The 288358-nt window shown below is 44.0% G+C and overlaps 4 protein-coding genes across 5 annotated transcripts in view; all 4 read left to right on the forward strand.

Moving 5' to 3' along the window:
- ENTPD2 (ectonucleoside triphosphate diphosphohydrolase 2) overlaps positions 1–25888 on the forward strand; it is an 80634-nt gene extending 54746 nt beyond the window's left edge. Inside the window, exons 6-9 of the mRNA XM_040324462.1 lie at positions 9451–9720; positions 13738–13857; positions 21030–21167; positions 24933–25888. Of these exons, the coding sequence (XP_040180396.1) occupies positions 9451–9720; positions 13738–13857; positions 21030–21167; positions 24933–25136 (732 nt within the window). The 3' untranslated portion in view covers positions 25137–25888. The remainder of the gene's footprint in view (positions 1–9450; positions 9721–13737; positions 13858–21029; positions 21168–24932) is intronic.
- Positions 25889–73438: 47550 nt separating this feature from the next.
- Positions 73439–221355, forward strand: NPDC1 (neural proliferation, differentiation and control 1). 2 transcript variants are annotated; one of them, XM_040324463.1, is made up of 9 exons: positions 73439–73618; positions 165087–165212; positions 202200–202289; positions 206514–206633; positions 208494–208560; positions 210527–210614; positions 214379–214458; positions 214555–214654; positions 218484–221355. In XM_040324463.1, exons 1-9 carry the CDS (start codon positions 73519–73521, stop codon positions 218556–218558), a joined length of 846 nt encoding a protein of 281 aa, XP_040180397.1. In that variant the 5' UTR covers positions 73439–73518; the 3' UTR covers positions 218559–221355. The 2 variants fall into 2 exon arrangements, with proteins under 2 accessions (XP_040180397.1, XP_040180398.1); XM_040324464.1 differs by lacking the exons at positions 73439–73618; positions 165087–165212 and adding an exon at positions 182922–183102.
- Positions 221356–247974: 26619 nt separating this feature from the next.
- Positions 247975–257188, forward strand: LOC120914589 (POU domain, class 5, transcription factor 1.2-like). The gene is made up of 5 exons (XM_040325270.1): positions 247975–248634; positions 253289–253400; positions 253498–253628; positions 255164–255328; positions 256913–257188. The coding sequence occupies exons 1-5, from the start codon at positions 247975–247977 to the stop codon at positions 257186–257188; spliced, it is 1344 nt and encodes a 447-aa protein (XP_040181204.1).
- Positions 257189–276713: 19525 nt separating this feature from the next.
- Positions 276714–284324, forward strand: LOC120914034 (POU domain, class 5, transcription factor 1.1-like). Its single transcript, XM_040324465.1, has 5 exons — positions 276714–277575; positions 278412–278523; positions 279731–279861; positions 281780–281944; positions 283402–284324. The coding sequence occupies exons 1-5, from the start codon at positions 276967–276969 to the stop codon at positions 283645–283647; spliced, it is 1263 nt and encodes a 420-aa protein (XP_040180399.1). The 5' UTR covers positions 276714–276966; the 3' UTR covers positions 283648–284324.
- The last annotated feature ends 4034 nt before the right edge of the window (positions 284325–288358 follow it).

Consider the following 288358-nt stretch of genomic DNA (forward strand, 5'->3'; position numbering starts at 1 on the left):
CCAACCTATTCATCATCCCTCCAATGGAGATGTCAGGCCAATTTTGGACCTAAAGATGGTAAATGCATATCTAAAATCCGCTCATTTCGGATGGAATCCGTGCGGTCAGCAGCTGCCACACTCCAAAGGACGACTTCATGGCGTCCATAGACATAAAGGATGCCTACCTTCATGTTCCAATTTATCAGCCACATCAAAGATATCTACGCTTCATGGTGGCTTCGCGTCATTCCAATTCGTGGCGCTTCCCTTCGGGTTGGCTACGGCCCCCCGGGTGTTCACGAAGTCCTAGCTCCAATCCTAGCCAAGCTAAGGATCCAAGGGTCACGATCTAGCATACCTGGACGACCTCCTAGTCATAGACCACTCGTCTCCCGGCTTGGAGCGAGCAGTGGCCCTCACGGTCCAATACCTCGAGAGGTTCGGCTGGGTCCTAAACGAGAAAAGTCAGCTTCCAGCCCACAAGGCAGTTGGAATATCTCGGCATGAGATTAGACACAGAACAACAAGAGTGTTCCTACCTCTGAGGAAGGTAAGCCATCAAGGTTAATCCTACTGGTTCTAAGCAAGAAAGAACCGACTATTCGCCTATGTATGAGGTACTAGGCAAGATGGTGGCCACATTCGAGGCGGTACCATACGCCCAGAGCCACACTCGCATCCTACAGGCAGCCATCCTGTCAGCATGGAGCAGAAGGCCACAGGCCTTGGATATCCCGTTGCCGCTCTCATCAAGAGTCCGACAAAGTCTGTGTTGGTGGTTAGACCTCTCAGAACTACTGAAGGGGAAGTCTTTCAGCCCAGTGGCTTGGAAGATAGTGACCACAGACGCCAGCCTGACGGGCTGGGGAGCAATTTGGATGGTTGCACTCGCCAAGGTACTTGGGCAAAGCCAGAGAAGCAGTTACCCATCAACATCTTGGAGCTCAGAGCTGCTCGACTAGCCCTCAGGGCTTGGACGTCAAAATTGCAGGGGTTCCCGGTGAGAATTCAATCAGACAATGCCACGGCCGTGGCATACATAAATCACCAAGGGGGAACCAGGAGTCAAGCCGCTCAGAGAGAGTGTGCTTGATTCTCCTATGGGCAGAGGCTCATGTGCCCTGCATATCGGCAATATTCATTCCAGGAGTGGACAACTTTCAGGCGGACTTCTTAAGCCGCCAGACTCTATGGCCGGGGGAATGGTCTCTGCATCCACAGTCTTTCAAGCACTCTGCCAAAGTAGGAGTGCCGGACGTGGATATCATGGCATCGAGACTCAACAAGAACTAGACAGGTTCATATCCCGTCAAGGGATCCGATGGCCTGCGGAACCGATGCGTTGGTTTGCCCTTGGCATCAGTTCAAACTTCTTTATGCGTTTCCCCCGCTCCAGTTACTACCCCGCCTGCTGCGCAGGATCCGGGTGGAGCACATACCAGTCATCCTGGTAGCTCCAGCATGGCCCAGAAGGGCATGGTACTCACTAATCTTAAGGATGGTAGTGGGAGACCCTGGACTCTTCCTCTACGGCCAGACCTGCTATCGCAAGGTCCGATCCTCCACCCTGCCTTACGGCATCTAAATTTGACGGCCTGGAAGCTGAATCCCTGATTCTCAGGGGTAGAGGTCTGTCTCAGAAGTAATCTCTACCCTAATCAGAGCCAGGAAACCGGTCTCTAGGGTGATTTATTACAGGGTCTGGAAGGCCTATGTAGGCTGGTGTGAGTCCAAGCGATGGCTTTCCTCGCAAATTTACCATCGATAGAGTTTAAGTTTTCTCCAGCTAGGAGTGGATAAAGGATTGGCATTAAGCACAATCAAAGGACAGATTTCTGCTCTGTCAGTGTGGTTTCAGCGCTGGCCACCCACTCGCTGGTTAAGACCTTCCTTCAAGGGGTCTTACGTATTAGACCTCCAGTTAAATCCCCGCTTTGTCCGTGGGATTTAAATCTTGTTCTGTCAAGTTTACAGAAACAACCGTTTGAGCCGTTGGCTGATATTCCTTTGGTTCTACTGACAAGGAAGTTAGTATTTTTGGTTGCCATAGTTTCCGCAAGAAGAGTTTCGGAGCTGGCAGCCTTATCCTGTAAGGAACCATATCTTGTTTTCATAAGGACAGGTCGTTCTCCGCCCTCATCCTTCCTTCCTACCGAAGGTCATATCCAGTTTTCATTTGAACCAGGATTTGGTATTACCATCCTTCTTCCCTAAACCTACTTCCAGAAAGGAAGGGTTGCTGCATACCTTGGATATTGTCAGGGCCATGAAGGCCTATCTTAAAGCTACAAAGAAGATCCGAAAACAGATGTGCTGTTCATTCTACCGGATGGGCCCAAGAAGGGGCAGGCAGCTGCAAAGTCCACCATTTCTAGGTGGATTAAGCAATTAATCACTCAGGCCTACGGCTTGAAAGGGTTGCCTCCTCCAGTATCATTAAAGGCTCATTCTACTAGAGCCATGGGCGCCTCCTGGGCAGCACACCACCAGATCTCTATGGCTCAAGTTTGCAAGGCGGCAACCTGGTCTTCTGTCCACACGTTTACAAAATTCTACAAGTTGGACGTAAGAAGGAATACTGATACTGCCTTCGGGCAGGCAGTGCTGCAGGCTGCAGTTTGAGACCCTCGGATTCCGGGGGCTCCTCTTTTTTGAGTTAAATTTAAAATTTAAGATTATTTTTCTCAACTAAGTTGGATTTATTATGATTTGAGTATATCTCTAAATTAAATCCTTTTGTCTTGGAGATGTTCTCCCTCCCCTCATTGTAAGCATTGCTTTGGGACATCCCATATAGTAATGAATGCCGCTCTGTGTCCCGTGATGTACGATAAAGAAAAAGAGATTTTTAATACAGCTTACCTGTAAAATCTTTTTCTTGGAGTACATCACGGGACACAGAGCTCCCACCCCTCTTTTTTGAGGACCATTTTGGGAGGCATACTGCTTGCTACAAAACTGAGGTACTCCTCCTATGGGAGGGGGTTATATAGGGAGGGGCATTTCCTGTTTGAGATTGCCAGTGTCTACACCTATATATATATATATATATATATATATATATATATATATATATATATATATATATTAATATAAATTAATATATTATCCTAGTTATTCCCCAAAGAGGAGGTGAGCGGTATTCCCACATCTAAATGCGAATAATCCAACAGATCTTTCTCCCAAGTAGATCTAGGGCAGGGCAACCTGGGGGGGCCCAGCTGTTGTGGAACTAAATTTCCCATGAGGCATTGCAAGGCTGGCAGCTACAATTACTCCCAGAGGCATGATGGGACTTCAGCTGGAGGGCCCCAGGTTGCCTACCCCTGATCTAGGGATTACTAGGGCTCTCTGCTTAGTTCCCATGTCCCTGCCTCCCCAGCAGTGGCGTAGTGGCAGAAAGAATGTGCTAGGTACGTTTTGGTGCGTGAGCATTTTATTTTTATTTTATTTTTTCTCATTTCAATGGCCATAATAAATTAACGCACATGCGTAAACACACCTCAACGTGTTAAAGGCGTTAGACGTTTTATTCTACCAAAACACTGCTGGCAGGAGGAGAGAGCAAAAATGTCCAGTGTGCATGAGGTCTCAGATGCAAACATAGATAACATGGTATTTTTTAGAAAAAAATAGTAGTTGCTTGATGCAGCATGTTTTAGAAATCCATTTGGAGTTTAGATCTACTTTGCATAGAAAACCTTCTTCTGAAACGTGTTCCAATTTGAAGATTCTCTACGCTTCTTCTTGGCACAACTTATTTTTTAATTCTCCCTCTTTCAGTTCTGGTGTTAATGGTCACTAGGAATAATACCGAGGCTGCCTATAAATGGGTAATTTCTCCCTTTTTTTTTTTTTTTTTTTAAACCAGCGAGCCGATTGAAGGAAAAAAAATGCACATATTTTCCCCATCCACACAAGTGAAGTGAATGGAGGAATCGTCTCTGCTGTGCTATTGTATTCAGAAAGCACTGATCAGCGTTGCAGCCGATGATCATATAGAAAATTTCCAACAATTCACGTTCAACAGAAGTTGAACGTTAGATTGGCTTCTGACGAGCAGGAACAGGATAAGAAAAAACAAAAAAACAGAGGGCGCCTCCAGGTTAAACGTTTAAGAAGCTTTTTTAATACACAGACAACAGTGTTAACTTCCATACTGGATTTTAAGATTTTATAATGTAAGTTAACTTGATCAATGCTGAGGGGGGCGGGTAGAAGGGACGTCGATCCGGGCTGTTTGTTTTGCTGGTTTTGCTCTCGGGTATCTCTCCTAAGCCAGTCGGTCCTTTTGCTGTAAAAACAGCTGGTCCGGAGGGATAGTGGAAACGAGGCCCGGAGCTCAGCGTAGGCCGCGGTGACGTCACCAAATGCGACGACGTTTCAAAGCTGGCGCCGTCGGATGACTTAGCGCGATTCTTTCTCAAGCATGGGGAGATGAGCGTGGAAAAAAGTCTATTTGTAAGTGTACAGACGAGCGCCATCTTGTGGAGGGAAAAAAGGAACTGATCCTACTTTTTAGAAAAATCACATGAAATACTGCACGCTCAGGACTGGCATATGGGCATGTTTCCAGTGACAATAAATAAATAAAAGCATGTTTATATATATATATATATATATATATATATATATATATATATATATATATATATATATATAATTTTTTGTCTTTGGAATACCTTGGGATATACAGGAATACCAATGATAAATAAAATAAAAACAACTAAAACTCTTCTCTTAAAAATTATATGTGTGTGGATATTTAATATATTAAACAGAAAATTGGTGAAAAATAGGGCTGAAATTTAAAAATATATATATATATATATATATATATATATATATATCAAGGATAGTATGTATATTAAATCTAAATTAAAAATTAGGGAAAATTAAGGTTAGACTTTAATTTAATAAAGAATATCAAGGATAATATATATTTAGATTTAAATAATGCATTTAGGGGTCATTTTAGAAGATGTATTAATACATTATGATTGGTTCCATGCAACTTTGTTTGTGCACTCCGGGGAACCTCGCACACATATGTACAGTAGGAAAAATGTTTTTATAGCAAATATTATTTCATATATTCATATAGCAAAATATTTATATAAAAAACATGTCCATGTAGAAACATAAATATATCCATACATAAACATTTATAAAAATGTTATAAAAGAGGACCATATTAGTGGGTGGGGTTAAGAAAAATAGAATATATGGATGGACTTATCAAATAAGTTAAAGAAGAGTGGAAATTTCCAACATTTCAGTCATACCACCTGGCGAGAGGGTTTCCAAAGTGTAAATCCAGTATGTCTCGCGTTCACATAGTTTAAAAAACCTTTCAGCCTCAGTAAGGTTTTTAGGGATCTGCTCTAATATCCATACTTCAAGTTTATCAGTGAAGCCCTTTGGAATTTGGCAAAATGTTGGGGAACGCTGTGTTTATCTATACCGCCTTCTATTTTTCTGCGATGTTGACCGTACCTTTTGCCTAAGTGGGCGAATCGTGCGGCACACGTAGAGCAAATGGCAAGGGCAACGAAGGCAGTAGACGACGTGATCAGAAGAACAGTTGTAAAATTCATTGAAGGTGTACATTTTTCCTTTTTCAGTGAAATTTTTTTTGTTTTACAAAGCTGCACATTTTTGCATAGGGCTTTTTTACACTGAAACATGCCTAACAAAGGTATTAAGCAGGACTGATGCAATTGATTGGAGGAAATAGATTTTAGTTTACTTGGAGCTATTTTATTTTTTATATTAGGCGCTCTCCTATATGTTACTTTAGGCAATTTTGGCAGTATGGTTTTGAGGTGTATATCCTCCAGAAGGATGGGCCAATGTTTTTTTATAATAAGTTCCATCTTTTTGTGATCTCGGTGGAACCTAGTAATAAAATGGGCCGAATGATCAGAATTGAGAGGCTTTTTTCTCTCTTTGAGGGGGTCCTGTGCATATTGAGTATATGCCTCTTTTATTAAGGATTCAGGGTACCCCTTTTCCCGTAGTTTCTTAGTCAGTGTCTCGCTTTGTTCAACGATGGTAGTGGTACAGTTTCGCCGTAACCGGCAAAATTGGCCCCTCGGTATATTGTTTTTCCATTTTAGATAGTGGCAACTTTTGAAATGTAAAAGTGAGTTGCCTGCAGTGGGTTTAGAGTAGTTTCTAGCGTGAATGGTGTTGTCTAAATGGTATAGTTCCAGATCCAGAAATGCCAGTCTATCTGGGTCTGTGACAAAGGTAAAATTTAAACTATAATCATTAGTATTGCAATATTGGACAAAATCTTCACAATCACTTTGTGTGCCACTCCATATGATGATAATATCATCTATGTATCTGCCATAGAAAACTAAATTTTTAGCATGGGGGTTGTTATTCCAGATATGCCCATCTTCTCATAAGCCCATGGATAGATTTGCATAGGAGGGTGCAAAATTAGCGCCCATGGCTGTGCCTTTTTGCTGTAAATAAAATTGACCATCAAAGGAAAAATAATTATGTGTTGGGCAATAATCAGTACAGTCCAGAATGAAAGATGCCTGTCTGGTATTGATATAAGGGTTTTGAGATAGAGTGGGGACCTTTTGATTGGTATGGGTAAAAGGAAGATTTAGCTTTTAAAGTGGAATGAACTATAGGCGGTGATGTGAGAGGGTATTGTGTGAGATTTTCTAATTGGTCTTGTGTGCATTCACTATATAATTCTTCCAATAAGCGTTTTTGGGACAATCAGCTCATCACAGAACAGTGTCTCTCCCTCCAAGACCCATCGCATCACTCATCATTCCCAGGTTCATTCATTTTATTTTTATTTTATTTTTGTCATTTTATATTTTTTGAATTTTCTTTTATTTTTTGTAACAAGGATTCATCACTTATTCAGCGGACTTTTTCTCTACCCATGTGTTACTAATTTGCAGCGCCACAATTTCCTTTGTTGGACGAGCAGGAACAGCCATGGATTGAAATTTCGATCCATCTCTACCCAGCCTAAATCTCCCTAGCACTGATGCAGCAATAGAAACCTGACTGAGGCTCTAACTCATCAACACTTATTCCAAAACGTAAAAAAATATTGGGCTAGATTCAGGTAGATTGTCGCATTGTTACGGCGGCGTAGCGTATCGTATTTACGCTACGCCGCCGTAAGTAAGTGAGGCAAGTGCTGTATTCACAAAGCACTTGCCTCCTAAGTTGCGGCGTAGCGTAAATGGGGACGGCGTAAGCGCACCTAATTCAAATGTGGATGAGGGGGGCGTGTTTTATGTAAATGGATGGTGACCCAAAGTGATTGACGTTTTTTACGAACGGCGCTTGCGCCGTCCGTGTACATATCCCAGTGTGCATTGCTCCAAAGTACGCCGCAAGGACGTATTGGTTTCGACGTGAACGTAAATTACGTCCAGCCCTATTCGCGAACGACTTGCGCAAACGACGTAAAAAATTCAAAATTCGACGCCCATTCTTAACATTGTGTACGCCTCATAGAAGCAGGAGCAACGTTACGCGGGAAAAGCCTTACACAAACGACGTAAAAAATTCTGCCGGGCGAACGTACGTTTGTGAATCGGCGTATCTAGGTAATTTGCATATTCTACGCCGAAAACGACGGAAGCGCCACCTAGCGGCCAGCGTAAATATGCACCCTAAGATACGACAGTGTAAGAGACTTGCGCCAGTCGGATCTTAGGCTAATTTCGGCGTATCTAGCTTTCTGAATAAAGAAAGAAGATACGCCGGCGCAGCTTTGAATTTACACGGCAGTATCTATAGATACGCCGGCGTAAATCAATGCTGAATCTAGGCCATAGTATTTGACACTTTTTTTAAAGCGGTGGTTCACCCTGCAGAACAACATTTCAGCATAAAATTCGGCATAGTAGCGCGAGCTACAGTATGCCTGTCCTAATTTTTTTATCCCCGTACTCACAGTGTAATCGTACATAGACGATTCTGTCTGCCGCGGGGAATGGGCGTTCCTAGCAAGAGGGAGGGTGATTGACGGCCGGCTCTGGCAAGTCACGCTCCCCGAAGACAGCCGGAGTAGGTCTCGGCTCTTCACGGCGCCTGCGCACAGGCTATGCGCAGGCGCCGTGAAGAGCCAAGCCTATTTCGGCTATTTCCGGAGAAGCGTGACGTGCCAGGGCCGGCCGTCAATCACCTTCCCTCTTCATAGGAACGCCCATTCCCCGGAATCTTCAATATCCAATTGCACAGTGAGTACGGGGATAAAAAAATACAGACAGGCATACTGTAGCTCGCGCTACTATGCCGAATTTAATGCTAGAGGGAATTTTTTTTTTTTTTTTTTTAAATAGGGTGAACCCCCGCTTTAAGTATAGTGCTTATTTTGAATACTTTGCCTTTGTCTGCTTTTCCACATTTTAAACTAGTGTCATGGAGTTATACTAAGTACAATATATACACATTCAGAAATCCTTTTGTGCTGAAAGAATACTGTGTTTATGAAATGATAGTACAGTGAAAGCCTTTTGGAGCTTATACTGCAGTGACATCTAGTGGCAAAATATCAACATTGCAATTGTCCATTTGCAGCATAAATAATTGTCTTCTAGGGATTCTTAAGGCTTTATGGGGGAAAAAAAAGTCCGTAGCTACAAATACTTTAGCTGCTGACTTTTACAAGTACAATTTTTTTTTTCACATTTATTTCAAATCAAATTTTAAAAGCAATTTCCCAAATGGAAATGTCAAATTTGAGAATTTAAGGTTGAAAAACGAATGTCCATTTGACCCCACTAATGATTCGGAAATCGAACATTCTTTAAAGAGATTTTTTTTTTTTAACAATGTTTTACTAGTGTATAATCGGCTCTATTTACTATTGAAAAGTGAATGATTTGTGCACCTATATGACCAGGTATTGTAGACTAATATAAGCCAATGCTAAAGTTAAATCTATACAATGTGACTACTGTCCTTCCTAGAACAAAGTTATTGCATACTGTTGCATCTTCTTATGCCGCGTACACACCATCACTTTATGTGATGAAAAAAAACGACGTTTTTAAAAACGTCACTTTAAATGACCGTGTGTCGGGGAAAACGTTGTTTTATGCCTTGTGAAAAACGACAAAAAAAAATTGAAGCATGCTTCAATTTTATGTGTCGTTTTTCAAAACGTTGTTTTTTACTTCACAGAAATTGACCGTGTGTAGCAAAAAACGACGTTTTTACACCCGCCCATCCCCAGAAGCTAGTTATGAAGCGAGCTTCAATGGAAAAACGTGGTGAACGTAACCTCGCTTTGCTAGAGCATTGTGAAAAAACGTTGGTGTGTAGGCAACGTCGTCTTCGAAAATTGAAGTTTCAAAAACTTCGTTTTTTACTTTACAGAAAATGTCGTTTTTTTTTTCATCACATAAAGTGATGGTGTGTATGCGGCATTAGTTCCAAAATTCTCATTGTACATGTTTTCTATTTTACTTATAGGAACAGTCCTACTCAACAAATATCCAGCATCCATGCTGGCCCCAAGGTTTTACCAAACCAGTAACATTTGGAGATGTTTACGAGTCCCCATGCACATCTAGCGAGAAGCCTTCAACCTATGACCCCTCGGTGGAGATGACCATTTCCGGCAGTGGAGATGCTGACCAGTGCAGGCAGCAAGTGAACAAACTCTTCCAGTTCAGCGACTGTCCGTTTTCCTCCTGCTCCTTCGATAAAATCTTCCAGCCGAAAGTATCTGGAAAATTTATTGTAAGTTTTTTTTAAAAGCTGTGTTGCATATACATATTTATATCTTTGGTTTGTTTCTATGTTCATCCTCGCTTTTTGTAAAGAATATACAGTCTGAAATGAAAGGAACTCCCCTCTGAGGTAGTTGCCAGCAGAACCGATGTCCCCATTGGAAAATGTATTTAATTTTAGCTAGATTTTTCCTGATTGTGACATCTGTAAAATACTAATTTACAATTAGTTTACTGTTCCCTCTCTGACCCAGTGCCATGGTCACCATAGTAGAAAGTGATATTGCAGCTCCTAAATGGGGTCAAAGAGAGGCAGATGTTCTATCACTTTCCCAATCCATCAAAATGCTAGCGGAGTTACACCATTAACCTGTTCCGAGTTGGACTGTTGCTTTGAATTGAACCAGCAGATAAGTGTTTAGACTTGTATTACCAGGATAATGGTACTGCATTGTACGTACATTAGTTTCCATAGTGCTACCTTGCCCTGTGTTTACCTATCTTTATGGCTATGGCCATATACGTTAATGATTTTGTTACTTATTATGGAAAGATCAGTAATGACCCGTTCTGCTGTTTTTTTTTACCCTCCACACTCCTCTTCTATGCATACACACCGCAGTCATACCCTTTGCACTCCTTCTTGCACTTTTGAGATGCATTGTCACTCTTCTACTGTACATACTTCCATGTCCTACCATTTACACTCCTGCCTCCACGCATACTGCCTACTGTCATACCCTCTGCACTCCTTTCCTACACATACTACCCACTGTTGTACCCTTTTGCAGTCCTCTCCTGCCACCTGTCTATCGCCATAGGTTCATGCATGTGGGGGATGCACAGTGGCTGCGTTTGATGGGCACAGTGGTTGCAATTGATGATTTTTATTTATTTTTTTCTTGTTTGTTTGCACCCTTCCCATAAAAAATTGAGCACCAGCCGCCACTGCTCCTACACGTACTGCCTGCTGTCATACCCATTGCATTCCTCTCCTACACGTACTACCCAATGTCGTACCCTCTGCAGTCGTCTCCTACACCTACTACCCAATGTCGTACCCTTTGCACTCCTTTCCTACACATACTGCCCACTGTCATACCCTTTGGAGTCCTGTACTACGCATACTATCCACTGTCATAACCTTTACTACATATGCTGCGCACGGTCATATCCCCCGCACTACTTTCCTACACTTACTGCCTGCTGTCATACCCTCTATGCTCCTCTCTTGAATATGCCTCCCTCTGTCATACCCTCTGCAGTCCTGTCCTACACATACTGCCCACTGTCATACCCTGTACTTCTCTCATACATTTACTGCCTGCTGTGGCAGAGGAATGAGGAGGGGGGCCGAGCTTCACTGCGGCACCGTCTCCAGAAGTGGGGAAGGGGACCTGTCAAAAGCAGGACTCCGCTTTAAGTTCTATCTGTTGCTTTGTTGTCCGTTTCTGTGCCTGGGTAAATATTAAGAGCTGTTTGATCTACCCATTCGAGATTAGGAAAACTGTACATGAAAGGATCCTTTCTTAAATTAGTTTTATGCAAATAGTCCGCTCTAATCTCAAGCCAAAGTCTTGTGTTCTTGGCAAACAGGTATACCCATTCATTACTGAGGTATACACTCAGCAATGCTAAAATGTCTTGTATGTCTCTCTATGGGTGGCAAGATCTCCCATGCAATAATCCTTCCCTCGGCAAGTCAACCCACTCCCCACAGTGCTGGACCCACATGTGAGCTCGTTGCTCCCTCGTTGGGGGGGGGGGGGGCACAAACGGGGAAAAAAAAAACAATTGCAGCCTCACTGTGCCCATCAAATGCAGTCACTGTGTCCATCAAATGCAGTCACTGTGTCCATCAAATGCAGCCACTGTGCCATCAATTGTCACCACTGTGCCATGCCATCAAACGCAGCCACTGTGCCATGCCATCAAACGCAGCCACTGTGCCATGCCATCAAACGCAGCCACTGTGCCATCAATTGTCACCACTGTGCCATGCCATCAAACGCAGCCACTGTGCCATGCCATCAAACGCAGCCACTGTGCCATCAATTGTCGCCACTGTGCCATGCCATCAAACTCCGCCACTGTGCCCATTGATGTCGCCACTGTGCCCATTGATGTCGCCACTGTGCCCTGTATAATGCCCCCCCTTCCCCCCCGCCTGGCACTTACCTTTCTGGCGGTCAGCCATCCTCCTTCCACGTCCCATGATGTCTTCTCCCGCCCTCGATGATGCTTCAGCCAATCAGGTTACCGGTAACCAGAACCGGTGAACCTGATTGGCTGAGACGCCTGTCAGTCTTATCTAAGGAACAAACCACCCGTTCGTCCCTTAGATAAGTCCTCCTCCTAACTTCTTGAAAACCAATGCAGAACTCAAAGCCCTGCATTGGACATTAGGATGCTGAGGAACAGTCCACTGCTGGAGCACCAGCTGCCGTGGGAGCGGAGGATCAGGTAAGTAATGCTGCTTTTCTCATCCCTAGACCAAACTAAACATTAAGGGGCAGATCCACAAAGATCTGCCCCTACCGCCATGACTTACTTGTCCTTGGTTCGAATCCTGAAAGTCTATCTCTGGCGGCGTAACGGCGCGTAATTCAAATCGGCGATTAGGGGGCGTGTTTCATTTAAATGAAGCGCGTCCCCACGCCGAATGAACTGCGCATGCGCCGTCCCTAAATTTCCCACCGTGCATTGCGCTAAATGCACGGCGGGAACATTTTTAACATAGACGTGAATTCCGTCAATCCCGATTCACGGACGACTTGCGCAAAAAAAAAAAATTCAAAATAAACGCGGGAACGACGGCCATACTTAACATGGCAAGTCTAACTATACGCAACGAAATACCAGCTTTAACTATACGCCGGAAAAAGCCGACTAGAGACGACGTAAGAGAATGCGACGGCCGCGCATACGTTCGTGGATCCTCGGAAATAGCTAATTTGCATACCCGACGTGGAAAACGACGTGAACGCCACCCAGCGGACTCCGAAGTATTGCATCTAAGATCCGAAGGCGTACGAAGCCGTACGCCTGTCGGATCTAACACAGATGTCGTTGTATCTTGGTTTGAGGATTCAAACCAAAGATACGACGCGGGAAATTTGAAAGTCAAGGGAGGATTTTTTATTTTTTATTCCCTGGAGTCTGGCTGTAACACCGCTCGCTGTTACCGCCTACTTTCAGTTCTTGTGTTCTTTATTACCATAGAAAAGCAGGAAAGTATGCTAGAATAAAACCTACACAAAATGCCAGTCCAAATCTTCTACCTGGTGTATTAAAGTAACCGTGTCAAGGCAGAATTCTAAAGGCTGACTCTGCTGACCCCTTTCTGAAAATGCTATTTGCTTGGCTGTCATGCTGGGGAACCAATAATGGGGATTATGAAAAGTCACTAGGTTCTGGGTAAATATTGAAGCAATAGATGCATAACAGCTTTGATGAAGGCTTCTTAGCCAAAACACGTCAGCGTATAGCCTGTGTCCATGTAACCAATAAAGTACTTTTATTCAAGAACATCCAAGTTGCCAGCCCTTTTTGATTCAAATAGATGCAGAATAACAGCCAGGAAACTAGCATTTTCAGAAGGAGAGGGCCATCTATAGCAGCTGATGTATTTAAGAACAGCAATAAATTGCACCTGCTATTGTCCTACTGTGGCCAACATATAATAAAAATTAAGGTCATCTGCTTGCTTTCATTTATCGCTATACAAGTATTTTTCCAAGACGTTTCAGATATATTTTAACTTTCCGTCAGCTGGTACATGTGGGAACTGGCATTTACTGGTACCGGTGCTACTAGGCCAACATTTGCCATATGTTTATTACAAGTCCCACATGCAACTTGTTACCAAGCGGTGCCAGCTCAGATGCCTGTTATGGAGAAAATCTAAGGCAAGCTTTGGGCCTTTACAGCCTATTGTCACTTTAAAATAATGACAGGCAAAGTATATGAAGCTGAATGCATGTGGTGAAAGGAATCAATACATTTATTATTTTATTAATTGTTTCAGGCATTTGCAGCATTTTACTACACCATCGACTACATAAAATCTGTGATGAAGATGCCAGTCAGTTCTCTGGAGGACCTGGATACCGCCACCAATGCCATCTGCTCCTCCACTTTTAGCGATGTGAGTCATGACAAACTGGAATACGCCAGCATTATCTTTTAACAATCTCATATTCATCAGTCGGTCAGCTTTATCGTTACAGCGCATCATGAAATTTGCTCTAAATCAATTAGTCATAGGAATTTCAAGCGGATTAATTCAAACAATAAATAGAGGCAGATGTCATTAAGTGCCGAGCATACACTTGGTAATATTTTAATAGCAATATACAGATTATACTCGCCAAATGCATGTTTTTTTATTTGATTGAGTCTTTGTTGAGTAACCTTTGAAATATCGTCTATATACTGCCTAGATCACATGCAAGCAGCTATTTTTAACCACTTGCTTACTGGACACTTAAACCCCCCTCCTGCCCAGACCAATTTTCAGCTTTCAGCGCTGTCGCACTTTGAATGACAATCGCACGGTCGGACAACACTGTACCCACAAATAGAGCTTTCTTTTGGTGGTATTTGATCACCTTTGCCCGTGGGGGCACGCAGCATGGCGATCGGTGATGCGGGATGTCAGTCTGACACCCTGCATCTCCGATCTCGGTAAAGAGCCTCCGACAGAGGCTCTTTACCACGTGATCAGCCGTGTCCAATCACGGCTGATCACGATGTAAACAGGAGGAGCCGTTGATGGCTCTTCCTCACTTGCGTCTGACAGACGCGAGTACAGGAGAGCCGATCGGCGTCTCTCCTGACAGGGGGGTTCGCTCTGATTGTTTATCAGCGCAGCCCCCCCTCGGATGCCCACACTGGACCACCAGGGAAGCCCACCCTGGACCACCAGGGAAAGGGAATAAGAAAAAAAAGTCGATAAAAAAAAAAAAAAAAGGCAGTAAAAAAGATGCCAATCAGTGCCCACAAATGGGCACTGACTGGCAACATGGATCCATCAGTGCCGCCTATGAGTGCCCATCAGTGCCGCCTATGAATACCCATCAGTGCCACATACCAGCGCCGCCTATCAGTGCCACCTCATCGGTGCCACCTCATCGGTGCCCATCAGTGCCGCCATATCAGTGCCCGTAATTGAAAGAGAAAACTTACTTATTTGCAAAAAAAATTAACAGAAAAAAATAAAAACGTATTATATAATTATATTTTGTTATAAAATTTTGCAAACAGTAATTTTTTCTCCTTCATTGATGTATGCTGATGGGCGGCACTGAGAAGGTGGCACTGATGGGTGGCACTGATGAGGCATTTATGGGTGGCACTGGCAGTAATGGGCACTGATGGGTGGCAGTGATGGGTACTGGGTGGCAGTGATGGTCACTGATGAGGCATTGATAGGTGGCACTGGTGGGCACTTGCAGGGGGTACTAGCAGGTGGTAATTGTAGGCACAGTGGAGGCTACTGTGCCTCCTTCCTCTTCGGGACCGATGTCCCTTTCACATAGGCCAGTGATCGGCTTTTTTTACTTGGATCTGTGATCACCCGAGTCTCAGTGACTGGGGTGATCACAGCGCGCGAAGGGGAGGATGTCTATTGACGTCCTCCCGGCATTTGGGGTCCACCCTGTAGCCGTTATTCGGCTATAGCGCGGGCACCAAGTGGTTAAAGAGCAAGACCGCCAAGGAAAAAAAAATGTTTTCAGTTGTGGGGGTGGTGCTTGTACAATTGCAGGGTTCTCATAGAAATTAGGAGAAAATGCAATGACGGCATGACTTTTCGGGGAAGCTATTCACTTCACCAGCTTGAGCTTTCACTAGTTCTTTTCAGTATCCACTAGAGGGAGTAAGATTTATAAAAAAATATTTAAAGCGTCTCCTAGAACAGTAGTTTCCAACCTCAGGCCTTGCATATGCCCAACAGGTCAAGTTTTCAGGATTTCGTTAACCTTTTAAAAAAAATAAAATGTGCAATATTTATTTTACTACCGTAGGAGCCTGGATGTATGTATATATGTATATATATATATATATATATATATATATATATATATATATATATATATATATATATATATATCACAACGATTCACAATCAATGTATTACAAAACCATATAAATCTTCAACAAAGTGCATGATCAACTAAACTTAAAAACACTCCACATTCCCAACATATTTAGTGAAAATCTGTAATGAAACTTAATTTAAAAACTTTGTCCACTTCAGTGCTCCACCACCAAAGTGCAAGCCAAAACCTTACCACATAAGACCTCCAATGAATGAAAGTCTTAGCGCTTATAGCCAATGTAAATGCCAATGAACAGCCTGCAACCTTGGTATCAACCACATAAGTGCCCATACTGATCTCAGCCATGGATAATGTGCAGCAAAAATCATGTAGAGGAAACAAACTGGCTCCATGGTATAATCTCATTTAAACTGCCAAATTTATTAATTAAAAAAAATGGTACTCTCAAACCAATCCAGAGACAAAACTTGTACAAATGCTTTGCTTGGCGAGTGTGATAACATTAGAGCTCAGCTGATGGCCAGCGCGTTTCGTCACCGATGTCCTCTTGATTGTGAATTTTGATGCTTACACACTTCAGTTTTACAAAATTTGTTTAAAGGGATAGCGCTACGCTATTTTTTTTCCCTTTTTTTTTTTTTTATATCCTTGTATTCCGACAACCTTAAGTGTGGCTTTCCTCTTTTTTGATTCACATACCTTTAAATTCAATTCTGTTTTTACACTTAGCTCAGAGTTTTACTAAACTAAAAACAGTTTGAAACCAGGGTCTTTAAGGGTGAATAACTTCACATGAAAAGCAACTGGAAAAGTTATTGATAGCTTGTTATTAACCACTTGCCGAACGCCGCACGACTATTTACGTAGACAGATTGGCATGGGCAGGCAGATTGGCGTACAGGTACATCCATTCAAATCTGCCACCCAGTGGGCCAAGTGCGGCCGCGTTTCCGGGAATCTCGATGTTCCCGGGAGTCCAGTGATTGCGATCGGCAAGGGCAGAACAGGGGGAATGCCTTTTGTAAACAAGGCATTTCCCTATTCTGCCTAGTAAAACTAATGACCGTTCTCCGTGATCAGGAACGGTCATCAGTGACGTTTCGCGTGTAGCCACACCCCCTAACAGTAAGAATCCCTTCGTAGGGAACACTTAACCCCTGCAGCGCCACCTAGTGGTTAACCCCTTCACCGCTAGTGTCAATTTTACAGTAATCAGTGCATTTTTATAGCACTGATCACTGTAAAAATGACTGGTCCCAAAATGGTGTCAGATGTGTCCGCCATATTGTCGCAGTCCCGATTTAAAAATGGCTGATCGCCGCCATAACTAGAAAAAATAAAAATGACATAAAACTGTCCCCTCTTTTGTAGACACTGTGGGCCAGATTCACAGACATTTACACTTGCGCCGCGTATCAGTGATACGCTACGCCGCCGTACCTTACCTGGCGGAATTTCGAATCCTCATCGATTTCGCGCTGTAAGTTACGGCGGCGTAGTGTATTTTTGGCGGCGGAATTCAAATCGGCGATTAGGGGGCGTGATTCATTTAAATGAAGCATGTCCCCGTGCCGATTGAACTGCGCATGCTCCGTTTTGAAATTTCCCGCCGTGCTTTGCGCGAAATGACGTCGCAACGACGTAATTTTTTTTAGCTTAGACATGAGTTACGTCCATCCCTATTCACGGACGACTTGCGCAAAAAAAAATAATGAAATTTCGACGCGGGAACGACAGCCATACTTAGCATGGCAAGTCTATCTATACGCCGCAAAATACCAGCTTTAACTATACGCCGGGAAAAGCCTACTAGCGACGACGTAAGAGAATGCGACGGCCGCGCGTACCTTCGTGGATCGACGGAAAAAGGTAATTTGCATACCCGACGCGGAAAACGAGGAAAACTCCACCCAGCGGGCACCGAAGTATTGCACCTAGGCGTACAAAGGCGTACGCCTGTCGGATCGAACCCAGATGCCATCGTATCTTGGTTTGAGGATTCAAACTAAAGATACGACGCGGGTAATTTGAAAGTACGCCGGCGTATCAGTAGATACGCCGGCGTACTCGCTATGTGGATCTGGCCCTATAACTTTTGCGCAAACTAATCAAACGCTTGTTGCGTTTTTACAAAAAATATGTAGAAGAATACGTATCGGTCTAAATTGTGGGGGGAAAAACTTTTTTTTTTTTTTTTACTATATAGATTTTTTTGGGGATATTTATTATAGAAAAAAGTAAAACATTTTTTTTTTTTTTTTAAATTGACGCATTTTTTTTTTTTTATAGCGCAAAAAATTCTAATCGTAGAGGTGATCAAATACCACCAAAAGAAAGCTCTATTTGTGGGAAAAAAGGGCGTCAATTTTATTTGGGAGCCACGTCGCGCGACTGCGCAATTGTCAGTTATAGCGACGCAGTGAGAAAAAGGGTGACCGCTCAAATAGACCAAAGAACTCTCTCACCAGATCCAAAACTCAGGGTGCCGGCAATGCAAAAACTGAAGAGGAAAACTAGGACAGCCGCACTCCAAAAAACGTTCATTTTTTATAAAAATTGGTCACAAACTTGACATGTCACAGCAAAAATTAGGAAAAATAATCTGACGCGTTTCACACTGTCACACAGTGCTTAATCATAGCTAATCGTATATAGCGACACAGTGCCGAATCGCAAAAAGTGGCCTGGTCTTTGAAGGAGTTAATATGTCCATAATCTGGGCACATATGCACTTTTAAAGCAGAACATCAGCAACCGACCTCTTTACAAAAGGGGGGGGGGGGTGTTACTGCTTGTGAGCCCTGTTTAGGGTGCGATTTATTCATTTGTACTGCCAGATAATACAGCTAATGTTGCAACTATGAGAGATGCGGCTCTCATACCATGAAGGGATCTTGACATGTAGCCACCCTCTCGTCTTCCTTTGTCCGTTCACAGAAGTCCACGTATTCTGGGCACAGGAAAGCTGTAGGTGAACAGAATGCAAGGTATTTTCTGAATGGACAAGGGAAGAGGAGGGGGCAAGTAAACAAAGGATCGCCCTTGTCCATTACAAAACCCCCTAAATTCATACAGTGATCCTGTGCTCAAATTATGCACCACAGCAATAATACTTTCAGGTACGCTGTCTATCATCAAAAATGTGGTGTAATATCGCGCTAAGTAAAAAAAATTTAAAATGTAAACCATGAAACGCCAGCAAGTGACATAATCAAGGAAAACGTGTATACAAAAATTAATTGTGCTAATCATGAACAATAAAGTGCAGTGCATAACCTGATCCACATGGCAAACTCGACGTGGAATTGCATGCAAATAAATGTGGAAAAAGTCCTTATGATATGATTACACAAATAGAAAATAAGGACTCCTCGCACATATATTTGCATGTAATTCCATGTCGTTTGTTTTTGCCATGTGGATCCGTTTATGCACTGCACTTTTATTGTTCATGATTGGAACAATTCATTTTTTGTATACGCTGTCTAACATGGGATAAAAACATTATTGTAGCAAAAATACGATTTGTGTAGTGAATGGCGAAACAATATGAAAAAATTGACTCCACAAAGCTGCCATTTTTTGTCACTTCAATTGTAATTTAACCGCTTGGGATCCGCGCTATAGTCAAATGACGGCTACAGCGCGGATCCGAAAATCCAAGTGGACGTCAATTGACGTCCGCCCCTTTGCGCGTTCCCCGCGCGCGCTCCAGAGCGCGCAGCGGGGAAACTCTGTGCTGGCCGTGTCCCTTGGACACAGACAATTACAGATCGCCGCGAACGGCCAATCAGAGTGGCCGTTTGCGATGCGATCTGTGCGGCCAATGAGAGATGATGTCATATGTAAACATATGAGATCATCTCTCATTGCCGTTTTACACAGAGACAGCGTCCTGTCTCTGGAGAGGAGACCGATCTGTGTCCCTTGTACATAGGGACATAGATCGGTCACCTCCCCCAATCACCCCCCCCTCCACCTACAGTTAGAACACAATGCAGGGAATACATTTAACCCCTTCCTCACCCCCTAGTGTTAACCCCTTCAATGCCAGTCACATTTATACTGTAATTAGTGCATATTTATTAGCACTGATCGCAGTATAAATGTGAATGGCGCCCTCTGTTAAAAAAAAAAAAAATGTGAATGGCGCCAATAATGTGTCAAAAGTGTCCGATGTGTCCGCCATAACGTCGCAGTCCCAATAAAAATCGCAGATCGCCGTAATTTCTAGTAAAAAAAATAAATAAGAAAAAATAATTCTGTCCCCTATTTTGTAGGCGCTATATCTTTTGCGCAAACCAGTCGCTTATTGCTTTTTTTTTTTTTTTTACCAACAATATGGTAGAAGAATACGTATCGGCCTAAACTGAGAAAAAAAATGTGTTTTTTTTTGTTTTTTTAAATTGGGATATTTATTATAGCAACAAGTAAAAAATATTGTATTTTTTTCAAAATTGTCGCTCTTTTTTGTTTATAGCGCAAAAAATAAAAACCGCACAGGCGATCAAATACCACCAAAAGAAAGCTCTATTTGTGGGGAAAAAAGGACGTCAATTTCGTTTGGGAGCCACGTCGCACGGCCACGCAATTGTTAGTTAAAGCGACGCAGTGCCGAAGGCTGAAATTTCACCTGGGCAGGAGGGGGGTATATGTGCCCAGTAAGCAAGTGGTTAAAGTAAGAAATTGAGCAATTGCAACACCCCTGACCCTGAGCTCACACTGGCGAGATGCAAATCCGGTGTGGGTTCCCACATCGCACCGGACTCACAGGCAGTTCACACTGCCCTATGCGAACCGCTGGGAGTGTCAATACAAAGTTAATGACACCCCCAGTTTGCATATTGGACAGGAATCGGATCACATAGGTGTGAACACCAATGCCATCCGATTCTGGTGCGGACAAAAAAGGGCGGTGCACGTGTGGTCCGAATGCAATGCAGATTCAGCCATGGCCAAATTCGCACAGACATCGCATGTGATCTGCACAGCAGTGCGGTGCGAATCTCATGCAATGTCTTGTATTGCTGCAGTGAGTATTTTTAGGCAGGCTTGTACATAATCAACACTAAAAACAATTATTTTAGAATGTTTTGAACAGCAGAATGCACTGTTGGTATACCTAGTTTTAGAGGTTGCTGCCCAACCAGGCACACCAAAGTGTATGTCAATAAGCCTTATTAGGATCAGAACTTCTTTTGTGTTGCGCTGCGTTTTATATAGTTATGTGTATTTCTCTCCCCTCTTATTTCTACAGCTGTCCAGCAAGAGTCCTTCATTTCTACAGAAACATCTGAGTGGATACTGTGCCACCGCTAATTTCATCTACCTGTTAACTAGTAAAGGCTACAAATTTGATAACAGCACTTTCCCCAACATCGCTTTTCAAAAGAAGGTAAAAAATCTCAACGTTATACCTGAGCTACCCCCTTCCCTCAACAGTTTTCTACATTTTGTTATCTTGCCATAAACCTGCATTCTATCTAAAGCTATATTTAGTAAATTTACGATAGTTTAAAACTGAATATTCAGAACCATGGGCATCCGCTGAAATTTTTTCAGAGGGGGGGGTGCTTCGGCAGCAGCGATACACAGCCGCATTTTACCCTTTCTTCGACCGCTAGCAAGGGTTAAAAGCGCCCCCCCACGTTAAAATGTAAAAACACCCCACTGTGCCCCCTGCATCTTTCAATATCTCTTTGTCACTACTGTGTACCCCCTCTCCACAACTGCACCTCTGGACCCCTTTACATTACACAGCACCTCACAGCTCTGGACCCCTTTACATTACATTACACAGCACCCCACAGCTCTGGACCCCTTTACATTACACAGCACCCCACAGCTCTGGACCCCTTTACATTACACAGCACCCCGCATCTCTGGATCCCTTTACATTACACAGCACCCTGCATCTCTGGATCCCTTTACACTACACAGCACCCTGCATCTCTGGATCCCTTTACATTACACAGCACCCTGCATCACTGGCCCCCTTTACATTACACAGCACCCTGCATCACTGGACCCCTTTACATTACACAGCACCCCTTTCCATTGACTGAAACACTACACTATATTGACAGTATATTTATTTCAGGTCTAAAAGAGGAACCTTTTGGAATGAGGGACAAATTGATTTGATTCCAGAAGAGGGACAGGCTATCTAAATAAGGGAAAACTAGAAACTATGCCGTAGGCTACAACTCTGTGTTGTGTTTGCTCTGCGTTTCCAGACTTGCTAAAAACACATCAGATAATAATCTATTGTTGCCTGTGGCAACAGATGTTGAAACAAACAAAGCACAGGCCTGGTAAACAATATCAAACGGTGCTCCCCTCCCTTTGTCCTCTGGCGCTCGTATCGTATGTCACGGAGCTGGGTCTGTGTGCAAGGTCCCGCCCCCCTAGTTCGGCATGTGTGATAGGCGGAACACTAGAAGACTATCAGACGAGCCGAACTAGGGGGGCGGGACCTTGCAAACAGACCCAGCTCCATGACATACAATACGAGCGCCGGAGGACAGAAGGGGAGCACTGCAGTCACCGCTTAAAGCGGACGCCCATGTTCAGTAAGGTGATGCAGAAGAGAGTGCAAAATGCAGTAATCCAGAGTAACCAATCGGCTAATAGTTTACTTATTCTTCCGCAATGGCTGTATCCCCTAAATCGGTGATATGCAATTAGCGGACCTCCAGATGTTGCAAAACTACAAGTCCCATCATGCCTCTGCCTCTGGGTGTCATGCTTGTGGCTGTCAGAGTCTTGCTATGCCTCATGGGATTTGTAGTTCTGCAACAGCTGGAGGTCCGCTAATTGCATATCCCTGCATACTTTCCCTATTACTATTCTTTGGGTCTCCCTCAGGTCAGTAAAAGCTGATTTTTTTTTTTTTTTTGATTTTTTTTTTTGTGGGTGTATAAATCTAAAAACATACCCTATAGAGTCTTTACATTGCCAAAGGAAAAAGGGGGCTTGGCGCAAGACATGGTCTAACTTTCCCTACAATCCTTGCCCTAACAACAGTCCATGCTCCTACCACCAGTGATTTTAAATTCCATCCACTTATAGGGACCACACCATATCAATTATTTCCAAATCTGGGTGCACCTCAAGCTTACAGCTAAATCCTTCTGCTATGACCCCAGTGATCGGGTCCCTGACTTTTCCTCCTAAAAACACAATGTTCCAGGTGCTGACCCTATGGGGGAACTCACTATCCATTGCCTCAGAGCCAATCCAAGGCAGCCATCATAAAAACACATGGAATGATTGAATTTGGGTAGGAGAGATTCAGGCAGAGCTATTTGGAACTCCAATGGGGATGTGGAGCTTCCAATCAAACAGTACCGAGCCGATGTAAAGGCTAAACAGTTTGAGAACACTTACAGTACATATGATATCAGGTCACTATAGATGGATGAAGATGGGCTAATGTCTGGTGGGCAGAAGGAAGGAAGGAAGGAAATAATCCGCTGTAATCATGCAGCACACCTATGGTGTAGGGCCGTGGATGCTGGGAGCCAAGCTGGCTTGGCTTCCAGTGTCCAATGCCTTGCATCATAGGTGTGCTGCATGATTACAGCAGGTTATTTCCTTTCTTCTGCCCACAGGACCCAGAGGACATTAGCCCATCTTCATACATCTATACCGACCTGGTATTGTATATGCTGCAAGTGTTCTCAATAAACTGTTTAGCCTTTACATCGGCTCGGTACTGTTTGACTGGAGGCTTTACATCTCTCCTACATGACTTTTCCTCCTGACTCCCCCACTTAAACCATTTATCAGTACCATCTAGTTTAGGCTAAGGAACTTCATCCCTGAAATGTAAAACCTTGCTTGACCACCCCTCCCCATTGAAATATTGTCAGGCACGTCCTATGTACTATTCTATTGTAATTTGTGCTTTGGAAAGTAGTCTTTTCATGCATAAGTGTAATGTGTTATTTGTGAAAAGACTAAAAAGTAATAAATATCTTACAGTTGCAAAATGTGTGCTCTTTCTAATATATTACAATATTAAACAATATCATAATAAAGGCCATTTCACAAAGACCTTGAGTTATGAGATCCTAGGTTGTCAATAAATGGAATCCACAGTGGATATGTTTGATTTAAAACATTTCAGAACCTTTCCTTTGTGCATCAACCTTGTACAATGTGCTTCATTTTGAAGTTAAGAATTTTTTAGTTATTTTTTATTTCAATATTCTTTTTTATTTTCTCCAATACAAAACATCTGGTTAAAATATAGCATCAGTGTGTAATACATACATCATATTGTATTAGCTTAAAGATACCCTCTTTTCCCATTGCCCACCCCTTCCCTCCCCCCTATATTTTGACTATTCACACAGATGTCCTACAACCAACACATCACTGTTTACTGTTCTCCGGGGGGGCTACTACTCCTTATTTATTTGTTACTATTTCCTCTCTCCTCTCTTGCTAGACTAACTTCCATCTACCACTCTGGGCTTTTCTCCCCACCCCTAAGGCGGACATCCCATTCTACTCAACCAGGGCTCCCACAGTGTTATAAATTTATAACCTCGTCTAGTGAGGACTACCTTTTCCTTCCACACTGTCGAATTTATTACGTTAACCTATTTTGCCAGTGTCGGTGGTTTCAATGATTGCCAATTTTGGGCCATCAATTTTCTGGCCTGGTACAGGCACCTCACTACTGCTACTTTAGTCCATGTTTGCTCATTCTTCTCCTCCCTACATCCCAGCAAGCATATTTTAGGCTCCAGTTCAATGTGGTCCCAAAGGTTACATTTATGATATGCAGTACCTCAACCCAGTACCTATGATGTGGAAATGCCTGAAATGACATATGTATAAGGTCTCCTGTTTCTTGACACCTGGGGCATTTATCGTCTGGTCTTCTTCCAAACATATACAGTCTCTTTGGGGTGTGGTAAACTCTGTACATAAATGAGATACCCTCTGCGATGGGGAGAGTGACACCAATGGCCCCAGCTCCAATATGTATTCCCACTGTTCAGCTTTTATGGCACCTATATCTTTCTTCCATTCTTTTTTAATAAGAATTCTCTTTAATTTTACATCTGTCTATTTCAAAATACTGTATATTGCTACCGTGGTTACAGAGTAAGATAATCATCACCGTTCTTTTCAATGTTCTTTCCAGGCAGGTGACACTTCCATCGGCTGGGCCCTCGGGTATATGCTGAACCTTACCAACATGATCCCAGCTGAGGAGACCTCTATTCTCAAAGCCACTGACTTCAGCTCATGGGCCGCTCTCATTTTTCTCTTTGTGGTCATCATTTTAATTGCTCTCATCGTACTATTCAGCACATGCAGGTCAAATAAACAACAGCAAACCATCTGATGGGAGGACGAAAATTCCAGTTCTTGTCATCGTTCCTCTGCAAGACCAAAAAGATTCGGTCTTCTGATGGGTGTCATCAAATGGTCTCCCCTGCTGAGGCCTTACCAACTCTCCTAAAAAAAGATCTGAAAAACCTATATCACTCTTCAGACAATGGAAATCCTAAAGTTTTTCAAAACCTGATTTTTGGGTCTTTTGCTTGCTTTTCAGTTGACTTGCTGTTCATGTAAAACACGCAGTAAGCTGTTGGTGTTTTTTTTAAACTAGTCGGGAAAATGAGAACATCCTTCAGAATAATACCTTTTTGTGTATATAGATCTATTTACTGCTCAGCTATGAATATTGATTGGACTTTTAAAGACTTGAACCATATGGCTGCCACTGGGTAATGAACCACTGTTTGTATCATGTTAACGATATAGCTGTACATGCTAGTTAGGTATGCTTATTGCACATTTTGTTTTTTATTGTGTAAATACTTATCAAGAGGTAAATGTATAAAAATGGATAGAACTTATTTTAGCTCCTATATATTACCAAACCTAGACTTCAGCTTTTTGTTATCTATCTAGTATGGCCTTGTTCATATTCTGTTTTACCTCTTGGCTATTAACATGCCTTCTGTTACTTCAAAGACTTTTTAATCTGGCCACACATGTTGCACTCCTTCTTTTTTTTTTTTTTTTTTTTTTTTTTAAACGTACACCAATTCAAGTTGTCGTTACTAAACGTAATTTTTTTTTTTTTTTTTTAGCACACCTTTTACCCTCGACCTACAAATCAAAGTAACCCTCCTCAAAGTAGGAACATTCCATCCCAATGTTGAAAGTTTCTTTCTAATCTACCACTGCAGCCAACTAAACATCCTATGCAAATTCTTTTCTTAAAGTCAGCATTTCAATATGGCTAGTCGTGCATACAAATTTGAGAGATGGGAGTTTTGGGGTTAGAACACTTTTTTATGGAATGGGGCATACAAGTGATTTGTCTTTATCCAGACATTCTATTTTTTATTTATTTTTTCTAGGACACATCAGTGGCAGATATATGGTAAGCTTTGCTTTGGAAACCATGTGTGCCTGTTTTGCAGCCTGCAGAAGGGGTTACTTTACTATGATCATCATCAATGTTGTGGGTGTACTTTGAAACTATTGATTTCAGGGCTGTCATCGTTCTCTTTGGTTTTCTATTTAATGATTTAATGATCTGCAACAACTAAGCCCAACCTTTTGAAGAGAGAGGGCCACTTAAGCAGCTGTGGCCGTGGGCCACAATGAGTGGAGCAGGCAGATGACAGGTGAAGGCTATTCTATAGGCCCTTCGATTCGATCCGCCCAGATGGAAAGGGACAAATTCCCTTCAGGTGTTTTTTTTTTTTGTTTTTAGTGGATCGGATTGGAGGGCGTAAGCGCACACAAGTCTGTTTACATCTGCTGCTCTATAAAGGTGAATTGTGGGTCCGATTCGGTCGGCCCGATCATGTGAAGAGGGCCTAAGACTGCTTTCACACTGATGTACTGTGGTTTACGCACACTGTGGGTGCAGCCTAGTGCACCTGTGTCTATCCTGTGGGTTAGCTGAATTTTGCCATAGACTCCGCCTGTGGCAAAAGCCGGCACTCTAGAGGAAGCATCGGCTTATGGGGCTCTGCTCCGCAGCTGCTTTCTTCCTCCACCACCAGCTTCATTCCCAACACTAATGCTGTGGTATGGCTGGTTGGCAACCTGCGATCTGGGCTTGCCAACCTGCCATTCCAGAACAGGAGGTCATGGGCCACATCACAGGGCTCCGCAGGCCACATGTGGCCCCCGGGCGGCCACCCCTGAACTAAGCATTTAAGGGGTTCAGACTACTAGATGCATTCTTGTTAGTTGGTGTGGCCTGTAGCAGCCAATCGGACTCCAGCTGCCATGTTTCTATTGGAGATTATAAATTTAAATATAAAACCTGATTGGTTTATACTGACAACACTGCAACTTTTCTTTGTTGTATTCTTTGTATTCTTTGTTGTTGGGCATGGCTCACAGAATATGATTTTTCTTTTTTTCTTTTTTTTTTTATACTCTTAAAGACCTGTGAAGTCTGTGGCTTTAACCACTGTTGAATACCAACCACTGCAGCTGGAAAATGTAGTGATGCAAGGCAGATCTTGTAGTGTATCATGTTGTTGCTCATTAAATGCTTTTGTGCTCTTTAAAGCTGGGCCCCTGTCAAATGAAAACAAGCTGTGTATAAATTTGAATGTTCACTTTTTTATTTTTTATATTGCTATTTGCCTGAATGTCTTCTGTTTGTGTTCTGTAATCCCAACCAACATCAGGCTGATAGTTTGAATGCCAGAACTCTGAACCATTTGGACGCTAGTGTCTTGCAAAGAGCTGTCTTTCTGTGTTGCCTATGCAGGCTAGAAAAAAAAAAAATGTTGCCACTCGCCAAACACATTTACTCATCACAAATCACAAGAGTGGCTGAAAACAATTATCAGCTATTTTGACAGGAGAATTGTCTTTCACTTGCAGAGCAAAAAGGCATGATGGATAGTAATGCAATGCAACCAGTGAGAAAAATGAGGTTTCCTTTTTTAGCAGACGACAAATGGTAGATTATTCTGTGTATCCAAATTTGAAATCTCAATAAAGGTGTTTTTTTTTTTTGTTTTTTTTTTAAAACTTGTGTGGTTGGTTTCGATTTCAGTACTTTTTTTATTATTTTTATAACAATACAGATTATACATTTACACATACAATTTATCCAGATACAGTAGCTTACCTCTAACATTCACCCCATAAAAAATAAAAATAAAGCGGAGCTCCGCTGTAAAAAAAATAAATATTAAAAGCCAGCAGCTACAAATACTGCAGCTGCTGACTTTTAATAAATGGACACTTACCTGTCCTGGAGTCCAGCTACGTCGGCAGCAGAAGACGAGCAATCACTCGTCTCTCGGCTGCCCCCACCACCATCAGTGGTGAGGGAATCGGGAAGTGAAGCGTTGCGGCTTCACTGCCCGGTTCCCTACTGCGCATGCCGCGTGGGAGCCGTGTGTTTCCCAGATTCAGATTTCAGATTTCCCAAAAGATTCAGATTTCAGGGAACCCCTGCTAAAAAAAGAAGAAAAAAAAATCTACAGCTTATGGTATCTCCTATATAAGTACAGTATAGATATAATATATTCTAATTAAAAAAAATAGCAACTATGACATACCGAGTATTTGTGGAAGGTGGAGAAATATCACTGGACCTGTAGGGTTATCGCACTGGTATTGCTCTCTTAAAGTTTTGCTGTTGATGTAAGTCAGGGGTGCCCAACCTTTTTGAAGAGCGAGGGCCACTTAAGTGACTTGGTAACCTGTCATGTGCCACAATAAGTGGAGCATATGTAGAGCAGACACTGGCACAGCCCACTCTACTCTATGTGCCCTCTGATCCGGTTGACCTAGATGGAAGGGGGCAGATCCCCTTCTGTTTTTTTTTTTTGGTTTGTTTTTTTTGCAGATCAATTTTGAGGTAGGCGGATGTAAATGGACAAGTCCGTTTACATCTGGCGCTCCATAGAAATGAACGGAGGGGCCTATTTGGATTGGACAGATTGTGTGAAAGGGGCCTAAGGCTGCTTTCACACTAATTCACTGCGGTTACCCATACCACAGGTGCAGCGCAGTACACCTGCAGATTAGCTACTCATTACCATAGAGTTTTCTATTATAGCCTGCAGGTGTAGTGCACTTTCTGAAAGCGCACCAGATTCACAGGTAATAACAGAAGTCTATGGCTCAGCGCCGGTCCCTCCCAGGTGCACTACGCTGCACCCGCAGATCAGTTTTAAAGCAGCCCAGTAACCACTGCAGAACATATATTCCCATATATACACACATTTTTGTGTAAACTTGCCTTTAATAACAGTCTTCCACTAAGGTATCACTGGCTGTTGCTGTCCCTCATTTGGCATCATTGTAAAAGGAGCCAGCGCTATACAGGAAGCATCGGTTTATCCGGCTCTGTTCCGCAGCTGCTTGCTTCCTCTACTGCCAGCTTCATTCACAACACTGATGCATTGGGATGGCAGATAGGCAAGCCCAGATCGCCAATCGGCCATCCCAGAGCAGGAGTTGTAGGTCACTGGATGGGAACCCTTGGTGTAAGTGATCTGGCTCCTGGACCGGCAGCTTCTACAACCCAGAGGATCTCCATGGTCTCCTTTGCTTTTAATGTAATGTCATTGAAATTTAAAGTGCCACACCACTGCTCAGAAGTCTAAAAAGAACTTTATCCATTAACGGTCAAGAGAACAATCCAAAAAAAGTAGCCAACACTTTTCGGTGGTCCAAGAGTGCCTCTTTATCAGGGCTTGATTGACAATGTGAATAGACTAAAAGTATACTCTGCCTTTTTAGTTTTATAGTGTGATCTCAAGCACAGGTCTTGGCAGCCTAGATTATTTGACACTCCAGGTGTGCAGGATGGGCCGAACACCCCCTGGTTCGAACCAGAACATCTTTAACAGGCAAAAAGTTCTAGCAAACATGTAAACTCTATTAAAGTCTATGGGAAACAAAGGTGAAACTTCAAGACTTAAAGGGGTTATAAAGGAAAACATTTTTTTTCATAATAAGCATCCTTTACCTGCAGACATTCCTCTTTTCACTTCCTCATTGTTCGTTTTTGCTCAGAAGTTGCTCTATTTCTTCTCTGTTCTGTTCACTTCCTGCTTGTCTGATTTTACTGACCACCGTGAAGGGAGGCTTTACTGCGGTGGTCAGTAACGTGCTCACCCCCTCCTGGGAACTACATCTGTGCGACAGGATGCTCTCTACATGTTAGAGACTTCAAGGAGGTGTGAATTACTGGGCTTTCTGCAATTCATACTGGGAAATGTAGTTCTTACATGAACGAGCGATGCAAACCAGGAAGTGAATGAGAGAACAGAAACTAGAATGCCGGAGGTGATATAGAAGAAGGAATTTAATAGGTATTTACTCATTTTTTAACAGAATCATTACACTATTCTGTCTGTCTGTCCTTTTTTTTTTCCACCCTTTAGTGATCCTTTAAAGACTCGTGTGCAAGTAATTGCCATAAAAAGGGGGCCCGGGTACTGCCCTAGGGGACATGTGTCAATGCAAAAAAACATGTTTTTAAAGGAGCAGTGATTTTAATGAGGCTTAAAGTGAAACAATAATTAAGTATTCCTCTAAATATCGTGCCTGGGGGGGGGTCCCATTAGTCTGCCTGTAAAGTGGCGCATCTGCAAAAAAAAAAAAAAAACGAACGCCCCATGGTCGAGTCTGATTTACATTCGACTCGAACATCGGGCCTATCCCTAGTGTGAACTGGTGCGCACTAATGTTGGAACAGAAAGGGGTCACCCCCAAACTGTTCCCACAAAGTTTTGCTGTTGATGTAAGTCAGGGGTGCCCAACCTTTTTGAAGAGCGAGGGCCACTTAAGTGACTTGGTAACCTGTCATGTGCCACAATAAGTGGAGCATATGTAGAGCAGACACTGACACATCCCACTCTACTCTATGTGCCCTCTGATCCGGTTGACCTAGCAGTGATTTTAATGAGGCTTAAAGTGAAACAATAATTAAGTATTCCTCTAAATATCGTGCCTGGGGGGGGGGGTCCCATTAGTCTGCCTGTAAAGTGGCGCATCTGCAAAAAAAAAAAAAACGAACGCCCCATGGTCGAGTCTGATTTACATTCGACTCGAACATCGGGCCTATCCCTAGTGTGAACTGGTGCGCACTAATGTTGGAACAGAAAGGGGTCACCCCCAAACTGTTCCCACAAAGTTGGGAACATGAAATTGCCCAAAATGTCTTGGTCTGCTGATGCCTTAAAGCCCTGTACACACGATCGGTCCATCCGATGAGAACGGTCTGATGGACTGTTTTCATCGGTTAACCGATGAAGCTGACTGATGGTCAGTCGTGCCTACACACCATCGATTAAAAAAAACGATCGTGTCAGAACGCGGTGATGTAACACACAACGACGTGCTGAAAAAAAACGAAGTTCAATGCTTCCAATCATGCGTCGACTTGATTCTGAGCATGCATGGATTTTTAACCGTGGTCGTGCCTACTAAGGATCGGTTTTTAACTATCGGTTAGGAATCCATCGGTTAAATTTAAAACAAGTTGGCTTTTTTTTTTAACCAATGGATAAATTAACCGATAGCGCCCACACACGATCGGTTTGGACCGTCCATCAGACCGTTATCATCGGTTTAACCAATCGTGTGTACGCGGCCTAAGAGTTCCCTTCACTGGAACTAAGGGGCCAAGCTCAACCCCTGAAGAACAACCCCACACCATAATCCCCCCTTCACCAAATAATTTGGACCAGTGCACAAAGAAAAGTCCGTTAAGACATATATGAGCGAGTTTGGGGTGGAGGAAACTGGCCTGCACAGAGTCCTAACCTCAACCCAATAGAACACCTTTGGGATGAATTAGAGCAGAGACTGCAAGCCAGGCCTTCTTGTCCAACATCAGTGCCTGACCTCACAAATGTGCTTCTGGAAGAATGGTCAAACATTCCTATAGACACACTCCTAAACCTTTTGGACAGCCTTCCCAGAATAGTTGAAGCTGTTATAGCTGCAAAGGGCGGGCCAACTCAATATTGAACCCTATGGACCAAGACTGGGATGCTATTAAAGTTCATGTGTGTATCAGGGGCGGACTGACCATTTGGCCACTCGGGCACTGCCCGAGGGCCCCATGCCACTAGGGGGCCCCATCAGGGCTGCCAGCCTCAGTAAAACCAGGGACAGTATGTACAAATCTGTGTATTTAAAAAAAATCACAAGATTATAGCTGCCCTGCCTCTCCGGTATCTTTTCAGTGTGTGTATGTGTATTCTGTGTGCATGTATACTGTGTGTGTGTGTATATTGTGTGTCTGTGTGTATGTATACTGTGTGGCCCCATAATCTATTGCCTGTGGGCCCTATAATCTCGTATTGCCCGGGGGCCCCATAATGTCCTATTGTCCTGGGGGCCCCATGAGTTGTCAGTCTGCCCCTGGTGCGTATAAAGGCAGGCGTCCAAATACTTTTGATAATATAGTGTATCATTAGGTAAGAGGGGGCAGTCTGCAACTGCTCAAGGAACCCCCAGCAAGCTCTGGGGGAACTTTGGTTGACAAATATCTGCTCTGGACATAGCAGCAGCACACACCTGGGCCCCCTTCTTCAGTAGTGGCAGGAGAGCCAGTACAAAGCCTACCTAGATTTTGTCATAACTGTGACCCTTTCAGCTCTCTCAGGCAGGGCATGTCCAGCAGCAGTTTTTGAAGGCAGGACTTTTAGATAGGGTTATAACCCCTGCAATGTTTTTTTTTTTAACTTGTGTGTCCTAATTGGGTAGATTTCCCTTCACATCCTTGTCCATATCCCCAAAAAGGAAGTGAGAGAAAATCTCTCCACAACTAGTGAAATCCCTGAAATTCACCTGAATTAGTGTCCCCACTGGAAAATTTCTCCTCCTATTCCTGTTCTGGAAAATGTTATTTCAGTGATAATGGCCATCAGGCCAAAGGTAGAGGGTAAAGTCCCTAATAGGGCCACAGACTGCAATAAGAACATGACAGTTGTTCTAATACAGTGGATATAAAAAGTCTACACACCCTTGTTAAAATGTCAGATTTCTGTGAAAAAGATAGATCATTTCAGAACTTTTTTCCACCTTTTAATGTAACCTTTAAACTTTACAACTCAATTGAAAACAAACTGAAATATTTTAGGTGGGAGGGAATATAAAACAAAAAGAATGTGGTTGCATAGGTGTGCACACCGTCTTATAACTGGGGATGTAGCTGTGTTCAGAATTAAGGAATCACATTCAAACTCATGTTCATTAGGAGTCGGTACACACCTGCCATCATTTAACGTGCCTCTGATTAACCCCAAATAAAGTTCTGCTCTTCTAGTAGGTCTTTCTTGACATTTTATTAGTCGCATCCTACAACAAAAGCCATGGTCCACAGACAGCTTCCAAAAGCATCAGAGGGATCTCATTGTTAAAAGGTATCAGTCAGGAGAAGGCTACAAAAGAATTGTCATGGACCTTGAAATATTAAAGTGTTTCTACTTGACATCTGTTACACAGGAGAGGGACATTCAATGCAAGGCTTTTGAAATGCTAAGTGGAACCAGCTTGCGAAATACCTTTTATTGTGTTCTGCAGGTTAAGAGCGGGTGTCGGAGTCAGTCCGTCTAGCTAGAACCGGGTTATTGTGTACATTGATTACCCCCTGGGGCTTCTGTCTCAATACACTAGTCTTTCTATCCAAGCTATTGGACCAATCCCTGTTGACAATTTCAAGTCCTCATTTGCATGGTCAAGGGGGACCTGAGTGAAGACTGCATATACTTTACAATTGACCAATAGGAAAGCGGTTGTTGGGAGTGGGATGTTCCAAATTCTGTATAAAAGTGTGCTGTGTAATTGAAAATAAAGAGTCCTGCTTGAACTTACATACAGCCTGCCTGGTGTTTGTTCTTAATGGGTCTGAATGGCACATAGCTGTAGTTCGGACCCCGGAACCTTGGATGACTGGACCATCAGACGCTGCAATCTGCAAGCTGACTCACTGGTAGTAGAGGAGTGTCGGGAGAGCAGGACCTGGGCGAGGAAGGATCTCGTCACATTGGTTGGCAGCGGTGGGATTTGCTCTCCAGTTACTGGGACAACTCCAAACCACCACCATGAATGACCAGCTATGCAGCCTGGAGGAGAACCATGCTAAAAGACTTGCTTGAGAGCCGTGGAGGGACCGGTGGGAAGAACAAGGCCACCCTGATCATTGCGCCAGCCGAGATGGATCAGAGGGATGGTGATGCAGGACCCCGGTCAGTTGAAGACTTGTTCCAGCAGCGAGTTCAACAGCGGTTGGCATTATATGGTGCGAACCCATCAGAGACCGCCATACAGAATACCATTAGAGACCTCCAGCGGCAGGATGAGAGAGAACGAGAGCGACAACAGAGAGAACGAGAGCGGCAACAGGAGCTGAGAATTGCAGAAATACGGCGATCGGTGACAACGCCTAAAGAAGCAGCACCAAATGAAAGAAGAGGAGAGGTACAGATATCAGTAACCATGGAAGAGGAATTCAGAAGGAGGTTGCGAGAGAAGCAGATACAGCGCAGAGGACCAGTACCAGAGGAGGTCCTGCTTGGATGGTCTGATTCGATCCGCTGCGAACTCTGGAAAGAAGCGCTAGCCCGCGAGCAGCGACACCAGGGAAAAGCTCTCCCCTCCATCCATGTAAGGTACTGGTCACAGTATGAAGTACGGATGCTGTTATTGGGGGGACAACCAAAGCAGGAGTGGACAGCAGAGTTAAGCAGGCTGATCCGGGAAGAGATGCGGTTGGACGAGAGCTACAGAGCCCTCCGGTGGTATGTAGTCCAAGAGTGCCCGTGGTCAGCGGATGACAGCCCCACGGAAGGCTTTGACTATGATGGCCTGGGATTGTTGTATTGGAGGATGTCCAGGGATCCCAATTTTGGGAGCGATCGGGAGTGGCGTTGGGAGGAAATAATGGAGCACAGAGAGCGAAGACTGAATGTCCCGGAAGTGCACTGGTTACAGGAAGATTTGGAATTCCTGGCCGCTCAGGAATGGGAACTGGAAATCGCCTACAAACAGCTGCTAGACTCCGCTCAGCAGCAGGGTGAGGTTCCCTTTACCTGGGACTATGAGGAAATATCAGCTGACAGTGATGAAATCCTGGCTGATGAATCAGCAGTGGAAAATCGGGAGCTTGCCATTCCCAAAGCTGAAGTGCTGACCGCAGGGCCGAGCTCTGCTAACCTCTGCTCAGTACCCATAGCATCTTCTGGGTTCCATGGACAGGAGATGGTGAACCTCTATCCCCAGACACCAGTTGTAGAGACAGGGGATTTGATAGACTTTTCTGCTGAGGAAGAACAACCTGGGGAGCCTCCAACCGAAGAGCTGGTATCAGGGCCAAACTTCAGTGTGCTCTGCCCAGCACCAAGTACAGTATTTGTGGAGTTACAAGGAACTTCCCCAGCTGAAGCGCTGGTCACCGGACAGAGGGATCAAGACCTCTGCCCCACCCCTGTGGCAGTTCCGGAGGCTCAGGGTGAGAAGATGGCGATCACTCCCCAGCCACAGATTACAGAGTGTATGGACTGTTCAGAGGATGTTATGGATTATGCACCCCCAGCAGAAGTGCTGGCAACAGGGCAGAATGCTAGCCATCTCTGCCCAGCACTGGGACCAACTGTGGAGTTCCAGGGAGCCGGGGCGGTTGGCCCCCCTCCCCAGCAACAAGCTGAGGTGGTAAAGCTCGTACTCCCAGCTGAATCACTGGCAGCAGGACAGGATGCTACTGGCCGCTGCACCCCACTACAGCTTGAGCGGATATCGGTGGATGGGACTGTGGTCTCCACTCACAGCAACCCAGCGGAAGAGCTGGCAACAGAGCAGAGTGCCCCAGGCCTCTGCTCTCAACTAACAGGAGAGAGGGTTCCTGTGGTAGTGGATGGGACTCCGATCTCCATGGACACAACCCCAGAACATGGTGCGGCACTGAGACAGGAGGATGTCGGCTTTGCTTTGCAAGCACCGGGGGATTTTTACCTAGCATCAGTGGATGGGACTGCAGTCTCCACTGGTATACCCCAGGAATGGTGGCCAGTTGGCCCAGATTCCCAACGGCATGATGAACTGAGCCCAGCCACCCTGTCTTCTCTCCAGCGGCTGAAAGGACTCCAGGGAGAAGGGCCAGTCCAGGCCTCTCCCCAGCGGCAGGCGTGTTCTCTGAGAGAGGCAGAGATTGGCTGGGTGAGTAATGCTCTGTTTGGGACAAGTTATCTGGGGTACTGGGGGGGTACCGGAATTGGGGTCTCTCCCAGTGTTAGTCTCCTGCCAAAGGGGGAGATGTGTGACAGACCTAGCCGGGACAGGGGCTTTTGGAGAGGACTGAATGCAAGCCTCTTGCCGTTCGATTATGGGCCAGGACCTCAAAACAGGAAGGCAGATGGGTCATCCCAGCAGACAGTCCTGGAACTTTAAGACTACTTTTCCAACATCCTCGAGTTGACCCGTTTGGGTCCCACTGCGGCTGTTGGACTGGTTCCCAGGGGAAGTAATGTCATGGACCTTGAAATATTAAAGTGTTTCTACTTGACATCTGTTACACAGGAGAGGGACATTCAATGCAAGGCTTTTGAAATGCTAAGTGGAACCAGCTTGCGAAATACCTTTTATTGTGTTCTGCAGGTTAAGAGCGGGTGTCGGAGTCAGTCCGTCTAGCTAGAACCGGGTTATTGTGTACATTGATTACCCCCTGGGGCTTCTGTCTCAATACACTAGTCTTTCTATCCAAGCTATTGGACCAATCCCTGTTGACAATTTCAAGTCCTCATTTGCATGGTCAAGGGGGACCTGAGTGAAGACTGCATATACTTTACAATTGACCAATAGGAAAGCGGTTGTTGGGAGTGGGATGTTCCAAATTCTGTATAAAAGTGTGCTGTGTAATTGAAAATAAAGAGTCCTGCTTGAACTTACATACAGCCTGCCTGGTGTTTGTTCTTAATGGGTCTGAATGGCACATAGCTGTAGTTCGGACCCCGGAACCTTGGATGACTGGACCATCAGACGCTGCAATCTGCAAGCTGACTCACTGGTAGTAGAGGAGTGTCGGGAGAGCAGGACCTGGGCGAGGAAGGATCTCGTCACAAGAATTTCCAAGGCATTAGATGGCCATCTTCACTGTGTTCCATGGTATAGCAAGTGTAAAAAATAGGGCACAACAGTGACATTACCAAGGACCGGACAACCCTCCAAAATTAATGAAAAGACATTAAGAAAACTGGTCAAGGAGGCTGCCAAGGGGCCTACAGCAACATTAAAGGAGCTGCAGGAATATCTGGCAAGTACTGGCTGTGTGGTACATGTGACAACAATATCCCATATGCTTTATATGTCTGGGCTATGGGGTAGAGTGGCAAGACTGAAGCCTTTTCTTTACGAACAAAAACATCCCAAGCCCGGCTAAATTTAGCAAAAACACATCTGAAGTCTCCCAAAAGTATGTGGGAAAATTTGTTATGGTCTGAGGAAACCAAGGTTAAACTTTTTGGTCATAATTCCAAAACAACACTGCACATCACCAAAAGAACACCATACCCACAGTGAAGCATGGTGGTGGCAGCATCAAGCTTTGGGGCTGTTTTTTTAATTCAGCTGGAACAGGGGCCTTATTCAAGGTAGAGGAAATTATGATTTTTTTTTTGCCAGTAGATGTCACTGGTACCTTTGGCATTAGTTTGATGAGCTGCAGTGGAACCGGGTTATGAATATGTGTTCTGCTAGCCAGCCAGTGGTTTCCTGGCCACTGGTGCATGTTGGTAGAGAGTATAAATATTCAGTGGGGTCAAGTGGTCAGAGTCATCAGGCACAAACCTTGGTCTAGTGTGGGTGTGGGAGGAACTGCTGTCCTTGGTAGGCCTAAAGCCAAAGGCCTAGCCATGTGCTCCGGGCTCTGCAATTAGAGACTTGTTGTCCTGCATGCAGGGACTGATGGGGACCTGAAATGGGAGTACCAGAAACCAAGAAACCATGCTGCCAGCAGGGGCGTTGCTAGGTCTAAAAAAGATCTGATGCTAGAGCCCATAGCAGCGAAGTAAAGAAAGTCATACTCTTGGGTTGGCATACACATGTATTTAATATACGCGTTTGTGTGTGTATATATATATATATATATATATATATATATATATATATATATATATATATATATATATATATATATATATATATATATATATATTTTATTATAATCAAATACAGCCATTGTGCCCATCAAATGAAGCCACTCTGCCCATCAAATGCTGCCACTGTGCCCATCATATGCAGCCACTGTGCCCCATCAAATGAAGCCACTGTGCTCATGAAAAGCAAGAAAAGCAGCACCCATTGTATTTCTACATCTATTAAAGAGCATAGGTAATAGCAATTGAACTGATTGAATATTACTTATTGGGGGGGGGGGGGGAGAGGAGGGGAGACACCAGTAGCATAAACACAGCGTGACTCCGGAGGGAGAAGGGGGCGTGGTCATGTCAGCTCCATACAAGGAGAATCGAGCACTGCCGCTGTTCTCCTGATCTCCTGCTGCTTTCCTCAGGCAGCATATCATTCCGCCGGTAACATTGCATTGGGCAGCGCCGCAACGGCCGGATTACAGAGAAGGCAAAATGCGGCTGCCGCCGCTGCTGTCCGTGCTTTCTCCCTCTCTCAGTCTTTACACAAAAAGCTGGACCCTCTTAGACCCTCAGGGCTATTGAGCCCACATTTGGGGCTCCAGCCTCAATAGCTCCCCCTTAATGATGCCTATGGCTGCCAGAGATAGGGAACCGTGGAAGAGACTGGCAAAGCATCAAAAACTGATCCAGCCTGCACTTTACTGTGATATGTGGTATCTATTGGGGGCAGCTGTTGGTCACGGAACGGCAGAATGGAGGGATGCCTTTGTAAACAAGGCATGTCACTGATCGTTTGCTCCCTCTCATCGGGAGCAGCGATCAGTGACATGTCACAATAAGTCACACCTCCTAACAATTACAATCACTCCCTAGAACACACTTTGCCCCTTCCCGCCCCCTAGTGGTTAACCCCTTCACTGCCAGTCACATTTATACAGTTCATTTTTATAGCACTGATCGCTGTATAAATGTGAATGGTCCCAAAATAGTGTCCGATGTGTCCACCATAATGTCACAGTCACGAAACAAATCGCAGATTGCCACCATAAAAAGTAAAAACAAATAATAATAAAAATGCTATAACTTTTGCGCAAACCAATCGATATACGCTTATTGTGATTTTGTTTTTACCAAAAATATGTAGAACAATACGTATCGGCCTAAACTGAGAAAAAAATGTATTTAAAAAAAAAAAGGGATATTTATTATTACAAAAAGTACAAAATGTTTCTTTTTTTTAAAAATTGTCACTCTATTTTTGTTTATAGCACAAAAAATAAAATCTGCAGAGGTGATCAAATACAACCAAAAGAAATCTCTACCTGTGTGGAAAAAAAGGACGTCAATTTTGTTTGGAAACCACGTCGCACGACCGTGCAATTGTAAGTTAAAACGACGCAGCGCCGAATCGCAAAAAGTGCTCTGGTCTTTGGCCAGACAAATGGTCTGGGGTTGAAGTGATTAAAGGCTGATGACTACCTTGCTATTTTTTTTTTTTTTAGGAGTCTGCTCATCTTGTCCTAGGGGGTCCTGTGCCCTTACCTCTCTCTTCCTACATTAACTTTTGTCGCACGTTAAAAGTGACTGGCGCCCATTTTCTATCGTTGACGGTAACACGCCATGCCTATCAACCTACAGCTTGGGATAAAATGTCAGCCCGCCCTGACATCGGAGGTCAAGGGGCATTCTACACACACATGGGGTTTGAGCTCTGGGGGAAAATGATTAACAAAAGAGACTTATAAGGTGAGATTGCATAGTTTTGTTTGTGCTTGTTCCAGGAAACATGCACTGAGAATATTTTCATTCCTCAGAGGCAGATGAAAGAAAAGCAATTATTTTTTTCCTGTAATAATTAAACATCATGGAAGAGTACATCACCAAGTTGAAATAATAATGTGGGTCAAGTTTCAAAGCCAGATGAGGACAGGCTGGGGAATGGAGAACTGTACAATCAATCCAGGTAGCATGAACCAGATAATGAGGGTAATCAAGTGTAATAAATAGAATATCTTCTCTCTTTAGAGACTCTTTGTAAAAAAAAAAAGAAAGTTTGGACTTACTCCTTAAGATTCAGTCTTATCAATTTACCTTTTGTTTTATTTCAGTCACCTGCAAATACAACAGTTGCTATGGGAGCCTATAAGGCTGGGTTCACACTACTACACTACTTTCATCCTACTTTGCTCTGCTACATTGGTCCTACATTTATCCTACATTGGTCCTACATCCATCCTACTTTCATGAACAGGATACTACTTTGGTCCGACTTCAATAATATTCAATGGGCCTGAAGTAGGATCAATGTAGGACCAAAAGTAGTACAGGGATCATTTTCAAAGTCGGACCGACTTGTGTAGGACGCTACAAGACGCTCTCATAGGGAAACATTGAACACAGAGCAAAGTAGGATGAAAGTAGTGTAGTAGTGTGAACCCAGCCTAAAGCTTTTATTTTTAGATGTAAAGGTGAATTTAGTGTTATCATAAATATATTTATGTGTGTTAAATCTATAGCTATATTAAACAAGACTTGTCAAGGTTGAAACATGTTTTCTATTGCTGGCCTACATCTGAAAGTGCTTTTTACCTGGCTGCAGTGCTGATCCCCAAGCAAAGGTATTCCCTGGTTGCTGTTTTTTTTACTTACCTAGCATAGTCATATACCCCAAAAAGATATACCATGAGTGTAGGCACAAGAGCCCTCTAAGACTTAGGGGCACATTTACAGTAGACGTGGGTGTTCTATCAGATTACCGCTACCCATCAGATTCTGCAACGGCAGTGATGTTCCGACCAGAAATACTTACTGCGCATGCAAGATGCGTTCCACCATGCATTCAACGGCACGCAATGTACAGTGTTTCACACACTTTAAAGGGGTTGTAAAGGTTTGTTTTTTATTTTCTAAATAGGTTTCTTTAACCACTTCAATACAGGGCTTTTATACCCACCTCCATACCGGGCCTATTCTGGCACTTTCCTCCTACATGTACAAATCATCATTCTTTTGCTAGAAAATTACTCAGAACCCCCAAACATTATATATGTTTTTTTAGCAGACACCCTAGGGAATAAAATGGCGGTCATTGCATTGCTTTTTATCTTGCACAATATTTGCGCAATAATTTTTCAAACACCTTTTTTTTGGAAAAAAATGGTTTTATGAATTAAAAAATAACAAAATAGTAAAGTTAGCCCAATTTGTTTGTAAAATATGAAAGAAGATGTTACGCCGAGTAAATAGATACCTAACATGTCATGCTTTAAAATTTGCGCACACTCATGGAATGGCGCCAAACTTTGTTACTTAAAAATGTCCATAGGCGACGATTTGAAACATTTTACATGTTACCAGTTTAGAGCTAGAATTGTTGCTCTCGCTCTAACGCACATGGCGAAAATAAATAAACAAACAAACTGAAATAAAAATTAAATAGGAAATGAAAGAGGGAATGGAGGGGATGGGTAAAGGGGGGTTACCATAGAAACGGGGAAGGATAATAGAATAAGAGTCCACTGTTGGGTGGAGGGGGGAGCGGCAGGGGGTAAGTGTTTATTAGTAAGTGGCATACGTTTGTGGAGGGGTGAGGGCTTCGGGGGCTCCCCCCCTCAGGTGTGGGGGGTAGGTAGCAGCAGTCCCAGAAGGGACCCACTTTTAGAGCTCAACCTCCGGGGGGAGAACCGTAGGGCCGGATGGAGAAGGAGGGCCACGGATCCTTGGGCCTTTGGAAGGCTATAATCCCCCAACATGAGAGGAAAAGGGGGGGCAGGGGGGTTTGGGTGGGTAGGTCTGGAATGGGTCACAGTGGGAGCGAGGTCGGGGAGAGGGTTAGGGGGAGGTAGAGGTGATGGAGGGAGGGTGGGCTTGGATTGGGGTTCTCTCCGAATTTTCAGTAATAAGACACTGGATGTGGCTGTGTATCGTTGCTTACTGATAACCTGCCGATACACTGGAAAGATCTATATGAACCAACTAGGGATATACAATAAAATGGTGGGAGTGAGGAGGGCGATCACCTGGTAGATAGCATGGGAACTTTAAAAATACTTTTGTATAATGTACGGGGGCTGAACACTTCCAAAAAAAGGGGTAACATTTTGAGAGAACTAAAATATCTCAAATCGGATGTAGTACTATGACAAGAGACACATATCTCGCAGGATTCAAATCTTAAAATATGCTCACATGAATACCCGTTATGGTATTATGGGGACTCACCGACTAAACGTGCGAAGGGAGTCGCCATAGGTTTCGCCAGGGAAGTAAGATTTGTCCCGGGGGAGAGAATAGTAGACCCTGAGGGGCGCTATCTTCTGCTCAGGGGAAAAATAAACGAAGTTGACTATTCCATAGCAAATATCTATGGCCCAAACAAAAATCCTATAACATTTCTTAAGGGGGTCATCGAGAGGTTCATGGATTTCAAGATAGGCAGGGTAATTATGGCCGGGGACATGAATCTCTGTCTGGACCCAGATGTCGATTGTACATCACATGCACAGCGAGTTGGGAATGTAAAACGGAAATCACTAAAAAAGAAACTACATGAACACCAATTGATGGATGTTTGGAGAATACAACATCCGAAAATACGTGACTACACGGGACGTATTCAAGAATCGATTTAATTTTGGTGGACCACAGATCACTGGACGCAGTAGCAAGTTCTGATATTGGAATAGTTACGGATCATGCTTCTGTATCAATTAATCTAAAAATAGATGGAACACAAAAGAGTAATAGTATATGGAGATTCAATGAAGATCTAATACAAGACGAAGAGGTCGTAGATTAAACGGGAATTAGAACTGTATTTTAAAGCAAATAGCTCAGAACATATGTCAGAATCATTAGTATGGGAGGCTCATAAGGCATACATTCGGGGCATCCTGATTGCAATTGGAACAGCAAAAAAAAAAAGAAAGCAGGAGGAAATGTGATGAGTTACATAAAACAATCTTTGATCTCGAACAGAGCCACAAACAAACAGGCGATCATGAAGCTGAACGTACTGTTATTCTAAAAAGAGAGGAATTAAGGGACCTCATAGAACAAGAAAATAGAGCGGCTCTCTATAGACTTAAGAAAGAGAGGTACCAATGGGGTGATCTGTCAGGAAAATATCTAGCCAAAATGTTAAAAAATAAATTAAGGGGAAACTTTATTGAAAGCATACAAACGGGTAAAGGGGGTAAGGTACACACAAACCCTGAAATCGCGAGAGTATTCCAAGAATATTATGGGAAGCTGTACTCGATAACCCAAAGTGACCTCCCAGATAAAGTAATAAGGAGATCAGATAATATTATTTTTTTCTTAAGTAAAACATGTTTTAAAACAATACCTGCAGATCCATTCAGTTCTTTAGAACATCCCATAACGGAAATGTAAATACAGAAAAATTTAAAGGAGTCCCCAACAGGGAAAAGTCCAGGTCTTGATGGGCTAACGACCGCATACTATAAGAAGTTTAGCGACATCCTGGTCCCGAGGATGTGTTCTTATATGAACGGCATCGGTACTAATTGGGAGATCCGCCGTGAGGCATTGGAGGCCAAGATTAGGATAATTCCCAAGGTAGGCAAAGATCCCTCTTTGAGCTCCAGTTATAGACCCATTTCCCTACTAAATGCAGACGTGAAGTTGTTCGCTAAAATTTTAGCTGGTAGAATGAAGACTATCATGAAGGATTTGGTACATACTGATCAAGTGGGTTTTATCCCAGGCAGGGAAAGTAGGGATAATAGCATCAGAACACTCCTACGGATACAGAAAATAAAAGATAGTAAGTCCCCAGGTCTACTTCTGTCAATAGACGCCGAAAAAGCGTTTAACAGAGTAGACTGGGGATTTCTTCAGAACACCTTAGGCCCTGTACACACGATCAGTCCAAACTGATAAAAACGGACTGAAGTTCAGTTTCATCAGTCCAAACCTACCGTGTGTATGGCCCATCAGACTTTTGTCCTTCAGACCAAAGTTTTAAAACTTGCTTTAAAATCGGACTGATGACCGATCGGTCAAAAACAATGGTTAGTACGCAAAAGCATCGGTTCAAAACCTGCGCATTCTCAATAATCAAGTCGACGCATGCTTGGAAGCATTGAACTTCGTTTTTTTAGCATGTCGTTGTGTTTTACGTCACCGCGTTGGACTCGATTGGATTTTGAACTGATGGTGTGTAGGCACATCAGACCATCAGTCCATAAGACTTCAGCCTTCAGTCCGTTTTCATCAGTTTGGACTGATCGTGTGTACAAGGCCTTAGAGTTTTATGGGGTGGGACCTAAGATGCTGGGGTGGATAAATGCTCTCTACAATCACCCAACTGCTAGGGTTAAGGTAAACGGGACAGTATCGGGGCTATTTGAGATGTTTAACGGGACCCGACAGGGCTGTCCCCTGTCCCCCTTATTGTTCATCCTATCTCTAGAACCATTTCTGGCCGGGATTAGAAATAATCCTGACATTAGGGGGATACAGACAGATCATGGGGAACACAAACTTGCGGCGTATGCCGATGATATTTTGCTATACATAATGAACCCAACTGTAACTCTCCCTAACTTATTAAAAACTCTTAAATCATATGGGGAGGTTTCAAACTTCAAAATTAATCCCGTAAAATCCGAAATACTCAATATAAGTGTGAAAGTGCAGGACGAATGCAGATGCAAACAAGACTTCCCATTTATCTGGAGAGACACCAAGCTAAAATATTTAGAAGTCAATATAACATCATCACCTGAGTTAATTTACCTACACAATTTCATTCCATAACTGAACGACATTAAAACGGATTTAAACAAAATTGCATCCAGACAGAGATCTATGTTAGGGAGAATAAACAGCTTCAAAATGCTAACCCTCCCCAAGATTTTATATTAAATACAAATGTTACCGATCGCACTACCGGAAGCTTATTTCAAAACATTAAAAAAGTTAATAAGTAGGTTTATATGGCGGAATAAAAAAACGTGTATAAGCAGGGCAATATTAACTAGAGATAAGGCACACGGAGGTCTGAGGGTACCGGACATTAACACATATTATATGGCCATTCACATGGCACGGGTGGTTGATTGGGTTAAAGAAAATAAAGAGAAAGGCCCGGATTCTTAAAGCACTTCCGCCGACGTATCTACTGATACGCCACGTAAGTGCAGGGATGCGCCGTTGTATCTATGCGCCTGATTCTGCTATTAAGATATGCCTGAATTTTGGCTTCATACGACCAACGTAAGTTTCCTACGCCGTCGTATCTTGGGCGCATATTTACGCTGGCCGCAAGGGGCGCTTCCATTGATTTACGCGTCGAATGTGCAAATGACCGAGATACGCCGATTCACAAACGTACTTGCGCCCGTCGCAGTTGTATACGCCATTTACGAAAGGCGTACGTCCGGCATAAAGTTATTCCACTTATAGTAGGCGCATCCCATGCAATGGTATGGACGACGGAACAACCATCGGATTTTACATTGTTTACGTAAGTCATACGTGAATGGGGCTGGGCGTAGGTTACGTTCACGTCGTAGGCATTGAGCGTCGTATCTTAGGGAGTAAATTCCAACGTGATTCTGAGCATGCGCCGTTCGTTTGGCCCTTCATTTGCATGGGGTCACGGTTAATTTAAATGTATCACGCCCACTACCTTCATACATTGAATTAGACGGGCTTACGCAGGCCAATTTACGTTACGCTGGTGCAACGTAGGGAGCGAGTGCTTTGTGATTACTGCTCTTGCCTCAAAGAGTTACGTTGGCGTAGCGCATATGAGATGCGTTACGCCGGAACAAAGATGCGCCGATCTATGTGAATCTGGGCCATAATGTGTGTTAAACTGGAAAGCAGCCTAAATAAGTCAATGTTAGGGAAGGAGATTTGGATTCCGGCACAATTTAGACAGTCAAAAGAGCACATGCACATGATTACACGAACATCAATGTCAATATGGGATAGGGTACACAAAAAGGAAAAATGGGGATATAATTCCCCATTTATCCCACTTTATGATACAAATTATTTTGCACCGGGGAATGTAAGATTGTTCGGTATATGGATAAAAAAAAACAGATGCACAATTAAGGGACATACTAAAAGACGGTAACATTTATACTTATCAGGAACTAAGGAAAAAAAATGAAATGTTTGAGTTGAATAGGTGGCGATATTCACAGCTGAAACATTTTGTGGAAACCCTCCCTTATCCGATAAAAAAAAAGGAGGAGTTACCTGGAGTATTGATGAGGGCCCCAACCAATCCCCGTCAAAATGGGCTTGCAGGGGAGGGCACCTCTTAAATACTCTGGGTAAGCCCAGCAGGGGCAGTGTGAGTTCGGGTGGAAGCTGTAGATGGAGTGCTGAGTTGTTGGAGGCCCTTGAGGGTAACCCCTAGTCTGGGGGGGGGTGAGCTTGGGGCTGGGTACTGGAGGGATACTCTGAAAACACAAGGAGGAGTCCTTCCCAGAGGCACAGGACCAGGTGTGAGGACAGTGGGAAACAGCGAGCATGTCGGGGAGACAGTCAGGTGGCTGGTGAGTTAGACAGTCCAGGAGGACTGAGAAACAGCCTGAGAGGACTGGGTAGTGGCAGTCTGGGATGGCTGTAGAGTCAGTCTGGGAGGACTGTGGAAGATTAGCCAGGAGGGCTAATGAAAGGGTCAGCTGCAGCCAGGTGAGCTGGCAGTGCCTGAAGACGTGGTGTTCAGATCAGTAGCCACAGGAAGATAGCTGAACACTGGGACTTTTCTACATGCCAAAGGGGCTCACGATCCCTGACTAGGGTTGCCACCTGTCCAGCATTCACCCGGACAGTTCGGGTTTGAAATCATGCGTTCGGGTTTCAGACTGCCTGAAACCCAGACACATTATTTAGACTACGGCTTCCCAGTATGTTACACTCTTTCACACTGCCCAAACCCAGCACTAACAACCCTACCCCCCCCCCAAAAAAAACACACACACACATGGGGAGGAGAGAGGGCTTGGCCTTTACCTACCCCTCTGTGTCTGGCCACACTCCAATCCCTGGCGCTATGCCTCAGAAAAGGAAAGTTGGGTCCGGAAATTTGAAGTCCAGCAGCCTCAGATACATCTGGATGAGAGGTACTGACTGCCAAGGGGTGTGTGAGCTCACCATCCAACCCTGTCTGTGACTGAAGTCTCCCCTTTTTTTCTCCTGCTTCTGCATGAGTACACTAAGGTAAATCAGGGTTCTCAGAGCAACCATTACATCAGAGTTCCCCTTTACACCAGAGGCCACAGTGTTTTCCCTTACATCAGAGTCTTCTCCATACACCAGAGTTCTCAGTGTTCCCCCTAAATCAGGGTTCCCAGAGAACCCCTGTGTTAGAGGCCCCAGAGTTCTCCCTTACATCAGAGTCTGCAGAGTCCCCCCTACAGTGAAAGGAAACTCTGCAAGTTCAGATGTAAGAGGGGTACTCCGTGGATTCAGATGTAAAAGGGGGACTCTTGTTATTAACTTCATATGATTAGAAATATTATTTAATAGCAAAATATACATATAATTTATACTATAAAAAAAATTACTGGGCGCCGTTAAAGTGTTCGGGTTTGACTTGACGAAAAGGTGGCAACCCTATCCCTGACTGTAAGGGGCTTTTGCTGGATCTGACAGATCCCACCTAAACAGTGTTCCAGCTGGGCCTGAGTGTTTCTGCAAGCAAGTGATGTGCTAGAGGAAGAGGAGTGAACATAGAAATGTACAGTATATAGTTAAGTGTCCCTGGCCTGGAGAGACTTGTTCCAGTCAAGTGGGCATCCCTTAATACCCCTATACCCAACCAAGTTATTAACCCCTAATAAAAAACAAACTAAAGATGCAAGGACTGTTTCTTGTCTAAGTGAGCCTGTAGGAAGATTTGGTGTGCCTAGATGTGCAGGGTGGGGGATCACCCCATCCACCAGCGGCTCCTATGCATTTTTCATGGTGTCGCAGTGTATTTTTATGTAGAGTTAGATATGAAAGGACCAAAAATTTGTTTCACAATGTGTTTACCTACTTTTAGGTGAATTCAGTTTAGTTGCATCTAGAGAAAATAGAATGATGTGCGTTCCATATGCAGTTTAGATAATCTGTAAACATGTCTAAACACACAAAGGCAAGTACTGTATATCTAAACGAAGGAGAACCTGACCCTGAAAGCATAATGTTTGTTTACACTTCCCAGATATATTCTCCCATGTTTAAACATTCTAAACGCAGGAGTGCTAGTGTGTGCAACTGCTCTGCCTCAAGGGAAGCATCAAGAAGTTGTACAATTCGGAGGTTGGACGCACTGACATGGAATATTCTCCACGGTGGTATCCGTTGGGTGGGTTCCACTTTTAGATTCTTTTATCTATTTTCCTCGTTCTCCTTATCTTTTTTCTCTTCTCTCTTCTTTTCTCCCATCTCATTCTTTTTTTTATTATTTATATAATTTTTTATATATATTTTTATATAAAGCCAACCCCATTCAAGTGACATAAACTCCTTGATATCGTGTAATGGGGTTCTGCGGATGTCCTGCTGTTATGCTGCATATAATTCCCCTGCAGACCCAAATATTTATCCTGATTCAAGTATCTTCCCTCTACCTCATCATTCCTCACCCAGTGGTTGGAGACTGACACCTACTGACCTTTTTTGATATTGCATATTAATATATCTACATACTCAGTACTCAGTATTTTGTCTCTATTTATTTGGCTCTCTTACCTCTTTCTTTTCTTTTCCTCTCTCCCTTCTCTCCTACATTTACTCGACGAATCTAATACATAAGATATACTACGCCACTTTCAAACCTCTCCACAAAAATATACATACCCAGTTGTTATGCTATATTGTTATCTTTGCAGGTATACTTGATCAATGTTAGCTTGACCTACATACTTTTCTCACAGTCAATTGAGACTTTCTGACAGGTATATCACAGTTATATCTCCTATGCCTTTTTCACAGGTTCATTATTTTCCTTAATATCGGGTGACCCCCGTTCTATGTCGCCATGGTTTTCCCCCTCTCGGCCCAAGGGCTCCCTCCCCCCTGTTGGAGCCCCGTAGCCTTCTCAACTGCGAGAATAACATTTTTTTTTCTACTTTTTGTTTAATACTAGTTTTTTTTTCTGCCTTATCTCGCATTGGTCGGCTATCAAGGCTGAGTTTTGGACCAATTGGTCTAATGATACTTCTCTGTCGGTTGGTGGCCATCGGCCCACTCAACCCCATACATTTTTTTCAGATTAGAATTTACTCACATTGGAACAAGGTTCCATTTGACTTATTGTTGATCCAGTTTTATAATAGCGGTACACCCTTCATCCCTAAACTCTTCAAATCTCCTACAGAAACTAACTCAGTCTACAACTTTTATTTACACATGACACAGCCCCGGTTCTATCATATTTCCTATATACAGCTAGCCTCAAGCCTCCCTGGTACCTACTATATACAACCTTACCTGCCGATACACCCTCTACCTAGTAAAACATTATGACCATTAAAATAATCTCACACAACGTCCAAGGTTTCAACTCACCTAACAAACGGAAAAAGGCCTTCTCCCAATACAAGAAACTAGACGCTAAAATAGTGATGTTACAAGAAACACATTTCTTAAATGACTCTCACCCCACTTTCTTTAATAAATCCTTTAACCAATCCTTCTACACATCCTTCTCCTCAAAAAACAAAGGAGTCGCCATCTTCTTTCACCACTCTTTCCCTATAGAGATACAACAAGTTTACAAAGACCAAGAGAGCAGATTCATTATTCTTAAAGGCACTCTCTCAGGCAAAGACATTACCATAGCCAACATTTACGCCCCTAACGATTCCCAAACAGCATTCTTTACACACTTTCTTAATAAACTACAACAATTTCATTCCCCACATATCATACTAGGCGGAGACTTTAACTCGGTTCCGCAACCCAACTTAGACAGAAGCAAACAAACCTTAAACTCTAAATCCTTCTCCAAGACAACCTCCTCTCTTCTATTTAACCTCCAGTTGATAGACTCTTGGCGAGCCTTGAACATAGGTGCAAGAGATTACAACTTTTATTCACACCCACACGATTCTTACTCAAGAATTGACCACATTTTCTGCACCCCAATAATTCTAGCTAATTCCCTTGGCGCCGATATTCATCCTTGCTCCTGGTCTGATCACAATATTGTCACCCTTAGCACAAAATTTATAGGTCTCTCCCCCACCCCCTATTCTTGGAGATTAAATGAATCCCTTCTAACAGACCCTAACCACCAACAAGGAATTGACACAGAGATTAAAGAATATTTTTCCCTGAATGACACTCCTGAAACTTCTGCAGCCACACTCTGGTCAGCTCATAAAGCAGTAATCAGAGGCCACTTGATTAGACGCGCAGCCCAACGTAATAGAAATAATGTTGAAAAAATCATCTCCCTCACGAAAGACCTCCATAACCTATACAAAGTCCATACACGTTCACATGACCCTGCGGTCTTTAAAACCATCTCTCTTAAACGCAACGAGCTTGACACATTGCTTTCCCTTAAAGCAGAAAAGTCACTCAGATGGTCGAAAGCCAGGTTTCTTCTCTCCAGCAACTCATACTCAGCAATGTTCGCCCGTAAACTTAATCAATCCCTCAAACCGTCACATATCTACAAACTCAAGAATAACAGGAACCAAGTTGTCACACACCCAAAAGAAGTACTTTCGATATTCACAAAATTTTACTCTGACCTTCTCTCTGCCCCAAACCCCTCCCCACCCTCTCTACCATCCACGTGGTTGAACAATCTCCCCTTCCCTAAACTCAATCAAACACAAATAGACAACCTTAACATGCCATGCTCAGACGAAGAATTAGTTCAAATTATCAAAACACTTAAGAAAAACTCCGCCCCAGGCCCAGATGGATTCTCATCACTTTATTACAAACAATATTCTCAGATCCTAGTCCCACACTTGAAGAAACTTTTTAATTGCGTCTTAAAAGGAGATCACTTCCCAGACGAGATGCTACTTGCCAACATGTCCTTGATCCCAAAACCCAACAAAGACCATACACTCCCCCAAAATTACAGACCAATCTCTGTCATAAATAATGACCTTAAAATATTCAGCAGACTCCTAGCTAACAGACTTTCCTCTATTATCCCTACTCTCATTTCCCCCTTCCAATCAGGCTTCATCCCCGGAAGACAAATCACAGATAACATCAGACTAGTCACAAATATAGTCCAGGATGCCAAGATACATTCCAACCCTGTTTTGTTACTCAGCCTTGATATAAACAAAGCCTTCGACAGTGTGCATTGGTCATTCTTAGACAGTGTTCTACATAAATATGGCTTCACTGGCGAATTCTTACACGCATTTCATGCACTCTACCATAACCCCTCCACTAGAATACGCCTCCCGGGTTGTAACTCTGAGTTTTTTAAAGTAGGCAAAGGTACTAGACAGGGCTGTCCCCTTTCCCCTTTACTTTTTGCACTAGCAATTGAACCACTTTCCACAGCAATCCTCACCAACTCAGATATTAAAGGTTACTCATCTGGACCTGATACATATAAACTAAGCATGTATGCAGATGACATGCTACTCTTCCTCACACAACCGGTCAATACACTTCCAAACCTCCTACAAACCCTCAACAATTTCGCATCCATATCAGGCCTCACAGTCAACGTCTCAAAATCAATAGGCATGCCCATCAACATCCCCCCACTGGAATTAGATTCCATACGCTCCTCCTTCGAATTTTCTTACACCCCAGACTCTCTCCCATACCTAGGTATTCATCTCACCCCTAATCTTGATGACCTAGCAAGTAAAAACTACATCCCGATGATTCAAAAATTAAGGGCGACACTTAAAATGTGGAAATCTTTTAAGATCTCTTTCCTCGGTAAAATCACAGCGATTAAAATGACACTCCTCCCAAAATTACTTTATCTATTTAGAGCACTCCCCATTAGAATTAATAAATCCCTTATCACCAAGTTCCAATCTGATATTAACAAATTTGTTTGGTCGGACTCTCACCCCCGTTCTCCTAGACAAGTCTTGCACAAATCTCAGAGATCTGGCGGCCTCGGCCTCCCAGACCTTTGGTTATACTACCTTTCAGCAAGATGGTCCCAAACAGCACAATGGCACATCCCGCATTCCAAGATCCCATGGATAGCTTTCGAGAAATCCTCAATATCCCCATTCACCATCTCAGGTATTCTCTGGGGAAATAAAATCTCAATTCCATCCCTAAACTCCCGTAACCAAATTGTAGCACATTCTTATCACTTATGGAAGCTCCATAACGGAAAATATAACCTCATCTCTAAATCCCCTCCGTTTGCTACATTTATAGGAGACCCAAAATTCAAACAAAACACTCCAATAGACCTTTCATGGTGGAAGACTAAAAACCTCACTACACTTAACAAATTTATTATTGGTACAAACTTCATCCCCTTCTCCACCCTGAAAGCTAAATATCAGATTCCGGACTCGGAATTCGATAATTTCATCCTTATTAAACAATTTTTCGAAACTCACTTCAAAACCACAAACACCCAATCCCCCTCTCATTTTGAAAAACTCTGTCGCGATTCCCCCAGGATGAAAGGTTTCATCTCAGAACTTTATTTCATCATGTCTAACAACACAGAGCCCAATAAATTATCATATATGCTAAAATGGGAACAAGACCTTAACTTTACGTACTCCCCAGTAAACTGGGACAACTGTATAACCAATTTACACAAATGCACCAAATCTATTGCAATAAAAGAAACAGCCCTAAAAGTGTTTATCAGATGGTATTATACCCCGACCAAACTCCACGCCATTTTTCCCTCAATCTCCTCCTCATGCTTTAGAGGATGCGATGATTCGGGTTCTTTCCCCCACATTTTCTGGTCTTGCGATAAGGTCAAGAATGTTTGGTTACAGCTTGAAAGTTTTGCCTCTAAAATTTCAGATAAACCAATCACCCTTACAATACATAACTGTTTACTTTTCTCCCCCATCACGGACCTTTCCACATGCCATATGAGACTCATCCATACAATATGTGTAGCCATACACTGGCTGATTGCATCTCAATGGAAATCTCCAATAATACTCCTAAATCCACTCAAACACAGGATTAACGAGATAAATTTGATGGAAAAAATCTCCCATACGCTACAAAACACCATGCACATTTTCAACAATAAATGGTCCCCCTGGTCTGAATATTCACCTCTCTTTTTTAATACAAACTAACTTCTCTATTATACCACATTCCTTTTAATATGGCTTCCCTCAATATTCTTTCAAGATCCTCCATGGTTTTTTCCCATCTCTAAGAAAAGCCTGTTAACCCCAATTGCTTTGCTGTGTCATATTATATTTCTGTTTCTGATAAGAACTTACCACAACTTTTATAATTATGCTGTATTTTTTTATATATCCAACTATGTACCGCTCTCTATCTTTTGCAATAAAAGTTTGTAAACAAAAAAAAGAAGTTGTACAAAGACTGTTGTGTCACTAGGTGGCAGTCAGAGCCAAGTGAAGGACTTGAGACTTCCCGTACTGTTTGCAGCATGATTCTGTATGCTTCTGTATTATTTTGGGCCGGTACACAACAAAATGTGTGCGTTCCTCGCACGTTTCCGCGCAGTAAATTTTGACTGCCAAACATACTGGAACAAGGAAAAATGCGTGTATGCACTTTTAAAAATGGGGCGTGCAAAACTGCATGGAACTGCGGTACCGTGCCAATTGGTGGCTGAAAAATGCACTGCATTTGCTAGATACGTTTGGGGTGCCATTACCAAATCATTGGCCCCTGCACGCTCTCACATGCCCCGTGAGGAAGCGATTTTTCGCGAAACCGGTCGGGCGGAACCAGGGGTCAAGTCCTGGGGAAAAAAGTGTGGGAACTCCCACCCAAGATCCACTCCCCCACCAAAAAAAAAAAAAAATGATACGCTCATATGCATATATATTTCACAGAAAATACAGTGCAACATTTATTGTAACGTGCCCGTTTACAAAAAAAAAAAATATGATGTCAACCCCCCTGATGTAATCCCCCTAATGTAACCCCCCTGATGTAACCTCCCTAATGTAACCCCCCCTGATGTAATCCCCCTAATGTAACCCCCCTGATGTAATCCCCCTAATGTAACCCCCCTGATGTAACTCCCCCTGTGTAATCCCCCTGATGTAACCCCCCTGATGTAACTCCCCCTGTGTAATCCCCCTGATGTAACCCCCCTGATATAATCCCCCTGATGTAACCCCCCCCTGTGTAATCCCCCTGATGTAACCCCCCTGATGTAACCCCCCTAATGTAATCCCCCTAATGTAACCCCCCTGATGTAACTCCCCCTGTGTAATCCCCCTAATGTAACCCCCCTGATGTAATCCCCCTAATGTAACCCCCCTGATGTAACTCCCCCTGTGTAATCCCCCTGATGTAACTCCCCCTGTGTAATCCCCCTAATGTAATCCCCCTGATGAAACTCCCCCTGTGTAATCCCCCTAATGTAATCCCCCTAATGTAACCCCCCTGATGTAATCCCCCTAATGTAACCCCCCCTGATGTAACTCCCCCTGTGTAATCCCCCTAATGTAATCCCCCTGATGTAACCCCCCTAATGTAACCCCCCCTGTGTAATCCCCCTAATGTAACCCCCCTGATGTAATCCCCCTAATGTAGCCCCCCTGATGTAACTCCCCCTGTGTAATCCCCCTGATGTAACTCCCCCTGTGTAATCCCCCTGATGTAACTCCCCCTGTGTAATCCCCCTAATGTAATCCCCCTGATGTAACTCCCCCTGTGTAATCCCCCTAATGTAATCCCCCTAATGTAACCCCCCTGATGTAATCCCCCTAATGTAACCCCCCTGATGTAATCCCCCTAATGTAACCCCCCCTGATGTAACTCCCCCTGTGTAATCCCCCTAATGTAATCCCCCTGATGTAACCCCCCTAATTTAACCCCCCCCTGTGTAATCCCCCTAATGTAACCCCCCCCCCTGTGTAATCCCCCTAATGTAACCCCCCCCCTGAAATCCACCCTAATGTAACCCCCCCTGTGGAATCCCCCTAATGTAACACCCCCCCTGTGTAATGCCCCTAATGTAACACCCCCCCTGTGTAATCCCCCTAATGTAACCCCCCCTGTGTAATTACTAATGCCCCTAATGTAGCCCCCCCTGTATATCTGCCCATTGTGAGTATAGTAATATCTCTCCCCTCCCCACATTTACAGACCTTAGACGCGCTGTCTGTCATGTGGCTTTCTCCACATGGATGTCCCTCCTCCTAGGCTCCTCCTCCTGTTGTGGATGTACTGTCGGTGTAGAGGAGGAGCCTAGACTCTGTCGGCTGTGACGAGGGTAATTGTGATAGGCAGCCGGCACCTCTCCCCGCCTGTCTGTCACAATAATAGGGGATTGCAGTTCCCGGAAGACATGCGGGCGCCGAGCACTAAGCTTTCTCCTCCTCCCTTCAAAGCAAAGTAACTGGAGTGCACAGGGAAGGAGGAGGAGAGAGCTGCGGCGCCTCGCTCAATCCAGCACTGTGCCAGGTGTCACCCGGGTGCGGAGCGCCCCCTCCCCCGCTCCCGCCTTGCAACACCGCTGCTCAGGTCGACAAAGATCGGCACGGGCGGCTCGAGTCCTGCAACGGGAACGACGTTCCTACAGTGAAAAAAGTGGAGGGACGTCGTTCCCATGCGTTCCCGCAGGACTCGAGCCCTGGGCGGAACGTGTATCGCATCGGTATCACCCCCCTTTGACTACACCAATTCCAACCTATTGGGCGGGTTGTCTGGTTTGCTTCCAGCCGGAGCACCAGACTGACAAGCCATTTAGCACTGCTACAATGTAAGTGTGTTTTTGTCTTATTTTAATAAATTTTATCTATGGTTTTACACTATTGCGGCCCTCTATGTTTTTTCCATATCATACGGCATCTAAGGTTTCTACTTATTGGAATGAAATGGTGATTGACATCAAGCTTGGTCCACTGAGCCTCCAACTCCTACAGTTTCAATCTACATGCTACCTGGGGGTCCTCTTTTGAATAAGGGACCGCTGGGAATCTGGTAAGCAGATTCATTTACTCTAATGGTGGAGGATCTCTTCTATTGGATTGCCACTTCGGTCTATGGTCATTAAATGTGGACTTTTATTTTTACTCACTGGTGAAAGGATCTATCACTACATTGTTCTTCCAAGGACTTTGAATACATTTTTTCTTTGCTTTATGCATTACTTATGGTTAATACCATTTGCTTTGGGTATAGGTATATGTTTTGATTATGTTTAGCGCAACTTGTTTTTTTCTTTTCTTACGCTCTCACATGGGCAGCGGGTTCACCTGGGGTGCAGAACACTCACCTGGAACACGCCACATTTTGGTGTGAACCGGTCCTCAATGGAGCAATCCAAATTGTAATAATCAGAAAATAATAAAGGACCCATTTATAAAGTAGAAGAATGTACTAAATCAAAAAGGGTTATGTCCGATTAAAGGGGTTGTAAAGGGGTTGTAAAGGTTTGTTTTTTATTTTTTAAATAGGTTCCTTTAAGCTAGTGCATTGTTGGTTCACTTACCTTTTTCCTTTGATTTCCCTTCTAAATGTTTTTTTTCTTTGTCTGAATTTCTCACTTCATATTCCTCCTCAGTAAGCTTGCCCACATCATCCGAACCGTTCTGGCTGGGGGTTAGTCAGCGTGCTTGCCCCCTCCCTTTGGACTACATCCCTGCTGGGAGTCGCTTCTTTAGGGGATATGCAAATTAAATACACTTTTCTAGGGAACTCGCATTTAGGTCCACCAATACCATTCCCTGCCAACATACGGAACTAACAAGAGTCCAAGAAGCAGGAGGGTAGACTCCATGCATATGTTCCTATGCATTAAAGGGGAGGTTCACCCTAAAAACAACTTTCTATTATTACATTGGCCCCCCACATTACAATACAATTATGCCTATTATGTTTTTTTTTTATGCTGTACATACCTTGGTACAGCTAATTCACCCGTGGCTTCCGGGTTGCGAGTCCCGCGGGAGTGGGCGTACCTAACATGCTGGTGATTGACGTGATGACCAAAAACGAGTTCCCCCCGTCGCGTAAGCTGCGTCACGATTGCCGAAAGGAGCCGAACGGCGGTGCGCAGGCGCAGTATAGCGCCGACTCGCCGTTCGGCTCCTTTCGCCAATCGTGTCGCAGCTTACGCGACGGGGGGGAGCTCGTTTTTTGTTAGGAACGCCAACTAAAAAAAGACTGAAAATTTTGAAAAAAAAAAAGTTTTTATTTTTTTCTGTAAATTTTTTTGTAAATACATTTTTCTCTTTCAATTACGGGCACTGATATGGCGGCACTGATGGGCACCGATGAGATGGCACTGATGGACATCGATGAGGTAGTACTGACGGGCACAGACGAGGTGGCACTGATTGGCGGCGCTGGTATGCGGCACTGATGGGCACTCATAGGCGGCACTGATGGGCACACATAGGCGGCACTGATGGGCACACATAGGCGGCACTAATGGGCACACATAGGCGGCACTGATGGGCACTCATAGGCGGCACAGATGGGCACTCATAGGCGGCACTTATGGGTGGCACTGATGGATACTTATGGGTGGCACAGATGGGCACTGATAGGTGGGCACTGGGCATGGATGGGCACTGTGGGGTGGCACTGATGGACACTGTGGGGTGGCACTGATGGACACTGGGGTGGCACTGATGGACATTGTGGGGCAGCACTGATTTTCCCAGGTTGCCAGTCAGTGCCCATTTGTGGGCACTGATTGGCATCTTTTTTATTTTTTTTTAATGCTTTTTTTTTCAGCTTTTTTTTTTTTTTCAGCCTTTTTTTTTTTTTTGCCCACCCTGGTGGTCCAGGGTGGGCATCCCTGGTGGTACAGTGTGGCGACCTGAGGGGGGGCTGCGCTGATAAACAATCAGCGCAAACCCCCCCTGTCAGGAGAGCCGCCGATCGGCTCTCCTATACTCGCGTCTGTCAGACGCGAGTGAGGAAGAACCATCGACGGCTCTTCCTGTTTACATCGTGATCAGCCGTGGTTGGACGGCTGATCACGTGGTAAAGAGTCTCCGCCGGAGGCTCTTTACCGAGATCGGAGATGCAGGGTGTCAGACAGACACCCCGCATCACCGTTTGCCGCGCTGCGCGTCCCCACGGGCGCGCGTGGCATGAAATCCTGCAGGACGTCCAGGAACGTCCTGTCAGGATTTCAAAACCACTTCCCGGACGTAAATCGGCTATAGGCCGGGCGGGAAGTGGTTAAAATTACATTTGAAATAAAAAAACACTAAAATCATTATTTGCGGGCAGCAGGGGGAATCGAATCCTGGACAGGGAAGGGCATCAGGGAAGTGTGGGGGGGGGGGGAGTGGAGGGGGAAGGCAATTACAGGAACTGATCCCCTGTATGTCTATCCCTGCAGCTGTTGAAAGCCGATAGGAGGGAGAGAAGGAGAAGCCAGCTTTTAGCTGCTGCAGGGAGAGAGATACCCAGGGGTGCTTCCCCCATATCAGCGGCCCTGCTGATGGGTATCGTAAGCTTGCGCCCTAGTTTTCTAATATGTATTGTCATAGTGTCACCCAGTGTTATTTCTTCCGCAACCCATTTTAAAGAGCTGACTGGGATAGACTGACGCTGGTTGTGAAAAACGTCTGGTAGTGGAAAACGTCTGGTAGTGGAAAACGTCTTGAGGTTGGAGATAGATGTTTGCAGAGTGTGGATATGTCCGCTGGCAAAGGACCCCTGTGCATTGCACAGAGGTTCGTCTGAGGCAGGGCTGGCGCTACCACTAGGCGGACTAGGAAGCCGCCTAGGGCGCATCCACGGTCACTAGAGGTGTTGAAATAATTGGCGGCAGAGTAGCTGAATCGCGATGGCGCGCCCTGCCTCCCCTGGCATCTTCCTGTCCTGTTCCTTCAGTTCAGTCAGAGGCACCCTCTCCCCCTCGTTCGCACTGCCACCCACTCAGATCGCTCAGTAACTTCTCAGAAGGCGATCTGGAGGGGGCAGAGTCCTGTACCGCCCGGATTAGGAGAGAAGATGAGCTCTGAAGGGCAGAGTTGTATTAGAACGTCGTTGAGGAGGCGGGGGTTGGACGGTCCGGACTCTGGAGTGGTGGAAGGGGGCGGAGTCTATGGGCAGTAATGGAGGAGAGGGAATTCAGTGTCCAGTGATGTTAGGAGCCGGGATGGGGCTCCGTACTCATCACACTGCTTGTCATCTGCCTGACGGTGAGTCACCTATACACACACATTGACTGTTTGTGTGTATGTGAGAGGACCTACTGCCAGGGGGACACCGACCTCCTTACACAGTTGTCTGCATACTGACTGTGCACAGGGGAGGGTACTGTACACCTCCCGTGCCGCCCCCACCTGTATACTGCACACCCCCACCTGTATACTGCACACCCCCACCTGTATACTGCACACCCCCAATCCCCAACTGTATACTGCACACCCCCACCTGTCTACTGCACCCCCCCCACCCCCCAACTGTATACTGCACACCCCCACCCCCCACCTGTATACTGCACCCCCCCAACTGTATACTGCACACCGCCACCTGTATACTGCACACCCCTACCCCCCAACTGCATACTGCACACCCCCACCCCCCAACTGTATACTGCACACCCCCACCCCCAACTGTATACTGCACACCCCCACCCCCCAACTGTATACTGCACACCCCCTCACCTGTATACTGCACACCCCACCCCCAGTGGCGGCTGGTGAAGTTTTAGGATGGGGGGGCGCAAGACCCCGCCCTTCCACATTTGGCCCCTCCCACTTATCATAAGCCACACCCCTTATAGAATCCACCCACTCCGTCCCCTGTATTCCACTTGCTTCCACTCATAGTGTCAGGAGTATACAGCTCAGCATCACAGCACAAAGTATACAGCCCCAGCATCACAAATCATAGTATATATCGCAGCCTTACAGATCGGTGCAAACAAAGTAAAAAATGACACTGTTAGTAATGAAGGACTCGAAATGGGCAGGAGATTACCAGAGACTGCGGACATACTGCACAAGATTACCAGAGACTGCGGACACATACTGCACAAGATTACCAGAGACTGTGGACATACTGCACAAGATTACCAGAGACTGCACAAGATTATCAGAGATTACCATACTGCACTAGATTATCAGAGATTACCATACTGCACGAGATTACCAGAGACTGCGGACATACTGCACAAGATTACCAGAGACTGCAGACATACTGCACAAGATTACCAGAGACTGCGGACATAATGCATTACTTGTCCTGCGACTTGGGACTTCAACGTTGCATGACAAGTCGTACCCCATGATTTCCAATGAGAACTGTTCATATCTGTGCGACGTCAAGTCACAGCGACTTCAAAGTAGTGCCTGTATTACTTTGGTCCCACTTTGATGCAACTTGAGGTCCATAGACCTCCAGAATACACAGGTATTGCTTTAAGTCGCATCAAAATTGCGGTAGAATTGTGCAACTTTCAGACTGCATTAGCCTGAAAGTCGCAAGATTCTGCCACAATTTTTTGCTGTGATTTTGCAGCGACTTGAAGCAATGCCTATGTATTCAGGAGGTCTAAGGACCTCAAGTCACATCAAAGTGGGACAAAAGTAATGCAGGGACAACTTCAAAGTTGCACAGATATGAACAGTTCTCATTGGAAATCATTGGGTCCAACTTATCCTGCAACTTTCCAGTCCCAAGTCACAGGACAATTTGCAAGCGGGGGGGGGGGGGGGGGTTGTTTGGTGTTGACGGTCGATATTTTCCCCGCACATTAAGTATAAAAAAAGAAAAGTATTTTTTTAATAACTGGGGGGGTGGTGTTGACGGCCGCTATTTGTGCTGTAATTAATTTTTACATAGAAAAGAAATGTTGGTAATAAGTGGGTAAATGAAGTATAAAAAAAGTTTTTTATAATACCCTGGGGGGAGGGGGGCTTGACGCCCGCTATTTGTGTAGTAATTCTTATGTATTAAAGAGATTTTTATTAAAGTGAATAAGCGGGGTGGGAGGGATGGAGTGCTAAATTAAATTAAATATAAAAAACAAAAACATTCATTAAAGTAGTGGTGCCTGGCGTGGGGGGGGCAGGGTGGATGCCAGTCGCCAAATATTACATACAAAAATCATTTTTTTTAATAAGCGGGGGGTGGTTTGTTTGCCGGCCGCCGAATAATACATATAAAAAAAAGCAGGGGGGGGGGGTTAGGTTGTTGCTGTTTTGCCGGCCGCCGAACATTACATAAAAAGATAAAATCCATGTATAAACGGGTGGGGTGGTGTGCTGACCGCCGATGCTGTTGCTGCTGCAGTATTACAACACAGTTAAGGTGAGGGGAAGAGGAAAACATAGCTCAGCTTTCCCGTTCCAGCGGGACGCACTGAGCTCCAGAGTGCCGACGTCACTTCCTGTTTTTACAGTGACGTCGGAACTAGCACAAAGACGGCGGGTGCACACAGAAGTGTATGCACCCGCTCGGCGATAACAATACTGTCCAGCGCACCGGAAACAGTGGCGCAATGGGAAGTGCCTCAAAAGCATATTTTGCCTGCCAATGTAGCGCCACGTCTGCAATCCCGTGATTGCACAGACGTAGCGCTACTCCTACTGCACTGGCGCGCGAACACAGTGCACATAAGGACCTTTTTTTTTATTTTGTTTTTCTTAAAGGGACAGGTTTAAATTTTTTTTTTTTCCTGACTGGGGAGGGGGGGCGGTCCCCGGGCGCCCCATATCCCCATATGGACGGGCCGCCACTGCCCCTTACACAGCTTCAGGCATGGGTCCCCTGGAGAAGAGAACCGGGGGGGGGGGTGCTGCCGCCTGAAATTGAGAAGCGAGGAGGCTGTCACGAATTGAGAAGCGGGGGGGGGCTTTACATAAGAATAAGAAATAGAGAAAAATATATATAAAAAAGGGGGGTAGCCATCCGGGGCCCTGGGGACCTCTGGCTGGGCCCTTTAACCACTTACCGCACGACTATTTACGTCCGCAAAATGGCACGGACAGGCAGAAGGGCGTATATATACGCCCCCGCCTTTCCGCGGGTCGGGGGTCCGATCGGGACCCCCTCTGCTGCGTGCGGCGGGCGGCTTACCTCGGGGACCGATCCAGGACGACGGCGCGGCTATTCGTTTATAGCCGCTCCGTCGCGATCGCTCCCCGGAGCTGAAGAACGGGGAGAGCCATATGTAAACACGGCTTCCCCGTGCTTCACTGTGGCGGCTGCATCGATCGAGTGATCCCTTTTATAAACACACACTAGGTGAAACATAACTCCTACAGCGCCCCCTGTGGTTAACTCCCAAACTGCAACTGTCATTTTCACAATAAACAATGCAATTTAAATGCATTTTTTGCTGTGAAAATGACAATGGTCCCAAAAATGTGTCAAAATTGTCCGAAGTGTCCGCCATAATGTCGCAGTCACGAAAAAAATCACTGATCGCCGCCAATAGTAGTAAAAAAAAAAGAATTAATGAAAATGCAATAAAACTATCCCCTATTTTGTAAACGCTATAAATTTTGCGCAAACCAAACGATAAACACTAATTGCGATTTTTTTTACCAAAAATAGGTAGAATACGTATCGGCCTAAACTGAGGGAAAAAAACATTTTTATATATATTTTTGGGGGATATTTATTACAGCAAAAAGTAAAAAATATTGCATTTTTTTCAAAATTGTCGCTCTATTTTTGTTTATAGCGCAAAAAATAAAAACCGCAGAGGTGATCAAATACCACCAAAAGAAAGCTCTATTTGTGGGGAAAAAGGGACGTCAATTTTGTTTGGGAGCCACGTCGCACGACCGCGCAATTGTCTGTTAAAGCGACGCAGTGCCGAATCGCAAAACCTGGCCTGGGCATTTAGCAACAAAATGGTCCGGGGCTTAAGTGGTTAATAAAAATAAAAAAATAAAAAATAAATATAAAAAATATATATTTAAATGTATTTATTTTTAAAAAGGGGGGTTGCCACCTGGGGCCCTGGGGACCTCTGGGCCCTTTAATAAAAAAAGAAACCTCTGGGCCCTTTACTGTAATAAAAAATAAATAAATATAAAAAAAATAAAAAATAAACATTTATAAAAAAGGGGGGGGGGGCATCCAGGGCCCTGGGGACCTCTGGGCCCTTTACATAAAAAATAAATAAAAAAAAGGGGGACCTCTGAGCCCTTTAATAAAATATATATATATATATATATATATATATATATATATATATATATATATATATATATATATATATATATATATATATATATATATAATAAATAAAATATAAAAAAAGGGGGGTTGCCATCAGGGGGCCCTCTGGGCCCTTTAATAATAATAATAATAATAATAATAATATATATATATATATATATATATATATATATATATATATATATATATATATATATATATATATATATAAAGAATAAAAGAAATAAAAATATATATATAAAAAAGGGGGGTTTTCATCCAGGGCCCTGTGGATCTCCGGACCCCTAAAAAAAAATTTGGCCCTTTAATAAAAAATAAAATAAAAATATATAAAAAAAATATATATATTTTTTTATAAAAAATAAATAAAAAAAAGGGGGTTGCCTCCGGGCCCCTGGGAACCTCCGGACCCCTAAAAAAATAAAAAATAAAAGGGGGTTGCCATCCGGGCCCCTTACAGGTGTACTGCCTGTACCCCCCTGAAGGCGGCCCTGATCTCCTTTCACAGCTTCTTCTGCTTCCAGAACAGGGAATTGAATGCCTTGAGCCTTTCATCCAGATTACAATGGGTTGCAACTTGCAATCTGTGCACTAAACTGCTGTATGAAGTTTGCCAGGTGAGTGTCTCTGCCAGGGGTCAAGTCCTGGGGAAAAAAGTGTGGGAACTCCCACCCAAGATTCAATCCCCCACCAAAAAAATGATACGCTCATATGCATAATTACTAAACCGAATGTTTTTTTTTCCTGATCCACTGTACCTTAGTAATCCTTTATGTTACTGGCCGCTTCCTGTATATGGATTCATCAGGTAGTGTGCGAGTATTCTGTCACTTCCTCGATGCCACAATGTCTCCTGGGAGCTTTTTTCATTGTTCCCAGGAGACATTGCGGAGGTCTGCCGTGAGTTATCCTGGGATTTAGAAAGAAGCAAGTGCCCCTGACAGTGACTCGAGCTGGGCATCGCCGCTTAGTGAAGGATTGGCTCGAGCGTCTCGGCTGCTCTAGTCCTGCAAAGGGAACTGCGTTCCTGCTGTGAAAAAAGTGCAGGAACTCCGTTCCCACGCGTTCCCGCAGGACTTGAGCCCTGGTCTCTGCTATAGACTGTACATACACATCTGAACAAGGTCCAGAGGATTACACATTTAAACCATACAGTACACTTGTATTAGATTGCTTTGTGAGTGTCAGGATTTTTTACTTAGTCAAGTAGCCATGTGCCAAGTGTTGTTACTTGTTATCCATAGCAGCCAATCAAACTGTACCTTACATTGTCATCAGCTACATCTGATGGGCTTCTGTACTTGTGCATATAATCAAAGCTTATTACTGTATATTCTGCATTGCTGTTTATTAAATAAGACCTTTTGGTGTTTGTAACTTTGCCAGGTTATGTCACTGAATACATTCTAAATGCCTTCAATTGTTGTAATATGCTTGCTGCTAAGCAGAATGAGGGGAGCAGCTGTGTAAAGTAACCAGTCAGCTTCTAGCCTCAGCTTGTTTGGTTAAAGCGGGGGTTCACCCAAAAAAAAATTTTTTTAACATTAAATCTAGCAGAGCCAGCATAGTAAGGGCATTTACTTTCGGCAGGTAATTTTCTCCGTACATAACTTTATATTCTGTTTTTGTCCAGGGCTTCCGGGTTCCGATGACTGCGGGACTGGGCGTTCCTATCCTTCGGTTCGATTATTGACGGCTTGTGAAACAGGTGACATGTCGCACAACGCGCGTCACCAGATGTCGGGAAATAGCCGAGCTGCGAGTCGGCACTATACGGCGCCTGCGCAGTCAGCTCTACACGGCGGGCGGAAGCGCCGTATAGTGCCGACTCGCAGCTCGGCTATTTCCGGAAATCTGGTGACGCGCGTTGTGCGACAGGTGACCTGTTTTACAAGCCGTCAATCATCGAACTGAAGGATAGGAACGCCCAGTCCGGCAGTCATCAGAACCCTGAGGCAAGGATAGGAACGCCCAGTCCTGCAGTCATCGGAACCCTGAGGCAAGGATAGGAACGCCCAGTCCCGGAGTCATGAGAACGCGGAAGCCCTGGACCAAATCAGAATATAAAGGTATGTACGGAGAAACAAAAAAAAAAAAGACCTGCCGAAAGTAAATGCCCTTACTATGCTTAGTCTAATGTTAAAAATTAGTTTTTAGGGTGAACCTCCACTTTAAGCTTTGGAAATGAAAGCTAGAAGCTGATTGGTTGCCATGCACAGCTGCTCCAGTCTTAGTAAACTTCCTTTAATGTATGTAATCAGTGGCGGTGCATCCATAAAGAGCGCACAGGCGCCGGCCCCTCTCTCCTGCCATCCCTCTATCTCCAAAAGCTAGATTCATGCATTGCATGAATCTAGCTATTGTCACCACTGCCACCCCCTATTCAGGCGCCTGGCCCCTTTTCGGCACCGGGAGCCAGAATTACAGTGGCGGGGTATTTTTTTTGAAGCACCTGATTAGAGCCATAGGCTCAAATAGGCATAAAAAAGTGACCTGCGAGCGCCATGCGCCTGCATTTGATGGGCACAGTGGTGGCAATTGATGGGCACAGTGGCTGACGTTTGATGGGCACAGTGGCTGACGTTTGATGGGCACAGTGGCTGACGTTTAATGGGCACAGTGGCTGACGTTTGATGGGCACAGTGGCGGCAATTGATGATTTTTTTTTCAGTTTGCGTCCCCCCACAAAAAAAATTGAGCACCAACTGCCACTGGTATGTATTAATGAATATTCCAAGAATGGAAAGTGACAGTGAGGTTCTGTCAGCTCTGCAGGGGCAGGCTCAGAGGTGGTTGACGCCACGCCAGCTTAAGCCAGGAATGGTGGTTTGCGACAATGGCACCAACCTCCTCTCCGCCCTGCGACCGGGACAACTGACCCATGTGCCCTGTTTTGCTCATGTCCTTAACTTGGTGGTGCAGCGGTTCTTGGGCAGGTACCCGGGCTTACAGCATGTCCTCAAGCAGGCCAGGAAACTCTGTGTGCATTTCCGACGGTCATATAATGCCAGTGCTCGGCTGGCAGACCTCCAAAAGGAATACAACCTGCCCGAGAACCGCCTAATCTGTGACATGCCCACCAGGTGGAACTCTACGTTGGCCATGCTGCAGCGGCTGCACACGCAGTAGAGGGCCATCAATGAGTATATGTGCCAATGTGGCAGCAGGTCAGGGTCAGGGGAGCTTGGTTTTTTTTCCCCACGCCAGTGGGCCATGATCAGGGATGCATGCACTGTCCTGTCACCATTTGAGGAGGCCACGAGGATGGTGAGCAGTGACAGTGCATGCATCAGTGAGACTGTCCCTCTTATTCACCTGTTGGAGCACAAGCTGCATGGAATAAGGGACAGGGCCCTTGAGGCAGAATAGAGGGAGGAAAAGGAGGACTTCCTTACCTCTCAAGGCCCCCTTTATCCAGACAGTGTTCCTGCTTGCCCGCCTCTCACCTCTCACACAGGAAGACGACGAGGAGAAAGAGGAGGAGGATTGTGTCAGCATGGAGGTGGAGCCTAGCACTCAGCATCAGCAGCAGTCTTCAAGGGATCAATTACAGTCCCAAGAAACCCATGGACTTGTACGTGGCTGGGACGAGGTGGCTGCGGATCCTGTCATCCTCAGTGACCCAGAGGACTCTGCACCAAATGCCTCAGCAAACCTACGCGGTATGGCCTCCCTGATCCTGCAGAGCATGCGGAAGGATCCTCGTATTCGTGCTATCAAGGAGAGGGATCATTACTGGCTGGCAACCCTCCTTGATCCACGTTACAAGAGTAAGGTTGCGGACCTTATCTTCCTGGCGCAGAGGGAGCAGAGGATGAAACATCTTCAGGAGGCCTTGCAGAAAGGTCTGTGCAATATGTTCCCAGAGACTGGGAGGTTACAAAATCCTGGTCCTGGACAACGTGTTGCTGAGGCTTCGGTCAGTCACAGAAGGAGCGGTGGAGAAGGTGGCCATCTGACCGATGCGTTCAGACAATTTTTTAGTCCGCAGCTCCAAGGTATGACCGGTTCCAGCAACCATCGCCAGCGTCTGTTTTACATGGTCCGGGAATACCTAGGGGCAAGATCCGACTTGGACACCTTCCCCACCGAAAATCCTCTGGCTTACTGGGTCTTGAGGACGGATCACTGGCCAGAGCTTGCACAGTACGCAATTGAGCTACTGGCTTGTCCTGCATCCAGCGTTCTTTCAGAACGCACATTCAGTGCTGCTGGAGGCTTTGTAACCGATCACAGGGTGTGCCTCTCCCCACGACTCGGTCGATCGACTGACCTTCATAAAAATGAATCAGGCTTGGATCACCACCAGCTACCAAGCACCTGATGCTGATGTAACTGAATATTTTTTTGTTGAAATGTCAGATCCCTTCAAGACTGCCTATGCTGATGCTGAGTGACTATCCTTTTCCTCCTCAATGATCATGCTGATAGCTTGTAAGAATTTTTTTGCTTCTGGGCACCGACACCAGTGCCTAAGGCCCAATTTTTCTGCACCTGTTTAACAGGGGCGTGTAATTACAATTTTTGACGCAATACTTTGCAGCGGGCTCATTCCTGCGCTCCAACTAGAGTATCTGTGAGGGGTTGCAGTGTTGTGGCACCAGCACAAGTGCCTATGGCCCAATTTGTCTGCCCCTGTTTAACAGGGGTGTGTAATTACAATTTGTGATGCAATACTTTGCAGCGGGCTCATTCCTGCGCTCCAACTAGAGTATCTGTGAGGGGTTGCAGTGTTGTGGCACCAGCACCACCCCCAACAAAGGCCCAATTTTTCTGCCCCTGTTTAACAGGGGCATGTAATTACAATTCTTGATCTAATATTTCACAGCAGGGCCCATTCCTGTGCCCACCAAGAGTAACTGTGAGGGCTTACAGAGTTGTGGCACCAGCACCACCACCAACAAAAGCCCAATTTTTCTGCCCCTTTTTTAACAGGGGCATGTAATTACAATTCTTGATCTAATATTTCACAGCAGGGCCCATTCCTGCGCCCACCAAGAGTAACTATGAGAACAGTGTTGTGGCGCCAGCACCAATGGCCCATTTTTTCTACCAGTGTTCAACAATGGCATGTAATTACAATTCTTGATATAATAGTTCACACAGCAGGGCGTTCCAGCGCCCACCAAGACTAACTACGAGGGCTTACAGTGTTGTGGCAACACCAACACCTAGGGCCCAAATTTATGCAGAGTATATACGGCAGGCCCCTACTTTCAAACATTCAACTTACAAACGACTCCTACTTGCAAGCGGAAGGAGACAACAGGAAGTGAAAGGAAATCTACTCCTAGTAAGGGAAATTCTCTTCTGTAAGAGGTGTCTCCTGTCCACTGATGCTTTATCACCAATCCTAGTTTCACAAAAAAAATTTTTTTTTCAAAGAATGTTAGAAAAGGGGGAGAAGGTTTCAATTCCCCCTTTTCTCATGGGAAAGCGACAGGACTTAATAAAAAATTCATAGTGACTGTTTCAAGTTCCCCTTTGGGAGATTACTAGGGCTCTTTAGGTAACATCTGGTCCTCACGTGGCCTAGTTTAAAAACGTGACTTTCCCGGGCTTTAGGTGAGCACTTGGTGATCACGCGGCCTGGGATCGGGGTACACGTGTTTTTCCCGCATTTTTTAGGTGCTGAGGGCCTGGTACCAGTTGGTTCTGGTTGAATCCAGTACTAGTTAGGGGTATAAAAGTAAGGTTCCGTCAGCCGCTTTCAGTCGCCTCAGAAGACAGGATTGTGGTGTTCCCCAACCCCCCCCCCTTTTTCTTTTCTTTTTGTCGCGGCTGCTAATTATGTGGGATGGTCACTTCTTTTGTTTTAAAAAAAAAAAAAAATATATATATATATATATATATATATATATATATATATATATATATATTATACAAAGGGGGACAAATCTGTTTAGTTCAGTTATTGTTGGATACATTTTAAAGTTGGAATATATTTATGTGCAGCCTGAGCCGTAGTGGCTAGGCTGCTTTAAGTTATTAAATTTATTTATTATATATCTGTCTGAAATCCAGTAATAAAGCAGCCTCGGCCAGTATTAGTCCAACAATGGTGTGTTTTTGTTTATTTAAGTTTAATTATAGTTAATAAGTGTTCCTGTCTGCTGTCCCATCATTTGTCTTTGGGACAGAAAGTGAATTGAAATCTTCTGAACAGATGCACACAGACAGCAAAACAAATGTTACAGGGGTGATAATTCTTCTCTATGTTTTCGGAAAAGCTTAAAAATAGATTTTATGGCTGGAGCTACACTTTAAAAAAAGTACCAGTTCAAAATTACAAACAGATTCTACTTAACAGCAAACCTACAGTCCTTGTCTTGTTTGCACCGCCTGTATACTGCTGTTCAAAGTATATAGGGCCAAAGGGGTTTGTAATGACCTGCTATTTTTCTCAATGATTTTCATCCATATTGCAGGGACCAGACATTACATTAAAGCCGCAAGCAGTTTTAAATTACTTTTTTCTTATAGTAATCTAATTTTGTGCAGGGACAGTTCTAAACATGTACCACTTCACAGGCATACTATAGACACCCAGCAGGTACGATATTTAAAGGAATTTTTCATTTATTTTTTTTCACTTTAAGCATCATTAAAATCACTGCTCCAGAAAAAACGTCCGTTTTTAAAACTTTTTTTTACATTGATACATGTTCCCTGGGGCAAGACCCGGGTCCCCAAACCCGTTTTACAACAATAACTTGCATATTAGGCTTTAAAATGAGCACTTTTGAATTCGAACGTTCCAGTCCCATAGACTTCAATGGGATTCTAAATGTTTGCGCGAACGTTCGGTCCGTTCGAAGGTTCTGGTGTGAACCGAACGGGGGGGTGTTCGGCTCATCCCTAGCGGAGAGTGGTCTGAAGTCCGCTCTCCGCTGACATCACTGCCATCAGTTGAGGCAGTGCGTCATCCCGACTTCTGAAGTCTGGTTCAGCTCACTTGACTGATGGCAGTCTTAGTGGCTCAGTGAGCCGCTGAGATGGCCGCCCCCCCGCCTCTCCAAAGCTCAGTGCTCCAATGAGCATGGAGGAGCAGAAAGGAGAGCTGTTGAATGACAGTCAGCAGCTCTCCTCTCTGGGATCTGTAAAGCCCCATACACACTATCAGTTTTCCTGCAGGTTTTTCTCTTCGGGTTTACCAAAACCATCTAATATGAGGTCAAACCTCAAGAGTTTCAATTTGTATGCAATCAGGCAGGCCCTTGCACTACATGGTTTTGGTAAATCTGAAGAGAAAAACCTTCAGGAAAACTGATAGTGTGTATGGGGCTTGAGAATCGAGCCATTGGCGATGTTCGGGGGCTCAGATATTCCGACCGTGTTTGTGCCCCATCTGAGTTTTTCCTTCGAAAATTTTGACGGACTTAGATTTCTATCGGAATTCTGTTCGTCTGTATGGAACTCCGACGGAGCATTAAACTAAATTTTTCTCGGCTCGTAGTAATGTTGTACGTCACCGTGTTCTTGACGGTCGGAATTTTGTGTGACAGTGTGTATGCAAGACAGCTTGAATGGAATTCCATTGGAAAAATCAGTCGGAATTTATCCTGATGGAATTTCCGATCGTGTGTACAAGGCAATACTTCTCTTTTAAACTGGCCGCTCTGTATGTAGCTTCTGACAGGCTACACAAGAAGCCCAGTATCTCTGGAACTATAGGTGGCAGGAGCCCCAAAGTGGTGGGTTAGGACTTCAGCTACCTGTAGCAGATCGCCGAGCTATGACCCTCGAAGCTCAATCATTTTTTTTTTTTGTATTTATGCTTTTATTTTATGTTCATGTGGATAAAATATTACACCTGTGTGCAACTAGCCTTAAAAATGTGGCCATGTGGAGCTGGATGGTGTTTTGGCACCTTGCAGTTTCACGCACCCAAAACCGTGCCACATTTTGCAATGCGTGGGGGTGTCATTAAAGCGGAACTTCAGTCATTTTTCCAACTTTCCATCTATAAAATCCTCTGCCCTTGTTATTTTAACTTTGGCTAATACATTTTTTTTTTCTGCCAGTAAATATTTCCTGTTTCTTGTCTGGTCATTAGCCTATGCTTATGACATCATGCACAGCCCCCTCTCTCACTCTCGTGAGAGTTTGCCAGGAAGGGAAGGGGATGAGTCATAAGAGGGCGAATGGGAGCTGCAGAACTGGAGGTGTGTCTCTGTGGGGTAGATTCAGATAGATTAGCGGATCTTTAGATCCGTGTAATCTATCTGATTTATGATCCGCCGGCGCAAGTTTTTGAGGCTAGTGCTGTATTCAGAAAGCACTTACCTCAAAACTTGCGGCGGCGTATCGTAAATCCCCCGGCGGAATTCAAATTCCGCGGCTAGGGGGCGTCTACAATTTAAATCAGGCGCGTCCCCGCGCCGATCCAACAGCGCATGCGCCGTCCGCGATCCCAGCATGAATTTCTTCAAATGACGTCGCTAGGACGTCATTGGTTTCGGCGTGAGCGTAACTTGCGTCCGGCTGTATTCTGAATCAACTTGCGCAAACGACGTAAAAATTCAAAACTCGGCGCAGGAACGACGGCCATACTTAACATAGGATACCCCTCACATAGCAGGCAGGGCTGGACTGGGACAAAAATTTGGCCCTGGACTTCATCCAGACTGGCCCACTTTGATAGGTCTCTCCTATGGCGGCCGGACAACTAAGCCGGGAAACTCCCTGTAGTCCCAATGGCCAGTCCATCCCTGATAGCAGGGGTAACTATACGCCGGAAAAAGCCGAACACAAGCGACGTAAAAAAAAAGCGACGGGCGGGCGTTCGTTTCTGAATCGGCGGAACTCCTCATTTGCATATTTGTCGCGTACAAAAAACGAAACGCCACCTAGCGGCCAACGGGAGATTGCAGCTTAAGATCCGACGGTGTAAATCAGCCGCATAGATCCGACCGTCGGAACTCAGAGATACAACGGCGTATCAGGAGATACGCCGTCGTATCTCTATCTGAATCCGGGCCTGTGTGTCTGCATAAATCCAGAAAGTGAACAGGCATCAGCTTCAGCTGCCCACAGTTAAAATGGATGCAGCCAGACTCAGTGGAGGGAGATTCCTGCAGCTTATTTGGCAAGTCCAGAATCACAGTATATATAAAGTAGTATGCAAAGTGGTTGGAGGAAATCTTCAGAACGGCAGAGGTTTTTTATTACAAATTATAAGAGCAGACTGCAGTTCCTTTTTAAAGGAGTTCTCTGACCTAAAACTTTTAACCCCCGCTGTGCCCGGGCTGTAAAACTATACAAAATAAACTGTCACTTACCTGCCTACGCTCCCTCGTTGTTCCGATATCGCCGTCCCGTTCTCCGGTCCCGGTCTCTTCCGCTTCCTGTGTGTCGGTGACTCATAGTGCGCTCAGCCTATCAGCGGCCGCGATGGGACATTGCTGCGGCCGCTGATAGGCTGAGCGCACTATGAGTCACCGACACACAGGAAGCGGAAGGGGCCCGGGACCGGAGAACGGGACGGCGATATCGGAACAACGGGGGATCGTAGGCAGGTAAGTGACAGTTTATTTTGTATAGTTTTACAGCCCGGGCACAGCGGGGGTTAAAAGTTTTAGGTCAGAGAACTCCTTTAAGAATTACCTCCATTGCAAAAGAGCAATACGTTTTGCCTGCGGGTGCGATTTGCCCGCAGGTGCGATTTGCCTGCGGGTGCGATTAGCACGCGTTCCCAGACCTGCATACATGTAAACCTAGGGTATTGGGGGACCTAGAGGAATGCCTGCAGGGCCCCTGAGGGCCAAACAAAAACTGCCAAGGGCCTGCATGAGGCAGGTCGGGCATTGAAGTTTTACACCATGAATCGTTATTTTAGCTCATGAATTATGAAATAACCATTCCTTATTTTACACCATAAATTGTTATTTTACCTCATAGTTGTTTTTTTCTGAACTGTTCACCTCATGAACCCCATTGTACACAATGCATTGCTATTTTAAATTGTGAGCTGTTCTTTTACCTCAGGAATTGTTATCACACATTTGTTAGTGTCATACCTGTGTGATATGTTTTACAGGACACTATGTGATAAAATAATGAACCCAGAAGAAGTGGGTTATTCTCTATCTCTCTGTGTTGTGAGGGATGAAATAATCATTGTATGCCATCACATTACAGTGAGGTGTGTGATTATCAGCCACTGACATCACTGTACACTCAGGGACGCGCGCTCCCGATGTCAAACCGCTCTCCCTCCCCGTGCGCGCCCCCTCTCCCTTGCAGGCGCGCGCCTCCTCCTGCAGTCACGCGCATCCCTGGCTGCGCTGTCAGTGATTGCTCGGAGCGGGGAACGCGATGCAGCCTCTCCCCGGATCAGCCTAAGCCATGGGGGGATCGCGGAGATCGGGGACCCCTACGGGGGCCCCACTGTGCTGCTGGGTGACGCTCCTCCTCCTTCTTCTCCGGCTGGGGGCTGCGAGTCCAGGTGAGGGGTGGGGGGGAGACCATTGTATGGAGGACCTGTCACTGTCTGCACCACACCTCATCCCTCCGACACCCTACAGGGGGGGATATATATATATATATATATATATATATATATATATATATATATATATATATATATATATTTCTTATAATATTAGTGTGTATGTATATATCATTTATAGTGTTAGTATGTGTATAGACTGTATATATGTGTGTATATAGATTTATTTATTAGTGTGTATTGCACATGCTATATGATTCCATTGATCGATGATTGGCGTGCGATCGGCGTGCATGCATACAATCACACGACCTTCCTCCATATGTTACGTTGGCGGACGGTTTGTTTACATTGGCTGGCGAGATGTCAGCCACGGGATCTGTACAGAAGGAAATGATTTTGGGACAATTAAAATTCCCTTTCCAAATTTTTTTTTTTTTTGCCGATCGTTCTGTCTACCTGGACTAATATACAATTTTATGTGTTTTTTTATATATATATATATATATATATATATATATATATATATATATATATATATATATATATATATATATATATATATATATATATATATATATATTCAATGAGTAAAAACAAGTATGATCCTGAAATCTTATCAGCTCAAAGCGTTCCTGTACGCTGTGCCTGTATTCTAGCTATCTGGCTATCTCTGTGGACTACAGAACCCCTCCCCTCTATGTTATGTAGATCTGTCATTGGGTGACCACTCCTTCATAGATACAGTAAGGTAAGGATGAGCTTGGATCTGGACCTGTGGTCAGCTGGGCCTTAAAGGAAGGTGTCCGTAGTAGTGGGCCAATCACCTGCAGGAGGGGGTTTCCCTTTCGCTGTGGCTGCATGTAAACAAAGGGGCGGGATACATGTGACATTATTGGCTTAAAGCAGAGTCCCCCCCCCCAGCAAATAATTAATAGTCTTCAGATACACATACTGTAGCTGCTGACTTTAGACGTTAGAAAAAGTCCATCTTTGGGGCGGTGTATACAGCGTTCCTAAACCGCCCCTGCCCATTGAAATGAATGGGCAGCGCTGCTGAAGCACCAGTAAATCACTTCGGCAGCGTCGCAACACTGGCGCTTTTAACCCTTTCTTCCGCTGCTAGCAGGGGTTAAAAGCGCCCCACTAGCAGCCTTAAAGCGATGCTAATACGACGGTTAAACTAGCAGCGCTTTGCCGCTAACGCGCCCGTGAGTGTGAAAGGGCTCTTAATATTAGGACACTTACTTGTCCTGGAATCCAGCGATGTCGGCACCCCAGCTGATGTTTCCATTGGCTCTCAGGTGCCGCCATTCGTGGTAAAGGCAACCAGCAGTGAAGCCTTTCAGTTTCACAGCCGGTTCCCTACTGCGCATACGTGAATCGCGTTGCGCTTTCTGAATGGCCCTGTGGCCGGGGAAGGATAAGGAGGGTCAAACTTCTGAGAAATCTCACTGCGGCGGGATCACTCGGAAGTGGGGACGGGTTACCTGTCAAAAACAGCTACCCGCCCCCCCCAAAAAAATGCCGGAGGGGGGGAAGATGCAGATTATCGGTTCTTGCACTTTTGGGTGGAACTCCGCTTTAATACTATAAATATTATGTAATTGTCATTGACTTAAAGCGGATCTCCGCCGGAAAAAAAAATATTAAAAGCCAGCAGCTGCAGTATTTGACTTTTAATATTAGGACGCTTACCTGTCCTGGAGTCCAGCGCCGTCCGCAGCAGAGGACGAGCGATCGCTCGTCACTCTGCTGCCCCCACCGCCATCCTCAGTGAGGGAATCAGGAAGTAAAGTGCTCCGGCTTCACTGCCCGATTCCCTACGGCACATGCGCGAGTCGCACAGCGTCGTCCTGACTGGTCCCTGTTGTGTTCTGGGAGCCGAGTGTTTCCCAGAACATAGCGGGTGGGGGCGGGAAGTGACACACTACCCGCAGAATCCTTGCAGTGAGGACTCCCGGCAGTGGGTGCAAATACATGTCTTTGACAGGTATCTGCCCCCCCCCCCCCCCCCTGAAAGGTGTCAAATGTGACACCGGAGGGGGGGAGGGTTCCGATGAGCGGAAGTTCCACTATTGGGTGGAGCTCCGCTTTAAAGCAGACATGAACCCGTCATTTATAAACCCTTCTACTAACAGGGCTATGTAAGACATACAGTAAATAACTGTCACTTGTGCTCTCAACTGTCAAGCCATCAAATGCCTGTTGTCATAACTGAGCATGCCTGCAACTCCATAACCACTGCAGATCCTACACAAGCTAAGGCTAGGTACACACGGTCCGAATATCGTACGAAAAATGTCGTCCGAGGAAGAGTCGTAAGATAATCGGTTCGTTAGTACTGAGCTTTCGAGAGTTCAGTTCATCTGATATTATTTTATCGGACATGCACGAAAAATGTTCTCGTACGGTACCAGATCGTACGATTTTCATTTAGTCAGTATAGTTGTCGTCCGAAAATACAATACAAATAACATTACAACAGATGACATCACTTCCAATTTTTTTTTTCTGTCGTACAAGAATTTTCGTGACTTTAATAACCTATTAAATTTCTACTTGTGACTATTAAGGGAAAAAAGTCGTACGATATTCGGATCATGTGTACGGGGCATAAGGCTAGGTTCACATCTATGCAGGTTGCAGTTGATGCGTTTCTCCAGCGCCTTTTGCTGTTTTCTTTTTTGTTTTGTAAGCCCGCCTAATTCAAATGTGGAAGATGTGGGCGTGTGTTATGTAAATGTTATGTGACCCCACGTAAATGACGCTTTTTAGGAACGGCGCATGCGCCGTCCGTAGACATATCCCAGTGTGCATTGTTCCAAAGTACGCCCCAAGGACTTATTGGTTTCGACGTGAACGTAAATTACGTCCAGCCCCATTCACGGACGACTTACACAAACGACGTAAAATTTTCTAAATTCAACGCGGGAACGACGTCCATACTTAACATTGGTACGCCTCATATAGCAGGGGTAACTTTACGCCGGGAAAAGCCTAACGTAAACGGCGTATCTGTATCTGAATTTGCGTATCTAGCTGGTTTACATATTTCTAGGCGTAAATCAGCATACACGCCCCTAGTGGCCAGTGTAAATATGCAGTTAAGATCCAACGGCGTAAGAGACTTACGCCGGTCGGATCTAATACAAATCTATGCGTAACTGACTCTAATGCCTAGTACACACGAGAGGATTTATCCACGGATACGGTCCTCCGGACCGTTTCCGCGGATAAATCCGCTGAGGATTTAGATCCGATGGAGTGTACACACCATCGGATCGAAATCCGCGCCAAATTCACACCGCGGTGACGTGTCGCACCGTCGCCGCGATAATGACGCGGCGACGTGAGCGACGCTGTCATATAAGCAATTCCACGCATGCGCCGAATCATTACGACGCATGCGAGGGATGATTTCGGACGGATCGATCCGGTGAGTCTGTACAGACCACCGGATCGATCCGCTGGAGCCGATTCCAGCGGATAGATTTCTTAGCATGCTAAGAAATTTTTATCCGCTGGAAATCGGTCGGCCCGAGAAAAATCCGCGGAAAAATATCCGCTGGGTTGTACACACCAGCGGATCTATCCGCTGAAACTGATCCACAGATAAATTCCAGCGGATAGATCCTCTCGTGTGTACGAGGCCTAAGAATCAGGCGCATAGATACGACGGCTCAGACTCAGAGATACGACGGCGTATCTGGAGATACGCCGTCGTATCTCCTTTGAGAATCTGGGCCCTAATTGTTAATTGATTGCTCATAATACAATATAACAACTGCTTTTCTCAGGTGATTGTGGACATCGGTATTGGAGTTTTGATTTTTTAATCGATTTAAGGTTTAGATCCAGTCACATTTTTGGTGCATTAAAAGAAAATCCCGCTCTATAGTGGCCTTTCTCATCCTTTGTTACATCGGAGGAACCCCTGCAATCATTTTGAGCTTCTAGGGAACCCCTATGATGATCTAATGTGAAATGAGTAGAGTTGTAGATACAGAAAGACACAAGATCATTGACACTAATGACACTCAGAGTGGATCACACTCTCTTCTTGCTCTACATGACAACAATATTTTCAACAATAATCATGACAGGAAAAGAATATTGAGGCAAACCAGTTTTATTTATTTTATTTTTTTCTATTGCCTGTTATGTGGGTTTCTTAAATCGCTAAACATATTTGCCCGGCCAGAAAATACAACATTGCCCTGAAGCAATTTGCTACCACAGGTCAGGCCTTCCTGTGTTATCTGGAGCCAGCTGTCACTTAAGGACGCTTACAGTTCACGCACCTGCCCCATCCCAGTATGCCGCGTCACCAGGTGTGCCCTCTGGCCACTGTGTGTCCATGCTCCTAAAGCCTCCTGGGATATGTGATAGGGGGGCATTGGACTGAAAAAATTGGTGAAGTCGCTCTTTAAATGTTTTTTTTTTATTAGACCATTACATTCGGCATCGTAGCGCGAGCTACGGTATGCCGGTCTTACATTTTTTATCCCCGTACTCACTGTGCTATGGCTCATTGAAGATTCCGGGGAATGGGCGTTCCTATGGTGAGAGAAGGTGATTGACGGCCGGCCCTGGCACGTCACGCTTCTCCGGAAATAGCCGAAATAGGCTTGGCTATTCACGGCGCCTGCGCATAGCCTGTGCGCAGGCGCCGTGAAGAGCCGAGACCTACTCCGGCTGTCTTCGGGGAGCGTGACGTGCCAGAGCCGGCCGTCAATCATCCTCCCTCTCCATAGGCACGCCCATTCCCCGCGGGAGTCGGATTCTTCAATGATCGATAGCACAGTGAGTACGGGGATTAAAAATTTAAGACCGGCATACCGTAGCTCGCGCTACGATGCCGAATGTAATGGTATAATGATGTGAAGGAGGGTGAACCACCGCTTTAATTGCCAGAAAAGAAACTCAGACTGTAAAATTGTATTGTCTCCTTACTCTAGGGATCGGTAGTGCCCTCTTACATTAGTGGTGCATTAAAAGATGCCCTGTTATGTTGGTAGTGCATTTTAAGGTGTTTTCTTACATTGGTGGTCCTTTGAAGGGTGCCCTCTTATGTTGATTGTCATTTGAAAAATGCCCTCTTACGTTGGTGGTTTATTGAAGGATGCCCTCTTATGTTGGTTCTTTGAAAGGGGCTTCTTTTACATTGGTTCTCCATTTAAAGGTTCCTTCTTACGTTGGGGGTCCATTGAAAAATGCACTCTTACGTTGGTGGTTCATTGAAGGGTGCCATCTTATGTTGGTTCTTTGAAAGGGGCTTTTTTACGTTAGTGGTCCATTTAAAGGTGCCTTATTAAGTTGGGGTCATTTGAAAAATGCCCTCTTACGTTAGTGGTTCATTGAAGGGTGCCTTCTTTGGTTGGTGGTTCATTGAAGGGTGCCATCTTATGTTGGTTCTTTGAAAGGGGCTTTTTAACATTTTTGGTCCATTTAAAGGTGCCTTCTAACATTGGGGGTTCTTTGAAAAATGCCCTCATACGTTGGTGGTTCATTGAAGGGTGCCCCCTTTGGTTGGTGGTTCATTGAAAGATGCCTTCATATGTTGGTGGTCCATTGAAAGGTGTCCTCTTACATTAGTGGTTCAATGAAAATTACCCTGTTAAGCCTCGTACACACGATCGGATTTTCCGACAACAAATGTGTGATAAAAGGGTTTTGTCGGATAATCCAACCATTTGTATGCTCCATCGGACGATTGTTGTCGGAATTTCCAACAACAAATGTTTTATAGCATGCTTTCAAATTTTACTACAACAAATGTGTCTTGTTGGATTACCCAATCGTGTGTGTACACAAGTTTGTCGGGAAAAAATCCAAAGTACAAACATGCATGCTCCGAACAAATGCTAACCATAGCACAACATTAGCAGAAGTTGCTCAAAGGGTGGCGCTAAAGATGTGAAAAATCACGTAGTTTCGTGTATGTTGGCTGAAAAAGTTCTGCCGTCTGTATGCAGAGCAAGTTCACAGCCCTTCACGACAAAAATCCACGGCTTTGTCCGATGGAAATCCAATCGTGTGTACGAGGCTTCACATTGTTGACCAGTGTAGAAGTGATGCCTTACATTGAATCGCAGTGGGAAGCTCTCATTAGGATGTAATGTGCAATTTCATTGTATTTGTGTGTGCAATCATTTTACAACCTTTCATATAGTGTTACCAGATTATGTAGTCATTGGCTTACTGTTAGAAAATAATATTAAAGTTAGGATGTTAAACGTTACGAAGAGATTGTAATGTATATGACCAGCTTTATATTATTAAGTATGATCAATGTATATGAAAAATCAGCATCACCCCCATGAATGTGCAATCCAGTTCTTTTGAATGGCAAGAACGCAGTGACATCATTGACTACAACGAGCCAGTGTCTCGTCACATTCGATTCCGTCACCGCCATCTTGCTACACCCCAGACTAACATATGCTACCGCGCATGCGTCAAAGTGTTATCGAGCATGCGCGGTTTTTCTACACTCAGGTAAGCATACAGACGACCGGTTTTCTAGGCAGGAAACACTCTGCCGGGAAACCCGACGAGAAAATAGAGAGCAGGGTTCTCTATTTTCCCGTCGGGATTCCTGGCTGTTTTCCCGACGGGAAAACTACTAGGGAGCATACACACGGCCGGGATTCCCAGCCAAAAGCTCTCCTGCCAGTTTTCCTGACGGCAAAACCGGTCATGTCTACAAGACTTCAAGCCCTGTACACACGCCCGAGAATCCCGTCGCAAAAAAAAACTTTGTTTTTCTCGAGGGGATTCTTGTCAAGCTTGACGGGATTCTTGTCTAGCTTTCCTTGCATACACACTGTCAAGCCAAAATCTCGTAGTTCTAAAACGCGGTGACGTACAACACGTACGACGGCACTATAAAGGGGAAGTTCGATTCTACTGGCGCCACCTTTGGGGCTGCTTTTGCTAATCTCGTGTTACTGCGTGTTAGTAAAAGTTTGGCGAGAGACGATTCGCGCTTTTCAGTCTGTTACAGCGTGACGAATGTGGTATCTCCATTACGAACGATAGTTTTACCGAAGGAACTGTTCATCCTCTGAGATTTTCGGGCAGTTCCGTTTGCGCATGTGCAGTCCAGCCCGGCCATTATCCGACGATGGACCCATATCAACAAGCACACAATGAGCATGCGTGAGAACGAGCGATGAATTCTGGAAGCTCAGCATTCACCACATCCCGGAAATCAATGCTTGTGGGCTTCACATGCCCACAAGCAAGATGGAACCGGCCATCATAAGATTTTATAATCGAAAATGAACATCGGGGGAATTAATACACCAAACAAGTGAGTATTATATAGTGTTTAGCAAAGTGTCAGAATGGCTGAAAAAAAAAAAAAGAATGGTTGGCGGCCTCCGCTTTAACGTAGCTGTTTTTTCTGCCCCTAAATGTTTTTGTATGTTGGCCTATGTGACTATGGGGCCAGGAGCAGCGATGATTTGGCAGAAAAAACGCTTGGCGCGTGTTAACACTAGGCACGTTTAGTGCTTGAGCGTTAATTTATTCTGGCCAATGAAATTAATTATTATTCTGGCCAATAAAATAAGGCCCAAGCACATGAGGTGCCTAAACGCGTGAAAAACGTTTTCAAGCATCACGTTTTTTTCTGCCAAAACGCTGCTGCCAGGAGGAAAGGCGTCTAGGAGAGATGGCCAAACATCAGTGTGCATGAGGCCTAATGGCGTGGAAGGAGAAAGCTCTCACTGCCAGCTATTGTATGTTCACAGCATGGCTGCAGCTGATTGGATGCAGTCTCTGTCCTGCCAAAAATTCTCCAATCGGCTCCTTTTGGTTTTTTGATTGATGGCTGTTGAGCTGGTTGGTGCGTACAAAATCTGTGTGATTTGGCTTCTTTCAGGAGGTCTCAGGGTGGCAGAAAATCTTGTGGTCAGATGACACCTGTCAGTGTGTGGTTTGATGGCAATGGACCACACTCATTACAATCTGATTGTATAACCTCAGAGCACGTTTCTTCAGATATACAAATGACTATGTAATGCAAGGGCCTATCTAAACAATCCATTGGAATTATGTACAATCGGGTTGGCCCTTCATATTTGTAGATAAATGTAAAGATTATTAAAGAATATAATTATTACTGTAGTCAGATGAACACAAGCTGACAATTCACTTAGCAATTTGATTGTACAATCTTCAGCAATCTTTCTAGAACGGTGCAGTGAGTTGGTCTTCCATATTGGGTTTAAATTGAATGTATTGTTTAGGTTAGATCTTGCACAAAAGTTGCTGGTACTGTAAGCTTTAAATAGATTTTTTTATAAAAACCAGATCTCTATATTCTTACCAGCTCTCTGCAATGGGGGTTGTGGTTGGTGGCAATGGGACTGGGTGATATTGTTGCCACTCACTGATGGGGTTTTAACAGGAATCTCTGTGCTGTCAGACCTAATGATCTGTATTTACAAATCACAAGCAGAGATGTTTGATTGCACAGAGACTCCTATGGAAACGCTATCAGTGAGTGGATCACTGCACAGAGCTCACTGAGCACCTCAGATCGATCACCAGGTTTCTGTATCCATTCATCTCTCCTCATCTTGCACCTTGGATTTTTCCATGTCCTTCATGTGTGTGTTGTGCCCCGGGGCATCAGACGGAGGAGAGCAGCCACCACTTAATGACGTCACTTTCTCGCCCGCCACTTACCCCCTGCTGTGCGGCTACAATGCAGGGCTATTATAGTCAATTGCCGCTCAGCAGGGGTTTGAGTAGTGAGCGAGTGAAGCTCCGCCCCCTTTCAATAGGTGGGGGCTGCTCTTTTCCTTCTGATGCCCTGGGGTCTCTGCCTGCTGCCGACCAACAAGAGGTGGAGCCCAGGTGGCAATACAAGCGGCCGCCATAAGAGATCAAGCTGCCACCTACCACCCAAACATAAAAAAACACTGTTTCTGAGACACACAGGTCCCCTTTCTCAAAGTGACAGATGACCTGCATTGGCCTTTTTGTTGCTGTATCCCGTGTGGCTGTGCAGACCCTGAACACAGGACATGGAGAGAATGTGTCACAGAATTCAAGGGAGCAAATATGTGGGATTCTTCACAAAGTTTACAAACTTCAAGATCTTTCTGATAAAATGTGATCAGCACAGGGCCAATCGGCACTGTCCAGACAGAGGGTCAGGGGTCCTGCAGCCTCTTATATAGTGTGCACAGTGAGCTCTTTGCCGCCTGGGACCATATTATCCACCATTGCTCTATAGGCATTACCTCCAGGGCTGTGGAGTCGGAGTCGGGGGAAATTTTGGGTACCTGGAGTCGGAGTCGGCAAACAATGCACCGACTCCGACTCCGACTCCTACTAAATTTAGATTGGAATAAAAAAAAAAAAAAGCAAGTTTAAATGTCCCAATTCACAAAAAGTTATAATTAATGACTTCTCTACTGTGAGGCCCCGTACACACGACCAAACATGTATGCTGAAACTGGTCCGCGGGCCTGTTTCAGCATACATGTTTGGTCGTGTGTAGGCGCGAGCGGGCCGAATTCCAGCAAACATTTGCCCGCCGGGCCTTTTCCCAGCGGGCAAATATTCCTGGACGTGTTTTAAAACCGTCCGCTGGAATCCTGCCCGCTCGGACATGTACGGTCGTCAGTACAGACCTACCGTACATGTCCGAGCGCCCGCCGTCCCTCGCATGCGTCGAATGACTTTGACGCATGCGTGGAAGCCTTTAAATGGCAGGCCCGCCCACGTCGCCGCGTCATCCTCGCGGCGACGACGTGGACACGCCCCGCGTAGTGTTTACGCGCGGACTTCTGTATGATGGTTAGTACAACCATCGTACAGAAGCCCTCTGGCAGGCATGTACGGTGAAAACGGTCCGACGGACCGGTTTCACCGTACATGTTTGCTCGTGAGTACCCGGCCTAAGAATAAAGACCAATGCATGCAGTGCCTCACGTAACCGCAAAACGAACACGTTAAGTGACCGTGAAGAAGCATGCTTTTCATGTGCTTCACTATATGGCACGCAACGCACAATTAGGAGCAGCAATACTTATACTTTCCATAGTGTTGTGTTCTGCTTTTACAGGGAACGCATGTTAGAGAACCAGTAAGTGTCCAAATAAAAAAATTCCAACAGGAGTTTTATAAAGCACTAAAAGAAGTTGAAAAGTATGATCGCTCATCAAAACTTACTGTTGAAGAAGCCATCCTTGTTTATCCAGAGATCGTTAGTGATGTGGCCAGAATAGTTACTGCAATGCCACCCACCCAAGTCAGTGTCGAAAGATTATTTTCAGCCCTAAAAATAATAAAGTCTGACTTAAGAGCCTCTATGAAAGAGGATCTGGCAGAGGCAATTCTCTTCCTTAGAACTCTACATTGAATTGATTTGCATTTGCTAAGCCTATAACTACATTTCAAGATTAATATAAACCATTTCTAGGTTTAACAGATTTTGTTTTTGGTTCATTATAGATGAGCTTTGTTTTTGTTCTAAAACAAACAAATAATGTGGTTTGTATTTTTGAACTGGTAAAGATCCTGTTCCTGATGTTTATGCCTGCTGCTACTATCCAGTCACTTGATTGTTTTCATTGTGTTTGTCTTTTGCTTAAACTGTGCAATACAGTAGACTGTTGGCTTCCCAGCCAGTAGTCCTGTGGTAGGTTGCGTTTCTTTCCCTCAAGGAATGTATAAAATACATTTGCATATTAATACAGAGGAGTCGGAGTCGGAAGTACATAAAACTGAGGAGTCGGAGTCGGAACATTTATCTACCGACTCCACAGCCCTGATTACCTCATTGAGGGCTTTTTCCCACCGGACCATACCTGCAGCCTCCTAGGACAGTTAGGCCCCGTACACACGTCCGAGGAACTCGATGTGCCAAACACATCGAGTTCCTCGTCGAGTTCAGTGTGGAAGCCGCCGAGATCTCGGCGGGCCGACTTTCCTCATTGAACAACGAGGAAATAGAGAACATGTTCTCTTTTCTGCCCGACGAGTTCCTCGTCGGCTTCCTCGCTGAAAAGTGTACACACGACCGAGTTTCTCGGCAGAATCCAGCTCCGACCGAGTTTCTGGCTGAATTGTGCCGAGAAACTTGGTCGTGTGTACGGGGCCTTAGAGTAGAATAAAAACTCCTCCTACAAGCTTTAACCAGACACTGATAGTTGTCACAAGACTGCTATATACTGCTGATGAGAAAAGGTATTTAGCAGTTTATATTTACTTTGCATTTCCATGTACTGTGGGAGACCCGATATAGTGAATGCAGGGTCCAGGGTTTAGCAACTACTTAAAAGAGATTGTGCATCTAAATTGCAATGGGGCAGATCCACAAAAGGATTACGCCGGCGTATCTATTGATACGCCGGCGTAATTTTAAAATTCCCGCGTCGTATCTTTGTTTTGTATCTACAAAACAAGATACGACGGCATCTCGGAGGGATCCGACAGGCGTACGTCTTAGTACGCCGTCGGATCTTAAGGTGCAATATTTCGGCGGCCGCTAGGTGGCGTTACCGTCGAATTCCGCGTTGAGTATGCAAATAAGCGATTTACGGCGATCCACAAACGTACGTCCGGCCGGCGCATTTTTTTACGTCGTTTTCGTTCGACTTTTTCCGGCGTATAGTTAAAGCTACTGTTATGAGGCGTACTCAATGTTAAGTATGGCCGTCCTTCCCGCGTAGAAATTTGAAATTTTTACGTTGTTTGCGTAAGTCGTTCGCGAATAGGGATTTGCGTAGAATGACGTCACCGTCGGAAGCATTGGCTTTTTCATGGTTAATTTTCGAGCATGCGCACTGGGATACCCCCACGGACGGCGCAGGTGCAGTTAAAAAAAAACGGTTTACGTCGGGTCACGACGTATTTACATAAAACACCCCCCATTACATCCATTTGAATTCCGCGCCCTTACGCCGCCGTAACTTATGGCGCGAATTCGTTAAGGATTCGAAAAAAAAATACGTTGCGGCGTAGTGTATCTTAGATACGCTGCGCCCGACGGATTCTTACGCGCAGGTACGTGGATCTGCCCCAATGTGTTTTTGCTAGCTTTGCACAGCAATAATATGATTTATAACCATAAGATTGTATCTATTTGCATTTGTAATCCTAATAACTAACAAATATGTAATCCCTTTAATCCTAATAATTCCTTTTGTTGATCTCTGGTTGTGTGTGTGTGTATATGTATGTATGTATGTGTATATATATATATATATATATATATACCGTATATTATAAATTGTACAGGAAGCAATTCTAATATGCGATATACCGTAGGCGTACAATGCCTGTCATTTTTATTGCAGAAACCCGACTCGGATCTAAAAATGAAAGGAATACTCTAACTGACTGATATCTGATCTGCCTCGAATATTTCCTTGTACATTATTTCCCTCTCCTGCATATTTTGGACGTTGATAGTAGAGTCACCGGGCTGTCCTTATCCGCAGCCATTTATTCCCCTTTGGGACTGCAGACTGCGGACTGTAAATATCTTAATAAGCAGAAAGTTGTTCCTTGCTGAGCACGCTCTTGCGTTTCTTGGGTAGATTTCGTATACTATGTTCATTTACTATCACAAAACCTTCTGTTTCAACCAAATTGTTACCATAAGATGCGTGCATTCAGCATATTTCCACACCTTGATTGTGCGGATGGAGGAGTCCTCCTTTTTTGTTGTTCAACCTGCTGGCTGAACAGAAAAAAAAACAATCGATCTATGGCTTTCCTTAGAAGAGAACACTACGACAAGCCGAGAAAAATGAAGTTCAATGCTTCCGAGCATGCGTCAAGTTGATTCCGAGCATGCGTAGAATTTTTGTGCGTTGAAGTGTGTACAACACGGTCGGAATTTCCGACAAGAACTTTTGTTGTCGGAAAAATTGAGAACCAGCTCTCACGGCAAGGTACGCGGCATTAGAGTCCATTTACACTTGTGCGACTTAAAAATAGCGCGATTTCCATTGCAACTTTCCTGTGCAACTTTATTACGAATTGTGATAATTTTGTTTGTGTTCTACAAAGTAGCTGGATTTGTTAGTTCTATTTTGGTTTCTTAATTTTCTAACAAATTCCAAATTTTCAGAACGATTTGAATTCAGATTGGTCGATCAGTTTTTGACCAATCTGAATTCTATGTGAAGAATAGCTGGTTAAGTCCCTAAAGTGGAGGTTCACCTGGAATAACCACTTTTTCCCCTTAGATTGATGCTCATTTTGTCTAGGGGAATCGGCTAGTTGTTTTAAAATCGAAGCTGTACTTACCGTTGTAGAGAGCGATCTTCTCCGTCGCTTCGGGTATGGGCGTTCCTATTTTGATTGACAGTCTTCCGACAGGCTTCCGTCGGTCGCATCCATCGCGTCACGATTTTCCGAAAGTAGCCGAACGTCGGTGTGCAGGCGCCATATAGAGCCGCACCGACGTTCGGCTTCTTTCGGCTACTCGTGACGCGATGAATGCGACCGTTGGAAGCCTGTCGGAAGACTGTCAATCAAGAAGGAACGCCCGCTCCCGAAGACCATACCCGGAAGCGGCAGAGAAGATCGCTCTCTACAACGGTAAGTACTGCTCGGATTTTAAAACACCTAGCCGATTCCCCTAGACAAAATGAGCATCAATCTATGGGTAAAACATTTTTTATGGGTGAACTCCCGCTTTAACAATCAATGAATCATCAGCTGTCAGCGGGTTTTGCCCGCTGACAGCTGAATGTAAACAAAAAAATAAAAAATAAATGAAAAGAAAATAGCATGCCCCTCCATCCATACCATACTAGGCCCTTCGGGTCTGGTATGAATTTTAAGGGTAACCACGCTAAAATGAAAAACAAAAAACAAACTTCAGGGATTCAGGGAATGGAAGGTTCATCTTCTGAATGCTTGGAAGCCACTGCTGTATTGCCCTATGAAAGGTGATCCGTCGCAGATCACGGTGAACTTGCCCTAATGTGGCTTTGACATCTCTCCAGCCACTGTCACACATGGCAGCCTGCCTGTGTTATGGGAGGCAGGTATTTGGCGCTGAGTGCGGGTGAGTCAGATGGGAAAGGTGTAGAACTTGTTCTCTGCATGTTTTCTTAAACCATGTGTGTCTTCGTCTGTTTGTTTAACTTGTACAGCAATACCGTGTTGGCCTTTCCTCTCCCCGGATCAGCTTGCTCCATCAGGAAAGGTTTTTTTTTTCCCCATCTCGTTTCCTGCAATTCAGCCACCATTGTTCTTTCTTTTCTGTTTTCTGTTCTTTGTAATCAGATGAGAATGAACAGGACTGCCAATGTTAGGGATACACTCTGGGACAATAGAAGTGTTTTAAAGCTGAAATGAAGGACAAATAGATGTGTTTTTAACAACCAATCTTTACTAGAAAAAATGCTGCTAAAACCTGATTGGTTCTGGCTTAGAACCAGACTTACATTGTGTCTAAAAACATACGTTGGCTGACAATTTTGTTTGGACCTTGGCTTAAAAAGGAAAATCTGTTGCTTGGCTTTTATAAAGAATAATGCGACTTGCACACGATCCGACATTAAAACCGTGGATTTTTTTCCGACGAATTGTTTGCTCAAACTTGCCTTGCATACACACGGTCACACAAATGTTGTCGGAAATTTAGAACGTCAAGAACGCGGCTACGTACAACACTACGACGAGACGAAAAAAGTTCAATGAATTTGAGCATGCGTCAAATTGATTCCGAGCTTGCATAGGATTTTTGTGCATCGGAATTGGCTACAGACGGAAAAATTGAGAACCAGCTCCCAAACATTTGTTGTCGGAAATTCCGACAGCTAATGTTCGATGGAGCATACACATGGTCGGATTTTCCGACAACAAGCTCACATTTGGACCGTGTATGCGGCATTAATTCACCTTTTGAATAAATAAATAAATAAATAAATGCACATGGTTTCGCAGTTGTGCAGTTTTTCTAAGGAGCCTGCAGAAAATTACATCCACAATCAGCAGATCATGGGTGCAATGCCAGGCTCTTGCAGACTCTCGGGATAGCTGCCTGCCTGTACCCCCTTTATGGGTAAGCAGTCACTTGAGAGCAGGAAGATCAATAAAACCACCACCTCCCTCTTAGTTCATTGAGAACTACAAGCTGTCAGCCTCAATGGTTGATTGTACTTGTAGTTTATCCATTCAAAGGAATCTGAATGAATGATGCGGCCGTGTGAGCAGAGCTCTGCATCGCCACGCTGTTTTCAAATTGTGACCGTGGGGTCAGGGGGAGAGGGGAGGATGCTGAACATGTTACACGTTCTACCCTAAATATGGCTGTAACATGTTCAGAAAGGTTAAATGGAATCTTTTACTTAAAATGATTAAAATCCAAACTTGCCATGAATCGGCAGGATGTCTGTAGGCAATATAAAATCTTAATTTTATTTATTTTTTTACTTAAAAAGTATTTTTTTGTCTTCAATATATATATATATTTTTTAAACTGCCATCTCTAAGCTCCAGGGTTTGACAAATTTGCTTGGAATCTAGGAGCCAGCTAAAAAAGTTAGGATCCAGAAAATGCACCCGTCCTGCCAAGCTCGCGCGCAGAAGCGAACACATACGTGAGTAGCGCCCGCATATGTAAACGGTATTCAAACCACACATGTGAGGTATCGCCGCGATTGTTAGAGTGAGAGCAATAATTCTAGTCCTAGACCTCCTCTGTAACTCAAAACATGCAACTTGTAGAATTTTTTAAACGTTGCATATGGAGATTTTAAAGGGTAAAAGTTTGTCGGCATTCCACGAGCGGAAGCAATTTTGAAGCGTAACATGTTGGGTATCAATTTACTCGGCGTAACCATATCTTTCACAATATAAAAAAAAATTGGGATAACTTTACTGTTGTCTTATTTTTTTATTAAAAAAAAGTGTATTTTTCCCCCAAAAAAGTGCGCTTGTAAGACCGCTGCGCAAATACGGTGTGACAGAAAGTATTGCAACGATCGCCATTTTATTCTCTAGGGTGTTAGAATAAAAAAATATACCGTATTTATCGGGGGATTGCGCGCTCCGGCATATAGCGTGCACCCCTAAAGTGGACCCGCATTCCTGTAAAAAAAACATTTTAGTACTTACAGTTTTGGTGTCTTGCGCGGCGGCCTCGTCGAGTCCGGCGTCCGTCTGCGGGTTCGTTGGTGTCCTCCTTGGTCGGGTCCTGCGTCCTTCTGCGGTGTCCTCCCCGCTCGATCCCGCTTCCCGCGCTGAGTTTGAACCACTGATTTTCAGGGCAAAAAAGTGCACGGTATACGCCGATAAATACGGTACATAATGTTTGGGGGTTCTAATTAGAGGGAAGGAGATGACAATGAAAACAGTAAAAAAAACACACATTAGAACTGCTGTTTTACTTGTAATGCCAACGGCCACCACCAGATGGCGCCAGGTCACAGAGGGCAGCTTGGGCCTTCACAAGGCTGCAAAGCCGCGGCCTAAATTACCGGCCGTCGCGATCGCGCGGCGGTGGAGGCGCACAGAGACACAGGATCCTGTGCCTCCATGCGCCCCCATCGCGCGATCGCGGCGGGCCCGCGACGACCGGTAATTGAGGCCGCGGCCTTCTAGGCCACAAAGCCGCGAGCGCCAGCTCACAATTTCTTGTTGCAATTGCGACCTGGCGCCCAGATTTTGTCGAGGCCTGCCCTAGATCACATGAAATCGGTTTGCCCAGAGCATTGTGGGTGTTTTAATTTGTTAGAGGCTGCAGAGAGTCTATTGCTTTCAATCAGAAAGATCCTGTCTGGTAGATTTGCATGGGATAAAGTAAGCTGATCAAGTGTAGGCGGTGAGCAGTGATGACTTCTCCCATGTACAAAGATAATTCTAATCTGTAGGTTTGGCACACTGATGAGATTATTTACAATAAGATGAGATGTATAGCTAAAGATGGTAAAAAGACTCTTTGAAAGCCCAGGATGAGTGTTATCTTTGATGACCTTCCTGCATCATTTGGCTGTTCCGTCACTTTCTCTGATTTGATCAGTTTGGATATGTAATCCATTCAGACAGGAAAGCTGTACTTGCAGAGGACACAATGGCTGCAGAATTCAATCTAACTTGCTGGTCACACATAGTAAAGCACATTGCAGGTTACAGCATACCATGAAGACAAATGTAAATTCACATTGTTCTTTCTGAAATGACATCCTGTGACGCCAATGGTGAGAGAACGATGGCATTGCTTACCTCCCTCTGAACATGCTAGCTGTCTGGCTATTGTCGGGGTTTTCTAAATTACTGAAGGATTTTCAGGAGAGTCCAGCCATGGAAATCTACCTCTTTTTCTTACTATGCGTTTCCTGTAATACAGGAAAAGAGTGGTTGCCAAATCGTGGTTCCTTAAAGTGTTTGTAAATGCAAAACCAGTCAAACAACTAAAAATTCACCAGTACTATGGAATTGGCCCCATTTTCAATCATCAAAATCCTCCTATTCACCATCATGTGCCCATTTGGTGCCCTTTTCTATCTGTAGCTTGGAGGACTATTAGTGGAGACTGCAGAAGGTGCTTGGAAGGCGCTGTCAATCATAGTGTGAGGGCGGGGCTATGGAAAGGCAGGGCCTACTGCCAATCAAACACTCTTTCTTTCCCCCATCAGGCTCCCAGTTACCTACATCACTAGTTGTACCTCCTGACACGGAGGGTAAGAGTTTTTGAATGACATTGGCCCCTCTTGCAGAGGGTAGGATATGCCTGTAGATCGTTGCCACTGCCAAAAACAAAAGAAAGCCACTGGCAGGATCAATGGGTAGCTTCATATATTATATACATTATAAGTACTATATTTTTTTAAGTATTTAAAAAAAGACACAATGTTATATTGTAGATGCTATAATGGGCCTTATTTGGGGTTTACTGAGACTTTAATGGCATAGACCCCCCCCCCCCCATATCAGACTTGTTTGTCTTACAACCCAGTCAGAGCTGACAAGATAAAAGTGCATGATGTTATAGAGCTGCCCCATGGGAAGGAGACAGGACTATGAATCTCGGCCAAGAGTCAGGAAAATTGCATTGCTGGGGGTAACATTAGATCAGATATCCTTTGGGTATTCCCTTTTAATAGAATCATTATACAGGCATACCCCACTTTTATACTTTTATATACACAATGGGGTTTATTTACTAAATCTGGAAAGCGCAAAATCAGGCTCATTTCTGCATAGAGACCAATGAGCTTCTAACCCAGGGGTGTCAAACTGGCGGCCCTCCAGCTGTTCCGAAACTACAAGTCCCATCATGCCTCTGCCTGTGAGAGTCATGCTTGTAACTGTTAGCCTTGCAATGCCTCATGGGACTTGTAGTTTTGCAAAAGCTGGAGGGCCGCCAGTTTGACACCCCTGTTCTAACCCCAGCTTGTTCAATTAAACCTGGTAATAAAACCTGGAAGCTCATTGGTTTTTATGCAGAAGTGAGCCTGATTTTGCACTTTCCAGCGATAGTAAATAAACTACATTGTGTACTTAAAAGTGGGGTATGCCTGTAGTTAGTGGTTGCTTCCCCGTTAAAGGCTTCATTTCCATGGACGTTTTTGAACGTTTTTACAGACACTTTTCTGAGCTTTTTTTGCAGCTTAAAAACAGCTCTCCATGTTAGTCTATGGCCTCATGCCCACCATGACGTTTTTGAGCTGTAGATGGCTGAGCTGTTTTTAAGCTGCAAAAAAAACCCAGGACCAGTGTGTTCTGAAGCTCCAGCCTTAGAGCTGTAAAAACGCCAGACGTTAAAAATGCGCAAAAACGCTACCGCTGCGTTTTTGAGCTCTAGCTCAAAAAAAAAAAACATGGACAGGCGTTTTTAAGCTGTAAAAAAGGCTAAAAAAGGTGGCTGCAAAAATGTCCATGGAAATGAAGCCTAAAGGACAAAAGGCCTTTCTGAGTGGCAATGGCTAGTAGAATGCTTTATTGGAATTTTGTTTTTGTTTTGAATAGAGGGGAGAGGGATTAGAACATCTGTCAGTTATTATTGATGTCTGTGTCCCCATTGGGGGAGATTCACTCTCTCCATTTGTCCTTTTTCCCATTATCATTGAAAGTAAAAGACAATCCCAAACTTTGGGTTTTTCCAGCAAGCAATAGAGGGGGGAGTTTTACACTATCCAAAATGGGAAAGAAAAGTTTTGCCTATAGTTCTACTTTAACCTCCAATTAGCCAATGCTTAGGTCCTGGTGCTGCTGCCTCTCATCTGTTCCTGCGACAGCCATTCTATACGCCTGATGTTGTACCCCAGACTTCTACTAAGTATTGTGCTGATGTACCCCAGAATTCTACTGAGCGTTGTCCTGATGTTGTACCCCAGACTTCTACTAAGTATTGTCCTGATGTTGTACCCCAGACTTCTACCGAGCGTTGTTCTGATGTTGTAACCCAGACTTCTACTGAGCGTTGTCCTGATGTTGTACCCCAGACTTCTACTAAGCATTGTCCTGATGTACCCCAGACTTCTACTAAGCATTGTCCTGATGTTGTACCCCAGACTTCTACTAAGCATTGTCCTGATGTACCCCAGACTTCTACTAAGCATTGTCCTGATGTTGTACCCCAGACTTCTACTGAGCGTTGTCCTGATGTTGTACCCCAGACTTCTACTAAGCATTGTCCTGATGTTGTACCCCAGACTTCTACTAAGCATTGTCCTGATGTTGTACCCCAGACTTCTACTGAGTATTGTTCTGATGTTGTACCCCAGACTTCTACTGAGTATTGTTCTGATGTTGTACCCCAGACTTCTACTGAGCGTTGTCCTGATGTTGTACCCCAGACTTCTACTGAGCGTTGTCCTGATGTTGTACCCCAGACTTCTACTAAGTATTGTCCTGATGTTGTACCCCAGACTTCTACCGAGCGTTGTTCTGATGTTGTAACCCAGACTTCTACTGAGCGTTGTCCTGATGTTATACCCCAGACTTCTACTGAGCGTTGTCCTGATGTTATACCCCAGACTTCTACTGAGCATTGTCCTGATGTTGTACCCCAGACTTCTACTAAGCATTGTCCTGATGTTGTACCCCAGACTTCTACTAAGCATTGTCCTGATGTACCCCAGACTTCTACTAAGCATTGTCCTGATGTTGTACCCCAGACTTCTACTAAGCATTGTCCTGATGTACCCCAGACTTCTACTAAGCATTGTCCTGATGTTGTACCCCAGACTTCTACTGAGCGTTGTCCTGATGTTGTACCCCAGACTTCTACTAAGCGTTGTCCTGATGTTGTACCCCAGACTTCTACTAAGCATTGTCCTGATGTTGTACCCCAGACTTCTACTGAGTATTGTTCTGATGTTGTACCCCAGACTTCTACTGAGTATTGTTCTGATGTTGTACCCCAGACTTCTACTGAGCGTTGTCCTGATGTTGTACCCCAGACTTCTACTGAGCGTTGTCCTGATGTTGTACCCCAGACTTCTACTAAGTATTGTCCTGATGTTGTACCCCAGACTTCTACCGAGCGTTGTTCTGATGTTGTAACCCAGACTTCTACTGAGCGTTGTCCTGATGTTATACCCCAGACTTCTACTGAGCATTGTCCTGATGTTGTACCTCAGACTTCTACTAAGTATTGTCCTGATGTTGTACCTCAGACTTCTACTGAACGTTGTCCTGATGTTATACCCCAGACTTCTACTAAGTATTGTCCTGATGTTGTACCCCAGACTTCTACTGAGTATTGTCCTGATGTTGTACCCCAGACTTCTACTGAGCGTTGTCCTGATGTTGTACCCCAGACTTCTACTGAGCGTTGTCCTGATGTTGTACCCCAGACTTCTACTGAGCGTTGTCCTGATGTTGTACCCCAGACTTCTACTGAGCGTTGTTCTGATGTTGTACCCCAGACTTCTACTGAGCGTTGTCCTGATGTTGTACCCCAGACTTCTACTGAGTGTTCTTCTACCCGTACAGATCATACCAACTGTGTACAACGTTGATTATCTCCCCATCTTGCATAACATTATAGGATTGAACCGGATGACACAGTTATCCTTTAATAGGTACACTGGATTATTTCTCGCTCATCTGCTATTTTTTTCTTGTACTGTGTATGACACAGCGTTCTCTGCAGCAGAAAAATCTTACGAAGCTTACAATCTAATGTCTCCAGCACAGTAAGTCTAGTGTTAGTGTATACCAGTACTCTTACTAGTATGTTTGTGGACTGTCAGTGGAAACCCATGTACAATCTGCATAGATGGTGTCCCTGGAAGGAAGTGAGCCCAGAACCCCAATGCTACACCTAAGCATTGCTAACTGCTATATTCCTGACGTATTGGTGGAGCGCCAGGACCATCTCCTGTCATTGTAAACTGTATAGTGAGATCTTTAGTCATGGCTCATCGAGTCTGAAGGATTTTACTGTGAAATAAACACTCCAGCTCTCTCAGGCTGCCAGTTCCTTCCTGTGAAACATTACTCTATTGTCTTGACCCAATTCCTCTCTTTTATTTTGCATTAAGTTGAAGCATTGCTTTTTCCTGAGATTCTGGCATATGCGGATGCTGTTAAAGTGGCACTTCCGCTATATATATATATAATCTCATGCATGCTAAGTAATATGGAAGTGTACAAGGTGTTTATTACTGCTCCACTTATGCTTTCATCTTCTCTCGATGGCACTATCTTGGAACAGGCATCATCCTAAGTCGGCACCTATGTTCTGCAATAAGATGCCAGCGTATGGATGACACAGGCATGTAAATCCTGTGTTCAGCAGTCTGTGTTCTTGGCTGAGTGTACACAGGTTGTGTGCTCAGCCCCCTGCTGTTGCCTCTGTGTGTTGCCACAAAATTACGATGTGTAGTCAAAGTGATCACTAGGGAGACTCTCAGAGTTTGAGAGACTGTACTTTGGCACAGTCGGTTGGTTGGAGGACAAGAACTAATAATATTCACAATACAAGATGTTTCATGTTGCATAACATGACACTATATATAACTAATATATTTATGCACACATGGGTTTCAGTTTCACTGCTGCAGAGTGGCAAAACAAATTGGGGGGTCTGGAACTCCCCTTTAAGGCCTCGTACACACGACCGAACATGTCTGCTGAAACTGGTCCGCAGACCAGTTTCAGCGGACATGTTCGGTCGTCTGTACGTCCGACCGGACAATTTGATTTTGGTTTGATGGTGTGTACAACCATCAGACTAAAATCCGGCAGTGGACATGTCCAATGAAAACGGTCCGGCGGACCGTTTTCATCGGACAGTCCGTCCGTGTGTGTACGAGGCCTAAGAAGAGACTAGAGACTGTGCTGGACTGGTTTAAACAGTTACTGATGGGTATTAGGTGGCTCCACAGGTAAGTGGTTGTGCTCATCTTTCTTTGGAGGTTTGGCCTGAGTACAGATCGTGCCAACACGTTTTAGAGGAATTGCCTCCACCTTCTTCAGACTGTTGGTAGGTGCTAATGGAGGTGGATGGATTTTGTGGTCGTTCCAGAATATTTTCTGATGATAAATGCCGACTTGTGTAATGCAGAGGCAAAAGCCCCGCTTGCCAAACACCAGTCGTTATAGGGGGGGGGGGGGGATTTAACTTAAGAATTTCTCTCCTAGTGTAATAGGGGGTATAAAAGAGTAGTAGTTTATCATGTTTCTGAAAAAGGAGAGCATCATAAATATCCAGCAACAAAACAAAGGGTTTAAGTGGAACAGGTAGGTGGACAGTCTAGTTGTAATTTGGCAAAAATTTGGGTGTAGCCCCTTAAGCCCCGTACACACGATCAGACCTTTGTCTGAAAATCACATCGGAATTCCATCGGAGTAAAAGAGAACATGTTGTCTATCTAAACTCCGATGGAATTAATCAGAATTTCCGATGGGGCATACACACTGTCGGAATTTCTGATGGAAAAGTCTGACTTTTTCCATCGGAAATTCCGATCGTGTGTACAAGGCTTTACCATGTGATGGAAGATTTCAGGTCTTTTTGTTAAAGTGTCCATTTATGTGTTCAGCGGCTACCAAATGCTAAAGCAACTTAAACAAGTCCACGTCTGCCAAATGTATTGCTAGGATTTGTTTGCTTTGAAGTTGGATGATAAGTTTCTTTGCGGTGAGGTGGCATTGCTTGTTGGAAAGGTTGCATTGTCACCGGACACCAATCATCCGAATGAAGTCTGTTGAACACCTCGTGGAGGAATAAACACACATGATACAGAGAGATTTGAGAAGCTGTCATTAATGGGCAAGTTGTGGATGGAACAGGGTGAACTGGTTTATTTCTTGATCTTGAAGGTAATTAAAGTGACACTAAACTGGCTAAAATAAAATAAAATAAAAGCAATATGTTAAAGTAGAAGTAGGATGTATATTTCTGTCTCTTTCCTTTCATCTCTCAAATGCAAGCATTTTTCTGCTATTTTGAGACTTCCTGTTCTAGGATGGCTACGGTTGTTTTTCATGCCTTCTTTTGTGTATGTGAACCACTTGTCTGGTCACCCCTGAGATGGAATACACACGGTGCCGCTGATAAGGGGGCACCAGTGGTCCTCCTGTAGGGGGCCCGGAGAGCAGGGGCAATCGGATGTGGGCAGGACAGGAACGATGCTGCAAGGAGAAATTACAGGAACGATGCCCTGTGTCTCTCTCTCTGCAGCAGCTGAAAACCACTTCACTCTCTCCCACCGACTTTTAACTGCTGCAGGGAGATGCACATAGGGCATCGCTCCTGTATTTGAAACCCCCCCTCCCTGCGGCATCAATCCCCCCCTCTCTGTCTTGCCCAAATTCCACCTACTCTCCGGGCCCCCCTGTGTGTCTTTCTCCGTCTCAAAGGTAAGATGTCAAGGGTGTTTTAAGACCCCTGATATTTCACCCAATACCCCCCCCCCCCCCCAACAGAATTGCAAAAAAAAAAAAATTAACATTTAAAAAAAATTAAGGTCTCATTCACACGGTGAGAATGAGCAGTTTGTGTAGCTGGAGCCATCTGTTATACCGCGTAGGCACGATCGGGCTTTTGTCCGGCCAAATTCCATCGGAACGTGTTCTATATCTAAACTCCGATGGAATTTCCGATGAAAAAACTCTGATAAGGCTACACACGATCGGAATATCCGATGGAAAAAGTCCGTCCATCGGAAATTCTGATCGTGTGTACGCGGCATTACTCAATTAAAATGAAGACCTTAAAGGGGTGTTCCACCTTTTTTTTAAGTTTATTAAAAGTCAGCAGCTACAAAAAGTGTAGCTGCTGGCTTTTAATAAACAGACACTAACCTGCTCCACGGCTCCAGCGACGCGCCGGCCGGGGCTTCGCTCCTCGCCCCCCCCTCGCCGGCCGGCGTCTTCATTCTTAGTGTGGGCAGTGACAGCTTTCGGCTTCACGGCCGGGCACCCACTGCGCATGCGCGAGCGGCGCCGTCCGATTGGACAGGCGCTCGCCTACAGGGAGTGGCTGTGAAAAGGCGATTAAGCTAATCGCCTTTCCAGCCCCTCGGCGGAAGGAGGAAGTGGGACAGAAAGTCCCCTTCTCCTGAAGCCTTCACTCCCCCCCCCCCCCCCAAAAAAAATTACATGCCAAATGTGGCATGTAAGGGGGCGAGGAGTGGGTTAAGCGGAAGTTCCATTTTTAGGTGGAACTCTGCTTTAATTGGATAGGTATGAGGGATTCCCACCGTCCCTGTAATATATTATGAGTAGTGTAATGGGAGGAGCAGGAACACCCAATTATTAGAACAGAGCCAGAGATCTCAGCATTGGAATATCCGATACATATAAGAACCCAGGTCTGACTCGGCTCACCAGGCTCCACCTATAACTACAATATAACTTTGCGGTAGACCTTGCACCGTAGAGCCAGGCATTGGACCGGCATATTATGGAGGAGAACTGTGTTAATTGGTCAGAAAAAAAATGTAGCACAGCCAATTGACTCCCCTCTGAGAAAGCGCTAAAAGCCTACAAGCCATTTACCTTAAGCAACGTTCTTTTGCAGTACCCGTGCTTTGAAAGAATTGTTCATTTGGTGGTATTATCCATCACTACACATATTTAGGGTTACCCGAGACCACCTTTTCCTTTAGATGGGTTGGTGGCTTTATAAAACAAGATGGTTGCAATTTCGTTAATTTAGACCTGCGTGTGACATTGACGCATGCCCCTTCTAGCCTTGTATATCTCTTCTATATCCTGTACTGGACAGCTGACCTCCATGAAAGTAATGCATGTTTTTCTCTGGCCTCTCCCATGTGGGATTCTGGTTTCTTGTGCATGTCCCCAACCAGTAAAACCTGTCCGTCCCCCTGTGTCACACAGAGATGTTTATGATTACTGCTTTGTGTTTGTTCCGTTTACACAGAATCTCCAAGGACACTTTCTACACTTGGATATGATTGGTGAAATTTTTGCCATTCTTCGCAGTTGCTCACTGTTTCTGTCATTGTGTATTGAAATCTAGTTGGGTAACCCCTTGTAAACGCATTCCGTTTCTTTTATAGCTCCAGTAATTTTACCTTTAAAGCCTAGCTCCACCCAGACTATGCTTTCAGTTTTGGTAAATATGGGTATGCTGAATCATTCACCGACCTTTTTCCCTCTCTCGAAAAATGAAACTCCTTATTTTCCATCTCTAGCTAGCTGTCGCTAAACGTGAATCTTTTTCTTACTGCCAATTGTTGTCTTTTTTTTTTGTTTATTTTTTAATGTTGTAGAAAATTCAACATAAAAACTGAGACCACCAGACCTTTGGGTGGCTTTGTAATGGCTGTGGCCATAGGGCAGGGCTGGGAATTCCAGTGCAGACTGTGGAGATGATTTACTAAATCCGGAGAGCAAGACCTGGTACAGCTGTGCATGATAGCCAATCAGCTTCTAAGTTCAGCTTGTTCAGTTAAGCCCCTTTCACACAGGTGCCTCTGTGAAGCGGGATCCGCTTGCTTAGTGGGGGGTCGCTCCACTGATCCCCCACTGAGCAGGTGAATGACAGGTCATTGCTCGCTCTCCTCTATGGAGCAATCACATGGGAATGGACTGCCTTGGTCTCTACCGAAAAGTGGTTCCAAAATTGTAAATATAAAAAACATGTCATATGTACATGCTCTGTGCAATCGTTTTCTTCCCTTCTTGGGTTCCTCGCTGGTGCTCCTGCCCCCCCCCTGCCTAGTGCCCAAATAGAAAGCTGATCGCTATAGTGGCATTTGTGCATGCTCACTCAGAAGCATAGACAAACAGAGCATGGCTCAGCCCCGCCCCCACTCCCTCTTCGCTGGTTCTGATTGGAAGCAGTGGGACCAACTGCCAGCACGGACATTACGGGACCAACTACTAACACAAACAATACCTTACCAACACAAGCAATGTGGGTTGATCGATCTCCCCTGCCATGCTATTGTATTCTGACAGTGTTCAACTGGCCGAATTTTGATGCAAAGATCTGCATCGGCGCAGCGTATCTAAGATACGATACGCCGCCATAACTTACTTGGCATAAGTTTGAATCCTCAACGAATTTGCGGCGTAAGTTACGGCAGCGTAGTGTATCTCTCGCTGCGTAAGGGCGCAGTATTTAAAAGAAGCGCGTCCCCGCACCGAACGAACTGCGCATGCGCCGTGCCTAAAATTTCCCACCGTGCATTGCGCTAAATGACGTTGCAAGGACGTCATTGGTTTTGACATGTAAGTAAATGGCGTCCAGCCCCATTCACGGACAACTTACGCAAACGACGTAACATTTTCAAAATTAGACACGGGAACGACGGCCATACTTCACATTGAGTACGCCACCATATAGCAGCTTTAACTATACGCCGGAAAAAGCCGAACGAAAACGACGTAAACAAATGCTTCGTGGATCGTCGGAAACAGCTCATTTGCATACTCGACGCGGATTACGACGGGAACGCCACCTAGCGGACGTCGAAAAATTGCATCTGAGATCCGACCACGTACGAAGCCGTACGCCTGTCGGATCTAACCCAGATGCCGTCGTATCTTGTTTTGAGGATTCAAAACAAAGATACGACGCGGGAATTTTGAAATTACGCCGGCGTATCAGTAGATACGCCGGCGTAATTTCTTTGTGGATCTGCCCCTTAAGGTGTGCGCCGGGTCATGTTAATATATGTATGTGTGATCCGACTCTTTCCGGATAGGGGGTGCGCATGCGGAAGCCTATCGCCGGGTGCACAGTACCCAATGTCTGCCGGCACCTGCCGATCGTAACAATATTTTTTACTTTCTGATATAAAACCTATCCTATAAAAAAATGTAAAAAAAAATAAAATGTCTTCAAAAATCTAAGCCAATATTTATTCTGCTACATATTTTTGGTAAAAAAAAATCCCAATAAGTGTATATTGATTTTTGCGCAACAGTTTTTTATAGCGTCTACAAACTATGGGATATTTTTATTTATTTATTTATTTTGCTAATAATGGCGGCAATCAGCGACTTATAGCGGGACTGCAGTATTGCGGCAGAAAAATCGGACACCTAACTGACACTTTTTGGGGACCAGTGACACTAATACAGTGAACAGTGCTAAAAAAATATTCACTGTACTAATGACACTGTCAGGGAAGGGGGTAATATCAGATGCAATAAAAGGGTTAAATGATTTCAGTGATTCAGTGACTCAGAGTGATTACTGACTGGGGGAAGGTAACGATCTGTGTTCCTGCTTAGCAGAAACACAGGATCAGTACATTCCCCACTCACAGAACATAGGCAGACCGCCATTCAGCCTATTTCCCAAACGATCGTCAGTTCCCGGCGGACATCACACGCTCCGGCCCTGCTGATTGGCTCCCACTGTGTCCAATCATGGCGGTAGCGGGTCACTGGCGGCACGCGCATTCCTCAGACCCGGAAGTGTCAGATCACATACTAGGTACAGAGCGGCCATCCTGCTGCAGTATATGTGCGTGGGGCGGTCGTGTAGGAGGTTAAAGGAGAAGCATGGCCAAAGCTTGTTTGGCTTTACTTCTCCTAGGGGTCACAAGCATGCACAAAGTGAAGTCAAAGTATTTGAAGGTATTGGTTACCCCTCTAGGCCTAATCCTTGCCCAAGTTACAGGCGATACTTACAAAGATCGGGCTCTGTATGCCTGTGATAAGTAGCCGTCTCTTTTCTGCGGCTGGTGTTTATAATAATCTTTTTCTTGCAGTATTTCATTGTCTGCTTGTTGATCTGTATATAGTTCCATAAACCCATAAAAACAACACCTCCTTCGTCATGAAATGCCTTGACAGCAGCCCACAGTATAGTGGATGTGCTCCATTACACAGGGAACATCGGAGGGTCATGTTACATAAAACCATTAATGTGTACTAATCAGGCGTCCACATGAAAGTCTCTGCACTGCAGTCTCCAGTTGCGGTGGTGTTACTAAGCACCCGGCGCTGACTACACAATCCAGAGCTATAGGCTGTGGATTGCTTTCATATTTAATGCAGGAAATTAAAGCAGAGTTCCAGCCTCTAAAAAATAAAAAAAGTCAGCAGCTACAAATACTGTAAGGCAGGGGTCTCCAAACATTCTAAACAAAGGGCCGGTTTATTTTCCTTCAAATTTTCCTGGCATCAGTGGGACTAAACATCTGGTATTAGGGGGAGGAATAGTGCCCCATCATTGGTATCATAGGGAGGAATAGTGCCCCATTAGTGGTGTTAGTGGGAGAAATGGCGCTCCACTGTCTGTGTCAGATGGCAGAATAGTGTCTTGTATCAGTGGGAGGGATAGTGCCCCAAGGGCCGGAAAAAGGCAAGTAAAGGGCCGCATCCGGCCCTCGGGCCACAGTTTGGAGACCACTGCTGTAAGGCCTCATGTCCATGTCCAACAGCTCTCCATGTTAGCCTATGGCCTCCTGCCCACCATGACGTTTTTAAAGCTGTAAATGGCTGAGCCGTTTTTAACCACTTAAGCCCCGGACCTTTAGGCAGCTAAATGCCCAGGCCAGCTTTTGCGATTCGGCACTGCGTCGCTTTAACTGACAATTGCGCGGTCGTGCGACGTGGCTCCCAAACAAAATTGACGTCCTTTTCCCCCCTACAAATAGAGCTTTCTTTTGGTGGTATTTGATCACCTCTGCGGTTTTTATTTTTTTGCTCAGTTTAGGCCGATATACGCATTCTTATACCTATTTTTGGTAAAAAAAAAATCGCAATAAGCGTTTATCGATTGGTTTGCGCAAAATTTATAGCGTTTACAAAATAGGGGATATTTTTATTGCATTTTTTTTATTTATTTTTTTACTACTAATGGCGGCGATCAGCAATTTTTTTTTGTGACTGCGACATTATGGCGGACACTTCGAACAATTTTGACACATTTTTGGGACCATTGTCATTTTCACAGCAAAAAATGCATTTAAATTGCGTTGTTTATTGTGAAAATGACAGTTGCAGTTTGGGAGTTAACCACAGGGGAGTTAACCACAGGGGGCGCTGCAGCTTCACCTAGTGTGTGTTTACAACTGTAGGGGGGTGTGGCTGTAGGTCTGACGTCATCGATCGAGTCTCCCTATAAAAGGGATGACTCGATCGATGCAGCCGCCACAGAGAAGCACGGGGAAGCCGTGTTTACATACGGCTCTCCCCGTTCTTTAGCTCCGGGGAGCGATCGCGAGGGGGCGGCTAGAAACGAATAGCCACGCCCTCGTCCCGGATCGCTCCCTGAGGCTTAGCTACCGCCGCATTTACCTGGGGGGGGGGGGTCCCTATCGGACCCCCGACCCGCGGAAAGGCAGCGACGTGCGGGCACGTCGTTCTGCCTGTCCGTGCCATTTTGCCGACGTACATGCACATGCGGCGGTCGTTAAGCGGTTAAGCTGCAAAAAAAAAAACAGGACCAGTGCGTTCTGAAGCTCCAGCGTTAGAGCTGTAAGCCTCGTCCTGCGTTTCTTTCTCTATTCAAAATCAACGGTTCCCTATGGGAGCCCATTGATTTGATCAGAGGGCGCACCAGAAGTCGGATCCAGATGATCCGACTTGCGGAGCGGCTGGTGTGCATAGAATCTTGAAGGGGAACCCCGCGCAAATTAAAAAAAAAATTGTCGTGAGGTTCCCCCACAGGATGATACCAGACCCTTCGACACCAGACACTGTGCAGGGACCGCCCTGTCGGATCTCGGCTCTCCCCAATGGGGGGAGCCGATGAACATGGAACGTCTGTCCGTGTTCACGCGATCCGATCCGCAGACGGATAGAAAAATAGGGTTTTCCTCCGTCTGCAGAATCGGAGGATTGTGGACCCGGATGAGATCGGGTGTCAGTGGATGTTCATCCGCTGACACCCGCAATCTTATAGGGATCAATGTATGTCCCTTTTTCATTCGTAAACGGATGGATGAAAAAGAAGACATACGGTCCGCATGTGTGAAAGGGGCCTAAGACTTACAAGAAGCCAGGGGCTGACTCAGGTGATCAGGCTTTATCTCTAAGATATGACTTTTGGATGGACTAGCTCTGTAAAGGGGAACAGCTGCTAAAAAAGAACCCCAATAGGTGCCATTTGATTTTATACTTCATATATATTCTATTGGGGAGTCCACTAGGGGCTGGTTACACTACTGCTTGTTCCAGTGGTCTTTTCATGTGAATAAAGGGAGAATACTCTGCAAAAGGAAAATAAACAGGAAGTTCAACTCACTGCAGTGTCCTGCTTGTTATTGGGACAGGAAGTGATAGGAAATCTTTCCATTAGGGACACAAACGGCAAAAAGCCTGTCACTTGTCCCCAATGTAAAAAAATATGATGACATTCCACATTACTCTTCTTGCCACTACAACAGGTATGCACGTGTTCCTAGATTAGGACCTTGCCAGGATCTTTCTAGGTTTTGTTTGTCATCTAGTCAATCAATGCCGCCAATGGATTATTTTGGGTAATCGATTGTCTGCAGACCTGAAAAATTTATTTAGAGACTGTACATAGATGGATTGAATCTCAGCCTGTTCAGCAGGGACCGGCTGAGATTTGATCCATCTATGTGCAGGCTGATTGTACATAAATTGATTATACCCCCCCCCCCCCCCATAGCTACTCAAATAATACACACATTTTTCATCAGCTAAAAGTTTTTAATATAAAATGTTATATATTAGAAGTGATTGGATTTGTGGTAAGAAGGTGCAATGAATATGGAAAATGTACTGCATATATTGTGGGACTTTTCATACAGTTTCATGGTGATGAACGGTACAGCAATCTTCCAGCACAGGACTGTAATGGACATTTGATGATCTTTTATACTGATAAAGTAAAACAACCAGCAAGCTGCAGATCATTCTGATTATTGCTCCATTTTTCCCACTTCCCATCTACACTTTTCTGGAGGTATTGAAGCCAGAGGTTCGGCATGACATCCAGGTAGTTGGCATTTTCAGATGGAGATGAACACTGACAGTTTTCCTTTAATTCTCCTCATTGCAGAGCCCAGTGATTGTGCGTCCCAATTCTACTCTTTATAAGCCTTTCTATGTGTTATAGCGCTGTATAATTATTTTTACAGAGGGCGTTGTGTTGCTGGAGATTTTGGTTTCGCTTCCAGTAGTGGCTGCTCCTATGGAAGACACTCAGAATACACCTATATCTTTTGTGAGTCAGCATTGGATCCTGGGAACATTTTTTTGTTAAAGGGTCACTAAAGGAAAAAATAAATTTGCCTAAAATTAATGTCTGCAAGGTAGACAGACAGAATAGTGTAATGATTCTGTTAAAAAACGAGTAAATATCTATTAAATTCCTTCATCTATATCACCTTCGGCGTTCTAGTTTCTGTTCTCTCATTCACTTCCTGGTTTGCATCGCTCGTTCATGTAAGAACTACATTTCCCAGTATGAATTGCGGCACGCCCAGTAATTCACACCTCCTTGAAGTCTCTAACATGTAGAGAGCATCCTGCCACACAGATGTAGTTCCCAGGAGGGGGTGAGCATGTTACTTACCACCGCAGTAAAGCCTCCCATCACGGTGGTCAGTAAAATCAGACAAACAGGAAGTGAACAGAACAGAGAAGAAATAGAGCAACTTCTGAGCAAAAACGAACAATGAGGAAGTGAAAAGAGGAATGTCTGCAGGTAAAGGATGCTTATTATGAAAAAAAAAAATTCCTTTACAACCCCTTTAAGGCTGCATTTACACCTCAGAGTTTTCAGCTCAGAAAACGCTTGTAAAATGCCTGAAAAACGCCCAACAACCAAATTTCATTTATTTAAATGGCACCTGTTCACATCTGAGCATTTTGTCATTTGAAGCAAAACGCCAGAAAAATGCCCTAAGCTCAATGAGCTTCTTTGGGGTTAACATTGGTGACCCGTACAAAATTGCGGTAAAAAACGCTTTTGAAACGCTCAGGTGTGAATGCAGCCTAAAGCGTTACCAAAACCCACAACAGTAAAAATCAGTCTGTTTATGTTCCTCTCCTTCTTCCACAGTCCCCAATCCATCTGCTGATAGTACAGAGCCTTGGGGACACTCTGCACTTGTATTCAGCCCCCCTGAGTCAATACTTTGTAGAACCATTTTTCACTGCAATTACAGCTGCAAGTCTTTTAGGGGTATTTCTCTACCAGCTTTGCACATCTACAGAGTGACATTGTTGCCCATTTTTCTTTGCAAAATATCTCAAACTCTGTCAGATTGGATGGGGAGCGTCTGTGAACAGCAATTTTCAGTCTTGCCACAGATTTTCAATTGGATTCAGATCTGGACCTCGGCTGGGCCATTCTAACACATGAATATGCTTTGATGTAAACCATTCCATTGTAGCTCTGGCTGTATGTTTAGGGTCGTTGTCCTGCTGGAAGTTGAACCTCCTCCCAGTCTCAAGTCTTTGTAGACTCTAAACAGGTTTTCTTCTAAGATTGCCCTGTATTTGGCTCCATCCATCTTCCCATCAACTCTGATCATCCCTGCTGAAGAGATCATCCCCACATTATGATGCTGCCACCACCATGTTTCACAGTGGGGTTGGTGTGTTCAGGGTGATGTGCAGTGTTAGAGTTCACATAGAATTTTGCTTTCAGGCAAAAAAAGTACAATTTTGGTGTCGTCTTTACCAGAGCATCTTCTACAAGTTTGCTGTGTCCCCCACATGGCTTCTCACAAACTGGAAACTGGCTTCTTATGGATTTCTTTCAACAATGGCTTTCTTCTTGCCACTCTTACATAAAGGCCAGATTTGTGGAGGGCACGACTAATAGTTGTCCTGTGGACAGATTCTCCCACCTGAGCTGTGGATCTCTGCAGCTCCTCCAGAGTTACCATGGGCCTCTTGGCTGCTTCTCTGATTAATGCTCTCCTTGTCCGGCCTCTCAGTTTAGGTGGGTGGCCATGTCTTGGTAGGTTTGCAGTTGTGCCATACTCTTTCCAATTCCGGGTGATGTATTGTACAGTGCTCTGTGAGATGTTCAAAGTTTGGGATATTTTTGTTATAACCTACCCTGCTTTAAACTTCTCCACAACGTTATCCCTGACCTGTCTGGTGTGTTCCTTGGTTTTCATGATGCTGTTTGTTTACTAAGGTTCTCTAACAAACCTATGAGGGCTTCACAGAACAGCTGCATTTATACTGAGTTTAAATTACACACAGGGGGACTCTATTTACTAATTATGCGGCAAACTCACGTTTCGTGCGCGTTTCCTGCACCATGTTCAGAATGCACTGCAGTTGTGATCTGCAGCAGGTATCAATATTAAAACAAAGTGCGTTTTTTTTTTTTGGTAGGGGCCATACTTACCTAGCTGGATGCAGCATCGGTCCCCCTCCGACTCTAACACTGAGAGCCGATCACTGCAGATTGCTCGCTTCTCAGATCTTCGTAGGCAGAGAACTGGTGACTGTTAGTAGATTGCTGGGCAGTGGAGGGGACGGGAGCGGCCGGCTCAGATATGTAGGCGGATCCCAACCATATGGTTGCAATCTTGCCCGAGTCTGGACCGGCTCTGTGACATCATACGAGTGTCTGCTGAAAAACAGGTCACAGGAGTGCAGAACGAATTGCACTCCTGTGATCCACAGGAGAAGTACAGACAAACAAGCTCAGACTGTACTTCTTCTTTTGAGTTAGTGACACCCCAAACGCAAATCGCAAACGCAGTGTGTTTGCCCACACTGGATCGCATGGTACAGAAGTTTCCAAAAGTGGCACATGCACTTCTTTTACCAAATCGCAAAAAGTGCTCTGGTAAGGTAGGGGGTAAATTCTTCCAGGGCTGAAGTGGTTAAATGAATTGGTGGAAATCACACTGCACAGAACTGCACGTGAATCGCACAGGAACTCGCACTGCGTTCTTGTCTGATTCCCAGTGGGAACCAGTCCTAAGAGGCTGTGAAGTTGGAAATGGCTATGTAACTACACAGAAATTGAAATGGGGAATTCTATTTTTACTTGTTCGTCCCCTTTGAAGGTTCCATCAAATGCAGTAAGACTTAAGTGTTTTGTCCTTCATAGTGCTTTTGTCGACAATCTTGGGATCTCGAAAATGTGATGTCTCGCGCCAATTTTTTTTATTAATTTTATATTGTATTGTTTGTGTGACGAACAATAAATGGTGAGCAGCTCCCCAAAAATTGAGCCCTAAGTCAAAAATGATATTGGTAATAGTGCATAAAGGGGGCGCTAATTGTCAATAGTGATAATACATAATAAATAAGTGGGTGAAAAATTATATAAAAATTTTATAAGATGGTCCAGCTGAACCAACAATAAGCAGAAATAGCAAATAGTGACACAAAACTACACAAAATGAATGTGAGTCCATAAATAAATGAATAAATAAATAAAGTCCATTCATAAGTGTCCGTGTTGAAGCAATAAACTCAATAGTACAGTGCTGGAAATTCGAAGAAATGTCCACCTCCACCAAGATCAGAAATATCCCCAAAGGTGCACAAATGGATGGCTCCTTACCACAAGGTGTTGACCTGTTTTGTCAAAAAGAGGTCAAATAAAGCATTGGTCACTGAACCAGTATCCAGGATTCAACTGCGCGGCTCTACTTTCCCTTAGTCCAAACAATCTCATAGTATCAAACAAAGAGAGAGGGAAACCACCATAGTGAAGTACTATTTAATAAAAAATTCCATAAAATACAGCATCGCCAAATGGCCTCTTACTTGGGTAGTGCCTTGGACCTGGCACTGAGGCTAGTCAGCGTTGCAAAGGAGGTGTGGAGAGAGTTCCTCGCTGGGGAGCTGGCGTGCGTTCCAAGCAGTAAGACCTATTTCTATTCCTGACGACGTGGCAATCACGAAACGTACGTCGAGGCGCCTGGTTACGTACAACGACGCACTTCTGGTCCTGCTGGTTCTCCTGCTTGGAACGCACGCCAGCTCCCCAGCAAGGAACTCTCTCCACACCTCCTTTGCAACGCTGACTAGCATCAGTGCCAGGTCCAAGACACTACCCAAGTAAGAGGCCATTTGCAGATGCTGTATTTTATGGAATTTTTTATTCCTGATGGGCTCCGCACGTGGACTGTGCGAGCAAACCCTCCCGGAGCTTATCCTTACTTCTGACGTACAGGCTGGTTGGAAAAATGTTCTCGGTCGTCTGCAGCTACTTTATTATTGTGATCAGAAGGAGGCAGAGAAACAGCAGCACTCTGATCTTCTCAGTAAAGAGTTGACTAGGGAAGCGTGTCAGCACAAGTCTTGGCCATTGGAGTAGAGTCAAGATCGAAAACTGACCACGATAGGATGGATTTTCCCCCATGCCTAGTGTAGTCAGTTGGAAATAAGAAAGCAGGGGGACTGACAGAAACACCAGACATTTCACACAAATCAATAGAAATAGAACAGGATACTTGTAGTAAAGAAATAGTTAAAGTATATGTGAACCCTTTAAAATAGAAATACAAGGCAAAATATTTGTGTGTGTGTGTATATGTGTGTATGTGTGTGTATATATATATATATATATATATATATATATATATATATATATATATATATACACACGCACACACATTCGAAATACCTTTTTTTTATAGAAGTGATCACATGACCACTGTTCAAAGCGGCTTAGATATTGTGGGTGGAGACCTACATGGGGGGGAAGTCGTGTCTGCAGGAGTCAGACATTGAAACCTGACCATGCTGGGAAAGGTGTGCTTCTATGCCTGGTGTGGCCAGTTTAAATTAGGAAAGCTGAGGGACTGGCAGGAAAACCAGGTATTTCACACAAAGGAAGCAATACAAAGAAATCGGGATACTTTCTAACACATGTACGTGGTACAACGGGGACATATCAGGAATATGAAATGTTCGGGAAACATACACTTTAAATCTCTAAATGCAAATCAATTCCTGTTTTTGCAGCACCTGATATTATGCAAATGATCAGATTTGGTGTCTGCGCTGCCTTGCCTATGCATTTACACCACATTTTCTGCATTCAATGTGTAGTTCCACATACATGTTTACATGATTTTTTTTTCACTGCGTAGTATTTTCGTGTGCATGCCAGTACTTTTGTGTGCAAAAAAAAATTAAGCATGCTGTACTTTTTTTTTCAAGCACAAGTGAAAGCACTTCAATGGTGTAAAGTATATACATGCATAGAACAGGTGCGCTACCAGATACATAATTAAAGCGGAGGTATGCCTAAAAATAAATATTAAAAGCCAGCAGCTACAAATGCAGCAGCTGCTGACTTTTAATAAATGGACACTTACCTGTCCAGGGTGCCCGCGAAGTCGGCAGCCGAAGCCGAGCAATCTCTTGACTGCCCCCGCCGCCATCCTCTGTGAGGGAATCGGGAAGTGAAGTGTTGCGGCTTTACTTCCCGGTTCCCTACTGCGCATGCGCGAGTCACTCTACACGTCCTCACCGGTCCCTGCTGTCTTCTGGGACCAGTGTGTTTCCCAGAAGACAGCAGGGGAGGAAGGGGCGGGAGTCTATGCTCGGAGGTGGGTGCAATTACCTGTATTATACAGGTATCTGCACCCCCCTCCCCCTGAAAGGTGCCAAATGTGACACCGGAGGGGGGGAGGGTTTCGAAAAGCGGAGGTTCACTTTTTGTGTGGACCTCCGCTTTAAGTGCTAAAAGATAATAAATAAAATCAATCAGAACAATCCAGCATTTTTATTCATCTTTGTATTTTGGATGTGAAATGTGTGCAGCTCTCGGTATGAAGGAATCACACCGAGTGCAAAAAATGTTTTTGTTTATTTAATGGTGTAAAGTAGGCTCATTGAAATACATTCATTTTTCTTGCATATGCTTTCATAGTAAATATGCATCTGGTGTAAATGAGCCCTGGATCTGATTGGTGACTGCGAGAGACATCTTGCCAATAAGTCTTTGATGCATCAGACATTCTCTGTGAAATACAGATGGAAGCTTGCAAGCGGGTGTGTTTAGGAACACCTCTCCTATACTACAACTTGGCAAGCACAGGCATGAGCAGCCTATTGCAATAGGGTGTGCACCCCAAAGCTCAAACACACAATTATATTGTTAAAAGTATTGGGAAACCTGCCTTTAATGGCATCCCAGTCTTGGTCCATAGGGTTCAATCTAGCGTTGGCCCACCTTTTGCAGCTATAACAGCTTCAACTTTTCTAGGAAAACTGTCCTACAAGGTTTAGGAGTGTGTCTATGGGAACGTTTGACTATTCTTCCAGAAGAGCATTTGTGAGGTCAGGCACTGATGTTGGAAGAGAAGGCCTGGCTCACAGTCTCCGCTCTAATTCATCCCAAAGGTGTTCTATTGGGTTGAGGTCAGGCCAGTCAAGTTCCACCACCCCAAACTCGCTCATCTATGTATTTATGGACCTTGCTTTGTGCACTGGTCCAATTCAATTGGTGGAGGGGGGATTATGGTGTGGGGTTTCTCAGGGGTTGGGCTTGGCCCCTTAGTTCCAGTGAAGGGAACTCTTAAAGCGGGGGTTCACCCGTACATAACACTTTTTCCCCTTAGATTCCTGCTCGTTTTGTCTAGGGGAATTGGCTAGTTGTTTTAAAATATGAGCTGTACTTACCGTTTACGAGATGCATCTTCTCCGCCGCTTCCGGGTATGGGCTGCGGGACTGGGCGTTCCTATTTTGATTGACAGTCTTCCGAGAGGCTTCCGACGGTCGCATCCATCGCGTCACGATTTTCTGAAAGAAGTCGAACGTCGGTGCGCAGGCGCAGTATAGAGCCGCACCGACGTTCGGCTTCTTTCGGCTACGAGTGACGCGATGGATGCGACCGTCGGAAGCCTCATTGGAAGACTGTCAATCAAGAAGGAACGCCCGCTCCCGAAGACCCATACCCGGAAGCGACGGAGAAGATGCATCTCAAAAACGGTAAGTACAGCTCATATTTTAATACAAATAGCCGATTCCCCTAGACAAAACGAGCAGGAATCTAAGGGGAAAAGAGAAAAAAAAAACATCATTGGGTGAACTCCCGCTTTAAGGCGTCAGCATGCCAAGACATTTTGGACAATTCCATGCTTTGTGGGAACAGTTTGGGGGTGGTCCCTTCCTGTTCCAACATGACTGCGCACCAGTGTATAAAGCAAGGTCCATAAAGACATGGACTTAGCAGGGGGTGATGAAAAATTTCAAGTGCAATAATTCACATTATAATAGTAACTAAAACATATAAATTTAAGTGTAACAATCTAAAAAAAAAAAAATCAAAGTGCTATAATGGTGTGAACCTCCCAACTAAAAAGTTGTTGCATTTGAAGTTGAAGTGATGGTAAACCTTTATTTATTTTTATTTTCTAAATAACAAACATATTATACTTACCTCCACTGTGTAGTTAGTTTTGCACAGAGTGGCCCTGAACCTCGTCTTTTTGGGTCTCCCGGCGGTGCTCACGGCTCCTCCTTGCCTCAGTAAACCCCTTGGGAGAAGTGCTCTCCCTGGGGGGGTTAGCATTTGCATTTGCATCCATAGGCACAGAATGCTGGACTCGGCGCTCACGTCATTGGATTTGATTGACAGCAGCGGGAGCCAATGGCTGCGCTGCTATCAATCTATCCAATCAAGAGCCGAGAACCCTGAGCAGAGAGGAAGAGCGCGTCTCTGCCGAGGGAACGAACGGGCTCAGGTGAGTAAAACCAGTCAGTGTCAAAAGTATTTTCACCTAAATGCATAGGAAAAAACACGAGGGTTTACAACCCCTTTAATTTGTATTGCAATTATTGTGTAGAGGGGTTTCCACCACCCTGCTAAGTTTTGTTTATGTCTTGTTTTCAGTCTGTTGTGTATTATATGTGAAGTTGTGTATCACAGAGACCGGTATTGTGGTAATATTGAAGTTTACTGAGATTTCCATACCTTAGAGGGTTTCACCATTATCGATAAGCATTAATTCCATTATTGATAAGCATTAATTCCATTATCGATAAGCATTAATTCCATTATTGATAAGCATTAATTCCATTATCGATAAGCATTAATTCCATTATCGATAAGCATTAATTCCATTATTGATAAGCATTAATTCCATTATTGATAAACATTAATTCCAGCATTACTTGCATACTCTCAGGTCGAGTGCAGTGGACTTGTATGCTCTGCCTATACCTGGATCAAAGGCAGGAACCCAGAACAAGGTTTTACTCCTTTTATGCATCGCACAGCTTGACCTTCAGTTCTAACTAGAGCGCCCCTTGCAGGGCAAAGAAATAGGTTTTTGTTTTTTACATTCTCCCTCCCAGCCTTACATACGCACCTTCCTTTCTCTCCCCCTTCAATGGACAGGTTCAATTTCCGCCATCTACTTGTTATACCAGAACAGATTTTTAGATTGGGATATAGTCTGCAGAAGATAGAAAAATACACAGGACTTTTCTTGTAATTTTGTACTGTAGCCCATTGTTCATAAGGAAATGAAGCCATAACCTGAAAGTCTTGTGTGAGGCATTGTCTGTACTTTGGGACTCGATGTACAGCAGGTTACATAAGCACCACAATAGCAGCTATTTTCCAACCGCTCAGACTTTTGTCTTCTAATCCATGTGTAATCTCAGGGACCTCTGAAATATTTATTGTCCCAGCTGCCTCTGCTTTCTGGCTTATTATTCAGTGACAGTGACAGTGGCATCATGATCCACTAATAACAGAGCTAAGCACTTCGCTAATTGTTATCTTTGGTTTGTTGTGTATATTTTCCCATTAACTGCTCAGCCTCCTGTAGTAAACTGGAGACGGCTATCTTTCTGAATGGGCCCAATCTGGCTTTGCATGACAAAGCGGAGGTTCCACCGTTTTTTTTTTTTTTAAAGTCAGCAGCTACAAATATGGCAGCTGCTGACTTTTAAAAAACGGACACTTACCTGTCCAGCGCGCCCGCGATGTCAGCAGCCAAGGCTGAGCAATCGCTCCGTCCTCTGCGGCTTCCGCCGCCATCCTCGGTGAGGGAATCAGGAAGTGAAGCCTTGCGGCTTCACTGTCTGATTCCCTACAGCGCATGTGTGAGGATCGCGGCGCACCATTACTGGTCCCCGCTCTCTCCTGGAAACAGTATTTGCCAGAAGGGGGGGGGTTGACGTGACAGGCTGGATTCTCCGTGGGGATCAGAACCCGGAAGTGGTGCAAATACCTGTCTCAGACAGGTATCTGCACCCCCTCCCCCCTGAAAGGTGCCAAATTTGTCACCAGAGCGGGGGAGGGATCCAAAAAGCGGAGGTTCACTTTTTGTGTGAACCTGCGCTTTAAAGGGAAGCTGTGGATTCTGCTATTGGTGACATCTCTACAAATGCTAGTATCCTGGCTGTCATGATGATCCAGCAGCTTCAGTACTTTCTAAGGAGCAAACCTGGAGCAAGCATTCTGACTTTGTAATCTGCATGCTTGGTCCGTGTTTGTGACTTAGAAGGTATTCAATCCAAAGACACCTGGGAGGCTAGCATTTCCAATCAGCAGCTGGCAAATTAGCATTTTTCTAATGCAGTTTTTAGCATTGGAGCAAGAGATGGGTCAGTATGACGGACAGTTAGCTAGCATGTTCAGAAAGATGGCAGCCTTCAGATTTCTCCTTAGTGCCGGTTCACACTACCGCGATTTGGGATCCAACTTGTGTCGCCCCCAAGTTGCTGTATATAAGAAATTCCATTGAAGTGAATGAGAGCTGTCTTAATGCACACTACTGAAGTTGCTCCGACTTCAGAAAAGGTTCCTGTACTTCAAGGCAACTTGTAAACATTGATTTCAATAGAAGTTGCCTCCAAAGTCGGCTCAGTGCCTTAACTGAAGCAACTTTACATGAAGAGAAAATAGTTTTCTCAGGCAAACCCCTCCCTCCCACAGAGCTGATTATTCTTTGATTGGCCACTGGCAAAGTCGCCTGTCCTGGAGGCGACTTGAAGTCGCGTTGTCAGTCGCGCTAAAGGCGCACTGAAGTCGTCGTGCAAAGTGGCGCTGGAAGTCGTGTTGCCCCTGTGTGAACCGGCACGCAAAGTCCTACTTTCTTAGGGCTCGTTTATACTTGCTTCAAAACAAGGCTTTGGAAATGGGGGCTGAATACAAATGCACGCCAGACTTTTCAGATATTTATTTGTAAAACATTTTGAAAACCATTTATCATTTTCCTTCAACTTCACAATTATGTGCCACTAAGTTTTGGTCTATCACATAAAATCCCAATAAAATACATTTACGTTTTTGGTTGTAACGTGACACAATTTGGACATTTTCAGGGGGTATGAATACTTTTTCAAGGCACTGTATTGTCAGGAATTCTCTAATTTTTTATTTCATTTTCAAATTACTGGGAAAGGGTTAAGATGATGACCATGTATGAAGATAAAGCCATCTGACACAATAATACGAAGTTCAAATAGGAATGTCCTTGGCTTTTAAAATGGAGAAAATGTTTTAAAATACAATCTGGAAATAAATTGCTATTATAAAAAAAACTTCCCAGTACTCAATTCCCAGTACTCACGCTGCTCATCTCTGTGCATATCAACCATTGTCTGAGCTCATTCTTCTTATAGATGGTTTTATTTAGTGAAGAGTACATCTTGTGTTCTGGATCACAGACACACCACTCTCACTACCCAGCACATGGAAGGCACTGAGCAGGCACAGCCGGTCAGTGTACCCAATTCACGCGGGCTGCCGTGTGCGCCTGGACATAAGACCTTTAATCCGCTTACAGATCTGTCCTGGAAGACACAGCTGAATGACTGTCAACCAGCTGGAACTTTCTATGTTAATAAATATATAATATGTGTGTGTCTGTGTGTGTATATATGTGTGTGTGTGTGTGTGATATATATATATATATATATATATATATATATCTATATACACAGGTGAAACTCGAAAAATTTGAATATCGTGCAAAAGTTCATTTATTATCACTAATGCAACTTAAAAAGTGAAACTAATATATGAGATGAACTCATTACATGCAAAGCAAGCTAGTTCAAAAAATCTACAGGTTGCATGTTTTGAGTTACAGAAGGAGGTCTAGGGCTAGAATTATTGCTCTCGCTCTACCAATCGCGGCGATACCTTGCATGTGTGGTTTGAACACCGTTTACATATACGGGCGCTGCTCACGTATGTGTTCGCTTCTGCGCGCAAGCTCGTCTGGACAGGGTGCGTTTTCTGGCTTCTAACTTTTTTAGCTAGCTTCTAGATTCCAAGCAAATTTGTTAAACCCTGCCCTAAAGGAGCTTACAATCAAAGGTATATAAATATTTCTTTAAATACGACATACCTTTTCATGTATTGATGTGTGTCGCATTAGGTAGCAGAAGTTGCAGTTTTACCAATCAACCTCTTTAAGATGAAAGAGGCAAAACCTTCCAAGAAAATGTATGTAGACAGGGGACACACCCTTGCTGTATCTTCAGGTATGTGTAGCAGAAATAAATAATACACAATAATAACTGATTAAACCTACAAATGCTTATTTCCACATTACATTTCCTTTGTGTTGTCTTTTCAAAATAACAAATGCAATCATTTAGCCCCCGTTCACACCCGGATTTGAAATTGGGCTATTTCAGCGCGATTTTAAAGCCGCACGTCAGTACGATTTGCACTGCCGATTTCATTGCGGCTTGCGACTTCATTTAACAGAAGTCTATGCAAGTCGCAATGAAATTGGTAAAAACTAGTGCAGGATCCTTTTTCATAATCCCTGCGACATGAACAGTTCCATTGCTGGAAATGGGGTACGACTTGTCATGCAATTTGGAACTGTCGAATAACATGACAAATCGCAGCGGTGTGAACTGCGGTTAGTCTTAACCAATTGTCGACCGCCGCACGCACTTATACGCTGACAGAATGGCACGGCTGGGCAAATGAGTGTATATATGTGTCCCCTTTAATTTGCCGGGCGCGTGGTCGTGCTCGCGATGTCAACCGGTGTTCCGAGATCAGGTCACAGAGCTGAAGAACGGGAGATGTCATTGTAAACACAACATCTCCCCATTTTTCCTAGTGACATATCACTGATCGTCTGTTCCCTGTCATCGGGAACAGCGATCAGTGACGTGTCACAGCAAGCCAAGAACAGTTAGAAGCACTTCCTAGGTCACACTTGACCCCTTCAGCGCCCCTAACCCCTTCACTGCCAGTGTAATTTTTACAGTAATCGGTGCATTTTTATAGCACTGATCGCTGCAAAAAAAAAGTGGTCCCAAAATGGTGTCAAAAGTGTCCGGTGTGTCCGCTATAATGTCGCAGTCATGATAAAAATCGCTGATCGCCGACATTACTAGTAAAAAAAAAAAATATTAATAAAAATGCCATAAAACTATCCCCCAAATTGTAGACGCTATAACTTTTGCGCAAACCAATCAATAAACACTTATTGCGATTTTTTTTTTTTTTTACCAAAAATACATATCGGCTAAACTGAGGAAAAAAAATGTTGTTTTATATATTTTTTGGGGATATTTATTATAGCAAAAAGTAAAAAAATATTGCATTTTTTTTTTTCAAAATGGTCGCTCTATTTTTGTTTATAGCGCAAAAAATAAAAACTGCAGGTGATCAAATACCACCAAAAGAAAGCTGTGGGAAGAAAAGGACGCCGCACGACCGCGCAATTGTCAGTTAAAACGATGCAGTGCCGAATCGCAAAAAGTGGCCAGCCAAATGGTCCGGGGCTTAAGTGGTTAAAGTGGAAGTCCATGCTAAAACTAAAATCCTGCATCTATAGCCACCAACATTATAACACTAACCTATCTAGCCCTAAAAAGTAAAAATCAGTGTACATACCTTTTCTGCAGGCGATCCGACCCGATCTTCAGCAGTGGAAGCTCTGCAGAGGACACGGCCAACAACCGCTGTGAAATGAAAGGAGAGTGACGTCACCTTATAGACTTACTATGGGGCTTCCATTGTCGGACGCGTCCTCTGCACCCACCTCCACAGCGAAGCCGCAGCAGACAGCTTGGCATGGGATCGGGTCAGATTGCCTGTAGAAAAGGTATGTACACTAATTTTTTATTTTTTCATAGGGCTAGATAGGTTAGTGTTACTGTATGGCCAGCCTTAACATTTTTTTTTTTTTTCCGTTCTGCCTGCAAACTGAACACAAAAAAACACATCGGCCAGATCCACAAAGAAGTTAAGTCGGCGTATCTATTGATACGCCGCATAACTTCTAGGATGAGCTGGCGTATCTTTTTTCTGTATCCAGAAAGCAAGATACGCCGGATTTTTGCTTAGAGACGACTGACGTAAGTCTCTTACGCCGTCGTATCTTAGTTGCATATTTACGATGGCCGCAATGTTAAGTATGGACGTCGGGACAGCGTAGAATTTTCCGTCGTTTGCGTAAAACGTTTGCGAATAGGGCTTTGCGTAAGTTACGTTCACGTCATCTAGGCATTGAGCGGGCGTAATTTAATTTGAAAATTCGACGTGATACTGAGCATGCGCCGTTCGAAAACGTCATTTACGTGGGGTCATGCTTAGTTTACATAAAACACGCCCCCCTGTTCCTCATTTGATTTAGGTGCGCTTACGCCGGCACATTTACGCTACGCCGCCGTAACTTTAGACACAAGTGCTTTGTGAATACAGCACTTGCCTCTCTAAGTTGCGGCGGCGTAGCGTAACTACGATACGCTACGCCCGCTTATATTTACGCCTATCTACGTGAATTTGGGCCATCCTATCCATGCTATCAAGCAGGGCTCTCCTACCGTTCTTTTTGTACATTGACACCTGGCCCCAGAGGAAAAAGGGTTGTCAAAATACTCAGACAGCCTCTGGATCTGATTTGATGCAGCCGCTCCGGCTGAAAATTCTCTGCCAGGTTTCTTTGATTTTTCAGGGGAGTGATGTCGGGCAGGAGGTGGCCAACAGGGCTCCCTGCTGAGCAAATGTCATATATTGTATGGCCATGACTGTTAAGCCTCGTAAACACGGTACGATTGTTGGCCAACCGAGCGCCTGATTTTTGTCGAAAGGCGTGTGCCAGGATCTTGTCTTGCATACTAACGGTACACAATTGTCGTGCCACAAACGCAGTGACGTACTACGAGGAATTTCAGCTTTTGAGCGCCACCCTTTGGGCCCCTTCTGCTAATTTCTTGTTTGGTGAGCATTGATTCCGAGCATGCGTGTTTGTACTTTTCGACTTTTGTGTGACGGATTTGTGTACTGACCATATGAAAAACAGACGTGGAGCCGTTGTCCGCCGAAAATGTACTAGCCTGTCATCCAACATTTGTTGGCTGAAAATTGGAAAACGATTGTCTAAAGGAACGTACTAACTGTAAGAATTTAAGACAACAGTCTGACAACAGAGATACCCCTGCCAAAATCAAACCATGCCTACGAGGCTTAGGGCCTTATGCACATTGGGTTTTAGAAAAACGAGCTGCAAAGCTAGTTCTGACGTCAGGAAAAAGCAGCGTTAAAAATTCGTTTTGCATTGGTTTCAATGCGCGTTTAGCCACGTTGGCGATTGGCAGGGTTTTTTTTTTTTAAAGACGTCCCTTTTCTATTTTCCACTACCAAATTACCCACAATGCCAAAGAAAATTACTAAAATATGTTAAATAACACGTGTTGGTGCCATTTTGGTTGGAGAGAGGAGAGAGCATTTGAGAGTTGGTGTGAGTTTTTCTCTAGTTTTGTGGAGTTTTGTGTAGTTTTTTGGAGTATTATTATGGTTCCTGTCATTCAGAAGATAGGTGAGGCAATCTTGGTCACAGTGACATGCCATAAACAGCTTAGGGGCTTAATGCAGTCATCTATATTTATAACCCGCTTTTGCTGCCGGGGGTGAAAGGGAAGGCTGCCAAGGGATAGATGAGATATTTTCAGTTGCCAGACAATAACTTCCTTTGCAACTATTTTAAATGTCAGCCATTTGTAAACACGTCATACCTACAGGCTGATCCCTGCGAGGAATGTATAATTGCTGCATGTAAAGATTCAAAGTTATACAATATAATATTGCCCAAAACAAAGGCATTCAGCGTGTGATGTAATCCTTGATTTTACCCCTCCACCATTTGTAGACATGTTGGCATCTCATCCTGGTTGCGGTTGTGCGTTGGCTGAACTGGCGAGAGCTGGCAACCCTGCTTTTTGAATAATGTGGCCTTTTGTGTTTCTTGGATACATTCTCCTGTCCCCTGGGAGTTTTGGGGGTCCTGCTCATCTTTGTGTGTTCCAACTACCTGATCTTCATAATAAAAAATAAGGAAAAGTCTAGCTGGGACCCCAAAGGAAGTGTGCAGAGCCAGGAGTCACTGAGATGCTGAAGTTTTGAGTTCATTATTATTATTTATTTATTACAGGTACTTTTATAGCGCCGTCAATTTACGCAGCACTTTACATATATACCCTGTTTCCCCAAAAATAAGACCTACCCTGAAAATAAGACCTAGCGTTATTTTCCAGGAGGGCTGCAATATAAGCCCTACCCCAAAAATAAGACCTAGTTAAAAATGCTTGTAAAATCCTCTAATCCACTATATTACAGTAGTATATAATGTACAATGTGTGTGTGTCTGTAATATAATTGCGGGGAAAAGAGCTCCGGCGGGTAACAGAAGTGCAGAGCGGCGCTTTAACAAATGTATTTGGCACAATTATGTTACAGAAACGCACACATTGTACATTATATACTACAGTAATAGAGTGGATTATAGGATTTTACAAGCATTTTAACTCAGTTCACACTGGGGATTCCTGACAGGCAGGGAGGGAGAGGGGGAGAGAAGACAGCACATTACATGGTAAGACCTACCCCCAAAATAAGCCCTACTGTGTCTTTTGTTGGCATAATTAATATAAGACCCGGGTTTATTTTCGGGGAAACACGGTATTGTACATTCACATCAATCCCTGCCCTCATGGAGCCTACAATCTAAGGTCCCTAACTCACATTCATGTGTACGCATACTAGGAACAATTTATACAGGAACCACTTAACCTACCAGCATGTCTTTGTGTATGTCAGAGAAAACTGGAGTACCTAGAGGAAACCTGCACAGGGAAAACATGCAAACTCCAGGTAGGTAGTGCTTTGGTTGTGATTCGAACCAATGACCTTAGTGCTGCCGGGTGGAAGTACTAACCACTTGGCCACTGTGCTGGTTTAAGTGATGCTGTAAAACAGGGGCACTGAATTAAAATTCACATAGGTCAGATCAGTGAATGTTTTTTCCAGTAGAGGTCCAAATCGCATTTTTTTTCATACCACCCCCCCCCCCCCCCATATTACAAACCCCATCCCATAGTGGTGTGCTCTACCATCTTCACTGCCTCCCTTCATGTCACCCCCTCTTTTTATATCAACCCCCTATAGCAGGGGTGTTCAACTCAATTTATTCGAGGGCCGCATCAGCACTATGATTGGGACGGTTGTATCTGTAAGATTAGATGTCCAGCGCATCCCCTCCCCTTACATTAGATATCAAGAGCCACCCCACCATCAGAAGTTGAGTCCCGCACTCTCCCTTACATCACAGTGCACCCCCCTTTCCTTGTGCTGCTGCAGGGAAGAAGCTGGATGCATTGCTTAAAGGGGTTGTAAAGGTTTGTCTTTTATTTTCTAAATTGGTTTCTTTAAGCTAGTGCATTGTTGTTTCACTTACCTTTTCCTTCGATTTCCCTTCTAAATGTTTTTTTTCTTTGTTTGAATGTCTCACTTCCTGTTTCTCCTCAGTAAGCTTTCCACCTTCATCCGAGCGGTGGAAAGTCATTTTGAACAGCTTACTGAGGAGGAACAGGAGGTGAGAAATTCAGACAAAGAAAATAAAGAAAAAAAACATTTAGAAGGGAAATGGAAGGAAAAGGTAAGTGAACCAACAATGCACTAGCTTAAAGTAACCTATTTAGAAAATAAAAAACAAACCTTTGCAACCCCTTTAAAAGCATAAAGTAAGGGTCTTGAGGAGGATCAGAGGAGGGCGAGGGCCACATGAAATGGCCTGGAGGGCTGGATTCGGCCTGCGGGCCTTTTGTTTGACACCTGTGCCCTACAGCATTGCCCCCACACCACCACAATAGTGCGCTCTGCCCTCTTGACACCCCCCAACACACAGCACTGCCCCCTTTTTTTAAACTCAAACTCCAACTACACACACCAACATACCACACACACTAGTGTCATCTGTCCCCCTTTACTCTCCTACCTTAGACAGAGAAGAGAGCGAGAGCCAGGACAATTGTGGATTGAGTACCGGAGGCACAGCACAGCATTGGGCAGAGGGCGGGAGCTGCCAGGGTTAACTTTTAAAGTTAACTTGCAGGTGATTGGTTGCTAGGATGCAGAGCGGTCCTAGAAACCAATAATTTGCTGGTTACTTTGAAACGTTGTTCTGCACTTAGTCCTCTATTGTCCTGCCTCTCGATCTCTGCTGTGATAAGGACAGCGGCGGAGGCTGGGGGAAGGAAACCGATCCTATCCATGACGGTCCGGAAGGGACAGTGGTGCAGGCCGCCATTTAGTGATGCCTGCTCTAAGAGATGACTCCAAATCATTGGAAGCTGTAGTAAACAAATGGTTAAAAATTATACATGAAAAAAAAAGATTAAGAAAGAAATGCAAGGCAAAACGTGTGTGCATTTTTTTTTCTTTTTTTTTTTTCTAATAAGTGATCATGTGACTATTGTTCAAAGTTGCATAAAGAGCTTGGATATTGGGGTAGAGACCTGCGTGATGGGGGGGCGTGTGCTGTGTCAGCAGGATGCAGCCATTGAAGGACAGACAGACTGTCACAGCCATAAAACTGACCATGCTGGGAAACATGTGCGTGTGTGTCTGGTGTGGTCAGTTTGAAATAGGAAAGCAGGGGGACCAGGTATTTCACAAAAAGGAAGCAATACAAAGAGAATAGGATACTTTCTAACCCAAGTACATGGTACAGCAGGCACATATCAGGAATATGAAATGTTCGGGTAACATAAATACCCAACACATTAAATCTCCAAATGCAAATCAATGCTTTCATTGTTTATGCAGCACCTGATATTATGCAAATGATCTTATTTAGTGTCTGCGCTGCCTTGTCTTTTCGCTGGGATGATGGACAGCAGAACAACAAAATGCGGGGAAACGCTTCATACTACCAGCATCCCCTGTTACATAACTAATATCTAACAGAGTATAATGTCCTTTTCACCTTCCCTGAGACCCCTTTCACACTGACACCCTTTTCAGGCGGTTCAGCGCTAAAAATAGCGCTGCTATACAGCCTGAATAAATCGTGCCCTGCAGGCTCAATGTTAAAACGCCCGAAGGCTTTCACACTGAAGCGGTGCGCTAGCAGGACCGCTCCAATAGTCCTGCTAGCCGCATCTTTGGAGCGGTATAGGAGCGGTGTTTACCGCTCCTTCCCAATGAAATCAATGGGAAACCGCAGTAATACAAAAGCAATGAGCCTCTACAGAGGCACATTGCGGGCGGTATTAAACCTTTTTTAGCCGCTAGCGGGGGCTAAAACCGCACCGCTAGCGGCCGAATATCGCGCTAAATACGCCGCTATACCGTCACCGCACCTCCACTGCCCTGTGTTGCTGCTTACATTTGGTATCATTCATCAACAGCAGGTATTTCTGCTCTTCCTACTTGTCCCAGGTCGATGACTCAGTATTGCGTTAAAGTCCTGAGATCAGCATAGCAGCCAGACAGCTAGCATTTTCAAAAGGAGCTCAGCTATGTTAACAATTTAAACTGTTTGTTACCCCAGCATTTCTTATTCCTGACATTTCTGCTGTATAGGGTGACCACATTTCCAAACACCCTCTCTCTCACCTTCCCCCAAAAAAGATGAGGGGGGTGGGGGGTAATGTAGTCTCGGGGTTGATGGGAAATTTGGCGGCAAGTTATTTGTCAGGTGAATGTGCCACTTGCCACCAGATGCAGTGCCGCTTGCCACCCATAGCCTGCCACCAGATGCAGTGCTGCTGTCACTCCCTCTGCATGAGCCACATGCGTAGAAGGAAAGGAGTGGCGTCACTATATGGAGAGTGAAGATCACACCAGTCGCTGCTGCTTGCCGCTGGGTGCCAGAAAAAGGAGGAGTCGCCGAGGTGGGTGGGGACAGCAGTGCTGCACTAGGCGCAGGACAGACATGTCAATTGCGGGACAGTCCCGGGCAATCCGGGACACGTGGGCACCCTACTGCTGTACCATGTACTTGTATGAAAAATATTCCGTTCTCTTTGTATTGCTTCCTTTATGTAAAATCCCTGGTGTTCCTGCCAGCCCCCTTGCTTTCCTATTAAAACTGACCACAGTAAGTAGGAGATCACATCGTGGTCAGTTCTCTAGCTGTGATGGGAACTCAGTATGATCTCCAATGATCAGACTTGTCCTGACACACTTCCCCTGCAAGCCATTCACTGGGAAGCTCAGTGTTCTGCTGTTTCTCCTCCCCCAGCTCTTATGTTTAGCTAAGAACAGAGGGAAGGTGATCACTTATAAAAAAAAAGGGGGAAGAAATATATAAAAAAAAGAAAATTCAATATCTATACACATATGTTTTGCCTTTCATTTCAAATGGAATGTTTTACAATCACTTTAAGTGTAGGAGAGTCTCCTAGATGTACAACGGGAAGTAGGAGTAAATGTAGATGTCACAACAATAGTGTCCCCATTGCAACCCCCTGTTCTAGACAACTGTAAAATGTTGTATTTTCCAGAGAGTAATTTCTCTCCCACTTACATTGGCCACTAGGACAAAGAGAAAGGGTTAGGATCTGTTCATACCTTCATGTTCAGGGAATAAACATGCATTTTCCTCAAAGCCCATAATGCAGCTTTTAGTGTTTTGTTATTGCATTGCGTTAAAATGTACTCCAAGGAGGGTCGGGGCCTACTGTGCTCTCACTCCTTGCACATACACTAGGGATTACATTTGTAGCCACCATGCCAGTCTCACCTATAACTTGTGGCTACAGCTCCAAGGAGATTCATTCTGTGTAGGCCGGTGACTTGTCCTCAATGTTCCCCTATGGGGGAAGTTCCTCCACTCACTGCGCAGGCGCAAACTTCCCGACGGAAATCCCCGAACCTCGCCCGGCATCCAGGCTCATTCTTTAACATCCCCGTGGATTGGAGGATGTTAAAAAAAGAGCCAGGAGGCCGAGCGAGCGAAGCGAGCCCTCCGAGCGCAGCGAGGACGTGAGGCCGACTGGCCACTTTCCTCTAAGTCCACGTCGCCCTGGATGCCGGCCGCCGTTCGGGGATTTCCGTCAGCAAGTTTGCACCTGCGCAGTGCTTGACGGAACTTTCCCGATGGCTGGAACCATCTCTGCGCCTCAGTTCGCGCATGCGCTGGAACTTCCGTGATACCTGGAACCAGCACGGCAGATCACCGGCACTTCACTTGCTCTCTGAAGGAGGAAAGTGCCGGTGATCTGCCGTGCTGGTTCCAGCTATCGTGGAAGTTCCAGCGCATGCGCAAGCTGATGTGCTGAGATGGTTTTAGCTATCGGGAAAGTTCCTTCAAGGACTGCGCAGGCGCAAACTTGCTGACGGAAATCCCTGAACCGCGGCCGGCATCCAGGGCGACGTGGATTTCGAGGTAAGTGGCCAGTCGGCCTCACGTCCTCGCCACGCTCGGACGGCTCGCTCCGCTCGCTCGTCCTCCTGGCTCTTTTTTTAACATCCTCCAATCCACGGGGATGTTAAAGAATGAGCCTGGATGCCGGGCGAGGTTCGGAGATTTCCGTCGGGAAGTTTGCGCCTGCGCAGTCAGTGAAGGAACTTCCCCGTTAGGGGAACATTAAGGACAAGTCACCGGCAATACACTGATCATACGTCAGATGTAGATGAGAAACAGCGCATATAGACAATCCAAGGAGTTACTCACATTGCTGCCTGGGCTGCATGTGCATCAGAAAGGTAAGTGCCACCTACCACGTGCAAGAGACACAGAGGCCTGAGACAGCGGATACAGCGAAGGGATCTGTGTGGGGGTGAGATTTCATTGGTGGCTTACAAAGGCTGAATGCCAGCTCTTTCAAATGTAAGCAATCTGGTACGATTGCTTCAAAGGCTGCTATGCAATCTGTTACTGGACAGTCATAAGAGTGATGACATTCGTAATAATGACAGCCTCTCCAATAACATATTATACCACTTTACAATTACTCAGCCCTATGAATTGAGAGACTGTGGAAAAATAGAATGGTAGAGGGAAGGATAAATAATTTAATCTTCTACCCTGTAATCATTCTGTTTTACCATCACAGTATTAAAAGGGTTGGATTCATCTCTGCTGGCTGACTGGTGGGCCAGAGTATTTAACCTACAGGGGGTCATTTACATCACAATGCATGTGTTTTAACACTGTGCTTTGCATTCCCTATTCCACACTACCTCATTCTATTACCTGTGCTGTATACTCCATATTCCACACTACTTTGTTCTGTAGGCTTTACACTACGTTCTGTGTGCTGTGCTACATGTTCCATATTCCACACCACCTCATTCTATTACCTGTGCTGTATGCTCCATATTCCACACTACCTCATTCTATTACCTGTGCTGTATACTCCATATTCCACACTACTTTGTTCTGTAGGCTTTATACTACGTTCTGTGTGCTGTGCTGCATGTTCCATATTCCACACCACCTCATTCTATTACCTGTGCTGTATACTCCATATTCCACACTACTTCGTTCTGTAGGCTTTATACTACGTTCTGTGTGCTGTGCTGCATGTTCCATATTCCACACCACCTCATTCTATTACCTGTGCTGTATACTCCATATTCCGCACTACTTTGTTCTGTAGGCTTTACACTACGTTCTGTGTGCTGTGCTACATGTTCCATATTCCACACTACCTCATTCTATTACCTGTGCTGTATACTCCATATTCCACACCACCTCATTCTATTACCTGTGCTGTATGCTCCATATTCCACACCACCTCATTCTATTACCTGTGCTGTATGCTCCATATTCCACACTACTTTGTTCTGTAGGCTTTACACTATGTTCTGTGTGCTGTGCTGCATGTTCCATATTCCACACCACCTCATTCTCTAACCTGTACTGTATACTCCATATTCCACACCACTAGGCTTTACACTACGTTCTATGTGCTGTGCTACATGTTCCATATTCCACACCACCTCATTCTATTACCTGTGCTGTATTCTCCATATTCCACACCACCTCATTCTATTACCTGTGCTATATTCTCCATATTCCACACCACCTCATTCTATTACCTGTGCTGTATTCTCCATATTCCACACCACCTCATTCTATTACCTGTGCTATATTCTCCATATTCCACACCACCTCATTCTATTACCTGTGCTATATTCTCCATATTCCACACCACCTCATTCTATTACCTGTGCTGTATACTCCATATTCCACACTACTTTGTTCTGTAGGCTTTACACTACGTTCTGTGTGCTGTGCTGTATGCTCCATATTCCACACTACTTTGTTCTGTAGGCTTTACACTACGTTCTGTGTGCTGTGCTGCATGTTCCATATTCCACACCACCTCATTCTTTAAGTTATGTTGTACACTCCGTATTTCACACCAGCTCATTCTGTACACTGCATTGTACATTCATATTCCACACTGCCGTGGTCCGCTGAGCCGTCTGATGTGGCTTGCGACCTCAAATCTACAGCAACCCATACAGCCTCCTTTGGATGCACACCGCTCTATTGAATGATTACTGGTCCTCCTTAATCCCGATGGTTGTCATACACAAGTCACTATTGTGGCTGGCTCCCCGCTCTTCTCTCACTTTCCCAACACACAGACAGGGGGAGAGGAGCCTTTAGCCAAGTGGATTGCATCTAGTGGCTTCCATACAGGGGTTCTGATGGTGTATTCTCAGTGTGATGAGCTTGTGAGTGCATTTTGTGTAATTTTATCTTTGCTTAAAAAGAAGTTTATTGCACTACAAGGGTATGTGTTTACCTGGTCTGTTGGTTTTTGTTGAAATTGTCCACAGTCCTTGTTTTGGCAATTCAATAAAAAACTGCAGAGACCCTGATATAGTGAAGGCTGTAACGCTGGTTCTGACTTTTCTTTTTTATCTGGTCACCCCTGAGTGCGAGAGTGGGATTATTGGTGATCTGGTTATTTAAAAATTTGATTTTTGTGATTAAACATCCAACGGGCTTGGTCCAATGGAAAATTATGATCCTGATTGTTTAAAATCTTGATTATGCAATTCAAAATATATATATTTTTAATTTGGAACAATTTCATTTCATTGTGACCCACAACTGGTTACCAGATCACTTAGGGCTCTTTCACACGGAGCGGACCGTTTCTGGGTCCGCTCCGTGTGTCTCCGTCGGGTCAGCGGGCATCCCTGCTGAGCTGTCGGCGGATAGGGCGGTCCCCGCACACAGTGCAGAGACCGCCCTGTCTCGGCTCCGCTCTGCCCTATGGGGAACCGGATGCAGACGAACCGTGTGTCCGTCTGCATCAGTTCCGTTCCGCCGGACGGAAGAAAAATAGGGTTTTCTTCCGTTCGAAAACCGGATCCCGATGGACGCGGACGTTAGCGGATGCTCCATCCGCTAACAGACGCGATCCCATAGGGATGTATTACAAGTCCATTAACGGACTTGTAATAACGGACAGGCGGAGCGGACGTCTGAAAAGGGCCTTAAGTGGCCTGTGCCCTTCAGGTTGAGCATCCCTGATTTAACCACATCAATACTGGGCACTTTTACCCCCTTCCTTCCCATACCAATTTTCAGCCTTCAGCGCTCTCGCATTTTCAATGACAATTGGGCGGTCATGCTACACTATACCCAAATGAAATTTTTATCATTTTGTTCTCACAAATAGAGCTTTCTTTTGGTGGTATATTTATTCACGACTCGTAAATTTGAAAAAAATATTATATTTTCGTCTTTCTATTTTTAAAAAAATCCAATAAAATCAAATTTTGTCATAAATTTAAGCCAAAATGTATTCTACTACATGTTTTTGGTAAAAAAAAAAATCTGTTAAGTGTATAATAATTGATTTGTGTGATCACGGACATATGTACGCAAATGATCATTGGGATATGTGATTTTACTGTTACATATGTGGGGGGCAGGTGTTTTTACTATGTGGGGACGTGCGGTGACGTGTTTTGGGGACATGTTTGTTTACTTTGTGTTTTACACTGTGTGGGACACTAGACTGGTGATCAGTGAGTAAAAAGCTGAAAAAAACAGCTCATACTCACTGATCACCAGCCAGCTGCAGCGATCCACCCTCCTCTCCTCACCGACGACTTCTGTGTGAGGAGAGGAGAGCCGATCACCTAGCAACCAGCTCTTTGTTTATATCACATGACGGCTGTGATTGGACACAGCCGTCATGTGATCAGGAGGGCCAATCACAGAGCCCTCCTGCCGATCTATGATGCGCCGTGTCCGAGTGACAAGAGTGCATCGGGATCGCACCGCTGCGTGGGAACGCACGTGTGCAATCCCCCTCCTTCTGAGTGACATTCCTGAACGTCCACTCAGAAGGAGAGCTCGCCCACCCGGCCGTATATGTGCAGTGGCCGGTGGGAAGTAGTTAAAGCCTGCTCTGTTCTTTAATTCCTCTATATTCTTTATTTGCTACTATGGCAAGTCTAGCGGTTTAACTTTTCGTAAACCTAAAGGTTTAAAACTGTTGTTTTGCGCCTTAAAAAATGATTATGACCAAATTATAAAAATATATATTTTCCTCCTTGCAGTTGCTGTATTTGAACAAGGCCTATTAGGCTCCGTTTACACATCGCGCGATGCAGGTCGCACAAAAGAAGATTTTGGAAAGAAATTTTGATTTGTCACGCAACAATTGCGGCAAAATTGCACCGCGTTTAGGGTGCCATTAAGAAATGATTGCATCGCGTTTTGCCGCGATTCTGTAATTGCGTGTAGAATTGCAGCGATTCCGCCCGCAATTTAAATCGGATATGTGCGAACGGAGCCTCAGAGTTTGTATAGCGCTTTTATCTATTTTCTTAGCTATGTAGTTCTATCAAACACTTTGTTCTTGCATTGCAGGTTTTGTCATTTATACATTGTGTATCTAAGAAAGTCTATAGTTCTTAGGTCATGGCCTGTAGTCCCTATACTTGGCAGAGATAACCTCTAATTATTCTTATTATTCCTTTAAAAGACCAGTAAACATCAAAACCTTTCTTTATATGAAAGCACTATTAATAGCATTCCATAGAATGTGAAAGTGGGTGTGCCTCTGTTACCACAAATGAGAAGTTTGACATTTATGAATCTTACTTTTGAAGCTTGTCTTCTCTGTTCTTTGATATTTTATGGTAAATGTATTTTTGTTTTCTTCTTTTATTTTTAAAGACCCCTAGGGCATAAACAGATTTGTATTTGGAGCGGCAATTTCTCTTCATTGAGTTCCCCTTTAAGCCACATTAGCCAAGTTTTGGTCTGAATTTGACGTTGTTTGCTCTAGATATTAATGCAGTAAGTGGTACATTTTCCCCAGAGTTGTCTCTACGTCTTATCGAGGACATTGCCACTTTCAGCAGTCTTCTAGCACAGCCCGCAGGTCCTTCCCGGATTCTGAGCTCTAAACTAGTAAAACATCAAAGTCACTTGATGGAGAAATCAACAGATGAGATGTTTGTTATTCATATGTGATCATCCGGGGGAATCCCTGAGGAAAAGGCACTCTGTTTAGAGAGCGTTCGGAGGAATACCATACTGAAGTGTGTAAGGCCGCGTACACACGATAGGATCGCCAGAGGACAACGGTCTGAAGGACCGTTTTCACCAGTCCAAACCGCTCGTGTGTAGGCCCCTTCGGTCAAAAAAATGAGAACTTGCTTTAAAATTTAACCGATGGACGCCTAATCTATAGGTCAAAACCGATCGTTAGTATGCAAAAGCATCGGTTAAAAACCCGCGCATGCTCAGAATCACGTGGACGCATGCTTGGAAGCATTGAACTTCGTTTTTTTCAGCACGTCGTTGTGTTTTACGCCACCGCGTTTCTGCACACAATCGGTTTTTGAACTGATGGTGTGTACGCACGACGGACCATCAGTCGGCTTCATCGGTTAACCTATGACAACGGTCCTTCAGATCGTTCTCATCGAATGGACTGATCGTGTGTTGACCTTCTTCTTAATGCTAGTTGCCCAGCTGTCTGACTGAATACCTTGAGTCAGAGACCCAGAGCAAGTATGCAGCCAGTGACGTCAGATCTCCTGATCTGTGTACTAGGAATTAAAGCTTTTACATCTGCCATACAGCTAGACAATTGGCATTTTCAAAAAGAGATTTCCACCATATTCTCACAGGGTATAGGTTTACTTAAAAAGTCATGTGTAGTCTTCTTGGTGTTTATAGATTAGCATATAACGGTAATGAACTATCAGTGTGTGTTTAGAGTTTTATAAACCTTGCTTACATATACACTCATCGGCCACTTTATTAGGTACACCTTGCTAGTTACCGCGTTGGACCTTTTGCCTTCAGAACTGCCTTAACCACTTAAGACCCGGACCAAAATGCAGGTAAAAGACCAGGCCCCTTTTTGCGATACGGCACAGCGTCGTTTTAACTGACAATTGCGCGGTCGTGCGACGTGGCTCCCAAACAAAATTGGCGTCCTTTTTTCCCCACAAATAGAGCTTTCTTTTGGTGGTATTTGATCACCTCTGCGGTTTTTATTTTTTGCGCTATAAACAAAAATAGAGCGACAATTTTGAAAAAAATGCAATATTTTTTACTTGTTGCTATAATAAATATCCCCCAAAAATATATAAAAAAACTATTTGTTTCCTCAGTCTAGGCCGATACGTATCCTTCTACATATTTTTGGTAAAAAAAATTGCAATAAGCGTTTATCGATTGGTTTGCGCAAAATGTATAGCGCTTACAAAATAGGGGATAGTTTTATTGCATTTTTATAAAAAACATTTTTTTACTACTAATGACGGCGATTAGCGATTTTTTCCGTGACTGCGACATTATGGCGGACACATCGGAGAATTTTGACACATTTTTGGGACCATTGTCATTTTCACAGCAAAAAAATGTGTTTACTGTGAAAATTGAAATTGCAGTTTGGGAGTTAACCACAAGGGGGCGCTGAAGGGGTTAAGTGTGACCTCATCTGTGTTTCTAACTGTAGGGGGGTGTGGCTGTAGGTGTGATGTCATTGATTGTGTGTCCCTATATTAGGGAACACACGATCGATGATGGCGCCACAAAGAAGAACGGGAAAGCTGTGTTTACACACAGCTCTTCCCGTTCTTCAGCTCCGGGGACCGATCGTGGGACTCCAGCGGCGATCGGGTCCGCGAGTCCCGCGGCCGAGGTCGCGGAGCTTCGGACCGGGTCGCGGGCACGCACCCGTGACCAACGGCTGGGCTTTAAACAATCACGTACAGGTATGTGATTGTACCCAGCCGTGCCATTCTGCTGACGTATATCGGCGTTAGGCGGTCCTTAAGTGGTTAATTCTTTGTGTCATAACTTGAACAAGGTGTTGGAAACATTCCTCAGAGCTTTTGGTCCATAATGACATGATGGCATCACGCCGTTGCTTCAGATTTGTTGGCTGCATATCCAGGACGCAAATCTCCCATTCCACCACTTCCCAAAGGTGCTCTATTGGATGAGATCTGGTGACTGCGGGGGGCATTTGAGTACAGTGACCTCATTGTCATGTTCAAGAAACTAGTGGTGACATGATTTAAGCTTTGTGACATTTTGCATTATCCTGCTGGAAGTGGCCATCAGTAGATGGGTACACTGTAGGGATGGACATGGTCAACAACAATACTCAGGTAGGCCGTGGTGTTTAAATGATGCTCAGTTGGTACTAAGGGGACCAAAGTGTGCCAAGAAAATATCCCCCACACCATTACACCACCAGTCTGAACCATTGATGCAAGGCAGGATGGATCTATGCTTTCATGTTTATGCCAAATTCTGACCCTACCATCTGAATGTCGCAGCTGAAATCGAGACCCTTCAGACCAGGCAACGTTTTTCCAATTCTGTAGCCACTCTCACCCAAGATTTGTGACATTTCATCATGGATCTGCTTCGCACCTTTCCCTTGAAGAAACAGGAACTTGTTTATGGTCCCTTGCTCTTCCAAATTGAATTTTTCTGGAGGTGCTGAAATGTTCAATTTGGTCCAAAAGAAAGCCAAGTTAAAATCATAGGTAGTTGATTTTTGCATCATTGAATATAGACAAATTGGACAGTACACCCTGCAATTTACAGCTTCCTCGCTCATTTTTTTCTGGGTAAGGCTCAATACTTATCAGCATCCCCTCGTATGACATCATTTTGGCCTAGGCCCAAAACCTGGGAAAAAGGTTAACACCTTTAATGTGTTAAGTAAATGTAATATACCTCCCTAACTATTTACTAATGCTAGCAGCAAAAGGATTCAAAATAATGAATTGAAAGAGTTTAGTTCCACTTTAAACGTAATCCACCAACATTTGTCCTACAAGGGACTGCACAGGGAGGCACGGCTGTCACAAGAGCATCAAAACAGCATTACAAATAGTTTTGTATCTGGAATATCTTTCATATGTGTGGGAACAGGTCAATTTCACAATCTTTGTACATTCGGAGACTTTAACATTGTATTTAAATCCCTCAATGAAACCCTTAGTGGCCTTCTAAGTGTCGTTTTAGGTAAATCAATAACTGTGCAATGCCCAGAGGATCTAGTAGAGTCTTTCTAGAAGTCATTTGATCATTTTTCAGAAGTGTCTGGCACCTCAGCATAAAAAGACACCTAGATTCTGGCATTTTTCTCCGCCTGTGCGACGATGTGCTAAATAGACGCCATCTTGATAGATAATTAACACATTGTATGATTCAGGCCCTGCTAATTGCTTGCTGTCAGTTATCGGTTTTTGAGATGTGATAGAAGCCTTGGTGTGTCTTGGCTGTGCAGTCCTATTCCCTGGATATCGTAGCATGCTTTGCTGCTTTTTAGAGTCTTTCATTTTCCCAACACGATGACACGATGGCTGCAATTAGTGATCCATTAACTAAACAATCATGGTGGAGATATACTGTTCCCTGCACTGATTCAGACCTTTCTGTGGGCCTAGTATTGATGAAGGACCAAAGTGACCATTTCCTCCAACTCCTGAACTGGTCTGCAGTAAAAGGATTTTGGCCTGATGCTAATTGCTTGGATGTCAGTTTGATCCACCAAAGAAAAGTATGAAGGGGCAGAACTGTGGGTGCAGGCGTCTCTGAACAGTAGAGGTCGACCGATATATCGGCTGGCCGATATATCGGCCGATAGTTGGCATTTTTTAATTAATCGGCATCGGCAGATTTGTGCTTTAAAAAAGCCGATTTAAAACTTCAGCACCGCGACTTGCAAAAAGCTTCTGTAATAGAAGTCAATGCAAGTTGCCTGAAGCTTCCCATAGAAGACTTCTGTCTCTCTCCTGGGCAGCCTGCCAAGTTTTGAGAAAGATATACAATGTTGCTACTTATCAATGAACTAAACTCCATGTAGGAGAGTTCTCAGTTAAACCATTTAAAGGCTAAGTCCCCATTCACATCTAGGCGTTTTGTCGCCTGTAGTGCGACGCCGCTGAGGGATGAAAAGACATTGCCCTCTATGGAGATGGTTCACATCTCCACGCCGAACGCCTGTCGCCTGAAAAAAGGTCCCGGACCTTTTTTTCAGGCGGCTTTCGGCGTTCGGGAACCATCTCCATAGAGGGGCACATCTAGGCGGACAATCGCGGCGTTTTGTCGCCGAAAATCGCGGTACAAAACGCCGCTATTTGCCGCCGCAATTCGCGGGACAAAACACAGCAAAATTGTCTGCCTAGATGTGAATGGAGCCTTAATCTTTTTTGACACTTGTTGCTTACAAGTAAAAATCCTGTATTTTCTGCTAGAAAATTACTTGGAACCCCCAAACATTATATATTTTTTTTTAGCAGAGACCCTAGGAAATAAAATAGCGATTGCTGCAATATTTAATGTTACACGGTATTTGCACAGCGGTCTTTTAAACACATTTTTTGGGGAAAATATATACTTTAACAAATAAAAAATAACTAAACAGTAAAGTTAGCCCATATTTTTTTTTCCGTCTAAAAGTTTATTACCTGTTTTTGTGTAAAATATATATATATATATAATGTAATACACAAAAACAGGTAATGAAAACTTTTGGACGAAAAAAAAAATATGGGCTAACTTTACTGTTTAGCCCAAAAGCGCCTGAAAAATCGGCTTAACATATCGGTCCAAAAAAATCGGCATCATAAATCGGCTATCGGCCGCCGCGATTTCTAAATATCGGCATCGGCCAGAGAAAAACCCATATCGGTCGACCTCTACTGAACAGTATAGAAAACCAGTAGCTAAAGTGTATGGGTCACCATGCAACCTTCTCGTACAGTCAACTTTAGATTTAGGCTCGGTTCACACTGCCACAACTTGGGATTTGACTCGTGAGAGCCCAAGTCGCATGACATGTGAAATCCCATGTTAGCCAATGAGAGCTTGCACTACTGAAGCCACTCTGACTTTAGAAAAGGTTACTGTACTACTTCAAGGCGACTTCTATCCAACTTGTGCCCATAGACTTTAACCACTTCTCCACCGGGCCTATTCTGGCACTTCTCTCCTTCATGTAAAAATCATAATGCTAGAAAATTAATCAGAACCCCCAAACATTATATATTTTTTTTAGCAGACACCCTAGGAAATAAAATGTCAGTCAATGCAACTTTTTTTTCTCGCACGGTATTTGCACAATCATTTTTCAAACGCCTTTTTTGGGGGGGAAAAAACGGTTTCATGAATTAAAAAATAACAAAACAGTAAAGTTAGCCCAATTTTTTGAATAATGTGAAAGATGATGTTACGCCAAGTAAATAGATACCTAACATGTCACGCTTTAAAATTGCGCACACTCATGGAATGGCGCCAAACTTTGGTACTTAAAAATCTCCATAGGCGACGCTTTAATTTTTTTTACAGGTTACTATTTTCGAGTTACAGAGGAGGTCTAGTGCTAGAATTATTGTACACGCTCTTAACGCGCGCGGTGATACCTCACATGTGGGGTTTGAACAGCGTTTACATATGTGGGCGGGACTTACTTGCGTGTTCGCTTCTGAGCGCAAGCTACCAGGGACAGGGGCATTTTTAAAAAAAAAATAATTTATTTTATTTTTTATTTTACTTCATTTTTTTTCTTTTTACACTTTTTTTTACATTTTTATTTTTTTGATGACTTTTATTCCTATTACAAGGAATGTAATCATGCCTTGTATTAGGAATCACTATGACAGGTCCTCTTTATGCAAAGATGTGGAGTCAATTAAACGCCACATCTCTCCTCCAGGCTTGAAAGCCTGAGATTGTGAAAAAAAAATCACCGATCTCATGCCGACAGCCGCGATTGCGGCTTTGTTTACTTCCGGGTATCCGGGTACCCAACGCTGGCCGATTCATTCTCCGGGCCCCCGATGGCACGGGAGAACCCGGAGAAGCACCGGAAGGTGGCGGAAGGGGATGACCTCCCCTCCCGCTGCCTATAAGAACAATCAAGTGGCGGAACTGCCGCTATGATCGTTCCTATCGTGCACAGAATCTCCGGCAGAAGACGGTGATATCTGAATGATGCCTGTAGCTGCAGGCATCATTCAGATTTCACCGCACAAAGTCGAGGACGTCATATGACAAGTGGTTAAAGAGGAAGTAAACCCTCTAAAACATTTCCAAAAAAACAAACCCTGCAAGAGAAAGGCACTTACTTACCTGAGTTTGAAGCCCCCGCAGCGGTCCTGGGTGACCTCCTCCGTCGCCGCCATGATACCCAAAGTGACTTCCGGGTATCGCTGCTCCGGTGCTGTGACTGGCCGAACCAGCGATGACGTCACTCCCGCACATTCGCGCGGGTGCCGCCACTAACGGCATGATCGCCGTTAGAAGCGTCACGCTCAGTGCGCCTGCACCCCGATGTCTACGTAGATATCAGTGCCGGTATTTTCTGCAAATATCTCCTAAACCTGCACCTACAGGTAAGCCTTAATCTAGGCTTACCTTGTAGGTTAAAGTGGTTGTAATGGGTTTACAACCACTTTAATAGAAGTCGCCTCCAAATCGGATCCTCATCTATATTGATGTGATTTGAATCCGACATTACAGAAAGATTACCTAGGGCGGTGCATGGCATCTTCCAGTATGCTGTTATCTCTTCATACCTGCTTAAAGGGTTACTAAAGGAATTGTTTTTTCTTTAAAATAACAAACCTGTTATACTTACCTCCACTGTGCAGTTAGTTTTGCACAGAGTGGCCCCGATCCACGTCTTCTGGGGTCCCTCGGCAGCTGTCTCTGGTCCTCCCCGCAATTACTCACCACAGTCTTGCGAGAGCTCGCATGGTGGTCAGTAATTGCGGGCGCGCTCCCGTGATACAGCGAGCGGCCATAGCTGCTCACTGTATCACTCGGCCCCGCCCCTCTGCGCGCCGTGTCACTGGATGTGATTGACAGCAGTGCCAGCCAATGGCTGCGCTGCTCTCAATCCATCCGCTCTAGCCGGGAGCCGGCAGCATCCAATGTTTTTTCACCTTAATGCATAGATTGCATTAAGGTGAAAAAACATTTTTCTTTACAACTCCTTTAAGACAAATTTGCATCAAAGTAGTACTCAAGTCGCCAGCAAATGGCCAGGATGTCCCCTGTCAAGTCACTAGACTTTTAGGTCGCAGTAGTGTGAACCGAGCTTTACCAAACCATGTAAAATGAGGACTTGCCTAATCTGTCCAATTGGTTTCTATCCATTTGGGCAGGTGTTTGCACTACATTAGTTGAAGGACCTAAAGGAGATTGTATCAAGTGTGGTGAGCTTATGTCAGTAATATTGCATTTTTTGACCTAAAGCTTCCCCACCAAGAATGACCTATAATCCATGTGAACCAAACAAAAACATAAAAACATGGCTAAGACTCTAACCACCATCTAAGTACAGCAAGTCCCCTACTTACAAATGATTTCTGTCCTGGGAGCTTGTCCATAAGTCCAAAATAGGTCAGTGCTTGCAGACAATGGCAGGAAGCACTAATTGGTGTGTTCCGGTACACAATAGCACAGCGGGAGAGATCGCTGCACCAATAATCATCAGGTTTTTTTTCATTCAGCCTGCTTTAGAGCTGCACAATTAATCAATAAAAAATCGCAATCTCAATTCAACTCCCCTCACGATCTTAATGCGGCATTTCCACGATTCTATGTAACAAGTGAAGAGCTGTCAAAAAAATAAATAAAAATCCGGCAAATGTTTATCAACATTGCTCAGCACTGAGAGATAAAAAGAAACATTGTATAATTTCTTTCTTTTAGATCAAAGGTATGCACTTTGGTCTGTAAATGAGGGCACTTTTACCGCTTGAAGACCTAAGCCTTTTTTGACACTTGTTGTTTACAAGTTAAAAAGTTTAAATCTTTGTATTTTTTTTTTTTTTTTGCTAGAAAATTAATTAGACCCTCCAAACATCATATACACACACAAACACAGGTTCACATGTTTGAAAGTTCACAACTCGAAGGTTCGTTGGTAGGGGACTTACTGTAGTTGTACTTTATAATTAAATAAATAAATGAATGCCAATTAATTAAATGCCAGCATGGAGTTTTTAAGACCACAATTATTAATTGGATATAAAGCACAAATACCCCACATATAGAATTCTCATATGTAAAATACTTGGTCAAGAATTAAGACCATTTCCCAAGTATTGGCCAACTATTTAAACATTATTATCATTATTCTATATATGGATTATTTGTGATTTATGTGTAATAGATAATTGTGTTCTAATAAACTCCAGTCTGGCATTTCAATGCTAGGAGCTAGATTCAGGTAGCTCGGCGCTTCTTTTGGCCGGCGTAGCGCATCTCATATGCGCTACGCCGACGTAAAACAGGGAGCCCAGACCAGGATTCTCAAAGATCTGGCGCTGTACGTTGCGCCGGCGTAGTGTAAATAGGCTGGCGTAAGCCCGCCTAATTCAAAGTAGGCAGGTAGTGGGCGTGCTTCATTTAAATTAGCCGTGACCCCATGTAAATGAATGGCCGTTCGTACGGCGCATGCTCAGAATCACGTCGCAAATACACCCTAAGGAACGTCGGCTCAATGCTTTCGACGTACGTGAACATAACCTACGCCCAGCCCCATTCACATACCACTAACGTAAAATTTGACGGCTGTTCCGACGTCCATACCTTAACATTGGCTGCGCCTCATATAGCAGGGATAACTGTACGCCGGACGTAAGCCTTACGTAAACGGCGTAGCGGGCGCAAGTACGTTCGTGAATCGGCGTATCTAGCTCATTTACATATTCTACGCTTAAATCTACGGAAGCGCCCCTAGCGGCCAGCATAAATATGCACCCTAGATACAACGGCGTACTAAGACTTATGTCGGTCGGATGAAGCAGGAATTCAAGCGTATCTAGTTCCCTGAATAGCGCTCATAGATACGACGGCGCATCTTTCAACTTACGCGGCGTAAAGGGTTTGTGAATCTAGCTCTAGGTATTTCCATACTTAAAGTATAACTAAAGGCACATTTTTTTCCAGATTTAGGATGGAGTGGAGATGGATTAGAACCCCTGTCTGTTTTTTATTGTTGCCTCTGCCCCTGTTAGGGAGATTCACCATCTCTGTTTGTTCTGTTTACCATTATTGTTGAAAGTAAAAGATAATCACACATTTTGGGTTGTCCCCAGAAAAGTAATAGAAGAGAAATCTTCCAATAGGGACACCTGGGGGTCCCCAAGAAATTCTCTTAATTTGCAGGGATTTCCTCTCACTTCCTGTTTGGCTATGGGACAGGAAGTGAGGGGAAATCTGTGGAACAAGACAGATGGCAAAATAAATCTGATAGGGGTTATAACCCTCCTTTGCTCTACCCAAAATGAAAAAAATATATACATTTTTGCCTACAGTTCTACTTTAACAGTTACTGAAACCATTGTGGGCATTTGCATGGCATCAGCATACTTCTAATAACCAAACCGCAGCATTGCCCGTGACATGCTGTATGAGATAAGGTCAGAAGATCTTTGCAAGTCCAGAATCTTGGATTTAATTTTTAAAATGAACAAGAGGGATAATAAAAATTCGGGCTCTTTAAAAATAAAATAAAACAACCGATCTTCCCTTCTTAGTTGTACTTCTTGGCATTTTAAAATTTGGCTTTCTAATATAGCATTCAACTTTTTCAGGGTACGTATTGATTTTATCTAGGACACAAGGACAGGCTCTCGTGGTGCTGCAAAGAAATGAAGGGTTTCCTTCAATGTTTGACACAATTTTCTAGGAGGCCGTGCACTTCTTGGTGGTTCAAGTGCGGTTTTATTCCTGGCAGCAGTGTGTAGCATTTAAGTGAAGTAGATCTGAAGCCTCTCCACTTAGTTCATTTCTCTAAACACTGGGAATGAGTGCTTTTGGCTGCATGCTGGAAGAATGAGTCTCACCATCCGAGACAACAGGAGCACCTTCTATGCTTAAGCTGGCCATAAACAGACCCTGCATTAAGGTAAAAAACCTTAAGGGCCCTTTCACACGGGCGGACCGTATGTCTGCTTTTTCATCCATCCGTGTACGGATGAAAAAGGGACATACATTGGTCCCTATGAGATCGCGGGTGTCAGTGGATGAACATCCACTGACACCTGATCTCGCCCGGTTACGCATTCCTCCGATTCTGCAGACGGAGCAAACCCCTATTTTTCCTTCCGTCTGTGGATCGGATCGGGTGAACACATACAGACGGTTCGTGTTCATCCGATCCCCCCATAGGGGAGAGCGGAGATCTGACAGGGCAGTCCCTGGACAGTGTGCGGGAACCGCCCTGTCATCTGCCGGCTCAGCTGGGATCAACGGAGCGATTCCCGCTGAGCAAGCGGAGGTTCACAGTGTGAAAGGGCCTTTAGAACCACTTTAGTTTTCTCCTCAATTCTTATAGACACAGAGATAAATGAGGGCTTGGCATATACAGTGATTTTACTGCTTTTTCACAATATGTGCTGATCTGGGCACAGGTTCACCTAAATGGAATGTAAAAAAAAAGGAGCTGTGGCTCCTTTTCAGATCTAGCCTTCGGCACTATCCCCTATAGCAGGGGGCCTACCCCTGACCTACAGACTCACCACTTTGGCTCCCAGCTGCTTCTCCTCTGCCAGCTTTCATAAAAACCTACCCTGTCCGAGGGGGAAAGACATAAGGATTCCTAAACCCTTTTTAATGACCCATAATCCCTAGAACTCTGAGATAATTGGTCTGTATTTACGGGGGAGTAGAATTTGTTTCTGGGGGTAGCAGTGAAATATAAACGTTTTTTATTTTTTTTGAAGGTTTGTACTATAAACCTGTATACGTCACATGTGGCCTGTAGCAATTCTATCACATTTACGTCTACGGCTGCTCTGTGACTCATATTGCAGTCCACACTCATCCGCTTCTGAACATTTTTTATTCAATATGTGATATTTTGAAGGTTAGGGACAAGTACTTGAGATTTTACACCTCTAAATCACAGTAAAGGTGTGGGCTTTATATTTACCTCGCCCTGTGTGTGTGATGACAACACCCTGTGTTTGTAGCCTTACACCCTAATTGTTACACAAACTCTGTGCCGCAGGCCTTGTCTGTGTCATGGAAGCCATAATTGCTCATCTATGGCCAGGACAGGTTGGGGAAACAAGCTTATGCTAACTGATCTGGGATATTTATGAAATATGGGTGTTTTTCAGCTCCCAAAGACAAAAAAAATGTTTTCACAATGTTCAGATAAAGAAATAATCGTAGTGACCAGCAACCCTGACAAAGGGCCTTGGCAGGAAGAAGATTGTTATTAATCCCCCAAGGGAAGACCAGACCTGGAGATCTATGCACGGAGTATAAACATACATGCTCAGCCTTTATGAGCAGGAATCTTCATAGGAAATTGCCATGCTGTGTTTTATGTAATGTTAACATAAAGATATGTTGTGTTTTTTTTATGTTCTAGTTATCTAATCTTGCTGTGATGGATAAATATAGAGCAACAGGAGGGCTGAAATACTTTTCTGGGTTAAAATGCTACTAATTTCTTCTTCCAGTGCTTCCATATTGCCAAAAGCCTGGACATTGATCACGTGATCTCTGCTAATGGGACCATCAAAGTACATTGGCTACTCCTGTCTTCCAGCAGAAGTTAAAGTGTTACTAAACCCAGGACCCTGCATTCACTATATCTGGTCTTCCACAGTGCACAGAACATGGAAATGCAATTTTTTTTAATAAATATGAACTGCTAAATACATTTTCTCATCCAGTATGTAGCAGTCTTGTGACTTCTTCTATCAGTGTCCAGCCAAGCACTGGTTAAAGTGGCTGTAAACCCATTACAATCACTTTAACCTACAGGTACGCCTAGATTAAGGCTTACCCGTAGGTGCAACAAATATTTCCCAAACCTAAAAGGTTTAGGAGATATTTGCAGAAATAGCGGCGCTGATGCAACATAGATCATGCCGTTAGTGGCGGCACCCTCGTGACATCATCGCTGCTCCGGCCAGTCACAGCGCTGGAGCAGTGATACCCGGAAGTCACCCTGGGTATCATGGCGGCGACGGAGGAGGTGACCGGGGACCACTGAGCATACTAGCTCATTATGTTTTTGTCTTGCAGGGTGTTTTTTTTATTTTTTTAGAGAGGGTTTACTTCCTCTTTAAAGCTTGTAGGAGGAATTTTCGGACTGACCTATGAGACTGTAAGACCCCTTGGTCTGGACAGCGATGATTGGCCCTGTGCTGATCACATGCATCCTCTCAAGACAAAAAAAAACTCTCTAGCAATACACCCAAAACTGAGCATGTGCAGCCTGACTCTGTAGACACTGTTATCAGAATATTATCAGGGGACAGTGGAAGGAGGGGAGGATTAGAGAACACAGGATCAAACAGCCTTTTTTAAATGCAATGCAGAGGATTAACCCCTTAGGATCCACAGTGAGTATAATAAGCATGCTTTGCTGCATATACTGATTTTACTGTAGTAGGGTTAGGAACATTTTAAATAACTACGTTTGGCCTCATGGCAGCACTGGAGGGAGAATGAAATAGTGTTTTCATGGGGGAAAGTTAATTATTCCTGCTGTTCTATTATAATTTATTCATCATTGCAGGACTATTAACGTGTATTTTTAGAATAACTTTGGCAACAAGTCCAGTTTGTATCAACCAACAGAAGAATAGGAACAGGGTTGCTGTAGTCCCATCCATAACAGTGCTGGTCTCCTCCATTCCTCCTTTACTGGCCAGGAATAAAACTCACATTTATTCAGTGGGCGCCAATGAAGAGAAATTTCCTAGTCATGGCGTAGCACAGAGACTGCTTCCTATTATGTGTCCTGCGCTTGGTTAGATAATCTGATGTCACATGATCCAGTGTTTTACAGGAGCTCTGGAATGTCCCTGTGCAACTCTACCATTGATCTGCCTTCAGAAGACACTACTACCTTCTCAGCGTAGGCCTCTTTCATATGGCAAAAAAATGCAGCGTTTTGTAGCTTTTTTTTATATGCATCCGAACGCCGGCGCATTGCTATAGACCCAATGAACTGTAACAAGGCTTCATGCACAAGGCCATACTGTACAGTGTGCAGATCCCATGTAATGGCTTACCCGGGGCCCACAGCTGCCGCATACAGCCACTCATTCAGATGAGGAGGCTACACATGTTCTGCACACTGGCACACACTTTGAACGCAGATGGTGTGCACTTGTAGCATACGTCCCTGTGGAAGCACACAACCAGTATAGCCACTTCTTCTAATTTATCTCAAAGGCAGCTGTATACGGTAGCTGCGGGTGCCAGGAGAGCGATAACACAGGTTCTGTACCCTGCAGGGCTATGCGCATGAAGCCTAAAAAGTGTGCAGACATTTTCATCAGGCCACTACCCCACTGCTAGGCAAGCCAGTATAATACCGGGCAAGTGGTATTCCCCAGTAGTGGGAAACGGATGTGAAAGCTGTGTGATCCAGGATCCAAGAAAAGTAAATGCCTATTGTGTGGTGACAGATAAAGATAATCAGTTTTATAAACGGCATGAGAACATGTTCTCTTCGACTCAAATAAATGTGGCTTTTAGCCATCTCTTATCGGCGTTGTGACCAAGAATGCAATTTTTCTGAATCCTGTTCTAGAATCTTAGGAACATTTTTCTTTGCCAAATTGAAGTCTACAACCATGAACAAGACCAAACACTTTCTGAAGGGTTCACCAAATAACAGCAGTTGTGGAGAATACTTATTTTAATTTAGTTCTAGGTGGAGTTAGATGGGCTTAGTCACCGCCTGCCACCTTTTAAGGTGATTCCAGACGTGGTTCCCGTAATCGGTTCTTGTCCATCCTGAAGGTTTGGCTGTTCCTGGCAACATTAGGGTGTTCATCAAGTCCCTGATGAAGTCGCGTGACGTAACGCGTAGGGCATGGCCAGAGATATCGTGGACTGGAAGTGATGTGAGGAGCGTCTAACGCTGTTGTTTTACCTTACTGTGCTTTTTAAATGTCTTTGATATAAGCATCCACTCGTCTTGAATAAATTATCGCTTGTCTTAGTGTACTTCACCATGGGAGGCAATTTTATTTTATTTTTTATGTGAACCAGAGCTTTGGGTTGATATATTTAGAAAACATAGTCTGGAGATTGGATTTCCTTATTTCCTGCATATGTACTAGAGGCTGATCATTCATGTTATAGAGTCTGTAGTTTGGAGCCTGGAAGTTGGATACCGTCGCCACTTTGAAACCTTATGCCTCGTACACACGGTCGGACTTTTGACCATGCAAAAGTCTGCCGTGAATCCGTCGAAAGTCCGACAGAAAGAAAGAGAACAGATTCTCTATATAAGGTCCGTCAAACTTCCGACAAAAAAAGTCAGATGGAGGCTACACACGGCCGGACTTTCCGAGGGAAAAAAAAGCCTGTCTGACTTTTTTTTTCGGAAAGTCCGGCCATGTGTACGAGGCTTAAAGGCCATTTATTTACTACCTAGAGGTGAGAGTTCTGTGAGCATTGAACAGTTGTGTGGAGGCATGAGATTTATTTTGTGGATGAAAGTTTTATTAACAAGGACTTTTTTCATCCACTGACACTTGAACTATTGGTTTGAGTTCAGTTTATTGAGTTAGCAATTGCACTTTATCATTACTTGATTTAGAGTTGAAAATATGTTTATTAGAATTTTAACATGTTATACATGAACAGCATAAGGTGTCACAGTCAGGGTCATTACTTGATTTAATCATTCACAGATATTTGGACATTTGCTTTTGAATCACTTATTATTGGTTTTTATTTTTTATCACATTGTGACTATTGAGGAACTGCACAGATCACCATTCATTTCAGTTGTTACTACGTGCATTGTGAACACTTTAGATTTTCAGCAATCTTTTCATTGTATGGTCACATCACAATATATTTATCAGAATCTATTTTATGGTAGTGCAGGGGATTACACATATAAACATTAGGGTGTTTCAACTCTTCCTGCTGCATTCACCATAATTAAAACTTAGAGATATTAAAGGTAAAAAAAAAAAAAAAGTCTATACTTACCTGCTCTGTGCAAACAGAATTGCACAGAGTGGCTCCGAACCTCCTCTTCTCGGGTCCCCGCCAGTGCTCCTGGCTCTTTTCTGTCCAGTGCCCCCACAGGAAGTCCCATTCCATGGGGGCACTTGTGTGTGCTTACTTACAGGCCCTGCTGCTGCGTCCATTGACACAGCCACACCCCAGCTTGTCACTGGCTTTGATTGACAGCAATGGGAGCCAACCCAAATAGCAAGGATAACTTGCCGCAAATTTGTGGCAGTGTTGAATTGTAAGTCTTTTTAACTTGTTGCAGGTTTTTACTTGCAAGTTGTACACTTGGAGAGCACTTGAAGCACAATTTTTAGTCAACACTTTTTCAATTTGTAGCAAATTTGCATGGCAAGTCTCTAGCAAGAGCAAAGTTGTAGTGCTGAGTCTACAGCAAGAGCTCTACAAGTGACAGTGACCCCTGTGGTGGGAGGACTATTGCACAACATACCTGAACCTGAACTTGCAGCAGACTTGCAGACTAGACTGTTTGCTAAGAATGTTGATCTGGAGTCATGCAATGCAGACTTGCTGCAATTGTGCAACAAATTTGTGTAGCAATAAGTAAGTCTAGAAATAGCTTAGCAAGTCATTTTAAAAATTTGCAGCTTAATTGCTATCTGTGAATGGCTCCCGGTGCCCTAGCAAAGCCATGGGAGACATGGAAGTGAGGGGAGAGAAGAGCTGCAGACGTGCACAGTGCTGAATTGAATGAGGGCTCAGGTAAGTAAAGGGGGGGGGGGGGCGGAAACAGGGCGGATGCTGATGCATACATTTTTTTACCTTGATGCAAATAATGCATTAAGGTAAAAAAAATGTAGGCTTTAAAATCACTTTAACTGCTTCAGCCCCGGGAAGATTTCACCTCCCTCCTAGCCAGAGCACTTTTTACAATTTGGCACTGAGTCACTTTAGCTGACAATTGCGCGGTCGTGCGACACTGTATCCAAACAAAATGTGTGTTCCTTTTTCCCACAAATAGAGCTTTCTTTTGGTAGCATTTGATTTTTGCGCTATAACCAAAAAAAGAAGCAACAATTAAAAAATATATATATATATTTTTTTACATTTGCTATAATAAATATCCCCCAAAATATTTTTAAAAAACAAATTTCTTCATCAGTTTAGGTCAATATATATTCTTCTACATATTTTTGGTAAAAAAATTGTAATAGGTGTATATTGGTTTGCGTAAAAGTTATAGCGTCTACAGACTTCAGTGCAGAGGGGAGCGCCCCTCTGTGGTTACTGTACAGAAGGGCAGTCACTCTGCCTGGCACTTGGCAGATTGTTCCCATCAATATAGTAGCTCAGGTTACCACAGTTATTTACAGCTTCCACAGTAGCCGATCAGTTGTCTCTTATGCTGTTCCAATGTAGGTGTACAAAATATATTATCCCTTGAGTTCAATTTTGACAGTATCCTTCACCGGAGGGTGATGGTGAAAATTATCTGAGTATAGATACACAGTGGAACCTGCACACATGCTTGGGAAGGCTAGCAGCCACGTCAGCTAAACAAAGACAGGAGACTCAGACCGCCCTGCGCAAACATTGCAGGAACACCTGTACAAGCTGAGACTATTGCATTCACATCGAATGTTTCTGAGCTGTCCTGGGGTGACCACGCTGTAAGGAGCTTAGTAAAGTGGACCTGTCATTCATTTTCATGCTCGAATGATGTGGGCATTGGTCAGAATGATCACTTCCTGTAATTACTTTGCCACATAATATTACAAGCCAATCCCTTACTAGTAGGGGAAGCCAGAATCTAAATTACAACAATGAAAGACCATCTATAGACAACTACCCCATAGTAAGCCTATGGATGACCTCACCGCCCAGGCTCTGCAGCCATTGTCGGCGATCTCTCCTTTTCACTAATGCTGGCCGCTTAAAATGGGGGTGGGAGAAAGTATTTGTTAGGCCAGAAGGGATTTTTTTTTTTAGATGTGTATATATATCTGGGATGTTTCTCAACCGGTTAACGCCCGACGCATGTACATGTACGTACACAGAATGGCACGTACAGGCATATGGGCGTACATGTACGTCCCCGCCTTTCCGCGGGTCGGGGGTCCGATCGGGACCCCCCCCCCGGCACATGCGGCGGTCGGTAACCCGCGGGAGCGATCCGGGACAACGGTGCGGCTATTCGTTTATAGCCGCCCCATCGCGATCGCTCCCCGGAGCTGAAGAACGGGGAGAGCCGTATGTAAACACGGCTTCCCCGTGCTTCACTGTGGCGGCTGCATCGATCGAGTGATCCCTTTTATAGGGGGACTCGATCGATGACGTCAGTCCTACAGCCACACCCCCCATCAGTTGTAAACACACACTAGGTGAACCCTAACTCCTACAGCGCCCCCTGTGGTTAACTCCCAAACTGCAACTGTCATTTTCACAATAAACAATGCAATTTAAATGCATTTTTTGCTGTGAAAATGACAGTGGTCCCAAAAATGTGTCAAAATTGTCCGAAGTGTCCGCCATAATGTCGCAGTCACGAAAAAAATCGCTGATCGCCGCCATTAGTAGTAAAAAAAAAAAAAATGAATAAAAATGCAATAAAACTATCCCCTATTTTGTAAACGCTATAAAGTTTGCGCAAACCAATCGATAAACGCTTATTGCAATTTTTTTTACCAAAAATAGGTAGAATGCGTATCGGCCTAAACTGAGGAAACATTTTTTTTTATATATATGTTTTTGGGGGATATTTATTATAGCAAAAAGTAAAAAATATTGCATTTTTTTGAAAATTGTCGCTGTATTTTTGTTTATAGCGCAAAAAATAAAAACCGCAGAGGTGATCAAATACCACCAAAAGAAAGCTCTATTTGTGGGGAAAAAAGGACGCCAATTTTGTTTGGGAGCCACGTCGCACGAGCGCGCAATTGTCAAAGCGACGCAGTGCCGAATCGCAAAACCTGGCCTGGGCATTTAGCAACAAAATGGTCCGGGGCTTAAGTGGTTTTAATGAACGTCACTTGAACATGGACAAACCACCTGTTCGGCTAGGAAAAAAACATGCATAAAAATACAAACTAACAAAGTTTATCTCTGACCTTCCTAATCAGATCTTTCAACTAGGTAACATTATTTCATATAATGGTGTGTGTGTGGCATGGTAATTGGTCTATTACACAGGGATCATAGCATTTATTTTCTAAATCCTGCAATTTTCTCTGATCCAGGGAATTGATCTTCTAATTGACATTTTGTTGCTTAGCGCTGGTGACGTCCTCTGGTGAGTTGCAACGTAAGGCAGTGTTGGACTGGATCAGTTAGCAAAGGGTTAACATACAACTGTGTATAAAATAAGCGGTCCCATAAAATGACCTCCTCCCCTCCACGTACACGTGAATAGATTAATGCTGTCTGAGGTTCCTGCATAGCAACACACAGAAGCCTTAAAGGTTGTCATGGTTTCATTGATCCCTCATGATACTGAGAGGTATAAACAAGGTATATACAAGTGCCTAGGCTGATGTACATAAGCCAAGAGTGCCTCCTGGTGTTCAAATGTGCATTAATCACACCTTCCACTGCTAATTTAATCTTCACAAATCCAAATCCATGATTATAGTTATGTAGTATTAGTTATTTACAGTATATCATTTATTACATCAATCACATCAGTGTCTGCTGCAGAAGCACAGACAATCCAATGTTCCCTTCCGTGGTTGTAGGCACACGCTCTGAGACGAATTGAGGTAGACACCAATTGGTCCTTTGGAGACGCACCATGCACGGTACATTTTGGCTGTCCAGTCAATCTCAGACTACTGTGTGTAATATGAGGGCTTACATGCTCTATTCAATCAATTTGTACGCTATCAGGAAGGCTTTTGCACTACATATGCCTTGTTTCCACTGAAGGGAACGGTTCGGGTCAGTAGATTTGGAACGGTTTAGAACGGACCGGTCTATTCTCATGAGCGTTTCCACTGCAAATCGGACTGTCGGGACCATAAAGGATTTAGAAAAAATGCTTAGAACGTCCACCAATCAGTGGAATGTATTGCATCTCCGTCCTAATGGAACCGTTCCATTTTCTATGGCCCCACATCTGAAGCAGGACCCAGAATGGTCCGGTACGGTTTGGTTTTATGGCACACTTTCATAATGGAAACACCCAAAATAGCGTACCGAACCGATCCGCTCAGTGGAAACGAGGCAATAGTTACTGCTGGTAGACCTTAAGACAGGAGTGTCAAACTCTGTTTCATCATGGGCCGCATCAGCATTTTGGTTGCCCGGTTGTATCTGTAAGACTAAATAAATGTATCCAGGGCTTTTTCTTTTTTTCCAGAGAATAGGTGCAGGAACTCAACCATGCTTCCCTGAGGAACATCCAACGGTGGGTGTGGCCAAATTGTACTAACATCGGGAGGATCTTAAAGGGGCAATGGATGCCAGGAGTGCGGTATCTGCGGAGTTCAGGGATGCCCTATGTACAGAGTGCAGTTTTAGGGGTGCCCTATGCACAGCGTGCAGAGTTCAGGGGTTCCCAATGTGCAGAGTTCAGGGGTGTGCTACGTACAGAGAGCAGCTTACCACATGATGCCCCCTATCCCACGCTGCACCTGTATCTCCCTTGTCTGCGTCATGATGCAGGGCAGGCAGAAATCTGAGAGTCGCCAAGAGGAGAGCTGTCCTTGTAAACACAGAAGGCTTTTGTGCTTACAAAAGTGACGGTGGGGAGTGATTTCTGCCACCTTCCGGCTGAAAAAAAGCCTTGGGTGCGAGAGCCAGCCTGACAGGCTGGATTAGTCTTGCGAGCCTTGTGTTTGACACACGTGCCTAAAGGGCTCCATGACACCATCTATGTTGAACATATGAAAACAGGTTCAACACTGCCACAAAAGTACTCGATCTCTCCAGCACTCAGACGGTAATGCACCTGGAAGGTATCACAAGTCATAATGCTTTGGTGATGCAGCCCTTCTTAGACTAGGGAATCTCAGCAGAATTACTGTAAAGACACACAAGAGGGGTGCAAACGCCTAGCGCATTACCAACACCACGGCCCCTTCCTCAGGAGTATGTCCCCCGAAATGCACCATTCATAGATGCCGTCCTCCGTAGACATAGTTGTAATGATTATTTTCAGGAAGCCAATAGCAGGAAGTCAATTTGTAATATTTTACATTGAGCCCAATCTTTGCTTCAAGAGCCTGAACAGGCATTATGAAACAAGACTGGCACTGTATAAAATGTTTACAGTGATCATACGTGCCGACCAAGTTGGGGCGCTAAAGTTGGTTAATGAATCAAAAGTCCCTGAAAAAACATACTGGACAGATTCAACCTGAGCAGCACAGGATGTTACTGTTACCATGTTCTTGGTTGATTTCCAGAGACTCTTGGGTCTGCATGAAGACTGTATGGGCCAAATTCTCAAAAAGTCTGCGTAACTTAAATTTCAGCAGTTAAGTTACACTGACTTAAAATTTCTACCTAAGTGCCCGATCGTCAAAGCACTTAGGTAGAAATTTCAGGCCGTGTAACTTAAGTGCCGCCGTCGTAAGGCGGTCCTCCTCTCCTGGGGGCGTTTTAAATTTAAATGAGGCGCGCTCCCGCGCCGGCCGTACTGCGCATGCGTGTGACGTAATTTTCCCGATGTGCAGCGCGCGAACGTAATTAACGCCGGGCGGCTTTGAGAATTTCGACGGGACACTAAAGTTGCGACGGGTGAAAAAAAAAGACGCGCCGGGAAAACAAATAATTATAAAAAAAAATGACAGCGTCGCTCAGCATGCATTCCTGAGAGGGAGAACTCCATGCCAATTTTCAAAGAAAAAAACGGCATGGGTCCCCCCCCCAGGAGCATACCAGGCCCTTAGGTCTGGTATGGGTTGTAAGGAGACCCCCCCACGCCGAAAAATTGACGTAGGGGGTCCCCCTACAATCCATACCAGACCCGTATCCAAAGCACGCTACCCGGCCGGTCAGGAATGGGAGTGGGGACGAGCGAGCGTCCCCCCCCCTCCTGAGCCGTGCCAGGCCGCATGCCCTCAACATGGGGGGGTTGGGTGCTCTGGGGCAGGGGGGCGCACTGCGGGCCCCCCCACCCCAGAGCACCCTGTCCCCATGTCGATGAGGACAGGACCTCTTCCCGACAACCCTTGCCATTGGTTGTCGGGGTCTGCGGGCGGGGGCTTATCGGAATCTGGGAGTCCCCTTTAATAAGGGGGCCCCCAGATACCGGCCCCCCACCCTAAGTGAATGGATATGGGGTACATCGTACCCCTATCCATTCACCTGGAGGCAAAAAGTAAAAGTTAGTAAACACACAACACAAGGCTTTTTAAAATAATTTATTATTCTGCTCCGGATGCCCCCCCTGTCTTCGTTATTAGCTCAATTACCAGGGGGGGCTTCTTCTTCCACTCTCCGGGGGTCTTCTCCGCTCTCCAGGGGGGGTTTCTTCTTCCCGCTCTCCGGGGGGGGCTTCTCCGGACTCCGGGGGGCTTCTTCCATCTTCTCCCCTCTTCCGCTGTTGACTCGGCGAACCCCGGTTCTTCTGCAGCTCTCCGGTGCCTTCTTCTTCAGCGCTGGCTGCCTGCTATGTTTGTGTGTTAGCTCAATTTCTAACAGGCAGCCGGCGCGGTCTTCTGTGACGTCAGGTTCTTCTTCTCCCCTCTTCCGATGTTGCCTCGTCGCCTCTTGTCGCTGTAATGATGGAAGCGCGCCTTGCATCCCATTTATATAGGCATCACCGTCCCATCATGCTCCGGTAGGTACCCACGTGGTGGGTGCATGTGGGTAGGCACCCACCACGTGGGTACCTGCCGGAGCATTATGGGACGGTGATGCCTATATAAATGGGATGCAAGGCGCGCTTCCATCATTACAGCGACAACAGGCGACGAGTCAACATCGGAAGAGAGAAGAACAGAAGACCCTGACGTCACAGAAGACCGCGCCGGCTGCCTGTTAGAAATTGAGCTAACACACAAACATAGCAGGCAGCCAGCGCTGAAGAAGAAGGCACCGGACAGCTGGAGAAGAACCGGGGTTCGCCGAGTCAACAGCGGAAGAGGGGAGAAGATGGAAGAAGCCCCCCGGAGTCCGGAGAAGCCCCCCCCGGAGAGCGGAAGAAGAAACCCCCCCCCGGAGAGCGGAGAAGACCCCCGGAGAGTGGAAGAAGAAGCCCCCCCTGGTAATTGAGCTAATAACGAAGACAGGGGGGGCATCCGGAGCAGAATAATAAATTATTTTAAAAACCCTTGTGTTGTGTGTTTACTAACTTTTACTTTTTGCCTCCAGGTGAATGGATAGGGGTACGATGTACCCCATATCCATTCACTTAGGGTGGGGGGCCGGTATCTGGGGGCCCCCTTATTAAAGGGGACTCCCAGATTCCGATAAGCTCCCGCCCGCAGACCCCGACAACCAACGGCAAGGGTTGTCGGGAAGAGGTCCTGTCCTCATCGACATGGGGACAGGGTGCTCTGGGGTGGGGGGGCCCGCAGTGCGCCCCCCTGCCCCAGAGCACCCAACCCCCCCATGTTGAGGGCATGCGGCCTGGCACGGCTCAGGAGGGGGGGGGACGCTCGCTCGTCCCCACTCCCATTCCTGACCGGCCGGGTAGCGTGCTTTGGATACGGGTCTGGTATGGATTGTAGGGGGACCCCCTACGTCAATTTTTCGGCGTGGGGGGGTCTCCTTACAACCCATACCAGACCTAAGGGCCTGGTATGCTCCTGGGGGGGAACCCATGCCGGTTTTGAATTTAAAAATTGCCGTGGAGTTCTCCTTCAGGAATGCATACCAAATGCCGTCGCTGGAACGGGCCTTTACAATGTGTGACTAACTTTCCACATTATAAAACCAGCCCTAGTTTTGCGCAGGCAAATTCGGAACTTACGCAGAAATCACAGTGCTGAAATGCTTTGAAAATCTGCTTAAGTCCTCATTTGAATACGCAAAGCTGCATTTCCATGAGAAATGCCCCCAGCGGCGGATGCGGTACTGCATCCTAAAATCTGACCGTGTAAGTGTCTTACACATGTCAGATTTTCTGCCTAACTTTGGAAAAAGCCTTTTGAGAATCGTTTCCAAAGTTAGGCACAGGGATACGCAGGCTGAACAGCAGTTAAGTCTGCGTATCTCTTTTGAGAATCAGGCCCTATGTTCGGATTTTTTCATACATTTTCAGACTTACATTGATCAAGTCATTTTGTCCAGCTGGTTGGGTGCCATAGGGAATAAAGGCAGCTGGAATCTGGTTTCCACGGACAATGCAGAATTCTAGATAAAGATACTTTTAATAAACAAGGAATCGTCTAAGGAGAAGTTCTCCATATGGCAGTATTCTGTCATTCCCCATCTTCTCCCCAGTGACTGGTACACGTGTCTTTCTCCGCGTGTTCCTGAACGAAGCCACGTGAAAGGATGCTCTGAAGGCCGCCAGGCTGCGTGCGCCCTCTCTGCCTCCCCTATGTCCTTTGTTGTTTGCAGCAATGAAAGCTGAATGCAGGCATACATGATTGTCTGTGTTTAGATGCACTACTTTTCCTGAGCTCCGCATCTGTCATTAAAGGGAACCTGTCCCTCACAGCCGATCCAGCACCTGGAAGTGGTCCTCGTGTCGGAGGAGAGCCCAGCTTTGTAGCATTCTGTATGAAGACATGCTCCAGGTCGATTACGTTTTTTAGGTGGCATTAACACCAGATGAGATCCTCGGCGGTTCCAATTTTTTTGCCATCCTAACAGGTTCCCTTTAACCAGTCAGATTTTTCTGGCTTCACAATTTTGGTGCTGCATGCCCTAAGATCATTGTTCCCAGGACTGGACAAGCTGCCTGTGCAAATGAAGAGGCGTTAATTAGCGTTCATTCTTTAGGGCAAGACTGAACCTCCGTCAACTTACTGTTGTTGACAGTGGGCCATATTCTGAGTAAGGATACGATGGAGTATCTCAGGATACTCCATCGTATCTCTCTTTTTTGGCCAGTGTATCTATGCGAGTGATTCTTAGAATCATTTTCGCATAGATACGCTTCAGATCCGACATGTATAAGTCACTTACACTGTCGGATCTTAAATGTAATTACTCCGCCGGCCGCTAGGTGGCGTTTACGTTCACGTCTCATTTGTTTATGCAAATGAGCCTGATACGCCGATTCCCGAACGAAATCGTGTCGCGTAACCGTCGCTAACGTCGTTTGCGTAGGCGTAAGGTTACCCCTGCTATATGAGGGGTAACCTTACGCCAGTCCCATGTAGGCCATGTTAAGTATGGCGTCGGGTCCGCGTCGTGTTTTCCCGTCGGGTACGTTGTTTTACTAAGTCGTCCGCGAATACGACTTTACGTCAATGACGCACACGTCGGCGTCATTGACGTTTTACACCGAGAACTGGAGCATGCGCACTGGGCTATTTTAAGCCCGGCGCATGCGCAGTTCGTTAGAATCGGGGGCGCGCTTAATTTAAATAGAAGCCGCCCCCTTGGATTTTATGCGGTGATACGCCGGGCCAAATACACTACACCGCCCCAAACTACGGAGCAAGTGTTTGGGGAATACAGCACTTGCTCCTGTAGGTTGGGGCGGCGGAGTGTAAATGGCTTACGCGCCGCCCGCTTACAATCTACGGGAATATGGCCCATAGTTCCCAGGACTGGACAAGCTGCCTGTGCAAATGAAGAGGTGTTAATTAGCGTTCATTCTTTAGGGCAAGACTGAACCTCCGTCAACTTACTGTTGTTGACAGTGTTCCCATTGTTTAATTTATTCAATGAGACCCAGTATAGCAAGACAAACCTGACAGAGCTTCTTAAACTGCAAGTGCTGCGTTTTTCATGCGTTTCTCTTGCATTTTTACTGTTTTCTTCCACATGACAACAGACACCTTCCCTTCTTAACAAAAAACGCAAAACACTTTAAGAACGTGTCAAAAATGCATGTGAAAATACACAGAACGCACCAGTAAAGTATCAACCGCAACCTGCATCGGTGTGAACCTAGCTTTAGTGTTCATGTAGAGCAGGGGTGTCAAACTCAATTTCATTTGGGCCGCATCAGCATTATGATTGCCCTCAAAAGGGCCGGTTGTATCTGTAAGATTAGATGTCCAGCGCATTCCCCTCCCCTTTACATTGGATGTTAAAGCGGATGTGCGCTCAAAAAAAAATATTAAAAGCCAGCAGCTACAAATACTGCAGCTGCTGACTTTTAATATTAGGACACTTACCTGTCCTGGAGTCCAGCGGCGTCCGCAGCAGAGGACGAGCGATCGCTCGTCACCCTGCTGCTCCCCCCTCCATCCACAGTGAGGGAACCAGGAAGTGAAGCGCTCCGGCTTCACTGCCCGGTTCCCTACGGCGCATGCGCGAGTCGTGCTGCGCCCGCCGATTGGCTCACACGCTGTGTGCTGGGAGCCGAGTGTTCCCAGCACACAACGGGGGACAGACGGGAAGTCAGGAAAAACCTGTCTTTTGCCCGTGACGTGTGGCCGGAAGTGGGTGCAAATACCTGTCTTTAGACAGGTATCTGCACCCCCCTCCCCCTGAAAGGTGTCAAATGTGACACCGGAGGGGGGGAGGGTGCCGATCAGCGCAACTTCACTTTAGGGTGGAGATCCGCTTTAAGAGCCGCCCCACCATCAGAAGTTGAGTCCCCCATCCTCCCTTACATCACAGTGCACCCCCCATTCCTTATGCTGCTGGGAAGAAGCTGAATGCATTACTTGAAAGCAGAAAGTAAGGGTCTGGAGTAGGACCAGAGGAGGGCTGGAGCTCTCCTGCAGCTGCAGGAAAGGTGCAAGGGCCACATGAAATGGGCCGGATTCGTCCCCCGCGGGCCTTGTGTTTGACACCTGTGATGTAGAGGAAGGTTAAGCATTAGGGGTAAAATAATTATAATATAAGGGATACTCTTTTAAAATCTTGTTCTTGGTACTAAGAACCCTTTTTCATAAGTACCAGCACACGAACATTTATCACCTTTTTCCTAGACGCAGATCATTTATCTTGGTGGATTTATAAAACCTGGATGGGAAAAATGGTGCCATTCATAACAACCAGTCAAATCTTTTTCTTTCATTTACTAAGGCTGGCCATATATTAATCTTCTTTTTTTTTTTTTTTTTATTCACCCAGCAGGTTGAATGAAAAAAAAAAAAAAAAGACCCAATTCCCCCATCTACACATTTGATGTGGATAGGGGAATTGTTCCAGCTGTACCATTGTGCTCTGACAACTGGGAGCCTTCCCCACCATCATAATATACTGATCGATATTCCCGGCTATAGCTGGCGGCACTGATCATTCGGAAAACACCCAACAGGCTAGTTGTACAGATGTGAATTGGTAGATCGACATCTGTACAACTAGCCTGCCCATGCATGGGATCAAATTTGGCAAGGCCCCGCTGAACCGGACAAATTTTGATCCACGTATGGCCAGCTTGAGCTTCATGCTGTTCAGCAGGGACCAGCCAAGATTCAAACCATGTAAGGGGCAGGCTGATTGTACCCATACCCAAGTGGATCCATCGGTTTGACTTGGGTACAACCAGCATGTGAGATTTTGTATACGATTATTTGTGTTCTCCCAGCAAGGATGGCTCCCCCTGCCGCCCCCACCAACAGGAGTGCACAGGGATTCCCACATCAGCACTGACTGTGTGGATGGAAGAATCAAGTGATTTTCTTTCCTACAGCCCGTGGTTGCAGATAAGAAAATTGCACCATCTGTGACCTGCTTTAGACCCCTTTCACACTGAGGAGTTTTTCAGGCGGTTTAGCGCTAAAAATAGCACCTAAATCCCGCCTGAAATCTACTGCCTGCAGTCTCGGTGTGAAAGCCCAAGTGCTTTCACACTGAGGCGATGCGCTGGCGGGACCGCTCCAAAAGTCCTGCCAGCACCATCTTTGGAGAGGTGAGAGGAGCGGTGTGTTTACCGCTCCTTCCCATTGAAAACAATGGGACACCGCGGCTATACCGCCAGCAATGCGCCTCTGCAGAGGCGCATTGCCAGCGATATTAACCATTTTTTCGGCCACTAGTGGGGGGTTAAAACCGCACCGCTAGCGGCCGAATACCGCCACAATTCCGACAGTAAACAGCCGCTAAAAATAGCGGCGCTATACCGCCACCGCACCTCCGGCCCCAGTGTGAAAGGGGCCTTAGTCACTAACCCAGAACGATTATGCAGATGAGGAAAACCTCACCATAACACCTCTTAGGGCTCATTTAAGCAAGCCATACACAGAGCGAATTTGCTCAATTCCCCCATCAACACAGATGGTGTTGATAGGGGAATCCCTCCCACGGAGCCATTGTATTCTCCCGGCGAGGGGGAGCCGTCCCCACTGGGAAAAGACGCTGATTGTTGCTTGTGGCTGTACCAGCCGCTATCGCTAATCGCACGTAAAATCCATGGCGATTTTTCAATCAACTTGGTACATTCAGTCTGGCCATATACACGGCTTGAATCCAAAACGTCTATGGCCGGGCTTACACTATGCCTGTTGCAGCGTTGATCGGAATGAATTACCACAGGCTCAATGCAAGGACACATAGAAAACAATTGTTCTCTGTTCATATCATAACACTATATATATATACTATATACTGTATTGCCTATAAATGAGTCTTTCTGATGCCTGTACATACTATACTGTATGATATTTGTATCAATACATTTTTATCATGTGCAATTTATTGCTCATATTATTCATGTATGTATATACATTTTTGAATAAATATCTATACTGTATCTACCTTTGTTACTCAAACTGCGCTCACCTCAATTAAAGTCCCAGGGCGACCTTTTGTATATTGCCTATAAATGAAGCACGTGTGCATTTTTACACATAGCAACATGTGTCACAACATATCAAGTACTGTGGTGCACAGAGTTGAATGAAATGTTTTTTTTTTTTTGTAATTAATGCGGTGCGTTGTAACAATGCCTCTACAAATGCACACCAGCGGGTACACATTATACTGGTACCCAGTGGTGTAAATAGACTCTACCTGCTTACATTTTCCGGATCAATGACTCAAGTATTGAAGCTGAAGGATCAGCTGACTGCCAGGTCACTAGCATTTCCATCAGGAAGTCAATAATGGCAGCCAATGTATTTTGAGAGATTCTCTAAATATCAGAGATGAAGCTGATCACTTAGACTGCTGGGTCCTTCAGTTTGCTTGGTCTCTTGTACTGAGCGGTAATCTAGCGTCACATGTCTGTCTTGTTTACAAGAAACATGACGGGTAATAAGCCTCTCATAGCAATCATTTCGGCACATGGAAAGACCGGGGGCCTGGCTAATCTTACTAACCTGCTAATGAGATGTCTGGAGAGAGTTCTCATTTGCCGCAATGGAGCGCGGTGCCCGGCTCCTGTAATTGTTTCCATCAGAGTCAAGGGCATTAATAATACTGAACAATTAGACTTCTCTTAGAATTCTGTTTAGATGTTTTGTCTTTATTATAAGCTCCTGCACTCAGATTTAGAGGATTTGGTTTATGCTCAGCATCTATTATTCATTTTTTGTTTGCGATCTTTCGCAGTACTGTACAAAGTGAGGATACATAGGTGGTAGAACATAAAACAATAGTAAGGGGAAAGCTTTTTTTCAATCTCTTAAAGTGGAGTTCTACCCATAAATATAACATTACATCAGTAGTTTTAAAAAAATGTCATTAGTCCTTTACGAATTTTTTTTTTTTTTTTTTTTAGATGCCTTCAAAGTGTTGTTGCTAGGCAGAATAGTTAATCTTCCCACTTCCTGCACCTAGGTGCTTAAGCTTCCTAACCTACACCGCACAGACTCCTGGGAATGTAGTGGGTGTAACTTTCCAGGAGTCTGTGCATTCCCCAGTCTCAAAGAATCATGTGACTTGGACAGCACAGGTGCTGAAACCTGATCTGACACTGCTTGTGCAGCACTGAGCATGTGCGAGGCTGAAATCCAGGAAGTCATACAGTCTGGCTTCATGATGCCCACACTTAAGATGGCCCCAGTCAATTTCTATTTTATAAAGTGTCTAAATGCTGTAACAACCTAACAAAACGGACCTTAGTTTACAGACTAACTTTACTAGAATACATTAAGCTTGTGTATTACAGGGGTATTTATATGTAAAAAGTGAAATTGTGGCCGGAACTCCGCTTTAACATAAGGCATAGACAACCTAGGTATGGGAGATTTGCTGTAGGACTTGTGTTGCAGAAAGTAGCTAAAGCCCTGTGCTGGAATATAGATGTCGTATGTCTTTCTATAAAGATCGGTGTTAATGGCACTTTTAAAGGTGTGGAAATTTGGTGAGTGTCTGATGGCATGTAAAAGGGAAGGGGCAGCACAAGAGAAGTCCTATGGGTGTAATTGAGCAGCATTGACTAGGTAGTGGAAGGAAAAGTGTAGACCAGCCTTTCTCAACCTGGGTTCCATAGTACCTTAGGGTTTCTCCATAGGTTGTTAGTTTCTGACTCCCACAGGAGTAACCACTGACAACAATAATCTTTTTAGCTATCTGAAATGGGAAACTCTTCCTAACGACCACAAGTGGAAGGAACATTCTTCCCAGTGACTATCCCACTAATGTACTGTGAGCTGTAGATATAGTAATTATTGGTAGGGGTTCCCTGAGACCAGAAAGTCATTTCAAGGGTTCCTCCATGTTAAAAGGGTTGAGAATGGCAGTGGATAAGAGGAAATTCACAATTTACTTATAGACCTAAAATGACCGACATTCAGCTGGCCAGTGACTTGACCTTAGGCCCCTTTCACGGACTGATTGGGTCCGTCTTTCAGTTTTTTTTAGGAGGGACCGGTTAGAGTGACCCTCCTATGAAGTGGCGGTGGTCAACGGACACATGTCCATTAACGCCCACCAACAATCCGTTCCTATCTGCTAAAAACAGACAAATGGGGATCTGTTCCCAGTCCGTCTAGTCTAGTGGATTGGATCGGCTGGCAGTTGGATGTAAACAGACAAGCAGTTCATTTACATCCAACCACCCATAGAGGAGAACGGGTTGTGTCTGCTCTGCATAAGCAGCGTTGACACGGACAAGCCATCAGCCTGCTCAGCAGGGATCAGCAGAAAGTTGTATGCTGCATCACTGCTGTGCCCAAGTATACTTTTCAACACAATTTTTTATCATTAATGTAACATTTTTGCTTTACAGATAAACATTTTATACAGGATGTACCCATAGCACAAACACCACCAACACCAGTCAAAGCCAATTATAGCTTCTATAAGGAGAGAGCCATAGCAGAAGCTGTTTTCCTTCAGACTAAGACTTTGTTCTATATTTTAAACAGTACCTACAGATAAAGGTGATGTACTTGAATAAAATGCAATAAAATTATGCCTTTTCAATAATTTATCCAATGATCACCAATAGATGCAATGGTGTACTATGGATAAAGTAGGTACACCCTTGGCCTTCAACTTCTAATAGGCATTTTGCATAACTACCCGCCAGTCTCTAAGAGAAGATTCAATATCTGCATCCCTTTATAAGTAATTAACCCTTAGGGTTCTCACCAAAAATGTACTTTCTTTATCAGAGGAGGCCTAAAATCTAACGTGTATCTTAGTGCAGACTTCTGGGACAAACACTGAGCCAATCACACAAGCTGGAAATGACATTTTTGGGGATGTTCTGTACACCAGCAGTATACAGATTGCCTCTGGGTAGCCATATTGCATTGAATTTTACAGAAAATATGACTTGTGTAGCAATCGGGGTGAATCAATTTAAATCATAATTTTTAAAGAGCAACTGTCATCTCTGTCCCGCAGCGGCTCCTCTTCTGACCCGCTGTTGACTCACCAACAATCTCATTCACTTTAATGGGATGGCTGAGGGACGTGGCGGCAGCACGTGGGTGGATGCCTGTTAACAGGCGCTGCCATGATGGATCTGAAATGACAGGTGCTCTTTAAATGTAAGGACTTATTTTTGCTGGTAGTAAGAATCTTTAATAATTGCAAACAAAATGAAGCTTTCATATTTAGATTAATAAACTGTCAGGATAGTAAATATTTCCAAACTGGGTCTCTTTTTTGCTGCCATTTTGCTCTTCAAGGGAGGAATAAAGCACTTCAAGCTTTGTGCAGAAAGATCACAAGGTTTAGAAGCTGCTTAGAAGGTTTCACTCATTTTTACTGCATGGCCTTCCTCCTCACACTTGGAGCCTGATAGAGATACATTTCTCTTCAAACAATCATACAGTTTGTAATGTACATATATTTTCAAAACAATGGGATAAAGGAATATTCCTGAACTTTTTTTTATCTCATGTTTACTGTGAAATTGTCTGAATGCATTGCATGTTATCTCCGATGGCAGAGCTTGGATTCATTAAATTAGTTTACCAAAAATGTAAATATTGCAGAATTTACAGCAGGGGTAGGCAACCTGTGGCTCTCCAGCTGTTGTGGAACTACATTTCCCATGAGGCATTGCAAGGTTGGCAGTTAAAATTACTCCCAGAGGCATGATGGGGTTGGCAGTTACAATTATTCCCAGAGGCATGATGAGGTTGGCAGTTACAATTACTCCCAGAGGCACGATGGGACTTGTAGTTCTGCAACAGCTGGAGTGCCACAGGTTGCCTACCCCTGATATACAGCCTCATGCTACCTAACCAAGCTCCATTTCATGCTGAATAAACTAAATTATTAATGTATCTTAAATAGAAATCTATCTTTAGATATATTTTTTACTCCAAATGCTCACATAGATTTACTGCGGCACAATGGCACCGTTGCTCGAAACATCGTACAGGTACAGTGTCTCCTTTAAGCGCTGCCAGAGGGTACATGCGCCCCCGCATGGCGGGGAACCCGATTTGCTTGGCTGGCTGGCGCAGTCGCGTGCACGAGAGCCAGCACGGAGATTTGTCTGTAAACACACAAATTCCTGTTCTGTCAGGGGAGAGGAGACAGATCCTTTGTTTCTACTAAGTAGGAACAACGATCTGTCTCCTCCCCCAGTCAGTGCTAGCCTCATACGGTTAGAACACATCTAGGGAACTCACATTTAACCCATTGATCTCCCCCTAGTGTTAACCCCTTCCCTACCAGTGACATTTACACAGTAATCCGTGCATATTTATAGCACTGATTGCTGTATAAATGTCAGTGGTCCCAAAAATTTGTCAAAAATGTTCGATCTGTCCACCGCAGTACCGCTAAAAATCACAGATCACCGCCATTACTAGTAAAAAAAAATGCCATAAATCTTTCCAAAAATCTTATTTTTGAATAAAAATATATAGAAGAATATATATCGACCTAAAAGTAAAAAATATATATATTTTTTTGTTATATAGCGCAAAAAAATAAAAACCGTAGAAGTGATTAAATACCACCACAAGAAAGCTCTATTTGTGGGGGGAAAAAGATGCATGACCGCGCAATTGTCAGTTAAAGCGACGCAGTGCCAAATTGTAAAAAGTGCTCTGGTCAGGACGGGTGTAACATTTTCCGGGGCTGAAGTGGTTAAGATAGATTTGATAATTAAAAAAATTCTGATTTAAATAAAAAAATCATTTTTTTTTTGTTTGTTTTTTAAATCATTGATTTTTATCCACCCTGGTAGAAATGGAATAAGCTTATTTGCTATATTTTTTCCATGATGGAGGAGTTGCCCTTTAAAATTACTTTTTTGTTTCCTTTGACTTCCATGGGGAGAGAAGCAGTTCTGATGTAAAGAAAGTCTAATTGGCACAGGCCCTAACCTTGCTGGTTTCAGATGCCGCTCTCTAGGTATCCCACCAAAGAGTTAAAGGCCTCTGAGTATCACCAGCTGCCAATAACGCGCTCTTTCGCCTGGCACTGAAAGATGAGGCTTTGCTGCTGAGAGTTCCCCATCTCCAGGAGACACAAGACAGATGCTTGCTGTGTAACAGACTCATTTATTGGATTGCCTCTGCACAGAACACCATCCTGCCGCAGGCGTGGGTGGGAAGATGGCGTCCAGAGCAGATTCTGCCCAGACTGATACAGTATTTTATCTATGTAAAATCTCAGCTCCTAATGCCTCGTACACACCACCAAGTTTTCTGACGGGAAAACTGCGATGAACGCTTTTGGCCGGGAATCCCGGCCGTGTGTATGCCCCCTCGCAGTTTTTCCGACGGGAAAACTGCCAAACCCGCTGGCAAAAAAAAAGAGAGAACCAGCTCTCTTTTTTCCTGTCGGGATGCCACGGGGCATTAGAGTGGTCCTCACTTCCTATGGTGGTGGACATTTCTATCATATTCAAAGTTTTCTCTCCCCCCCCCCCCCCCCCCTGCTCCTGTAATAGTTTGTAGTGAGAGTACAGGCGACCTGTTGCATGGAATATGACTTCTTGCTGGGTGTTTTGAACTGTATTTTCTAGCATGTATTAAAGGGATATGCTGGTGGTGTACTTGTTTATACCAGAGTTTGACAAATTTGCTTGGAATCTAGGAGCCAGCTAAAAAAGTTAGGAGCCAGAAAACGCGCCCCGTCCCCCCCAAGCTCGCACGCAGAAGCGAACGCATTCGTGAGTAGTGCCCGCATATATAAACGATATTCAAACCACACATGTGAGGTATCGCCGCGATTGGTAGAGCGAGAGCAATAATTCTAGCTCTAGACCTCCTCTGTAACTCAAAACATGCAACCTGTAGAAGTTTTTTAAACGTCGCCTATGGAGATTTTAAAGGGTAAAAGTTTGTCGCCATAACATTATCTTTCACAATATAAAAACAATTGGGCTGACTTTACTGTTGTCTTATTTTTTAATTAAAAAAAGTGTATTTTTTTTTCCCCAAAAAAGTGCGCTTCTAAGACCGCTGCGCAAATACGGTGTGAAAAAGTATTGCAACGACTGCCATTTTAATCTCTAGGGTGTTGGAATAAAAAATATATATAATGATTGGGGGCTCTAATTAGAGGGTAGGAGATGGCAGTAAAAAACACATTAGAATTGCTGGATTGCTGTTTTACTTGTAATGCCAACGGCCACCACAAGATGGCGCCAGATCACATAAGGAAGCTTAGGCCTGCAGAAGGCCGCAAAGCCGCGGCCTCAATTACCGGCCGGCGTAGGCCCGCCGCGACAGCGCGGCGGGAGAGGTGGGGGCGCACGGAGATGCAGGATTCTGTGTCTCCGCGCGGCCCCCACCTCCCCCGCCGCGCCGGTCGGTAATTGAGGCCGCTGCCTTCTGCAGGCCTAAGCTTCCCTGGGCGTCAGGTCACTATTTCTTGTCGCAATTGCGACCGGGCACCCGGATTTTGTCGAGCCCTGGTTTATACTGCAACACTGACTATTTTACTAATGATAACCACCATTGTTTTGAAGTATTTCAGGACATGGAATGGCCAATCTCACTATATATTGATATATACTGTACATTATTGATATATACTGTATAATCTATAGCAATCGATGCAGCAATTTATTAAGATGCTGTTTTTATATGTTTTTCAGATACTCCGAAATGTAAAAGTATAAACTGCGTCTTGGAAAAGAGAGATCCCTGTCCTAAGGACTCTTCAGAATGCGGTCACTGTATGCAAGGATACGTGGAGGCCATCGATGGCTCGTGTGTGCCAGGTACTCCACCAAACTATTATTGTCCTGGAATGTTTAGTCTCATTCTTCCTGTGATTTTTGGGCTAGGACCCCATTGGTCAGTACAGGTGATATTTAATCTAGGACCCCATTGGCCAGTACAGGTGATATTTAGGCTAGGACCCCATTGGCCAGTACAGGTGATATTTAGGCTAGGACCCCATTGGCCAGTACAGGTAATATTTAGGCTAGGACCCCATTGGCCAGTACAGGTGATATTTGGGCTGGGACCCCATTGACCAGTACCAGTGATATTTAGGGTAGGACCCCATTGAGCAGTACAGGTGATATTTAGGCTAGGACCCCATTGGCCAGTACAGGTGATATTTAGGCTAGGACCCCATTGGCCAGTACAGGTGATATTTAGGCTAGGACCCCATTGGCCAGTACAGGTGATATTTAGGCTAGGACCCCATTGGCCAGTACCGGTGATATTTAGGCTAGGACCCCATTGGCCAGTACAGGTGATATTTAGGCTAGGACCCCATTGGCCAGTACAGGTGATATTTAGGCTAGGACCCCATTGGCCAGTACAGGTGATATTTAGGCTAGGACCCTATTGGCCAGTACAGGTGATATTTAGGCTAGGACCCCATTGGCCAGTACAGGTGATATTTAGGCTAGGACCCCATTGGCCAGTACAGGTGATATTTAGGCTAGGACCCCATTGGCCAGTACAGGTGATATTTAGGCTAGGACCCCATTGGCCAGTACAGGTGATATTTAGGCTAGGACCCCATTGGCCAGTACAGGTGATATTTAGGCTAGGACCCCATTGGCCAGTACAGGTGATATTTAATCTAGGACCCCATTGGCCAGTACAGGTGATATTTAGGCTAGGACCCCATTGGCCAGTACAGGTAATATTTAGGCTAGGACCCCATTGGCCAGTACAGGTGATATTTAGGCTAGGACCCCATTGGCCAGTACAGGTGATATTTAGGCTAGGACCCCATTGGCCAGTACAGGTGATATTTAGGCTAGGACCCCATTGGCCAGTACAGGTGATATTTAGGCTAGGACCCCATTGGCCAGTACAGGTGATATTTAGTCTAGGACCCCATTGGCCAGTACAGGTGATATTTAGGCTAGGACCCCATTGGCCAGTACAGGTGATATTTAGGCTAGGACCCCATTGGCCAGTACAGGTGATATTTAGGCTAGGACCCCATTGGCCAGTACAGGTGATATTTAGGCTAGGACCCCATTGGCCAGTACAGGTGATATTTAGGCTAGGACCACATTGGCCAGTACAGGTGATATTTAATCTAGGACCCCATTGGCCAGTACAGGTGATATTTAGGCTAGGACCCCATTGGCCAGTACAGGTAATATTTAGGCTAGGACCCCATTGGCCAGTACAGGTGATATTTAGGCTAGGACCCCATTGGCCAGTACAGGTGATATTTAATCTAGGACCCCGTTGGCCAGTACAGGTGATATTTAGGCTAGGACCCCATTGGCCAGTACAGGCAACAAGAACACTTTACAAGACTAGGAATATATCCATTTGTATGTGCTTCCTTCGTACAAATCCACTACATTTAACCATGGTGGTTTACCTTGTTTAGTATCAGTCTTCCCAGATGTGTGATTTTATTCCTAGGTGAAGGAAGGAAGGCTGGGTCAGCTCCTGGCCTCTTATGTCTTTATATTCAGACATAGAGATTCCTCAGCCATTATTCCTAATTCTATGTACTGAGAGTGCAGGGCAGTAAGCTAAATCCACAGGTCAAATACAGCTATGTTGAATGTTTTTCAGGCACTGTTGTAATCTAGACACCGCTGATGGCCAGCATTGCTAAGCAGGTGACCTTGCCTTTCTCCTTTGCAGTTAAGCAATACAGCTGCCTACGAAGGAGCAGAAAGTACACTGATGACATTGTCCCTCTGCTCTCTTCTAATTAGCATATTCAGGGAGGGAGATGGAAAGCAGAAGAGCCCTAATTTGCGCTCTGCCCCTCCCTCTCCCAGTCTATGTGATGTGTAAGGGATGATAGGTAGCAGATATTAAATAGGTATTACACCCATAACCAAAAATGTATTCTATTGCAGCTTACCAATCCTTAGATGTGGTGGCTACATTTATTTTCTTTTCTTAGGCTTTTCCCTCAGTTTTCACCTGGTGATCTGGCCAGTAACACACCCCCTGTATTAGCATACCCCCTCTGGGTGAAGGAGCACAGGGGAAACCTTGGATGGCAGCATTGTCAATTGGGGGGGGGGACGTGGAGATGGCTGTCCTAGCAGATTTAGATACACTAACAAATTAAAGCCAGACTCCAGATAACACGTTATATTCAGTTACAGCAACTTTTTTTTTGGGATAAAGGTTTTACATGAATAAATAAAAGCTGATCTTTTTAACCACATCCCACCCGGCTACTGCATATATACAGCCGGGTGGGCACTCTCTCCTTCTAAGTGGACATTCAAGAACGTCCCTCAGAAGGAGGGGGATCGCGCGCGCATGGGGAGAGCTCTGTGATTAGCCCTCTTGATCACATGACGGCCGTGTCCAATCACAGCCATCATGTGATATAAATAGACAGAAGTTGTCAGTGAAGAGAGGAGAGCGGATCTCTGCAGCGGCCAGGGATCAGCGAGTATGAGCTGTTGTTTTACAGGCCTAGTTACACACAATGTAAATCACACCTGTCCCCACATAGTAAAAACACCTGTCCCCCACATAGTAAAAACACCTGTCCCCCACATATGTAAAAACACCTGTCCCCCACATAGTAAAAACACCTGTCCCCCACATATGTAACAGTAAAATCACATGTCCCAATGATCATCTGCACACATATGTCCGTGATCTCCTGCGCACATCTGTACATGATCATCTGCGTACATATGCCCGTGATCACACAAACCATTTATTATACACTTAACGGGATTTTGTTTTACCAAAGACATGTAGCAGAATAAATTTTGGCTTAAATGTATGCCAAAATTTAATTTTATTGACATTCTTTTAAAATAGAAAGAAGAAAATATAGTTTTTTTTCCAAATTTCCACTCTTTTTCGCTTAGATCGCAAAAAGATAAAAAAGTCGTGAATAAATACCACCAAAATAAAGCTCTATTGTGCGAACGAAATGATAAAAATTTAATTCCGCGCAATTGTCATTGAAAATGCGAGAGCGCTGAAAGATGAAAGTTGGCCTGGGAAGGAAGGGGGGGCAGAAGTACCCAGTATTGATGTGGTTAACCAGTTGGCAACCGCCCTATAGACGAAATACGTCTACAAGGCGGTTGCTTAACTCCAGGAGGGCGTCAATGTACGTCCTCCTAGAATCGCGCTCCCGCGCGCCCTGTGGGCGCGCACACGGGAGTCTCCGTGACCGCCGTGTCCTCCGGACCCGGCTGATCACGGTAAATCGCCGCTGATAGCGGCGGTTTACCACGTGATCGATCCGTCCAATGACGGAGCGATCACTAGTAAACAAACCGGCGTCATGTGATGACGCCAGTTCCTCCCTCTCCTCTCTGTACCGAACGGTACAGTGTGAGAGAGGAGAGGGGAGAGAGCGGAAGCAGCAGCAGCTGCTGCTGCTGCTGCGGGCTGGATCTGTGACACATGCAGTCACAGATCCAGCCATCGATCCCTCCCTGTGCAATACTCTGCAGTACCAGCCATACTCTGCAATGCCCCCATACTCTGCAATGCCCCCACACTCTGCAATGCCCCCACACTCTGCAATGCCCCCACACTCTGCAATGCCCCCACACTCTGCAATGCCCCCACACTCTGCAATGCCCCCACAATACTCTGCAATACCCCCACACTCTGCAATGCCCCCACACTGTGCAATACCCCAAAATACTCTGCAATACCCCAAAATACTCTGCAATACCCCAAAATACTCTGCAATGCCCGCAATACTCCGCAATGCCCCGCAATACTCCGCAATGCCCCGCAATACCCCACAATACCCCGCAATACCCCACAATACCCCACAATACTCCGCAATACTCCGCAATACCCCACAATACCCCACAATACCCCGCAATACTCCGCAATACCCCACAATACTCCGCAATACCCCACAATACTCCGCAATACCCCACAATACCCCGCAATACCCCACAATACCCCACAATACCCCGCAATACTCCGCAATACCCTGCAATACCCCACAATACTCCGCAATACCCCACAATACTCCGCAATACCCCACAATACTCCGCAATACCCCACAATACTCCTGCAACGTCGTCTATGGGGATTTTTAAGTAGCGAAGTTTGGCGCCATTCCACGAGCGTGTGCAATTTTGAAGGGTGACATGTTGGGTATCTATTTACTCGGCGTAACTTCATCTTTCACATTTATGCAAAAGAATGAAGAAAAAATACTAAATTTGCCAAATTTTATAACAGAAACAAAGAAATTTTTTTATTTTTTACAGAATTTTCAGTCTTTTTTCTTTTATAGCGCAAAAAATAAAAAACCCAACGGTGATTAAATACCACCAAAAGAAAGCTCTATTTGTGTGAAAAAAAGGACGAAAATTTCATTTGGGTACAGTGTTGTATGACTGAGTAATTGTCATTCAAATTGTGAGAGCACCGAAAGCTGAAAATTGGTCTGGTTATTAAGGGGGTTTACGTGCCTAGTGGTCAAGTGGTTAAGCACCCCTGCAAGTGGTGTGTCTTAACCCTCTGATCTGCTACATTTGAAGGAGAGCTTGTGGGGGTTTTTTGGGGGGTTTTTTGGAAAAAAAACAGTCCTGCTGACCACCCGATGAAAATAGAAGAAAAAAAAGCCTAAAAAAGAAAATGATTGCAGCCTTCACATCTAAGAAATAGTAAGCTGCGCTGCAGTATAATAAATGTTTGCTTTTGGGTTTAATTACAAGAGATATTCTGGTTTTATGCTAATTTTATATACAAATATATGTAATCCTATTCATTCAACACATACCTAGAATAAATTGTCTTTCAATGTCTCACTGGATCTCCGTGATTGAGAGACGAGGTCGGTCATTTTCAGAGGCCTTGAAATTCACATAATCCTTCATGATTTGTGTCTGAGGTCGGAAGGACCTCTATGGTTTGGGAACATGATGGTGGATTAAAATCAAGACAGATAATGCTGTGATGACTAACGCGGATGTTCTTCCCAGTGTGTCCTCTCTATACTAGGAGTAATACTAATTCAGTTTTATAGTCTCCTGCATTATACAGCAAGCAGTCGAATGCTTGAAAGCCATTCAAAGTTTATTGTATTGTACAATAACAAAAACTGGCAACTAAATATACAGATTTTGGGATGAAGGTGGAACAGATGGTTTACAGTCCAAGGGCCGGAAATGGGAAATTGCTGCTTGCTCTTGTTACGCTGCTTTTGATCAGTGCTGCATTGGACTTTATTTATTGGCCACTCAGGTCTTTGCATTGTGTACATGTCAACAGATTACGGGGCTCTCGGAAGAGGTAAGCTGTGATCTGTATGGTTTTGGTCCGTTTAATTGCCCACTGAACAGTATTGTGTGTCTGCCATGATATTGGGGTGATTAGCTTATTGGAAGAAGCAATTAGTGAGTCCATTTAGGGCAGGGGGTTCCAACCTTTTGAAGAGCAAGGGCCACTTAAAGCAGAGGTTCACCCAAATAACATTTTTATCAGAGCAACTTCTCTAGACTTGTAACATGTATAGTCCGCAATTTTTTTTTTTTTTAGGCTGTACATGCCGTATAATGTATATTTCCAATCTGGCCTCCGGGTGCTTCTCCCCGCGCGAGTAGGCGTTTCTATTCTGAGGAGACATGTCATCTGGGAGGTCGCCCAGATGATTGACGTCTTTCAGGAAAAAGTTCCCCCCGGCGGTTAGGGCCCGGCTCCGTGTTGCGTAGGCACGCCCGAGTAACGCCGTTTCAGAAAGAAGCCGAAGATGCAGAGCTGCTAGTCGGCTCTATACGGTGCCTGCGCAGCTCTGCATGTTACTTGGTAACCGGTCGCGGGCTACAATGAGCAGACCGGGTGGATGGCAGCCCACTCGGCTCTATAGAGCCCACTCTACTCTCAGCACACCAAACTCGCAGGTAATAACAGTCTATGGCTCAGTGCAGGTAACCCTAAGGTGCACTTCTCTACACCTGTGGATTAGTTTGAAAGCATCCCAGTAACCACTACAGAACAGATATGCCCATATATACATTGTGATTTTATTAATAGACTTACCTTTAATAACAGTAGTCTATTCTATTCTATTTTATTCCATCCCAGAGCAAGAGGTCGCGGGCCGCTGGTTGGGCACCCCTGATTTAGGGCTTGCCAGCCCACTTTTATTAAGCAAACTTACACAAAAGTTCAGAACAGTTCCCCCGACGCAGGGGATTTACACCAGTAAAACAGCTAATGGAACCTGCCGAGCCTCCTGGCTCCCTCTTCGGTAGTGCCGCTACTAAGGCCTCAACCCTGGCTATTTTCTGGTCCCTCACACCATCTCTTCCAGCTCTCTCAGGCTTTTAGTTGCAGCACCCTGCTGCATGGGCTCACACCCTGGCCTCATAGTTGGGGATCTCCTGGCACCCTGGGATCTCTTACTCCTCCAAGACCTCTAGATTCCCTCAGTCCCCTGGATTTTCTTAGTTGTCTTAGCCTCTCCCGCTCCATCAGACTCGCCTAGCCGTCTCAACACTCCTAGTCCTATGAACACGGAATCTCTCCTCCAGCATGGAGTATTGTCACTTACTTGGAGCACATCTTTCTCCCAAGACAATGTTTCTCAACTCCAGTCCTCAAGTACCCCCAGCAGATCATGTTTTCAGGATTTTCCTAAGATAAAACGGCTATGGTAATTACTAAGGCAGTGAAACTGATCAAATCACCTGTGCAAAATAATGGAAAGCCTGAATACATGACCTGTTGGGGATACTTGAGGACTGCAGTTGAGAAACATTGTCCGAGGGGGAGCTCTGAACTATGCCCAAGTCCTTCATTATATTGGGTCTGCACACTCATCTGGCTGGTCTTCTGCAAGATGTGGACAGTGATTTGGAGGTTTCTTCCCTCCCAAAGCACTATTAAATCTCCAAATTCCAGAACCCAACCCGGTAATGCCAAAATCCAGAGCAAACAGTTTTCTCCACTGATATTCCAGAGCCCCACACTCTGCATACGGCAAACCAAGTGTCCCTTTTATCTACACAATGGCAAGGCCTCACATTGTCACACCAAATTATCCCTTGGTCATCAGGATGAGGCTGCCCCAGACATTAGAATGTGTATCTACATTGTAGGTTCTGTAATGTGTTCTGGTCATCAGAACTAAGCACAGTGTCCTGTAGGTAAGTAGACTCTGCTCTGTGTCCCAGACTTGATGAGGAGGCTCTGCGATGTGTCCAGGACATAAGGATTATGTCTCGTATACACACAGGAATCCCGACGGGAAAAAAGAGCTGGTCCTGTTTTTTTTTTGCTGGCGGTTTTTGCCAGTTTTCCCATCGGGAAAAACTGCGACGGAGCATACGCACGGCCGGGATTCCCAGCCAAAAGCTCTCATCGCAGTTTTCCTGTTGGAAAACCCGGTCGTGTGTACAAGGCATTACGCTCTGCAATGTGTCCAGGCCATAAGGATGAGTCTCTGTCTGTACTCTGTTCCATTAACTAGAATAGAATTCTGCATTGTCTGCGGTGTGATAATCTGCATTGGTTGCTGGTTGTCCCTTGTTCTGGTGTTTGGACTGTTTGCTGACCACTAGAATCGGGCCACATTTTTGGAAAGCCACATAAACAAGTGTTTTAGGCCTCGTACAGACGACCGGATCTATCCGCTGGGATTGATCCGCGGATCAGTTCCAGCAGATAGATCCGGTCGTGTGTATGTCCGAGCGGACATTTCCCGGCGGATAAAAATCCAGCCGACGGATTCCCAGCGGATAAAAATTTCTTAGCATGCTAAGAAATCTATCCGCTGGAATCCAGTCCAGCGGACTGATCCGGTCTTCTGTACAGACTCACCGGATCAGTCCGTCCGCTCCCCTCCCTCGCATGCGTCGTAATGATTCGACGCATGCGTGGAAGTATTTACCTTCCAGCGTCGCCGCGTCATCGTCGCGGCGACGGCGCAACACGTCACCGCGGATGTATTCCGCGCGGATTTCGATCTGATGGTGTGTACAGCCATCAGATCCAAATCCGCCAGAGGATTTATCCGCTGGAAACGGTCTGGCGGACCGTTTCCAGCGGATATCCTCTCATGTGTACGGGGCCTTAGAGGATAATGAACACTTTTGTCATCATCTTTATTTTTTACTGCTGTATTGTAAACTCATCATTATCATTGACCTATGGAAAAGTAATGGATTAAACTACCAATAGTAGCTTCACCACTGATATTATATATACAGCAATGTAAGGAAATGTCAAAATAAATATATGTGTGTGTGTGTGTGTATAAATATATATATGTATATATATATATATGTGTGTGTGTGTGTATGTATAAAAAAGTGAGTACACCCCTCCCATTTTTGTAAATATTTTATCTTTTCATGTGACAACACTGAAGAAATGACACTTTGCTACAATGTAAAGTAGTGAGTGTACAGCTTGTATAACAGTGTAAATTTGTTGTCCCCTCCAAAATAACTCAACACACAGCCATTCATGTCTAAACAGCTGGCAACAAAAGTGAGTACACCCCTAAGTGAAAATGTCCAAATTGGGCCAATTAGCAATTTTCCCTCACCGGGGTCATGTGACTCGTTGGTGTTACAAGGTCTCAGGTGAGAATGGGGAGAAGGTGTGTTAAATTTGGTGTTATTGCTCTCACGCTCTCATACTGGTTACGGGAAGTTCAACATGGCACCTCATAGCAAAGAAATCTCTGAGGATCTGAAAAAAAAAAGAATTGTTTCTCTACTTAAAGCTGGTGTTGGTGATAAAAATTCTACAAAAATGTGAGGGGTGTACTTACTTTTGTGAGATATTAATGTGTTTGTGTATATAATGTCATTTAACATCACAATTTTTTTTACGTTTCAAGTTGTCAAATATTATTCTGTAGACCGTAAAGTCTCACTCAGGCAGTGGCGTCTCACTACAGCTGTTGGAATTGTGTTGTTTATTCCCCGTCTGTTTAGAAATAATATGTGCCTATGGTTGAATCCTGCGATGATTGCGGCATCAAATTACATCAAAGTTAACGTGACACAGCCAGCCTTCTGATTCTGCAGTGCCACCTTGTGGCCAATCTAGCACACTGTCACCTCCTGGGTTCACGCCAGACTGTGTACAGTCACAATTGCAGGATCGCTTTAATGACTCAGACTGCTAATTGCTTGACAGATGCGCAGAGCTAAATGTGAAATTTGCAAACAAATTGTCATCGGCTCGTGGGTGTCATTGATCTGATAGAGGAGAAGGCATTTGGTGGTTCCCTAGACCCCTCTGGCAGTGGTTGGTTTTGTTGGGGCTTTGGTATCTCTCCTTGCTTTATGATCAGAAGTCTTTGAAGGGGAGTTCTGTTCTTGTTGCCCATAGCAACCAATTTGGTTCCTTTTTCTAGTGTCGTATAGGAGAATCAAAGGGAGCACACAGTTGCCATTAGCAGCAAAGTCAGTGCTTCCTATGGGTGGGTTTGACGCTGGTGTCTGACTCTGTGCCTTGTATGGTTTGGTAGCAACTAATTTGTTTTCCACAGTAAGAACTCATCATAGGATGTTACAGCACCAAAAATCTGAATGTAAGTATAATCTCCCCTTTTCTCGGTGTATCGCCTATCCTAGTCAGCCTAACCCTAAATTAGACCTTTCAGAAACAGTTTTTATTCCTGAAAAATTGTTTCAATCTAAAATAGCCGTCCTTCAGCCAGGTGACTTTTCCTAGGCTAAGATTATGTCCTCAGTCTGCTACAGGCAAAAGAAAGCATTTGCTCAGTCTTCTCTTCTGCAGTGATTACTCAGACTGTACATTGTAACTTTGTAGCAAGACACAAGAGGAGAGGTTGCGGGAGATTCTGATCTGCACATAATGCTGGTGTTTGAACCTCTGACATTCCTGGCAGAAAAAAACACCAGGATGGGCTGTACAAGGGCCCTTTCACACGTACGGACAAACGGTCCGTTTTTTACAAGTCCGTTTACGGACTTGTAATGTATCCCTATGGGATTGCAGACGTTAACGGATGATGCATCCGCTAACGTCCGCAAACATCCGCGTCCGCAAACATCCGCTTTTGCGGACGGAAGAAAACCCTATTTTTTTTCTGTCCGGCGGAATGGATCGAATGAATACGGACACACGGTCCGTATTCATCTGATTCCCCATAGGGGAGAGCGGAGAAAAGACAGGGCGGTCTCTGTACAGTGTGCGGGGACCACCCTGTCTGCCGACAGCTCAGCGGGGATTTACAGATGATCCCAGCTGAGCCGACGGACACACACGGGGCAGATCAATACGGATCCGCTCCGTGTGAAAGAGCCCTAACACTTGCGTGTATCTGTATGCAAATACGTGAAAACATTTCTAGCTTTATTTTAATCAATGTGTGCGTGGCGCATGTGCATACAAATAATGATCAGCACTACAGATTTCTCTGTTTTTATAACTGACATATATGCAGCGTACGTTTATGCTCCTGTGTGTACAGGCACATTGAAAACAATTGTCTGTTTTTACAGCAGTAAAAAAAAAAATCCGCCTGTATGTCTGAAAACACTGCGATTTTAGGCAGCAGTGTGCAAGAGGCCTTAAAGGGGTTGTAAAGGTTTATTTTTATTTTAAATAACAAACATATTATACTTACCTCCACTGTGCAGTTTGTTTTGCACAGAGTGGCCCCGATCCTCGTCTTTTGGGGTCCCTTGGTGGCTGTCTCTGCTCCTCCCCCGCAAGAGCTAACCCCCTTCTAGGAAACACTCTCCGAATGGGGTTAGCTTGCGGGCCGCTCCTGTGATACAGTCGGCGGCCATAGCCGTCGTCTGTATCACTTGGCCCCGCCCCCGGGCCTGCCGCGTCATTGATTTTATTGAAAGCAGCGGGAGCCAATGGCTGAGCTGCTATCAATCATCCAATGAAGAGCCGAGTAGCTAGCGTTTTCACAATGCGGGACTTTCGAGGGCTCAGGTAATTAAATTGGGGGGGGGGGGGCTGTAAGCATCGGATGTTTTTTCACCTTAATGCATAGGATGCATTAAGGTGTAAAAAACGCGAACCTTTACAACCCCTTCCCGCAGATCCTTTGACAATTATTTTGCTTTCCCCATGACTCAGAATCCAGAAACATCACTGCAGCACTGGATGAAAGATGCAAGGGTCTGTCAGGAGTCCAGAAACTCACTGACCTTTTATACACACACTAATTACAAGGAAACAGATCACAGGTGGGGAGGGTTACCTTTAATAGCCAGTCAAACCCCTTTGTGTCAACTTGTGTGCATGTTACCAGGCCAAAATCACCAGGGTGTGTAAACTTTTGATCAGGGTCATTTGGGTAGCTTTTGTTGCCATTATGATATAAAAAGAGTAAACACAGCTGATTGATAATAAATGGCTTCAGCCAAACGCTAATCATGAGTGAAAGAAATGTTTTTGTGTTATCATTCATATTCTCTGAAAAATGGCAGAGAAATTATAAGCACAACTGTGTGTGTGTTTGTGTATATATAAAATGTATATTTTAGCAAAGCACCTAGAGAATAAAATGGTGGTTCTTGCAATATTTTATGTCGCACTATTTTCTCAGCGGTCTTTCTAACGCAATTTTTACGGAAAAAAATACACTTAAAAAAAAAAAAATAAACAGTAAAGTTAGACCAATTTTTTTGTATAATGTAAAAGATGATGTTACATTGTGAGAATTGTGATCTTTATTCTAAGCAAAAAAAAAAAAAACGTGATTCCCATTGTGGCCAGAATCGTGCAGCTCTGCAGCATCTGGAAAACTGTTCCCTCAAGTTGTTTTTCGGTGTTTAGCTCTAGAAGCACAATTAGCCTAACATGGAAGATTCTGAGCCATTGTCCCAGGTTATGTATTATGAATTGAAAGGATTATAGTGTTCCTGGGCATTGGAGGCACAACAGCATTATGAAACATTAATGAGAACCTGTATTTGTTCTCCATCTGTCTCTCGTAGCCGGGAGATATATGGGGACCAAACCCATCCCAAAAGGATTCAGCTGTAGTACAAACTTTGCAGCAGTAGTTTTTCAGTAGTCCTCATCGTCTAAGAACATTAAAATTTACTGCAAAGAAAATAAAGTTTATATATATATATACACCCAGAGCTTTTTTTCTCAGAAAATAGGTGCGGGGACTTAACCACGACCCCATTCAGATTTCACAAACAGTAGGAGGGTCTTAAAGGGGCATTTAATACCAGGATTGCATTACATACAGAGTGCAGAGTTCAGGTGGCTACACACAGAGTGCAGAGCTGTCACTTGTAAACACAGAAACTGGACTTCTGTGTTTACAAGTGATTGTGGTAAGCAGGCACCAAAGGGTCTGAGCCAGAGGTGGTGGAACTGAGTTCCCCCTGAAAAAAAGCCCTGTATACACCCATATACACTCTCCGGACACTTTATTAGGTACACCTTGCTGTACCGGGTTTGACCCCTTTTGCCTTCAGAACTGCCTTTATTCTTTGTGGCATCGATTCAACAAGGTGTTGGATAAGTTCCTTAGAGATGTTGTCTTTCTATCATCTCATATAGTCTGCCCATTCTCCTCTGACATCAACAAGGCATTCTCCTCCACACAACTGCCTCTCATTAGATATTTTCTCTTTTCCGGACCATTCTCTGTAAACCCGAATAATGGCTGTGCATGAAAATCTAAGTGGATCAGCAGTTTTTAAAATACTCAGACCAGCCCGTCTGGCACCAACAACCATGCCACGTTCAAAGTCTCTTAAATCCCTTTTCTTCCCCATTCTGATGCTCGGTTTGAACTTCACAACGTCTAGATTTTTTATTTTTTTGATAGAGCCCGGAGAACGCAGCATACCAAGCCCAGAGTCACAGAGAGGAATAAATACAGGCTCAGAAAGCGGAGTCGTATTCTTCACGGCAGGTCCGCCATAAATCTCGAAGGCTGCCCACAGATCATGTAGTTGCTGTACTTGGAAGAAAGATATTGGTCTGGAGTACTCCTTTAAGGTGATTTGGAGTATTTCCAGTTTATGATGAGCGTTGAAGGTTGTGGTGTTTCTTCTTGGCATCCACACTTCAGCATCCCCCTCAGGCACCACGGCTTTCACTATATGTGGTGACTAATCCAAAGATGCCACCACCTCCAGATATCTACCCCCATCTTCAGACTGAAGAGTGACAAAGCCATCAGTCCTGATCATCAAGATTATGATTTGTCTCCTTCACAACAAATCTGTGTCCCAGAATCTGCCGATAGCGGCACGGGGCCAGGAATGTATTAATAGAAGAAGGCCAAGGTCTGAATCACACGGTGGAGGAGACGGGAACACGTGCGTCTTGTCGTGAGGACAACTGATTACGCCCGGTCATATGTGCTCACATCTGCCCATGTTCACCAGTGACTTTAGGACCAGCAATTGGACCTTGGCTTTTTTTTTTTATTTATTTTTTATAATGTTTACCTAGAATCAATGTTTTTACATGACTTTTGTTTATTTATTTGCTGTTCCTATGTTATGACAGTGTTTTGTAACAATATTTGTAGGTATTTCCTACACTGGCAATTCAACAGTGCAGCTGCAATTGAGAAGATTGTATCTGTTGCAGACTAAACTTTCCTGTTAAACACTTTGCTACTATGAAGAAATTGGCAAACTCTGCGCACGTAAATCCAAAGGAAAACACTTACAAAATTCAGATACTAGTAACTTTATTTATCCAGAGAACATGAAAACCGAGTTCACCTGGAATCTCCTCGTCACCCGCAGGGCTGGGCTTAAAGGGGTTGTAAAAGTTCATTTTTTATTTTCTAAATAGGTTCCTTTAAAGTGGAGCCCCACCCTAAAGTGGAACTTCCGCTCATCGCACTCCTCCCCCCCTCTGGTGCCACAATTGCCACCTTTCAGGGGAGGGGGGTGCAGATACCTGTGCATTTGCACCCACTTCCGGGCATAGACTCTGCGGGCACCTGTGGGCAGTACATCAGTTCCTGTGACCCCCGCCACCCCCCCCCTGTTGTGTTCTGGGAAACACACGGCTCCCAGAACACAGCGTGGGGAACAGTGAGGAAGGCGCAGCGCGACTCGCGCAGTAGGGAACCGGGCAGTGAAGCTGCAACGCTTCACTTCCTGATTCCCTCATCGATGATGGCGGTGGGGGCAGCCGAGAGACGAGAGGTTGCTCGTCTTCTGCTGCCGACGTCACTGGACTCCAGGACAGGTAAGTGTCCATTTAAGTTGGCAGCTGCAGTATTTTTAGCTGCTGGCTTTTAATATTTTTTTTTACGGCGGAGCTCCGCTTTAAGTTAGTGCATTGTTGGTTCACTTACCTTTTCCTTCGATTTCACTTCTAAATGTTTTTTTTTTCGTTGTCTGAATTTCTCACTTCCTGTTCCTCCTCAGTAAGCTTGTCCCTATCATCCGGGCTGTTGTGGCTGGGGGGTTAGTCAGCGTGCTTGGGACTACAACTCTGCGGGGAGACGCTGTGAACCAATAATGCACTAGCTTAAAGGAACCTATTTAGAAAATAAAAAACAAAGCCTTTACGACCCCTTTAATGGTAGTATAGGGTATGCTGCTCCCAGGCATCACTTTCATAGAAGATCAACTGCAAACACCAGCGGGGTCTCGTCCTGTGCCCCACAGAGTGCACAAATCCAAAGGAAGAGACTAGCTGCACTCTGAAGAAAATTCATTTATTCTGACAACATGAACAGAGTCCCTTCCTGGAATCTCCTCCTCTGACACATTTTACTCACAAGGCTGGGCTTACAGGCTAAGTTCATCCTTTGGAGCATGTTGAACATTACCCCAATATTTAGGATGTGACGGGTAGCCTGCTCCAGGTCTGCACCTCATGATTCCCTACCCCTGTGACAGTAGGTGGGAGATCCTCTCGTGGAACCCGCAGACACATTTTAAAAACGTCATCTGTGAATGAGAGAACTACAAGTAGGTTCTGGCACCGCAGCAGACGACTTGTGGTTCTCAATGAACTGGGAGGGCACTGATGAGCACTCTCGTAGTTCATTGATACTTCCAGCAAGTATGGGCAGGAAAGCTGGAGGCAGTGTCTGCAGGAACTTCACTTTGCACCTGTGATTTATTGTTAATGGGTGCAAGGCTCTGCAGGGTTTTCTGAAAAAAATCATAAATGCAATTTTTTTCCTGCAAAAATATGTACATTTATTTTGTTTATTTATTTTCAAAAATATGAACTTCGTTAAGATTGGACCCAGCCATGTGAATAAAATGCATCAATGGAGGAGGTCCCAGGCAGAGACTCTCATGTTGTCCAGTTAAATAAAGTTAGCAGTGTTTGAAGTGCACCTGGTCTTTTTCTTTGCATGTGTGCAGATAGGATGAGCCCCTTGGCATTGAGCACCTGATCTTCTATGGGGGTCACCCCATTCATTCCATGCGTTGGAGCAGCAAATGCTATAATTTTGCCAAAGTTCACAGTGCGTGTTTGTTCATTAGAAAATGATCAGTTTGGACAGCTACAACATCTTATTAGCCGTATCATGTTGGACTAATGTTTTTTTAGTTCACTTGTGATAGCCGGAGCAGAATCTGGGGTCACATGACCCCATACGTGTATGGCAATGGCAGAAAGAGGAGGAGCCATTCACAGACCATCCCGAAACAGGGGAAAAGCCGTAATTATTCTGCACAGACCTCTACAGGGTACCAAATCACGTTTTATTTGCTGTTCATCTGTTGGACAAATTGGAGTCGATTTGCTGTATGAATGTGACAAACAAGGCCGCAACAAAAAGTCCCCGTATTTTGTTTATTATGATTATTTTTGTATGACTGTAAGCGCCATCTAGAGGAAAATGGACACGAGATGACATAGGAAATAATCCAGTGTGCTTAGAGCAGACCGAGAACTGAGTAATCGGCAGTCTTAGATCGATCGGTTCTCAGTATAGAGGAGGTGGGGAACAGCTGCATTTTGGATCCATGTTGCAGCCATTTAGATGAGAATGTATGTTTGTTTGTTTTTTGTAAACCTGCACTTCTCTTTTAAAATACCTCCAGCCTCTTGTGTCACTCATTTGATTCTATGAGCAGAACAGAAAGGTTCAGGGCCCACTAAACTGTGCCGTTTATCCGCTTTCTGATGCGCTAATACGCATGGTTCACGATTCCCGATAATAAAGATAGACGCTGTTCCCGTGGCAGTACTGCCGTGTGTTTTGATGGGTTCTCAACAGGTATTGACTATCCTTGGTCCATTGCCTGTTAACCCCATCCACCGCAAATTCTAAATTAGGGTCGCACCGATACCCTTTTTCAATCGGTGTGTATGAGTACTATGACTTCCGTTCAAGTACTCGACGATGCTGAGTACCGATACTGTGAGGTGCGATTTGGGCCCATACAGTTTGATGGGCTCAAATCGCACTGCATAGAATCTCATGCGAGTTGAACAGAAATCCGGTGCGATTCCTGTCCGAATTGCATGCAGTTCCCCCACTGCTCCTGTGTGAACCCAGGCTTGTCATAGTGATTTCAGCCTGGGTTTACACAGAAGTGGTGTGGGAAAATGTATGTGATTTGGACAGGAGTCAAAACGCATTCCTGTTCAAAACGCATGCAATTTTTTGCAGTGCAATTAGACAAATGCGATGTGGAACCCAGACTATTCCAGTGTGGGTTCCCGCATTGTATGTCACTCGCCGGCGGTTCACACGGACATTGTGAACCGCTGACACTCCCAGATCGGTTCGCAGATCGCAGTCAGAGCTGACAAATGGTGCAGGAATCGGATCGAATAGGTGTGAACACCCATGTGATCCAATTCCGGTGCGAAACAACAAAAAAAAGGGTCCTGTGCCATTTTGGTGCAAATGTGATGAGATTTCAGCCATACAGTTTGTATGGTTGAATTTGCATTGCATGTGATCTGCACAGCAATGCGGTGCGAATTGCATGCGATGTCTGTCATTGCACAAGTGTGAACTTGGCCTAAAGCCCATTTGTTTTGTATCGTTGCAAATCGCACCGCAAAGTATCAGTTTCGGTATTGGATCATTTTCATGCATACTGGTGAAAATACTCTGTATCGGCATTGGGGCAACCCTATTGACAAGCCTCGGCCAATGCCTGTTAACCCAATGCACTCTAAATGAAATGCGTGCGTCCAAATGCTCGCCATTCACTTTGACGCATGACAACGCACCTGCCTAATGCTACAAGAAACGCCCTTCTACGTACATGCTTAGATCATAATTGGCCATAAATTGGAGATAAAAATAACAAGAACTTGCAGATTCTGCAGCTGTTTACGTTTTCTGAATGCGTTTGAATATTTTATGGAGAAAAATGTATAACGTGAAATAATCCTTGCAGCTTAGTGAATGGGCCCCTATGTCTATACGCCTGGCTGCTCCATGGTACGTCATCAATGCTGCATTATCTGTGTCTGGGTAAAGCCGGGGTCCTCCAGGTTTTGTTGATGTGTCAGAGGTAGTTTGCTCCCCTTTCGCTGATGCTGTGAGCTGTGATTGGCTGCTGCCCAGTAGCAGTGCGTGGGAAGAGAGGAGAGTTCCCGGCTGCCCACACAGTCTGAGCTCACAGTCACATCGCTGTATACAGAGGCTGTACTGCAGTGCCTTACCTCCCGGCTGCTGCACTTTACCTGCTCTCACCGGCAGCATGACAGCCTCAACCCTGACCTTTACCAACTGCCTGTGCGCCCTCATGTCCCTGGGCTTCGCCTTCCACTTGCACTTGAAGGAACCCAGTTACCGATATCATAAAGGTAAGTCAATGATTGCATGAGCTTGTACCGGTGATGAGGGGGATTCCATGCAAAGCTGCAGCGTCTGCTGTCTTTGTATCTGTCACTTCTAGCAGGGTGATGGTGCCCACACACATACAGATCTAAATGAATGATTTCCATTACTTGATCCTAATGGTTAAAAGAATTTGCACATTGAAGACGCCACAACCAAATTGCACGACAGTATTTTAATTGATCTGTCAATGTTCAGCTTCAAAGCTTTGCTTCTGTGTTTTGAAGACCGGAAATCCACTTTTGATGGCACAAAATCAATCAGTTTATCGATCTGGATTTGATATCGGCTCAAAATGAATTAAAAATCGATCCGATGATGATCGCACTTTAAGGTGCTTCTAAATGAATTGGCAGGGGATCCTACGACAAATCTGTTACCAATTGTTGGGTGTAGGATCTGCCCCCCGAGGCTATACATCATGGGTGCTGAACTACAAGTCCCATCATGCCTCTGCCTTTGAGAGTCATGCTTGTAACTGTCAGCCTTGCAATGCCTCATGGGACTTGTAGTTCCACAGCAACTGGCGGGCACCCATGCTTTACACTGATATTAGATACATATAATGTCACATATTGATTTTATTGTTGAGTATCAGAAGCGCTCCTTGCAACACCTGCTGTCGCCGAGATTCCTGATCTGTTGAAGTGGAATGTTGTTCTATGGTGGGACTGATCTGCGGTCTTAAAAAAATGGACAATTGCATAGCAAACATGCCATTTATTTAATTCAAAGGCACCATTTTGGTAACCTGCATTTTGTAATGTTTTGTGTTTGCGTATTTCCGAGAATGAGGACAGCTCATAAAATCGACCGTTCTGAAGAACACCGTATGGCTGAGTGTGATCTGATGTTCCTGGGTGGTCTATCACAACAGGTCCACTTAGTTTATCTCAGCTGTAGGGTGTTGTATGTATTGAGCTCATTAGAAACGTAGCAGTTTGATCTCTTATTACACAATAGTAAAGTGGATGAAATTAGCTGTCCGCTGGGACCACTCTGCGTTTTGTGGGCGATTCACCCAGAACACGTGCCGTTAACACTTGGCTGTCCATGTCAAGGATAAGTAAGCTGGTGCATTTCCCTGCGCTACAAATGATTTTGATGTCTGTGGCGCTCATCACCACCCCCTGGGGTAGTCCTCAGCGGCCTGATCTGTTCTATTAGGGATGGGAGGGGGCAGGATGCTCAATCCCAAGCTGGCCATACAGAATTTCATTCAACATTTTTCATTTTAAGAATAATCATTCAATTTTCTAATCATTGGTAAGAAACTCTGTTCATTTTTTGACTTCAGTAATACATACATTTGAAGGGACAGGATGAAAAAGATGTTCCTCAACAAATGAATTTTTGACAGTGAATATGGTTTTCGTTCAGGAAAGTAAATTTTTTCCAAAATCAATTGTTAAAGCAAACAAAATGTTGTACTTTGGAAGGACATTTGTCTAGCCATCAAATGTTCTGAGAAATTTCCTAAATTTTTTTGTACAAATGTTCCCTCAAAAATCTACTAGTGTATGGATAGTTTAAGGTTACCACAAAAGACTCCACCTGTGGTTTGGGGGGAACTTAAAATGTATGAATGTTTTGGGGGATAAATTAAAGGGGTTGTAAAGGAAAAAAAAAATCTTTCATAATAAGCATCCTTTACCTGCAGACATTCCTCTTTTCACTTCCTCATTGTTCGCGTTTGCTCAGAAGTTGCTCTATTTCTTCTCTGTTCTGTTCACTTCCTGCTTGTCTGATTTTACTGACCACCGTGAAGGGAGGATTTACTGCGGTGGTCAGTAATGTGCTCACCCCCTCCTGGGAACTACATCTGTGCGGCAGGACGCTCTCTACGTGTTAGAGACTTCAAGGAGGTGTGAATTACTGGGCGTGCCGCAATGCATACTGGGAAATGTAGTTCTTACATGAACGAGCGATGCAAACCAGGAAGTGAATGAGAGAACAGAAACTAGAACGCCGGAGGTGATATAGGTGAAGGAATTGAATAGGTATTTACTCGTTTTTTAACAGAATCATTACACTATTCTGTCTGTCTACCTTGCAGACATTAATTTTAGGCAAAAAAAAAACATTTCCTTTACAACTCCTTTAAGGAAGGGTAATAATACAGTTTTTTTTTTGTTTTGTTTTTTTTGCTATCTGTGTCCTATTGGGGAGATTTCTCTACATTTCCTGTCCTGGGGATGCAACAGGAAGTGTGAGAGAATCTCTACAAAGGGGAGATTCCACTCTTAGACAGTTGTCATTTGTAACAGGTGTCCCCATTAGGATGATTCCCCTTACCTCCCATTCTGGTGACAACTCCTCATTTTCACTTTCCCCTCATGTTTTTGGTGACAACAGTAACTAGGACAAATAGATACAGGGATCATACCTAAAGTTCATTACTGCTTGGTAAGAATGTGTAAATATCCTTCTTACAAGTCCATTTTAAAGCACAAACTTACTGAACGTAGCCACTCTCTGCAGGGCACTGCATTATTAAAGGGTGAATACTTACCTGTCCAGTGGTCCTTTACCGGTGCCATCTTCTTCTGAATGCCAGTCTTCGTGCCTCTTCATTGGCCAGCGTATGCACAAAAGCTAGTCATTCTGACAGTAAGAGATTTGCACGGCACTGTAAGCTGCTCTGTGCATGCGCAGCTCAGTTTACAGCACCGGAGAAGACAGAAAAAAGGCAGGTAGGGGCATTTTGTTACCGAAGTGACAGTGCAAGTCTCTTCTGTGATAAAAGCCTGCCTGCTTGCTGTTTCTTACAGCAGAACTTAAAGGGTTTGTAAAGGAAACATTTTTTTTATCTTAATAGCTTCCTTTACCTTAATGCAGTGCTGTTTTCATGTCCTCATTGTTCGTTTTTGCTCTCAAGTTGCTGTAATTCTTCTCTGATCTCTACACTACCTGGTTGTCTGTTTCCTGATGACCACAGTGCTGGGAACTTTCTCTCTGTGGTCAGGTGTGATTACTGTGTGTCTAAAACCCCTCAGCACCAGTCAGTTTCGTTTTCCAAACCATCACTGCCCTGTATTGGCTCTGTGGCTCTGTACATCACAGAAGCAGGAAACAATATGCAAAAACGAAACTAGAAACTACAAGTACATTATATGATTGATTTTTATCTGTTTTTAATCGTTTTTAAAAGGAATCAGTTAACTATTATGTCTCTATACCCTGTAAACAGTCATTTCAGCAAAAAAAAAAAAATTGTATTTACAACTCCTTTAAGTTCAGCTTTAGATCCACATTGAACCAACATTTTAGGCTCCATTCATGAAATGTAGGCCTTGGTGTCCCGAAGAGTGTACTCTGTATTACAATGTTGAGAAAATTGTGATTGGTGGAGATGCCGGTCACATGACTGACTGATTCTTTGACCGTGGTTTCCTCCTCTCGGCTTTATTTGCACTCGTTCATTGGAATGGGGCTTTGTTTACATCAGAGTAAACAAAGCACTAAACACTTTTGTAAAGTACAGTGCTTTGTTTTATAAATTTAAATTTTTAAAGCCTTTGTTTGGTGGTGGTAAGGCCATACCCTTACTTTATATTTGGGCCCCTTAGTGTTTATGGGGTCCCTGTGGTCTCCCGTCACCTAGTTAGTACGCTTGATGGGCCTGGTATTATTTAGCTTATACTTGTTGTAACCCAGATTTGAGTATCGATTTTTAGCTTTAGAGCCATGGCAGGTGGCTGAACCTTTTGCTGGTGATACATTGTTACCTAGTAGAAGTTTGGTGAGAGACGATTCGCGCTTTTCAGCCTTGTGCTTTTCAGTCCATTACAGCGTGACGCATGTGCTGTCTCCAATACGAACGCTAGTTTTACCAGACCGATCGCTTCCATCTCGTAAAAAAATAGGGTGCAGGTCAGGAATACTTGCATACATGTTCCAGGTTAGTGACCTAAAGAGAATCTACAGTCTCCTAATGTAAATCTTAATAAATCCTTCTTCAGTAAGCTTAGGGAGCAATTTTGCTATATTTTATTATTTTTTTTCAAAGAAAATTTAGTGTTTACTGGTTACATATGAGGTTGATTAGTTCAGAAATGAAGTCTGTTGGCAACCATCACAAGGGCACCCGAAGCTGAGGCTCTTTAACTTCTAGGGTTTTGTGCAGCTAGCTACCCAGCATGCACATTTTGTTCTCGTGCCTGTGCAGTAATCGCACTGTGCGACTCAAAGAGTTGAAATAATGCGATGCCACAAGCATCAAGAGGATGGCCGTTGACTCCTGGGATGGATGACACCGATATCCCAGGATTCAATGAGATGTCCTAGTGATGTAGATCACCTAAGCCACAGGTGTCAAGCACAAGGCCCGCGGGCCGAATCCGGCCCTCCAGGCCATTTCATGTGGCCCTCGCACCTCTTCTGCAGCTGCAGGAGAGCTCCAGCCCTCCTCTGGTCCTCCTCCAGACCCTTACTTTCTGCATTCAAGCAATGCACCCAGCTTCTTCCCAGCAGCAGCATAAGGAAAGGGGGGTGCACTGTGATGTAATGGAGAGTGGGGGACTCAACTTCTGATAGTTGGGTGGCTCTTGACATCTAATGTAAGGGGAGGGGATGCGCTGGACATCTAATCTTACAGATACAACCGGCCCTTTTGAGAACAATCATAATGCTGATGCGGCCCACAATAAAAATTGAGTTTGACACCCCTGACCTAAGCGGACAGATCCAGAAAAGGCAAAATAAAAAATAAGTCTTTATTGATAAAACAAAAACTTCTAATATCTAAACATTAAAGAGCTAGGCTGGAGCATTCACATGGAGGAAGAGGGTGATCCATTAACTAAAGGTATTTCTTATTTTGGATGATTTAAGGGATAGTTATAACCTTTTTAGAAAGTCCACAGTCACAGGATCACGGGTGGCTTATTTGCTTCAGAAAATGTTTACTTTTAAATAAAATCTTGTGAAAAATGTACATAAACAATGTATTTCTTGTGCCAAAAGGGAAGGGTGGTCATATTGCAGTTGGCCTCTAGAGGGCAGTCTGACGCTACTTAAAAACAACACTATCTCAGATTCTCAATCTGTCCATAACAGTGATATTTCTATTACTGGTCAATAGGGGGTGCCAGAGGACCATTGAAACCCACTGTATATACGGTAACTGCTGAAATGTACAAATGTAAGTTCTGTCTATCCCTCCAGTAGTATGAATGGTATAGCATTGTGTTCACCATTACAGCTCGTTTCTTAGACAATTTCTTCCATCTCTTGGTATACACTAAGGCCTGGTTCACACCTATGCATTTTTTAGTGCGTTTTCAGTTTTGCAGAAACACACTACAGTCCATTTAACATGATTTCCTATGGATGTAGTTCATATCTGTGCATTTTAATGTAAAGGACTTTTTTTCTGGTTTTTAGTTCAATTGAAGTCATGGATCAAAAATATCTGTTGAAAAACGCAAAATGCACCCGGAATATGCAAATTGCAACCTGCATAGGTGTGAATCAAGCCTTTAGAGGGGCATCCACGCTCTCTGCTCGATTTGTTTTTATTTTATTAAAAAAAAAAAAGAAACCCCAGAAGAAAAATGTAATATAATATATGTGGTGGTGGCCTTGGTTTTACCCTTTTCAGGCCTTTTTTCTTTGATTTTCACCTGGTGATTCTGCCAGTAACACACTTACTTTCCTACAGTGACAACGCTCATTACTTTACTGCAGTGGTGGAGGAGCAGCGTTGTCCGTAGTATATGTCTCATCTCCATAACATAGGAAGGTGGTGTTCTCTAGCCCACAGAAATAAATAGAGGAGGCTGATGACCTTGTTTGATATTTCAATTAATGCTCAGGACGTTACAAGGGCATTGGATTTCTGGCAGGATCAAGATTTTTATTTTCTGTTCTTGTATGTGTAACTTGAAAAAAATAAAACAAATGCAGCCACCACATCTAAGACTGGTGAGCTGCAATATATTACATATGTGTTCCTGGGTTAAGATTTAGGCTCGGTTCACGTATATGCGACTTGGATGCGTTTTTAACCGTATCCGATTTGCATAACATGTGAATGGGATCGACTTTTAATGGAGCTGGTTCACGTGTCCAGGGCAGCCACTGTCATTTTCTGAAACTGGTCCTGTGCCATCTTGGGTTCGGTTTAGGTGCGAATTCAAGTACAAATTTGCACCTGAACCGGTGAACAAAACCGCAGCGCACTCCAGACTGCAAGCCACAGCAGGACATGTGTGACCAAGCATTATGCCCCGTGCACAGGATCGGAAATCCCAACAGCAAAAGTCCGATGTGAGCTTTTGAACGGAAATTCCGACCGTGTGTATGCTTCATCGGACTTTTGGTATCGAATTTCCACCAACAAAAGATTGAGAGCTGGTTCTCAAATTTTCAGACGGAAAAAAATCCTATCGGAAAATCCGATCATCTGTAGCAATTCCGACGCGCAAAATTCCGACGCATGCTCGGAAACAATTTGACGCATGCTCGGAAGCATTGAACTTAATTTTCTCGGCTCGTCGTAGTGTTGTACGTCACCGCGTTTTTGACGGACGAAAGTTCAGAGAACGTTTGTGTGACCGTGTGTATGCAAGCCAAGCTTGAACGGATGTTTTTTCCGACGGAAAATCCGATCGTGTGTACGCGGCATTGGAGTTTTGGCGTGATCATCTGCTATCATGTCTAACTCTATTGCCGCGTACACACGGTCAGAATTTCCGATGGAAAAAGTCAGATGGGAGCTTTTCTTCGGATGTTCTGACCGCGTGTATGCCCCATCGGTCTTTTTCTGTTGGAATTTCTGACGGACTTAGATAGAGGGCAGGTTCTTTATTTTTCCGTCCGAAATTCCAACGGAGTTTTGCCCGGTCAAAAGTCCAATCGTGTGTACGCGGCATATGGGTTGCACAGCCATGTTGTAGATCAGTGATTCTCAACCTTGGTCCTCAAGTACCTCCAACAGGCCACGTTTTCAGGTTTTCCTTTATCTTGCACATGTGCTTTAAATCAGAGTCAATGGCTTGGTATTTTGGACAGCTATTTTATCTAAGAGAAATCCCCAAAACATGGCCTGTTGGGGGGACTTGAGGACAGGGTTGAGAACCACTGTTGTAGAGGACTGTCTGCTTATAATACATGGGATCTCACAAGCCTGCAGAGTGTTGGGATGGAAATGAAGCCATAGCAGGAGTGGAGCCTACAAGGAGGACGAGTGTAGTCACCATGGTATGATCTCCTAGCCCAGACTGTACAGTCTTATCTGCTATACCATCTTAGGTCATCCGTAGACGTTGAAGCTTATTACAAGTGCTACAGATTTTAAAGAATAATTGTAGCGCTGATTTGAACAAATGCGTTTCTTCTGCTCATTGGCATAATTATAGCTTTATTTTTCTCTACAAGAACTTCAAAGAGGTGTCGGTGTAGTAATACACTTATCATCTGTGGGCTGTGCCACCTGCGGACCCCTCCGTGCAGGGAGGAGGAGGCCCGTCTGTGTTTGCTCAGCCATTCCCCGTTGTGTATTCGCTGTCTGAAAAAAGGTGACAACAGGTAAAGACTTTGATCATTTGTTGTGTTCAGAAAAAAGTGTCACACCTAAAGCATATTGTGCTAGTGGCATTCCCAGTCTGACCAGTATCATTAACTGTACCCCCCCCCCCCCCCCGCCAATATACAGTTACAGGAAAGATGGAGAGTTACCAGGTCGTTGGTAATATGGTACAAATGTCTGATTGCTCATGAGCGTGAATGTTCCAAAGATATCAAGGCATGCTCAAATGGCTGGGAAATTATTCATACGCATTATAGTTGTATAAGATAAACAAAATAAGTTCTTCAGGATCAACTTCAAACAGGAAAAAATCCTCTCCATCTCCTAGCCGCAACAGTTTAAATCCCTGCACCATCATTATATTGAATTTTTAGAAATTACGTAACCATACTTGTTCTTTTGGATTGCCAGCCAACCCCTTTTTTGAGACAGTCTGCTAATTCCACTAAAACTTCCAGTAGAAGACTATTCTGATCTTTTACAGCTCTTACAGTAAAGAACCCGGTCTGCTTCTTCAAAAAATAAACATTGTTTTTTTCCTATCACAAGGGAAGCACTCTAGTGTTTTGTGGAGGCCTTAAAGTGCCGCCCAACCAACAACTGCTACTTTTCCTTTGCTCATCCACCACTCTGTTAACCCAGAGTAAGGGTAGACAGGAGCATTTCAAATAAAAGGCCAGCCTGCAAAGGAAAATACGTATAACTAAGTTTGTTTTGCTGCTTACATTACTGATCTTGGCTCTATTGCAGAGCTTTGGGGGCTGCAAAATATACAAGTGTGTTGTATGCCTGCTCTCCCGCTTTGCACTGTGGTTCCCCCTGCATCACTACTGTGTCCTATGATGGCGGGTGAAACCACAGCGATCAGAGGGGAGCCAGGCACACAATACTCCCAGAAGTAGGGTTGCCAGCTTTTCTTTGAGTCAAACCTGTACACTTTAGCGGCGCACAACAATTTATTTTCATAATATAATTATACATATATTTTTCTATTAAATAACTTTTTTAATCATATGAGGTTAATAACAAGAGTCCCCCTTTACATCAGAGTCCGCAGAGTTCCACCTTTACATCAGAGTCCGCAGAGTTCCCCTTTTATATCTGAACTCGCAGGGTTCCCCTTTTATATCTGAACTCACAGGGTTCCCCCTTTTATATCTGAACTCGCAGGGTTCCCCTTTTATATCTGAACTCACAGGGTTCCCCCTTTTATATCTGAACTCGCAGGGTTCCCCTTTTATATCTGAACTCACAGGGTTCCCCCTTTTATATCTGAACTCGCAGGGTTCCCCTTTTATATCTGAACTCGCAGGGTTCCCCTTTTATATCTGAACTCGCAGGGTTCCCATTTTATATCTGAACTCGCAGGGTTCCCCCTTTTATATCTGAACTCGCAGGGTTCCCCCTTTTATATCTGAACTCGCAGGGTTCCCCTTTTACATCTGAATCCGCAGAGTTCCCCTTTTACATCTGAATCCGCAGAGTTCCCTTTCACTGTAAGGGGGGACTCTGATGTAAGGGAGAACTCTGGGGACTCTAAGGTATGCTCTGGGAACCCTGATTTCCGGGGGAACACTAAAAACTCTGATGTACAGAGAGGACTCTGATGTAAGGGGGAACACTATGGCCTCCAGTGTAAGGGGTGCTCTGAGAACTCTGATTTACCTTGGTGTACTCTCTGAGGCAGGAGAGAGAAGGGGGGGGAACTTCAGTTACATACAGGGATGGATGGTGAGCTCACTCATGTATCTGAGGCTGCTGGAATTTTAATTTCTGCCCCCCACTTTCCTTTTCTGAGGAAAAGCACCAGAGATTGAAGTATGGGTAGACAGAGGGGTTGGGGGAATTGTTAGGTTGGTGCTAACTTTAGGCAGTGTGAAAAAGAGTGTAACAGACACTCTGAGCTTAGACAACTGCAGCCAACAATCCTGCTGGGAAGTCCTAGTTCAGTCTGAATAATGTGTCCGGGTTTTTAGGCAGTCTGAAACCCGGACGCATGATTCCAAACCCGAACTGTCCAGGTGAATCCCGGATAGAAGGCAACAACCCTACCCAGAAGTATCCCTAAGTAAGCTTAGATCTGCAACAAATCGAAGGTCAGCTAATGGTAATTCAAAAGAATTTTGTCTACTGATCTGATCTGAATGCAGATGTTTTGTTTCCAACGAGAAGGTGCACACGTGTCATGACTAGGAGCGTCTCCTCTGTACTCCTCGGAGGGTAATAGGATGATCTATCAATCAATACATTTACCTTACTAAAGGTGGATAAGACTAGTCGGCTGGCTGCCTGCGTCTCCCTCTGCGGACGTGTAACCAATCGATAACAATCTCATAAGCGTTCGATAATCTAATTACACTGATCGTTCTCCTCCAGCAAGAAACAAAGAAAACAAACCCACATTAATAATAGATGAGTTTAATGTACCTGAGCTTGAGGGATACTGAGATCAGTGAGCGTCTCTGGGGTGTTTTTATGAATATTATACCAACAGTTTCATAGCAATCACTGGGATCCAAAGGACTTATCTACAGTGCGGAGTGGAGGAGGAGACGAGCATTCTCATTGGTGGTTTGGGGCAATGAGGAACAAGAAACTCTCCTGTTAACATCGTTCATAAGCTGAAGCCATTAAGTGATCCCCGTGCTGATAACACACACATTCCAATCTGATTGTACAATCTCCTTTTAGATCTACAAATAAGTATGTAGTGCAAGGACCTGCCTGATTGGGTACAAATTGATTGGATAAGATCTGACGAGTCTGTACTATCAGAATGAAACATGTATGGTGTCCCCAACTAAGCACAATGGGGGTTATTTACTAAAGTCAAATCCACTTTGCACAACAAGTGCTGTCGATCTGAGGGGAAGCTCTGCTGATTTTATCATCCAATCATGTGCAAGCTAAAAGGCTGTTTTTTATTTTCCTTGCATGTCCCCCTCAGATCTACAGGGACTGCACTAGTGGATTTGCCTTTCGTAAATAACCCCCAATGTGTTTTTTCCCTTCTTCTAACTTTCCTGCCCCTGCATTCGGAAATGAACATCGATTTGACCCCCACTAACGATAAGAAATTGAAACAAATGCTCTAAAAACAAAACATTTTGAGCAAAATTCTACTAATACAGAATGGCCAACTTCAGTATAGACATTCAAACTTCACAAATATCTCCAGCCAAAACAGAACCAGCCCATTTACACATTTTAATGTATGCGTTGTAATGTGCTAAAATGCAATGGGTCCAATTCCCCCATAATAAGCCTAATGCCACACGATCGTTTTTCGGCATGAAAAGAAACAAAGTTTTTCAGCATGTCCAAAAAACAAAGTTTTTCCAACTTCATCATTAAAAACGATGTTGCCCACACACCATCGTTTTTGAAAAATGATGAACAAAGCGCGGTGACGTACAACACGTACGACGGCACTCTAAAGGGGAAGTTCTATTCGCCTTTGGGCTGCTTTTAGCTGATTCCGTGTTAGTAAAAGACGATTTGCGCTTTTTTGTCTATTACAGCGTGATGAATGTGCTTACTCCATTATGAACGGTAGTTTTACCAGAACGAGCGCTCCCGTCTCATAACTTGCTTCTGGGCATGCGCGGGTTTAATGCCCCGTACACACCATCACTTTATGTGATGAAAAAAAATGACGTTTTTAAAAACGTCACTTTAATTGACCGTGTGTGGGGGAAAACTTCGTTTTATGTCTTCTAAAAAAACTACCAAAAAAAATTGAAGCATGCTTCAATTTTATGTGTCGTTTTTCAAAACGTCAACTTTTACTTCACAGAAATTGACCGTGTGTAGCAAAAAACGTTGTTTAAAACGACGTTTTTTCACCCGCGCATGCCCAGAAGCTACTTATGAAGCGAGCTTCAATGGAAAAACGTGGTGGAACGTAACCTCGCTTTCCTAGAACATTGTGAGAAAAACTATGGTGTGTAGGCAACTTCGTCTTTGAAAATTGAAGTTTCAAAAACGTCATTTTTTACTTCACAGAAAATGTAGTTTTTTTTCATCACATAAAGTGATGGTGTGTACGGGGCATAAAACTTTGTTTTGGTCCAAACACGATCATTTTTTACAACCCGAAAAACTACATTTTTTAAAACGACGTTAAAAAATGCAGCATGTTCGAATCTTTTTTTGGTCGTTTTTTAGCAGCCGAAAAACGATGTGAAGCCCACACACGATCATTTTAAATGACGTTTTTAAAAACGTAGTTTTTTTTTCATGCCGAAAAATGATCGTGTGTACGCGGCATTAGGCCTGGTTCACACCTATGCGTTTTTTTACAGAAACGCCCTACAGTTCATTTCATATGGGTTCCTATGGGACACGTTCACATCTATGCTTTTTTCAGCCGTTGCGTTTTTGGAGAGGCTCGGGGACTTTTTTTAACCTCAAACCTGTGCGCTTTTTTTGGTTCAATAGACTTCAATGGAGAAGCCGCAGAAAAGCATGTAGTTTTTGGTGCGGTTTGAGTTATGTGTTTTTTTTATCTGCCCGACAACAAATTGGCCAAAAAATGCAAAACTCTGTAAAATCGCATGTGCAAAAAAAACACACAGCAAAAAGCATGGCAGAAAGGACCAAAAGCAAACTGCATAGGTGTGAATAAAGCCTAATGCCACGTACACATGATCGTAAATTCCGTCAAGAAAACCGTGGATTTTTTTCCGACGGAATGTTGGCTCAAACTTGTGTTGCATACACACGGTCATGTCAAGAACGCGGTGACGTACAACACTATGATGAGCCAAGAAAAATGAAGTTCAATGATTCCGAGCATGCATCTAATTGATTCCAAGCATGCGTGTTTTTTTGTTGGAAAAATTGAGAACCGACTTTTTTGCAAATTTCCGACAGAAAAAGTCAGATGGAGCCTACACACGTCGGAATTTCCGACCAAAAGCTCACATGGAAATTTTCTTATCGGAAATTCCGATCGCTTGTACGCGGCATAACGCTACAAAAAGCGCATGCTTAGATTTCATTTGTGAAAAAAGTGCAAAATCTGGTGCAGCTGTACATAGAAACCAATCAGATTTTACATTTAATTGGCAAAGCTTCATTGAACAAGCTGAAGTTAGAAGCTGATTGGCTACCATGCACAGATGCACCAGATTTTGCACTCTCCAGTTTTAGTAAATCATCCCCATCACTTCCTAAATTTCCAATGAGGTCTTAAACTGGCCACATATTGGAGTGGGATTGTACAATCTCCCTAAGGCCCCTTTCACATTGGCTTTCTGGTCAGGTCCTCCTGTCAGTTTTTCAGGTGGACCTTATCATTCATTCCTATGGAGTGGCGGATGTCAGCAGTGCCTGCTGCTATCCAATCCAATCCTGTCTCTGAAATCCAGACAGATGGTGGTCCTATTTTCATACAGGCTGTCCATTTTCATCCGATCTTTCCATAGAGGAGAGCGGGCTCTGACAGGTCCGTCCCTGCACAGTGAGCGGAGACGGACCTGTCATCTGCATGCTCAGCAGGGATTAGTGGAGTCTGCCAGGGACCGCCCGTGTGACAGGACCCTTAGGGTTCATGCCGACATCCATTCTTTTCAAATGCTGTGTTTGTTATTCAAATGCATGTGTAGCAGATGCAGCGTTTCATCCAATAATGGCCCATACACACGATCAGACTGTACGATATTCTGATCGTTAGTACACAGCTTTCGAGAGCCGATCACAGCAGTTCATCTGATCTTATCCAATGGGAGCAGCGCCAAAATGTTTCTTGTACGATACCAGATTGTACAACTTTCGTTTAATCAGTAAAGTTGTCCGAAAACACAATACAAATACACTACACATTACATCACTTACAAATGTTTATTTTGTTGTATGAGAATTCTAGTAACTTTAGTAGCCTCTTCTTTTTCCATATGAGACGAGCATGCAAGAAACAATTGATGATCATTTGTCCGATAATCTTATTGTGTGTACCAGGAATTAGCCTGCAGTTCAGTTACACCTTAATAAGACATCCTGCGTCCGAATAAAGAAGGTCAGATGCAGCCTCCATTGCAGTCAATGGGATTTTGCATTTGACGTGCGTTTCGAAGTGCATGCTAAATACAGGAATACCGGGCCAGATTCTCGTAGAACTCCGGCGGCGTAACATATCATGTTTAAGTTACACCGCCGCAAGTTCTCAGCGTAAGTGCCTGATTCACAAAACACTTACCTGTAAACTTGCGGCAGTGTATCGTAAAGACGTCCGGCGCAAGCCCGCCTAATTCAAATGGGGCGTGTACCATTTAAATTAGGCGCGCTCCCGCGCTGAACGTTCTGCGCATGCTCCGTTCACAATTTTCCCGACGTGCTTTGTGCGAAATTACGGCGCCCCGACGTGTTTGTGAATGGCGACGTGCGTAACGTACTTACGCCGTACTTGCGCCGAAAAAAAAATGTTTCATTCGAAGCAGGAACGACGGCCATACTTTAACATGGCTGGTGTAAAGTTAAGCAATGAAAAAGATTGCTTAACTTTGCGACGGGAAAAAATGACGTTACGCACGCGAGTAGGTTCGTGGATCGCCGTAAATGCTAATTTGCATACCCGACGCTGGAAAACGACGCGAACTCCACCCAGCGGCGGCCAAAGTATTGCAGCCTAAGATCCGAAGGCGTACGAAGCCGTAAGCCTGTCGGATCTTGGCCAAAAGCCGTCGTATCTTGTTTTGTGATTCACAAACTAAGATACGACGCGGCAAAATGAATGGTTACAAAGTACCAGCGCATTGCGATTTTTTAAAAAGGGTCGTTTGGTGCGTTTTTCATGATTGTTTGCTCCTTTGCACCTGCATAGTTGTGAACAAAGCTTGGGAGGTTGCTATGGGCACACAAACGCTTTGTCGTTTTTTCTTTACTACATATAAGGTACAATGGTGTTCTCTGAGTTGGCTTGCTATTTTGGACAATGTTTATCCAACATTTGACCAATGTGGGGCGCTGTCCCATTGTGGTTTATAAAGTCAGCACAGATCCCCATTGTTGTTGACTAGCAGGGATCTCAATAAGTGACTCTATTGTGTTCCGGGTGAAAAGCACACCATGAATGGAGGGAGGTTGGACCCTTCAATTCAAGCCTTTCTGTGCCAGGCCAGGGACCATTGGTTTGACATGTTTACCAAACACGGCTATCTGTCCCGCTAAACAAGTGCCGCCCCATGTAGGAGCCCACAGGGGGGCAAGCTGGCCGGCCCAGTTTCTGCAGCCATCTGCTGTGTCCCTGTCTGTCCTGTTCTGGCCTCATTAACATGTGTACAGTTTGTGCCTTGCTATTCAGGTAGAGGAAAGAGACTCGTTTGCTGAGTTCTGGCAATGGAGGTGTGATGTGCTAATCAGTCCCGGGACCCCCTGCCGTGTTCTCCGAGCCTCTGATCCAGACATTTTTCCCTCTAATATACAAAAATAATTGGCTTATGGCACCCATATTGTATTCCTGGCTCCACCATCTTGTGTCCTGGGGGCATCACCTGAAAATGTACAACAAACAGGTTGGGAGGGGGGGGGGGGGGGCTTTACTCGTTAACATTCTTGTCTTGTAGCATGGGGATGCGTGGAATGCCTTCCATCAAAAAGCAATTAGTTTGGGTGCACTGCTCCTGATTTCATGTCTTTCCTACCTGTGGTCCAGTTTCTTCCTACAGTGTAAAATATGATAATTTCTTCATTGGCATCCCAATTAGATGAAGAAGGTATTGTACTGATTGGAACATGTGTGGCCAGCTTTTGATGAGGCAAGGACCTACCTGACTGAATATAAAATGAAAGCAGAACTTCACCATCACAACTCGTGTCTAGATGTGCTGAAGGGCTCTGCTCGGCCTTTGGGTCCTGGCAGAGCACGTAGATACATCTCTGCACACGCGTGTGATTTACTTTACATACATGAAGATATACCAACGTTGTACAATCCAATGGCAATGTGTGTAGCCAGCTTTAAGAAGATTGTAATTTGGGTGGCCAGTCTTTATGGAGGAGTGGAATGTGATTGGTCCTATAATGTGGAGTGAGCCCCAGTCTGTATTATTGTGTAAAATTTTCTGTTGGGGTGTCACCCCTGTCCTCCATCGCTCCTCATACTTCGCTGTGGTACACTATATTACCAAAAGTATTGGGACGCCAGCCTTTACACGCACATGAACTTTAATGGCATCCCAGTCTTGGGCCCCATTCACACCTGAGCGTTTTGTAGCTTGAAGCCTGAAGCTCCAAAACGCTGGAGGGGAAAAAAATCTATTATTCTCTATGGAGATGGTTCACATCTCCACTCCAAAACGCCTGAAGCTCAAACAAGTTCTGTAGCTTATTTTTAGGCAGATTACAGGCGTTTTTCTTTTGTTTACATGAGTGACCATTTGACCTGTACAAAATCGTGGTAAAAACGCGCGACTTTCTGCCTGAAAACGAATCTCTCAGGTGAGAATAAGGCCTCAGGCTGGGTTCACACTACTACACTACTTTCATCCTACTTTGCTCTGCTACATTGGTCCTACATTTATCCTACATTGGTCCTACATCCATCCTACTTTCATGAACAGGATACTACTTTGGTCCGACTTCAATGATATTCAATGGGCCTGAAGTAGGATCAATGTAGGACCAAAAGTAGTACAGGGAGCATTTTCAAAGTCGGACCGACTTGTGTAGGACGCTACAAGACGCTCTCATAGGGAAACATTGAACACAGAGCAAAGTAGGATGAAAGTAGTGTAGTAGTGTGAACCCAGCCTTAGGCTGGGTTCACACTATACTACACGACAGCAGTACAACTTTCATCCTACTTTGCTCTGCGACATCTGTCCTACATTGGTCCTACATCCATCCGACTTTCATGAACAGCATACTACTTTGATCCGACTTTGTGATAGTCTGACTTGTTCTTTGACCAATCAAAACAATCCCAGACTGAGATAAATTCTTTTTACTGCTGCTGTAATCGCCATGTCGGATGTCAAAAGTCGGATGGTAAGGACAAGGCTCCTACTTTGATCCTACTTCAATGATATTCAATGGGCTGAAGTAGGATCAATGTCGGACCAAAGTAGTACAGGGAGCGTTTTCAAAGTCGGACCGACTTGTGTCGGAGCAGTTAAGACGGCTCTCATAGGGAAACATTGATTTTCACACGTCATGCGACATGAGCGCCTAATGTCGGAGCGTTTGTCGGACAAGTGTGAACCCGGCCTCAGTCTGTAGGGTTCAATATTGAGTTGGTCCACCCTTTGCAGCTATAACAGCTTCAACTCTTCTGGGAAGGCTGTCCACAAGGTTTAGGAGTGTGTCTATGGGAATGTTTGACCATTCTTCCAGAAGGGCATTTGTGAGGTCAGGTACTGATGTGGACGAGAAGGCCTGGCTCCCAGTCTCCGCTATAATTCATCCCAAAGGTGTTCTATCGGGATGATGTCAGGACTTTGTGCAGGTCTTTCAAGTTTTTCCACCCCAAACTTACTCATCCATGTCTTTATGGACCTTGCTTTGTGCACTGGTCCAAATCATTTGGTGGAGGGGGGATTATGGTGTGGGGTTGTTTTTCATGTGGATACAGTTTGGTGATGGCCCCTTCCTGTTCCAACATGACTGCGCACCAGTGCACAAAGCATAAAGACAGGGATGAGCAAGTTTGGGTGGTGAAACTTGACTAGAAGAATGGTCAAATATTCCCATAGACCAGTGTTTCTCAATTCCAGTCCTCAGGCCCCCCCAACAGGTCAGGTTTTCAGGATTTCCATTATTTTGCACAGGTGATTTGATCAGTTTCACTGCCTTAGTAATCACCACAGCCTTTTCATCTGAGGGAAATCCTGAAAACCTGACCTGTTGGGGGGGCCTGAGGACTGGAATTGAGAAACACTGCCATAGACACACACCTAAACCTCATGGACAGCCTTCCCAGAAGAGTTGAAGCTTTTATAGCTGCAATGGGTGGGCCAACTCAATAAATAACCCTACAGACTAAGACTGGGATGCCATTAAAGTTCATGTGCGTGTAAAGGCAGGCGTCCCAATACTTTTGGTAATATAGTGTATGTGTCAACACCTTGTCACTCTTCCACACTGAACGAGGGTGCCCTATAATGTTTTACAGCTTCTTGTTGAACACTTCCTCATGCCCAGATGCTGTTGCCATCCCTGTTTAGTGTCATGGCCTTGTCTCCTCTGCTTTATAACCTTCCACTTCCTACCGCGCTGTGTGTGACCAGAGTCATGATCCCCCTTCCACTGACAATAGGATTAGTCGTTAAGCCGTGCTGGTGCTGATGGGGTCACTGCTTTGGGGCTTTGTTGTATACTGATGTACAGTAAGAGTATCCAAGCAGGAGCCACAGGCAATGTGATCATCACTAGAGTAAAGACCTACTCCACCATGAACTGGGCCATAGGAAGCCTTCATCTCAGAGACTTCACCCCCCCCCCTTCCAGGCCGCAACAATGGTGACACTCTCCAGCCGAGGGATTGACCGGTTATGTATGATGGATTATGGGAATCCATCGGGAAGTGTGAAGTCCTCATTGTACTGGGCTGTGGAAAGGGGATCTCATCTTTTGAGATATACAAGAAGACTGGATGGGATAGCACATGTAGCAGGTGCACTAAGCCAATATCTGAATTTTGCTTGGAGCAGGTCTTTACATTTTAGCCACAATGTTGGCATGGTGGTTGTACCCAAGTTCATCAATCAACTTGGGTACATTCAGCCTGCCCAAACATAGTTGAAATCTTGGCCGGTTCCTCTTGAACTGGCTGGGATTCAAACTGTGTATTGCCTGATCTTTGGTGGAGTTCTCTACACAATCGATGTATAGAACATCAGTGGTTGCCATACTGCAAGCAGTGTTTTTGGTGGTCTTAGTAAATATTAATTGGCTACAGGTTAAAAATGTAGAGTAGAAATGGGATTTTCCAGATTGGGCCCCCTTTTTTTTTTTTAATATAAATCTAGTAAATGAGTGACACCTTGAATATCCCATCTCTACTTCATTTGTTACCTGTTTGTCAATTTCAGGATGTGGTTTTGGTTTACTCCACTGAGGCCAGATTAAGTTGCATTCGTTTTCTGGTTAGATTAGGATAATTTTTAATAAACGAAACTGGTCTGGCGGTGGATCAATCACACCTCCCCTGTACAAGGCAGTACTTACCAGTATGTGGCAATCCCTGAAAAGCACCTGGCAGTTGCCATTGATACCCAGTATTGTTGACCAATGCACACTCCTGAGGGCAGCAAGGGTCCTAGTGATTGGCCCATAACACTGAATTACGTGCCGCTATACCCAGAAGTACTGGGACAGTTGCTGTGTTGGAGCTGTGGAAAAGGTAAGCATACACAGCGTCTATGATGGGATTAGTGATTTTCTTACATGGCAGGTTCTCTATAGATAGTAAAATTCTTAATATATTATATATATGTATGTGTGTGTATATATATACCGGTATATGTAATATATTTTAGTGTATATGGATTTTTCTTATTCACACTTGTGACATGTTTATTTTTCCCTTTGCAGGGGCCTACAACACTCCTGATTCCGAGATTGACTTTCTGGCTTCAATGCTTAAGGAGAAAGAGCCGAACGCTGTTAATTTCGCGGAGCAAGGTGTGTGTGACATTGTACATTGAAGACCATGCCAAAAATTAATAAACTGGAGGGGGCACCCATATACAGAGCCAGCACCTGACGGGACCCCTGAGTAGCAGGCTGTAAATCCTCTTTTCAGTTAAAGTTCAGTGATTAGCCTGTCACCGGACAAGCACCTCATTGTCAGCTGCCTGTAGCCAGTTGTGTTAAATGACCCATAAAGTGACAAACACACTGCAACATCTTCATGTCATCATGTTAACGGCCTCAGGCTGGGCTGTATGAATATTCACTGCTGGCTTGTGCCATTGTCACGCCTCAGTGGGCTCAGTGTCCTGTTATTGGGACACCCAGGTACAAGGCGGAACATTGACATCTCAGAGGGCTTTACACTGTGGACCAGTGTGGAGGACGTCACTTCTGTTTGCAATATACTAGTAAAGGGCTTTTCTTATTTGAAGCTGATTTATCTGATCGTTTAGAGGTCAGCTAAAGAAATCTCTCACTGGATTACCGATCTCAGACAGCCCAGCAGTGACAGCAGGACACACACTTTGCAATCTGATCACACGTAGCTGGATTCAGGTACAGTTACGACGGCGTATCAGTAGATACGCCGTCGTAACTCTGAATCCGCGCCGTCGTAACAATAAGCGTATGCTCAAACTGAGATATGCTTAAATGTTGCTAAGATACGACCTCCTACGCCGTCGTATCTTAGCTGCCTATTTACGCTGGCCGCTAGGGCCGTGTACGCTGATTTACGCCTAGAGAATATGTAAATCGGCGAGATACGCCTAGTCATGAATGTACACACGGCCGTCGCAGTAAAGATACGCCGTTTACGTAAGGCGTTTTTAGGCGTAAAGATAAACCACCAAAAAGATGGCGCAGCCAATGTTAAGTATGGACGTCGGGACCGTGTCAAATTTTTCCCGTTTTACGTCGTTTGCGTAAGTCGTCCGTGAATGGGGCTGGGCGTAAGTTACGTTCAAGTCAAAACCAATGAGTCTTTGCGGCGTAATTTGGAGCATGCGCACTGGGATACGTCCACAGGCGGCGCATGCACCGTTTGTAAAAAACGTAATTTACGTGGGGTCACAATGAATTTACATACAACACGCCCATATCTTCCACATTTGAATTAGGCGGGCTTACGCCGGCCCAGTTACACTACGCCACCGTAAGTTAGAGCGCAACTTCTTTGTGAATACAGGACCTGCCGCTCTAACTTACGGCGGCGTAGTGTATCTGAGATACGCTACGCCCGCCTATAGATAAGCACATTCCTCTGAATCTAGCTAACAGTCTTTTTTTTTTCTCCTGTCCATTCACCAATAACCCAGTTCATTGTTCTGAGTTCAGCAGCTTTGTGGTGTTTGTTACTATTTTTTTTATAAAAAAATCAGGCCTCATTCACATAACCGTGCTTGTCAGTACATCCGCGTGAAGGGTCGTCTGTGCCTGCACAGGATGCACCAGTGTTCTGTGCATCCACATTCAGGCAGTCCCATTCATATATATTGGGATGCAGCAGCTGCACTGACACAGCTGATTGTCCCGGACACCCTGATTGTGGGTGCATGTTCCCAAACGCAGACAGTGTGCGTTCAGATGCACCTGCATGGCTGTCAATTTAGGACGAGCAGCTGCGTTTTTGCAGCCGCTACATTCCAATAGACATGAATAAGACTGCTTGCACGTGAATGCATGGAACACCGGCGCATCCCATTCAGGCAAAGACAGCTGTTTGCATGGATGTACTATATGTAATAATTTTGTCTGTGAATGAGGTATAAATAAGATGGGATGGAATGAAATGGAAGATTCTGATCATTTTTAGTCCAGTTGCCCACAGGATGGAGATGTCAACACAGTCTGACGCGGAACCAAGGGTTGTCCTAGGCTTATTGCTGTCCAATAGTGTTGGTGGTGCTTCACAAAAGTTTTATTAAGTTTTAAAATAATGGACTGCGAACGTTGGCATAAGATATGGGTATACCAATACACCAGACAGACAGGTGACGTGAGAGTACCCAACCCCATTACTGGAATACATATTCAGAGACAGATCAAAGCTTATCTCCAAAGGATATGTATTAATATGCCACACTATGAAGCAGTGACATCATATCCAATAGTGTTGGCGTTGGTACAGGTTGTCTGGCTAGTTGGCTGACAGCTTCTAAACCCAATGGACCCCCACAGTTATCACAGTTTGTAGTTATGTCTGTTGTACAGCAGATATAAGGCTGGCCATAAATTACAATTTTATTTTTTCATTCAACCAGCAGGTTGAACAAAAACAAAAATGAACAGATTTGAGGTAGATGAGGGAAAACCTCCCGCTGAGCTATTGTATTCTGCCAGCAGGGAGCGTTCCCCACCGACAGAATACAATGATCAGTGTTGCCTGCTAGAACCGGCGGCACTGATTGATTAGGAAAAACCCGACAGGCTGATAATACACAAGTCGATCCATATGGGTGTACAACCAGCTAGCCCATACATAGATCGGAATTCGTCTGGTCCTTGCTGAACTGGACGAATTTCCATCTGTCTATGGCTGGCTTTAGACTGAAGAACCACATCAGCAGGTTGATAGTCCAGATACAATTTTATACAGCATAGTACCATGTTTCTCAACCTTTTTTCAGTCAAGGCACCCTTTAAAATGATGCACAATCTCAAGGCACCTTAAAATTTAATGATTGGTCTTACAAAACGCAGCGATATCCACACATGTAGGGCACCCAATATTAGAGGCGATTTATTCTTTCAAAGAAAATACAATTTTGAACACTGGTACTGATTAGTATTCCAGTGTTTCTCTCCCTCATTCAGGTAACATTACCCCAGTGCTGACCGAGAAGGGCAGGGAAGGGCAAAAAAGGATGCTGTGCAGGCGCCCAACGTCCTCCTTCTCAACCAATGATGTCATTGCATGTTAGGACGCCGGTGACTAGAAGGTTGTAATAGTATGCAATGAAAACCTGTGGCTTTATGTAACTTTGTGGCTTTGTATCTAAAAGGCAAGTTTTATCCACGCACTTAAATTTTTAGGAATTTTCCAGGACACCCCTGAAGGTTGAAAAAGGCTGGTATAGTGTCAAGCAGATTATTGAAAAGGGAAAGTCAATGTTTCAGTTGTCCAAAAACGTCATCATCATTAGGACTAAGAAAACATAAGCATGGAATGTCTAAATAAGTCAAATGTTTCATTGTTCATCTACTGAGGAGTTTTACTTATTTAGACATTCATTTGTTATGTTTTCTCAGCCCTAATGTAGGGACGTTTTTGGGCATTTTTTTTTTCCTTTTGATCTTCTACTTGATATTTCACTGGAATAAGATGGTTTCTGGACTATGAATCCATTGTTGTGTCACTTTTATATTAGATCTGCTGGTATACACTACAAACCAGAGTTTTATTCCCCATAAAAGATTTCCCTCACTTCCTGTACGGATGACAACGCTCTCTAAGTAATCCGACCCAATAGGGTCAGGGATAGCGGTAAAAACCCAACAGAGCTGCTAAGCTTCTCCCACTCTGTTCAATGCGAAGAATACAACAAAAAAATGGCTGTAGTTGCTCTTTCAGAACACATTACTAATGCCCCAGTTTGAAATGACTTATTTGTTCCGTGTATCTTTGAATACAATGGTATCAGCTTGCTGCGGGTGTATTGTCACAGTTTGCTGCCTATCCTAGAATGCTCCGGAAGTCACGCGGCGGCCAACTGCGCATGCGCGATGCGTTCCAAACGCAAATGCAATGCGTTCCAGTGGATTCACGACAGTGCACACCAGTGAAACCTCGGTCGGCATCCAGGCTCTTTCCTTAACATCCCCGTGGATTGGAGGATGTTAAAAAAAGAGCCAGGAGGCCGAGCGAGCGGAGCGACTGTCCACTTTCCTCTAAATCCACGTCGCCCTGAATGCCGGGTTCGCTGGTGTGTACTGTCAAAAATCCATTGGAACGCATCGCACTTGCGTTTGGAACGCATCGCGCATGCGCAGTTGGCAGCCACGTGACTTCCGCAGCATTCTACGATAGACAGCAAACTGTGACACTACACCTGCTCATGTAAACGTATAACCTATTTGCATGCTTTTGCTGAAAGATCGTCAAATAATTTCCCAATGTCTGCCACCTATTCTTCTCTGCATATTAAGAAGCACCAAAAACAATCATCGCTCCTGTGCTTGTGATTTACAATATGTGTTTTTTTTTCTTTGCAGTCAATACCACACCGTCCAATCCTCCGCCCGTGCCACCAGTTAAAGAAGCTTCCGGCCGAAGTAACAGTCCGGGCTCTCCTAAAACTACCCGAAAACCTCCTGGTGATGCGCTGTTACTAGGTAATACACCAGGTTTTTACTTTGGGACCACGACAGTGACGTCCCCTACATGGGTACCCAGTTCCACCCAGCCAGTGAAGTCACTCTCCCTACTGGCTGTACAATTTCTTAAAATGGGGCAGATGGAATTTAGTCCAGCCATAACTGGTCCTATGACCTACAGGCCATGTCATTGACCCCCCACATGTTGATCCTTCTGGACAGAGGGTGCGGGAAGTGCTTAGTGTATAATAACACCCCCCTCTGCTCTGTGCTTTTCATGTCTGATTATAAAAGGATTGCAGTTCATTCATCAAACAGCAATTGTCTTGCCCCGTGCTGAACCTCTCCTGTTTTGTCCGGCTCTTCAGTCAAAGGCACAGGGTGCAGGAAAGGCTGCTGAGCCAAACAATAAAGCAATTAAATCTGTAAAAAGCCAAAAGAGCTCTCTGATCGGGATACAATAGTCCCAGCAGAGAGTCATTGCCTGCTAACCACAGGTGCTCATTACTCCACTCGCTCTGCCAGCTCTGACTTCACATTAAAAGACTCTCGGGCCATTATAGGGAGCACAGCGATGGACAAAAGAATGTTACCTTCTTTTGTAAAGTGCATTGATGGCCATGTAGCATGAAACCTACCTGACCACTGAGTATGAGAGCTGGGTGATTAAAGGGAACCTGTCCTGGGGGATACACAGGGGCTGCCATTGCTGAATTATTTGAGAATACTAGTTGCCTGGCTGTCTTTGGCTTCAATACTTTCTGCATCTTTCTTTCAGTTCAGTGTCTCAGAAAGTACTAAAGCCAGTGGATCAGCATGGCAGGCAGGTAGGCAGCATTTTCAAGAGGAGGGGGTGTTGCAATAGCAGCTTAATGGCCAGATTCAAGGACAGTGTCACTATTAGGGGCAGCAGGTGATTAAACAGGTTAAAGTAGTGGTCCCTATCATTTTGTCACCCCCTCCACCTATTCCCTGTCCCCAAAAAGCTGGTGTCTGCTCATTGCTCCACTTTCCTCTACTGGCATAAAATAGATCTCACTTTAAGACACCTTTCACACTGGGACTGCGGCCGCGGCCACTCCTGTGTTGCAGCACTTTTCAGACACTTCAGAAGCGCTGCCTATTCATTGCAGTGGGCAGGACGTTTTAGGAGCACTAAATACAGCGCTCCCAAACCACACCAAAGATGCTACTTGCAGGACTTTTCATAACGTCCTGCAAGCGCACTGCCCCAGTGTGAAAAGTCACACTTGAATGAAAGGGAGGCGGTTTTCAGGTGCTTTGCAGAGGGTATTTCCAGCGTTAAAGTGCCTGAAAACCGCCCCAGTGTAAAAGAGGTCTTAATTTAATATTCCACCACCCCAGTAGAGGTTACTATGCAAACACTGACTTTCTGATGGTCTATATTTGAGAAAAGTTCACCATTCACATGCAAAACGTATTAAGGGAGAAGATTGGCTCCAAGTCAGAGCAATAGATGAGGATCCAATAGAGTTGGATTCCCTGTGCACTCAAAAAAATAAATCACCCGTTCTTTAGCAGTATGAATATTCTTTGCATGTAATACCTGGTTGTCTCTGGTTTATTGGGTTATTGACCTAGAATAAGCATGCAGCCAGTGAAGGCGGAACTTTTGATGTGCATACTTGTCCCAGTTAAGTATTGTAGCCACATGACCAGCATAATAGTCGGACAACTACCATTTTAGGAAGAAGGCCAGCAATAGCAGATCCTGCATGTCTTTTCAGCACATGCCCCCATCACATTCAACTGCATTTGAATTTAAAAGACGAAAGAAATGAGGTGAAAATGTATACTGATTGCTGGAGTGCTTACATTGGAGTCCTACATTAACTTCTTAAATCTGTGTCTCGGCAGGTGTGGTGGTGGCCTGTGCCCTTGCTGGTCTCACAGCTTTGACTATCGCCGGTATATGTTGGTGCAGGTAATTTATATTCATTTAAATGCATTTTAAGTCTGTTAAAGTGTTTGCCAAGGCAAAATAACAAAAAAAAAAACATAGTACTTCTCTACAATACATCCAAATGTCCCCATTTGTATACCTTTAGGCTGGGTTCACACGCGCAGCGGCTCACAGCAGGGGTCCGGTGCGCCCCTGTTCTCCGTTTCAGGGACGAGTCTGGCCCGAATTTTTAGCTGGATTTGGACCTGAAACAGACCAGAAGACGCACAGGACTCTTCTGCAAACCGCTCCGCAGCCGCCCTGGAGCTGTGTGAACTGACTCCATTGAGAGTCGGTCACAGTCTCCTGACATACGAATTGAATTCGGAGAAATATGCATCCAATTCGCACTAGTGTGAACCCAGCCTTAAAGGCAAAACTTTTTTTTTTAGTTTTGGATAGAGGGGACAGGGAATAGAACCCCTGTCCATTTTTATTACAGTCTGTGCCCGCCATTGGGAAGATTAATTTGTCCCGTTTACCATCATCATTGAAAGTAAAGGAAAATCCCACTTTTTGGGTTGTCCCCAGAAAAGTAAGAGAGGAAATCTTCCAATGTTGCCACTAGTTCTGATGGCCAGGGAGTCCCCAAGGAATTCTCTTAATTTGCAGGAATTTTTCTCACTTCCTGTTTGGCTATGGGACAGGAAGTGAAGGAAAATCTCTGCAATGTGACACAGATGGTGAAAAAAAATGTCACAAGGGTTATAACCCTTCTTTGCTCTATTCAAAAGAAACAAAAATGCCTATAGTTCTACGTTAAAGACCCTGCAAGTACAAAAAATACCTGTTGATATACCAGAAATGCACTCCGCTCCTAAAATCTGTTATGTTTGAGTGGTGTCAGCCCTGCCCAGTTTTCTGTTGCTAAACTACTCAAACCCTCTCGTTATCTCTACAGTATACAGACACCATTTGCTCTGCATATGGGAATCTATATCTTGAAGCTTCACACCATAATATTCAAGTCCAGATACAAGTTTATTACAAAGACAAATTATTTACAGAGCCAATGTGTTTTGAGGTCTGTACTCCTCTCCTTCCTTAAAGCGGAGTTCCACCCAAAAATGGAACTTCCGCTTTTCGGAACCCTCCTTCCCTCCGGTGTCACATTTGGCACCTTTCAGGGGGGGGGGGGTGCAGATAACTGTAAAATACAGGTATTTGCACCCACTTCCAGGGAGTCACTCCACTTCCTGTTCCCCCTGCTGCCTTCTGGGAAACACACTGCTCCCAGGAGACAGCGGGGACCACTGGGAACGTGCTGCGCTACACGCGCATGCGAAGTAGGGAACCGGACAGTGAAGTCACAAGGCTTCACGTCCTGATTCCCTCACCGAGGATGGCGGCGGGGGCAGCAGAGAGACGAGCGATTGCTCGTCTTCTGCTGCCGACATCGCGGGCGCCCAGGACAGGTAAGTGTCCATTTTTTAAAAGTCAGCAGCTGCAGTATTTGTAGCTGCTGGATTTTAAAATATTTTTTTCCGTGGGACCTCTGCTTTAAGGTGTGAAAAAAATGAAAGAATGGTAGATTTTACAAGCCGAAAGGTAGCAAATAAGAGAAGTTCATTGTTGGGGTTTACAGTACATACACTTTAAATATATACAGTCTACTATATACCAATTATGGGAAAATATCCATGTAAACATAGACAAGTGTTCCTCATACTTCATTACAATCCCACATGCTGCAAATTGTCACAGATTTCCAATGACGCTGTCATTTTATCCTATTGCAGCAAATTGTCCTCCCAGTTTTTTCAGAAGCTCTGTGTGTTGCCCGCAGCAACTAGTTTCCAACTTCCATCATTTTAGTGCAAGCTGTAAAAATGACAACTGCAGTCTGATTGCTAATGCAATATAAATGCTTTCTTTCTGGCCCTCGGGCCTGCGATTTCATGGATTTCACATTTACATATTACTTTCTTTTTTTTTTGCTGTCTCGCAGAATGCGCCGAGAGATAAAATTGGCAGAAAAGACAGATTATCCGGCCTATAGACAGTCACCGCCTCCACCGTATGAAAAGACATCATCGGTATGTTATAAATGACAATGAAATGACTGATCCACACAATGTTGTCTTCTTGTACTGGCTGATATATATACAGTACTTACATACTGTATGTGTGTGTGTGTGTATATATATATATGTGTGTATATATATATACACACACACACAGTGTAGTATATGACTGTCAGATATTATCCCATGAACAAAATGCGTGGAGATATCTGATCACCCTCAAATACGTTGTCAGCATCCCACTGTAATCCTGGATCAATGATAAAAATGAGCATGCAGTGCTTTGATCCTTTCTCCTATTTCATAGGAAAAAAAAAAAGATTGGGCCCACTTGCATAGATATTTTTCAGCAAGTGGAAAATTTCACCTGCAGCTACCTGAGATGCTCGTAACTGTCCCCTTGGATTTCTGAAATGTTTTTTTAAATAAAATGTTTAGTGGGTTTGCATATATTTTCTTTTATATATGTAGGTGCTAAAATCAATATATTTTCTACATAACATTTTCAGCAATTTTTAGCTGCTGAAAAAAAAAAGCCTTATGTTTACAGAGCTCAGTAACTCAAGCTTATAGACGAAACTGAATAAATCAAAGCCATGACTCATCCCCCTCTGCCTGTTCTGCTCTCTCTTTAAAAAACAAAAACAAATTCTCTTTAAATAAAGTACACCCAGTATTCATTGTTTATTTGTAAAATAATGTTATTCAAATAGTAACACAAGGATGTTAGTTATTATCCATTTTAAATGTATTTACTTAACCACTTCACTACCGGCCCATAGTCAAATGATGTCCGCAGGAGGGATCTCCCATCCTGGGTGGACGTCATATGATGTCCTGGGCTTCCCAGCCGTTTCAGGACCCGGTGCGCGTGCCCGGCGGCCGCGATGTCCGCCAGGCACCCGTGATTGCCTGTGAACACAGCAGGATTGTGGATCTGTGTGTAAACTCACAGATCCACGTCTTGTCAGGTGAGAGGAGACCGATGGTGTGTTCCTTGTGTCTCCTCCCCTTGTGAGTCCCCGCCCCCTACAGTTAGAATCACTCCCTAGGAAACATAATTAAACCCTTGATCGCCCCCTAGTGTTAACCCCTTCTCTGCCAGTCACATATACACAGTAATCAATGCATTTGTATAGCACTGATCGCTGTATAAATGTCCCCTATTTTGTAGACGCTATAACTTTTGCGCAAACCAATCAATATACACTTGAGGAAACTTAAACTGAGGAAAAAATTTGTTAAAAAATGTTTTGGGGGATATTTATTATAGCAAAAAGTAAAAAATATTGTGTTTTTTTCAAAATTGTCGCTCTTTTTTTGTTTGTAGCGCAAAAAATAAAAAACGCAGAGGTGATCAAATACCACCAAACGAAAGCTCTATTTATGGGGGGGGGGGGGGACTTAAAAATGTCATTTGGGCACAGTGTTGCATGACCGCGCAATTGTCAATCAAAATGCGACAGCACTGAAAACTAAAAACTGGTCTGGGCAGGAAGGGGGTGAAAATGCACTGTATGGAAGTGTTTAAAAAAAAATATATACGATTAAATTTTTTTTTACTTAAAATCGGAAAACTGGGTGCATGTAGAATTATTGGGCCATCCTTTGGTGACCATTCAAGTTTCAATCAATGATTAATTTCTGTAATATTTTTAGTATTTCGAATTAATCAATTAAAACAATTATTGTGTGAAGTTCTTAGGCCCCGTACACACGACCGGATCGATCCGCTGAAACTGGTCCGCCGGACCAGTTCCAGCGGACAGATCCGGTTGTGTGTAGGCCCGAGCGGACAATTGTCCCGCGGATCGGACAGTTTCCAGCAGAGCAGATAAAAATTTCTTATCATGCTAAGAAATCTGTCCGCTGGAAACCTGTCCGTCGGACGTATTCGGTCAGCTGTACAGACTCACCGGACACGTCCGACTGACCGACATCCCTCGCATGCGTCGTACTGTTTCGACGCATGCGTGGAAGCTTTGAACTTCCAGGGCCGCCCACGTCGCCGCGTCATCGTCGCGGCGACGGCACGGCCACGCCCCGCGTATTGTTTACGCGCGGATTTCTGTCTGATGGTGTGTACAACCATCAGACAGAAATCCGGCAGCGGTCGCAGCGGATCTATCCGCTGAAAACGGTCTGGCGGACCGTTTTCAGCGGATCGATCCGGTCGTCTGTACGGGGCCTTATGGATTACTTTATACGTTTTATTTATTTTTTGACACCAGGGAATTCATACACATTTAGGCCCCTTTCACATAGGTGGAAATCCATGGTAGATCACTTTTTGGAAGGACGTAGAACTGCAGTTTGCGGGCGTTCAGGAGGCAATACTGACAACTTCTGAATGCTAAAAGACAGTGGCCCGGATTCAGATACAATTGTGTATCTATCGGCGGGCGTAACGTATCTCAGATACGTTACGCCGCCGTAACTTAGGGCGCAAGTTCCGTATTCATAAAGAACTTGCGCCCTAAGTTACGGCGGCGTAGCGTATGTGGTCCGGCGTAAGCCCGCCTAATTCAAATGTGGATGATGTGGGCGTGTTTTATTTAAATTAATTGTGACCCCACGTATGTGACCCCACGTATTTGCGCCGTCCGTGAAAGAATCCCAGTGCGCATACTCGAAATTACACCGCAAATCGCCAATGCTTTCGTCGTGAACGTAAATTACGCACAGCCCTATTCGCGAACGACTTACGCAAACAACGTAATCAACGGGAAATTCAACGCTGGCCCGACGTCCATACTTAACATAGGATACGCCTCATATAGCAGGAGTAACTTTACGCCAGAAAAAGCCTAGCGTAAACGACCTAAAAAAATGCGCCGGACGTACGTTTCTGAATCGGCGTATCTACCCAATTTGCATATTCCTCGCGTAAATCTACGGAAGCGCCACCTAGCGGCCAGCGTAAATATGCAACTAAGATACGATGGCATAAGAGACTTACGCCAGTCGGATCTTAGCCAAATTCCGGCGTATCTTGTTTTCGGAATACAGAAAAAAGATACGCCGGAGCATCCTAGAAGTTACGCGGCGTATCAATAGATGGATGTCTGTGATCAGCTTCAGATTACAGATCCACTTTAAATTGTAGCTGTACTCTGGTTTTAAAATTAAACTGGGTTCATCATCTTCTTGGAATGGATAATTAAAGTGCAACAGAAGGCCTGAAATGTTTATATTTCCTGGAGAAAGTGCTGCACTGGTCTCCTCCTAGTGCTGCTCAGATAATCAGAAGCACAAATCTTAGGTCACAGGACATTTGCTGACGCCCCAGTCCTCGCATCAGCAGTGATCACATGACCATACATGGTATGAATTTCTCTTGCATTATTTTCCCTATAAACACACTGTGCTGACAGGAATCCCTCCTGCCGCGTCATTGTCTTCTCCTGGTGGGGGGGCAGGGGGTATACATCCCTGCTTGGAGAAGACTGTGATTATCGCTAGCGGCTATAGCAGCCGATTGCTATCATCGCAAGCGAATCTGTCAGGCTGGTTGTACCCAAGTTTGTCGATCGATCGATCAACTGGGTACATCCTGCTAAACTGGCCGAGTTTCGACTCCGTGCATGATCAGCCTGAATGCCATTCAATAGTGTGGCCAGCACTAAAAGGGAGCGGCATTTTTTTCCTAATTTTTTTTTTTTATACCTTCTATTACTTTTTACTTGTCCATCCCAGTATCCCAGAAATTATAATAGCATTAAATTATGACTGGGGTCCGCTTTTAATTAATTCTAATTGTTTTGTTTATTTTTCAGCCCGGAGATAAGAAATTGGCTCAGAATGCTCAGATGTACCATTACCAACATCAGAAACAACAGATGATATCCATGGAGAAGTGAGTACCCGGGAAATCTCATTTAAAATGTGTATGTTTGGAAATGCCTTCCAATATGGAACCCGGTCTATAATAAATCTTATTTATTTTTTAAAGAAATAAAGATGAACTGAAGCACCCAGACTCAACTGTCACATCGGATGAGGAGAATGAAGATGGTGACTTCACTGTATATGAATGTCCGGGATTAGCCCCTGTGAGTACTTTGTACATTTTTACATAGATCTGCTGCAGGGTCCGTTGAAAGGGAAAGTACAAAATAGTTTTAGTGAGCTGATCTTCTCTCTTTTCATTGCAGTGTTTACCTGAAATTTGGATGTGTACATTGTATATGGCTAATTTGCAACATTTTTATTACTGTAATGAATATGGAGATTTGTTGGTTAGCAACAAGGTGGAACTCGCAGTGGCTCAGGGTCTTATGCACCACTGTGCACTTAGATGAGCTTTGCTGCATATGTTTAAGAGATCCCTTGTGAAATTTTAATTTTGTTCTTTCAAAATGTTAATTTCCATGTTTCAAATGCTTTAAAAACTGTATAATACCTGTGATGAGATTTATAATAGTTTGCACTCAAGAATGTATTTTGGGGTATTTAAAGCGCTTGTTACCTAAAATAAATAATAGATCCTGTCCCTTAAAGCGGGGATTCACCCTAAAACTACTTTCTAGTATTACAATGTCCCGACACATTACAATACAATTATGCCTATTTTTTTATACCTCGGTACAGCTAATTCACCGGCGGCTTCCGGGTTGTGAATCCCGTGGGAGTGGGCGTTCCTAACTTGCTGGTGATTGACGTGATGACCAAAAACAAGCTCCCCCCGTCGTATAAGCTGCGTCACGATTGCCGAAAGAAGCCGAACGACGAGTCGGCGCTATACTGCGCCTGCGCACCGCCGTTCGGCTCCTTTCGGCAATCGTGACGCAGCTTACTCGACGGGGGGGAGCTCGTTTTTGGTCATCACGTCAATCACGAGCAAGTTAGGAACACCCACTCCCGCGGGATTCGCAACCCGGAAGCCGCGGGTGAATTAGCTGTACCGAGGTATGTACAGCATAAAAAAAAACAAAATAGGCATAATTGTATTGTAATGTGTCGGGACATTGTAATACTAGAAAGTAGTTTTAGGGTGAACCCCCGCTTTAAGCATGTTATACAGCACAGTGCTTGTGCTGTGTAATTTGGCCCCCTTTAACACCTGAAATACCTGGCGGATCCTGCCAGTTTTTACTCTCTCCTCTGTAAACTGAACAGGGTTGATTATTGCTGCTGAGCCCTGATACCGTGGTCAGTTTACATTCCTCCGTCATCCACAGCTCTCCTGTTTGCTCTTCTCCTCCCACCCCCTCCCTGCCTGTCAGCTCGTGACAGTGCCCGCCCCTCCTGCTGCTGAAATAACTTTTACATTGTCATACCCATCCGCTGCAGCTGTCAGACGGGGAGGGGGAAGAGTCGACCGGTCATGTGAGCGCCGATCGACACTCTGAAATGAGGTTAAGCGGGCATTTTTTTTTATAAATCACACACACAAGGGGACACAGCATTAAGACACAGAGCGGATGGTATGAATAAGTCAGAGTGGCTTAACAACCACTTTAACGTTTCAAGGTGCGTACTTAATATGGGTAAATGCACAAAAATGCATAGGAATGACTGTGCATTATACATAAACTGGCTCACAGGGAACTTACGTTGCCCCCCTTTTAAAACAGCTGTTGAGATGGGAGGACCCTAGATACACTAACTTGTGCTGAGGAAATAATATAGGTGGGCATTGCTGACTTCTTCTGAAAATGCCTGTTTTTTGGCTTTCTCTGGCCATAGCACTTTCTCTATCACTGACCCCAAGCAATCATGTGACCAGTGAAGGAGGTGGTGGTCTGTGTGTTCTTTCTAGGTCAGAGACTCAAAAAGTATTGACAGTGAATCGGCATGAGAGCCAAGCACCTAGCATTTTCTGAAGGTGAAGTCCACAGTGGCAGCCTCTGTTTCTCTCTCAAGTTTCCTTTAACACATTGCTCGGTATACAGATGACCACTAGGAGGGCATTTACAATTTATATATACTGATATCAAAATTGCTTAAAACTGAATAATAGTAAATGAGTAAAAAGGGAAGGTCACATTAAAAACGCCCTATAGGTAAGCTGTACATTGACAGCTCTGGGTATGCGCTCACTGAACACACAATCCAGTTTCACCTTACATGGATTAATTCAGCTGGGGTCAGAGAAGTCAGTAATCCTCTTTCACTCGCATCGTATCATTATACAATTTCCCTCTGCATGGAGCTCCGTGTTTCTTGTACAGTGTGACATTATGGGATAAAGGGACAAGGCTTTGCCAGCTCTGTGGCTCTTGCAGCCCAGCCCAGTGGGATACAGTTCCTTTACAGAGCAAAGCCCCCTTTGATGAGGCTCATCACAAGGTAAAGTGCTGTGTTCACAAAGGCTCAGCAGGAGGAGGGCGGCAGGGCGGGTCGGTCACAGTGAAAGCTCTTTATAGGTGGCAATGACTGCATGTACAGGACACAGCCAAAAATAAGCCAAGGGGGATCTGCTGCTTGTTCCTGTTTGATTCTGAAGGGGCTGTCCATGCAGAAGCATTCATTCCATGATGCATGCAAAAAATCAGACGGGCTGAGTGTACACATGAAGCTGATCAATGGATCGACTTCAGTACAACCAACCTGCCCCCAGATGAATCTCAGCCAGGATTCAGCTGGCTTGAGAGATCACTCCAAATCAAGGGGATATTCCCTCTTAAGCCGGTCATAGATAGGTCGAATCCCAGCCGGTTCAGCAGGAATGACCAAGATTGGATCCATCTATGGGCAGGCTGGTTATTCCTAAGTAGCTTCACTTATTCCTAAGTAGCTCCATCAATCAACTTGGGTACAACCGGCTTGTTGGATTTTTAGCATTTGATTATTGCCAGTGGCTATAACCACTGGCAGTAATCGCTGTGTTCTGGTAGGGATGGCTCCCTGCGCCCTCCTGCTGGGAGAACACAATATCTGCAGGAGGGATTCCCCATCAGCGCTGACTATGTTATTGGGGAAATCTACCCGTGGTAGAAGGAAGAACAATGCATAATCTATGGACTGCTTGAGACTGAAGAACCACATCAGCAGATTGATAGTCCAGATAACATTTTAATACAGTATAGTGCCAAGCAGAAGATTAAATCGGGAAAGTCAATACGTTTCAGGTGCTCAAAAACTGGTTGCAGATAAGAAAAGCGCATCATCTATAGCCTTTTTGGACAATGGTCATTCCCTATGGGAAGATTTCCCATCACCTACTGTTCCTGTGGCAACCTAAACATTGTTGATTTCCCATCACTTTCTGTACTTTCCGAGATAATGGTCACCAGGACAAATAGGTGAATTTCTGTGAGGAGAGCACAGGCGGCAATAAAAATCAAACATGAAAATAAAAAAAAACTCTCCCCTCTGCTTTTAAAGTGAAACTTCACTCTCCCAATCAACATTGATTATTTTTAATCCTCATGCTGCTAGCAAATTAGTAAATAGGAAAATATATCGTATTGTTTTAATCTTTTTTTTGTTTTACATTTCTTCAGTTACTTCCTGGTTTCTTGCCTAGGCAAATGATGTCATACATCCCAGGAGTCCTCAGGAGAGGAGGGGAGGAGGAGGGTTTTTTTCAGCTAAGCACACCCTTCTGCATGCATGCTTGAGCAAAGGGCAGATTAATTCCAGGAAGTTAATGCTACATGAATTATCTGCCCTTACTCAAGATGGCCCACAGCCAGAAATGCTAGGGGGGGTGCTTTTGAAAGTGATTTCTTAAAACAAAGCATAGAGCCATGGATAGATGTGGGAGTTTGCTTTGAATACTAAAAATTTGTAACAATGTTTCTGGTTTGTGGTGATCAGATGAAGTGAAGATCTGCTTTAACTAAACTAAAATGATTCTTATACACTTAAAGTGATAGATCATGCGTATAAACCCAATTCTATAGAAAATATAACAAAGCCTTTTTATTTTTCCAGACAGGAGAAATGGAGGTGAAAAACCCACTTTTTGACGACTCGACTCTTCATCACTCCTCTCACCATCCTCATTAGCAACCTCAACCTCCAGACTTGAACACAAAACCAAAACCCAGTTCTGAAAAGGAACCTTGTGAGAAGGGAACTACAAATTTACGACTTACTGAGGTTTTCCTGAACACGGTCAATTTTTTTTTTGGCCAAAGGACTTCTTTCCAGCCAACCCACTCAATCGACGGTGATAAATTAAAAGACTGTTATATATATGATGGGATTGTATTTTGTCTGGATACTGAAACTTCTTTCCTTTCACTATCAAGTGTTTCTCTCGCTGAGGAATGAAGGATTCTTTAAACCTGCAGAGATTTTGATTCTCTTCTTTCAAATCTAACTGCTACTCTATCGTCCCATTGTCATTGTGCTTCAGATAAAGCCAGCCTCGAGCTGACATTAACTTCTAGACAAATGCAAAGTCAGGACTGAAGAGAAACCCTCCAATTGCAAATATATATAAATATATATCAGTTATTATAATTAAAGGAAGCTGCAGATCTGCTTTCCTTAATACAACTTTGCACTTTTATATGCCTAAATATTGTGTATGTATTCATATACGCTGTATCCGTTATTTTTCATTGAATGCCGTTCCACCATCATTCAGACCAGTAAAAAAAAAAAAAAGATTTTAATTACAAAAGTAGTCCACACCTATTAAAGGAAATAGCTATACGACTGAAAATTATATGTGGATATTGTTGTAAAGTATTACAACTAAAAGACATTTGCAAGGCCACAGTAAGCCCATGAAGTGCATGCTTGCACAAGGCTTGTGGGATTCCTGGAAGTTTGGGGGGGTAGTTCTGCTAGAAAAAAATAGGCCAACACCAGCAGATCTTTAATATTATTTGCTCTTTTGCGTTACAGCATTCTATAAAAATAAGCAAAGCAGCCATTTCTGAATCTACATTCCAGATACGTATACCTTCATGCACCAAGGATGCAAATGTTACAGAGGGAACATGTCAGAGCTGCGGGTAGACTATGAAAAGTCAGGTCAAGTCTCATCACCATGAGACTGTCAATCTAGACTTGACTATTATAGCTACTTGTGAAGGCCATTACCTAACTAGGGTCAATGAGATCTTACTAGGGTCAACGATTCCAGTTTTCACCAACATTGCTACTTGAGAAGGTGTTGACTAACTTGGGTCAGCGAGTGCTTATTAAGGTCAACGATTCCAGGCTTGACCAACATTGCTAGTTATGAAGGCGTTAACTAACTTGGGTTAACAAGTGCTTACTAGAGTCAAGAAGAGCTCCTTGATGTGTTACGAAAGGGCTTTCCTGGCATCCCATATGAAGTCTGTCCAGCCCTAATTGTTGTTGAAGCTGACATTAAGAGAACCTGTTTACACTGTAGATCGTTAGTTGTGATAGCTTACAGCAAAGTGGCTTAATGTGGTTACAAGTGAGGCTACTCTGGCTATCCAAAATTGTTTACAACGGGTCAACATCTAGGCGTGTTTAGGCAGAAGCATACATTTGACCATCCAAAGAAGGAGCCATTGTGTAGGAGTGGACCAGTATATCTCAGAACAGAGGTTGCATGCACATCCAACACAAACCTCACTATCTTGTTAATCCAGGCATTGGTCTGGCCTATATAGAATGGATGCATTCACTGTGCAACAGCTGCACTTGGAAAAACAAAAGTTTCAAAACCGTACAATATTTGGTATGGTATCCCGATAGCCAGAATATTTTTTGTATCATATATAGTGTAGACTTTTTGTTCACATTGCACTTTGTGTAGATTGTTGCCCCTATTGGCAGGTGAGGGTAATAGTCATTTTACTCTCTGTTTGCACAACCTGAGATATATAATAAGCTGTTGTATGTCTGTCTTTTCCTCTTGTAACTACCGTTAGCTTTTCTCTTACTATTATTATAAAAGAATATATTTTATTTAGCTTTTTGAAACTATTGCCCAAGCAAACCTATTTTTCAGTTTTGGATGGGTGTTGAAGGGCTTACACCGCTGCTTCCAATGATGAGATCTTCATTCTACAGTTCTCAGCTCTAAAACCACAGGAGATAATGGAGGCAGAGGTGGGTACAGCAGAGGGGACATCACACTGGAGTCCTCGAAAGATAAATGCAGATGTGTATATGTACCTGATACTAAAAATTCAGCTTTCCATGGAACTGGCCTTTTATTTAATTTTTTTCTCCACCGGTTCATTGAGGTTTTGGGATTGGGGGGTTTGGAGACATATCATTCAGGACTGAGCCCATGTGGTTTAAGACATTTGTAGACTGTTAAGTGTGTCACCAGAAATAAACAGACTGTTCTTGGGATACGATATTGTCAAAAAAAAAAAAGCTTTCATTTTTTTACCAAAATGTGTTTCATTGGTGAATTATCAATCTACTAATAGCTGGACATGTTCTCAGATTTGTCGAATGACAAGTACCCACCTGACAAGCGGCCCACACACATTAGATGGTAGTCTGCAATAAGAAGCAATTTCAACATGTTTTGAAGCCTACCTTCAGCCAAAATCCTATTCTTTTACAAAGAATTTATTTATTTATTTTTCAATACACAGTGCAATATAATACATTACAATATAGTGTAACAAAAGCAAAGTATAATATGCCAAACCTATTGTGACCAAAAGGCAACAATATACAATATAAAGAGCATAGATTTATTTTTATTTTTTTAAGTCCGCAGTGGTGCAAAAATCTAAACGTAAAAAAGTGAACAAAACATGCATGTGAAACACACAGCCTAAGAAGTGCACTTAAGATTGTGCTTTTAGTCCCCCCCCCCCCAAAGGGGTAGGACCTCTACCCTAATCTCCCGAGGCACAAGGTTCCTGACAGGGACTAAAGTTTCCAATGGTCTGCCTAGCCAGAAGGCCTGGCAGACCCCGTTCTAGGTCAGCTGAAACCGACCATCGGATACTTGGTCAAGGGGCTCTCCCAAGGGCAGGAGAGGAAGGAACCTGAGGGCTACACATCCTTCCCCTAGACGTAAGGGCAAGCCCAAGGACCCCCTTCATGCAGTAAAAAAAAAAAAGAGAAGTGAAAGAGTAAAAAACGTGGGAGAAAAATAAATAGAGGCCCTGAGGAGCAAAGATCCACTGACCAATGAGCAGTGAAGAATACATTGCACAGTAAATGCGTTCATTTTCAATAGACAAGGTAGAGGCCCCAGCCAGCCATGTCAGTGTGAGAGAAAGGCAAAGTAGCCTGCATATTTGGCAGGGAGGTTTGGGAGCAGATAAAAGAGTAAAAGGAGGACGAAAAAAGCAGAAGGGAGAAAAAAAAGGGGGGAAAGGTTCCACATTGTCCTGACCGAGGTGTGAAGAAAGGGGCGCCGGGGGTCCAGTCAGACAGAGTAAGGCACAGTCAAGATTCAAACCAGCGTTGTAAGATATCCACGGATCCCAGACTCTCAAATCGGTGTCATTAAGTATTAAGGTGTGTGTCTCATGTACCATAATCCCGATAAGTCTTTGCTTGACCTCCCTAAATGGAAGGAATTGTTGGTGCCATGCTCTAGCCAGCATCTGATGAGCAGCCAGGAAAACAAAGCTCACCAATTTCCTCTGGTTCCCAGAAAGAGTTGAAATTGGTTATGGCAAAATAGGGATTCCCACTGATTAATGGCCAGGCAGATATTGAGGACCAATCTAATCATAGTGTACACCTCCGACCAGACACTGACTGCCTTGGGGCAAGTCCACCAAATGTGAAGTAAGGTACCCTGTTCTCGACAACCACAGAAACAAGTCGGAGGTGTGTTAGGGACAAAGCGGTAAAGACGAGAAGAGAACACAATGGCTCCGCGGGGAGGAATTCCTTCATCAACACTGATAGCTGGATTCAGGTAGGAGAGCCTAACGTTAGGCAGGTGTAGCGTATCGCATATACGCTACGCCGCCGTAAGTTAGAGAGGCAAGTGCTGTATTCACAAAGCACTTGCGTCCTAAGTTACAGCGGCGTATCGTAAATGCGGCGGCCTAAGCGTGCCTAATTCAAATTGTGAAGAGGTGGGCGTGTTTTATGCTAATGAACCGTGACCCGACGTGATTGACGTTTTTTACGAACGGCGCATGCGCCGTCCGTGGACATATCCCAGTGCGCATGCTCCAAATTACGCCGCAAAGACTTATTGGTTTCGACGTGAACGTAAATTACGCCCAGCCCCATTCACGGGCGACTTACGCAAACGACGTAAAAATTTTAAAATTTGACGCGGGTCCAACGTCAATACTTAACATTGGCTGCGCCATCTTTTTGATGGAACATCTTTAGGCCTGAAAACGGCTTACATAAACGGCGTATCTTTACTGCGACGGCCAGGCGTACGTTCGTGAATAGGCGTATCTCGCTGATTTACATATTCTAGGCGTAAATCAGCGTACACGCCCCTAGCGGCCAGCGTAAATATGCAGTTAAGATACGACAGCGTAGGAGACTTACGCCGGTCGTATCTTAGCAACATTTAAGCGTATATCAGTTTGAGCATACACTTAAATTTACGACGGCGCAGATTCAGAGTTACGACGGCGTATCTACTGATACGCTGGCGTAACTCTCTCTGAATCTGCCTATGAGTGTTTTTTGCAGGAAACAAACTCGCTCCATCGATGTCTGGCTGAGGCCCCATACACACCATAGAATCTATCCGCAGATAAATCCCATCAAATGGGTTTCTGCGGATAGATTCTATGGTGTGTACACTCCGTCGGATATCTATCCGCAGATAAATCTCCCCTGGGATGGATTTCCAGCAGATGGATATTTGCTGACATGCTCAACAAATCCATCTGCTGGAATCCATTCCAACGGATGGATCCGCTCGTCTGTACAGACTTACCGGATCCATCCGTCCAAAGGGATTCCCCGCACGCGTCGTAATGATTTGACGCATGCGTGGAATTCCTTATATGACAGCGTCGCGCCCGTCGCCGCGTCATAATAGCGGCGACGGCGCGACACGTCATCGGCAGAGGATTTCAGCGCGGATTTCAATGCGATGGTGTGTACACGCCATCGCATAGAAATCTGCTGAAATCCTCGAGAGGATTTATCCGCGGATACGGTCCGCTGGACCGTATCTGCGGATAAATCCTCTCGTGTGTATGGGGCCTTAAGGTCAACTAGTTTTGGCTGGAGTTGGGGTTTTGAGAATAACAGAGACTGCATTTCTGGACTTGAAGGCTAATCATTATCTGCGGGTTGCTAAAGATAAGTCCAACAACAATATAGAAATGTAAAGATCAGTGATAATGAGAGACTACTCACATTTAACTTTGCAATGGTCAAATCCGTAAAGGATCATTTCTGATTGGTTGCAGAGTTGCATAACTTTACCTTCCAGCACTGTCTTGTAGCACAAATATATCTGTTAAATATTTGATGAGATTTAATATTATTTTTACTTTGCTGCTTTTACTTGTTGAAACTGTCCAAATAAAAACTGACTGAATTCATCGCATTTTGGTTTAGACACAAGAGACTTCCATCTTTACACAACTCTCATGGTTATCTGAGAAGATGGAATCCTATGTATTGGCAATATGTAAGAGAATAACGCAAATCCTATAACATGTTGGGTAATTAGGATGACAAATGCTTTGGTCCATTAACTTTTCAGGGGGCCTAATGGTTTAAAGTGATTAAAGGAAGAGCCATTCTTTTGCCACAGCAACCAATCAAAAGCCGCTATATTCTCCTGCCATAAAAGAAAGTATCAGATTGGTTACCAACGGCAACAAGGATCATTCCTTAATAAATTAGTTGTCCTGTTTATTGGTTCTCAACTGTTTTGGTCAACTTACCCCATGAAGGGTCAGATACATTTTATAAGTGTCTAAATGTATATCTCCAGATTATATGCAAGTGCATATACTAAACATTATTTATCTTGTTGAAGAATGAACATACTCTAATAACACCCCCACCTCCCCAATGGGGTTCAGAAACATATGGGGGAAGCAAACTTTTCTCCATTGTTGTAGAGGGATTCTCCACTGGAAGGCTAAGGCCCCGTACAGATGAGCGGACAGTCCGATAAAAACGGTCCGCTGGACCGTTTTCATCGGACATGTCCGCTCGGAGATTTTGGTCTGATGGCTGTACACACCATCAAACCGAAATCCGCGCGGACACAGCGCGGTGACGTTGACGCCGCCACGTCACCAAACCAGGAAGTAAAATACTTCCACGCATGCGTCGAATCCATTCGACGCATGCGGGAGATATCTGTCCGCTGGTTAGGTGTACTAACCAACGGACATGTCCGCCGGACAGCTTTCCAGCGGACATGTTTCTTGGCATGCTAAGAAACATTTGTCCGCTGGAAATCTGTCTGCTAGCCTGTACACACGATCGGATCTGGTCCGCGGACCAGTTTCAGCAGACATGTCCGGTCGTGTGTACAAGGCCTAAGAGGACTATCAATTATGGCAGCCCTGTGGTTTAAAAGGCAAATTTCCACATAGAGGTAATCTCTATTTTCAGGGCAGAGCTTTTATCAAGCTTGTTGAAGCTAAAGTATTATTCAGCTCCAGTTTGTAAATGCTGTGCACATTTTCTAAGGTGAGTGCTGATTGCCACTTTAAGCAAGTTGCTCACTGGCTTTCAAAAAGTGCTGAAACCTTCTAGCCGCTTGTTTAACGTGGCAATTGGAACCCCCATTGGGATCTGTGCACAACATTCACAAACGGGAGCTGAATAATACTTTGAGGCGCCTTTCACACGGACAGCTGTTTTGCCGCAGTTAAAAGCATGTAAATGTTCTGTGAAATTTAAGGCTCCAGGCACTACGATTAGCTGCATTTGTACATTGCGATTATGTGCGGTTACATGCGGCCGCGTTTAGCTGCGGTAGTCATTCCCATAGCAACCCTTTTTTATTTTATTTTTGATTATGATGTGCTTTCTGTTGTTCTTTTTTTCTCACGCTGCTATCCGCAGTTGACACAAAAGACTGTGATTACCTGAGGTTATGTGCATATAGCTGCGCTAAATCGCTCCTGGACGCATTTAATTCTATTTTTCTATTCGCACCAAAACCGCATGTAACAAAATCGCAGCTAAACGCTGTGTGTGAATGGGGCCATAGGGGCCACTGTGTGCTTTTAGCTGCGGTAGAAAACTAGAAAATCCGCAGCTAAAAGCACCGTTCTATCCGTCCGTGTGAAAGGGGCCAAAAAGCTTCAACAAAGCTTGCTAAAAGCAAATGATTTGTCAAAGCTTGATGTTCACTCTGCTCTTCTACAAGCTGAAGTCTGTGTTAAAAGGGCCCTTTTACCAATTCACTGATTGGGGAGTATTGACTATATTGGATGCAGCTACCAAGGTTACCTATTGTATTGCCTTGAAGGTTAGCTTAAAGCCATCCATAGACAGTCCGATTCTCTACCAGTTGAGCAGGGACCAGTCGAGATTAAAACCATGTATGGACAGGCTGGATGTACCCAAGTTGATCGGTCGATCAGCTTGGGTACATTCATTCTGCCCATACATAGTTTGAATCCTAACCAGTTCCTTGCTGAATCAAACGTTCTGTGGCCGGCTTTAGGTTGAGAACTGCTGATGTACCATAATCAGCAGTTCCCAGTTTCTCAACATTCCCAATTTTTTGTTTCAGAGAAAAAGGTAGCAGTAAGACAACAAAGCAAAAGCTGTTTTTTTTTTTACCAATCTTTATAAAAAGGCCTCTATACATGGCATAACAATTCACTGACTTATTGGTCAGTAATTCATTAGACACAAGGTCCAGTAAGGAATGACGGATGGATGCTGGTAGGTAAGAAGAGAATTCATGTGAACATAACCCAAACAAAACTAAAGTATCGTTTTTGGTTAAATGTGGCTCTTCAAAGGACACATGTACTTTGCCCATGTATTCTTTAGTATTCGGAATGGCATACAAAATGGCTTCGTAATTTGCACTGTAGTTGGACAAAGCAAAGACCTCTTTTAAACTAACCAAATGTTCAAAGTACCAGGTTCACCTTAAAGGTGGCCCCACCAGCAACACAAACACACTTTCCTTCACTCCCATACAGCTCCATTCGGGCTGCTAGAGGGAAAGAAAAAACGGGTACTACTGGGTATGGGGCCACATGTGCCTCAATCCTCTGTCTCTTTTGCGAGCGTGCTGGTGCTTGGTAATTGACCACTCGGGCAACCAGTCCTCTCCTATGGGGAGAGAGTTTTTAGCTCTGTAAGCAACATGAAAGTCTTCCTCTTTATTTCAGAATAGAGTGATGGAAAAGTGATAATCAACCAATGGGGCTGCCCTTAAAGGGAACCTGTTGCTTTGTGCTGCAAAAGCACTGGTTCACTTTAAATTGACCTTTTTGTGTGACCATTCGGCCTTTTACAGAAAACATCAGAAAATTTATGAAGAATAAAAGGCTGTTGTGAATAACTACACATTCCTTTCCAATGTCCAAAACCTTCTTGCTGACCACCACAGTCCAAGGCCAACTGTTTTAAAGCTGGACTAATATAAAATACCATCCATTGCTGTACCAAAGCTCAGTGTGTGAAACTTGTATGTGCAGCTGTCCTTTATTCAGATCTGTCTTTTAATTGTAACCGCCTCCATGTGTCTACTCCAGTTTTATTTAATAAAACAATTCCCTGCTTATCCTCTGAGTGTTGTATTTTGTACAAAGTTATGGAATTTTGGTTTATTGTGAGAAGAAGAATTTGGGGATGCAACAGAAATGTCGGAGTCCCAGAAAAATGTCACTTGGAAGTTTGGACCCTGGGTCAAGGTTTTTTACATTAATGTATTCTATGCATTCTGGGTGCAGTTCCCCCCTCGCCCTCCTTGTACTTGGCTGTGCTCCATCTTGATCCACCGACATGCATGACAACAGCAGCTCCCCTGGGTCTCTCTCTTCCCAATGGCTCGAACAGTAGTGGAAACCATTGGCTAATGCTGTCACTCACAGCCAGTGAGCCAATAAGGAGTGAGCAGGGGCAGAGCCGAGCTGCACTCTGTGTGAATAGACACATAGCGAGGCTATGGAGTGAGCCTGTTTGAGTGCCCCCATGGCAAGAGGCTTGCTATTGGGAAGTACTTGGATAGGAGTCAGGACCTCCGGTGGGGGACCCAAAAAAAAAGGATCGGGGGCTGCTGTGTGCAAAACAAGGGCTGTAGATGAGGGGGTACCACCAGTCCTCCTGTACGGGGCCCAGGCCAGCGGACGGGGGGCACAAGCAACAGGGTGAATCGGATGTGGGCAGGGAGGGTAATCGGTTCGGCAGGGGGGCAATTACTGGAGCCAATCCCCTGTATGGCTCTCTCTGCAGCAGCTGAAACCTCCTTCTCTTATCTACCTTCCTATTTCTTTTGCTTTTCTGAAATCTTTCGATAGCCTGCCTCATTCCTATGTATGAAATGGACCCTTATTTAATTTTAACGTTATGAGCTGTCGCCGCTTCTACTTTTACTGTGGTTACTCATGTATATTACGATATACAAGGCTGAAAAGCCTCTTTGCATTGCTGTGTTTGTCATTGGACCTTGGAATTCTTTGTTTTATGTTTATATGTATTTGAGAAGACACCTTGTATTTGAGGTACTCGGGTATATTCGTAAGCTTCTTTGAAATTCAATAAAAATTGTGAATCACAAAAAAAAAAAAAAATTTGCTTGGCTTTAACCCAGCCCTGAATCTGGCATAGATGCAACTAATGTGCCTAAAAGCTTAACTTCGGCTTTTTTATTTGGTGTTTGTCCTACACTTTCAGGGAAACCAAAACTATTTAACTTGTGGACAAGAAAGACCTCCAGAAAACCTGTGGTGATCTGATAAGAATAGCAATACACACTTTTCCGAAATGTCTACTGTTATGCCTGGTACACACTCAAGAGAAAATTGGACAAAAAATACCGCTTTTCGAAGAAATGATACAATAATTTGATTTTTGGTACCGAAAAACGTTTAAAGACCAAGACTACGCATGGTTGAAAGTGAAAGAATACATTACAATACATTACCTCACTTGCAAAGTTTTAGGCTGTCATACAAGAATTTTTGTAACTTTAGTAACCATTTGGCTTTGGATATCAGACTAGCATGCAAAAAAAATGGACGATCATTCGTCCGGGAATTCTCAATGTGTGCACAAGACTTTCTGTATGATAGATTGAAAACTGAAGTTGGGACTTTTTATCTCCTCAAAGGCAAATGTTGATAAAGGCCCAGTTTGCTGAGTCTATGTGATCTCAGTTGAAGTTAATTAAAAGTTTTTGTCTTGATCTTTGTAACAAATGTTCTCAAGACTAGGAAGTGGAAACCAATTACACCTGCACTGTTGTAAAGACAAAATCCATCTGCATTTGTTTCCACCTGGAGCTCCCACCACCTCCCCACTCCTCTCTCCCATGATGATCTCTATTCTCCTATAGATCTGCACTCCCCAGCTTGGCCCTTTCAAATGCTGAATCGTCTTTTTTTCTCCCCAAGGGCAAACTCAACCACTGCTGCCTTCATCTCTGCACCTCTCTAGCCAGTTCTTTTTGATGAGACTTTAAAAGCATGCCATGAAACAGTAGAAAAGTCTCTTTGGGTGCAGATTGCAAACTGATAAACACACACCACTTCTTTCTTCTCTAGCTGGAAAGATACAAGATCAATGGCAATATAAATCTGCAGTAGGTCCAGAATATTAATGTTGTCGTAAAATCCTTGTTTTGAGATTTGATACTCATATTAGGCTCCATTCACACTTGTGCCACTTGTCATGCAACTATGGACATCAAAGTCACATGACAAGTTCTTCCTCATGTCTTCCTTTTGATAGCCATTCATATATGTGCGACTTAAAGTTGCAGCAACTTTTAAGTAGTTCATGCACTACTTTGGTCTGACTTTCATGCAACTTAAAGGCCATAGACTTCAATATTAACCCTCAGAAGTTGCATAAAAGTTAAACCTGAATGTTCTACAATGCAACAGTTGTCCATAATCACTTGAAAAAGCCAAAGTCGTATCCAAGTCTTACCCATCCAAAGATGCATTAAGTTTGCACTCCAAAGTCGGCACAACTTTGGAGTCGTACAAGTGTGAATGGACCCTAAAGTGCAGGACAAAGGAACAGGTTTTCCTAAATGCCCCCTTCCCAGCAGCATATACTGACCTTCTCTTTACTCTCCCCCAGCTCCATTCAGGTGTTGGGAGTAAAAATAAATACTCATTTCTTCCAGGTTTTGGGGGGGGGGGGTGTTATTTATGATTATCTTCCTTTCGTCAAGCCTTAAAGTGGTTGTAAACCCTTTACTACCACTTTTACCTACAGGTAAGCCTAAACCTCACAGTTTAGGAGATAGTCACTATACAAGCATGTGCCAACTTCATCGGCACATGCGCACTGAACCAACGGCTCACTCGTGCCATTTCTTCAGTAGCTGTGCCGTGACCGGCGACATTTGTGCACATGCGCAGGAGTGGCGTCATTGCGGTTCCGGCCAATCACAGTGCCGGAGCCTGTAAACCCGGAAATGACTCCGCAAGACATGTCGCTGGCCACAGCAGTGTACGGGGACCACTGCAACAGCTTCGATGTAAGGTAAGTATTTCATAATGAGCTAGTAGTGTGGTTTTATTTTTATTTAGTTTTTAGTTTTTTTTTAGAGTTTACAACCATTTCAAAGTGTTTTGTACAGTCAAAACTTTTTAGTTTTTGATAGAACAGGGAAGGCTTAAACCCCCTGCCAGATTATTATTTTTACTGTCTGTGTACCATTAGAGATTTTCCATTTACTTCTTGTCCCAGGGATGCAAGAGGAAGGAAAAGAGACACAACAGGAGGAAATCCCCCAAAGTAAGGGGCATTCCACTCCATCGAACAAACTTTTTCGGTTTTCATTGGACAAAAGTTTGCTCTACAAACGGACAAACTTTTCGGCAACAAAAGTCCTACCGTGCAAAGTCCTATCGTGTGTACAGAAGTCCATCAGACTTTTGTCCAAAGTACAAACACGTATGCTCAGAACCAATGTTCAAATCTACCAACAATAGCAGAGGTTGACCAAAGGGTGGCGGTAAAGAGCAAAAAAGAGCTGAAAAAACACGTGATTTTGGGAAAGTCCTGCCGTGTGTATGCATACCAAGTTCACGACCAATGCCCTTCAAACACTTCCCTCTTTCACCCTGGGATTCTACAGCCATCCACTGGGAGTTGTGATAGTTCCCTTCACGGGACATCTACATGCCGACGGACTGATGTTAACTTCTCCTCATCTGGATTCAGCAGTGGCATTGTTGTACCCATTTTTATACCAGTATCATACTTAGCTACATGTTTTTATGACTGCTTTTGCTACCGTTTGCTACCGTTTGGTATTACTCGCACCATTTTTACCGTTTTGGAAGCTACATCGATTTTATCTCCAGTGCAATATTTATTTTGTTACCTACTTGAAGACTATAAAAGTTTTAATGCTATTCCCATTGAGCGCTGACTTTGTGTGTTTTTTGTGTCCTGCTATCCATTTTTCCAGTGGTTGGTAGCTGCACTGGGAATCAGCCTGCAAGGAGATCAGCTAAAAGTAGTTGGATCTGTATGTGAGTTTTAATTAATCGAAATTAGTGGATTATTCGATTTAAAAAAAAAATCAATTAATCGAACACAAACATTTTAATCAGTAACAGCCCTAATTTTCTTACAACATCTGAACTGATGAGAATGTTAAATTTTTGTACAAATGTTTATTCAAAAATCTACCAGCTTTTACTCTTGATCTGGGAACAACGCAAAAAATTGTATTTCCTTCTACTCCCTTAATCAGTGACAATGATCACATGTACAAATTGGGGGTGAATCTTTCCGATGAAGATGCAGACAGAAATAAACACACGTTAGAGATCATAACCACTCCAAAGTTATAAGAAAAAGTTTTATCTTGAGAAAATGTTAAGGTACTGGCACGTGAGCGTGGATTTGGAGGTTGCACTGAGCTTCTTTTCTTAGTTCCCATAAGTGAAATGAATAGCAAGTAGGTAAAGGTCAGATGAGTTCATGTGGAGTGGGGCATACCTGACTAAACCTGTATGGGTGAAGCAATTAAAACCCCACTTGTAGGATAAATGGCTACTATAACGCAGGACAAGTTAACTTTGCATACATTCATTACCCTAGTTCTGTTAAGCCTACAAAGGCTTTTGAAGTTCACCCTATGCCTAGTGAGATGTGTTAAAAATGTACTTTCTGCTATGGGGCATGTCTGCTTTGGTAAATAAAAAATTCTCACATTTCAAGCTGTTGGCTAGCCTAAACATTTCCTGTAGAGGAGAACAGTGATCAGAACTAGCTACCTATCTAACCAGTCTCCTCAAGGGCAGGCTGCACAGGGGTGGGGGAACATCCACGGTAAAAATATACACTATAATGTCAAGTTTTGGGACGTCTGCCTTTACGTGCACATGAACTTTAATGGAATCCCAGTCTTAGTCCATAGGGTTCAATATTGAGTTGGCCCACCCTTTGGAGCTATAACAGCTTCAACTCTTCTGGGAATGTTTGACCATTCTTCCAGAAGCACATTTGTAAGGTCAAGCACATTGGACAAGAAGATTTGGCTCGCACCCTCCGCTCTAATTCATCCCAAAGGAGTTCTGTTGGGTTGAGGTCACGACCTTGTGCAGGCCAATCAAGTTCCCCCACCCTAACTCACTCATCCATGTCTTTATGGACCTTGCTTTGTGCACTGGTCCAAATCATTTGGTGACGGGGAGATTATGGTTTGGGGTTGGGTTTGGCCTCTTAGTTCCAGTGAAGGGAACTTTTAAAGCGTCTGCATACCAAGACATTTTAGACCAGGGGTAGTCAACCTCGGCCCTCAAGCTGTGGTGAAACTGCAAATCCCATCATGCCTCTGCCTCTAGGAGTCATGCCTGTGATTGTCAGGGTATTGCAATGTCTCATGGGACTTGTAGTTTCACCACAGCTGGAGGACCGAGGTTGCTTACGCCAATTGTCTGCTTCCAAATTTGTGAGAGCAGTTTGGGGATGGTCCCTTCCTGTTCCAACATGACTGCAAAAAAATTTGTACGAACACTGTTAAAGTCTATGGGACACGAACATGAAAAATCAAAAGTGCTCATTTTAATGGCCTATATGCATGGTATTGTCATAAAAAGTGTTTGGGGACCTGGGTTCTCCCCCAGGGGAGCAGTGATTTTAATAATGCTTAAAGTGAAACAATAAAAACCTGTAAAGTGGCAAATTTTTCCAGTGTTTAGAACAGTCCCTGCAGCAAAATGACATTTCTAAAGGAAAAAAAGTAATTTAAAACTGCATGCGGCTGTAATGAATTGTCGGGTCCTGGCAATACAGATAAAATTCATTGAAAAAAATGGCATGGGTCCCCCCCAGTCCATTACCAGGCCCTTCTAGTCTGGTATGAATATTAAGGGAAACCCCGAACCAAAATAAATACAAAAAATTGTGTGTGGGTCCCCCCAAATTCAATACCATGCCCTTTAGGTCTGGTATGGATATTAAGGGGAACCCTGCGCCATTTTTTTTTTAAATGGCGTGGGGGTCCTCCTTAAAATCCAAACAATTGAAAAAAAAACGAGAGCCAGCTTGGAACAAGTCCTTTATTAAAAAAAGAAGAAAATAAAAAAGTCCAGCGATGTAATCCATTCTCGACCCGACGATACTGAAAAAAAAAGCCACTACCGATGCCTCATAGGAGGTTCCTGTCCCATCTGACACCACAGGGAAACAGGTTCTCCCATGTACATATAATTGCAGGTAGGAGAACAAAAAAGGCATATAGCGTAACTCCATAAAAACAATAATAATAATTTAAATAAAGTTTAAAACTCCTATTTTAGGAGAATAAACAGCGCTTATTAGTACAAATGTGGCGGCAGTGGTGCTCATTCTGACGCGTTTCGTCTACATAGACATCATCTGGGGTCACTTGGCCCATATTTCAAATATATTCCCCAATCAATGTAACAAATGTGCCAGATTTGTATATTCCTTCTACAAAAAGATCACTTGGATGTTGCCTAGCCCATTAACAGAAAGGGGTAGAACCTGGGGGGCTGAGTATGCCCCTGGTTTACTATGTGTCTTAAGCCTCATACACACGATTGGATTTTCAGTAGAAAATTGTGTTGGCATAGTTTGTATGTTCCATCAGACAATTGTCGGATTTTCCTCAGAAAAGAGTTAGGCCCCATACACACGAGAGGATTTATCCGCAGATACGGTCCAGCGGACCGTATCCGCGGATAAATCCTCTCGAGGATTTCAGAAGATTTCTATGCGATGGCGTGTACACACCATCGCATTGAAATCCGCGCTGAAATCCTCTGGCGATGACGTGCCGCTATTATGACGCGGCGACGGGCACGACGCTGTCATATAAGGAATTCCACGCATGCGTCAAATCATTACGACGCGTGCGGGGAATCCCTTTGGACGAATGGATCCGGTAAGTCTGTACAGACGAGCGGATCCATCCGTTGGAATGGATTCCAGCAGATGGATTTGTTGTGCATGTCAGCAAATATCCGATCTGCTGGAATCCATCCCAGAGGAGATTTCTCCGCGGAAACAGATCCGCTGGCGTGTACACACCATAGGATCTATCCGCAGAAACCCATTTGCTGGGATTTATCTGCGGATGGATTCTATCGTGTGTATGGGGCCTAAGACGGCATGCTTTAAAATTTTCTGCCAACAATTGTAAGTTGCCGGATTTTCCGAGTGTGTGTACACAAGTCCGTCGGACAAAACTCCAAAGTACAAACACGCATTCTCGGAATCAATGCTCACCATCACTGGACCCCAGGATGGCTGTGGCTCTACACAGCCCAGTGAACTTTCAGGCTGCATCACTACGTTGATGCACCCTTGGGACAAGGTATTGATCCCCTTCAACAACTTACACCCATTCACTTGGCACAGTTGTACCCCGACATGTGCCATGCTTGGGCTCCTGCTCCCGGGACCCATTTACTCACCATTACCTTTCTTATTAACAAGACAAATAGGTCCCTCCATATATGTGTCCCCCCTTGGTCACCGTGGGGGTTTTGTCTGGCCCCGCGTGCTGTACCCCATTGGCGGACCTGTTCTAGATCTTCTCCTGACGAAGCGGGTTTACCCGCAAAACTAGTTGAGATACTGCCACAACCCTCAACTCATCGCAATGCTTTCCCCTACCGGGGACCTCTGTCTTGGTGTTGTTCGGTTGTGACTATTTTAATTTTGTAATTGTCTGTCATGTTCATGTTTTGTGGAATAAAAACATATTATTTTTTACATATCTCTATTCTAATTTGTAATTCTACACCGGTACCGCGATAGTCCTAATTGGCCCCCCTTTTGCTCCCTCTTGGCTCTCTGGTTCGGGGACCTTAGACCCAAGTACCCTATATCTCAATGCTCACCAAACACGACATTTGCAGAAGGTGCCCAAAGGGTGGTGCTAAAGTGCTCAAAAACAACGTAGTTTCATGTTAGTTGGCCGACAATTGTGTGCCCTTTGTATGCAAGACAAATTCCTGGCCAACGCCCTAGGCTTTGTCTGCAGAAAATCCGATCGTGTGTAACAGGCTTTAGTTATCGCAACAGTAAAATTCTCTTGCCATGATTCCAGACTTTTAGTCATGTCTACCTGGGTGTTTTGGGTGTTCCCTTTTTTTTAAGCTTTTTCTGTTACACTTTTCATAATATAAAATAAATACAGCAGGAAGAGTGGGAACCCCTCAAAAACGGGCACATAAACATTTTCGAACAACATTTTAACTGTGTTTGAGCAGCTTTACCATTTCTCTCTAGCGTTTACACAAAACGAAAACATCAGCTGAAGTGTGTGAATACAATAGTTGTGACCCCTCCCGTACATCGTCCATAGTGTTGTGTTTATAGGGACAAGGCCGGACAATACAAGTCAAGAAATGCAGAGAAATGTATGCGGAAAAAGTGACACACCTACAAGACATTTATTTGGGAACACAGAAAACGAAACTGTAAATAATATGCATATGACAGGGGAAAAAAAAGTAGATAAAAGGTAAAAATGAAGGTTGTTTAAATAAATTAGGAACAATATATATTTTTTTGTCTTTCCGCACTTAGCCTAATTGTGCTGCAAAATTATTATTATTTTTTAATTTTGCAGTGTCTCAGAACACACCATATGAAATGTCCTGACTCCCAAGCATGCAAGATCATTTACCGTATTTTCCGGCGTATAAGACGACTGGGCGTATAAGACGACCCCCTATTTTTCAAGTGAAAATATAGCTTTTGGGCTATACTCGCCCTATAAGACTACCCCCTTCCAAGGCAACACCATGTAAAAAAAACATGGATTCCACTGCATATTCACCACCGATCATTGCAGCCTCTGCTCACCTGTGCCAACATTGCAGCCTCTGCTCACCTGTGCCGACATTGCAGCCTCTGCTCATCTGTGCCAACATTGCAGCCTCTGCTCACCTGTGCCAACATTGCAGCCTCTGCTCACCTGTGCCAACATTGCAGCCTCTGCTCACCTGTGCCAACATTGCAGCCCCTGCTCACCTGTGCCAACATTGCAACCTCTGCTCACCTGTGCCAACATTGCAGCCTCTTCTCACCTGTGCCAACATTGCAGCTTCTGCTCACCTGTGCCAACATTGCAGCCCCTGCTCACCAGTGCCAACATTGCAGCCCCTGCTCACCAGTGCCAACATTGCAGCCCCTGCTCACCAGTGCCAACATTGCAGCCTCTGCTCACCTGTGCCAACATTGCAGCCTCTGCTCACCTGTGCCAACATTGCAGCCCCTGCTCACCTGTGCCAACATTGCAACCTCTGCTCACCTGTGCCAACATTGCAGCCTCTTCTCACCTGTGCCAACATTGCAGCTTCTGCTCACCTGTGCCAACATTGCAGCCCCTGCTCACCAGTGCCAACATTGCAGCCCCTGCTCACCAGTGCCAACATTGCAGCCCCTGCTCACCAGTGCCAACATTGCAGCCCCTGCTCACCAGTTAGAGGGAAAGATGGGGAAAAAAACAAGGAATTAGGATAGAGAGAGATGAAAGGGAAAGAAAGGAGAACAAAGAAGAAGGGTGGTACATCCTAAAATGTACCATAAGGGATTTTAATACTTTACGAGTGGAAGGCACTCAGGGAGGGCTAAATGTCCGTGGGTTAGGGGCACAAATTACTTGTCTTGCCCCGGGTGCTTTCAACTCATGCTATGAAAATAATTTTACTGTTAAGGGTCCCCACAACTTGGAAAATGTTATCAAGGGGTCACGGCACTAGAAGGCTGAGAACCACTGATTTAGATGAACTTGTGTATCTGACAAATATTATACAAGTGTACAAAACTTAGAGGTCTGATGAAGGCAGGCCACCCCACCAGGGAGAAAAATGTGAAGTTTAATTATCTAGGATTTTTAAAAATCTACAAAATATTTGTCTTACAGATGACAAAAAATAAATGTGTCTAAAAACAGAAACCTTAAAAAAAAATTAATTAACAAAATAATATTTAATTATAATATAAAAAATTATGAACGTAATATAGTACATAGTTAACGCATTTATTTTTTATTATTTTTTTATTATTAAAGTATAGATAGTCCTGAATAGCGCAGGAAATAGGTAAACTCTTCTGAGTTTTTTTTTCTTAACTGTCTGTGCCCTGTTGTGATGATTACCATTCACTTACTGTCCTAGAGTCACAACAGGAAGTAAAAAAAAAAAAACAACCTTAAAGGGGTTGTAAAGGTTTGTTTTTTATTTTCTAAATGGGTTCCTTTAAGCTAGTGCATTGTTGGCTTACTTACCTTTACCTTCAATTTCCCTTCTAAATATTTATTTTCTTTGTCTGAATTTGTCAATTCCTGTTACTCCTCAGTAAGCTTTCCACCATCATCCAAGCCGTTCTGGCTGGGGGTTATGGCCGTACACACGATCTAAATATCGTACGAAAAATGTCGTCCGAGAAAGAATCGTACGATAATCGGATCGTTAGTACTGAGCTTTCGAGAGCCAATCATGACAGTTCATCAGATATTATTTTATCGGACATGCACAAGAAAAAATTCTCGTACGGTACCAGATCGTACGATTTTCGTTTAGTCAGTACAGTTGTCATCTGAAAATACAATACAAATACATTACAACACATGACATCACTTTTGATTTTTTTTTCTGATGTACGAGAATTTTTGTGACTTTAATAAACGATTTCATTTCTACTTGCGACTGAAAAAAGTTGTACGATCTGTCGTACGATATTCGGAATCGTGTGTACGGGGCATCAGCCCGCCAAGCTTACTGAGGAGAAACAGGAAGTGAGAAATTCAGACAAAGAAAAAAACATTTATAAGGGAAATCGAAGGAAAAGGTAAGTGAACCAACCATGCACTAGCTTAAAGGAACCTATTTAGAAAATAAAAAACGAACCTTTACAACCCCTTTAAAACGATATTAAACCCAGAAACAAAAATGTAATATGTTGTAGCTTACGAAACCTTAGATATCGTGGCTGGGTTCGTTTTTCTTTTTTTAGGATTTTTTTTCCTTCATTTCAAATTTTGCTCCAGCCAATAACACGCTTCCTGTCTTAAGGCCCGTAAACACAATCATAAAATCATAAAATAATACCGCTTTCGAATCGATCATACGATAATCTGATCGTTAGTACACAGCTTTTGTCAGAAATTATCCGAAGTGTCAAACACAAAAAAATGTCTCGTATGATACTTGTTTGTACAATTTTTATTTAATCAGTACAGTTTTTGTCCAAAAATACCGGGAAGGGGTAGAACCTGGGGGGCTGAGAATGTCCCTGGTTTACTATGTGTCTTAAGCAGGAAGGGGTAGAACCTGGGGGGCTGAGAATGTCCCTGGTTTACTATGTGTCTTAAGCAGGAATGGGTAGAACCTGGTGGGCTGAGTATGTCCCTGGTTTACTATGTGTCTTAAGCCTCATACACACGATCGGATTATCAGTAGAAAATTGTGTTGGCATAGTTTGTATGCTCCATCGGACAATTGTCGGATTTTCTGCGGAAAAAAGTTGGACGCCATGCGTTCAAATTTTCCCAATTTTCACTTCCGAATTTTTATTCTGTCATATGAGAATTTTCGTACTTTAGTAACCTCTTATAGGTGGATTCAGAAAGACTTAGGCTGGTGTATCAGTAGATACGCCAGCCTAAGTCTGAATGTGCGCCGGCGCTAATTTAAGCGTATTCTGGAAACCAGATGCGCTTAAATTAGGCTCCGATACGAGCGGCGTAAGTGTCTTACACCGTTGTATCCTAAAGTGTAATTTTTAGGCTGACTGCTAGGTGGCGCTTCCATTGCGGTCGGCGTAGAATATGTAAATCACTAGATACGCCTATTCACGAACGTACGCCCGGCCGACGCAGTACAGATACGCCATTTACGTAGCGCATTATCAGGCCTAAAGTTATTCCATCAAATAGCTGGAATAGTAATGTTAAGTATGGCCGTCGTTCCCGCGTCGAAATTCGAAAATTTTACGTTGTTTGCGTAAGTCGTTCGTGAATAGGGATTTACGTCAATTACGTCCACGTCGAAACCAATAGGACCGTGCGGCGTACTTTGCCGCAATGCACACTGGGATATGTAGGCGGACGGTGCATGCGCCGTTCGTAAAATACGTCAATCACGTAAGGTCACCCCCCATTAGCATAAAACACGCTCCCTCAGCCGAATTTGAATTATGAGCGCTTACGCCCGCCCGATTTACGCTACGCCGCCGTAACTTAGCAGGCAAGTACTTTGTGAATCATGTACTTGCCTCGCTAACTTACGGCGGCGTAGTGTAAATGCTATATGCTACGCCGCCGCAACTATGCGCCCGCCTACCTGAATCCACCTATTAATTTTCAATATGGAGACTAAAAAAAAACTAAACTAAACTAAAAAAAAAAGGCCGACCATTCGTTTGATAATCTCATCATGTGTTCTAGGCTTTAAAGTGTCTGCATTCTGGACGAAGTAGTAAAGCAGACACCTTTGGACAGCAGCATGTTCAGTCTGGGGAGAGGGTAGTATTAGGCTAGCAGATTTAGATGGATTTGACTAACAAATTGAAGCTAAACTCTCTTTATATTCAGTTACAGCAACAGTTTTTTTTTTTTTGAGAGAAAGGTTTGGGATTTGAGGTTACATAAATTAATAAATGCTGACCATTGTAAGTACCCCCGACAGTGCTATATGTTTTGTCTTAACCCTATTACTGTTACTTTTTCTGGACTGCTTGGTCTGTTAAAATTAGTTCTAAAATAACAGACCAACTGGCTGAATCACCAGGTAAAAATAAAGGAAAAAAGCCTACAAAAAAAAAAATGAATGCAGCCATCACATCTATAAACTGGTGGGTTATTTTTTAGAAGACAAAAAACGACATAAAGCCCACACACGATCATTTTAAATGACGTTTTTTAAAACGCCGTTTTATTTCATCACAAAAGACGACCGTGTAACATTTTGGATTTTCCGACACGTTTTTGCTAGCGACAATGAGCACCATGACAAATAGAGTGTTTGATCCCACTCTAATATAAAAACATGACAGAGGTTCTAATGCCTTGTACACACGACCGGTTTTCCCGACGAGAAAACTGACATTTTTTTGATTGGTCGGGAAAACCGGTCATGTGTATGCTCCATAGCAGTTTTCCCAACGAGAAAACTGCTCGCAAAAAAATTAGAACCTGCTCAAATTTTTCCCGTTGTGTTTCCCATCAGTCTTTTTCTCGTCACGAAAACCGCTCATGTGTATGCTTTTCCGAGGGGAAAAAAACGTGCAAGCTCAGAATCAAGTATGAGACGGGAGCGCTCGTTCTGGTAAAAGTAGCATTTGTAATGGAGATAGCACATTCGTCACGCTGTAACGGACTGAAAAGCATGAGGCTGAAAAGCGTGAATCGTCTTACTAATCAGCAAAAGCGCCACCCAAAGGGTGGCGCCATTTGAATGGAATGTCCCCTTTATAGTGCCGTCGTACATGTTGACGTCACCGTGCTTTGGTTGAGCGTTTTTTTGACTGAACGTGTGTATGCAAGGCAGGCTTGAGAGGAATCGCGTCAGGAAAAACGTCGGGTTTTGGCATGTCAGGAAAACCGGTCGTGTGTACAGGGCATATCTCTTCCTTGCTTTATCTCAAACTAAAAAAAAAAATAGATTTGGCTTTAGATACATTTTATTTATAATAAATAATTAAAATTAAAGTATAACTAAAGGCAAAGCTTTTTTTTTTTAGCTTTGGATAAAGTGGAGATGGATAGGAATGCTTGTCAGTTGTTATTGCTATTCCCCCGTTAGGGAGATTCCTCCTCTCTATTGGTCCTGTTTTCCATTATCATTGAAGGTGAAAATAAAAGAAAATCACACATTGCTCCCAGAAAAGTAATAGACACTAGTCCCCATGGAATTCCCTTAATTTGCAGAGATTTCTGCTAAGGGACAGTAAATTATGGGAAATCTCCCAAATAGAACACAGATGGTGAAAAAAAATATGACGGGTTATAACCCTCCCTTGATCGAAAAAAAAAAAAACAAGTTTTGCCTATTGTTCTATTTTAATAATAATAGTAAGTTTGAGTGTGGCCTGGTCATTTCTCAATCATACAGACATAGAAAAACACCAGATTGGAGTCATAGATCAGAGAACATTGGTATGTCTGTAGACTTTCTATGATGGCCAAGCCTATCAGTTGGCTTGGATCTTCTTGGCAGATAACTGTTATTTTCTCCAGTGATAATGCACTGTGCACCTCCTACATGTATGTTTGTACAGTGATAATCTGAAATAGTGATTGGTCAGTACAGATACCTAATTTGTGTAGCTCAATTACATTTTTGTATCTGAAGATGCCTCCACCCTTTGGCAAAACCACTTTCAATACTAAGGACCAAGCAGACCACATCTGCAGGTTCAAAGTCACAGGTTGGGGCCATTGCTCTGTGTTCTGAATAGAGAAGCCTGTTGGAATGTGGATAATCTAGTTTAAAGGCATTTTCTGTCTTGTTTTTGGGTAGCAAAACATCCTGTGGTGGTGAGTCAACATGGAGGGGGGTGGAAGGAGGGCCAGGTAACAATGAATCAAAGTGATCTAGTTATTGTGCACTGAGGCTCTCTGGCCCTTGGCTCCCTGTGGTGACAGAAGAAGTGTCTATTACTAGCCAGAGTCCCTCTGTTGTATCCTGCACAAGGCAATCAACTCCTCCAAAGAAGGTGGGAAGAGCTACTCAACCTGACCTACTTCGAGCAACATGTATTACTGGAATCTACCGATGGTTTCTAGAAGACTATTTGATGCTCAAAGTGCTTCTTCCAGCAAGGTGCTACAGAGCGATGTGTTGCACTCAAGACATTTTTCCTCTTGACTTTACCTTAGGGAGCATCTCATTTTAACACCAAGCTCCAAACAAGCATGTAAATACACACATATGAGCGGACTTGTTTGGCAAATAATTTACATTATGACCAGCCACTTTTGTGAGTACTACATCTCTGTTAAAAATACAGCAAGGAGGGTGACGCCTTTTTCAGTTAAGCCAGCCATAGACGGATTGAAATTCGGTCGGTTCAGCAGGAGCAAGCTGAATTTTGATCTGTAAATGGGCAGGCTGGTTGTACTGAAGTCGATCCATTGATTAACTTCGGTACAACCAGCCTGTTGTTTTTTTTTCTGCCTGACCACCGCCAGCAGCTATAGTTGCCAGCAGTGATCATTGTATTCTGTTGGTGGGGAAGGCTCCCCTTGCTCCCCGCCGGCAGAAAACAATAGCGCCATGGGAGGGATTCCCCATCATCACTGAATTGAGCAGAAAATTGTATAATATACAGTATATCCTTTCTTACAGGAAACAGAGACAGCAGTGTCACCTACCTATCCCCTAACTGCTAATGGATAATGAAGGAGCAGATGCACGCTGATTAATCATCAGTTTTGCTCACTCTGCTCCCTCCACCTGACTGCCGGCTTCCTGTTATGCCCAATACACACGAACGGAATTTCCACCAGCAAAAGTCTGATGTGAGTTTTTAATCGAAAATTCGGACTGTGTGTATGCTCCATCAGACTTTTGCTGTCGGAATTTCCGCCAGCAAAAGTTTGAGAGCAGGGTCTCAATTTTTCAGACGTACAAAATTCCAATTGGAAAATCCGTTTGTCTGTATGGAATTCTGACGGAAAAAAAACATGCATGCTCGAAAACAATTTGACTCATGTTCGGAAGCATTGAACTTCTTTTTCTCGCCTTGTCGTAGTGTTGTACGTCACCATGTTCTTAATGCTCGAAAGTTCAGAGAACTTTTGTGTGACCGTGTGTATGCAAGCCAAGCTTGAGCGGAATTCCGTCTGAAAAACCATCTAACTTTTTTCCAACGGAAATTCCGCTTGTGTGTACAGGGCATTAGAACAAATGCATAGCCATAAAGCCCTCATTGGTTCCTAGTACAGTCGTTACAAAGTACATACATTTATATAAAATTTTATTTTAAAAATTGAATTACTTTGTATAATAATTTTTGGACTCATGAAAGAGACTTGAACATTCTCACTTGTAACTCACTAGTCATCCTCCATTTTTCCCAATTATTTAAAGTAATGCTCAAATCTGCGACATCTCTTTCAAATATCTGAGCCGGTTCACACAGGGGCAACCTGACTTACAGCGCGACTTTGCAAGGCGACTTTAGCGCGACTTGGAGAAACTTACAACGCGACTTAAAGTTGCCTCCAGGGCAGGCGACTTTGGCTGTGGCCAATCACAGAATAATCAGCTCTGTGGGAGGGGGGGTTTGCCTGAGTAAACTATTTTCTCTTCCTGTAAAGTTGCTTCAGTTAAGACAGTGATCCAACTTTGGAGGCAACTTCCATTGAAATCAATGGGTACGAGTTGCCTAGAAGTCGCCTTGAAGTAGTACAGGAACCTTTTCTGAAGTTGGAGTGACTTCAGTAGTGTGCATTAAGACGGCTCTCATTCACTTCAATTGAATTTCTCATGTCGGGCGACTTGGGGCGACACAAGTCGGATCCCAAGTCGCGGTAGTGTGAACCAACACTTAAGGTCAACCAAGTGTAACATTAGGTGGCCACAATAAACAAAATATTTTTACAAAAGTCTACAGGGGATAGGATTATATAGCCTTCCAAATGGTTCTACAGCACAGCTCTAGAAGTGATAACATGATTAAGGCCACTTAACGTGCCTTAATAAGTTTAGTTGACCTCTATTAACAAAGAAAACCTGTTAATAATCTATTTTACCCCCTCTTGGTTAGTGTGAGCCAGGGGAAGCCATGATCTTGGTCTTCCCAAATAGCAAAGAAAAACCTTACAAAGCCAATTATCCTATCCTTATCTCACCCCCCACTACCAAGGCGACCTGAGACAGAAAGCTGAACAAACAGTGACACGCGCAGGTCCTCTTGTCAAGACTGGGCCCTGTTATCAGGTCTTAATAAGATTTTCTATGTCTAGTCCTGGCCTTTCAACATCTAAAGACAACTAAAGGGAGCTAGAGACTCGGTGGCAATTGGAATATACAACTACTGCCTGAACATGGTACAAAATGATGGACACATAAATTTCGGGAAGTTTGGATGAATGCTTACAGGCAGATAGAAACACAATAAGTGCACCCTGTTCTGCAGATTCCCCTTGCTCAATTAATTGGAGGAAGGATAGGGCCAGGATATTTTTTTCCAGTCAACCATTTTCCTTAAAATCTTTCCCTGCAGCCTCCATAAGGATACACATGCAAGTTAAGGTAATCCCCATATTGGTTGTTTTTCCATGCAGCATAGGACTCCAGCATAAAAGCAAACAGATGCTGCATACTCCATTATTTTTGTTTCTCCTTGATGAGGGCTCTCTACCAAGTATATAGACACACCTGTAAAATATTCGTATGAGTAATAATGAGAAAAAAAAATTCTCAGAACCAAATATGCATCATATATACTCAACCAGGCAACCCAGTTTGCTTAGGAACGTCAATAAGGGTATTTTGCAACCCTTACTTGGTCACTTGCTATGTGTAAAGCACCTAAAATTCCATGTCGATGTTCTTTTCATTTTCATAGTGTCAGCCCCGTGCCCAGTTCATGGCCCATTTTTTATATAAAATACCCTACTTGTTGGTCTATTCAAGGGATCCTCAAACTATGGCCCTCCAGTTGTTGCGGAACTACACATCCCATGAGGCATTGTAAAACTCTGACATTTACAGACATGACTAGGCCTGATGGGAATTGTAGTTTCCGAAACAACTGGATGGCCATCGTTTGAAGACCCCTGGTCTATTCCTTACCACCAGGGATGGGTGAGGGACTCAAAGGGGTTGATTAACTAAAACTGGAGATTTCAAAATCTGGTGCAGCTCTCCATAGAAACCAGATTCCAGATTTAATTGCCAAAGCTTAATTGAACAAGCTAAATATAGAATCTGATTGGCTACCATGCACAGTTGCACCAGATTTTGCACTCTCCAGTTTTAGTAAATCAACCCTATAATGCCAGCAAGCTACCATCAGAACTTGATTACTACATGTTACATCTACTCACAGGTCTTCAAACAATAATGTTTAGTAGTGAAGTATAGAGGCACGTCTGCCGCTATTTAGCATCTATGGCCATATTTACTGTGAGACCGTCTCCCAACATGCATAGCTGTTATCTTGAGAAAACATTAAAGGACTGGTTAAAAATACCAAGCTAGCTTAGAGTATTGGTGGAGTTTTTTTGTTCCCCACTTGTTTTTGTGGGTTACCTCCTGGAGCCATTTTTTTCTTCAACATTGTTTTTATTGGTTAATATACAAATAGGCAACACTATAGCTGTAAGCCCTTGATGGTAAAGGCAATGGAGCTTGCAATGCAGGGGAGACAGTTTTCTTTAACATTCTAAAAATATAATACTATGTTAACAAGCTTTCACCCACACTAGCACTACAATACAGGCGGTCCCCTACTTACAAACATCCGACTTACAAACAACTCCTACTTACAAATGGTGGGAAACAACATGAAGTGAGAGGAAATCTACCCCTAGGAAGGAAAATTCACTCCTGTAATGCCATGTACACACGATCGGAATTTCCGATGAAAAAAGTCAGACGAAATTTTTTCATCAGATATTCTGACTGTGTGTGGGTCCCATCTGACTTTTTTCCGTCTGGGTTTAGAAATAGAACATGTTTTATTTTTTTACGATGGAAATTCCGATCGTCTTTGTGGAACTCCGGCGGAGAAAAAAACATGCATGCACAGAATTAAGTCGACGCATTCTCAGAAGCATTGAACTTAATTTTTCTCGGCTCGTCATAGTGTTTTACGTCACCGCGTTTTGGACGGTCGAAATTTGGTCTGACAGTGTGTATGCAAGACAGCTTGAATGGAATTCCGACGAAAAATTCCATCGGATTTAAGGCCCCATTCACACAGGCGGACTCCGTTCCTACGGAGTCCGCCTGCTCCCGCCAGCTCAGCGGGAGATCAGTCCGCAGATCTCCGCTGAGCCGACGGATGACAAGCTCCTCTCTGCTCACTGAGCGGGGAGGGGCTTGTCGGGCACCGCTGTCTCCTATGGAGCAATCTGATGAAAACGGACAGCATGTCCGTTTTCATCAGATCTTACCCGATCCGATCCGCATGGACGGATGGTGACGTTCCCCCCATACGTCTGTTTTTAGCGGATCGGATAGGGTCAGATGTCAGCGGACATGTCTCCGCTGACATCCGACGCTCCATAGGGATGCATGGAGCGGCCGTTCAGGTCTGCCGTCAAAACTGACAGGTGGACCTGAACGGTCCGTCGTGTGAATGAGGCCTTAGGCCATCGGAAATTCCGATCGTGTGTACAGGGCATAAGAGTTATTATGGGAGAAAAGTGTCTCCACTGAAGCTTTGTCACCAATCCTTGTTTCCCCAAATTTTCCAAATCCAATTGTCATTGGGACAGAAAGTGAGGTGAAATCTTCTGAATGGGGGCACAGATAGCAAAACAAATATTACAGGGGGGTTAACCTTTCCCAATGCTATCAAAAAAGCTTAAAAATATATATTTTTTGGGTGGAGCTACACTTAAAAAATGTACCTGCTCTGACTTACAAACAGATTCACAGACGTTCGGCTTCTTTCGGCAACTCGTGACGCTTCTTATGTGACGGGGGGGGGGGTAGTTTTTGTCATTACGTCAATCACTAACTGCTGCATAGGAACGCCCAGTCCCGCGGGAAGGAACTACACGGAAGTCGGGTAAGAAAATTGCTATACGACGTATGTACAGCAAAACAAAATAAAAAATCGGCATACTGTCAATGTCGAGAGTGAGCTCAATGTAATGTTAGAAAATTGTTTTTAGGGTGAACCCCCGCTTTAAGAACAAACCAACAGACCCTGTCTTGTTTGTAACCCGGGGACCGGCCTGTATAACTTTGGTTGGTTCATTAGACTGGGAAGCTCCTTCAGGACAGAGACTGATATGTGTGTTTTAATGGAAAGTACTACAATAAAAGTGTCAGTATTAAATAAAACCAGTAACATAAGTATCTGACTTTCTGTTGTACACCTGCCTTTTGTCTAGTATCTATGGTGTGGATAATACTACTGATGTTCTTGACATTAGCAGGTAGATGTGAACATTTCCTATGCCCATTTTGGCACAAGTCAGAGCTCCCCTGCCTCATTACCCACTCTCAATGGCTTTATAACCTCTAATGTTTGGGAAATGTTAAGACTGATGACTTAGAATTTAGGAGCTGTAGTGTGTAAAACACAGAGCTGCTGAATATTCATATGCCTCTGTGGAGTCTGTATTCCTATGCATATGTGAAATAATGTACAAGCCTGACAAATTACACTTCAGGTTTGTTCGATTGTTAATGTGATCACTTGCTTCCACTTGTAGACTGGGGGTCCTAACATCCATACAAGATCATAACTCCAAAATACAAGTTTTTTTTTTCTACTTATTAGTTCCATGTCTTACTTCAACTTGACCCTATTCATGGTCCTTGGGAGCCTTTTTTTTGTTTTACTGGCCCAATCACCTGGAAGGCTAATTAGCATCGACCTAAGGGGGAGGGCTCTTTTGCCTAGGCTAGTGTAGGGACAGCCACCATCATGAATTAGATTACAACCAGTTGAACTACAATACAAACAACTTCCCAGCCAGGGACCTCCAGCTTAGGACCACAAGTCACACCTGGAGACCTTCTGGAAGGAAGGTTTAGATCTAACAATTTTACTACCTTTATGGAACTTTTACTAATCCACAAGTGAAGACTTCCCAAAGGGGCAAAGGAAGACCTTCTGCATGGGGCTGTAAGCACCAGCTTGGCTGCAACTTTCCAATATGTTTGGTGGATCTACAAGCCAACAATAGACCCAACTCCAGCTAAGTCCTAAAGGTTTGGCTTCCAAGGCTCTTCTCACCATGTACAACCAGCAGACCTTCCAAGCCTTTGCTCACAACTCGGGTCTGATGCAGGATGTTAATTGCCAATATAATATGGGCAACTACACCAGCCTCGGGCACCCACACCACTCCCAGAGCTTTTTCCCCTTCTCCACCGTCAAGTCTGACTACGGGGACCTCGGGGTGCAGGGTGTGGGGGACTGTATGGCACAGGCGTTGTCATGGAACCACTTGGCACAGATGGACGCGACCAGCCAGATGACCATTCATTGTGACCAGCAGGGAGCAGAACAGATGATACCCAACCCAGAAGACGCAGAGAGCCACCCGAAAAAAGAAATAGAGCCGGAGCCGGAGATTAAAGAAGAGTCCCCAACAGCCAAACTCAACCCGCAGACGCACAATGCCATGGGAGCAACCTACTATGCCCAGGCTTGGGGCGGCGGGACCTTCTGGTCCAACCCGGGCACCACAGCAGCCAACAAGCCCCAAGCCAGTGTGAAACCCACTCCGGTACAGCAGTTTTCACAGAGCCCGACTGGTGAAAGTGGGCTCTCCAGCCTGGATACCAGCCGCTGTAGTAACTCTACCAGCCCGGTCCCCAATGTACAGAACATTGTCATCCCCCGGACCATCTCCAGGGCGGGCAGCGAGGGCATCGGCAGCGACATTGAGGAGGTAAGTGGCATCTCTGCTTCGTCTAATAACTCTTATAACTTACAAATAGAATCATGTCTACTACTTTGTCTTGTTCCAGGGTCTGAAAATACGGACCTAAATGTTTAGAGACATATTTGGAGACCCAAGAACTCATAGATTTTGCACAATTCACCTTGAACCGAAGTCTTGTAGGATTTAGTGGTGCTCTTTAAAAATGTAATTTTGTTGTGTCTGGAATGGATTTTTCCATTCTTGTTGGACATTATAATCCAAGATTTAGACATAAAATCCACAAGGTGTGGTTCTCAGGAAGCCTACTGGTGAACCACAACTCCTTTTGTATTTTATGGAAGGAACAAAATATTCAGCCTAGATAGTGAAGTGTAAAATACTTGAAACAAAGTTGTGTTGATTTCCCCAAGTTGTGCCACTGCATCTTGTTTTATGATTCTGATGTTTATACATTTTTATGAGTACATCCTACAATAAGCCCATTATATATTGATCTTATAGACATAAGTGACTCCATCTTGTTTTATGATTCTGATTTTTATACACTTTTATGAGTACATCCTACAATAAGCTCATTATATAGTGATCTTATAGTCATAAGTGACTCCATCTTGTTTTGAATGTTTGATTTTGCTTTACTTGACCTTGTAGATATTCCTGCTTTTGTAGATGCTAGGGAGCCTATTGTACTATTGGGCTCCTGATACTACTGGGTATAACAGACTCAATGCTAGATTGAACTCCTAATCTTGTAGACTGAATTCAGCTGATAACATTGAATGCGCATTTTCTTAAAGTGGTTGTAAAGGTTCGTTTTTTATTTTCTAAATAGGTTCCTTTAAAGTGGAGGTTCCCCCTAAATTTTTTTTATAACAATACATTCAGAAGACTGGTTACACTGCGGGTAGGCTGTTTTTTTTTTTTTTTCGTACATACCTCGATATCGCCGTTTCATCCCTCGGCTTCCTGGTATGATTCTTGTGGGGCTGGGCGTTCCTCGTTGATTGAAGTTCCTCCGACCGACGCATACTTGACGTCACGACTTTCCGAAAGAAGCCGAACGTCGCTGCGCAGGCGCCGTATAGAGCCGACTCTATACAGCGCCTGCGCAATGACGTTCGGTTTCTGTCGGAAAGTCGTGACGCGCAGTATGCGCCGGTCGGAGGAACGTCAATCAACTAGGTCCAGCAAGAATCATACCCGGAAGCCGAGGGATGAAACGGCAATATCGAGGTATGTACGAAAAAAAAACAGCCTACCCGCAGTGTAACCAGTCTTCCGAATGTATTGTTAGACATTTTTTTTAGGGGGAATCTCCACTTTAAGCTAATGCATTGTTGGTTCACTTACCTTTTATTTTGATTTCCCTTATAAATGTTTTTTTTCTTTGTCTGAATTTCTCACTTCCTGTTCCTCCTTAGTAAGCTTGCCCCCATCATCCAAGCTTTTCTGGCTGGGGGTTAGTCTGCGTGCTCACCCCCTCCCTTGGAAACACAGCGTCTCCCCGCAGGGGTTGGTTCACTTACCTTTTCCTTCGATTTCCCTTCTAAATGTTTTTTTCTTTGTCTGAATTTCTCACTTCCTTTTTCTCCTCAGTAAGCTTGCCCCCATCATCCGAGCCATTCTGGCTGGGGGTTAGTCAGCGTGCTTGCCCCCTCCCTTGAGAACACAGCGTCTCCTCGCAGGGATTTGTTCACTTACCTTTTCCTTTGATTTCCCTTCTAAATGTTTTTTTTCTTTGTCTGAATTTCTCATTTCATGTTCCTCCTCAGTAAGCTTTCCCCATCATCCGAGCTGTTCTGGCTGGGGGTTAGTCAGCATCTTGCCGCAGACATGTAGTCCCAAGGGAGGGGGCGAGCACGCTGACTAACCCCCAGCCAGAACAGCTCGGATCATGGGGGCAAGCTTATTGAGGAGGAACACTCCATCTTAGTTTAATTTATTCACCATTTTATTGGTCAGTGTGTGTGGCCAATGAGCTACTTAGATCTTGTTATACTTAGCAACTATTATTACTGACTCCATGTTGCTTCAAGCTCTAGATTCTGTTATCTTGACTTTAGCAAGAGGCAAGTTAAAAATTAACCCTAGAAAGTAGTTGATGCTTGGACTAGACTTTCCAGGAGAGGTAGTGAGTCAGTCAACAGCAAGTGGATTCAAACATACCGGGGACACACATAGAGCTATACCCGGACCAATATATAAATAAATTAATTCATTAATCAGTCAACCAATAAATAAAAAATTGGGCAAACTTAAAGAAGGGGTTCTCCCATAAATGTTTTTTTACCCTTAGATACCCTTAGATGGATGCTCATTTAGTCTAGGGGAATGGGCTAGTTGTTTTAAAATCCGAGCAGTACTTACCGTTGTAGAGGGCGATCTTCTCCGCCACTTCCGGGTATGGGTCTTCGGGACTGGGCGTTCCTTCTTGACTGACAGGCTTCCGATAGGCTTCCGACGGTCGCATCCATCGCGTCACGAGTAGCCGAAAGAAGATGAACGTCGGTGCGGCTCTATACTGCGCCTGCGCACCGACGTTCGGCTACTTTCGGAAAATCGTGACGCGATGTATGCGACCGTCGGAAGCCTGTCGGAAGACTGTTAATCAAGAAGGAACGCCCAGTCGCGCATGCCCATACCCGGAAGTGCCGGAGAAGATCGCTCTCTAAAAAGGTAAGTACAGCTTCGATTTTAAAACAACTAGCCGATTCCCCTAGACTAAATGAGCATCCATCTAAGGGTAAAAATAGCAATTTAGCGGTGAACCTCCGCTTTAATGACCAACTTAATCTTTATTATCTTTATTATAATTAAACTGCATTGGAAAAAAGAAAAGAAGTGTTTTTTTAAAAATGGGATGCCATCAAACATAGAAGAACTTCTATGTTTGATGGCATCCCATTTTTAAAAAAAACACTTCTTTTCTTTTTTCCCATGCAGTTTAATTATCTGTCACCATGTTGCTATTTAGCCCCTAACATTTTGTTAAATTACCTCCATCTTTCTTGTGCTCCTCGCCTTCTAGCTTGGCTTGGAGTCTCTTCTGTTAAAGCGGAGTTCCGGGCATAATTTTTTATTTTTTTTTGCAAGCTAAAATTAATCACATCAAATAGTCCCTAAAACATATTAATAGCTTCCCAATCATTCCAGAAATCATTGCAAACACTTGCCTTATATCCTCCAGCTCATGTTGTAGCCGTATCCATAATATGTGTGGGCATGTGAAGCCCAGTTTTTTCTTCTTCCTGGTTTTCAGGGAGAGGTGCATGCTGGGTGATTTTTAGGCAAAGTAATGCTCAGAGACTCCTGGGAAATGAGTGTCATCATTTCCCAGGAAGCAATGGGGTCTTAGGACAGGAAGTTGAACCACCTAGAACTCGGAACTAGGCAGATTACGAAATCAGAAGTGAGTAAAAAAATATATATTTTTTTTCTTTTATATTAAAGGCAAGCTGTTAATAGAAAGATAATTTTTAGGGTGGAACTCCGCTTTAAAGTGGTTTCATCTAAACACCTGATCTCCTTGTGCTATCGTGACACCACCTAGCTTTGAGCCCCCTGACTTTGTTTTCTTGTGTTTCACTGAGCACTTGATTATGTTATATTAAAGCAACATTTACGGAAAAAAGACCCATTTATAAATGAATAAAGTATGTTTTTTTGCAGGTGTTCACAACGTCATTAGCTCCTGAGAACTTTGTGTCCTCTGCTCACAGAGCTAAAGTTGGTCATTGTACAGCAACCAATGCTATGTGCTATGATCAATATTTCTGTTGTCAGCATTTTCAGAAGTCATCACATAAAGCTGCACCTGAATCTACCAAAATAATAATGCTTAATGCCAGGTGTGACTCAAAGTACCCTTAGGTTAGAATGTTAAATAAATCTGAAATCTACTTTTTCAGTTCGTTATTCATAATAGAACTAGAAAATATCCTTTCTGCAGTCTACATTTTTTGCAAGCCCATAACGTGATTTATGAAAAATTGTTTTATTTCCTTTGCTCATTGCTATGCCCACCATACTACTCTCTTTAATAATTGTTCTGCCTTTAGGCCGGGTTCACACTTGTCCGACAATTGCTCTGACATTGGGAGCTCATGTCGCATGACATGTGAAAATCAATGTTTCCCTATGGGAGTCGTCTTAACTGGTCCAACACAAGTCGGTCCGAAAATGCTCCCTGTACTATTTTGGTCCGACTTTGATCCTACTTCAGCCCATTAAATATCATTGAAGTCAGATCAAATTAGGATTCTTCATCTTACCATCGGACACTTGACATCCGACATTGCAGTAAAAGGAATTTATCTCACACTGGGATTGTTTTAATTGGTCAAAGAACAAGGTAGACTATCACAAAGTCGGATCAAGTAGTATCCTGTTCATAAAAGTCGGATGGATGTAGGATCAATGTAGGACCGATGTAGGACTGATGTCGCAGAGCAAAGTAGGATGAAAGTCGCACCGCTGTCGTGTAGTATAGTGTGAACCCAACCTAAAAGTCTTAAGGGGCAACTCCCTGTGCACATCTATGCCCACCGTATGTGTGTCCTTCTTCAGTATTGCTATTTATTGTCATTAAATATACGGTTGATTTCTTCAGCTATTCAAAGTTGAATATCTCTCAGTAATTTGCTTTTGTGATGTCTTGCAGGAAGTCCCGACATCTGCAGAGATGGAACAGTTTGCCAAGGATCTGAAACACAAACGGATCACTCATGGCTACACGCAAGCAGATGTTGGCTATGCCCTCGGACTTCTTTATAGTAAGTTTACCTATGAGGAATTCTAGAAGAAACTGCAGGAGAGCATTGTTTAAAGCTGTTTGAAACTGAAACTTCTCTTTCCTATTCTCTCTCATAGACAAAACTTTTAGTCAGACGACCATCTGCCGATTTGAGTCTCTACAGCTAAGCTTTAAAAACATGTGCAAGCTGAAACCGCTACTAGGCAGCTGGCTGCTGGAAGTGGACACAAGAGAGGACATGCAGGAGGTAACTACATCATCATAAATGGGTTAAAAAAGGGGGTTTGTATAACAAAGTGGAAGAGTAAGGCCATCCAAAACTGGTATTTTAGCATTTGGTTGAGTCTGGTGGGTGGACTCATCTGGCAAAATCTTTTTAAGAAGATTCTTGTGGTCAGATGTTTGAAGGGTGACCACATTTCCAAACTACCAATCAGGGACACCCTCCCTTCCCAAAAATCAGCTTGTGCTGTAACGAATAACAGCACAGTGATTGGACACAAGAGGTGGGATTTATGATTTCTCCAATCACAAGCAGGGGGCGGGATTTTGCTCCTCCAGGCATTCCCGGCCAGGACAAGTACTGTCAGTGAGTAAAGCGGTGATGTGATGGCCCTTTTTGGGGGCATCAGATTGGCCTGGGGGGAGGGGGTGGCTGTGTCAGTTTCAATCCGGGACATGTGGTCACCCTAGATGTTTGCACTTGAATGATTAGGTCTTTCCACCTGCTTTGACTAGTATGGGGGCATCTGAGACTCTTGAAGTATGAGACTTGAAAGTGGAGAGAGGAAAGGCAGAAACTTTTGTTGGGAGAACTTAACTATGGAGTTCCCGAGATATTGCCTTACAAATATGAAATCGCTAGTGAGAACAGTGCAAATATCAACTAAAGCCCCGTACACAGGGTCAGACCTTTGTTCGACCAAAATCACATCGGAATTCCGGCGGAATTCCATGGGAGTAAAAGAGAACATGTTCTCTATCTAAACTCCGACAGAATTCCTCGGAATTTCCGATGGAAATAATCCGATGGGGCATACACACGGTCGGAATTTCCGATGGATAAAGTCCGTCTGACTTTTTCCATCGGAAATTCCGATCGTGTGTATGGGGCATTAGTAGTATTTATAGCCCAATTACTATTTCATAAGATTTCTATTAAATTGGGTGATGATATTCCTGTGGGCTACCCCTGACCTTTTCAGCCATCTGATAAGCAACAATAAAGTTAAGCTGGGTAGGCACTATCCAAAAGCCTACAGAGTAAGTCATCCTTGGAGCCCTGTAGACAGATCTATATAATTGTAAGTTCAGCTTGGCTGTAAATGGTTATTGGAATAGTGTAAATGGTAAGTGAAGGGGGAATAATGGGAACTGGCAACTTGTGACCTGCCTGATTGATAAGTATTCCCATATGGCAGCCGTCCTGGGTTTCCACAGATGTGAGAACACTGCTGGTTCCATTACATTGCATCATTATCGGGACCTTACAAAATGTCCCCTCAGCCAATGAGTAAATGTGAAATATATAGCAGCAATCCCATGTCTTTTTTCTATAGATGTGTGTGTGTGATAGAAAACACCCTTGAATGCCAACAGTACTTTTAAGTGTCCATTGCAGAATACCTATACATCCTCATTCAGCTGTTGCAAGGAATGCTTGGTCTTATGAACAGCCACCCTTATGATACAAGAGACCTACATAGTTAGAAGTGCAGGTTTCAGAATGTGGAAAGGAGGAGCGAGTATGTAGCCATAACACTCTCTTCTTTGACTCGTTAGCTCATCAGTCGGGGACCAGTTTTGCCTCAGATCCAGAAGCGAAAGCATCGAACAAGTATTGAGAACAACGTCAAACGCAGTTTGGAGAATTATTTTATGCACTGCTCAAAGCCCGGTGCACAAGAGATATCCCAGATTGCCAGGGAACTAAACATGGATAAAGATGTAAGTATACCTAGTTCAATTATTTTACTGTTGTATGATAGTTGGCTTAACCATGGCATCACAACTCTATGCCTATACTATACCATACCAATGGCAAAAAAAAAAAAAAAAAATTGTCAGGGGTTGTACCCTCCATTACTCCATCCAAAATGAAAAAAAGTTTTGCGTTTAGTCCTACTTAAATCTCTGCTGAGTTGTGTTTCAGCTCTAACGGCTGTTCAATATGTAGGCTATTGCCATGGCAGCAGGGGAGGACAGAGATGGTGGGAGGGGTATCAATCAGTCTTGCTAATGATAAAAGTATATTAATTTGATTCAAAGGCACATTTTTTGGGTTAATAGTGTTCTTTAAAGCTGGAGAGACGATAGAAATAGCAATAGAGAGAACGCCATGGGGTTAATTTACTAAAAATCGGAGAGTGCAAAATCTGGTGCAGCCCTGCATAGAAACCAATTATCTTCCTTTTTTTCTTGTCAAAGCTTAATTGAACAAGCTGAAGTTAGAAGCTGATTGGCTACCATGCATGCCTGTACCAGATTTTGTACTCTCCAGCTTTAGTAAATCAACCTCTATGTCTATACAGGCCCGGATTTTGAGCAAGTAACATGGACTATAGCAGGAGGCACCATGTCTACATTTGCTACAAAGAGGCAGGTGCTGTATAAAACTGATAGATGCGCTATTACATAAAAGCTCTTCTTAGCCAGCTAAATGCTAGCAATGAAATAGATATTTAGTCTAACCAAAAGTCATCTTTCAGTTAGGGCCCTTTCACACAGGACAGATCCATGATGATCCGCCCCGTGAACCTCCACTTGCTCAGCGGGGATCACTCCATTGATCCCCGCTGAGCTGGCGGATGACAGGGCGGTCCCCGCACACTGTGCAGGGACTGCCCTATGGGGGGATCGGATGAACACGAACCATCTGTCCGTGTTCACCTGATCCGATCCGCAGACGGATGGAAAAATAGGGTTTTCCTCCGTCTGCAGAATCGGAGGATTGTGGACCCGGATGAGATCGGGTGTCAGTGGATGTTCATCCGCTGACATCCGCAATCTCATAGGGATCAATGTATGTCCCCTTTTCATCTGTAAACGGATGGATAAAAAAGTGGACATACATTCTGCATGTGTGAAAGGGGCCTTAGAGATTGGATACATGGTAAGCTAGGTCACCCTCTGTTTTTTTTTAAGCCTGTAATAAAGAGATCTTCTGTTATAGTTCCCAACACTTTTCTGCCCAACTTGGAGTTTTTAAGGTACTCTGGCACATTGGAATGCCCCCACTCATTCTGTTACATCATCTGCAATATAACATTACAAATAACAAGGAGAGTGGGATCCTCATAATGGCTGAGGCAGGCAATTGATATCAAGTGCAGGAATTCTACCATTAACATCCCTGTGAGATAAAAGTAACCATTTTTGTTGCATATTCCCCTTAAAGACTTATTTTACAGTTTTTGTTTCCAATCTCTAAAAATCAGAACCATGTTGCCTATCTGCTAAACTACTAGAATCATTATTGTAGGACCTTTATTTTAACATTGACTTTTTAACTATATATCCATCTGTTCACAGGTTGTCAGAGTCTGGTTTTGTAACCGTCGGCAGAAAGGAAAACGGCAGGTGCACCCCTACCTTAGGGAAAATGGTGGAGAAGCCTACGATATTGTCCAGTCCCTCTCACCTTCAAATGCAGGCCACTATGCCCTGTCTCAGGTGATGGCATCTCAAGGTTTTGCCCCAACATCCCTCGGTTCCAACCCTGCACTTTACATGTCTGCCTTCCATAAAAGCGAGGTCTTCCCCCAGGCCATGCCTCACGGAATGTCCATAGGCAATCATGCCACTTAAATCCCATCTGATTCCTGTAATATGGTAAAGATGCCAAAGATGACCTCTCTTTTTCTTTTTCTTTTTCTGAAAAATGGGGCAGGGTGGGGGGGTGGACAAAGAGAGATATCACTGCTGGTAAAACTTGAGTTTTGGTTCATGTTGGTCATATTCTCACCTAAAGCTAAAATGAATTCAGAGTGAGAATGATTACAGTCCAGTCTGCATGGATTGCTGTTACTAGTGTATAAGTTTGATTAACACAGCATACATCTAAAAACATTTGATAACACCAACCGTTAGTGCATAACCAGGGTTCCATCAAACCTTCTAATCTATTCTTCAAGGGATACAGTCATATCGGCAACTGAGTTTGATTATTGCAGCATTCTATTTGATTGCTACATTCTCCATAACATTATTATCCCCTGTAATATCTAACTCAGGGGTCTTCAAACTACGGCCCTCCAGTTGTTCAGGAACTACAATTCCCATCATGCCTAGTCATGTCTGTGAATGTCAGAGTTTTACAATGCCTCATGGGATGTGTAGTTCCGCAACAGCTGGAGGGCCGTAGTTTGAGGATCTCTGATAACTAAACAAGTATAATGATTTTGTATTGATTCCTTTTTTTTTTTTTTAATTAATGCAAAAACCCCGCCTAACCAGATACTACACCACTAGATATCTGGCATTTACAGAAAATACCTCTTCTGTACCCCTCTCTAATTTGGTTACACTTTAAGGTGGAACAACACCCTTCTATTTTTTTCAGCCAATGAAGCTATGGCCTCTGTTTGATCTTCAGATGCCATGATGCTGCACATTTTATCCGTTATGACACCAGCCTTTTGATGGTTTAACAGTTGGGTTGAGAGCACAACGAATGTGACACTTACATTCCTGGCACATGCTTGGAATGTAAATGTTTTTTTAAACTGTTAAATCAATGGGTCTCGTTCCACTTTAATAAAATAATCTGACTTTTCCTGACTTAATATCTAAGCTCCACCAACTGCTGTTCAATTATAGTGCCTTACTGGACAATTGGACAGTAGAATGGCAGTTGGCAGGGCTTAGTTATGAAGTCAGGAGAGGTTATGAAGTGAAACTATATCAAAGAGGGACACAAAGGAAAGCAAAGCATTTATGGGCAGCAAAATATATAAAATAATATCCAGTATGTGGTAATTTTAAATAACCACATAGTTTATTTATAATAGTGTCCAGTAACATCTTGAGGTTTGAACAGCTCTTGTGGATTGTAGATACATTTCTGGTTTTGGGTTAGACCTTTTAATGCTCTCTTTCTGATGACTGTATCCCTTGAAAAGCCAAAATATCAGGTCGTTGACTGACAATGATCCAGCAACAGCACACAGAACATGCTAACTTCTATTCTGACTCTAGGGGGCACTGTGGTATTCTACAGTTTGTGAGAGTGGCATAAAACAGACCCGAATTAGTCGACCCACTCTCATTGCCCCCCCCTGCCCATCCCACCCAAACCAATGCCATGTCCATTGTATGTTTTACTCTCACTAGCTCACTGTTGCTCCCTTCTGTTCAGTTACAAGTTGGCTTCTTGAAACACCACGTTGTAGATGCTGTTTCTGAGCCAACGTTAAGGGGCCATTTCTGGCAGCTATTTCTCAGGCAGATACATTATTCATGAAAGAGCAATTGGGACCTAGGCTACAATCTTTTGAATATAGTTTAGGCATACAAAAGGGCTACCACATTGTTGAGGCATCAGGTCTACGTAACCCACTAAATTCTTTAACCTTAACAGGGCTTCCTAACTCTTCCCAAAATCTACCTTCGAATGCTTTGTCTTTGTCTGTCTCTTTATGTTTGTTTTTTCTGACTTTAAATTATTTGTCCTAAAGTCAAGAATAGTCACTTTGATGTTTTATGTAAACTGCCTTCTCGATCAGCTAAGCTGGTAACTTAATGTCCCCAAGTCACTTTAATCCTTGTTGCACTAAAGTATTCGTTCATTTCAACTCCTCTTTTACCCTGGGGAAAGGAAATGTTCTACTTCAAAACTACTTGTTCAAATGATTGGGTAAACTGGGGGGCCTAGAGCTGTTTTTCTTATGCCGCGTACACGCGATTGGAATTTCTGACAAGAAAAGTTTGTTGTGAGTTTTGGTCGGAAATTCCGACGGTGTGTAGACCCCATCGGACTTTTTCTGTCGGTTTTCTGAGCTGGTTCTCAAATTTTCCAACGGGAAAAGTTCTTGTCGGAAATTCCGATCATCTGTATGCAATTCCGACGCGCAAAAAAAAACACACATTCTCGGAATCAATTAGACGCATGCTCGGAATCATTGAACTTCATTTTTTTCGGCTCGTTGTAGTGTTGTACATTACCACGTTCTTGACGGTCGGAATTTTGTGTGACTGTGTGTATGGAACACAAGTTTGAGCCAAAATTCAGTCGGAAAAAAATCAACGTTTTTCTTGTCGGAATTTCCGATCGTGTGTACGCGGCATTACAGTTTTTATTTCTTAAAGGGCATTACCTAAAAGTATTATTTTACATATAGGTGGTGGCTGCTGGTCTGAGACACCCCCTGATTTCTTATTTGCCTTGGATGTTCCAACGGTGAGATCTCCCTGCCATAATTCCCAACTCCCGCTCCCCATCCATCTAGGAGTTTGAGGTGTTCCCTATCACTATTATGTGCCGTCATAATGTGCGCAGCAACATAGCACAGAGATCTCACCAAGAGATAAGAAACTAGGTGGATCCAATCTGCAGCCTCTACCAAACACTAAAATATCAGAATGTCTAAAATCGAATTTGTATGTAGCTGTGTGTGTTTTCTGTTACCTACGGTAGTTTACAGAAATGAAGGCCTCATTAATAGTTTTAGTTTGGGTTGATTCAACATTCGAGGCATTGGTGGTCCTGCAAGTACCACCAGTCTTGACAAAAATCAATTTACAAATTGACTGAGCCAGGTGGAAATATATCAACTAAACTGTGGCTGTATCCTATCAGATGCGGTCACTGTTCAGCAGCACCAACAGCCTCTGGACCCGCAGCTGCCTGAATATAATGGCCATCCAGATTGGAAGTGGGAATCAAGTGATTTTTCTCTGTGTCTCGCAGGCTGAACAACCAAAATTCGAGCCCTCTATGCCCAGCCTTAGTTTTTCCAGTGCTAAAGTATTCATACACCAATTGTCCAAAGTATTGTTGAAGTTGCACATCTTTCCCTGCTCAGACTTTTTCTCTTCATGCAAATTACTTGTAAATAGTGATGCGTTTTACCTTTCACATGAATTCAGAACTCTCCATTTTGACCCGCCACTTAGCCCAGCCTTGGGTCATTTTGACGCATCACTTTTTACAGTCGGTTTGCTCTCCGTTATTACAGCAACCAATTATTTCTTCTTGATGTTGACGTGTTTCATCTGAAATGTTTGGGTGTGCTGTATACATCATGTGTCCTCACAGCCGATAGATAGAAATGTAACTTTTACTAAACATGTTACTTTTATTTTCTCTTACCATGGGATACTCCTCGAAGAGGCTCTATTGATACACTGGAATCTGATACAAAGCAAGAGCATGATCCCAGGGAAAATGAAGTAGACAATTCTTCAGGATGAAAACTATACAATACAAAACCAGGATAGGAAATAATAACATGTTTAGTAAGAGTTGCAAGAGTTTAAAATATATCTAAAGCCAAAATATTATATATCATTTTTGGATAAATTATGGAATGGTAAAAACCAATCAAGATTTTTTGTTTTTGCTGTCTGTGTCCCATTGGGGAGATGGATGGAGGAAACTCCTCTGCTGGCTATTATATTCAGCGCCCATGATAGACTGTGTTCAGTGGTGTTGCCAACCAGTGACTGCATCTGATAGGATGTAGTTGCTATTTGGTAGTACCACCGGGCTCAGTTGACTTTTACATTGACTTTTATTGAGCAAGTTTTGCTTGCATTCCAACAGATTTGGCCATAGCCTCTACGGCTAGCTTTAAGCCTCATATACACGATCGGACTTTACACAAACTTTTCCGTGGATTTTTGTTTGAAGGGCGTTGGCCGTGAACTTGGTATGCATACACACGGCAGGACTTAAAAAACTTTCCCAAAATCAAGTTTTTTTTCCAGCTCTTTACCACCACCCTTTGGTCAACTTCTGCTATTGTTGGTTGATTTTAACATTGGTTTTGAGCATACGTGTTTGTACTTTGGACAAAGTCAGATGGACTTCTGTGCACACGATAGGACTTTGCACCATAGGACTTTTGTTGCCGAAAAGTTTGTCCGTTTGCAGAGCGGACTTTTGTCCAATAAAAAAACGAAAAAGTTTGTCCGATGGAGTGTACACACGGTCAGATTTTTTGGAAAACCTGCTCATTTTGAAGTTTGTTGACAAAAAGTCTGACTGTGTGTATGGGGCTTTAGACTGTTGTCGTTAGAACAAATGTCCTCATGCAAAGTTTTTCCCACTATTTCTGTTCTGGTGACAATTGTAACATTTCAAATTAAATTCTGTTCTGGTCTCCTCAATTGACAATAAATGTCACCAGTGAGACGGACAGCAACAAAGACCTGGCAGGGGTTCTCTCTACCTATCTTAAACAAAAAAAAAGTTTTGGCTTTAGATACACTAACTTCTTTCAAGTTTAGATTCAAGATGCTTTGTAACAAAACTGTTAGTACTAATATGAGGTATTCTGTGTATCAGAAGTCCAGGGAATGCATCCCCCTACTTGGTGAACCAATCCTGACAAATTGCCATATTGTGACCTGATGTGTACAAAGAAATAAAGCAAAACATTGATATATTTGTGTGTGTGGGGGGATCCGGGTGGGGGTGGGGAGGGAGGGAACTTGAGGGGTGGGAGGGGGGAGGGTTTGTAAAATTTTTAGATGACTGCATTAAAAAAAACAAAAAAACAATGACTTTCAATGCCACCTGAGTTGCTGGACCTTATGGGATTAAATATTGTCATGTTTATCTCTTAACATCTAGAGGACCAGTTTTATTCTCACAAGGTGATTTATATGCAGAAATAAAACTTTAAAAAATCTATGTTTGTTGCAATTATTTTGTGTGATTTTTGTGGTTTCACTTAAATGGCCAGGCTTGTTATAAAGGGAAACTTCCACCCAGGGCCTAATTTGCTCTCCCTGCCGCCCCAAGGCCAGGTTCTGCAATGCACCCCCTCCCCACCAACCGAACCCCCCCCCCCAAATCAACGGAGAATGGGCGGCACGGTTAGTTCAAATATTTTTTATTTATTTTTTACTTTATTACTTTTTTTTGTAGCTTGTCGCTTACTTTTATTAATTTTTGTATAATTTTCTTATTATTTTTCTTATTCTTTACATTTTTATTTTATTAATTTAATTATTATTTCTTATTATTTATTTATTTTTTATCAATTTTTTTCACTTAACTTTTTTGCTATCACACAGGAGAAAACAATTCCCTGTGTGATAGCAATTGGAGGTGACATGTTCTCTTTATTGACCCTGTCACCTCCAAAACAGGAGTCCTAGCACTGTGCTAGAACTCCTGTCACAGCTGAGATGGGAAGAGCACAGCTCTCCCCTCTCTCTGTGTACATCGGCAGCAGTGAAAGGAGACAGACTGGGTGGCCGGGGGGAGGACGGAGTCCCGAAGACATATCCAGCAGAGAGAGATATGTGGGGTGGGGGGAGAGGGGAGGACAGACGAGAGCACACATTTTACAAGTGATTTCGGCGACATCGCCGCAATCACTTGTTAACGAGCGAGCGGATTCCCCCATAACTTACCGCCCTTAACTGTATGTTACTGTACGTCGGGGGACTCCATGCCACTGCCGCCCCTTGGTGCCCTGCCGCCCCAAGGCCTGGCCTCAGTGGCCTTGTGGGAAATCCGGGCCTATTCTGCTGCATCGTCCCTTCATCCTTTGCCAAGAGCCTCAATGCTAAAAGCAGGCAGTTCAGCAGAGAAAGCATAGACCGCTAAGATCCCAGAGCAAGAATAACCTGATTTGGAATACTTACGAATGGTTCTATTTAATGGGGGGTGGTTACTGCTGGGAAGATTTGTCCTCGCTTCCTGCCACAGATACACAACAGAATGCGAGAGCAAATCTCCCCGAAGTGACGATTGTCATCGGAACAGATGTTCCGTAAAATGTTAGAATTATGAGAATGAGCATGTGACAAGTAATACCACGTACACACAGTTGGAATTTCTGACAACAAATGTTCGATGTGAGCTTGTTGTCGGAAAATCTGACCGTGTGTAGGCTCCATCGGACATTTGGTGTTGGAATTTCCGACAACAATTGTTTGAGAGCTGGTTCTCAATTTTTCCGAAAACAAAAGTTCTGATCCTCTGTGTGCAATTCCGACGCACAAAAATCCTACGCATGCTCGGAATCAATTTGACGCATGCTCGAAATCAATTTGACGCATGCTCGGAATCATTGAACTTAATTATTCTCGGCTTGTCGTAGTGTTGTATGTGACCGCGTTCTTGGCGATCGGAATTTCCGACAACATTTGTGTGACTGTGTGTATGCAAGACAAGTTTGAGCCAACATTCCGTCGGAAAAAAAATCCACGGTTTTGTTGTCGGAATCCGATCGTGTGTACGCGGCATAAGAGTGAATTTTCTTAACAGGGACTATCGCTTCCACAATTTATCCAAAACTGGAAATCATGTTTTGCCTTTAGATATACTTTAATCACAATATAAAATGATAATATAAATTAGGGGGTTCAACTGGGTGTGGTCTTCCTCTCTCAAAGTGGTTGTGTGACCATCTGTAAAAACTTTAAAAAGTTGATTAACAAACAATTTGTATAGCCGTTTGCCAAGTGAAAGTTCATGTGCATTTTATCTGTGCAAATGGGGCAAAAACTAATTTAAATAGGCTAAATCCTGAATGCTGAAAAAAAAAAAACTCTGCTACTAAGCTACGTAATAGTTGTAAATGATACATACTCTTCATTGATTGCAACTTTTCTTAGGAAAATGAAACACTAAAGAAAGCATTTGTATAGCTTCTCCAAATATCTGCTACAAAATTGTCAATGTGATATGGGCCTGAAGGGTTTTAAAGTAAACCGCTGCAGTAAAAAAAAAAAAAAATTCCCCTGTAAGACAATTGCATAATGTTCTAGTATGCATTGCATACTAGCACATTATGAAATACTTACCTTAGAATGAAGCCCTCCAGCAGGGTGCTGTTACCGCTGACAGGGCTTCCATTTTTATCCAGTCTTCCTTCCTTCAAGGTTTGTGGGCTGTATAAGTGTGGGGGCCCTCGGTTCTGGCATGGTGATCTGAAAGTCCAGCACAGCATGCCAGACCTTCAGAGTGCATGTGGTTGCGTTACCAGCTACATCCAATGTGAATATCTCCTAAATGGTGACCATTTAGGACGTATTCAAGCAACACTAAAGGCAAACTTTTTATTTTTTTAAATAACAAACATGTTATACTTACCTCCACTGTGCAGCTCGTTTTGCACAGAGTGTCCCTGAACCCTGTCTTCTGGGGTCCCTCGGCGGCTGTGTCGGCTCCTCCTTGCAAAAGCTTTCCACCTTCATGCGAGCTCGCATGGTGGAAAGCTTTTGCGAGTGCGCTCCCGTGATACAGCGGCGGGCATAGCCGCCGACTGTATCACTCGGCCCCCCCCCCCCCGGGGCGCCGTGTCATCCGCTGTGATTGACAGCAGCGCCAACCAATGGCTGCGCTGCTATCAATCTGTCCAGCCTAGCCAATCAACGGCCAGGCTGGGAACCGAAGAGGATCACATGGACGCACGCGGGACTTTCGAGGGGTCAGGTAAGTAAAACAGGGGTTCGGGGGGGGGGGGGGGAATGGTACCATCGGTTGTTTTTTCACCTTAACGCATAGGATGCATTAAGGTGAAAAAACATTTACCTTTACAACCCCTTTCATTTTACCTACAGGTAAGCCTTATTATAGGCTTACCTGTAAGTAAAAATCACAAAGCTGACTTTACTACCACTTAAAGGTGTCCTAAGGCCCATAGAGCAGACACATGATGGTGTACCCACTTTCTGTACATCTTCAGAATACTTACCGACAGGGTTTTTTCTTATAAAATAGATGCAGATTTCCCCAAAAACCCCTTCCTCCACCTACACACACATACCCTCCAAACTGCATAAAATAGTGGGTGTGGTCAAATATCACTAACAGGGGGAGGGACTTAAAGGGGCATTAAATAATACATACATAGTGCAGAGTTCAGAGTTGCGCTATGTGCAAAGTTCAGGGGTGTACTGCATACAGAGTGCAGAATTCATGGGTGTGCTACATACATAGTGCAGATTTCAGGGGTGTGCTGCATACAGAGTGTAGAATTCAGGGGTGCGATACACACAGTGCATAGTCCAGCCTTCTTCCAGACCTACTTACTTCTGCATCTCCATCCACATTTCACTTTCACCCCTCTTCTTCTCTAGTACAGTGGAACCTCGGATTGCGAGTAACGCGGTTAACGAGCATTTCGCAATACAAGCACTGTATTTAAAAAAATCCTTAACTTGGTTTGCGAGTGTTGTCTCGCAAAATTAGCAGAATTCTGGCCAAAGCGGTGTGCAGTACCACATTTGGCCTGAGATGGGGGGGCGCCATTCGGAAATGCTTGGAAAAACTCGGATATACTCCATTCCCGAGCCTTTCCGAGGTTTGCCGAGGTCAGCCAGCTGTCTACGGGCCCCTTTCCGGCTGTTTCTGAGACTCTCTGGCGCCCCCCACCTCTGGCCACATGCGGTATTCCATGCCATTGAAGTCAATGCGGAACAAATTATTTTATATTATATAATATAACTAATTATATATTATATTATTTGGGGAAACTCGCTTTGATTACGAGCATTCTCCTGGAACGGATTATGCTCGTAATCTGAGGTTCCACTGTACCTCCCAACACACTGTAGTTGGCTCTGCCTCTCTCACTTTCAGGAAGATCATCCAGTGGGGGTGTCGGCATCCACACTGCCCCCTGGGCACCTGCAGCTCTCTTGTCTCCATCCTGCACTGGGAGCCACTCGGGAAAACCGGTCTTGTGTACGAGGCATAGGAGATCATCTTCCAGATTTTATTCATAACGAGATGTACCGTAATGTACTGAATTGTAGTATTTATTTTCTAAAAATAAAATATTTAGAAAGAAAAATACCAAGCAGTTTATTATATTTAGTCTTTGTGGTCAAAATTCCCCTTTCAAAACAATAGAATACCAGTAGTCGAGTTCCTCTATAGTGGTAAGAGAACTTAGATGTGGTCATTTATTGCCATCTTATTTCAACCCTTCTTCCCTCCCCAGCTAACACGCACATTCTTTTTTTTTTAATCCCTCTATAAATGAACATATCATAAAGGCACCACAAGGTAACACATGAAAGTCATTATTTCACCATAAACAAAAAAATTAACATAAATTTGTAATCATAACTCATAACAAGCCAACATAACAAGGCCAAAGTAAGATGGCTGTCTATAGTAGACATATATAATTGTCAACACTACTTCGATGGCCATTATTGAAGACCCATCCAAGGAATAATTCTCTAGCCATTTCATTCTGTAGAAGCTTACACCTTGGGTTGATGTGCCACAATTAGGGATGAGCTTCGTATTCGAGTCGAACTCATGTTCGACTCGAACATCGTATGTTCGATCGTTCGTCGAAATACGGCTTTGGCCAATTATGGCTTAGGGGGTTTAGTACACACCCCACACTATAAAAGGCCGCCTGCAGGTCGGCCTTGTGTAGTGTGTTGCGGTGGTTAAAGCGGAAGTTCACCCATAGCTTATACATTTTCCCCTTAGCTTCCTGCTCGTTTTGTCTAGGGGAATCGGCTATTTGTTTTAAAATATGATCCGTACTTACCCGTTTACGAGATGCATCTTCTCCGCCGCTTCCGGGTATGGGCTGCGGGACTGGGCGTTTCTTCTTGATTGACAGTCTTCCGAGAGGCTTCCGACGGTCGCATCCATCGCGTCACGATTTTCCGAAAGAAGCCGAACGTCGGTGCGCAGGCGCAGTATAGAGCCGCACCGACGTTCGGCTTCTTTCGGCTACTCGTGACGCGATGGATGTGACCGTCGGAAGCCTCTCGGAAGACTGTCAATCAAGAAGGAACGCCCGCTCCCGAAGACCCATACCCGGAAGCAACAGAAGAAGATGCATCTCGAAAACGGGTAAGTACGGATCATATTTTAAAACAAATAGCCGATTCCCCTAGACACAACGAGCAGGAATCTAAGGGGAAAATATAAAAAAAAAAGGAATTGGGTGAACTCCCGCTTTAAGAGAGGACAGAGAGAGTGTCATTTTTTGCAGGTAGATAGAGCAGGCAGGCAGGCTAGTCAGTTAAGTTACAGTGTGTAGAGGATATATATACATCCCAGGTGTTGTACATATATTTATACACTGTATAGTTTAGCTAGATCAGTTCTTCCTAATTTACTGGCAGGCAGGTGATTGTGCTAGCTGCAATGGGCCAGATTCACATAGAACTGTGGCGGCGTAACGTATCGTAGATACGTTACACTGCCGCAAGTTTTCATCGCAAGTGCCTGATTCACCAAGCACTTGCACGAAAACTTACGCCCGCGTAATTCAAAGGGGCGTGTGCCATTCCTATTGTGTGTACAAGGCATGAGTCTATAACTTTTACCTTTGTAGGCAACAAGTACACTCCCGTCAAGGAATCATGAAGAATAAATATGCAAAAAATTGTTGGCTAAATCCACAAGGCCTTTATAGAATAACAAATGCAATAAATCGCTTACTGATGACGTGCATAACGAAACAGCTGTCGAGGCGCAACTAGGTCACGTGATTACGTCACCTCCGGTCCCCCTGGTTCACCGCTGTGACAGGTGGAACGCACGCCAGGCATCTCCATTACGGGACTTTGTGTACTCAGCCGTAGTAACTGCTATCCAGCCTCAGTGTCGGGTTCGAGGCACCTACAAATATAAGCGGACACTTGGCATGTTATTTGAATTTTAAACTTTTTTATTAAATGGGATTACACTATGTTCGGTCTATCTTGTTATTTGCATATCCTGATTTGAGCCTGCCAGTGTATGAGAAGTTCTGATCTCGTCTGCACCAATTGCCTCTATCTGCCATCATCCATTATAACAACAAGCACATTAGACCTCTTTTTTAATTAAAAGGGTCAATGTGCTCTGGTAAGCTGCCATCCTTACCTTGAGCACTTTTGGGTGTCGTTTATTGTTTGCAACTGTGGTGAAGGCGAATGTAGCAAGTCACTTTAAGTTTTGGATCGGTTCCCTCAATGGACGTTTTTCAAGAAAACCACCACCAAGATTGTCACTATTATTGTGTATATGCACAAATTTATTTTTAAGGACTTTATTAGGACTGGTTCAGTTCTGTTTTGGCTATTGCTTTCCAAGCGGCATCACTTTATGGTTCTAGTCCCATTCAGTTGGGTATAGAGTCAATATAATAATTGGGTTTACACAGTCGTGTTGACATTTGTTTCACAACAATTACCCGTGGTTTACATTTTATTAGTGCACTCTAATATATTCTATTCGTTCCAACAAAAAAAAGTCTATAGGTTCACACACCATTTTTAGTAATTCAGATGGTGTGGGTAGGCTGGTGTTTATATCACTAAATAATCAAATGTTTTTGTATTATTAATTTTTTGAGCGCCCCCATTAATATATTATTATATGTAAATTTTTTTCAATAAATTTTGAGGTTGGATGAAAAGCTGCAAAATTAAAAGTTTGGCAGTTAATTGAATTGAATTAGAGGCCCCATACCCATGCCAAAAGACTGCAGTGGTGAGATCCTAGGAATATTGAGGACCTTAAATCTCATAAGAAGATGCTCCAATAAAGTGCAGGAATGTCCTCTCATAAAATTTGGGATCCTCATCATTCGCAGGATCTTGCTGAAAGTATTGAGACTATTGCTTAGGCCAGGGGTGCCCAACCTTTTGAAGAGCAAGGGCCACTTAAGCGACTTGGTAACCGGTCGCGGGCCACAATGAGTGGAGTGGGTGGATGGCAGCCCACTCGGCTTTATAGAGCCCACTCTACTCTCAGCAAACCAAACTCGCAGGTAAAAGAAGTCTATGGCTCAGTGTAGGTAACCCTAAGGTGCACTTCTCTGTACCTGTGGATCAGTTTGAAAGCAGCCCAGTAACCACCGCAGAGCAGATATGCCCATATATACATTGTGATTTTAGTAATAAACTTACCTTTAATAACAGTATTCTATTCTATTTTATTTCATCCCAGAGCAGGAGGTCGCGGGCCACATCAGAGGGCTCCGTGGGCCACTGGTTGGGCACCCCTGGCTTAGGCACTTTGAGTAATTTAGGTATATTTTCTCTTTTTTTTCTTTTTAAATTTAAATATGTAGACCAGGGGTGACAAACCTTTTGAAGAGCGGGTTCCACTTAAGCGACTTGGTAACCCACTCTACTCTATAGAGCCCACTCAAGTCTTTTTTTTAGCGGATCGGATTTGAGGTAGGTGTTTGTAAACAGACACAAGTCCATTTACATCTGCCACTCCTTAGAGGTAAATGGAGGGTCCTATTGGGTCAGACTGACCATGTCAAAGGGGCCTAAGGCTGCTTTCACACTGATGCACTGTTTACCTGCACCGGGGGTTCAACTGTGGCTGTCCTGCAGGTTAGCTGCACTTTGCCATAGACTTCTATTATATCCTATAGGTGTGGTGCACTTTCAGAAAGCTCACCAAACTCACAGGTAATAGAAGTCTATGGCTCAGTGCAGGTGCACTGCTCTGCACCTGCGCATCAGCCCAGTACACTGTGGGCCAGATTCACATACATTTGCGGCCGGTGTAACGTAACCCGTTTACGATACACCGCCGCAAGTTTCCAGTTTTACTGCCCGATCCACAAAGCACTTACCTGGAAACTTGCGGCGGTGTATCGTAAATACGTCCGGCGCAAGGCGGGCCAATTCAAATGGGCGTGTGCCATTTAAATTAGGCACGCTCCCGCGCCGGACCTACTGCGCATGCTCCGTTTCGCAATTCCCGTTGTGCTTTGCGCGCAGTGACGTCATTTTTTCGAACGGCGACGCGCGTAGCGTAATTCCGTATTCCCGGACGCCTTACGCAAACGACGTTCATTTTTAAATTTCGACGCGGGAACGACGGCCATACTTTATACAGCAATACCATTGCTGTGTAAAGTTAAGGCACCAAAAACGACGACTAACTTTGCGACGGGAAACTAGACTAGCGGTGACGTATTGAACGCGAAAATCCGTCGTGGATCGCCGTAACTTCTAATTTGCATACCTGACGCTGGTTTACGACGCAAACTCCCCCCAGCGGCGGCCGCGGTACTGCATCCTAAGATCCGACAGTGTAAAACAATTACACCTGTCGGATCTTATGGATATCTATGCGTAACTGATTCTATGAATCAGTCGCATAGATAGAAACAGAGATACGACGGCGTATCAGCAGATATGCCGTCGCATCCCTTTTGTGGATCTGGCCCTGTGATTTTAGTAATAAACTTACCTTTAATAACAGTATTGTATTCTATTCCATCCCAGAGCAGGAGGTCGCGGGCCACATCAGAGGGCTCCGCGGGCCACTGGTTGGGCACCCCTGATGTAGACCTTGCTTTATCATGCAAGGTGGGCTTTCAAAGGTACATCTTTATAAGCCCATTCATCAGACTTTTCTACCATAAAGGTAAGAGCAATATCAATACTTTTGACAATTAAAGTAAACCTTTCTTTCCTTTCTTAAAGGAAAAATGGGGTCCACCATTGCAGATCTCCTAAAAAAGCTAGTTACTGGTAATATTATACTGATTCATTGGATTCAATATTTTTTAGTCACTGACACAGAACAAGTCTGTAGATCAGAAAGGTCAGAGTCACATGTGAAAGGAGGGCAGGGGGACCCAGGTTCCAACAACATACTGAAGGTTTCTCCTTTGCCCGGGGCGAATTGCTCTATAGAGGACTGCCTAGTACATTGTCCATATGGAGCTTCTGCTAGTGTTAGAGTCTCCTCTGTCATGCTAATAGGGTTCTCTGACACCTACAACAAGTATTGGTGATGGTGGAACTTGTGTCTCAGATATGTTAATAGAACCAGGAGGAGTTCATTATTAGCATAGTATCAGAGGGCTCTTGTGTTGTGAGCTTGAAAGAAGAAGGGACAGAACCTTCTAGCACCACACCTTGGCTGTACAGCTTCAGACACACAATGGCCAACTTCAGAGGTGACTGGGATGGAATAGAGAGAACTTGGAGAGATAGGGGGGGAAGGGCAGAAGTTGTGAGCATTGCCTATAGAACAGAAGGAGATAGATAGATAGATAGATAGATAGATAGATAGATAGATAGATAGATAGATAGATAGATAGGTCGATCGCCATGGCCCGTTGTCTCTTATAAGTGTTCTTTTTAAGCGTTATCCGCCTTATTTGGTATTTCACAATAAAAAGGTTAGTAGTGCACATAAACACATAGGGGTCTATGTATAAAAAGTTGGCCATGCAGATAACTTATGTATATTTCTTTTGATCGTCAACTCCATCTTGTGGCCATAATGAGGCATTTTCCTTAAATACCTCAATCAAAAAAATGGCCTCTAGATGGAGCTGACGATCATGGTGCACAAAAAAAGTCTTCTTGACATCTAATAAATTACAGTGACCATGATCAGACCAATTGAACAATTCCATGGCAAATCAATCATCTTGTGTATATCAAAATGCATTTTAAGCTGGGTAAAGGTAAATCTAAAACCAAAATGTATTTTCCCAGCTTTGGATAACCAGTGGTTAAAACCAATATTGTGAATTTGTATTTATTTTTTGTCTCATTTAGAACATTTCCCTTTAGTACCTATCACAGAGATACACCAGGAAGTGACAGGAAATCTATCCAAAGTGAGGGAGAGTGGCTGTTAGACAGTTATATGTTCCCACAACTGTCAACTGTAACATTTCCATTGCTTTCTGTCCTAGTGACAATGTTTATCAAGGCAAAGAGATAATAATTCTTCCCAGTGGGGACACAGACGGCAGTAACAGTTTGCCTTAGGTATAGATCTTCTAATCTCCACCTACAACGAAACCCTAGGCTCACATCTCTGTTCCTGCGGCCCGTGTTTGTGCGGACTCGGCAGTCTATTTATTTAAATGGGCTGCCGTGCCTGCGTTTTCTGCAAAAAAAAGGTGCTTGCACTTTTAAAAAACACATCGATTACCATGCGTTTTTCCTGCAGTTTCCATACCGGCAAATGTGTTGTGGTTTGAGATGCATAGGGGGTGATCGCAGCGAATACACTTACATTAAAGTAAATCGCAAATCGGAAAAGCCATTTGGTTCTCTCTGGTATATTAGGCTCAGAGTCACTATGAACGGTGGGCAGTACTGCTGCCTTCCAGCACTGGGATCCTTCTTTTGCATCCCAGCCAGGACTTAACGCATTAAATAGCTCAGTGGTTAGCACTGGTGCCTTGCAGCACTGGAGTCCTTGGTCTGATTCCCAGCCAGGACACAATGCACCAAATAGCTTGGTGGTTAATTTTGCATTACCGGGCTCCTTGGTTTGAATCCCAGCAAAAAAACAATGCATCAAATAGCTCAGTGGTTAGTATTGCTGCTTTGCAGCACTGGGGTCCTGTGCCTGAATTTAGGATAGGACATAATGCGCTAAATAGCACAGTGGTTAGTACTGCGGCCTTGCAGCACTGGGGTCACCGTTTTGCATCAGAGCCAGTACACAATGCATTAAATGGCTCAGTGGTTAGCACTGGGGTCATTGGTCTGATCCCCAGCTAGGACACAATGGGGGTTATTTACAAAAGGCAAATCCACTTTGCACTACAAGTGCATTAGAAAGTGCACTGAAAGTACACTTTCAAGTGCAGTCGCTATAGATCTGAAGAGGGCATGCAAGGAAAATAAAAAACTGAATTTTTCTTGCACCTGATTGGATGATAGAATCAGCAGAGCTTCCCCTCAGATTTACAGCGATCCACAGCAACTGCACTTTCAAGTGCACTAGTAGTGCAGAGTGGGTTTAACTTTAGCAGATCAACCCCAATGTGCTAAATAGTACAGTGGTTAGCACCGCTGCCTTGCAACGCTAGGGTCCTTAGTTTGAGTCCAAGACAGATGCACCAAAAAGCAGGGTTCTGAGTGGTTAGTACTGTTGCCTAGCAGCACTGGGGTTCTTGTTTTGAATCCCAGCCAAGAAACAATGCATCAAATAGCTCAGTGGTTAGTATAGCACTGGGGTCCTGGGTCTGAATTCCGGCCAGGATGTAACGCCCTAAATAGCACAGTGGTTAGTACTGTTGTCTTGCAACACTGGGGTCCTTGGTTTGAATCTCTGCCAGGATGCAATAAATAGCTCAGTGGTTAGTACTGATACCTTAGTACCCGATAAATCAGTGGTTAGCAATGCTGCCTTGCAGCACTGGGGTCCTTTGGTTTGAATCTCAGCCTGGACACAATGCACCAAATAGCTCTGGGATCACTGGTTTGAATCTCAGCCATGGCATGATGCACCAAATAGCACTGGGGTTCTTGGCTTGAATCCCAGCCAGGGCACAGAGAACTTTATTTTGGCTTCTGACAAAGGCACAATGCTTTAAATAGCTTAGTGGTTAGTATTGCTGCTTTGCAGCACTGGGATCCTTGGTCTGAATTCCAACCAGGACATTACGCACCAAATAAATAGAACAGTGGTTAGCACTGCTGTCTCTCAGCACCATGGTCATTGGTTTGAATCCCTCATTGAACACAATGCACCAAATAGCTCAGGAGTTAGCACTTCTGTCTTGCAGCACTGGGGTTCTTGGTTTGAATCACAGCCTGGGCGTTATCTGCATGGAGTTTGCATGCTCCCCCTGTGCTTGCATAGATTTCTTCCGAGACTCCAACTACATGTTGGTAGGTTAAATGGCTCCTGTCTAAATTGGCCCTAGCATTTGTGATAGGAGACCTTGGATTGTAAGCTCTTGTTGTGAATTTACAACAAGTATTGCTGTCCCAGGCAGAACTCTACAGTGCATGCTGCGACTTGTAGTCCCGCTGGCCTTCCAAGAGCTGTTATCTCAGGATGATGTACCAAGCGATACATTGAAAAAAATAGAAGCAGAATTATATACACTATTTATGTACAGTTAGATATTCCGATTTTGTCCCGGTTTACACACATGCAATGCAGGAACGAGTGTGATTCCTGTGCGGGTTCCTGCATCGCATGTCACCTGCCGGTGGTTCACACTGCCCTCTGCGGGTGTCAATAAAAAGTTAAGGACACCCCCAGATCGGTTCGCAGATCACAGTGCGAACTGTGAAATGGAGTAGGAATCGGATGTTCACACCCATGCGATCTGATTCCAGTGCGGACCAAAAAAAGGGTCCTGCGCCATTTTGCGATTTCAGTCATACAGTTTGTATGTACAGACATAGCATGTGACCTGCACAGCAATGCGGTGTGAACCAAGCCTTAAACTTTCAGAAGTTTAAATTTTTTTTATTAAGAAAGTATTTTATGATTATTTACAGGGACAAGGAGGAGAAAAATGTTGGAAAATAAATGTAAAACTCGAGTCAATGTAACATTTGTAGATGCTGTGGTTGTATCTGGTGTGCCTGGCTTCCAGACGTCCAATACCATCAGCCCTTTCCTGAACGTTATTTTCTCGTTAGGCCCCTTTCACACTACTGCGACTTCAAAGTTGCACGATTTTACTGTGAATTCGCGGCCGTGATTTCGCAGCCACGATTTCAGGGAATGCCTGTGTAAGTGGCATCAAAATCGGACCAAAGTAGTGCAGGGATTACTTTGAAGTCGGACCAACTTGAAGTCGTACTAATATGAATGGTTGTCATTGGAAATCATGGGAAACGACTTGTCATGCTACTTTGCCATCACAAATCGTGGGACAAGTCGTATAAGTGTGAAAGGGGCCTAAGACAAAGGCTTGTTTGTTGTTGTTTATTGTTTATCCACAGTTTTTTGTTTTCGTATTTTTCTCGTTAAAAAATCGCAAGAAAATGATACACATTAAAGGAAAATTGTTTGTTTGGTTCCCGTATGAAAAAAAAGTTTGCCCTTCAAAAATGTTAATTTGGAAAGCCGGAATCGGCTGTCAAACGTTGTGTACACACTATCAAAAAATCGTACGATCGTTCTTCGGACAAAAACGGTCGCCCGATTTTCTTAGAGTGTGAATGTGTGAGGTGACCCTTATGCTGGCCAGACACGGCTTGAATAAAAAAACAAAAAATCTGTCAAACGCGCATGCGAGAACGCCATCATTGTACCAATAGATGTTGCCCAATTACCGGCATATATTGATTGATAACAACATAAACGGTAGATTCCTTGTGAATCGATTACACGATCCGGGGGTTACATTTTAACACGCGCATGCACTGTAGATTTGTTCGAACTGTTTTCGATCGATTCCACTACTAATGTTTTGAAAATCCGACATGTTTTTTTCAGCATTAAAAATTAGCATTTTGAGAATCAAAATTAGCCCACTAAGGCTGGATTCAGACCTATGCATTTTTAGTGCTTTTTGCATTTTAGAGGTTTGCACTACAATCCATTTAACATGGTTTCCTATGGAACACGTTCTATAGTGCAAATCTGAAAAATGCAAAAAGCACAAAAAATGCCATAGGTGTGAATCCAGCCCTACATTTTGAAAGTCGAACAATTGAGCGTATCTAAATCATATTTCTGCATGCTTGTCCATATCATTGATTCAGATGCAGCCAAGCAACTGGCATTTTTGGAAGAAGGCCAGCAATGCCAGCCATTGCAACAGGGAAATGCACATTCTAAAAATATGTTGTTTTTGCATCATAGTAATTATTTGTATAAACACCATAGAAATCTATTATATATACAACATTTTAATAGATTTTTATATCCATCATAGCTATCTATTGTATAAACAGCATAGTATTATATATATATATATATATATATATATATATATATATATAATATATGTCTCATAGCAATTATCTGTATATGCACTGTAGCCATGGGACATGACATTTTGTGCCTTATTACAGGGACAGGTGATTAGTTTATGATCCCTAATGGTTGGGAAGTGATTGCACTGATACAAGGAAAGGAAAATGTGTCCAATCAAAGTTTACAAAGAAATGCCTGCTGAGCATTTAATATGGAGATTCCTGCTAACCTTGAGCAATCCATTATGTATGTGCATATATGCATCACCTATGTGATTAGCAGCAATGGTGCCCACTGCAAGAGTTAACCCCCCCCCCCCCCACACACACACACACCCACCATGCAGCAGGTACACTTATTTATACCTTGAAGACTTTCTTTCATGGGTTAAATTCATTAGGAAATCAAATAGTTAATTCACCCTGGTGGGTGGATGGTGGGGGTTATTTGCTGCAGAGGAACCAATGAATGATAGGATCAATTAACATAACCATTGATTGGGGGGTGGGGCTGGGATCTCCACCTCTAGAGTAAATAAGCCAATTTAATGGCTTTTCAGGTTGGAGGAGCCATCTTCATGGACATACTGGAAGGAGCAGTTGAGGTCTAAGGAAGCTGGTGGAAAGGTTTTAGTGGCCCTTTTTGTGCTAAGGAGCACTGTTGGCTTTTGGACAAGGACTAGCCTCTCCAGTGTTTCATTGAGGCAATTGAAGTGGGACTTGAACCTTTTACTTAACTTGAAGACTTGGAGACCAGAGAACTTTCAGAGCTTGGGGTCATGTACAGCCAACAGCCTTACTCTTCATTTGCCCTGAACCATGGGATCATCCAGGATGGGTTTGGGGGCTACCATCACCCCTCCCAGACCTTTTACTTCCCAGCTGTGAGGTCAGAGAGTGGGGATCTGGGGGAGCAACAGGCTCAGGTCATGTCTTGGAACCATGCTCCTCAGCTGGAGCACCCTGGTCACCTCAATCTTCGTGCACCCCCAGGTCACCAGCTAGGAGAGGACAACCCCTGTGTGGTGGAAAGCAGGAAGATCAAGGAGGAAAATGAGGATTCTGATGGGTCAGTAGAGGAGAAGAGTCACCTGGTTCCTCAGTATTACCCTCATGCTTGGTCTCCAGCCTTCTGGCCAGGGAGCCCCAATATTTCCAGCCAGATCCAGAAAAATGCCAGTGTCCTAGGCTCCAATGTGTACCCAACACTACTGCCCAACCAGAGCCCCATCTCTCCGGAGACTGTAGTAGCGAACATGGAGAGTGGCCGCTGCAGCAGCACCCCCACCCAAGAGGTGGCCAAAGAGGGCGACTCACCTGCCAGCCAGACTGTGGTCAGCCCAGGGGTCCAGGAAGAGATTCTGTCTGAAGATGGGGAGGAAGCGCTGGTAAGTGGCTATGTGTGCAACTTCTCTCCTTGTTTTGTGTTTAGATTGCCAAAGTCTATCATTTTAGTTGGCCTTGTAGGTCTGCCTAATCCTTAAATTAATTTCTTCTATCAATCTGCATTCAAAAATCAATACGATCATGCTATCTTAGACCCTAAACAAACAAAACAAAATTGTCTTGCATCTTACCAATTCTTAGATGTGGGATGTGTTTTGGTTTATAGGGTGTTTTTTTTTTTTTTTTTTTTTTTTTTTTGGGTGGGGGTGTGTCTGGGGTGGTTATTGTTGCTTCCATCTTTGTGACTGTTTTTTTTTAGGCTACACCTATACAAGGTCAGTCTGCAGCTGCCCCCTCCCCTTACAGCATTCAGGGGTGGTTCATCCTGCCATTATTTGCTGGACCTGTTGCTATAGGAGGCATTGCGTGTCATGATCCCATGTGGGGTTTAAAAATGTGTGTGTGTGTTTTTTTTTTTTTTTTTTTTTTGGTAGGCTTAACCCTTTCAGGACCAAGGGATGTATTTGTCATGTTTTTAATTGTCTGTATCATCTGATTAAGAACGTTAAAAAAAAATTGCTGCTTTTGGCGTTCCATAGAAAGTTACCTAAATTGTCACATTTGTCCCGTGTCATAATTCCTCCCCCAAAAAATGACACGTGTGGAAATGGGTTTTATTTATTATTCAAATACGTTCTTAAAGGGGGGGAAATTCATTTTTTATATTGATAAAGGTAATCTTATGGTCCTCAAAGGGTTAAATGCCTCCCCCCCCCCCCTCCACCAGATATGAGCAGCAGTAAAAACTGTGTACTTTAACTATCGCTTTCTCTTTTAGGAAATGCCCAGTGAGTTGGAAATGGAGCAGTTTGCTAGGGATCTGAAGCAGAAGCGGGTGTCTCTGGGGTTTACACAAGCAGATGTTGGCTATGCCTTGGGCGTTTTGTACGGTAAGAACTCCACCCCCCCCCCCTTTTATTTTTTTTTAATGTAAATTGCTTGCTTGGGTTTTACATCTCCTGGAATGTCCCCCTCATAAAGCCAACCCTACCTATGTGATCGTGCGCGCCCCCCCCATGCTACATTTAGGTTTCTGTCTGGGTATTGTGGTTAATGAAGCATAGTTACAGAAGTGACCTTTGGGCCCTTTTGCACAGGCCTCCTGATGGGGTTAGGGTTGTCACTTTTATTTTTATTCATGCCAAACCTGAACAGTTTAGCAGTGCATAGTAATTTATTTTATTTTTTGTATGCACTATAGGATTATAACAGACCTTTGGGCACTTCAAAGAGCAAAGTAATGTGGCACACATAGTGCCCCCTCACCCTCCTGTCAAGCCCTGTTCTGAGCCACATTCCTGTCTGAATATTTTGTCCGGGTTTCAGGTGGACTGAAACCCGGACACATGATTCAAAACCCAAACTGTCAGGGTGAATCCTGGACAGGTGGCAACCCTAGATGGGGGTCCACATGGAAAAACTGACAGGTGGACCTGATTGGAAGGTCCATGCAGCACTATGGGATGACGGATGTAAACTGGACTTGTGTCTTTTATTTTTTTTTTTTACAGCTTCCTACTTTCAGATCTGGGAAAAGGACTACATCCTTCCTGTTTTTTTTTGCAGGTTGAAAGTCTGTTTACACTCATCCAGCCATAGAGTGGATGCGGGTCCATCAGATATGTATGACTTCCATCCTAGTCTGCTCTGATCGGGGGGGGGGGGGGGGGGGGGGGGGGGGGGGGGCATATGTCCACAGAACCCTTCCTGCTGATTGTGGCAGATGCCGCTCTGTGTGAAAGGAGGAGCTAGCTTAATATTTTAATTGTTCAGTTTTGTATTTTGTCTAGGCAGCAGAGGGGATAGAGATTGATATGTCTCTTGAATAGGTATGAAGTCTTAAATGGATTTGTCAGTTGGGGGGGGGGGCGATTTTATTATATAATTTTTTTTTTTTGTACTTCTGTTGTGTCTTGGGGATGGAATGTCCCAAGATGGACACAGATTGCAATGAAGTTCTAACCCTTAAATAAGGGATTTATTTATCATTGTAGTTCTAGTTTTGACACCAGCAAATGGTGTAGTATTGGCCCTGTCTGTAAAAATTATTATAGTGACTTTTTTATTTTAATATTTTTTTTTTTTCCTTCATTACAGAAAAGATGTTTAGCCAAACGACAATCTGTAGGTTTGAGTCCCTCCAGCTAAGTTACAAAAACATGTGCCAGCTTAAACCCCTCCTACATCGCTGGCTTTCAGAGGCTGAACACAATGAGAACCTTCAAGAGGTAAGCTGGACTCAAAACAACTTCTAAACTTCCAGAACTTGGGTGTGTTCCCTTTTTTTTTTTTTTCTGTCCACACTAGATGCAGATTCTGCACCACATCGAGATTGCAACCCATTCCTGGGACCCGATTGCGGAGTGTATGTTGACACCCCCGAAGTCTGTTTGCAAAACGGTGTTATTTCCAGAATCCGCTTCCATGGGTGTGAGCAAAAAACACGAGTTTGGTGTGATTTGAGCTATATAAATCCATGGCTTGAATCACAACCCAGAGACAACGCATGTAATTTGCACAGGAATGTGCTGCGATTTCTGTGCAACTTGCATGCAGTATCCTGTAATACATCAGTGTGAACCCAGGATTAAGGTGTATTTGCTTCTGAAAAGCATTCAGTGAGGTTGCCAATGACTCCCTAGGCTGAGCAAGTGGCTTAATTGGCTGACTTCACTAGCTGCATATTTGGTCCAGGGTTTTTAAGTCTTCAAATTTCAGTGGAATTTCATAAGGGTCCCTTTTTTATATCAAAATGTTGGGCTAAAATGGGCTACTCCAGTTTACACTGTAAGTAAAGTCGAAACCCAAGTGTATATAAAGTACCTTCTTGGTGTTAAAGGCGTGCGCCATCTAAAAGGTTGCATTTGGATGGAAAGAATTTAGGATTGGATTTTTTTTTTTTTTTTTTTTTTTTTTCTAGAACACTTCTCCAGCTGACATTTTGTATTTGATTTGGCAAAGAAATCCTTATTGGCACTTAGCCTAATATTCAGGCAGACTGGATTATTTCAGTTCGTTGTATGTGTAGCGCCACCCCCTCAGGAGCCGCTGGTTAGATTTTTGGATTGGCATAGTTGTGTTACCTCTGTGATGTGTCTAGGGGTAATGACGATGCTGAGACCAATGACGGAATGTCCAAACAATTGACGTTTTCTGTGCCTTTATTTTGGGTCAAACATGACCAACAGTCAACTCGAGGTAGACAGAATAGGTTGGTGAAAAGGAGAGAACTTTGCAGATTCAGGCAATGGATGGAAGCAGTCCTGTCTCCAATGATTAATCTTGCTTCGTCACCACTCCAGCCGGAGTGGGTGTAGTGCCCCTGGACAGGTCCCTCACAGGCCTGGCATTCAGGGTGTCACTCGGAACCACTGGGAAGGAACAAGTCTAGACTTTTTGTAGTGAGACCTCTGCCACAGGCCCAGTACTTCTGAACATAGATGATAGAGCGAATCCTCCCAGTAAACACTTTTGTCTTAATCCTCAGGTAGACTTGATAGCTTGGGGTCACCAACTGACAGTTTGCAGCATACAACCTGCCAGTGTCCGGTACCCAGATCCCCGATGGATGGTCTAAGCCCTATTGGATCACCTGCCTCCGGGTTCATCTCAGACCGACTCCCCACTAAAACAGCACAACTCGCTTGGGATCTTCTTAATAAAGGTGGGGGGACCCAGTAAGTCACTGGGGCCCCTTGGCAGCATCAGTTGCTCCGGGCCATGAGGGCCCAAAATCAGGAACTCCGCGTAGCACGTGCGCCCTGGCCTGGTAGGCCATATCGCCGGGGCCTGTGTTGTGCGCACACCCTAAAGGTGGGTGCCGAACCTGGAAAATGGCGTCTGCCAAAGAAATACCCTCCCCCCCAGCATGCCCCGCAAAGGAAACACTCCTCTAATTGGCTGCTGGAGAAAGGGCGCCACCTGCCATCCAGAGATGGAACTGCATCTCTGGAGCACAGGGCAACCCACAGGACAGTTCAGGGTTGGCAACAGTCGAATTTAGACAAATCAACATGGACTCTCTCATCCCACTAAATTTGACATAGCACCTGTACTGAAAAGTACACAGGCGCTACACATGCTTTGACTTGTGCCTCTGAAACCATGTTTGACTGGCTATATTTTTCTTTATTTTTTTTTCTTTAGCTGATCAATCGGGAACAGGCACTGGCTCAGTCCCGAAAGCGGAAACGAAGGACAAACATTGAGAACATCGCCAAAGACAACCTGGAGCTTTATTTTATGAAGAACCCCAAACCAGGACCCCAGGAAATGGAGCAGATTGCCCGGGACTTGCATATGGAGAAGGATGTAAGTATTTTCTTAATGGGATTGTCAGTCTTGTAGTATTAGGACTTCTAGTGAGGGTTGGTATGTAGGCAGGTGTAGTTGGCTAGTCTGCCACTAGGTGGCTCTTGCCAGAATAGTGTCTAGATTCTGCAGACCGTGTCATCAAGTGGTAAGCCCCTTTTAGTTAAGTCGTCCTGCAGTGATGTCGTGGGTGAGTAAATGCCAGGTTGGGATGAGCCATATGGCAGATGGGGCATGGGAGCCAGGGTGAGTTGCAAAAGGCCTTTTGGACTAGGCTGAGTGTTCTGAGTGAGCCTTCACATTTCCCTGACAGAGGTAACTCTGTGAACTAGAGGAGTGGGCACTAATCTTGCTTGCCCAAGACTGTGCCTACACCACCATATATGGTATTCAGGTTGCTGGCTACAGTGGCAGGTGCTATAAGGTGACTGGCCAGCACCAGGATTCTGGTCATCTTTTTGTATAGTGTGGTGTGTGTGCAGACTCTGGAGGCATTGGGCAAATGGAGTAGGTCAACCTGTCTGTTTCTAGCAGTTGGGTGCTAGTAATGAGTGTACTTGTAGTATACTAATCAGGGCTGATGCAAGATTTTGATGCCCTAGGCGAAACCCAATTTTTGCTCTTTGGCTCCACTCCTGACTCCATCCTCTTTTCCCTGCCCATGTAAACCCCACCTTTTTTAATAAAGCCCCCATCAAATGCAGCCTCACCAGTGCCCATCAAAGAATGTTTGCTTGCTTTCATTCGGGAGTTGGGGCACAGTGCTCTGACGCTATGTTCGAACGAAGCAGTGGCTGCCTGCCGATGCTGAGAATTGGTTGCTTGCTGCAGAGAGTAGGAACACCAGTGACTAGGCGCCCTAGGCAACTGCCTAGTGGTAGCACTGGCCCTGATACTACTATTCAATTAATGCACAAGGTTTCCTGGGACTGCAACAATGATCATTAGGACCTAGATGGATGGCCCTAACAGCAGTGTGGCTAGCAGCACTTTCATTTGACAGTCCGACTCCTCCCATGTGGGTTGCTGTGTGCTGCCCCTTAGATAGCAGTCATTGTCTCTATAGAAATCTGGTTGTATGAGATTGGTTTCAGACTCTAAGGCCCCTTTCACACTGATGGATAGAATGGTGCTTTTAGCTGCGGCTTTTCTACGTCCCCATTCAGTGTTTAGCTGCGATTTTGTTACAGAATTGAATGCGTCCAGGTGTGATTTAGCGCAGCTATATGCACATAACCGCAGGTAATCGCAGTCTTTTGTGTCAACTGCGGATAGCAGTGGGAGGAAAGAACAGGAACATGGGTAGATTCAAGGGGCCAAAAAATAAAAGGGTTGCTATGGGAATGACTACCGCAGCTAAATGCGGCCGCATGTAATCGCAATGTACAAATGCAGTGCCTGGAGCCTTGCATTTCACAGAACATTTTACATACTTTTAACTTAAATTTCTTCTCTAGGTGGTCCGTGTCTGGTTCTGTAATCGCCGTCAGAAGGATAAGCGTCAGATTATGAAGGAGCCTCATAATGACGGTTATGAACAGCAACACCTCGTCCCTCATGGAGTTTTTTCTCATCAGGAGATGCCATCGCCAGGATATATGTCTGGGTCACCACCAATGTACAACCCTGCTTTTAACCACAAAAACGACATGTTCCAACAACCTGTGCCTCATGGAATGCAGCTTGGAAATCAAATCTGCTAACTTTGAGTCTAGGACTTCTTTGACATGGGACTACTGGCCTTCCCTGCTTGTACCAGGATCGTGTTCTGGCTTCGGTGCGAAGACTTTGTTTATTTTTTTGTTTTTTAACTTAACTTTTTTAGACACTTTTAATGCTTCGCAAGACTCTTAAGTGTCTCTAATTTGTTACTCCCATGTGTGCCACTGTCTACCTCTGATCTACAAAGTGGGTTTCTCCCCTTCCTCATTTAGAGGTGTTAAATAGGGAGCGCTCGGGATCTTTGTTTTTTTTTTAAAACGAGAAACTGATATAATGCATTAAGTGGCTTGCTGGGAGGTTTTTTTTTCTGGTGTTTGTTTTTAATGTTTGATATCTTTAAAATGCCTTTGTCAACCAGTTTGCTATTGGGTACCAACAAGGTTAGGATTGGAAGGACCTCCTGAAATTTGGATACCAGAGGCCTGACTTGTAGCTTGAGGCTTATGGGGGGAGTAGCTGTATATAGCCATTTTTCAGTGGGGGGGGGGGGGGGGGGGGAGTACTGGGCAAACGCTGGAATATTATGACGTCCTTCAAGTTGGGTTCACACCATCTTCGCATGCAGCTTGCAACAGGGGTCTGGTGCATCAGTTTTTGGATAGGATTTCGGTCTTTTTTTTTTTTTTTTTAAGACCTGAAATGGAGCAAAATATGCACAGGGCTCCTGTGGAGAAATGTGAATTGGCTCCATAGAGAGCCAGTCAAAATCTCCTGCTGCAAATTGGATGCGACGAACCGCATCCAATTTGCAATGGTGTGAACCCAGCCTAAATGTGCAAAATGGCCCATAGGGAGTGCTTTGTTTCCATTCCAGTCTGCAAATGCTAGACTCCTGGCAGTTATGCTGGCATACTTTGTTTCATTACTTTGTGGGACTAGCCTAAAATAAGTGACTTTCTGGTTTTGCACAGAAGTTCTGATCTACACCTGTTCTTGGGTTGGTGTCTGACTTAATTTTGAAACTTGTTGGGTGGGTAGAACAACCAGGAAGCTAACATTTTTACAGAGAAGTGGTAAACGATGGAGGTCAACAAAACTAACATGGTAAAAGTTGACTCAAGATTGTTGGTGTGGGGTCCCCCCACCCAATATTTTCCTTATGCATGCCTACACGAAACTAGTCTGATAAAAAAACTGGTTAACATTGCATCTCATGATTGTATATTGTCACATCAGTTATTTTAAGCATGAATTTTTTTACTACCGTTCTGCAGACTTGTCCCAAGCTGCTACGCATGTTGTTTTTTTGCACATATGTACACTTGTAAATATAGTCAATTGGATAAAGGAGATTTTAATGCTATTTTTGTTGTTTTTCTCTACGAATGGGCTTGTAAAGGCTTTGTGAACGAAAGCTGACATCTTTGGCTGTGGGTTAGAGTAGCCACTACGCAGGGACGTGCGGTGAGGTCACTGGCTAGTATCAGAGCCAGATACACACAGGTTACATACACTGCGATCGTTGGAGTGAACGCAATAATTCTAGCACTAGACCTAACTAAACATGTAACCTGTACACTTTACATCGTCGCCTGTGGAGATTAAGTACTGAATCTTGGCACCATTCCACAAGTCTGCGCAATTTTAAAGTGAGACATGTTGGGTATCGCTTTACTCAACGTAACTTTTTCACCTTGTACAAAAATCGGGCTAACTCTACTGCAGTGTTAAAAAAAGAAAAAAAAAAAAAAAGAGAAATTGCTGCCCAAATGCCGTCTGACATAAAAAGTTTTTATCCTCCTAGGTTGTCTTTATTAAAAATAAATGTGTTTGGGGGTTCTGTGTAATCTTATTGCAAAATGGATGATTTTTACATGTAGGAGAGAAGTGTAAATTGGCCTGGGTGGCAAGGGGTCAATTACTGTAAGTTGTATACCAATTATATTAAGGAAATTTACTATATTTTCAAACTGTACTCAAGCAGGTGGCTTAACCACTTAGGCCCCATGCACGCGAGACGCTGGTAAACTTGAGTTCAGAGGCATTTGGGCATTTTTTCAACTGTCCCTGAACACATTTAATGTTGTCCATGCACACATTCATGTTTTAAAGCAGTTGGGTTTAGGCTTGTTTTTTCAGACGCAAAATTTTGGGTTCAGACGCAAACGTTTTTGCGTTTCGAAGCTTTGGGAGGGTCTACAATGTCTTTTATGAACGCTGATAGCCGCAAACGTGACAAAACGCTGTGAAATTCACGTCAAAAACGGGCGTTTAAAACACCGGTTTTTGCCTTTGAAAACTTGAGTTTACATGTGTTTGCATTTGCTTCTCGTGTGCATGGGGCCTTAAGGACTGCCGCACGACTATATACATTGACAGAATGGCACGGCTGGGTACGTAGACGTGTATATGTATGTCCTCTTTAAGAGCCCAGCCGTGGGTTGCGAGCGCGGTGGCGCGCTCACAACCTGGCCTGGAACTCCGTGACCGAGGACCCGATTGCCGCAGGTGTCCCGTGATCGGGTCACAGGAGCTGAAGAATGGGGAGAGCTGAGTGTAAACACACCTTCCCCGTTCTTCTCTGTGATTGTTCCCTATATTGGCGAACAGACTGACGTCACACGTCCAGCCCCCCCCCCCCCCCCCCACAGTAAAACACACATGAGGTCACACTTGACCCTTACAGCGCCCCCTAGTAGCATTTTTATAGCACTTTTCGCTATGAAAATTACAATGGTCCCAAAAATGTGTCAAGTGTCCACTTTAATTTTACAGTCACGAAAAAAACGCTGATCGCCTCCATTAGTAGTAAAGGGAAAAAAAATGCCATAAAACTATCCCCTGTTTTGTAAACGCTATAAATTTTGCGCAAACAAATCTATAAACGCTTATTGCAGGGTTTTTTGGTAAAACAAATAAATAGAATACGTATCGGCCTTTCAAAATTATCGCTATGTTTATAGCGCAAAAAATAAAAACCGCAGAGGTGATCAAATGCCACCAAAGGGACGCTAATTTTGTTTGGGATCCATGTTGCATGACCGTGCAATTGTCAGTTAAAGCGACAGTGCCGAATTGCAAAAAGGCAACCTGCATAATGGTCCGGGTCTTAACCGGTTAATAAATGAAGTTGGAAGTTATAACTTCCAACTGGAAATTTTTACAGTAAATTAACATACCATAATATGATTTGGCTTTATTAAAATGGTAACCTTTCCAACAGCAGCTGATTCTCATTCTCCCTCTTAACTGTGTAAGGAAAAACACAGGATTGTGGGTAAACCTTGTACCCATAAACTTTATTTTTTATTTTATTCCAGTCTAGTTAAGAGGGCTGGAAGGGAGAATTTGTATTTTAGGCACAGCCCCCCCCCCTCCATGATGCTGCAGTGAGAGGTGTTGTGTTCCTCCACTGCAGGATTTTTTTTTTTTTTTCTTTTAGACGGTACTTTACCATTGCTCCAAGCTGTCCATTGAACTTGGAGCCATATCTGCGGTTTAGGAGATATTTACATTAGAGATGATTGCCATTTCTAAAGGAAGGTCATGCCGTGACTGGCCGCTTCCCCACCCCTCCACAGCTCAGCACTCCAGTGAGCGTGGAGGAGCAGAGAGGAAAGCTGTTGATTGACAGTCAGCAGCTCTCTGCTCGGGGAGCTGAGAGAACCAAGCCATCGGCGGTGGTTGATCACTCTGTTCTTAGTGCAGAGGCACTGGGAGACAGATACAGCATCGGACTGATGCTGCATCCTCCCAGGTAAGTATGGAGGGGCAAAAAAAACATGTTTGACTTTTAAGGTCACCTGATGGAAGTATGCAGGTGCCAATTGCTTATGTGGCCTTTGAACCCTAAAGGCCATACACACGATTGCATTTTCCGACGGGAATTGTGTGATGGCAGGCATTTGTTGGAAAATCCAACCATTTGTATGCTCCATCGGACAATTGATTTTTCAGCCAACAAATGTTGGATAGCATGCTTTAAAGTGGTTGTAAACCCACTTTTTTTACTTTTACCTACGGGTAAGCCTACAATAAGGCTTACCTGTAGGTAAGGAGAATATCTCCTAAACCTGCACGGTTTAGGAGATCTTCCCCTCGCAATGCGCCGCGGCGATCTACGGCGACAGGACCGGCAGCCGCCGGACCTTGCCGAGTTTTAAATCTCCTGCGTGCACGCGCGGGAGTGATGTCATCGCCGCTCCAGCCAATCACAGCGCTGGAGCGGTGATACCCGGAAGACACGCTGAGGCAAGATGAAATCTCGCTCGGCGTGGACCAGGTAATTGCTACACACCTCGTTCCGAGGTAAGTATTTCATAATGAGCTAATATGCGGTGCATATTAGCTCATTATGACTTTTGCCTTACAGGAGAAAAAATAAATAAAAATTGATGCGGGTTTACAACCGCTTTAAAGTTTTCCAACAACAAATGTGTGTGTTGTTGGATTATCCGATCGTGTGTACCGAAGTCCTCCTGGACCAGCTAGCACAACATGGTTAGGCTTGACGCTAGCTGAGCCAGGCCTCAGTAAATTGCCTTTTGTGGATGTCGAAATAGTTCCGATACTAACTGTCCTCAACTTGGCTACTGATCCCAATAAACCCTCTTTAGGCCCTGCCAGCCCTCTTGGCTGCAGCTGTCTCTTTCCACTGCCCCTTTTACCACAGTCCACTCTTCTGGTTCTGTACCCATCTCAAACGGCAAACTCCCAGTTCTCTCAGTTGTGCCTCCCGACTGTGCCTCACTC

The sequence above is a fragment of the Rana temporaria genome, chromosome 9, assembly GCF_905171775.1.
Source record: "Rana temporaria chromosome 9, aRanTem1.1, whole genome shotgun sequence".
Classification (NCBI taxonomy): Eukaryota; Metazoa; Chordata; class Amphibia; order Anura; family Ranidae; genus Rana; species Rana temporaria.

What these genes read in the sequence shown, in the direction of transcription:
- LOC120914589 (XM_040325270.1), top strand. Translation starts at nt 247,975, where the DNA reads ATGTACAACCAGCAGACCTTCCAAGCCTTTGCTCACAACTCGGGTCTG. An exon ending in TGCCCTCGGACTTCTTTATA is followed by an intron (nt 253,401 to 253,497) that starts GTAAGTTTACCT and finishes TCTCTCTCATAG; the next exon opens with ACAAAACTTTTAGTCAGACG. An exon ending in CAAGAGAGGACATGCAGGAG is followed by an intron (nt 253,629 to 255,163) that starts GTAACTACATCA and finishes TTGACTCGTTAG; the next exon opens with CTCATCAGTCGGGGACCAGT.
- NPDC1 (XM_040324463.1), top strand. Translation starts at nt 73,519, where the DNA reads ATGGGGGGATCGCGGAGATCGGGGACCCCTACGGGGGCCCCACTGTGC. An exon ending in TGTTAATTTCGCGGAGCAAG is followed by an intron (nt 202,290 to 206,513) that starts GTGTGTGTGACA and finishes TTTTCTTTGCAG; the next exon opens with TCAATACCACACCGTCCAAT. An exon ending in CGTATGAAAAGACATCATCG is followed by an intron (nt 210,615 to 214,378) that starts GTATGTTATAAA and finishes TTTATTTTTCAG; the next exon opens with CCCGGAGATAAGAAATTGGC.
- LOC120914034 (XM_040324465.1), top strand. Translation starts at nt 276,967, where the DNA reads ATGTACAGCCAACAGCCTTACTCTTCATTTGCCCTGAACCATGGGATC. An exon ending in TGCCTTGGGCGTTTTGTACG is followed by an intron (nt 278,524 to 279,730) that starts GTAAGAACTCCA and finishes CCTTCATTACAG; the next exon opens with AAAAGATGTTTAGCCAAACG. An exon ending in ACAATGAGAACCTTCAAGAG is followed by an intron (nt 279,862 to 281,779) that starts GTAAGCTGGACT and finishes TTTTTTCTTTAG; the next exon opens with CTGATCAATCGGGAACAGGC.